Genomic DNA, 206,329 nt, shown 5'->3' with positions numbered 1-206,329 from the left:
GAATGCTGGCCCATGTTGGCTCCAATGCTTTCCACAGTTGTGTCAATTTGGTGGATGTCTTTTGGGTGGTAGATCATTCTTAATACACACAGAAAACTGTTAAGCATGAAAAACCAGTTCTTGACACAAATCAGTGCACCTGGCACTGCACCTACCAAACCCCGTTCAAAGACACTTACATATTTTGTCTGCCCATTCACCCTCTGAATGGCACACATACACAATCCCTGTCTCAAATGTCTCAAGGCTTAAAAATCCATCTTTAACCTGTCTTCTTCCCTCCATCTAAACTGATTGAAGTGGATTTAACAAGTGACATCCATAAGGGATCATAACTTTCACCTGGATTCACCCGGTCAGTCTAAATCATGGAAAGAGCAGGTATTCTTAGTGTTTTGTGTACTCAGAGTATATTGAAGCAATAAGGCCTGAGGGGGTGTAGTATATGGCCAATATACCACGGCTAAGAGCTGTTTTTAGCACGACACCATGCGGAGTGCCTGGACACAGCCCTTAGCCATGTTATATTTCCCATACATCACAAAACCCTGAGGTGCCTTATTGCTATTATAAACTGTTTACCAACTTAATTAGAGCAGTAAAAATAACTGTTTTGTCATACCTTTGGTATACGGTCTGTCATACCACTGCTGTCAGCCAATCAGCATTCAGGGCTCGAACCACCCAGTTTATAATAAGGTATTTCAGACCATATACCATGGGTTTGACAAAACATTTATTTTTACTATTTTTACTAATTACATTTGTAACCAGTTTATAATAGCAATAAGGCACATTGGGGGTTTGCTTCGTACCTAAGAACAATTATTGCTTAATTATACTGTGTGATTTCCACATGTATTTTGTTTTAGACACTCAGTAGCATCTCCTTTTATTATTACTCCATCTTGTGGTGAAATGTTGTACCGTGATTCTGGTAGACGTAGATGCAGGGGTTCCCAAACTTTTTCACTCAGGCTGCCCTTTCAGTTTTGGGCAACCTCCCCACCTCTCCCTGCACGCACCACATATATTTCTATGGGCACAAGCACTGTTCATGACACAAACTGTTCACACCCCTTTTGTTGGCAGATTTTTTGTTGTTGTAAGTTTAAAGCTTATTTCCTGAAATTCTACACATTTTATCATGGGGCAGAGAAAATGTTGCCATTTTAAAGCTAATTTTCTTGCACTTCTATACATTTTGCCATGTTTAAAGTGTATTCATGTGATATTCGAGTGACTCAAACACAACAAAATCTATGGGCTAAAAAAATAAGCTAAAAAACATTAGCTGGCATGGGCTTGTTGATTTCTAACAAGTTAATATCTCTCTAAGGTCTGCAATGACTGACATGACAAGAGGAAAACTGATGATGCACTCCCCGGCCGATCCCTCAGTTTGGAAACCACTGTCCTAGAGTACATGGATATTCCATTCCAGTCTTTACAATGAGCCCGTCCTCCTTTGGCTCCTCCCACCAGCCTCCTCTGAACTGCACTTATTCACATACAGGATGTAAAAGCACTGAAATGCTATCCAAGAGTACTAAAAACATTATTCATTCTGCATTTCCTTAAGATCAGTTCCTTTTGTAGGTTACAGCACTGTCTGTGCACTAAGGGTAATATACATACATTACCGTTCAAAAGTTTGGGGTCACTTAGAAATGTCCTTGTTTTTGAAAGAAAAGCACATTTTTTGCCCATTAAAATAACATCAAATTGATCAGGAATACAGTGTAGACATTGTTAATGTTGTAAATGACTATTGTAGTTGGAAACGGCATATTTTTTATGGAATATCTACATAGGTGTACAGAGGCCCATTATCAGCAACCATCACTCCTGTGTTCCAGTGGCACGTTGTGTTAGCTAACCCAAGTTTATAATTTAAAAGGCTAATCGATCATTAGAAAACCCTTTAGCAATTATGTTAGCACAGCTGAAAACTGTGGTCCTGATTAAAGAAGCAACAAAACTGTCCTTCTTTCGACTAGTTGAGCATCTGGAGCATCAGCATGTCACGACCGTGTGTAGAGAAGGACCAAGGCGCAGCGGAGGTTGAGTTCCAAATCTTTATTTCTAAGTGAAACTTAAGCAAAACAATAAAGAAAGAAAGAAACGTGAAACACAAAACAATATCCCACAAACAACAGGTGAGAAAAACAGCTACTTAAATATCCCCAATTAGAGACAATGATTACCAGCTGCCTCTAATTGGGAATCATACAAATCACCAACATTGAAAATAAACTTAGAACACCACATAGAAAAATATCATCTACATCACTCCCAGTCACGCCCCGAACTACTCCACCATAGAGAAACAATGGCTCCCTATAGTCAGGGCGTGACAGTACCCCCACCAAAGGTGCGGACTCCGGCCTCAAAACCTGAAACCAATTAGGGGAGGGGGGGTGATTAGTGCCGGTAGCAGCTCTGGTGCGGGACGAAGTACCCGCTCATCCACCAGCATCAGGGGAGGCTCTGGTGCGGGACGAAGAACCCGCTCATCCACCAGCATCAGGGGAGGCTCTGGTGCGGGACGAAGAACCCGCTCATCCACCAGCATCAGGGGAGGCTCTGGTGCGGGACGAAGAACCCGCTCATCCAGCCATGTACCCAGGCTGAACACTGTGCCTGGACTGGATCTCAATGCCGAGGAAGGCTCCTGCCATGGAGCGGGACTGGACACCAGCCCTGGCCTGGACATCGGTGCAGAGGAGAGCTCCTGCCATGGACAGGGCGTGACACAACATTTGTGAGTTTGATTACAGGCGCAAAATGGCCAGAAACAAATAACTTTTTTCTGAAACTCATCAGTCTATTCTTGTTCTGAGAAATGAAGAGAAATTGCCAAGAAACTGAAGTTCTCATATGTCCTGTCTCTCTGTAGCGCTGTCTTAGGCGTCTCACAGTACGGACATTGCATTTTATTGCCCTGGCCACATCTGCAGTCCTCGTGCCTACTTGCAGCATAACTAAGGCACGTTCCTGCAGATGAACAGGGACCCTGGGCATCTTTCTTTTGGTGTTTTTCAGTCAGTAGAAAGGCTCTTTTAGTGTCCTAAGTTTTCATAACTGTGACCTTAATTGCCTACCGTCTGTAAGCTGTTAGTGTCTTAACAACCTTTCCACAGGTGCATGTTCATTAATTGTTTATGGTTCATGGAACAAGCATGGGAAACAGTGTTTAAACCCTTTACAATGAAAATCTGTGAAGTTATTTGGATATTTACCGATTACCTTTGAAAGACAGGGTCCTGAAAAAGGGATGTTTCTTTTTTTGCTGAGTTTAGTACCCGCACAACACCAGTCTCAACGTCAACAGTGAACAGGCGACTCCAGGATGCTGGCCTTCTAGGCAGAATTCTAAGAGCGTGCAAAGCTGTCATCAAGGCAAAGGGTGGCTATTTGAAGAATCTCAAATACAAAATATATTTTGATATGTTTAACACTTTTTGGTTACTGCATGATTCCATGTGTTATTGTTCTACAATGTAGAAAATAGTAAAAATAAAGAAAAACCCTTGAAACCCCTCATTCAAGGGTTTTTCTTTATTTTTATAAAGAAATATATATATATAATTCTATTTTTTTTACATTTACGTTTTGATTGACGAAATTCTTAAACATTTTATGGACGTTTTTGAGAAATAAATTGCAGAGTTGGCATTGTCCAGTAGATGGTGACAGTGTCATTGGAAATGATTTCTTCAGGAACGAAAGTGAGAATTTTTCTAGACCAAAATAGATCATGAATGCATAAATTTCATCCTAGAGTCATTCTTAAGTCATTAACGTTACAAAGATTTCCTACTGCATAATTTTAGATTGCACCAAACAGTAGTTTCTTCTGTTTGGTGGGCCCATAATTACACTGAGTATACAAAACATTAAGAACACCTGCTCTTTCCATGACATAGGCTGACCAGGTGAATCAAGGTGGAAGCTATGATCCCTAAATCCACTTCAATCCGTGTAGATGAAAGGGAGGAAATAGGTTAAAGAATGATTTTTAAGTCTTGAGACAATTGAGACATGAATTGAGTTTGTGTGTCATTCAGATGGTGAATGGGCAAGCCAAAGATTGAAGTGCCTTTGAACAGTGTATGGTAGTAGGACCCAAAGGACATCCAGCCAACTTAACACAACTGTGGGAAGCATTGGAGTCAACATGGGCCAGCATCCCTATGGAACACTTTCGATATCTTATAGAGTACATTCTCCGATGAATTGAGGTTGTTCTGAGGGCAAGGGGGGGGGGTCCTAAAGAACTCAGTGTGTATCATTTACTGACAGCATGGTAAGTGAAACTCTGTGTTTGGGCTTGTCTAAGGACGAGGACAGGTAGTACAGTAGATGTGATGGTTGTGGACTTGACTAAACCCTTGGTGGTGCAGCCCATTGGAGTGTAAACAGCATGAGTTCCCTCTGGCCCCTGGCTGCAGGTGGGGGGCCCTGGGGGGCCAACCTGTCAGCTAGATCAGGTGGTGAAAGGGCAGGCAGGTAATGTAGGATGACAGAGGAAGACGTGGACATTGCTTAGCAAGGCCATACACAGGCCTCCTACTCTGTGGGCCTGGACCATTCTCTCTCATTGCCTTCCTGTCCTCTGAGGATGTTTGATTTCCCCACTAAAGCTTGGGCTTTCTACTCTCTGATGCCTGTCAAAATACCAAAGAGGAGACACATGCTTTACATCATGACATGTAGACATGTTCACATACTCGTTTTGAAGAGGGTCAAGGTGTGGTCACTTGAGTTTGAAATGAACACTGAGCTGGAATAAAGCCAGGGAAAGCGATACTGTCTCAGATTTTGCAACCCTCTTCACTGGTAAGCCTGACACTATTTGCCAACTCTTCCTAGTTATCTTTATTAAATAACTAGGAAACTAAGAGTGTGAAATAGACATACTTCTAGGTACTCTAATTTCACAATCCCAATAGACATTGAATGGCTCCTGTCATAGTGGCTGTGCTGGCGGTGAAATGTAATACCTCTTCTTACCCTATTATTATTATTATCATTATTATTATTATTATTATTATTATTATACCTCTTCGCATCCTCAAAAGGACAGCGTTGTTCTTCCACTAAATTCTGGCTAATGAGATATTAATGAGAGTTATTATCATGTTGTAATCACATGTTGTAACTTATTGTGTGATTGCTTTTTTCTACTGACAGCATAAAATCTGTAGTGTGCCTTTAAAACTGGGATTGCCTTCCTGGGTTGACTCACTCATTACTGTTGCTTTAGATCATGTAGTTGCCTTAATGCCATGCCAGAACTTCTGCCTGACTACACATTGTACCAGCTCCCATTCGCTTACTCATGGATGGGAGGCCCATCAATTATCACGCCATCACAGCGCTCACACCAGCACAATACACAAAGCACAACAGGGTTGTATTCGTTTAGGCACACAAGGGAATTTTAAAAAAATCTTTTAGCAATGTTTCAGTCTATTTTCTTTTGTTTGGTACCTAATGCCCTTAAACCTCATAGGAATGCAGCCAAATGATGCCTTCACCTGTCTGTAATCCCCTGTAAACCCAGGCTGACTACAGAACCAGTAGATGGCTGGAAATCTCTGCTCAGATGGATAACAACACATAGGGCATTCCTCTGAATCAGAAAGGATGAGTTCACAGAAGACAATTAAAAAGATCTGGGCTTCTGATGCACCGGAGAAAAACAATGTGGACACCAATGAGGATAGGAACAGAAAAGAACAAGAAGAAGAACAAGAAGAACAAAAAGGAAAATAAGTAATACATGTATAAGAGTACCAAGACCAACAAGACCAGCAACCACAAATGCAAAAAATAGTAAGAAAGAAACAACAATGGTGCATATCCATATCGCTCCAAATGTGGGAGTGGCGATGTCAGTGACAGCTCCCCTGAGATATGAGTGTAAGGCCGCCATCATGCACACGTCCATGGGTGATCAGAGTCGACAGTCTCTAATGGTCACCAGGGCATGTGCAGGGAGGCCCTGTCAGTCCGATGTTCTTTTGACCATGTGCCAACGCAGATTGACAGGCCTGTATGTGAAAGATGGCCTGTGCCATATAGTGCAGGATCTGTGACTGTAGTGGTTTGACCCTCAGGGCCCCGCAGTCTTTGCCTGAATAGCCATGACGTTTCCCCTTGACTAGCCCCTTACCCTATCCTCAGTCTCCAGTCACAGCGTTGGTAGCGAGTTGACGTTTGAAATATAATAAGGTTTGAGCTACAGGAGCCGTTGACAAGGTCCTCATCATGAGATATGAATGATTATAAAAAAACAAGACAGCTTTTGACACATACAGTGCGGCAAAAAAGTATTTAGTCAGCCACCAATTGTGCAAGTTCTCCCACTTAAAAATATGAGAGAGGCCTGTAATTTTCATCATAGGTACACTTCAACTATGACAGACAAAATGAGAAAAAAAATCCAGAAAATCACATTGTAGGATTTTTCATGAATTTATTTCTGTCACGAACCTCGCTGAAGAGGGTGCCTCTTCCTGTTCGGGCGGGGCTCGGCGGTCGTCGTCACCGGCCTATTAGCTGCCATCGATTCTTTTTCCGTTTGTGTTTGTTATTGGTTAATTGGGTACACCTGTTTTGTATTAGGGTTTGTTTGTAGGTTATTTAAGGGCACTAGGCCTGCTGGGTTTTTGTGCGGGCTTGTTAATTGTTACTCTGTGTTTGATGGTGTATTGCTTTTCGTGTTCCTTATTTATCCGGTCTATTTTGTCCTGTTGTTTTTGGACTGGCAACTATTTACGCCTTGTGGGTTGGCGTCATTCATTTTTGGTTGCACCGGTGAATAAATTTGTGTTAAACGACGGAACCCTGCTCTCTGCGCCTGATTCTACCCACCACTCATAGTTTTTCGTAACAATTTCCAAATGATGGTGGAAAATAAGTATTTGGTCACCTACAAACAAGCAAGATTTCTGGCTCTCACAGACTTGTAACTTCTTCTTTAAGAGATTCCTCTGTCCTCCACTCGTTACCTGTATTAATGGCACCTGTTTGAACTTGTTATCAGTATAAAAGACACCTGTCCACAACCTCAAACAGTCACACTCCAAACTCCACTATGGCCAAGACCAAAGAGCTGTCAAAGGACACCAGAAACAAAATTGTAGACCTGCACCAGGCTGGGAAGACTGAATCTGCAATAGGTAAGCAGCTTGGTTTGAAGAAATCAACTGTGGGAGCAATTATTAGGAAATGGAAGACATACAAGACCACTGATAATCTCCCTCGATCTGGGGCTCCATGCAAGATCTCACCCCGTGGGGTCAAAATGATCACAAGAACGGTGAGCGAAAATCCCAGAACCACATGGGGGGACCTAGTGAATGACCTGCAGAGAGCTGGGACCAAAGTAACAAAGCCTACCATCAGTAACACACTACGCCTCCAGGGACTCAAATCCTGCAGTGCCAGACGTGTCCCCCTGCTTAAGCCAGTACATGTCCAGGCCCGTCTGAAGTTTGCTAGCGAGCATTTGGATGATCCAGAAGAAGATTGGGAGAATGTCATATGGTCAGATGAAACCAAAATATAACTTTTTGGTAAAAACTCAACTCTTCGTGTTTGGAGGACAAATAATGCTGAGTTGCATCCAAAGAACACCATACCTACTGTGAAGCATGGGGGTGGAAACATCATGCTTTGGGGCTGTTTTTCTGCAAAGGGACCAGGACGACTGATCCGTGTAAAGGAAAGAATGAATGGGGCCATGTATCGTGAGATTTTGAGTGAAAACCTCCTTCCATCAGCAAGGGCATTGAAGATGAAACGTGGCTGGGTCTTTCAGCATGACAATGATCCCAAACACACCGCCCGGGCAACGAAGGAGTGGCTTCGTAAGAAGCATTTCAAGGTCCTGGAGTGGCCTAGCCAGTCTCCAGATCTCAACCCCATAGAACATCTTTGGAGGGAGTTGAAGGTCTGTGTTGCCCAGCAACAGCCCCAAAACATCACTGCTCTAGAGGATATCTGCATGGAGGAATGGGCCAAAATACCAGTAACAGTGTGTGAAAACCTTGTGAAGACTTACAGAAAATGTTTGACCTCTGTCATTGCCAACAAAGGGTATATAACAAACTTTTGTTATTGACCAAATACTTATTTCCCACCATAATTTGCAAATAAATTCATTAAAAATCCTACAATGTGATTTTCTGGATTTTTTGTCTCTCATTTTGTCTGTCATAGTTGAAGTGTACCTATGATGAAAATTACAGGCCTCTCTCATCTTTTTAAGTGGGAGAACTTGCACAATTGGTGGCTGACTAAATACTTTTTTGCCCCACTGTACAGTAGGCTGCTGTAAATATTTGTGTTACCTTGGAATTATTATTGTATTTTCAGCTCTAAAAGGTGATTTACAAAATGTACTAATTAAATAATTTTCTTTATAAATGGTATAAAATAATAGTGTAGCATCAGAAGCCTACATTAGAACTCTTCACGACAGGCCAGATCGCATTAAGTGTAAAGTTCATGATGTCTTTAAATGCTGCGGGTCCTATCTCGTTGTCATATCCATTTTCCAAACTAACCTCATTTGGTGCACTCTCGACTCAATGACCTGCAAGATTACAACAGTATATATATTTGGTTTGGGACTCTTTAGGACTTTTGAAATTGGCCTGTGCTAAAAGCGATGGATTCCCTAACTAGGTTCAGTTAAGCTGTTGTCTCCTCACCAAAAGCATTTCACTATACTCAAGAAGCAAAGACCCTTTGAGACTTTGTCTACTTAAAATGGTCAAGGTTTATTTCTCGCACGCACACACACACGCACGCACACACACACACACACAACCTTCTTTAGCCATTTTTATTCATCTTTTGTCAGGGGACATTGCATGGGCAAACACACTACCACCTGAACCATAACATCAAAACCTCTTCAAAGATGTTTTAGATTAGAACATTTGCTTACATTGAGTTTGAGTAGCCAGCTAGTTCCTCCTTCCCTCTATAGCCAGTTACCATTTAGATCCATAGCCAGTCAAATTCATTCTCAATTTAATCTTGACAAGATACACCATGACACTTGTTGTGACCTAACAATGATATTGGTAACCTAAAACAAAACATCAATTCAACATAACTGCTTATCAAATAACCTAGTAGGCCTACTCTTGAATAGGCTGTAATCCTTCTAAATTCAACATTAAAACGGCAGGATGTCTAAAATGTTACCTATTAAAAAGTAGGGAACCTAAAACTCGTCGACGTTGGAGTGGAGCTCATTTTGTTGATTAGTGTGCGCAGAGGGAGTTCTACTCCACTAGCCTAGTGATTGGCAATTTACTCCTCCCTGTCTGACCTATCATCGCCCACAATACGAGAATCTTCAGTGCCTCTGAAGCTTGTCAGTTTTTTAAAACTTACCTGCTCAGACGGCGGACTGAGTTTTGATAGTCCGCCAACCATGACCCGCCAAGACTCAGCGGCCCCAGCCGGAAGCTTGAGCGTCCAGGGCCCCTCAAACTCCGGTTACAACACCAACCCTGTGCCGGTACCTGTGATCACACAGACGGACACACGAGACAAATGGAGCAAGAAGATGGATTTTCTTTTATCAGTCATTGGCTTCGCGGTAGACTTGGGAAATGTGTGGAGATTTCCATACATTTGTTACCAAAACGGAGGCGGTAAGAGTTTTTCTAATTACTGATTTATTTGCTTTATATTTTAGCGGGCTAATCTATGCCCTTAGTTACATTTATGTGGTCTCGTCTTTCTTGATAGTAGATATGATAGTAGGCTGCCATTAATAAATATTATTCTTTACACAACCTGTTTGTAATAAAGATTTTGAAAATGATAGTTGCTCTTATGCGCGCACCAGGGTAGACAGGCTATACCTTGTGCTGTCCATGGTGCTGAAATAAGCTTCACAGGCTGTATAGCCTGCAACCCACAATAATAAACTCACTGAAACACACTTAAATATTTTTTTTAGTTCATCTTCAAATTAAAACATTGAACTACGTATACAGTACCATAGTTTTTACTGTTTATGATTGAAATATAGCCTAGAGTATTAGCTAGGAGAGTTCATCCGCCAAGATTAGTTAGAAAGAGACGAGTTTCGATGTCCCAAATGTTGTTGGACGCTGAATGAGGCTACAAAGCATAGGCCTACCTCTAATCTAATCACTATTATTGAAAACGGAAAGTGGAAAATGTATATCCTATCGAGGTTATAGGCTATAAACGAATTAAACAGTCTGGAATTAATGTATTTTTTTGTGTTATTTTGTCTGTCATCTGTATTTACCGTTATATTTCCACCACATTTGTAGAAGGCTATCGTTTGCAATTTAACTCGAGGGAGTATTTCTTGATGCACTGATTTTATCCACCATAGTGACAGAACTGCTTCTCTAAAAGTAGCGCATGTAGCCATTTGCATGTATAACTGTTCTGAATTTTAAAAAAATTAAAGTTATAACATGTGTAGGGATATACAGTTTATATATATATAAAAAAAACTACCAATCATTTAACGGATGGTCAGTTTGAAAAGTAAAGACATTTCACATCTTTTAATAATGTAATTCCTTTCAATTAAAGTAACTGTCACCAAAACGTAGACGCCATAAGGTTACCCAAACATGTGCGCAATAAGATTTCCTTTCGAATAAAATATAAAAAAGTCGTTTAAGTGTATCTAAAGATAAATAATGATTTATAACCTGTTTAATAAAAATGTATGAGCCTTTATGATGCAAGGCTTATAAATAAAATGTTAAGTATCTTTATGCATAACATCTTAACTGTCTCAAACTGGCTGTTATTTAGTCTAGATCATTACTCAATTATTATAATACATAATATAGGGCCTCATATACGACTTAAAAGTCTTACAATGCATTATAATTGCATCATAATGCATGACATGGATGGTTTTCTTACTCAGATATTAAACTATGAAGTAGTAGAAGTAACTATTTGTAAAGGGCCTGTCCTTCCTAATATGTCTCACATCTTAGCTTGCACACCAGACACTTTATGCGCTGTGGCAATAGCCCGAGGAGGAGGTTAGGCCTACATCTTCATCTACACAATGTGATTCTCTTAAAGTGATGAGTCAGACCTGTGATTTTGCCTCTCTACATCTGTGTACAGGGGCTTTCCTAATCCCCTACATTGTCATGGCAATTTTTGGAGGGGTGCCACTCTTTTACATGGAACTGGCACTGGGACAGTTCCACAGAACTGGTGCCATATCCATATGGAAACACATATGCCCCATCTTCAAAGGTAGGACTGGAATCACCTACCTTCATACACAACCCACCTCACAACTCACGGACCCCACACTAGTGAATATCTTTACATTACCTGCATACTACACATCTTCTTATCACATTCACGTCGTGACCCTTACTGTTGACAATTCAACAGTGTATTTACAGCACAGGGTGACTGTGGAATCATTTGTACAGTGGGTCAATTGAAGTACAGTACAATTAAATTTACACTAGGCCTACTACAAATTAATTGGTCATTTCAAAATGGCATAATAGGCATATTTACACTGAGGCACACACCTCTACTCTCTGATGACATTGATCCATCTGTCCATGGTTTCAGGCATTGGGTATGCGATCTGTGTCATCTCGCTCTACGTCTCATTCTACTACAACACCATCATCGCCTGGGCACTCTTCTACTTCTACTCGTCCTTCGCCAGCGTCCTGCCCTGGACCAACTGTGACAATGCCTGGAACACTGAAAACTGCACCAACTACTTCCTGAAAGACAACGTGACCTGGAATAACTACTCCAGGTCACCTGCTGAGGAATTTTACACGTAAGTGCATGTAAGTGGCAGACAGCACAGTGAAATACTGTTACCATCATCTTGAAAAACCACGTCAATGGGTTGACATCATTTTGATCATTTCATTGCATTAAAATATTTAGACATCTTTTACATTTCACAATAGTGCATTGTCATTTTCGTTTTTTCATCAAACACTTGCTTACAAGTGTTGAAACATGCTGTGATTATAGAAAACAGGAAATTAACTTAGCACACTGCAAGAAGAACTGATGCTCTATTTAGCTAACCAATGATAGTTCAATGGCTCGCTTACACAGATGTAGCAGTAGCATCTTAATTTGAGCCAATTTGCTACAGCAGGAAAATAATCCTGCAGCAATAGGATGTGAATTATTATGTGGATTATAATTAATTGATATTTTTGTAGGGTTTGGTAAATTAAGTCTGAAATTTCAAAGTGGAAAGTGGAAAACCTCAAATACACTACAAATGTTACATTTCCTCCTGCAACAGGGTGATCAAATTAAGATCCTACATCTGTATTATATGGCCCTCAAAAAGGATCTATATCGAACCACAAAGCATCCTTAGTTTTAGCAGTGTATGTAGGCCGAGGCTTACGGACAAAGGAAGTACATGTAAACAACTCATATATTGTTCCACCTTAGGAGGAATGTTCTGGAAATCCACAAGTCCGATGGGCTGAGTAACGTGGGGGGTGTTCGCTGGCAGCTGATGCTCTGCCTCTTCCTCATCTTCACTATCGTTTACTTCAGTCTCTGGAAGGGAGTGAAGACATCAGGGAAGGTAAACAAGTCCAAGCCACTCTTGCAGTAAAGGGGTGTCAGTGTGTGGGGGAAATTACCTGAGCATATTATAGCAAAATGGTGGTGGTTAGTACCAGGTCATTCGACCCAAAGGCAAACACACTGGCCACAGAGAGATTTTTCAGTTGGGGACGTTCCTAGACTAGGGTCATTACAATACCTTGTCCAGTGTGATTCACAAGACTATAATCTCAATTTCTCTTCCCTTCTCATCTCTCTCTCTGTCTGCTGCTTTTCCCGTCCCGTGCCAGGTAGTGTGGGTGACAGCCACCTTGCCCTATGTGGTGCTCTTCATCCTGTTGATCCGTGGTGCCACCCTACCAGGTGCATGGAAGGGAGTGGTCTTCTACCTCCAGCCCAAGTGGGAGAAACTCTTCGAGACCAGTGTGAGTTATGATAAGATTCCACATGATCACATCAATTCCATATGATCATTTGTTTGGAGCAGGAAACACTGTCAAATAGCTTGAAGAATTTTGCGTAATTGTCTGATAATTTTGGTACCAAATGGGAGTTGGTATAGTAGACTGAGCGGGCAAAAACTTGGCATGGGATGTTAGAATGATGTCATTATTTGGTTGTACAGACGCAGTAGTTTTTTTTGCACGTCACAGCACAGCATTCTGCACCCGCCTGTGTCAAAATCCATCAAAGAAAGGAAGTGCACAGCAGTGGTCAAACACAGTCAATCCCATACAAAATAATGTTATTTCCCTGGTGATGAAGAGGATGTGTGGCATTTGTTATTTCAATTCAATGCAGTAAAATGTTTTTCCCCAGGCGATTTTGACCCAGGCGAGTGCAGTATGCTGTGCTGTGATGCGCAGCACAAAAAATACTGCATCTGTAAACTTGCCTTTCTGGTGATGGGGATGGCAGCCTGAGTTCATTGCAACCAGTATATTGGGAACAGTCTATCATATGTCCTTTAATTTCTAGTGTCTGATGGTCCAGTGCTGTGTTGTTGGCTCAGTATGAGTGAGTGCTTTGGTTCAAGGGAATAATGATGAGATGAGATGCATAAATAAGCCACAGCATGCGATAATGAGATGCGTAATTGGTTTAGATGTTTTTTACATTAACAAAGCCCCCCACTCCATTCTCTCGCAATCACACATATACTTTCTCTTTTCGTCCTCCTCTCCCTCTCCAAATGCACGCTCCTCTTCAGATCACTCAGTACAGCTGTGAAATAGGATCTGTATGAGGCTATCATTCAGCACAACTGTCACAACAGGTCACAGAAATCCATCGGAAAATACAGAAAATTACAATTTTGGAATTCAATTCAATGAACACCCTTTAATTTGTGCTTACGCTGCAGGTATAATGCATTATGATGTGCAATGCATTACAAGACTTGACATCAGCATGTATGACACCCTTTATAATAGCGTACTATTATCCTGACTACAAAACAGCAAAATGTGCATAGACATAAAGGTGCATACATGCTAATAAAAAGTAATATATTATTATGTGCGGACTTTAATTTGAAGTGTTACATGGTATTTATTATGTATTCAGCAAGAAACACTGTGCTTGATTTGATTTGATATGATTTGATGCTTGGATGGAATCAGCTGTCTGAAATTGAACAATTTTAAAATGAGAACATAAATTGCATAGCATTTAAATCTCTAGAATAGCAGAGGATTATCACAGATAGACAGGCAGGCAGGCAGGTAGACAGACCAGCCTGGCCTCAAAGACATAACCTTAACCCCTAACCCTAACCCTAAACCCTAGCCTAGCTAATGTTAGCCACCTAGCCACCTAGCCAAGCACGTGCACAGATAGAGCCATAGGGATGCTGGAGCGCCTGCCCTCCTGTGAAAAAAGTGCCCTTTTGATTGGTGGCCTTGTAACTTTAAATGCAACAAATTGCCCATCAAATTAGATCATTTCTCATAAACTCATAAATCCCCCCCCCCCCGAGCATCCCATTGGTGTCTTCATGAACACCCCCCCCCGAGCATCCCATTGGTGTCTTCATGAACACCCCCTTCGAGCATCCCATTGGTGCCTTCATGAACACCCCCTTCGAGCATCCCATTGGTGTCTTCATGAACACCCCCTTCGAGCATCCCATTGGTGCCTTCATGAACAACCCCTTCGAGCACGACAGTCTCATGCTTGTGTGACACATTTGATCATCTGGATTTCCCCTGATTCTCTATGCAATTAAAATGGGGGGTCAAAAGGGAAATAAAAGTGTTATCTACATTTACATCTACAACTACATATCTCACTCTACAATAAAGACCTGATTGGTGGAGGGCTGCACAGATGGTTGTCCTTCTGGAAGATTCTCTCAGCTCCACAGAGGAACTCTGGAGCCCTGTCAGAGTGACCTTTGGGTTCTTGGTCACCTCCCTGACCAAGGCCCTTCTCCCCCGATTGCTCAGTTTGGTTGGGCGGTCAGCTCTAGGAAGAGTCTTGGTGGTTCCAAACTTCTTCCAATCCTGTCTTGGAGCGCTATGGACAATTCCTTCAACCTCATGTCTTGGATTTTGCTCTGACATGCACTGTCAACTGTAGGACTTTATATAGACAGGTGTGTGCCCTTCCAAATCATGTCCAATCAATAGAATTCACCACAGCAGGACTCCAATCAAGTTGTAGAAACATCTCAAGGATGATCAATGGAAACAGGATACACCGAGCTCAATTTCGAGTCTCATAGCAAAGAGTCTGAATACTTATATGAATAAGGTATTTAAGTTTTTTTTAAATGATACATTTGCAAACATTTCTAACAACCTGTTTTCACGTTGTCATTATGGGGTATTGTGTGTAGAATTAGGGGATTTTTTTATTTAATCCATTTTAGAATAAGGCAGTAACGTAACAAAATGTGGAAAATGTGAAGGGGTCTGAATACTTTCCCGAATGCACTGTTTATACACTACTGGTCAAACGTTTTTGAACTCCTACTCATTCAAGGGTTTTTCTTTATTTATACTATTTTCTACATTGTAGAATAATAGTGAAGACATCAAAACTATGAAATAACACATATGGAATCATGTAGTAACCAGAAAAGTGTTAATATATTTTATATTTGAGATTTTTCAAATAGCCACACTTTGCCTTGATGACAGCTTTGCACACACTTGACATTCTCTCAAGCAGCTTCATGAGGTAGTCACCTGGAATGTATTTCAATTAATAGGTGTTCCTTCTTAAAAGTTCATTTGTGGAATTTCTTTCCTTCCTTCTTTCCTTCTTTCCTTTCTTTCCTTTCTTTCCTGCGTTTGAGCCAATCAGTTGTGTTGTGACAAGGTAGGGGGGTAAACAGAAGATGGCCCTATTTGGTAAAATAACAAGTACATATTATGGCAAGAACAGCTCAAATAAGCAATGAGAAACGACAGTCCATCGTTACTTTAAGACATGAAGGTCAGTCAATAAGGAACATTTCAAGAACTTTTAAAGGTTCTTCAAGTGCAGTCGCAAAAACCATCAAGCGCTATGATGAAACTGACTCTCATGAGGACCACCACAGGAATGGAAGACCCAGAGTTACCTCTGCTGCAGAGGATGAGTTCATTAGAGTTACCAGCCTCAGAAATTTCAGCCCAAATAAATGCTTCACAGAGTTCAAGTAACAGACACATCTGAACATAAACTTTTCAGAGGAGACTGTGTGAATCAGGCCTTCATGGTCGAATTGCTGCAAAGAAACCACTACTAAAGGACACCAATCATACCAAGAGACTTGCTTGGGAAAAGAAACACGACCAATGGACATTAGACTGGTGGAAATTTGTTGTTTGGTCTGAAGTCCAAATTGGAGTGTGGGTGAACGGATGATCTCCGCATGTGTGGTTCCCACCGTAAAGCATGCAGGAGGAGGTGTTATGGCGTGTGGGTGCTTTGCTGGTGACACTGTCTGGGATTTATTTAGAACTCTATCCCATCTGGTTTGGGTTTAGTGGGACTATCATTTGTTTTTCAACAGGACAATGACCCAACACACCTCCAGGCTGTGTAAGTGCTATTTTACCAAGAAGAAGAGTGACGGAGTGCTGCATCAGATGACCTGGCCTCCACAATCCCCCGACCTCAACCAAATGGAGATGGTTTGGGATGAGTTGGACCGCAGAGTGAAAGAAAAGTAGCCAACAAGTGTTCAGCGTATGTGGGAGACTGTTGGAAAATCATTCCAGGTGAATCTGGTTGAGAGAATGCGAAGAGCGTCCAAAGCTGTCATCAAGGCAAAAGGTGGCTATTTGAAGAATCGCAAATATAACACATATTTAGATTTGTTGAACACTTTTTTTGGTTACTACATGATTCCATATGTATTATTTCATAGTTTGGATTATTCTGAAATATAGAAAATAGTAAAAATAAAGAAAAACCCATGAATGAGTTTGACTGGTACTGTATAGATATATGCTGAACATAAATAGTAATGTCACATGTAAAGTTCTGGTCCCATGTTTCATGAGCTGAAATAAAAGATTCCAGAAATTTTCCATATGCACAAAAATATAATTTATGTCAATTTTGTTTACATCCCTGTTAGTGAGCATGTCTCCTTTGACAAGATAATCCATCCACCTTACTGGTGTGGCATATCAAGAAGCTGATTCATCAACATGATCATTACACAGGTGCACCTTGTGCTGGGGACAATAAAAGGCCACTCTAAAATGTGCAGTTTTGTCACACAACACAATACCACAGATGTCTCCAGTTTTGAGGGAGCATGCAAATGGCATGCTGACTACAGGTATGTCCACCAGAGCTGTTGAATGATTGAATGTTAATTTGTCTACCATAAGCCATCTCCAACATCGTTTTAGAGAAATTGGCAGTACGTCAACCAGCCTCACAACCACATGTATAGCGTCGTGTGGGGGAGCGGTTTGCTGATGTCAACATTGTGAACAGAGCGCCCCATGGTGGCGGTGGGTTTATGGTATGGGCAGGTGAACACAATTGCATTTTATCCATGACAATTTTAATGCACAGAGATGCCGTGACAAGATCTTGAGGTCCATTGTCATACCATTCATCCACCGCCATTCATCTGATGTTTCAGCATGATAATGCACTGCCCCATGTCACAAGGATCTGTACACAATTCCTTGAAGCTGTTCTTACATGGCCTGCAAATTAACCAGACATGTCACCCATTGAGGATATCCCGCCAATATCCAGCAACTTTGCACAGCCATTGAACATTGAAGAGGATTGGGACAACATTCCACAGGCCACAATCAACAACCTGATCAACTCTATGCGACGGAGATATGTCGCGCTGCATCGATTCTGGCCAATGCTAGCTTCAATGTTTCCCACAGTTGTGTCAAGTTGGCTGAATGTCCTTTGGGTGGTGGACCATTCTTTATACACACAGGAAACTCTTGAGTGTGGAAAACCCAGCAGCTCTTGACACAAACTGGTGCGCCTGGCACCTGCTACCATACCCAATTCAAAGGCACCTAAGTATTTTGTCTTGCCCATTCACCCTCTGAATGGTACACATACACAATCCATGTCTCAATTGTCTCAAGGCTTAAAAAGCATTCTTTAACCTGTCTCCTCCCCTTCATCTATACTGATTTGAAGTGGATTTAACAAGTGACATCAATAAGGGATCATAGCTTTCACCTGGATTCACCTGGTCGGTCTATGACATGGAAAGAGCAGGTGTCCTTAATGTTTTTACACTCAGTGTATTTGGGGGTGTGCCCTTTTTTCACTTTAAGCACCTACTCCACCAAAGGTCTGTGCACGGGCCTGCACCTAGCTAATGTTAGCCACAACAAATTGGAATTAGTTATATATCATGCATATTGCAAATTCGGAACATATTGTATGAAATTCAGTACTTAACATATCATACGAAATGGATGATGGATGTCCACAAATTAATACATACCATATGAAAAGTAACATATCATAATAAATGGAGGGATACAAATGTTCATTTACTATGTTTAGTCGATCCCTGAGTCGAGGTTGGACAGACAGACAGGTAGTGAGACAAACAGAAAGACAGACAGACAGGAACAGTTAGGCTTCAGTAGCTTAATACAGGTCTTTATTCTGTTGAGTAATGCATGGAGACAATACAGGTCAAAGCACCAAGTCTGACATTATGAGAGTTCAGGTAAATTTCCTAAGTGCTTATTTAGTGAATATGGTGAGATAGAATTCCACAGGTTCGGTCATGTGAGTGTAATTCATCTCCATGTGTTTTGTAGGTGTGGGTAGATGCTGCGGCTCAGATCTTCTTCTCCCTGGGACCAGGCTTTGGGGTACTCCTTGCCCTCTCCAGCTACAACCCCTTCACCAACAACTGTTATCGGTAAGAGCTGATACTAAAACTCCTTTGAATAATAGTAAATACACACTTCTGATTATCCATTTTTACAGAAGTAACTTTTCATGGTATGCAATTTATCCCAAATGATTTGGCTCAATTATGCCTAACTCTTTGTGATAACCTTCATGAAAAAGCATTAAATTAACTATTTATAAACTATTATTAAATAACTTTAATTATTTGGTTGGTAGCATTTAGAAATATATAGCCTAAGCCTTATTAACATTCATATTCATAAGCATTTAAAATATATAAACCACTTATAAACATATATAATGGATTATTCATGAAATGTATTATAAAGTGTTACTCAATCTTTTGGGTCACTTGCACACAACACACCTGGAGAAATGGGAGACTTTGATCAATTAAGCTACAGTATATCTGCCTGTATTCACATATGCCATTTAGTAGACGCTTATATTCGAAACGACTTACACTAAGGGTGGCCCCAGTGGGAATCAAACCCACAAACCTTCCATTGCTGAAACTGTGAACCACATCAATCAATCAATCACTTCCAAACAATGAAAAAGTAAAACCCAGTATGACTTAGAGGAGGTAAGCTTGTCCAGGGTGGAAAGGAAGTTGCTCCTCGTCCTGAATGCCCCACACACCAGTGAGGTAGGTAGAAGTGAGGCTGGATCTCCACAATAGCGTTTCCAATCTCTCTCACAAAAAGCCATCATGCATTGACATCCAGTGGCAGAAACATGTGTCTCGGGCAGGCTAACTATAGCTCTCACTTTCATACACATCAGCCCCATGTAGGAGGGGAGGGAGGAAGCACCGGCCAATCACAGGGATTTATTTACCATGTGTTGAATAGATAGGCTTAAACGGATGTCCCACAGCAACTCTTTAAGACAATGTAATTATAATTAGAAAGAGGGAGTGGTGAGTCCAGCGTCGTGGGAGATGAATGGGTGACAGGGCTCACCTGAAGGACAAATTGAATTGTAAGCTCCCTGTAAGACGGCTGGCGTGGACATGGTTAATGTGGTTAGTAGTGTAACAGTGGTACAGGTGAGGAAACAGTGGCACTGCTGCTTCTCGGAGACATTCATGAATCACACAGAATGTGAATGGACTTACTCTTACTGACAGGGTTATCCTAATGAAAAGAAAGTGAATGCCCACCCCATAGAAATGAAAAATGGCATTTAGAATGCTGTGTATGTCAATGGTCCACTGTCTATGTTTGCTTGCTGGCTAGCGAGCTTGGAGAACATGTCTTACAAGGGTAATCCATTTTGGGGGGCAGTTGCCACATTTACAAAATCCCAATGTAACAACTGTTCACAACCAAACCAGAGTAAGGTATATGAATGACAATACTTGAGATGATCAGACAGGCACCATGTTTGCCTCTGTGTTGTGACGCTGTAGTGATGCCATAGTGACCAGCCTGGTGAACTGCCTGACCAGCTTCATGTCTGGGTTTGTGATCTTCACTATGCTGGGTTACATGGCAGAGAAGAGAAATGTGAATGTGGAGGATGTGGCCAGAGACAAAGGTAAGTGGCCAAAACTCTCTAACTCTCTAAAACCACTTAAAAAGTTTCTCCAATACCTGTTTTTGGTGTATTTATATGTTTTTGATACACTGCTGTAACTGACTGTACTTGTTCAATAAGAATGTATTTCTATATCTACAACAAGAATAGGACATTGTAGCTTTGAGATTGTTCTCAGCCTTGTATTTACCCCCCAGGTCCAAGCCTACTCTTCATCACATATCCAGAGGCCATAGCCAACATGACAGGATCAACGTTCTTCGCCATTATCTTCTTCGTGATGATGATCACTCTTGGGCTTGATAGCACGGTATGAAGACTTGCCTAATTTGATGTATCAGATTATCTCTAAATTAAGTGATCTTTAATTGTTGTATGTAATCACTCTCATTGACGTAGCCCGCTCTAATTTCTGTCTAAGTTCGGAGGACTGGAGGCTATCATTACTGCTGTGATGGATGAATACCCTGAATACCTGGCACACAGACGGGAGCTGTTTGTACTGGGCTTGGTCGTTGTGTGCTTTTTGGGCTCCCTCAGCACTCTTACCAATGTAAATAAGAATTTAGCACTTTGAAGACAGACTACAACAGGTTAAGAAAATACTTTTTTAGAGCACTTGAGGACTAGAATGTGGAGGCGGCTGATGCTACAGTTGTCATTTCAAGATGGCCCTGTAGACAGGCTAAATAATAGAATATAAATGAATAGTAAATGAACAATCCGTTCTATTTTGAGTAACTTGATTAGAATGATACATTTGCCACACGAGTGACAAGCATGTGTTTCTCTCAGGGTGGGGCCTATGTGGTGAAACTGCTGGAGGAATTTGGGGTGGGTTCCTCCATCATTGCTGTTGGTTTTCTTGAGGCCATCGCTGTTTCCTGGTTCTATGGTAAGAATGGTGAACTAATGGTGATATTACAGTTTACGCTTCCTATACTCCTAGTAGTATCTTGCATTAGAAAGACATTTTAATTCATACTGCCTCATTTATACTGCAGGTATCCCAGCGTTTAAAAGCGCTGGGTCAGTAACCAAACGGTCGCTGGTTTGAATCCCCAATCAGATGAAAAATCGGACGATGTGCCCTTGAGCAAGGCACTAAATGACTAACATGTCATTCCATATTTTGTGGTGGTTATAAAAGCTAAAGAAGTGCATTATGCATCCTGTTAACAATACATTTTTCAGATTGCACATGACAAAGTTATTTTTAGAATATTTTTTTTCAAGTTGTTGTCATAGTGTTGTTTAACCCTCTCTCTTCAATTTTCATTTGTTTCAGGTATCACAAGATTCAGCAATGACATTAAATCCATGTTAGGCTATTATCCTGGATTATTTTGGAAGGTGTGCTGGGTGGCTATTAGTCCTGCATTTCTAGCGGTAAGCACAACCGTAGGGCAACCAACCGATAAGATTTGAAATTATGGAATATATTGTACAATGAACTACTGGTTTCACATTCAATCAAGCATTGTCCTCATACTGTAACAATTAAAACGGATTTAACATTGTTAGCCATCCATTAGTTCACAAATCTGACTCAATCTGATTGACCTACAGCGCCCCATCAGTTTTTTGTAAACCTCTCAAAGATCTCAAACGTCAAATCTTCCACATGGCCCTTTTGGGTAACTTGCCCTAACATGCCAATCGTCATGGCAGGTTAAATGGCATGGGTGGATGGTTGGTGTAGGATCAGATGTGCTAACATTTCATTTGGACTTTGCCAGAGACTGTATGGTTACACTTTGCTTAAATCCTACAGGTATAATGCTTTATAACTTGTAGTAGGCATGTATAAGTCTTTAAAGTGGCTTAAAATATCGTTTGTAAAATGCTATGTATCTAAAAACTATCCTAATTTCAACTGACTCAAAATGGTTGTTATTTAATCAGGCTCATTATGAGTTGATTATAAGACATTATAAAAGGGTCATAAATGCACATGGCAAGAATTACAATGTATTATAACTGCACCATTATGGGTTATACCTGCAGAATTGAAGCATTTCAGCATAGAACCATTCTCCACCTTCAATTATTCAATCTGAAGTAGGGGACACACATCTCCCTCCTGCATCAATGTCTTATCCAAATCTTGTTTTCTCCTGTTTATATTCTACAATATTTTCCCTGTAAATGTACATTTCATTCACCTGCATAACTTAATATCCCTGCCTTCACTTTGCATACATCTCCTTTAATCTCTCTTAGCCTTCCACTGCTGAAAGAGCTGACATTTACATCGAGCTAGCTTTCTTTATTATTCTCCCTTTTTTGTATGGGCTAAATTGTTTCTGCCCTCATCTCCCTAGATGGTCTGTGATCATCTCACAAAATAAAGAGAAACATTTGTAGAGGCACAACGGGCATCTAATAGGGTGCATGCCATTGTCACATGTAAATTCGAATTGAGAAAAATATGAGTGTGGCGTGTGAGACTTTACTGTTTGTCTTTGTCGCTCTGCTTTCACAGTATATAATAGTGAGCTCCCTGCTCAAGCCAGCGCCCCTCCAACTCTTTGACTACAAGTACCCAGACTGGAGCATTACGGTGGGCTACATCATCGGTGCCTCGTCCTTCATGTGGATCCCTATCTATATGGTCTACAAGCTGGTGTGGACCCCCGGATCACTGAAACAGGTCAGGCCCTCTAATGCAGCGATTCTCAACTGGTGGGTCACGACTTGGGACTCCAGTCTGAACTTAAACGGCTTAAACCAGGTAGAAAGTGTGTAGAAATGACTGGAGGCTGTTGAGGGGAGGACGGCTCATAATAAAGCCTGGAATGGAGTAAATGAAATGGCATCAAACAAATGGAAACCATGTTTTTGATGTATTTGATACAATTCCACTGATACCGTTCCAGTTAAGGTGCCACCAACCTCCTGTGGTAGACTTACATTTTTAAACATCTCTGAAATGTTTTTCTTCAATCACTGTATTTTCAATATAGAGCTATTAGCAGCGCTATTTTGGTTTGTGTCTCAAACCAGTGAGTTTATTAACATTCTTTACATTTACATTTAAGTCATTTAGCAGACGCTCTTATCCAGAGCGACTTACAAATTGGTGCATTCACCTTATGACATCCAGTGGAACAGTAGTGCATCTAAATCTTTTAAGGGGGTGAGAGGGATTACTTTATCCTATCCTAGGTATTCCTTAAAGAGGTGGGGTTTCAGGTGTCTCCGGAAGGTGGTGATTGACTCCGCTGTCCTGGCGTCGTGAGGGAGTTTGTTCCACCATTGGGGGGCCAGAGCAGCGAACAGTTTTGACTGGGCTGAGCGGGAACTGTACTTCCTCAGTGGTAGGGAGGCGAGCAGGCCAGAGGTGGATGAACGCAGTGCCCTTGTTTGGGTGTAGGGCCTGATCAGAGCCTGGAGGTACTGAGGTGCCGTTCCCCTCACAGCTCCGTAGGCAAGCACCATGGTCTTGTAGCGGATGCGAGCTTCAACTGGAAGCCAGTGGAGAGAGCGGAGGAGCGGGGTGACGTGAGAGAACTTGGGAAGGTTGAACACCAGACGGGCTGCGGCGTTCTGGATGAGTTGTAGGGGTTTAATGGCACAGGCAGGGAGCCCAGCCAACAGCGAGTTGCAGTAATCCAGACGGGAGATGACGAGTGCCTGGATTAGGACCTGCGCCGCTTCCTGTGTGAGGCAGGGTCGTACTCTGCGGATGTTGTAGAGCATGAACCTACAGGAACGGGCCACCGCCTTGATGTTAGTTGAGAACGACAGGGTGTTGTCCAGGATCACGCCAAGGTTCTTAGCGCTCTGGGAGGAGGACACAATGGAGTTGTCAACCGTGATGGCGAGATCATGGAACGGGCAGTCCTTCCCCGGGAGGAAGAGCAGCTCCGTCTTGCCGAGGTTCAGCTTGAGGTGGTGATCCGTCATCCACACTGATATGTCTGCCAGACATGCAGAGATGCGATTCGCCACCTGATCATCAGAAGGGGGAAAGGAGAAGATTAATTGTGTGTCGTCTGCATAGCAATGATAGGAGAGACCATGTGAGGTTATGACAGAGCCAAGTGACTTGGTGTATAGCGAGAATAGGAGAGGGCCTAGAACAGAGCCCTGGGGGACACCAGTGGTGAGAGCACGTGGTGTGGAGACGGATTCTCGCCACGCCACCTGGTAGGAGCGACCTGTCAGGTAGGACGCAATCAAGCGTGGGCCGCGCCGGAGATGCCCAACTCGGAGAGGGTGGAGAGGAGGATCTGATGGTTCACAGTATCGAAGGCAGCCGATAGGTCTAGAAGGATGAGAGCAGAGGAGAGAGAGTTAGCTTTAGCAGTGCGGAGCGCCTCCGTGATACAGAGAAGAGCAGTCTCAGTTGAATGACTAGTCTTGAAACCTGACTGATTTGGATCAAGAAGGTCATTCTGAGAGAGATAGCGGGAGAGCTGGCCAAGGACGGCACGTTCAAGAGTTTTGGAGAGAAAAGAAAGAAGGGATACTGGTCTGTAGTTGTTGACATCGGAGGGATCGAGTGTAGGTTTTTTCAGAAGGGGTGCAACTCTCGCTCTCTTGAAGACGGAAGGGACGTAGCCAGCGGTCAGGGATGAGTTGATGAGCGAGGTGAGGTAAGGGAGAAGGTCTCCGGAAATGGTCTGGAGAAGAGAGGAGGGGATAGGGTCAAGCGGGCACGTTGTTGGGCGGCCGGCCGTCACAAGACGCGAGATTTCATCTGGAGAGAGGGGGAGAAAGAGGTCAGAGCACAGGGTAGGGCAGTGTGAGCAGAACCAGCGGTGTCGTTTGACTTAGCAAACGAGGATCGGATGTCGTCGACCTTCTTTTCAAAATGGTTGACGAAGTCATCTGCAGAGAGGGAGGAGGGGGGGAGGGGGAGGAGGATTCAGGAGGGAGGAGAAGGTTGCAAAGAGCTTCCTAGGGTTAGAGGCAGATGCTTGGAATTTAGAGTGGTAGAAAGTGGCTTTAGCAGCAGAGAGAGAAGAGGAAAATGTAGAGAGGAGGGAGTGAAAGCATGTCAGGTCCGCAGGGAGGCGAGTTTTCCTCCATTTCCGCCTCGGCTGCCCGGAGCCCTGTTCTGTGAGCTCGCAATGAGTCGTTGAGCCACGGAGCGGGAGGGGAGGACCGAGCCGGCCTGGAGGATAGGGGACATAGAGAGTCAAAGGATGCAGAAAGGGAGGAGAGGAGGGTTGAGGAGGCAGAATCAGGAGATAGGTTGGAGAAGGTTTGAGCAGAGGGAAGAGATGATAGGATGGAAGAGGAGAGAGTAGCGGGGAGAGAGAGCGAAGGTTGGGACGGCGCGATACCATCCGAGTAGGGGCAGTGTGGGAAGTGTTGGATGAGAGCAAGAGGGAGAAGGATACAAGGTAGTGGTCGGAGACTTGGAGGGGAGTTGCAATGAGGTTAGTGGAAGAACAGCATCTAGTAAAGATGAGGTCGAGCGTATTTCCTGCCTTGTGAGTAGGGGGAAGGTGAGAGGGTGAGGTCAAAAGAGGAGAGGAGTGGAAAGAAGGAGGCAGAGAGGAATGAGTCAAAGGTAGACGTGGGGAGGTTAAAGTCGCCCAGAACTGTGAGAGGTGAGCCGTCCTCAGGAAAGGAGCTTATCAAGGCATCAAGCTCATTGATGAACTCTCCGAGGGAACCTGGAGGGCGATAAATGATAAGGATGTTAAGCTTGAAAGGGCTGGTAACTGTGACAGCATGGAATTCAAAGGAGGCGATAGACAGATGGGTAAAGGGAGAAAGAGAGAATGACCACTTGGGAGAGATGAGGATCCCGGTGCCACCACCCCGCTGACCAGAAGCTCTCGGGGTGTGCGAGAACACGTGGGCAGACGAAGAGAGAGCAGTAGGAGTAGCAGTGTTGTCTGTGGTGATCCATGTTTCCGTCAGTGCCAAGAAGTCGAGGGACTGGAGGGAGGCATAGGCTGAGATGAACTCTGCCTTGTTGGCCGCAGATCGGCAGTTCCAGAGGCTACCGGAGACCTGGAACTCCACGTGGGTCGTGCGTGCTGGGACCACCAGATTAGGGTGGCCGCGGCCACGCGGTGTGGAGAGTTTGTATGGTCTGTGCAGAGAGGAGAGAACAGGGATAGACAGACACATAGTTGACAGGCTACAGAAGAGGCTACGCTAATGCAAAGGAGATTGGAATGACAAGTGGACTACACGTCTCGAGTGTTCAGAAAGTTAAGCTTACGTAGCAAGGATCTTATTGACTAAAATGATTAAAATGATACAGTACTGCTGAAGTAGGCTAGCTGGCAGAGGCTGCGTTGTTGACTATGTAGGCTAGCTGGCAGTGTCTGCGTTGTTGACTACACTAATCAAGTCGTTCCGTTGAGTGTAATGGTTTCTACTGTGCTACTGTGCTGCTAATATGGACAAAATGTTATTATTGACGTCGAAAGAAGTTGGAATGCTGTTCCCTTGTCATATAATTGCTACATTTACTACATTACAAGTAGTTTCCCAAATTGTATTTTGGCAATTATTTTTCGCAATGCCAATATTGGGTCGCGACTAAGACAACCTGGTTCAGTTTGGGTGCCGAGAGTAAACCAGCTGAGAAGCACTGCTCCAATGTAATCTACAAGACTTGATATAGCCTGGTGTTGTACAGTTGAAGTTTACATACACCTTAGCCAAATACATTTAAACTCAGTTTTTCACAATTCCTGACAGTTAATCATAGTAAAAATTCCCTGTCTTAGGTCAGTTAGGATCACCACTTTATTTTAAGAATGTGAAATGTCAGAAGGATAGTAGAGAGAATGATTTATTTCAGCTTTAATTTCTTTCATCACATTCCCAGTGGGTCAGAAGTTTACATACACTCAATTAGTATTTGGTAGCATTGTCTTTAAATGTTTTAACTTGGGTCAAATGTTTCGAGTAGCCTTCCACAAGCTTCCCACAATAAGTTGGGTGAATTTTGGCCCATTCCTCCTGACAGTGTTGTTGTAACTGAGTCAGGTTTGTAGGCCTCCTTGCTTGTACACGCTTTTTCAGTTCTGCCCACAAATTTTCTATAGGATTGAGGTCAGGGCTTTGTGATGGCCACTCCAATACCTTGACTTTGTTGTCCTTAAGCCATTTTGCCACAACTTTGGAAGTATGCTTGGGGTCATTGTCCCTTTGGAAGACCCATTTGCGACCAAGCTTTAACTTCCTGACTGATGTCTTGAGATGTTGCGTCAATATATCCACATAATTTTCCTACCTCATGATGCCATCTATTTTGTGAAGTGCACCAGTCCCTCCTGCAGCAAAGTACCCTCACAACATGATGCTGCCACCCCTGTGCTTCACGGTTGGGATGGTGTTCTTCAGCTTGCAAGCCTCTGCCTTTTTCCTCCAAACTTAACAACGATCATTATGGCCAAACAGTTCTATTTTTGTTTCATCAGACCAGAGGACATTTCTCCAAAAAGTACGAGCTTTGTCCCCATGTGCAGTTGCAAACCGTTGTATGGCGGTTTTGGAGCAGTGGCTTTTTCCTTGCTGAGCGGCCTTTCAGGTTATGTCGATATAGGACTTGTTTTACTGTGGATATAGATACTTTTGTACCTGTTTCCTCCACATCTTCACAAGGTTCTTTGCTGTTGTTCTGGGATTGATTTGCACTTTTCGCACCAAAGTACGTTCATCTCAAGGAGACAGAACGCGTCTCCTTCCTGAGTGGTATGATGGCTGCGTGGTGTTTATGGTTGCATACTATTTTTTGTACAGATGAATGTGGTAACTTTAGGCATTTGGAAATTGCTCCCAAGATTTAACCAGATTTGTGGAGGTCTACAAATATTTGTCTGAGGTCTTGGCTGATTTATTTTGATTTTCCTGTGATGTCAAGCAAAGAGGCACTGAGTTTGAAGATAGGCCTTAAAATACATCCACAGGTACACCTCCAATTGACTCAAATTATGTCAATTAACCGATCAGAAGCTTCTAAAGCCATGACATCATTTTCTGGAATTGTCCAAGCTCTTTAAAGGCACAGTCAACTTAGTGTATGTCAACTTCTGACCCACTGGAATTGTGATACAGTGAATTATAAGTGAAATAATGTGTCTGTAAACAATTGTTGGAAAAATGACTTGTGTCCTGCACAAAGTAGATGTCCTAACCAACTTGCCAAAACTATTATTTGTTAACAAGAAATTTGTGGAGTCGTTGAAAAAAGAGTTTTACTGACTCCAAAGTGTATGTAAACTTCCGACTTCAACTGTATGTACAGTCATGCACTGTGCTGGCTATTGACAAGACATAGATGAGTAGTGTGGTCTAAAAGAAGCATATATCTTATATACTGTATACAGTATCAATATGTGATAAGTGGATGACACATGGTTTAACTATCTCTTGTTCCACATCCTTTGTGTCTACCTGTTGTTGTCCCCAGCGCCTAGCTGTGTGTCTGAGACCTGAGAGGACCATTATGCCAGAGATCCACACAGACTCCCTCAACATGAGTACTGTTCCATAGAAGCACCCACGTTGCCAAGAACCCAGCCAGGCACATTATGTTGCTACCAATAGACTCCTGAATGAGAGCCAAATCAGCAGACACAGATCAATCTCATGGAGCATTCGACAAATCTTTTTTTCTGTAGCTCAATGAGTACAATAAACACAAATAGCCTGTTAGTACATCTGTAGATGCTCTACAGAATATCTGCAGACTATTGGTAACATTTCAACTAACTATCTACTAATCCTAACCCTAACCCTTATCCTAATCCTAGCTCTAACTCTAACCTTCACCCTTACCCTAACCCTAGCTCTAACCTTCACCCTTACCCTAACCCTTATTCTAAACCTAACCCTAACTGTAACCTTAGCAAGCAGTTGCTTATCAACAGATAGTTTGTTGATAGTATGACTATCCAAGTAAAGTGTAACAGGGGACTTTAATGTAAAGATAAAATGAAATATGAATGAATATTCAGTCTGAAAGCATCCTTAAAATACATTTTTATTTTGGACAGAAAATGTATGGCTGATCCCAAGACAGGTTTCTACGGCTTGAGAGAACCACACAATCACAAAGAGCATCTTGCTAAGACTGTCATAATAAGATAAGGTTGTAAGACTGAAGGACACAATGCAGTCACTTCTCATCAATTACTTATTTTTGCTAGGTTATTATTAAGAGTTCAAAAACATGACCCAGTCACATTAAATTACCATTGTATTTTTTTTTTGTGGCGTACCCTTTTAAGCAACCACAGTGAGAAGCAGTTCTGGAAAAAATCTCATCAACATCCCAAAACATAAAATGCAAGGGATATTTTTTAAGAGTATTAGTTCAATAAGATGAATAACCAATATGTATTAATATACATGTCAATAACTGTTTTTCATACAGATAATGTAATTTGTTATGTGTGATAAGTAAAACAAGTTATACTGTGTGGCTGACAAATGGTTGATGTCTTAAACGTTTTTTCAATGGATTTTTACTAACAATAGTTCCTCACCAACATGCAAGTTAAAAGGATTAGGCCTACCTCAAAGAATGCAGTTAGCAGATGAGACCAAATAAGCTGCTAAAAGTATTTCATTTTTGGTTATGCTTTATTTCATAGTCCTTTATTTACCTGGAATTTACTTGGAAATGTAGGTGAAATTATAATAACATAATTATTGTTATGCATTTGGTTTCTGGGCCTTTCCCAATTGTTTTGAACCAGTTGGTACCCATTTGACCAGTTTCTTAGTAAATACCAGTTGCAAAGGGACTACAAAATATTTTCTCCCAAGTGTTTGTTGTTGGGATAAACAACTTCCAGTGTTTTGTGCCTTAAATGTGCCTAAATGTTGTAGATAGGTCAAAGCTGTATATAATATGTATTGATATTTCACCTCTCCAGACAAAAACAAAAACTTTTATTGTCTCTCTATTTGATAAGACTGTTTGAACTGTTACTCAAATCAAAGCCTATCAGAGATTGTAACATGTTTCCATTTATTCTCGACATTCGTTTAATTTATCTTCAGAGAATAATGTGTTGAGCCGTTTTAATTATGCTATATAATATTTGAAATGTTTTGTGATTTCGGTCTTTCTAAATAGAAAAGGAAGCATGGAGGTCCCTGTATTTGTAGGATGTGGCAGCAAATGTTATCGTATACATGTAATGAGAAGTAAAAAAATAAATATATATAAACATATGTATTACATCCTTGTGTTTTGTCCACTTTCTTCTTCTTTGTCTTCTTCTTCTTACCATTACTATATATTGTATTTTTTTTATAACAACAAAACCATGATTTGATCGCTTGCTGCTGTTCATCTTGACAGAAACAGTAAATGTAAGTAAATGTTCAGAGCTGAACGTGTGCAGAGGCAGGGGTGTCCATTATAGATAGCTGTCCCTCATGTCTTTGTGGTTGCCGTCGCTGTACACCCTAATGAGCGATTCTAATTAAAAGCCTGATTTGCAATATCCAGAAATCATCAACATACAACGCAATAGAACAGCCTCAAATGGTTTTAATTAAAGGTTTTATTAAACAGAACAACTCCTCCCTGCCCCAGAAGACCTTGATCGCGTCAAGGTCCTCTGGTATGAGGAGAACAGAATATAAATGGGTTTATTTACACAATTCCTCATTTGGGTATTTCTACATAGGGGAGCTGAGCGCCACACATCAAAGCCCCTTTGTGTGGGTCGTTGCAGTAGAGTTGTATCTCAAACAGACCTGCAGAAGAGACATGAAAGGAGCACTGGCTCAATGGCTGCTCCTATATTACCATCTGCTTATTACTTCACTGTGTGAAGAAACGCTGCAGAGAAATTTAAGGACTACACTGTCACCAAAGTAACTACACAGCTTGCCACAATGTTAGACAAAAGGCAGACACCCTCAGTGTATAATGTATAACATGTAACGGTTCTCTTTAGGTGAAGTAGAGTCAGACTAAAATGCGGCGTGGCTATTGCGATCCATGTTTAATTAAAAGAAAGTAAACACGAATCAAATACAAAAACGTACCACGAAACCCGAAACAGCCTAATACTGGTGCAAAGTAACACAGAGATAGTAACAAGGACAATCACCCACAAAACCCAACACCAAACAGGCTACCTAAATATGGTTCCCAATCAGAGACAATGACGAACACCTGCCTCTGATTGAGAACCATATCAGGCCAAACATAGAACTAGACAAACTAGACATGTTACATAGAATGCCCACTCAGCTCACACCCTGACCAACCAAAACATAGAAACATACAAAGCAAACTATGGTCAGGGTGTGACAATGACGAACAAGAAGGGGAATATTTTTGTCTTGTCATTTTCAGATCAGGGATTTGATTTTGCTATTCGAAGTAGCAACCCTCAAATTGCAGGCCTGCCTTTCTAACCTCTAGGCTACCACTATGCAATCTGTCTTGTTTCATTTCAAGGGTGTCAATCAATATGAGGCGCAAATACAGAGTAGATGAACCATCTGGTGTTTAGGGAAGAAGAGAGATACAACGTTAATTAACCTGGGATCTAAATTCGTGTTCCAAAGATAGAAAAATAACAACATTAAAAACAAAAACAGAGTTCGGCCAATTGATGGAACCTACTACATGTGCCCGTGATTGCTTAGAAATGGATAATTTGGTCCAGAGCCTGATTGCATGTCTTCTCATCGGTCAAACCTCCTAAGCAACAATGAACAACATAGAGAGGGAGGGAGAGAGAGCGAGAGCGCAAGCATAATGTATAATTGCCACAATCACCCATCCTTGCAAAATTAAACATCAACCCACCAACTCGTTGGCCTCTGAACAATACCTTCTCCCTCCCATCGTACCCCAAGCACAAAATCACTGGTGGAGAAGTCTAGTTCCACAGTGCTTCCTTTTCTGTTTCCCTACAGGTTCCTTGTTGCAGTGATGATTTATGGGGCCAGGAAGACACCAAATCTATTTCCATCCCCATTTGGTAGAGAGGCACTTTCCAGAAACAATTATGCTTCTGGGGCTCATTACAAGAAAATAGTGTTTGTATTGGTACTGGTACATGTGCTTTACTCGTGGCAACAGATGATGTGATAAAGGCCAAATACATCAGTCATGCACAGTAATGATGTAAGTCTCTATAACCCCAAGCATCTTAACCTTTATAACTTTACCCCATTGCTCTTTGACATTTCAGGAATGTAGGGAAAGTAATGACTTATATATGCACTATAAGAACTGAATTGTTTTCTTTCCTTACCAGATGTTTATTAGGCTATATAATTCCTAATATAAGAGAACCGAGAACAAAATACCGAAAGAGTAACACATCCTTTATATTCTATCCGATAACCCACCACTACATAATTCCCTATTCAGTTCCAGTTAAAATCACAATGAAGTTAAAAAATACATTATCCGCAAATCACACTATAGACCCAATTAAATAAGTAACCGAGTACAATCACTAGACTAGATGACATTGAGCGATAGACTGGATATGAAACTGAAATACTGCGGCGTAGAGACAGTTTTTAGTACTACCTGGCAGCTTTAGGACCCAGTGTAGGCTAATGTGATATCACGAGGGTGCCGCGAAACTTCCGGGAACGCCTGCGAATCAAACTTGGCCACTGGGTCTCTGCAGACAGACTCAGCTCAATGGGCAGACCAGTCCGGAGTATGGGGTTTGAGAAGCCAATGAGAGAAGTGAACAATTATTCCTTGGTTGTTAATTTTCTCAAAATCTAAAGGCACAACCGAGATTCGAGACAATTTCTTAAGTAGCTGAACATGTTTTTACTACAACCTTGTGAAAGCGATAAACTGAAAGGATTTCATTTTCGTGAAAAACAATTTATATCAAAGGATTGCCTTCGATTTGTCGGTCTGCACATACGCAGTTCTGCGCGAGACGATCGTTAGACCCGATGACGAGTTTCTGCGCATGATCTTAGCCAACGTTACCATGACGTCACCTACAAGCGTGATCGGGGATGTTGTATTGGAGAAGCAGTTTATGCTGGGAAAGTGGAAGCTTATTTTCCCTCTCGCATAATCATGTTGTATCCTAGTCGACAAAGCCTAATTCTGTATTTTCTATCCTTTGGCGCGTTTGTGAACGGGAACGGACAACTAGGTGACTCTAAACTAAATGAAAGGCCGTATGTAGTCCTACAGAATCAAAATTTGGGTAAGGTTTTATGCGGGTTAATGTGTAGCCTATTGCAGGCCCGTGTTCCTAGACAACAGCGCACCTGTTGGCAATAAAATAAGAATGTAGGCTTATCTTCTAAATAACCTGTGTAGACGTATGCAACCTTGATTTTGTTATTTTAATGTTAATTGAAGGCTATTAGTGCCATGTTTTTTCAGCAAAGTCCTCCTAACCTGTAGTTCTTTATTTGCGATGTGTTCTCGTGTGAGAGGGCGGAGCCGCGACGAATGGTCTAAAATCTCTTTCATGTATGTGCTTGTAACATTGTATTTTTTTCTATTGCAGTTGTACTTATTAGCGTCTTATCTATCCTGCTGGTGGTGATGATTGTCATGGCAGTTTGTGTGTATAAACCATTGCATCGCCGGTGAAGCAGTGTACAGCAACGTCATGCCTACTGTCCGACTGGATCCAAGGGAATCAACAATCAAGGGAATCAACAATCAAAAAAACCATAGTCTACACATCTGTCTGATAAACTGGAATGTTAGACAATAGGCACTGGGTCCCTCATTTTTATATAAACCTTTTTTTTCCCCTCCAGTATAGACTACACTGGTTGAATTAATGTTGTTTCCACGTGAAATAGATGTTGATGTCTGGGCACACCCAGTGGGATGTTATTGTGTTAAAAAAAAAACTTTATTTAACTAGGCAAGTCAATTAAGAACAAATTCTTATTTTCAATGACGCCTAGGAATAGAACGACAGATTTTTTTTACCTTGTCAGCTCGGGGATTCGAGCTTGCAACCTTTCGGTTACTAGTCCAACGCTCTAACCACTAGGCTACCTGCCACCCCGTGTGTCTTGATTAGGCCATATAAAATGTTAATTGATATAAATGATTTAATATATTTTGTGAAGGTAACTTAATATTCCTGCTGCTGTTATCGTTTAATGGAATTTTAATGTATTGTTTATATTTGTCTTAGATTATTTATATTTTTGCTTATTTACCCTGATATATTGGAGTATTATTAAAATGCCCCACCACAAGGTACTACTGAAGTAAAAAAAAAAAACATGATAAAAAAAAACTAACATACATTGGGTTGACTGTGAGTGTTGAGTGACATGAATGATATACTACGTTGACATTTTAGTCATTAAGCAGACGCTCTTATCCAAAGTGACAGTGAATGCATACATGTTTTATTCTTACTACTCCCCTGTGGGAATCAAACCCACAACCCTGGCGTTGCAAGTGCCATGCTCTACCAACTGAGCCATATGTAACCAACGCTATGTGGACAACTGCTTGTCGAACATCTCATCCCAAAATCCTGGGCATTAATAATGAGTTGGTCCCCCTTTGCCGCTACAACAGCCTCCACTCTTCTGGGAAGGCTTTCCACTAGATGTTGGAACATTGCCTCCATTCAGCCACAAGAGTATTAGTGAGGTTGGGCGATTAGACCTGGCTCCCTGTTGGCGTTACAATTCATCCCAAAGGTGTTCGATGGAGTTGAGGTAAGAGTTAGGGAGATGTCACCCTATCCCCTCAATAGTCCTGCCTCCTGAATCCAAGTGTTTGACATGGGGAGGGGACCAGTAACTTTATTATCAATCTTTATCAGCGTAGAAGCAACAGTAATTCTTCATGCTTTGGTTATCATACCTTGATCTGGGGAGTAGATCCCTCCCCAGCGTAAGGTACAAGCCCAAGTTGATTGGGGCATGATCTTAGATCCTATGACAAGCATTATAAATATGGGCCCAGATCCAGCAGAGCACTCTGTTTCCATGACTATAGATTAAAGGGATAAGTTCAATCAGCCTCTTTAAACTGTTGTTTAGTGAATGTAATGACGAATATAAGTCTGATGCTCATTGATGAGTGTTCCCATCAAGAGTGCTAATGCACAACACACACATTCGTGTGGTGATCAAATGCGTGAAGAGGCTGTTTTGAGTGGCATGCCCCCAAGCTGTTTGTCTGCCCTCTCAATCACATTTACACTCATTTCAGTGCACATTTCTCAAACCTGAAACCATTTGTTTGTACAGAATTTACTTTTTTTTAATGTATGCAATTTAGCAGAAGCTTTTATCCCAAATGCTTTGGCTCAATCTATAAACTAACTATAAACTATTATTAAATAACTTTAATTATTTGTTAACATTTAGAAACTTATAGCTTAAGCATTATTAATATTCATAAGCATTTAAAATGTATAAACATGTATAATGGATTATTCATGTATTATAAAGTGTTACTCAATAATTTGGGTCATTTGCACACATCAAACCTGAAGAAATGGGAGACTGATAAATGAAGATACACTATATATACACAAAAGTATGTGGACACCCCTTCAAATGAGTGGATTCGGCTATTTCAGCCACACCTGTTGCTGACAGGTATATAAAATCGAGCACACAGCCATACAATCTCCATTGACAAACATTGGCAGTAGAATGGCCATACTGAAGAGCTCAGTGACTTTCAATGTGGCACCACCATAGGATGCCACCTTTCCAACAAATCAGTTCGTCAAATTTCTGCCCTGCTACAGCTGCCCCGATCAACTGTAAGTAATGTTATTCTGAAGTGGAAAGGTCTAGGAGCAACAACGGCTCAGCCGCAAAGTGGTAGGCCACACAAACTCACAACAGGAACGCCGAGTGCTGAAATGTGTAAAAATCGTCTGGACTCGGTTGCAACATTCACTGCCGAGTTCCAAACTGCCTCTGCAAGCAACGTCAGCACAAGAACTGTTCGTCTGGAGTTTCCTGAAATGGGTTTCCATGGCCGAGCAACCGCACACAAGCCTAACCTCACCATGCACAATGCCAAGCGTCAGCTGGAGTGGTGTAAAGCCTGACGCCATTGGAATCTGGAACAGTGGAAAAGCCTTCTGTGGAGTGATGAATCATGCTTCATCATCTGGCATTCCGACAGACGTATCTGGGTTTGGCGGATGCCAGGAGAACCCTACCTGCCCGAATGTATTGTGCCAACTGTAAAGTTTGGTGGAGGAGGAATAATAGTCTGGGGCTATTTTTCATGGTTCGGGCTAGACCCCTTAGTTCAAGTGAAAGGAAATCATAACACTACAGCATACAATGACATTCTAGATGATTATGTGCTTCCAACTTTGTGGCAAGAGTTTGGGGAAGGCCCTTTCCTGTTTCAGAATGATAATGCCCCTGTACACAAAGTGAGGTCCATACAGAAATGGTTTGTCGAGATCGATGTGGAAGAACTTGACTGGCCTGCACAAAGCCCTGACCTCAACCCCATCGAACATCTTTTGGATTAATTGGAACCCTAATTGCGAGCCAGGCCTAATCGCCCAACATCAGTGCCCGACATCACTAATGCTCTTGTGGCTGAATGGAAGTAAGTCCCCACAGCAATGTTCCAACATCTAGTAGAAAGCCTTCACAGAAGACTGAAGGCTGTTATAGCAGCAAAGGCAGGACCAACTCCATAATAATGCTAATGATTTTGGAAGGAGATGTACGACGAGCAGGTGTCCACATACACTACATGACTAAAATGATGTTATGTACTGCCAAAAAATCATTATAAAATCAAATTCATACAATATGTTACGATTTTTTTGTGCTTAATATCCTGGACGTGATCTTTAAGTGTTGCAGCAGACAAGAGTGAGACCGGTTGCATAATGCTGAAAACACGTAAGAAGTCCTGATGTAGCTGTTGGTTTCAAAGAGATTCTCAAATGGCACTCACTCACATGCCAGTCAAAATTAGAAGGGATCAATAACACATTACGTGACAGAAAAGGTGACAGCATTTTTCTATAAGCATCTAAAATGAAAATCCGCCCCAAACTGTTTATCCCTTGTTGCTCATTTTTTTTGTGTCTATAATCTTGGTTTTTCATGTGAAATCTGGAAAGATGACGGATGTTTGATTATGAAATCACTCTTAGTTCATGAAGAGGGCTAATAGAATTTTCAATTCCATTTCAGAGTTGATTCCTTCTACACAATATAGTGCTCATGTACTGTACTGTTTATCCGCCAGTTCAGTTCAGACACTCTAATTTGTCAGTGTGGATACATGGAGCAGATGTCAGGATTTGAATGAAGCCAGTTACTATATTTAGCCCAACAAAACATACCATTAATTCATAGATCTATAGGGTAATCCAACCATAAAGTATATACCAATGATTATTGATGAAACAATGCACAGGAAATTGCTGTGACATATTCATCCAGTGTTTAAAATCTGTGAAATGGACAGCTAGAGTCATTGAATGGTTAATGATCTGAGCAGGCATTTGTCTGAAAAACAAATTAAGGATTGTGCTTTTGTGATCTGAACAATGAATAGGTTTGTGCCATCTGCTGTTAATCTTAGCAAAAAGCAGACTTACTTGTAACAGAATCAGCCGCAGTTCACCCGAATTGAAATAAAGTGCATTTATTGAAGAAATGTTTTTTAATCCAACATCACAGTTTACAAATCTTTTCACAAATTCTTATTAACATGTTAAAAAATAAGCTTACCTGCTAGCAAATAAAGCAGTAAAAAGACTTTTCCCAAGAAATCTAATCAAAGCGAACCCTGGTACATTAGAGACTGTCCTACGGTTTGGCAATTTGATCATTAGCTGTTTAGAGCTCTAGCCCCCAGAAAACAGAACAGACGAAGCGAAGCGATGCATCAGAAACATGTCCAAAGTGCTGTTGGTTATCACTGTAATTAACTACATTGGTTAATTCCTTTTTCATCCATCAACACCACTGGATAGGAAACATTTTTGAAGCCCCTTGATCACAGCTTTAAAGATGAGACCTTTCAAATGTTCTCCGGTGTCTTTAGTAGGTCTGGCCTGAGTGGCATTATAACACTAACACTGACTCCCCCTCCCAAAACCAATCATGTCTGTGGCCTAAGCCAAAATGGATCCCTAGACCCTACTATGCCCTATTGGGGAAATCTGCAATATGGTGAAAATGGCCCATCAGAGGAAAAGGTATTATTACCATATTACCATATCGCATACACCTGTCAAATCTTATCAGATCTGTACAAGAGCATAGGGCATAGGTAGGGTCTAGGGATCCATTTAGAATTGGACATGTGAGAGGGGAATGCTTAGCCTGGTTGCCAGTCTCTGTTTAGCTAACATTCCACTCTTTGTACTCTATGTCATGTGCTAAAGACATTGACTGGTACCCAGACTAGGAAATGCTCCCTTCAGTACAAAATAATGATGCTAAACTGAGCTGGCATCCATGTTTGATCTCAGATCTCTTGCACGTCACTCAGCCCACAGGTCGGTCTGTAGTTACAAGATAAAAAAAAAGAGACAGCAGTCCTTAGAACCCTGTTGTGTTTGAGGTCTGATGGCCATATTCTTCGCCAATAGATAGCCTACAATGATCCATGTTTGGACCCTGGTTGCTTGCGAGCGCCTCTGAACCATGTGTATGCTACTTTATCATCCACCACAGGTAGGCACAGTGGCTTCTGCTATTGCTTTGTTGAGTTGTGGTGCTGATGCTTAACGGTGCTCAGGGACCATTGGTGATGGCCAACAAGACGGACCACCTCCAAAATAACAACCAATTTAATAACACCTGGTTTCTGGTGCAAGTCAAGAACCTCCGTCTTCTTGTGCATGTTTGAATTACCATGTTCATTTTCACACTGTGTCAATTACAACACGAATACAAAACATGAATTCCTGCAGCACAAGAAGAATCTTACTTTTGTCTTTTTCCATGAATGACAGGTTTTGATTGAAAGTTATGCAGTGTCAGGCAAACAAGAAAAAGGGACAGCAGCACCACCAAGTCATACTGTTAGATGTCATCCTGTTCAAAGTAGAACAAATCCTAATCGATGACCAGAAAACTGCATTCGATGTGTCTACAATAAACTAATATACTGCACTTTCACTATAGTTTCAACGAAAAGGAACTGTAGAACAATGGAACCCTGAGATATTCAATCTTTCAGTCTGGCTGTGAACCTCTGTCAAATGGCTGTGTGAACACTGGAGTTCCATTCCCAGAGTCATATTCATAATAGGGCAGGTAGACCCTACCTGTTTCAGTCAGCTTGCTTCTGTTTGGTGCCTCGTGGACATGACCCAGAGCTCTGAAAGAACAACCTTCCAGAGCTCTGAAAGCCACAACTAAAGCAGCTAACAGCCACAAGCGACTGGTGGCACCTTAATTGGGGAGGACGGTCTCATAGAAATGGCTGGAATGGAATCAATGGAACGGTATTAACCACATCAAACATGGTTTCCTTGTCTTTGATTCCATTCCCCCATTATTGTCATCTGTCCTACCCTCACCAGCCTCCTGTGCTACCTGCCACAGGTTTAACCGGCTCTTGGCAACACCCAACTAATTCAAATCACAGGTTGTAACCCTGACATTCCAGTGAAATGAAACAGTTCCCAAAATAATCTCAAAGAATACATGGATTCCTCTTCGGGAGAGGAGTGGCTGACTCTTAAAAGGACAGGAGGAATCAAGGATTTGACAGCGTGTACACTTTCGAGACAGAGCCTAAGTGTTATATAGAAATACAAATATAGCAACATATTTGTTGATGTTTTTTAAACAAAAATAGGTATCAAAGTATTAAATACAGATGGTTATGTTAATGACAATGTTGTTACATGGAGGTTTTGCCGGTGTCATGGTGGATTGCATTGGAGAAGGGGGGGTGTGGGGGTTGGATTGGGAGGGGGTGTGATGGTGGCTGCTTCTTGATTTATAAATAGTTCATGCAGGTATGGCAAGGCGTGGTCTTAATAACCATTTCTCCCCCTCATATTTTCCTCTTTTTACTTCTCTGTGAGCGAGAGCTGCAATATCCTCTCCAGCTCCTCCACTTCCTCTTTCCCCCTCCTCTCCTCCTCGGCTTGGGCCCGGGCCGACAGCTCCATGGCCATGCGGAGGTCCATGTCAGGGCTGGAGGTCGAGGTGCTTGAGCTGGCCAGACTCGATGTGGTGTCTCCCAAGTCCACCAGCGCCCCTCTGTGATGCTTCTGGAATAACAGGTGTTGGTATCAGAAAGAGAAGAAAGGCTTGGAATGTTTCTTTCCAGGACGACAGTTGTCCATTGTGAATAACTACCAACTTCCTTTTAAAAGCACCTATCCACATACTGCACACCCGACCATACCTCAGCAAAGCTGAGAAAATTGTGCTTTTAATGCTAAGTTGTTTGGACACGTGCTTGCAATACCAGGTCTGTGGGTTTTGTGCTAATTGAAAGTCACTTTGGGCAAAAGTGAATAGTGTAGCCAGTGATGTGCAGGAATACTTTGTGAATACCTGCCCTGAACATAGTCACTGTTACTACCTGGCGACAACCCGGTACTCTACCCTGCACCTTAGAGACTGCTGCCCTATGTACAGAGTCATGGAACACTGGTCACTTTAATAATGTTTACATACTGTTTTACCCACTTTATATGTATATATTGTATTCTAGTGATGGCTCATCCTATATAACTACTGCTGTACAAACCTTTTCTATTCATATACTGTCCATACTTTCTCTCATATATATATTATTATATATATCACACACACATACACACGCACACACACACCTCGTTCTGATATTTCTTAATTTCTTTCTTTGTATTTTGTGGATTTGTGTGTATTGTTTTATATTGTTAGGTATACGGCACTGTTGGAGCTAGAAACATAAGCATTTCGCTGCACCAGCAACAACTTTAGAAAAATATGTGTACACACCCAATACAATTTGATTTACCTGTCACTCTGGCTACTGAGAATAGGGTCCGTGAGGTCCCCATTGGCATCTTCCCAGGCCACTTCCTAGAGTACAAAATTAAGGGTGGAGTAGGTAAGGTAAAATGCTTGGCACGTCGCAGATAGAACTGGTATAAATGTAACGGACATAATTCCCTATAATATCAGTTCTACACAATCTGTTTTGTAATATTGTGGCCTCCTGAACAGACACAGATCCCAGGTAAAAAAGATGAGAAGTGAGGCGGAGGAGTCCGTGAGAGCAAGAGGACCTGACGAGGAGTGTGTGTGGCGTGTGTGTGGCGTCTCAGACCTGTTCCGGGTCTCCACCACCGGACTCCAGCAAACTCTGGTGGATGGCGTACTGCAGTAGCTCCTCGTCGTGGTTGGATACGGGCATGTGGCGGCTGCCGCCCCCTCCTCCTCTGTGGCGGTAGTGTGCAGGCACCTTAAATACAGAGGGACACACCTGGAATAGAGGGGGAACTGGAGGGAACAGAAATAGAGAATGTTGTTATTATTGGTAAGCTGTCAATATCGACATTTCTAATGAAATTGATATGGATACATTTACATACACTTAGCAGACACTCTTATCCAGAGCGAGTTGCAGAAGCAATTAGGGTTAAGTGCATTGCACAAGGACACATCAACAAAGTTTTCACCTAGTCGGCTTTGGGATTCGAACCAGCAAACTTTCGGTTACTGGCCCAACGCTCTTAACCGCTAGGCTACCCGCCGCCAAACATTCCTATTTGTTGTTCAGCTGTCAGAAGCAACTGAAGAAATTAATTTGAGAAATCTGTTCATAATAACCCATGGGAATGAATGCCGTGGTCACTTCACCCAGGTCAGCGGAATGAGTGTGCCTACCTGCAGCTTCACCGCCGTCCTCCTCCGAGGGTGTGGGCGTGGCAGCCGAGGGTGGCGTGTCCAGGGGTTCGCACGTACTGCATTTGTTGACACCACCAAATGAAATGCGAGCATTGAGCACGTGGAACAGGGGAATCTCTGTGTGAGAGGAAACAAAGACGTATAACCTTTATGCATCCCGTTATTTAAAAGCAATGCCTCTATGGTGAGCCTTTCATAGTGGTACTTGGTGAGTATGTGTGTGTGCAGTTTTTCTCAATCAGGGGCCGTATTTATCAAGCGTGTCAGAGTATGAGTGCTGATTTAGGGTCAGTTTTGCTTTATAGTTCACATAGAATAAGATTACATGAAAAGGGGTACCTGATCCTAGATCAGCACTCCTCTGAGATGCTCAATTCAGTCTGCCCCAGATCTTTAGTGTTTGAATGAGCTAAGTCGCACAAGCATTTTGTGTAAACATTCTCATTTCTTCACTCTTCCACAGAGGATTAACTGTACCTATTTTTACAGGGAACCCCGGAGGGAACTTGAGGGTGACAAAATCCCGTAGCCGGGCGAAGTGGCTGCTGGTCCGGGCCATGAGATCGATGATAGGGGTGACCTGCTCCACCAGGGAGAGAGGGTGTTCCTCGCTCATCCACAATGTGCCCTTGAACCTGGACATATCAGGGTCATATTCATTAGTGCACACTGTAGCAATACTTTTTGCAACGTAAAACAAAAACATGTGTTTCTTATTGGACAAGTTCAGGTCGTCTCTCCCTGTTTCAGTCCATTTTTTTTGTTTTGGTGCCTGTTACGGATGGATACAAGTATCCTGTGTGTGTAGCCTGTGTGTGTGTGTGTTTCTTTTCTCTCCTTCTCCCCTCACAGGTGAAAATCATCACTCCCCAATCAGTCAACAATCAATCATCAATCAGAAGACACACCTCCTCCTGTTTCCTACCCAATCACAGTTCCTTTCCCTTGGTTTAAAAACCCCATCAGTTGTTTGCTCAATCTCTCTGTAAATGCCATGTCTGTAGATCTCTCTGTTTCACTCTCGCTTTGTGTATTAACCGCTCTTTTCTTTGAGCACCTCCATAGCACTTTTTCATCACCTGTGAGTATTGTTTTGGTTATGGTGTTTGTTTGCTGGTGGGAAACCAAGACAAGTCGCCCATGGGCATACACTACCCGTAGGTAGACTTTGTTAAATACACTAGTTAGAACTGGGCGGACCACCCACTGTATTTTTGGTTAGTTAGCTATTGTTAAAGTAGGCTAGTCTAGCTTAGGGGTGTTTTTGAATACTTATTGTTTCTTTCCTTGGGTCCAGCTCAGCCCCTTTTCCTGCTCCCCCCCCCCCCCCCATTACCGTGTGTTTACAAATAAACCTTGAGTTTGACGGTAGATTTCTGTTGTCGTGGTTATTTCGTTCACACTTTTACTTTGTCAAAATAATAATTTGCATGAGTTATGTTACGGGTCTCATTACCATCCCCCCTAGACTGTCGGGCCAAAAGGGATTCGTAACATAAGTGGGGGCTCGTCCGGGATCTGTCATAACTGACACCCATGCCGCTTATGTAGATTGTGATAGTGGTATACTTCAGTGTTGAGCGTCATAACTGAAGTAGCATTAGTGTTTGCTATTTTCGTTGGCTCTTGTGAAGTAGTTAAGATGGCTACTTTTGATTTGAAATCCTTTTTGGATAACCCTTCGTGGGAGGTTTTTGACAAATGTCGTAGAGTTTACTTAATGACCGTGGCTGACCATTATTCAATATTGATTCCGCAGAGTTTAGTTAAGGCGGAGGTTAAACAGCTAGTGTTAAATGTATTGTTGGAAGAGCAGGTGCTTGTTTTACTGCTGCCTGAGCCTACTACCCCTGTAGCGGATGTTGCTGCTCCTGTAAGCCCATTGGTGTCTGATAATGAGGGCGAGGCTAAAACACCAGCCACATTGTCCCGTTTTGATCCACTCTCCCCACTGTCAAACGGTGATGCCAGGAGGGATGTCCGTTTAGCACAGTTCCAACTGGAGGCGGAAGAGAGTCCAAATTAGGCGAGAGACTCTCCAGTTGGAGATGTGTAAAATTGAGGCAGAAAGAAAACGGCATTTGGAAATGTGTAAAATTGAGGCAGAAAAAGGACGAGAACAGCGGCAGATGACATTTAAAATGTGCCAGATGGAACTGGTGCCTAATGCTTCAGTGTAAATTAACTGGTAAAGCCCAAGAGGTTTTGTCAGCGCTACCTCTGGAGGACAGTTTGAAATATGAAGGGGTCAAAGCTACTGTTCTACGTGCCTATGAGCTTGTGCCTGAGGCATACCGACAGAGATTTAGGTTTCATAGAAAGTCTTCTAGTAAGACTTATGTGGAATTTGCTAGAGACAAGGGAAATCTGTTTGATAAATGGCACGCTGCTAGTAAGGTAACTGATTTCAACTCTCTCCGTGAGTTAATCTTGTTGGAAGAGTTTAAAAATTGCTTACCCGAACGCATTGTAGTTTACCTAAACGAACAGAAAGTATCCTCCCTGGCAGAAGCGTCTGTTGGCAGATGAGTTTGTGTTGACGCACAAGAGTGTGTTTTCGGCTCAAACTGAGGGTAGAGCCACTGAGTTTCCTACCTTTAGTCCTAGTCGACCATCAGTAGTATATCAAGCACGCCAGAAGAATAAAGTGGGACATGTCATAAAGTGGGACATATGATTAATGATTGTTTCCTGCTAAAACGCAAACAAGGGATGCGTCTTCATGCCAAGCCACCAACAGGTGTTGCTCTAATTCCTACGGTTGTGAGGTCTGCAACAAAACAGGTGCCTCAGGGTAACTGTAGTTTGAAAGTCTCAGTCCCCGACCGTAGTTATGAACCATTCATTTCCGAGGGGTTTGTGTCCCTAACGAAGCGTCTCAGCGTCCAGTTAAAATCCTTAGAGATACTGGTACGGCGCAGTCGTTTATATTGTCTGATGTGTTGCCCTTATCTGACGATACATACTGTGGTTCCAGTGTGTTAGTGCAGGGTATTGAAATGGGTTTTGTCCCAGTGCCATTGCACTTTGTGAAAGTACACTGAGTTAATCAGTGGAATATTCAGAGTGGGGGTACGTCCTATGTTGCCAGTAAAAGGTGTGACCTTTATAATGGGTAACGATATTGCCGGAGGAAAGGTAGTACCCGTATTGGAAGTATTGAATAAAAGTGACCACTCTCTCTCTAATGAGCTGGCACAGAGTTATCCACATGTGTTCCCCGCTTGTGCTGTCACTCGTGCTCAGGCACTACAAGAGGGTGACGTGATAGATTTGTCGAACACTGTTCTGTTCAAAGAGGTTGATCAAGAGGATGGATTGTGTGATACCTCTGAGAAGCTGATCACCTCTGACAAACAGCCCAGGAAAGAATCAAAGAACGTTGAACTTATTGCTGATGCAATACAGTTACCAGTCACTCGTGAGCAGCTGATTGTACAGAATTATAATTTGGAGATCCGCCACAAAAGGGATTCGTAACATAAGTGGGGGCTCGTCCGGGATGCTGCTGTCTATCCAGTCAGGTCTGGTTCATTTAACGGACAGACAGGCTAATGATATTGTGTGGCTACTACAGTTTTCCATGTCTCTTTAATGACGTTCCTACTCGCACAAACGTGTTGGAACATGACATTAATATTGGAAATGCTACACCTATCAAGCAACACCCATATCGTATCAACGCTTCCAAGAGGAAGATAATGAGGGATGAGGTGAAATATTGGTTGGAGAATGACCTGGCTACGCCAAGTTCCAGCCCTTGGAGTTCTCCTTGCATTTTGGTTCCTAAACCTGATGGTACGTCCAGGTTATGTACGGATTATCGAAAGGTAAATTCTGTCACAATGCCAGATTCGTTCCCGTTACCCAGACTGGACGACTGTATCGACACTATTGGTGCTGCTAAATATGTAACTAAGTTGGACCTCTTAAAAGGTTACTGGCAGGTTCCGTTAACTTCACGTGCATCTGAGATTTCTGCCTTTGTGACCCCAGACATCTTCCTACAGTACTCAGTCATGGCTTTTGGGATGCGAAATGCACCAGCCACTTTCCAACGACTGGTTAACTCCGTATTAGCTGGCGTTCCTAATTGTAGTGTATACCTTGATGACCTAGTGATTTATTCGTCTGAGTGGTCAGATCAGGTTGACTCTGTAAGGGTAGTATGTGAACGGTTGGCAGCTGCTTCTCTAACCCTGAACTTGGCAAAGTGCGAGTTTGGGAAGGCTACTGTTACCTATCTCGGGAAGGGGTCGGCCATGGACCGGTGCGCCCTGTTGATGCCAAGGTCTTGGCTATAACTGCATTCCCTGCACCTACCACCAGACGAGAGCTACGCCGCTTTTTAGGGATGGTTGGCTACTACCGTAGCTTCTATAAAAATTTCTCTGCGGTAGTTGCTCCATTGACCGATTTTGCTTTGTCCAGCTAGACCATTTGTGTGGTCCCCTCATTGTAAGAGAGCTTTTGAATCTGCGACAGCACTCTTATGTAGTACCCCTGTACTTGCTGCTCCGGATTTTGAACAACCGTTCAAACTTGAGGTAGATGCTAGTGCCAGAGGTGCTGGTGCTGTTCTACTGCAGCAGGACAAGAGTGGAGTGGATCATCCCGTTTGTTATTTTTCCCGTAAATTTAATAAATGTCAAACAAACTATGCGACAATAGAACAAGAAGCTCTTGCTTTGTTGTTGGCTCTGCAATACTTTGAAGTATATATTGGTTCCAGTGCCCTACCAGTGATTGTATATACTGACCATAACCCCTTAGTTTTTCTCCACCGAATGTAGAACCAGCGCCTTATGCATTGGGCGCTGATTGTACAGAATTATAATTTGGAGATCCGCCACAAAAAGGGTTCTGATAATGTGTTTGCGGATGCTTTGTCTCGTGTGTAATGATTGTTGTATGTTTTGCAAGGTTGTTGACTTTGTTATTGTTGTGAGTATTCATTGAAATACTGTAGTCGCAATCCCCCCTAGGGTTGCTCTTTTAAGGGTGGGAGTGTTACGGATAATGAAAATCATAACTCTCCAATCAGTCAACAATCAATCATCAATCAGAAGACACCTCCTGTTTCCTACCCAATCACAGTTCCTTTCCCTTGGTTTAAAAACCCCATCAGTTGTTTGCTCAATCTCTCTGTAAATCTCTCTGTTTCACTCTCGCTTTGTGTATTAACCTCTCTTTTGTTTGAGCACCTCCATAGCACTTTTTCATCACCTGTGAGTATTGTTTTGGTTATGGTGTTTGTTTGCTGGTGGGAAAAGGGGAAACCAAGACAAGTCGCCCATGGGCATACACTACCCGTAGGTAGACTTTGTTAAATACACTAGTTAGAACTGGGTGGACCACCCACTGTATTTTTGGTTAGTTAGCTATTGTTAAAGTAGGCTTGTCTAGCTTAGGGGTGTTTTTGAATACTTATTGTTTCTTTCCTTGGGTCCAGCTCAGCCCCTTTTCCTGCTCCCCCCCCCATTACTGTGTGTTTACAATTAAACCTTGAGTTTGACGGTAGATTTCAGTTGTCGTGGTTTTTTCGTTCTCACTTTTACTTTGTCACAATTATAATTTGCATGAGTTATGTTATGGGTCTTATTACCATCCCCCCCTAGACTGTCGGGCCAAAAGGGATTCGTAACAGTGCCTAAGAATCAGTTTGCGCAATGGGAGGTGAAGAATGACTAATCTTAATCACATCATGAGTAGTTATTTGGGATGCAGGGTGATTTGTAGATCTGATGTTTTGTAGTTCAACCGAACTGCAATGTAGTCCCATCTCAATACAACCACTCTTATGCTAAAACCTAGACACCAACACCTTCATATGAACTGAGGGAAACCATTATAAAAACAATCAAGACTTCTGATGACATGAATATTAATGAAAAAGCCTTGCTTAGCAGCATTTTCTTACTTCTGGGTTCGGATGGTGAGTTCAATGGGCCGGCCAATGTCTCTGTCTTCAAGGTCAAACTCAGGGTCAAAGTACTCCTCTGGTGTGATAGCGGTGGGGTTGGTGGGTGTTGCGTACTCCAGAGTGAGGTCCTATCCAGAATACGAACAGAGTTGAGTGTTTTTATTGAACCCATTACAAACCAAGTTGAGTGTTCTCATTGAAGCAAACATGAACCAAGACGAAGCGTTCTTATTGAAGTCAAAAAGGCAAGTAAAATTCTGTTTATGTAGCTAAGTAATAAAACAATTAGATTAGATAATCCTCCATAACCTTAAATCCTGGTCTACTGATCTCTTACCCCTTGAGCACTGATCTGCTGCTCCACAGTCCCAAGAAGAGACTCCAGAACATTCCTCTCACCTAGAAGACAGAAGAGACAATGTGTTGTGTCAGACACAGCGCTGGTCTCCAACAAGTCTGCTCCTAAACTGAGCCAGGCCATTTAGGGTCTGTGTACTATCTCTGGGTTATTATAACTGACAGTGTAGCTGACTAAAGACGCAGCTTATTAAACATTGAGATGAGGACCATCTCTCGTAGACCAGAAGTAGTGCATTATATAGGGATAGGGGGCCATTTCAGACACTAATTGTTATGTCTCTCTACCTCCACCTAGAGGAATTATAGAGTTTACTTTTTATTCTAGCTTTCTCCTCATCGGTGAGATGCTCTGTCCTCGTCCGGATCACCACATTTACATTGTTCACAGTGAAAACCTGCAATGAAAAGAAAAACAACTCATGCAGTATACAGCATACTATTCTTCCCTTTACTGCTACAAGGAAATAACACTACTGAGCCTTTAATAAAAGCTGTCAATCTACTATAGATATTGACAAATTAAAGGGGCAATCAGCAGTTGCTACATCAATTTTGGGATTTGTAAATTAATGATATGTACCCATTGATTCTTGAAGAATATAACTTTAAAATGACTAATGAGCATAGTTCAACTGCCGTACCCCATCAGAACCCAAAGTATAAGCTTGTTTTACACAAATGTTTATATGTAAAACACTATATAGCCCCAAAACATGGTTGAAACTATAATTTTGATATCATGGATGGTCAGTCCAACACATCTATAGCTTGGTCTATGAATAAGAGATCCGGTTACATTTCTCCAGCACCATCCCTCAGCCTTTAAGCAAAACAGGGGTGGGGAGTATGCTTTGTTATTGTTTCTACTGCTGATCAACAGCATCCTCCCGGACATCCAAGACCCACTCCAATTCGCATACCGCCCCAACAGATCCACAGATGATGCAATCCCAATCGCACTCCACACTGCCCTTTCTCACCTGGAAAAAAGGAACACCTATGTGAGAATGCTGTTCATTGTCTACAGCTCAGCGTTCAACACCATAGTGCCCACAAAGCTCATCACTAAGCTAAGGACTCTGGGACTAAACACCTCCCTCTGCATCTGGATCCTGGACTTCCCCCAGGTGGTAAGAGTAGGCAAGAACACGTCTGCCACACGGATCCTTAACACTGGGGCCCCTCAGGGGTGTGTACTTAATCCCCTCCTGTATTTCCTGTTCACCCACGACTGTGTGGCCAAACACGACTCCAACACCATTAAGTTTGCTGATGACACAACAGTGGAAGGCCTGATCACCGACAAAGATGAGATGGCCCTATATGGAGGTCAGAGAACTGACAGTGTGGTGCCAGTACAACAACCTCTCCCTCAATGTGAGCAAGACAAAGGAGCTGATCATGTACTACAGGAAAAGGCAGGCCGAACAGGCTGCCATTAACATCGACAGGGCTGTAGTGGAGTGGGTCAAGAGTTTCAAGTTCCTTGATGTCCACATCACCAACGAGTTATCATGGTCCAAACATACCAAGACAATCATGAAGAGGGTACAACAAAACCTTCTCCCCCTCAGGAGACTGAAAATATTTGTCATGGGTTCCCAGATCCTCAAAAGGTTCAACAGCTGCACCATCGAGAGCATCCTGTCTGGTTGCATCACCGCCTGGTATGGCAACTGCTCGGCATCTGACCGTAAAGCACTACAGAGGGTAGTGCGAACAGCCCAGTACATCACTGGGGCCAAGCTTCCTACCATCCAGGACCTATACAATAGGCGGTGTTAGAGGAAAGCCCATAAAATTGTCAGACTCCAGTCACCCAAGTTATAGAATGTTTTCTCTGCTACCGCACGGCAAGTGGTACCAGAGCGCCAAGTCTAGGACAAAAAGGCTCCTCAACAGCTTCTATCCCCAAGCCATAAGACTGCTGAACAATTAATAAAAATCCCACTGGACAATTTACATTGACCCCCCTCCCTTTTGTACACTCCTGCTACTCGCTGTTCATTATCTATGCATAGTCCCTTCACACCCACCTACATGTACAAATTACCTAAACTAACCGGTACACCCGCACACTGACTCGATACCGGTGTCCCCTGTATATAGCCTCGTTATTGTTTTTCTTATTGTGTTACTTTTTATTATTACTTTTTATTTTAGTCTATTTGGTCAATCATTTAACTCTTCTTGAACTGCACTGTTGGTTAAGGGCTTGTAAGTAAGCATTTCACGTTAAAGTCTACACTTGTTGTATTCGGCGCATGTGACAGTTTGATTTGATTTCATTGCAGCTTTAAAGAAAGGAACTTGTGTAAGGTCAGTAAACCTAGACAAGCAACAAAATAATTAAACATTAACAGGGCAAGAATGTTATAATAAATGCACGAACCTTAGCCTCGAAACCACTGACAACTTCCGTTTTGTCACTCCTCCAACCCCAAATCCCAGATTTATTTCTGTGGAAAACAATTTGGAGTCCTGTTACTATAAAACCCTGTACAAGTTTACTTGTCCTTCAACGAAGACTTACAGTTGAAGTCGAAAGTTTACATACACCTTAGCCAAATACACTTAAACTCAGTTTTTCACAATTCCTGACATTTAATCCTAGTAAAAATTCCCTGTCTTAGGTCAGTTAGGATCACCACTTTATTTTAAATGTCAGAATAATAGTAGAGAGTGATTCATTTCAGCTATAATGTCTTTCATCACATTCCCAGTGGGTCAGAAGTTTACATACACTCAATTAGTATTTGGTAGCAATGCCTTTAAATTGTTTAACTTGGGTCAGACGTTTCGGGTAGCCTTCCACAAGCTTCCCACAATAAGTTGGGTGAATTTTGTCCCATTCCTACTGACAGAGCTGGTGTAACTGAGTCAGGCATTTAGGCCTCCTTGCACGCACACACCTTTTCATTTCCGCCCACACATCTTCTATGAGATTGAGGTCAGAGCTCAAAATGATGCTGCCACCCCCGTGCTTCACGGTTGGGATGGTGTTCTTCGGCTTGCAAGCCTCCCCCTTTTTCCTACAGACATAAGGATGGTCATTATGGCCAAACAGTTATTTTTTTGTTTCATCAGACCAGAGGACATTTCTCCAAAAAGTACGATCTTTGTTCCCATGTGCAGTTGCAAACCGTAGCCTGGCTTTTTAATGGCGGTTTTGGAGCAGTGGCTTCTTCCTTGCTGAACAGCCTTTCAGGTTATGTCGATATAGGACTCGTTTTTACTGTGGATATAGTATTTTGTACCGGTTTCCTCCAGCATCTTCACAAGGTCCTTTACTGTTGTTCTGGGATTGATTTGCACTTTTCGCACCAAAGTACATTCTTCTCTAGGAGACAGAATGCGTCTCCTTCCTGAGTGGTATGACGGCTGCGTGGTCCCATGGTGTTTATACTTGTTCACCTGTACAAACAATAGTACACGTGGTACCTTTGGGCGTTTGGAAATTGCTCCCAAGGATGAACCAGACTTGTGGAGGTCTACAATTGACACCTCCAATTGACTCAAATGATGTCAATTTGCCTATCAGAAGCTTCTAAAGCAATGACATCCTTTCTGGAATTTTCCAAGTTGTTTAGATGCACGGCCAACTTAGTGTATGTCAACTTCTGACCCACTGGAATTGTAATACAGTGAATTATAAGTGAAATAATCTGTCTGTAAACAATTGTTGGAAAAATGACTTGTTATGCACAAAGTAGATGTCTTAACCGACTTGCCAGAACTATAGTTTGTTAAACCTCTCTGGGACAGGGGGCAGTATTTTGACCTCCGGATGAAAAGCGTGCCCAAAGTAAACTGCCTGTTACACAAGCCCAGAAGCTAGGATATGCATATAATTGGTAGATTTGGATAGAAAACATTCTAAAACTGTTAAAATAATGTCTATGAGTATAACAGAACTGATATGGCAGGCGAAACCCCGAGGACAAACCCCCCCCCCCCAAAAAAATTTTTCAGCTTATCACTTTTTTCAATGGCTATTACTTTAATTATAAGGCCAAGTCCTCCCAGATTGCAGTTCCTAGGGCTTCCACTAGATGTCAACAGTCTTTAGAAAGAGTTTCAGACTGGTTTTTGGAAAAATTACCCAGAAATTGTAGTTTTTCTAGGTGGCTTCCATTTTGGCTATAGTGTTTCCAAGCGCGTGGAAGAAAACGCGTTCTTTGGTATTTTTCTCCGGTGAAGACAACGATTCTCCGTCTTAAATTTGATAGGTATCCTAATACGCAAATAAACTAAGGTTTGATTATCATCGTTGTTTGGAAAAGTTTATTAGTAATGTTTGGGATTCATTTTGTATGCATTTTGATGGAGGGAAAATGGGTGGATTATTGACTGAAGCGTGCCAGCTAAACAGTTTTTATGGATATAAAGAAGGACATTATCGAACAAAAGGACCATTTGATGTAATTGGGACCTTTCGGAGTGCCTTGAAAATAAAAGAGCCGCACACTCTAGGAGCTCAGATGCAAAAATTTCATTACCAACGTTTCGACAGCGAAGCTGTCTTCATCAGGGTATAATCACAAACACTGCGGGATGACTCATTTATATAGTGTCAAAAGACACGGGTGTCTGTAATCATGGCCAAGAGTGGCCTAATATCATTGGTTAATAATCAAATATTAAAATGTCATACAAAGAACAGCATACAAACAACAAATGGATAGCATACGATCATAGATTAATTTGACTACACAAGTTTACAAACAATTACAATGGCAAAGTCACAATAATCACAAGAATGGCTTCAGATCAAAGTCTACGTTGAGACCGAAGGGCGCAAGGGTCTTTAAATTAAAGATCCAGGCAGCTTCTCGTTTTAACTATAAATTATCAAGGTCACCCCCTCTCCTAGGCAGGGTGACATGTTCGATGCCAATATTATGCAGAGACGAAATCGAGTGGCCTGCCTCCAAGAAGTGGGCCGCAACTGGATAAGTAAAGTTTTTACACCTAATGGTGCTACGATGCTCTGAGATACGTACTTTTAATTCGCGCTTTGTTTTACCTACATAATTTTTACCACAAGGAATATATAAATAACTGCCTTAGTGGAGCACGTAATGACACCTTTTATTGGGATCGATTTCCTTGTTTGTGGGTGTTTGAAGGATATACATTTATAAGTGCCATTGCATTGAGCACAGCCATTACATTTGTAATTTCCTTCCAGTAGGAGCGCAAATAGACGTTGTTCAGGAATATCTTGGGGTGGTAAATCAGAGTGTACCAATTGGTCTCTGAGATTTCTGCCCCGCGAGAATACGATCAAGGGAAGGTCCGAAAACACATTACCGAGACTATCATCGGATTTTAGGATGTGCCAATGTTTGTGAACAATTCCCTTAATTTGTTCAGAGCACTTTGAATAGCGGGTAGTTAGAACGCAAGAATGCGTCTTTTGCGAGACTGACCTTGAAAAAGGTAATGTCTCGTTTTGTTTAGAATTTTCTCAATGGCAATATTAATCTGATCATTCTTGTAGCCCCTCTCCTTGAACTTTTTTTGCGTCTCAGCCATATTTCTGTCGAAATCGGATTGTTTTTTGCAAATGCTTTTGATTCGACAGAATTGGCTGTAGGGCAAAGTATTTTTCAAGGGAAGTGGCTGACAACTATCAGCCCTCAACAAACTGTTACGATCAGTAGGTTTCCTGTAAAGATCAGTGTATAGAACATTATCTTCACACAAGATCAAGAAAACTGATTTGACGTGTGTCAGATTGCAGAGTAAATCTCAGATGCTCAGAACAGGAGTTAAGAAAAGCATGGAACGCCTGGAGCTGTTTTGCATCACCCCTCCATAGAACAAAAATATCATCAATATATTGTTTCCAAATAATGATGTGAGGCAAGAAAACATTTTTGAGAGGATTGAAAATAGACTGTTTCTCCATGTAACCCACATATAAATGAGCATAGTTAGGAGCCATGGGGGATCCCATAGCAGTCCCTTTAGTCTGAATAAAGAAATCATTTAGAAACATGAAATAGTTATGCGTGAGTACCATTTCAGCCAATGTTACAACGCATGCACTGGAAGGTAGTTCATTAGGATCACGTTGCAGAAGAAAATGTTCCATTGCTTCAATACCGCCCTCGTGTGGAATATTGGTGTATAACAACTCAACATCAAAAGTAACTAACAAGGTATTCTCAGGGAGAGGATCAAGAGATTCAATGATAGAGATCATACTGCTGGTGTCCTTTACAAAGGAGGGGAGCTGTTCTGAGATCATACTGCTGGTGTCCTTTACAAAGGAGGGGAGCTGTTCTGAGATCATACTGCTGGTGTCCTTTACAAAGGAGGGGAGCTGTTCTGAGATCATACTGCTGGTGTCCTTTACAAAGGAGGGGAGCTGTTCTGCGAGTGGTCTAATAAAAAAAAGTAAACAAAAGTAGATAAGAGGGGCCGTTACTGCATCAATGCCCGCTACAATAGGGCGCCCTGGAGGTTGATTAACATTCTTGTGTAATTTCGGCAAAGTATAGAAAGTGGCAATTTTAGGGTGTTGAATAGCCAAAAAAACATGTTCTTTTTTGGTTATCTGACCAGAACTTAAATACCCATCTAGGACAGTCAAGATAGTATTCTGAAATTGGGAAGTTGGGTCACTTCTGAGTTTCTTGTAAAAGGTGTTGTCAAGCAGCTGTCTATGACACTCATGTACATAAGCTGTCCTATCCATGAGTACAACCGTGAGTACAACCGACCCACCCTTATCAGCGGGACAAATAAGGACTGACGTATCAGATTGTAAATCAAGTAAAGCTTGTTTTTCATTCTTAGGTAAATTATGGAAAGATTTGGATCCCTGTTTATTCTTAAGGAGAAGTCCAACATCATTTTCCACAAGTCTGCAATATGTCTCGATAGAGTGATTGCGATTGGCTGGAGGTATAAAATAACTCTTGCTTCTAAAAGGAGTCAGAGTATGTGCAAGAGAGCAACCTACTGGTTCAATAGAAGTGTCAGAATTAGGGGAGCTAAAGTATTCCCTTAAACGGATGTTTCTAAAAGACTTAAACAGAATTACCTCCCGGCATGTCAAAAAGGGACTCCGAAATAATGATCTTATCACGCTCCCTTTGGCTATATTCAAAGTGATCTTGTATGGGTCTATGACCAGTGTCATGAAAATAATTATCATTCGGCATCGTTTAAGAGCTTTTTTTGTCGGTAGGGTGCTGTTTACTGGGTAACAGAAAGATCTAGAAGAAAATGAAACGCACACCTATTAAGACGAGGTGCTGGCTAGCGGAGTAGAAAACTTGAAAATAAAAGAGTGAACGCACACTCTAGGAGCTCAGATGCAAACATTTCATTACCAAGTTTTCGACAGCCAAGCTGTCTTCATCAGGGTATAATCACAAACACTGCGGGATGACTCGTCTATATACGTTGAGACCGAAGGGTGCAAGGGTCTTTAAATTAAAGATCCAGGCAGCCTCTCGTTTTAACTATAAATTATCATGGTGGCTGGATTAACAAGAAGTTAAGCTTTATTTGGATGTATAACACATATATTTTCAAGAACGTTAAATATTTGAATTGAGTATTTTTTGAATTTCTCACTCTGCAATTTCACTGGATGTTGGCCAGGTGGGACGCTACCATTCCACCTCTACCCTCGAAAGGTTAACAAGAAATTTGTGGAATGGTTGAAAAACGGGTTTTAATGACTCCAACCTAAGTGTATGTCAACTTCAACTGTATATGACACAATAGAAAAACAAGATAAATGTAGTACGGTTTGGATCTTACCTCTCAAAAGCAATGTGCCTGGTGTCCAGAAAAGTGTTGACGATGGGCGTGGTTAGCCGCTTGGCCACTTCCTGTACGGCAGGTTGCATGGAGTTCAGTGTTACATCCTCTATTTCCCGGGAGATGTCAAAGCGGTCCGTGTCCACCACCTCTTCGTCATGGTTCACCTCCAACAACTCAGTCCAGGTATCTGCCAATGGGCACAAGCACACACTGTGAAACATACGCCAACAGAGTAAAAGACGAGGTAAAAGATGAGACGGCCTGCTGAAATAGTGGTCAGTAGAACGCTGTTGTGGGAAAGCCTTACTCAGGGAAAAGGGGACTCACCATCTCCTCTGAAGATGTAGCTCCGACGACCTCTGATCCAAGTCATGTTCTCAAAGCCCAGCAGGGTGGCGTCCACTCGTAAGCTGGCTCCGCTCTTCCAGATCCGACACACATCACTGGGACAAACCCGGGATACGAGGGGGACTGGGAACAGATGGGAAAGCAACATAAACAACAAAGTCTCAAACATCCACACATGGCACATTCAAATGGGGGGGGGGTTATCAATTAGAACTTACTCCAACTTGTGAACTCCCATTTCATTTCCATGTAGAAATCTGGGGACTGGAAAGAGGCATGAGTTCACAGCGTTACATTTTTTTATTTAAATGCATGAGTGAAAAACATTTCAGAGAGGGGAGCAAACAGACAGAGAGAGAACACCTCACGGATCTTGCTCAGAAGCTCAGGTACTCCTCCCAGGGCTGTAGAGGCTTTGAGGTAGTCTCTCCTCTGGAGCACAAGCTGAACCATCTCTGGGTCACCAGTGCTGACCGCCTCCTGCAGCACTACACACAAACATGTTTATGATGAGAAGTTAATTTAAACATATACCACACTTCTGTGATGACAAATGTATTCAAAACAAATAATTGTTTTGGTCAAGTGAGTGTGGAAGAGGTGAAATAATTATTGTTGTCTATCAACAATGACAAGCCACCTGGGTCTGACAACTTAGATGAAAAATGACTGAGGATGATAGCGGACGATATTGCCACTCCTATTCGCCATCTCTTCAATTTAAGCCTATAGGAAAGTGTGTGCCCTCAGGCCTGGAGGGAAGCAATTCATTCTGCTACCCAAGAATAGCAAAGAACCCTTTACAGGTTCAAAAAGCCGACCAATCGGACTATTACCAACCCTTAGTAAACTGTGTTTGACCAGATACAATGCTATTTCACAGTAAACAAATTAATAACAGAAGATTTTAGCACGCTTATGGGGAAGGGCATTCAACATGTACGACACTTACACAAATGACTGATTGGCTGAGAGAAATTGATAATAAAAAATATTGTGGGAGCTGTTTTGTTAGACATCAGTGCAGCTTTTGACATTATCAATCATAATCTGCTGCTGGAAAAACATAGGTGTTATGGCTTTACATTCCCTGCTATATTTTGGATCGAGAGTTACCTGTCTAACAGAACATAGAGGTTCTTTAATGGAAGCTTCTCTAACATAATCCAGGTAGAGTCAGGCATTCCCTAGGGAAGCTGTCTAGGCCCCTTACTTTTTTCAATCTTTACTAATGACCTGCCACTAGCACAGAGTAAAGCCTGTCTGTCCATGTATGCTGATGACACAACACTATATACGTCAGCTACCACAGCAAGTGAAATCACTTAAAAGAGCTTCAGTCAGTTTCAGGATGGATGGCAATAAATAAATAAATCCTACATTTTTCAAAAACTAAAAGCATTGTATTTTGGACAAATCATTCATTAATCCTCAACTAAATCTTGTCATGAATAATGTAGAAATTGAGCAAGTTGAGGCAATTAAACTACTTGGAGTAACCCTGGATTGTAAACTGTCCTGGTCAAAACATGATGATACAAACGTAACTAAAATGGGGAGAGGTCTGTCCATAATAAAGCGCTGCTCTATCTTCTTAACAACGCTATCAACAAGGCAGGTCCTACAGGCCTGGACCTGGACTACGGTCTAATTGTGTGGTCAGATGCCACAAAGAGGGACTTAAGAAAATTACAATTGGCCCAGAAAAGGGCAGCACGGCGGACCCTTAAATGTACACGGAGCGCTAACATAAATTATATGTATGTCAATCTCTCCTGGCTCAAAGTAGATGATTGACTTAATCACTACTTGTATTTGTGAGAAGTATTGACATATTGAATGCACTGAGCTGTCTGTTCAAACTACTAGCCCACAGCTCAGACACCCATGCATACACCACAAGACATGCCACCAGAGGTCTCTTCACAATCCTCAAGTCCAGAACAGACTATGGGAGGTGCACAGTACCACATAGAGCCATGACTACATGGATCTCTATTCCACATAAAGTAACTCATGCCAGCAGTAAAATCAGATTTAAAAAACAGATTAAAAAAAATACGCCTTCTGGAACAGCGGAGACTGTGAAAGACACACACACACACACACACACACACACACACGCACACGCACACGCACACACAATAGCATACGCACTATACACAGACGTGCACATGGACTTTGTGTTGTAGAGTAGTGGTAGTAGAGTCGTGGCCTGAGGGCCCACACTTAATGTGTTGTGAAATGTAATGTAATGTTTTAAATTTAGCTGGACCTCAGGAAGAGTAGCTGCTCCCTTGGCTAATGGGGACCCACAATAAATACAAATACACCTCGATTGTACAATATTTGCACATTATTCTTTAAAAACATCTCTATAGGCTTCCTTCTTTTCACTCTGTCATTTAGGTTAGTATTATTGAGTAACTACAATGTTGTTGATACTCCTATCAGAGCCATTAAACTCTAACTGTTTTAAAGTCATTGGCCTCTGTGAAATCCCAGAGTGGTTTCATTCCTCTCTGGCAGCTGAGTTAGAAATCACGCCTGTATCTTTGTAGTGAATGGGTGTATTGATAAACCATCCAAAGTGTAATTAATAACTTCACCATGCTCAAAGGGATATTCATTGTCTGTTTAATATATATATTTTTTTTACCTATCTACCAATAGGTATCCTTCTTTGCGAGGCACTAGAAAGCCCCCCTTGCCTTTGTGGTTGAATCTGTGTTTGAAATTCACTACTCGACTGAGCAGGGGAAGGGAGCTTAAAGGGACCAAATTCAGTCTCAATGACCAATTTCTAAGGGAGATAAACGAACGTCCTGTATCCGGTACAAAGACAACAAAGGGAGGATGGTAGGCGTGCCTTTATTATTGTGGGCAAACTCTTTATAGATGGACAGCTATTCCGGGGCAGCTCCATAACACTGTGGCTGTACTAAATTCTACAGGGACTTCAGGTTACAAAAAGAAGGTATGGGAACTGTAAAAATATCTGAACATTATGAAGTGGATATGAACACACACACTCAATTACATGCTTGCTTACACATACGGACTTATACATACACACACGCACACACACCTAATCTCGCCCTCTTCTCTCACTCTCGCTTTCTCTCCCTCTATTGTCGAGAACTGTTTGATAATTTAACGTGTTTATTGTTTGTCTATGTTTTTTATGTATTTGTCTTCAAGTTTCTATATGTTTACAACAAGCAAGGGGAAGATATCAGAATAGGAGCATCGGGGAATAATAACATATTGTACGGAATACATTTGTACTGTAGTGAGGCCATCTCTAGAGTAATGCAAGGTCTCTTTCATGATCATGTGAAACGTCAATTGCTATGGAAATGCTGGGATGTTTTTTCAATTATGTTAAAGGTAATTATGATGTAACTATGATTGTGATACGATATGGATTACAATTATCATTATGAATATTAAGGCTATATGCACTACATGTTACACACAGACACTCAACCATGCAAATTGGCAGAGTTATTATTTATTTGGGCATCACACATTATGGTCTTACTCTTATACAGACATCGTATACACTCTCACTATATCACATCCAATATCATACACGTCAACCTACTCAGATTGGCTACACACATAATCTCTTGTCTCAATTTTCTAACATCTGTGGCATTGGCTCACAGTCAAACAGGCAAGGGAATAAAACAAAGAACCTAGAACCTATTTCTTGAATTCTAAATATCAGATATTTGAAAGCTCTAGTTTAACCTTCATAATACCTCTGATGGCAGTAACTTTACAAGCACTAATTATGGTCCATTTAGACTGAGAATAGTATCTAGTTATGGTAAGGGGTGAAATAAGTATAGCCAGTTATAATTGTAATGGTTTAGCAGATTATAAAAAAAGAAGATCAGTCTTTACATGGCTAAAAGAAAAGGAATATAGCATATACTGTTTACAGGAAACTCACTCTACATCTTAGATGAAGTAGCGTGGAAAAAGGAATGGGGTGGTGAAATAATTTTCTATCATGGACAAATGAACTCGAAGGGTGTGATGATATTCATGAACAAAAATGTTGATCTGAATGTGCAAATAGTCAGGAATGATTCGCAAGGAAGGTGGATCCTTTTGAATATGAAAGTGGACAAAAAATAGATTTATCTCATTAATCTATAATGGTCCAAATCAGGATGATCCACACTTCTTTCGAAAACATTTATAACAATTTATTGAACTTACAGGCAACAAATGATCTAATCATTATGGTAGGACACTATAACACAGTGTTAAGTACCTCAATGGACCGTAAAGGTCATCACTCTACAAACTATCATCACCGTGCCCTTAAACTTCTTAAACATCACAAATGGTCCTTTTGTTTGATAAATTCTGGCGTTATATATCCAAAATGTCTATTTATTTGGCGCGTATGATTCAGAAAATACACCGGTTCCAACTCCCGCAACATGACTACACATTATCTAATTAGTTACCTGTAAACTTGATCCAAACATTTCAAACAACTTTCCTAATCCAACTTTAGGTATTTTTAAACGTAAGTAATCGATAAAATTTAAGACGGAATAAACTGTGTTCAATACCGGAGGAAAACAAAGTGGAGCGTGCTTTCAGGTCGTGCGCCTCAACCACAACAGTACACTTCACCCGACCCTCGTTCTGGACAGCCCTACTTCTTCATTTCTCAAAGGAAAAACATCAACCAATTTCTAAAGACTGTTGACATCTTGTGGAAGCGATAGAAACTGCAAGCAACTGCCTTAGAATTCTAGATTTCCATTGAAAAAAAAGATTCCTGGATGGTTTGTCCTCGGGTTTTCGCTTGCAAAATAAGTTCTGTTATACTCACAGACATCATTCAAACAGTTTTAGAAACTTCAGAGTGTTTTCTATCCAAATCTACTAATAATATGCATATCCTAGTTTCTGGGCCTGAGTAGCAGGCAGTTTACTTTGGGCATCTGGATGGGGAAATAGTGCCCCCTAGCCTTCACCTCTTAACCTCTTCAGTCGACCCTCTACCTTTTTGAACATTCTGTTAAAAATCGCGCAACATTTCAGCGCCCTGCTACTCATGCCAGGAATATAGTATATGCATTTGCTTAGTCTGTGTGGATAGAAAACACTCAGACGTTTAAAAAACTGGTTAAATCACTGCTGTGGCTTTACCAGAACGGCATTTACATCGAAAAGCACAGGAAAAACTGATCACTGAAAATGGGGAAAATATATCCATGCGCTACTTGAACCCATTGATAAACGTGAACCACAATTAATTGACTGAGGTTGCAGTACCTACAGCTTCCACAGGGTGTCTAGAGTCTTGTCATTTCCCTTCAAGTTTTTCTTGGTCAAACACATACAGGACACCGTATCTAATCCGGTCTAGGACCGGATATTTTCGTTGAGTTTCTAGCCGGACATTTTTCCAGACGGACAGCTAATAATCTTTACATCGCCTCCTGATGAATTTTATCGCTTATTAACGTTTACTAATACCTAAAGTTGCATTACAAACGTATTGGAAGTGTTTTGTGAAAGTTTATCGTCGACTTTTGAATTTAAAAAAATGACGTTACGTTTTGAAACGATGTTTTTTCGTTTATCACACAGTCTACATATAACGATATCTAGGCTTTATATGGACTGATTTAATCGAAATAAAGACCCAAATAGTGTTTATGGGACATCTAGGAGTGCCAACAAAGAAGATGGTGAAAGGTAATGAATGTTTTCTATTTTATTGTGCGGTTTGTGTAACGCCGAAATGCTAATTATTTTGTTTACGTCCCCTGTGGGTCTTTTGGGGTGTTGCATGCTATCAGATAATAGCTTCTCATGCTTTCGCCGAAAAGCATTTTAAAAATCTGACTTGTTGCCTGGATTCACAACGAGTGTAGCTTTAATTCGATACCCTGCATGTGTATTTTAATGAACTTTTGAGTTTTAACTAATACTATTAGCATTTAGCGTAGCGCATTTGCATTTCCAGAGCTCTAGTTGGGACGCAAGCGTCCCGGGTAGAAGCAACAGGTTAACTCCACCCGACACGCATGCGTCCCATCTAGCCATCTGGAAATGCAAATGCACTACGCTAAATGCTAATAGCACTAGTTAAAACTCAAACGTTCATTAAAACACACATGCAGGGTACTGAATTAAAGCTACACTCGTTGTGAATCCAGCCAACAAGTCAGATTTTTAAAGTGCTTTTCGGCGAAAGCATGAGAAGCTATTATCTGATAGCATGCAACACCCCGAAATACCTGAAGGGGACGTAAACAAAATAATTAGCATAGCCGGCGCTACACAAAACGCAGAAATAAAATATAAAACATTCATTACCTTTGACGATCTTCTTTGTTGGAACTCCTCGATGTCCCATAAACATCACTTTTGGGTATTTTTTTCGTTTAAATCGGTCCATATATACCCTAAATATCGACCTATGAAAAGTGTGTGATCAAGGAAAAAACAGCGTTTTAAAACGCAACGTCATTTTTTAAGATTAAAAACGTCGACGATAAACTTTCACAAAACACTTCGAAATACTTTTGTAATCCAACTTTAGGTATTAGTAAACGTTAATAATCTATCAAATTGATCACGGGGCGATGTGTATTCAATAGCTCCACGTCTTGAAATCATGTTCGGAAATTTCTCATCCAAAACATCCTGTCGGAGACCGGAAGGAATGGGCTCTCTCTTACTCGTTTGACCAAGAAACAAAGCCCAGGCAATTGACAAGACTGGCGACATCCTGTGGAAGCTGTAGGACTTGCAATCTCAGCCCCATGTAATTTGCTTTCCAATAGACAATACATGCAAGTGGCGCATTGATACATTTTCCAGATTTTGGTGATCAGTTTTTTTTTTTTAACTAAGACAAAATAATTTATAACTGAATTTTTCCAGTATAATATAGGTTCAGCAAATCCCCTTATTGTTTGGGATACCTTTAAATGTACCTTCAGGGGTCATTCAATTGAATATTCATCAATAATAATCAAGCAGTTTCTGGCTAAAGAGGGAGGGAAATTCATGAACTAATAGTACAGGTAGATAGCAATAAAAACAATATTACAGAGATACAAAATAAGTTAGAGGAAAAACAAAAAGAACTTGAGGAACTTATTCAAGAACGATCTAATGTAATATATTACAAAAATAAAGCAAACTGGATGGAATATGGAGATAAATGCAAAATTCTTCCTGAATCTCCAATACAGGAACGCAAAAAGAATTTGCAGAAACTCGTTACTGAAGACGGAGTCATCTATGATTCTCTGAATGATATTTTAAAAGAGGAAGCTAATTATTTTAGGCAGATGTTCTCTTTCCATCTCATCCTTTCTCACTGAATGAAGATTATGGTAAGGAATTCTTTCCAAATAATATTAAAAAAATGGAAAATTAACAAATATACCGAAAGATCTTTTCAAAGGCCAAATTAGAGAGGAAGAATTTTGAGGCTATTAAATCCTTTCAGTCTGGAAAAACCCCAGGGCTTGATATACTAGTATTTTTTGATATACTAAAAGCTCCATTGTTAGACTGTTTTAACTACTCCTATAGAAATGGTAGTCTGTCAGGTACTCAGCAGGAAGGCCTGATTCCGCTATTATTAAAACAAGACCCAGATGGAAAATATAAAGACCCAGTCTATCTAAAAAAGTGGAGGCCCCTTACGCTTAAATGTTGTGATGCAAAAAATACTAGCAAAATGCATAGTACTCAGAATTAAAAGGGTCTTACCAGGTATTGTTCATCCTGATCAGACAGTTTTTTTTTACATGGACGATATATTAGAGATAATATACGACAACTACTAGAAATAATAGAACATCATGAAATTCATCATTTGATAAAGTAAGACTGGATTTTATTTATAAATGCCTGGATTTTTTCAATTTCGGTAATTCTCTTATAGAATTGGTAAAGATCATGTATAGCAACCCCAGGTGTAAAATAATAATTAATGAGAGTTTTGAATGGTCAAGAGGAGTTAAACAAGGGTGTCCACTGTCACCATAACTATTCGTTATGGCCATCGAAATGTTAGCTATTAAAATCAGATTCAATAACAACATTAGAGGATTAGAAATTCAAGGCTTAAAAACAAAGGTGTCCATGTATGCCGATGACTCAAGTTTTATATTAAGTCCGCAAGCTAGATAGATCCCTGCAATGTCTCATTGAAGATCTCGATAACTTTTCTGTACTCTCTGGACTAAAACCTAATTATGAGTAGTGTACAATATTACGTATTGGATCCTTAAAAAATACAACTTTTACATGACCCTGCAGTTTACCTATAAAATGGGCTGATGGTGAAGTAGACATACTCGGTATTCATATCACAAAAGATATAAATAAGCTCTCCACAATGAATTTCAATAGAAAACGTGTAAAAATAGACAAGATCCGGCAACCATAGAGAGGTAAATACCTGTATATTTATGGAAAAATTGCCATGATTAACTCCTTAGTCATATCTCCGTTTACTCACTTACTTATGGCGCTGCCTACTCCTGATGATTAGTTTCATTCAAATCATATGAGCAAAAAGTATTTTGCTTTATCTGGGACGTTAAACAAGACAAAATAAAACGTGCCCATCTATATAATGAATATGAATTGGGTGAGTTGAGATTATTAACTATAAAAGCACTAAACCTCTCTCTAAAAGCTTCACTCATTCAAAAGTTTTATTTGAACCCTAAATGGTTAAGTAGATAATGAAAAAAAGCTCATCCATTGTTTAAAAATTGCCTTTTTGCCTTTGTGCAGATTGCCATGTATCATTTTCGATTAATTGAAAATGATACTTTTTTCAAAGTATCTCTCTTTTTCAAACAAGCATTGCAGAGCTGGCTACAATTTCATTCTCCTGAAAAGGTAGAACAAATAGTACACCAAATATTATGGCCTGTATTTATGGGAAAGATGTTTGAAAAGGGTATTTTGTTCTTAAATGACATTGTAAATTGGAATGGTAGAGTTATGTCCTTTATCAGAATTGTACAGAAAGGTCTGCTCAATCCAAGAGTACAACGAATTGACTACAGCATTGCCCCAAAAATGGAGGAGACGGGTGGCAGCGGGAGGAGGTAGTGAACTGGTCTGTCTGCCCAATATAAAGGATCAAAACTGGCAGAGGAATAAAACTATCATAAAAAGGAAAGTATACCAGTTTAATTTCAGAACCAGGATGTTGACAACTGTGCCATACAGATTGCAAAATAGTTGGGAAGAGACTTTTGATGTACCAATTCCATGGTACAGGGTGTATGAGTTGATTCAAGACTTTGTGATTTTCAGTTAAAATGATTATATAGAATTCTTGCCACCAACAAAATGTTTGGGGCATAAAATCATCGAAGCTCTGCAGATTTTGGTGTGAGGATACAGAATCAATAGACCATTTATTTTGGTATTGCCCACAGGTAGCCTGTTTCTGGTCTCAGGTTCAGGAATGGCTGAAAATGCATAGCATTGATCTAAAATTGACCCTAGAAATAGTACTGTTAGGAGATCTGGAGAGACCGGGTCAGTCAATTACTCCAAGACCGGGTCAGTCGATCTTGGAGGGTTCGAGTTCACGTTTTTTGGCCTGGTGGTAGATCGGTCAACATGCCCTTGAGCAGGGCATTGACCCTGGATGCTTCAGTGTGTCACTCTGAATGGGAGTCTGGTATGACTGGTATGATGTAGTTATTGAGCGGCTTCACTGCAAGTATATTGTATGTTTCGAATATTCAATTTAAAAATGTCTACAAATATAATTCCATTTAGACATTATGGGGTATTGTGTGTAGGTCAGTGACACAAATCTCAATTTAATCAATTAAAAATTTAGGCTGTAACACAACAAAATGTTGACAAAGTCTAGGTGTGTGAATACTTTCTGAAGGAAATGTAAATAGCATGCAGAATTCATAATATTAATAATACACAATTACATTTGGACAATTGTAGCTTGTGATGGAGAACAGCCCTAACCTGTCCAATTATCGGTGTTCTCTTTGGTAACTTCTGCGCCATGTCTTAGAAGCACTCTCACTGACTCCAGGTGTCCCAGCGACACAGCCAAGTGGAGTGGTGTCCTTCCCCTGGGATCCACAGCCTCAATGTCATTCTGAAAGAAAGAAATAAACACTGCAATGCCTTCAAAAACAAATAGCCTCGCTACCTAAAGAGAATTGCACATCAGATCGACATCATACACACGGGAAGCCATAGAGATCCTTTAAAATTATTAGCTAGCTTTCTTATTCCTAATTCTATGCTGGAAGCGATAGATACAATGCCTGTTAAAGACTCAACTGGCAACAAAAACAAACAATTCCAATGGAGTAAAGCCACCATATATATTTGGGTTATGATAGGGAAAGACAGTTATAAGCTTGAGGCGTTTCTATTCTTCAAGAATCAGTGGGTACCTGGGGTGTATTCATTAGTCGGTAGCAAAATGTTTTGCAACGGAAATTGTTTACTCTAAACTAGGGATGGGCACACTTATTTGAATATCTGAATGGATATTAATATTTGATTACTTATTAATTTTGAGAAAAGAAAGGCCTATAATATATATTTTTTTAAGGATTTGTCTAAAATTAAACGATCTATGTGATATTGCTACACAGCTTACAGCGATAGACCATTACATTCAACATTTTAATAAAACAGCCTTATTAGTTTTATAAGTGAGCCTGTCGGTAGGCTACAATGATCAACCAACAGATAGGCTGTTGTTTCATATGAATGGAGTTCAGTGGAGGCTGGTAGGAGGAGCAATTGAAGGATGGGCTCATTGTAATAGCTGTAATGGGATAGGCGGAACTGATTCAAACATGTGATTTCCATATGTTTGATACCACTACATTCCTGTCATGCTATAGCTCTTCCCACCAGCCTCCACTGATTGAGTTGTTGTGGACAAGGACTGGGGAGTGCAGCAAAATAGTCTCAATTAGCTTTATTATTTTAGCTAGCTGGCTACTGTAGTTAACTAGCTTCTTTACAAATGATTTGATGCAGTCAAGACAGGCACTACCTGATGGTATGATAGATAATCTAATCTATGGCAGCAACAAGTTTGTCTAAGTAGCGAGTCAGTTTGGCTACTTTCTCTCGCACTGTGCCACACACATACTGTCACACACAGGCCCCTGCTCTTCTCTCGCCCCTCCCCCACCAGCGCACCGACTCCATCTCTCGAGTTGTGTGAGCAAGTCTCCATTGAAGTTAACCCCAAGTATTTCAACTATCTGGTTATCCGAAAAAATCTCATATTATTTGAATACTGAAATCATTTAAAAATGCCCATCCCTACTCCAAATGGAAAATATTTTGCAATGAAATCGAGAGTTTATTGGTAGGGACGTCAAACATTCAAGTTGCTGCACAGACACTACGGAGGCTTTAGTCTAGAGTGTCCGGTTTAAACATTTAGAAGAATTACTCATCAAGATGACATAAGATCGAGTGCTTAAAGGTAGACTCCGTGTTATGACATAAATGCAGAAAGTAAACAGCATAGTGGGTCAATTTCCGCAACAACTAAGAGCATTGAAACACAAGGCTCAACTTCTCTGTCGTTTTTTGGGCCCTGCCTACCTTGCTGTGAACAGCGTGATGTGATCCCATGCACATGCGCAGATACCATGTGACTGTGAGAGCTAAGTCTCGCATTTCACGCATCTCAATATTTGTGGTTCTCTTGCTAACATCATTTTGCCGAGTCTACCATTAAAGCTGCAATATGAAACTTTTTGGGCGACCCACCAAATTCACATAGAAAAATTAGTTATAGATCTTTTGGGCGCTCATTGCTTTTCCATTCTATGCTCTAATGACAGGGTTGAATAACGGGAATGCCCAGAGGGGCCGAAATAATACGATCAAGTACATTTCTTGGAATACCAAAGGGGTTAACAACCCGGTGAAGCGTAAGAGGGTGTTGACACACTTAAAGGGTTTGAATGCAAATATTGCATTTCTACAAGAGACTCACTTGAGGACTGGTGAGCATTTTAGGATGCGTAATGACTGGGTTGGTCAAGTGTTCCACTCGAACTTTCATAGTAAATCAAGAGGTGCTGCTATTCTGGTTGATAAAGCTACTCCCTTTGTAGCTTCTGAGGTTATTGCTGATTCTAAGGGACGATACGTCATAGTAACCGGTGAACTGTTTTCTACCCCTCTTGTTTTGGCTAGTGTTTATGCTCCCAATTGGGATGACACAAGTTTAATTTCTTCCTTTCTGTCTACTATTCCCAATTTAGAGTCTCATTTGTTGATTTTAGGGGGGATTTCAACTGTAAAATGTCCCCAGTTCTTGACAAGTCCTCACAAACAAATACAGGCCCATCTAAATGTGCCCTACTTATTCAATCCTTTCTTCAGAAATATGCTATGTTTGAGGCCTGGCGTTTCCTACATCCTACAGATAGACAATATTCCTTTTATTCTCATGTTCATCAAACATACTCCCGGATTGATTACTTCTTTTTGGACAAAAAAACTTCTGCCTAACCTTCGGCAGTGTACTTACGAGAGTATTGTTATCTCTGACCATTCACCATTAGTGCTTGAACTAGAGTTTCCCCAGCGACCTCCTATGTGTTATCAATGGCGTCTCAACCCCATTTTACTCTCAGATAAGGAGTTTGTCAATTTCATCTCTTCTGAAATCACCTTATTCCTAGAAACTAATTCAACACCAGGTATGTCCTGCTCTACCATATGGGAGTCTCTCAAAGCATACCTACGTGGCCAAATTATTTCTTATACAGCCAACCAAAACAGAGTTCGCTCCCAGCGACTTCGGGACCTGAGCGAGTCCATAGCCACACTGGATGAGAAGTATGCTACGGATCCTTCCTCTGATCTGCATAAAGAGCGCCAACTACTCCAATCTGAATTTGATGAGCTTTCTACCAGGCAAGCTGAACAGTTACTCTTGCGAGCTCGATACAAAGTCTATGAATAAGGCGACAAGGCCAGTAAACTCCTTGCGCATCAGATCCGTAAATCTGATGGCCTCACGTTTAATCCCACAAATAAGGACCCCATCTGGTGTCACCACAGTTATTCATAAAGAGATCAATGATCAATTTAAACAATTTTACTCTGCGCTATACACCTCAATCCCCTCAAGACCCCTTGCTGATTGACTCCTTCTTTAATGGCTTGAATATGCCTTCAATTGATACAGACTCACATGACTATCTAGAAGAAGAATTGTGGTAAATCACCGGGTCCGGACGGTTTTCCAACCAAATTTTACAGGACGTTTTCTGGTCTGCTTTGCCCATTCTTGTCTCGACTATTTGCAGAGTGCCTCAATACTTCAAAGCTACCACCTAGTCTTTATCAGGCTTCAATTTCATTACTACTAAAGAAAAACAAAGAACCCTGGAATGTGGATCCTATCGCCCAATCTCGCTTTTAAACTGTGATTACAAAATCCTAGCTAAGCTTTTAGCCATCCGTATGGAAGGCTTGCTGCACCAAGTAATACACTCTGACCAGACTGGCTTTGTGAGAAATAGGCATTTATTTTTCAATATTAGGCGCCTTATGAATATACTGTACTCCCCAGCGTCGGAGGACCCGGAGGTGGTGGTCTCACTTGATGCCGAAAAAAGCGTTTGACCACGTTGAGTGGGATTACCTAACAGCTGCCCTTTATAGATTTGGCTTTGGCCCCAAATTCATTGCGTGGATAAAGATTCTTTATTTTTCCCCCATGGCTTCGGTACGGACTAATAACTTGTCCTCTGACTATTTTCCCTTGCACCGCAGATCCAGACAGGGTTTCCCACTCTCCCCCTTGTTGTTTGCTTTGGCAATCGAGCCTCTCGCCATTGCACTACGCTCTAATGATGCCATTCAAGGCATAATCAGGGCGGGCTGGGAGCAGAAAGTCTCACTATATGCTGACGACCTCCTTTTGTTGATCTCCAACCCCGATACCTCATTGCCACGTGCCCTATCTGTTCTTAAAAAGTTTGGATCAATCTCAGGGTACAAGCTGAATCTAGGCAAGAGTGAGCTTTTTCCGGTAAACAAGGCTGCTTTAAAGTGCTCTTTTACAAGTTCTCAGTTTAGGATTGTCCGGGATCAATTCACTTACTTGGGAGTAAAAGTGACAAGGAAATATTCAAATTTGTTAAAGGAAAACTTTGTTGCTCTAGCAGACAGATTGAAACAATATTTTACTTTTTGAAACTACCCCTTTCCCTTATCGGAAGGATTCATGTCATTAAAATGAATGTGTTGCCCAAATTTTTATATTTATTTCAATGTTTACCCATTTTTATTCCAAAATCTTTTTTTATTTTACTGGATCAAACATTCATGCATTTTATTTGGGATGGCAAGGTACCACGGATTGGTAGAAAACATTTACAGAAGCCTAGGTCATTGGGGGGTTTAGCTCTACCAAATTTTCAGACATACTACTGGGCTGCAAATTTCAGAGCCGTTCTGTACTGGCTGCAGACTGATCCTACTGGCCCTAGACCACTCTGGGTCCAGATGGAGTCTGAATCGTGTAAACCTGCAGCAGTTTCCTCTGTGCTGTGCTCGTCTCTCCCAGTGTCCCTAGGCAAAAGGTGTGTCAACCCAATTGTAAAGCAGTCTCTTACAATTTGGAATCAGTTCCGTTTAGCCTTTAACCTCCAAGGCTTTTCTCTATCAGGCCCAGTCAATCAGAACATTTTATTTCCTCCATCTTTGAATGATTTGGCATTTGGCACTCACTAGGCCTCTCCTCGCTAGCCCAATTATTCTTTGATGATACATTTGCCTCTTTTTCTCAGCTGCAGGAAAAGTTCAATCTCCCCCAATCCCACTTTTTCCGCTATCTCCAGACTAGAAACTTTGTCAGGGCTAACACCTGGATTTCCCAATAGGCCTGCGAATACAGCTATAGAGAGCATCTTGGAGCTGAACAAGCTTCCTAGGGGCGCAATTTCAGATGTATATGCAATCATTCATGACTTACAGAACCCTTCTTTGGTGCCTTTAAAGACTCGATGGGAAAAGGATTTGAGGGAGGAACTTGGGGAAGACGCCTGGGAATCTGTGCTGCACAGGGTGCACTCGTCCTCTTTTAGCACTAGACACAGCCTCATTCAATTCAAGGTGGTTCACCGGGGGCCAAACTTGGAAGAATATTCTCCGATTTTGATCCTACCTGTGTCAGATGTAAAGTGGAACCAGCCACACGGTTGCATATGTTTTGGGGCTGTCATAAACTGTCAGGTTTCTGGGAATTAATATTTAAATGTTTCTCTGATATATATGACACTGTTATAGATCCGTCTCCCCTTACAGCCCTTTTTGGAGTACTGCCCATGGGTACCCCCCTATCAAGAATCCAGTCGGACACTGTTGCTTATACAACTCTTTTAGCTAGACGGCTAATACTACAGAACTGGAAGATGGCAGCTCCCCCATCTTATAAATATTGGGTGAGGGATGTGTTGTGCTCTCTGAAACTAGAAAAAATCAAATTCAATTCACGTGGGAACACCAAACTGTTTAATGAGGCTTGGGCTCCATTCCGGTCTTACTTTAAACAGTCCATCCTCTGATGGCATTCCAATTAATACTAAAATAAGTCTGTGACTTAAGGGTTGGAGGAGCCTCTCTCTGTGTTTTTGCTGGGGGGGGCATTAAGGTCCACGTGCTTATTGATCGTGATCCGCAGATGCCTTGTTCATCTTGCTCGGGCAGAGACTGAAGTGTGAGCTTGTTTTTCCCAGTTATTTTTACACTTTGTTCACGCCTACATGAATAATCATTTTATTTTTTTATTTTAAAGCATTGTAAAAAAAAAACCTGTCCAGTGGATGGTCGGTCTGTGGCCATGACTCTCTGTGAGTGGTTGCATTTCTCCACCCTTATCCCTTGACTGTTTACAGGAACAATGGTGAGGTGTTTGCTCTGTCCCTGTACTATAGATTGCCCTTTAACCTCTGCAGCCTTCTGCCTGGTATGTTTAACTTGTCTAAAGTATGGTATCTTTAAAGCTATTTTTTTATTTGTATTTTTATTTGTATTTTTTTTCTAGTTGAGTATATTATTTATATTGCTTTGTCTCGTCTGTGTGTGTGTGTGTGTAAAACTTAATAAACAGAGTAAACTATTTTTTTTTTTAAATGTCATTTACTGGGCAATTCTTTTTGCCTTTCTTTCAAAAACAAAGGACATTTCTAAGTGACCCCAAACTTCTGAACAGTAGTGTATCTTCGGTTCTCATACGCTTACAACTATGTTTTGATTCTTGCTTGAACAGTCGCTATTATACTAGGTTGTGATCTAGCAAAATAACTATTTTGGATGCAGCCATTGTTAGCTAGAATGCTAACGCTCATTGACATAGGCTGTAGCATTTTACTGGTTGAAGCTGAAGTGTTTTTAATAAAAAGTATAATGCAGTTGATTTGCGATGAGACATTATATTACATTATATCAAGCCTTAAAATCCTATTTTAATCCAAAATGTGTGAAATGCACTCAAAAGCAACATGCAAATAGAGGCTTTTTTTGCTGCCATTCTATAAGAACTCCCCAGTGCTCTGCCACCAACTTGCGAGCATCGCCCCTGTGCGGCAATGTTTGCAAACACAGAAAGTGGTCTATAAAAGTCGCTGGCCACACACCAATACACAGATTTGACAGTCCAACTGTCACTTAAAGGAAAACTTCACCATTTCTTAAACTTCAAAATCATAAAATAGTTATTTTACTCTGGACGGTTCTGACCTAGAATATGTGGACAACTACAAATACCTAGGTGTCTGGCTAGACTGTAAACTCTCTTTCCAGACTCATATCAAACATCTCCAATCCAAAATCAAATCAGCTTTCTATTTCGCAACAAAGCCTCCTTCACTCACGCTGCCAAACTTACCCTAGTAAAACTGACTACCCTACCGATCCTCGACTTCAGCGATGTCATCTACAAAATAGCTTCCAATACTCTACTCAGCAAACTGGATGCAGTCTATCACAATGTCATCCATTTTGTTACCAAAGCCCCTTATACCACCCACCACTGCGAACTGTATGCTCGAGTCGGCTGGCCCTCGCTACATATTCGTCGCCAGACTCACTGGCTCCATGTCATCTATAAGTCTATGCTCGGTAAAGCTCCGCCTTACCTCAGCTCACTGGTCACGATAACAACACCCACCCGTAGCACGCGCTCCAGCAGGTATATCTCACTGGTCGTCCCCAAAGCCAGCACCTCCTTTGGCCGCCTTTCCTTACAGTTCTCTGCTGTGAGTGACTGGAACGAATTGCAAAAATCGCTGAAGCTGGGCACTTTCATTTCCCTCACTAACTATAAATATCAGCTATCTGAGCAGCTAACCGATCACTGCAGCTGTACACAGTCCATCTGTATGCACAACACCGAATGCACTGCAACTGCCTCTGCAATGCAATGCTGCAAAGCAAGCGCAACGTTTCATTGGAAATGAATGTAATTCTGGTGTACCAAAACGCAATGACGCGGTCGGCATAACTTTTAAAAAATGGCCCAAATTTAAAACGGGTTATATTCAGATTTTTGGTCACTGACCTACACACAACACCCCATAATGTCAAAGTGGAATTATGTAAAAAAAAAATATTAATACAAATGAATTAAAAATAAAAATCTGAAATGTCTTCAGTCAATAAGTATGCAACCCTTTTGTTATGGCAAACCTAAATAAGTTCTGGAGTAAAATTGTGCTCAACAAGTCACATTTTACATTGCATGGACTCACTCTGTGTGCAATAATAGTGTTTAACATGATTTTTGAATGACTACCTCAACTCTGTACCCCACACACACACACAATTACCTGTAAGGTCTCTCAGTCGAGCAGTGAATTTCAAACACAGATTCAACCACAATGACTAGGGAGGTTTGCCAATGGCTCGCAAAGAAGGGCACATATTGGTAGATTGGTTAAAATAAAAAAAAGCAGACACTGAATATCCCTTTGAGCATGGTGAAGTTATTAAATAGACTTTGGATAGCGGATCAATAAAACCCAGCCACTAAAAGGTTACAGGCATACTTCCTAACTCAGTTGCCAGGGAGAAAGGACACGCTCAGGGATTTCACCATGAGACCAATGGGGACTTTAAAACAGTTACAGTATCAGTCAAAAGTTTGGACACGCCTACTCACTTAAGGGTTTTTCCTTTATTTGTACTATTTTCTACATTGTAGAATAATAGTGAAGACATCAAAACTATGAAATAACACATATGGAAACATGTAGTAACCAAAAAAAGTGTTATCCAAATCAAATATTTTAAATTTGAGATTCTTCAAAGTAGCCACCCTTTGCCTTGATGAAAGCTTTGCACATTATTGGCATTCTCTCAACCAGCTTCATGAGGTAGTCACCTGGAATGCATTTCAATTAACAGGTGTGCCTTGTTAAAAGTTCATTTGTGGAATTTCTTTCCTTTTTAATGAGGTCGAGCCAATCAGTTATGTTGTGACTAGGTAGGGGTGGTACACAGAAGATAGCCCTATTTGGTAAAATACCAAGTCCATATTATGGCAAGAACAGCTCAAATAAGCAAAGAGAAACAACATTACTTTAAGTAGTCCATCATTACTTTAACCTGTTGCTCCTACCCTCTACTTTTTTGAACATTTTGTTAAAAATCGCGCAACATTTCAGCGCCCTGCTACTCATGCCAGGAATATAGTACGTTCATATGGTTAGAATGTGTGGATAGGAAACCCTCGGACGTTTTTAAAACTGGTTAAATCACGACTGTGGCTATTACATAACGTGCGTTACATCGGAAAGCGCAGGAAAACCTGATCACAGAAAATGGAAATAAATATCCTTGCGCCACTTCCAGCAATTGTTAACAGTGAGCCGAATTAGATAAGACCGAGCATTCAACTCCCACAGCATCCCCATGTTGTCTAGAGTCTTGTGAATTGAATCATCTTTGATTCTTGGTTGAACCGAAAGAGGGGCACGACTTACCTCCGGTCTCCGCCCAGATCATTCCGGAAGAGCTCTCTCCTGAAATTTTTTCCAAGACGACAGCTAATGATTTCTACATCGCCTATGGATGATTTTTATCGCTTATTAACGTTTACTAATACCTAAAGTAGCATTACAAACGTATTTCGAAGTGTTTTGTGAAAGTTTATCGTCTACTTTTTGAATTAAAAAAAATGACGTTACGTTGTGAAATCGCTGTTTTTTTCGTTTATCACACAGTCTACATATAACGATATCTTGGCTTTATATGGCCCGATTTAATCGAAATAAAGACCCAATAGTGTTTATGGGACATCTAGGAGTGCCAACAAAGAAGATGGTGAAAGGTAATGAATGTTTTCTATTTTATTGTGCGGTTTGTGTAACGCCGAAATGCTAATTATTTTGTTTACGTCCCCTGCTGTGCTTTTCTGTTGTAGTGTATTGGTGCATGCTATCAGATAATAGCTTCTCATGCTGTCGCCGAAAAGCATTTTAAAAATCTGACTTGTTGCCTGGATTCACAACGAGTGTAGCTTTAATTTGATACCCTGCATGTGTATTTTAATGAACTTTTGAGTTTTAACTAATACTATTAGCATTTAGCGTAGCGCATTTGCATTTCCAGAGCTCTAGTTGGGACGCAAGCGTCCCAAGTAGAGGCAAGAGGTTAAGACATGAAGGTCAGTCAATCCGGAACATTCCAAGAACTTTTAAAGTTTCTTCAAGTGCAGTCGCAAAAACCATCAAGCTCTATGATGAAACTGGCTCTCATGAGGACCACCACAGGAAAGACCCTGAGTTACCTCTGCTGCATAGGATAAATTCATTAGTTACCAACCTCAGAAATTGCAGCTCAAATGAATGATTCACAGAGTTCAAGCAACAGACAGATCTCAACATCAACTGTTCAGAAGAGACTGTGTGAATCAGACCTTCATGGTTGAATTGCTGAAAAGAAACCACTACTAAAGGACACCAATAAGAAGAGAATTGCTTGGGCCAAGAAACACGAGCAATGGACATTAGTCCAAATTTGAGATTTTTGGTTCCAACCCCGGTGTCTTAGTGAGACGCAGAGAAGGTGAACAGATGATATCTGCATGTGTGGTTCCCACCGTGAAGCATGGAGGAGGAGGTGTGATGGTGTTGGGGTGCTTTGCTGGTGACACTGTCAGTGCTTTATTTAGAATTCAAGGCACACTTAACAAGCATGGCTACCATAGCATTCTGCAGCGATAAGCCATCCCATCTGGTTTGCGTTTAGTGGAACTATCATTTGTTTTTCAACAGGTCAATGACCCAACACACCTCCAGGCTGTGTAAGGGCTATTTGACGAAGAAGGAGAGTGATGGAGTGCTGCATCAGATGACCTGGCCTCCACAATCACCCGACCTCAACCCAATTGAGATGGTTAGGGATGAGTTGGCCGCAGAGTGAAGGAAAAGCAGCCAACAATTGCTCAGCATATGTGGGAACTCCTTCAACACTGTTTAAAAATCATTTCAGGTGAAGCTGGTTGAGAGAATGCCAACATTGTGTAAAGCTGTCATCAAGGAAGGGTGGCTACTTTGAAAAATATAAAATATATTTAGATTTGTTTAACACTTATTTGGTTACTACATGACTCCATAGGTGTTATTTCATAGTGTTGATGTCTTCACTATTATTCTACAATGTAGAAAATATAAAAAAATTAAGAAAAACCTTTGAATTAGAAGGTGTGTCCAAACTGTTGACTGGTACTGTACATAAGTTAATGGCTGTGATAGGAGAAAACTGAGGATGGATCAACAACATTGTAGTTACTCCACAATACTAACCTTAATTGACAGAGCGAAAAGAAGGAAGCCTGTACAGAATATTTAAAAAATATTTATCCTGTTTGGAGCAAGGCAAGTTAATAATGCTAAAAAATCTTGCAAACCAATTAACTTTTTGTCCCGAATACAAAGTGCTATGTTTGGGTCATATCTAATACAACACAACACATTACTGAGTACCACTCTCCATATTTTCAAGCATAGTGCATCATGTTATGGGTATGCTTGTAATAGTTAAGGACTGGGGAGTTTTTCCAGGATAAAATTGTTTCAGTCTGCTTTCCACCAGACACTGGGCAAGTCCTTTCAGCAGGACAATTGCCTAAAACACAAGGCCAAATCTACACTGGAGTTGCTTACCAAGAAGACAGTGAATGTTCCTAAGTGGCCGAGTTACAGTTTTGACTTAAATCTGCATGAAAATCTATGGCAAGACTTGAAAGAGAATATCTTGCAATGATCAAAAACCAACTTGACAGAACTGGAATAATTTTTTGAAGAATAATGGGCAAATATTGTACAATCCAGGTGTGCAAAGCTTTTGGAGACTTACCACAAAAGACTCACCGCTGTAATCGCTGCCAAATATGAGTTATTTTTGCAATTAATTTTCAATACATTTGCAAAAATGTCTAAAAACAAGTTTTCACTTTGACATTATGGGGTATTGTGTATTATATAATAGGTGAATTTTTTTGTTTGTTGATTTAATCCATTTTGAATTCAGGTTGTAACAACAAAATGTGTAATAAGTCAAGGGATATGAATACTTTCTGAAGGCACTGTATGTGTAGATAGTACATTTTATGTTTAGGTTTTCAATATACAAAACGGTTTTCAATATATAAAACAAACTGTTTCTGCATATTAGTCATTAATTTGGGCACTTTAAAACGGTTGACATTGAGCTATTTATCCAAATGTCTTGTCAACAGGAAGCAGAGACGGCATACATTTGTTATTACATTTTAGGAATATAAATTGAACTTTCAACATTAATTTCCAATTGTATTGTACTTAAATCAGGTCAAAACTACTGAATGAGTCTAAAAACATGCTGCTAGTTATTTATTTTGATGAACAGTGAACAATTTAAAAGATTTTACTGAATTAACATTCATTTATTTGGCAACAGTTCTGGTGGATATGGCTGCAGTCAGCATGCCAATTACACACTCCCTCAAAACTTGAGACATATGTGGCAGGCATTGTGTTGTGTGACAAAACTGCACATTTTAGAGTGACCTTTTATTGTCCCCAGAACAAGATGTGTAATGATCATGCTGTTTAATCAGCTTCTTGATATGCCACAGCTGTCGGGTGGATGGAATATTTTGGCAATGCTCACTAAGAGGGATATCAACAAATTAAGAGAAAGACTTTTGTGCATATGGAACAGCTAATGAAACATGGAACCAACACTTCACATATTGCTTTCAAATTTTTGTTCAGTGTAAACCCGAGATAACAAAAATGGGTTTGCCCTGCCTACTATTGGACAAGTTCTGGGGTGTAATCATTACCCCAAGCAACAAAAACAAGTGTTTATATTGGACACATTCAGGTAGGTCCCGCCCTCTTTGCTAAACCTGTCCAATAGAAACGTTTTGTAAGTTTTTGGTGTTATGATTACACTGGGAGAGGAAGAGGAAAAGAAAGGACCAACTTGACAGAATCTGTCTCCTTCCAGCAGGTGGCTTTAAAAAAATTTTTTTGCCAACCAAGCAATAAGTTTTGTTTTGTATGGATGTCAATGAGAGTGTGTCGAATTTGGTCAACAAATACATGATGGTTTAATTGCTATGTGATGTTTATTTGATCTAATAGAAGTTTCATAATGATTATGTTTTTACGACTGTACCGATATAAGTGGGACTGAGTGGCGCATCGGTCTAAGCCAGTGGGCCACTCCATGGCGCACAATTGGCCCAGCGTCGTCCAGGTTAGGGGAGGGTTTGGCCGGGCTAGGCCATCATTGTAAATAACAATTTGTTCTTAACTGACATGCCTAGTTAAATAAAGGTTCAATAAAAAGTGGGACACATGACATCCCGGCAAATTTGAGAAAAAACACTAGCGGAGTTGTCTCGAGATGGCTATGCATATTTATAGCATCAGGTATCAGCATAGCTTTTCATTCATTTATTATTTTTATTTGTTATTAACAAAAGAGGAATAGTCACATGCAAACAAGCATACATAACCTATTTACATTGCCAGGAATCCTAAACAAACAAATCATATTCATTAAAAATACAACCGGTTTGAATTGCCTTTTTGTTTTTCATTTTAGTTGACTAGTGCCATATTGTTTAAATAAATGTATAAAGTGAAAAAAGTTACATTTTGAATTAGACCATTTGCATTTGTATATGAAACAGACCTAATATTATTAGCATTTGAATGAATCATACTACATCTTTATCAATGTCAGAATTTTTTAAATAAATTATATCAAAACCATTCAATTGAATAACTGGTCCTGTTTTCTCTGTAAGAAAGTTCTATATGTCAATCCCAAAAAGTATACTATAAATACAGGCAAAAAACAAATGAAAAATGGTCTCCTTCTCAATTCCACAGAAATCACAATTATAGTCAACATTCAGCTTGAATCTTTCCAAAACATGTTTCACAGGATACATTCTATGTAATATTTTAAATGAAACGTCTTTTACCTTGTTACTGATACAATATTTGTTAGCAATTTTCCATGCTTTCCCCCATTGTATATCATCACCATAGACATTCAACCAAAAAATGTTGCTGAGGGAATTGTAGTATCACAAAAAATATTCCTAATCTGTTTATTACTACATTTACCTTTGAGGATGTTAATATTGCAAATGAATATATTTGAATGTAAATCTGTTACTTACATCAAACACAGAGGAATAAAAAATAAAATAAAATACAACACCCCTTGGAATTGCATTAAAAACAAATGCATATTATTTTGGGGTTATTGGAATTCGAAACTTATCAAGAAATTCCCCATATGAGAGTAGATATCCATCCTCATTCAGTAACTGACCAACCAAAATAATTGTATTCTCAAACCAGTTTAGAAAAAAAGACCTGTTTTTAAATTGTATATATATATCTATCTTTGTTGTTCCATAGAAAGTATCTGTGAGGGGAATAATTTTGTTTATATGCTAACATCCAAGCTAAAAGTGTCTCCTTATGGAATTTGGCCAATTTTACTGGGATTTTATCAACATCAAAATTACACCGAAGCAGAAATTCTAAATCAACAACAGAGTCAAATAAATAATAAATAAATAAATCTTCTCAGTCCTTTACAATTTTTGGGAGGTAAGTCAAGTGATAACAAGACATAAACCGTTAACCTTTCGCTTTGGACAATAAAACCCGACCATATAATGACATATCTCTCATTAACCAGAGGTTCAATTTCTTCTTTGTTTTCTCAATAATGGGGTTAAAGTTTAATTCACTACTTTGTTTTTCATCCTTGCATACAACAATTGCATACAACAATTACAAGACAAGTCACCTTATCTTTAATTGGGATACCATATACTTCCTGTAAAACACAGTCCTTGAGTGGAAATAAGACTGATTTATTGATATTAATTTTCAAACCTGAAACTATGGAAAAGTCTTCAATACAGGAAACTGCTTCAGAAACCTCATTCCTGTCTCTCAAAAATATGGTGGTATCATCAGCCAGTTGACATAGTTTAAATTCCTTGCCAAGTGCTGAAACACCTTGAAAATTCCCTTTATTGATATGAAGAGCCATAATTTGAGTAACCAATAAAAAAAAAATGGACTAATTGGGCAGCCCTGCCTAATGCCACGGGATGTCCCGTGAGCTAATTTCACAGAGCTAGTACAAGCACTATATAAAGTTGGGAGTGCTTTAAAAAACCGCAAAAAAAGTTATTGCTTTGAACATAAACTCATGTTCTACAGTGTCAAAGGCTTTATAAAAATCAACAAACATAAGAAAACTATCATCAAGGATGAGGTCATTATAGTCAATCATATCTAAGATCATCCTGATGTTATGACTAATGTGTCGACCATGCATAAAACCAGATTGTTCTTCATCAATTATATGATATAAGCCTTGTTTCATCCTCTTAGCAAATACAAATCATTTTTCATCATTATTAAAAAGCTATGGGCCTCCAGTTGTCTATATAAAGACTATCCTTATTAGCGTCGGGAATCAAAGATATTACACCTTGCTTTATTAAGGAAGCCGGTAACTCCCTGTAGCATAGCATCTCTCTCCATTCAATACAGGCGTCAACAACTCCATCGAATATTCAAAAACAGATTACAATAATGAGATGTATCCACCAATCCAAATAAAGGAGAGACAGACAGCCCACCGTGCCGCTTTGTGGACAACTACTCCGATTGTTAGTGCGGAGAGACATGTATCTTGTCAGTATTTCCATAATCTTTGGATCCTAAATTAAACGGTTTCCGGTAACGGTCTGCGACTAATGAACACACCCCTGGTGTCGTGTCGAACACCAGTTAATAGCCCATGCAAATTGGAACGTATTCGCTAGAAGGCTGACTAGTTAGTTATGTTAAAATACACGTGTATCATCTCGATCATGGTTGCAACATGGCATTCTGTGAACGGATATAATTGGAATTCGACCACTCAAATTGTATGGTTATGCATGTCAAGCCAAGCAGCTAACGCCGGTAACTAGCAATAAGTTAGCCAAGTAGCTAACGCTGGTTTCAGCCATTTTGAAGCAGATAGAGATGTAGCTAGAAAAAGGTGAGTAGTTGTAGCTAGATCAGTGTCCATATGTTGACATACCTTTGTTGACTCGTTTTCCAAATTCCTGTAATCATTTTCCCAGACCAATGAATGTAGTGGAAACTTCATCCTAAAATCTTCGTTGACCGCGGATAACATCTTCCCCTACTTCGAACTTCTAAATGTAGCTAGCGTATATTTACAGCCATGGACAACCTAAGCTAAACGTTCAAGTTGAAGAAATATGAATCAAGTCATCTCCATATTCCGTCAGGATTCATGTCAAATTTTGCTAGCCAACTTCTACAAAATAAAACTTTCGAAAAACAAGGAAGTGTCAAGTTGAGACTATTGTGATAGGGGTGTTTGAAATAAACTTTGTTCTACAAACCAATTTTGGCAGAGGATAAATATAGGATAAACTATTTTTCAAAATAAATATAAGTGCAGGTATATATTTCTGAAAAAAAAACAAAGTTATGTTCAATATTTACTAATAATATAGTCCCCTTCTTGAAAAATGGATTGTTCCAAGCAAGGACGTGACCATTTACGCTATGGCCAGGGCAAGCAGGTCTTTACTCATTTGTGCCAAATAATTTTTCGTAAATATAATTTGATTTAGTATGGTAAATATATAAATATGCTTTAATATTGTAAGTGGTGCATGTTGCGTAATTAAACTGCAAATCAATTACACAATTCCCCCAATCTCGTTTACCATAGACGTCACATCCCTTTCACACAACAACAACAACTCGTTAGCCTTCTTATTATAGCTCAGTATAGCTAGCGCACATATCTGGCAGACGGCTGGCTAGTTTGTTCAACTTGTTTAATTAAAGTGATGTCGGTAGCTAGCTACCTAGCTAGTCGTTTGGCTGACCATTTTACATTATGTACAGGTAGTTCCCCCCGTAGCTACACCATCCACTAGCGGTTTGCGTTCTGTCAGCCACCGAATTAGACATAATTTTTACGTAGTGTATTGCTGCTGTCCACGTTGGATACATTTCGTAATTCCAGAGTGACTTTGACGAGCTGGCTCGGCTAACGCAAAGAGCATCTCGCCTCTACCTCTCTGGCTGTTACAGACTAGTGGCAAGAGAGTTTCCATCGTAACAGTGTGCAAGCTGCTAACATAATTAATTTAGCGGTACGGTAGCGTTGTTGGAGCAAGAAACTAAATAGAGGAACCAGATTTTCTTTGTACTTCCTATTTGTTCCTTGCCAAACAGATCTGTATATTTTTTTAATGAGTAAATAAACAGACTCACCGATTTCATTGACATTTTTATCTCTGCAAGGATGTCTAAACGATTAAGGAATAGTGAGCTATGCGCGGATTGCAGTGTGCCGGGTAAGTCACTTAACGTTACTGATCAAATGTGAGTAGCTAGCTGTGGTTAGCCAAACCATACATAATCCAGGCAGAATACCTGTCAAGTATTAATATGGCTAATATATTTAGCTATAACTAGTTACATAGACTGATGTGTTGGTTTATGTAGCTAGCACGTATATGAGCTCAAATTAAGCGTGATATTAGGTTAGATAAACTAGGTACCTAGGACAGTTGAGTTGTTGGCAGCTGTGGCCTTCAGTTTTGTTACAAGCAGTATCTTCTCCTATGTAGCCAACGTTGTCAACTACAGTGTAACATGTAGTTACTGCTGGTTCATTGGCTGTACAATAATGCACAGAGCCATCTCCTGAGTCCGTGCATGAGTCATGCAAGTCTTTGCATGATGTCATCATGGTGTGGTTATTCCAATGCAATGTTTTTATTTATTTTACAGGCATAATCATTTCAAAGAGGATTTCCTATCAAAGTGTTGCTGCAATGACAATGTATTTGATGTGATTATCAGTTGAAGTTTTAAGTGTCACATAGACCATTGTCTCTTTAGTCTGTGTAAATTTGAATATACACCTCTTTTTTTGATAATCTGCCAAGGTACAGTTGAAGTTGGAAGTTTACATACACTTAAGTTGGAGTCATTAAAACTCGTTTTAGAACCATTCTACAAATGTCTTTGTTAACAAACTATAGTTTTGGCAAGTTTGTTAGGACATCTACCTTGAGCATGACACAAATAATTTTTCCAACTAATGTTTACAGACATATTATTTCACTTATAATTCACTGTGTCACAATTCCAGTGGGTCAGAAGTTTACATACACTAAGTTGACTGTGCCTTTAAACAGCTTGGAAAATTCCAGAAAGGATTCATGGCTTTAGAAGGTTCTGATAGGCTAATTGACATAATTTGAGTCATTTAGAGGTGTACCTGTGGATGTATTTCAAGGCCTACCTTCAAACTCCTTGCCTCTTTGCTTGACATCATGAGAAAATCAAAAGAAATCAGCCAAGACCTCAGAAAAAAAAATGTAGACCTCCACACGTTTGGTTCATCCATGGGAGCAATTTCCAAACACCTGAAGGTACCACGTTCATCTGTACAAACAATAGTACGCAAGTATAAACACCATGGGGCCATGCAGTCGTCATACCGCTCAGGATGGAGGCGCGTTCTGTCTCCTAGAGATGAACATAGTTTGGTGGGAAAAGTGCAAATCAATCCCAAAATGACAGCAAAGGACCTTGTGAAGATGTTGGAGGAAACAGGTACAAAAGTATCTACATCCACAGTAAAACGAGTCCTATGTCGACATAACCTGAAAGGCCGCTCAGCACAGAAGAAGCCACTGCTCCAAAACTGCCATAAAAAAGACCGACTACGGTTTGCAACTGCACATGAGGACAAATATTGTAATTTTTGGGGAAATGTCCTCTGGTGTGATGAAACAAAAATAGAACTGTTTGGCCATAATGACCATCTTTATGTCTGGAGGAAAAAGGGGGAGGCTTGCAAGCCGAAGAACACCATCCCGACCGTGAAGCACAGGGGTGGCAGCATCATGTTGTGGGGGTGCTTTGCTGCAGGAGGGACTGGTGCACTTCACAAAATAGATGGCATCATGACGTAGGAAAATTATGTAGATGTATTGAAGCTACATCTCAGAACATCAGTCAGGAAGTTAAAGCTTGGTCGCAAATGGGTCTTCCAAATGGACAATGACCCCAAGCATACTTCCAAAGTTGTGGCAAAATGGCTTAAGGACAACAAAGTCAAGGTATTGGAGTGGCCATCACAAAGCCCTGACCTCAATTCTTTAGAATATGTGTGGGCTGAACTGAAAAAACGTGTGCGAGCAAGGAGACCTACAAGCCTGACTCAGTTACACCAGCTCCGTCAGGAGGAATGGGCCAAAATTCACCCAACTTACTGTGGGAAGCTTGTGGAAGGCTACCTGAAACCTTTGACCCAAGGTAAACCATTTAAAGGCAATGTAAACTTCTGATCCTCTGGGAATATGATGAAAGAGGTAGCCTAGTGGTTAGAGCGTTGGACTAGTAACCGGAAGGTTTGCAAGTTCAAATCCCTGAGCTGACAAGGTACACATCTGTCGTTCTGCCCCTGAATAGGCAGTTAACCCACTGTTCCTAGGCCATCATTGATAATAAGAATTTGTTCTTAAAAAAAGAAAAAAGATGAAATAAATCATTCTCTCTACTATTATTCTGACATTTCAGTCTTACAATAAAGTGGTGATCCTAACCGACCTAAGACAGGGAATTTTTACTTGGCTTAAATGTCAGGAATTGTAATGAACTGAGTTTAAATGTATTTGGCTAAGGTGTATGTAAACTTCCGACTTCAACTGTAAGTGTATGACATGGCATACACACACAACAAGTGTCTCTTCTATCAAATATCAGAATATACTGTTACAATGTGGTGTAGTTGTGTTCACCATGGCCTTTTTTTGCACACCAGGGGTTTATTCATTACGTGGATTCCGTTGCAAAATGTTTTGTGTATTGCAAAATCTGTGCTTCCGTTTTTATTGCCTTTCCGGAATGAGTTTTGACAACTTAAAGCTAGACTCCACAAAAGGATGTTGTCACAAGCAGCACTGCAGTTATTGAGCTGAGTGAGATGCAAGGCTTCACTCACACATGTGCTGTTACAGCGTGGTAGCCACAGGACCAACACAGGGGAGAAGTTGAACCTCAACTCTGTTGCGGAAGTTGACACTATGCTGTTTATTTTCTGCATTTACGTCATATCGCTGAGTACCTTTTTAAGTTGTCAAAACTCATGATGATGAGTAGAAGATCAGACCAGGTGCGCGCTTCTTCCACATCTGAACTGGTTGGGTCCTATAGTTACAATCTCTGCTGTTCATTTTGGTGGAAATGAACCAACTGTCAACCTGAGATTACAAGGTTGTATAACAACCTGCTGTGTTTGTGAGTCCCATAGAGCGGCGCACAATTGGCCCAGCATCGTCAGGGTTTGGCCGATGGATGCCGTCATTGTAAATATGAATTTGTTCTTAACTGGCTTGCCTAGGTAAATAAAGGTGACTTTTTTATTTAAAAAATTAAGATTGATGGTGTTGTCACTTCACTCAGAGGCTCTCTTTATCAGTGGTTAGTAAACAAAACAATCCATTACAAATACCATACATTGTTATCTTATAGAATAATTACAATATCCTAACAATTTAGGGTCCCTTTCAGATAATTTTTGTGAACTCAGTGCAGTTCTATACATTTTCTGTGCAGTGTGTGAGCACTCTAAAGGAACTCAGATCCCTCAAGAGGCCACAAAGCAAACTGAACTGAGACCATCTTGAGAGGTGGTCTGAGTTTAGTTCGCTTGAATTTAGTGGTCTGGTTTCCTTTTTTAGGGCAATGTGAACACACCGCTCCCCAATGCAACACTGTTTCTCCTGCCATAACCCCTCACATTGGTTCCTCAAACGAGAGAAGATGTGCAGGTTCGTGGAAAAAAATGTGTGCCATTTTTGGATGCACAGAAATAAAAAAATATTTGTAGTGTTTTCAGTTCAGATTAATTGTTTTCAATATTTGTTCTATCGGCTAAGAGAGCTTCATAAATTGTTTATTGGATTGTGGGGTTTGAATAGTGTGAGGACGACAACATATTTGTTGAGAATCATAACATTGGGTACAAAATCAATTCTAGCTGAATTCTATTTTAGGGGCAGTAGTCTACATTGGGTGTACAATTTTCAATTACAGCATTATTTAATCTGCAGTTATTCTTCTGATAGGCCTATTTTATTTTGTTACTATCAAAATGTAAATATTATTGGTATCTTCTGATTACAATTATTATGTCATATTTCAACTAAATGCAATCTATTAACTTCCAAAATGTAAATAGGTGTCTAGATGTCCGATAACACGTTCTGATGGAATGGCTTGTCCTGCAGTTTGTGAAAACACAGAGTGCATTGAGTGAATGTTGTAAAATGATCTTGGTTCCTTTCTGAATGTAGCAATGTGAAGGCAAAGAGGACTGAGACCACAAAATGGGTGAAGTGAACTGTCAGAAGAGTTGAGTCCTCATTCAATGGCATGGGCAGTGTGAATACAACGATAACTTAGTTATTTATTTATTTTTACTCCAGAGTTCTCTTTTAAAGAGGACTGAGATCTGTTATTTTGGAGGACTATATGTGAAAACACCCTTAGAGCTCATCTGAAATGGGTAGAAAACATGTACCATGCTGTTTCTCTGTGAGAGAGTCTAATGGCTTCAGTGCTGCGTCGTGAGGGGCCGTTTTGGATAATGTTTAGTCCGTTTCGTACTGGAATGATGTTGTCCAATTAGCATAGGAAGAAAAACAGGATGTTGACTGAATTGACTAGTTGCTGAGGATGCAGTGAGAATTGTGGCTATTGTATTTGATTTTCTATAAAAGTTCCACGTCTTTATTGTGCCTCTTCCTCCACTGCTGATTTAAGTTCTTCTATCAGTACATAGTACACATTAGACTCTCTCACAGAGTTTTAAATCTGTTTAGGCTTAAAGCATGTGCACTTTTTCCTGAAATGTTTCTCAAACAAATAGTGGTAGATGGGGCTTTCTATTGTCATTTTGTCAGTTGTTGTGGTGCCAAGTTAAAAGAAGAATGCTGCTTGGTTAGAATAATATTGAAAAGCCTACTTAGTAAATAGGCCTAGCCTAATTTATTGTGACAATAAGTAGGCCTAGCTGTATGTAATCTCGTCCTCCAGCCGGCTCTCTCTAGCAATTAAACTTGGGAACGATGGTTAAGCTGTAGGGCAATTCTACAGTAACAGAATTATGCTGAGACCGTGTACCTACACTATTCTTCAAGGAAATCTGTTTTTGTAAAATGTTCAGTTGAAATTGTTCAAAGTTGTACGGTTTGTTTAACTTTGCAATCATTGATTTTTGTTTGACACACATTTTAAAGTGACAAATTGGAGTCTAAGTATCATTCTCTTATCGTGGAATTGCCCTGTAGTAGCCTAGAGCCATTCTGAAGTAGGCTAGCCCATACCCAATGTATCTTACCACTCATTGTACTTCATTATATCCATTTCAGCATTTTCCTATATCCCTTTCCCTGTCAGTCCTACTAAAAATGTGTCAATGTCCCTCCCTCCTGACACCAGTTGGCCTGGACTGCCCCTCTGTGGGGCTGTTACCAGTTGTTGTTGGGGTCTGAATATTTTTAGCGGGTACAGACGTGCGTTTTAATTTAGCAGCACTTTACACTTGTTGACGAAAGGGTGGGCTTCTCAGCACCCAGATCTCACTAGGCAGGAAGAGGAAGAGACTCAGAACGGTACACCAGGTGCAGGTCTGCAGCCCCAACACACATTTCAGCTGTCGCCAGAGAGACCTGACAACCCCACTGCCACTCATCATTTCAGAGTGGCAGTCACCCAGTCGACCAGTTTTGCAATTTGCTTCTCTGATGAGTTGCAATTCTGTTTGTTAGTTAACCTATATGTTGGTAAGTTTGTCAGTGAAATGTAGTCATTTTAGATGTTATGACGCTCCCGTCCAATAGTGAGTAATTGTAAGTTGGTCAGTAACATGAGCTAGCAGCATGCATCTCAATGAAATGCCACATAGTGTTTAAGCTAACACACTGTCGACACCAATACTGTATTTAGACATTCATTGCAGTACTCGCCAGAATTCTTGACTGAAGGTTCTGCATATATCTATTTTGAAGTGAAAGAGCAAGTTACCCAGGGGGCGTGAACATCTACTCAAGTCTCAACCAACTCAAACATTATAAACGGGGGTTTAGAAGAAAACACAGCCTAGCCTACTTAGTTCTGACTCCAGGGCTCAGTTGTTAAAAACAGAGCATTCTCTGACTGGAAATAATGATCAGCAGATCACTTGATCACTTCTCTCCTTGTGCTTATCGGGTCACATGGTGAGGAGAATGCAGGTCAGGGGCATTAAAGGCAGTCCTCATGGTACATCTGTTGCCCCCTGCCTTAAGAGCTGGCCTGTTGGTTTCAATTGACAAAGTGGGTCCAGATTAGCCTATGTTTTGGAGTCATTTGCATCACACCTTGAAATTAAACTAGGGAAGAGACTGCTGCTGAAAATACAGAAATCTAACATCCCTTAATACTGCCGTTGTTGTATTTTGATGAGACTGAAAGTGAGTGATGTCTTGCTCCATGGTTTGTATACAGTCTGTCTCAGTAGGCCTGTCCCTTCCTCTCTCTGGGTGTTTGCTGTTACTTTACCAGCAGCACGGTGTGCAAGTTCAAATAAGTTTCAGTTCTCTCTGCAGATAGCAGTTCTCTTTGAAGGTCTGCGTGATCTATGATGAATCTCTCATGCTCACCCCCATCATGAGCCTAGAATGAGACTACCATCCCAAGACGGTGGAGTGCACAATCCTGTAATGTGGACATATTTTGTGGCTGTTTAGACGGACGTTAGCTAGTGAAAGAGGACATGTGTGGTTCAACTTCCACTTTGCGCTCCTCATAACTTCACTACCTAAACGGACAGTTTAGCCTGTAGGAGCTATTTGCTATTTCTTATGACTTGCATTGTAATTATGTGACAGCTTTGAAAAAAGTATGTCAATAGAAGTTAGTGCTATCAGAAAAATGTGCCCTGAAGTTGTCTCCATGTTCAATAGGGTTTCCTTTATCTACAGGCAGGATCCGTTCAGGCAGGATCAGTTCAGGCATATAGATTACAAGGGTGTATCTGGGCCGGCTGTCTTGTCAGTGTAGCCCAACTGGGATGCCACCAGAATGGAGAGGCTGGGGCCAGAGTGAGTTTGCAGCTGAGTGAGAAGTGAAGTGGCCTGGCTGCCAAAAGCAGCATGCCAGATATTTGAATAATGAATGTGAGGAGCAATGGAAAAGCCCAGTCATGAGGAAGGTGCCAGTAACCAAGGAAAGCCGTGTAAGTGTTGGCTTGATTGATTTCAAACAGTGACTGCTGATGTAGCCTCTAGATGATATGAAAAGTGGCAGTTGTAATGAGTGATCATTAAGCTGTAGGCTAGGATGAGAATCAGACAAGCACTGTGTCAGTGCATTTTCACCCACAGGTCCTTCTCAGTGTATTCAACTACATGGTATTACAAATGAATGAACAAAAGCCAAATGAGGCTTTGCAATTGAGTTGGTGAAATATTCAAGTGTGTGTGTATAGTGGGGAGAACAAGTATTTGATACACTGCCTATTTTGCAGGTTTTCCTACTTACAAAGCATCTAGAGGTTTGTAATTTTTATCATAGGTATTCTTCAACTGTGAGAGACAGAATCAAAAACAAAAATCCAGAAAATCACATGGTATGATTTTTAAGTAATTAATTAGCATTTTATTGCATGACATATGTATTTGATACATCAGAAAAGCAGAACTTAATATTTGGTACAGAAACCTTTGTTTGCAATTACAGAGATCATACGTTTCCTGTAGTTCTTGACCAGGTTTGCACACACAGCAGCAGGGATTTTGGCCCACTCCTCCATACAGACCTTCTCCAGATCCTTCAGGTTTCGGGACTTTCAGCTCCCTCCAAAGATGTTCTATTGGGTTCAGGTCTGGAGACTGGCTAGGCCACTCCAGGACCTTGAGATGCTTCTTATGGAGCCACTCCTTAGTTGCCCTGGCTGTGTGTTTCGGGTCGTTGTCATGCTGGAAGACCCAGCCACGACCCATCCTCAATGCTCTTACTGAGGGAAGGAGGTTGTTGGCCAAGATCTGGCGATACATGGCCCCATCCATCCTCCCCTCAATATGGTGCAGTCATCCTGTCCCCTTTGCAGAAAAGCATCCCCAAAGAATGATGTTTCCACCTCCATGCTTCACGGTTGGGATGGTGTTCTTGGGGTTGTACTCATCCTTCTTCCTCTAAACACGGCGAGTGGAGTTTAGACCAGAAAGCTCTATTTTTGTCTCATCAGACCACATAACCTTCTCCCATTCCTCCTCTGGATCATCCAGATGGTCATTGGCAAACTTCAGACGGGCCTGGACATGCGCTGGTTTGAGCAGGGGGACCTTGCGTGCGCTGCAGGATTTTAATCCATGACGGCGTAGTGTGTTACTAATGGTTTTCTTTGAGACTGTGGTCCCAGCTCTCTTTAGGTCATTGACCAGGTCCTGTCGTGTAGTTCTGGGCTGATCCCTCACCTTCCTCATGATCATTGATGCCCCACGAGGTGAGATCTTGCATGGAGCCCCAGACCGAGGGTGATTGACCGTCGTCTTGAACTTCAGCAATTTTCTAATAATTGCGCCAACAGTTGTTGCCTTCTCACCAAGCTGCTTGCCTATTGTCCTGTAGCCCATCCCAGCCTTGTGCAGGTCTACAATTTTATCCCTGATGTCCTTACATAGCCCTCTGGTCTTGGCCATTGTGGAGAGGTTGAAGTCTGTTTGATTGAGTGTGTGGACAGGTGTCTTTTATACAGGTAATGAGTGGAGAACAGGGGTGTAACGGCGTTCTTCGTTTGTAGAAAGAGAGTCGGACCGAAATGCAGCGTGTAGGTTACTCATGACTTTAATGAAAGAATGCGTACATGAAATAACTAAATAACATACAAAGCAAAACAACAAACGGAGCGTGAAACTAATTACAGCCTATCTGGTGACTATAACACAGAGACAGGACAAACACCCACAAAATACAACGCGAACTCAGGCTACCTAAATACGGTTCCCAATCAGAGACAACGATAAGCACCTGACTCCAATTGAGAATCGCCTCAGGCAGCCAAGCCTAACTAGACACACCCCTAATCAACACAATCCCAATTACTACAAACCCCAATACGAAACACAACATATAAACCCATGTCACAATCCGGCTCGGGACGTGGACCCCACTCCATTAGTGTAATAGTTCCTCCCCTTCGCGTCCTGGGGTAATCCACCTTCTCCGCCGACCATGGCCTAATAGTCCTCACCCTGATCCCCACATAACTGAGGGGCAGCTCGGGACCGAGGGGCAGCTCGGGGCAGCTCGGGACAGAGGGGCAGCCCGAGACAGAGGGGCAGCCCGAGACAGAGGGGCAGCCCGAGACAGAGGGGCAGCCCGGGACTGAGGGGCATCTCGGGACTGAGGGGCATCTCGGGACTGAGGGGCAGCCCGGGACTGAGGGGAAGCCCAGTACTGAGAGGACGCCCAGTACTGAGAGGACGCCCAGACAGGTAGTAGGCTCCGGTAACTCCTGGCTGGCTGGCGGATCTAGCTGCTCTATGCAGACTGACAGCTCTGACTGCTCCATGCAGGCTGACAGCTCTCTGCAGACTGGCAGATCCTGGCTGACTGGCACTTCTGGCGGATCCTGGCAGACTGGCACCTCTGGCGGATCCTGGCAGACTGGCACCTCTGGGGGATCCTGGCAGACTGGCACCTCTGGGGGATCCTGGCAGACTGGCACCTCTGGCGGATCCTGGCAGACTGGCACCTCTGGCGGATCCTGGCAGACTGGCACTTCTGGCGGATCCTGGCAGACTGGCACTTCTGGCGGATCCTGGCAGACTGGCACTTCTGGCGGATCCTGGCAGACTGGCACTTCTGGCGGATCCTGGCAGACTGGCACTTCTGGCGGATCCTGGCAGACTGACGACGCTGGGCAGACTGGCGACGCTGGGCAGACTGGGAGCACTGGCGGCGCTGGGCAGACTGACAGCTCTGGCTGCGCTGGGCAGACTGGCGGCGCTGGGCAGACTGGGAGCACTGGCGGCGCTGGACAGACTGGAGACTCCGGCAGCGCAGGAGAGGAGAAAGGCTCTGGCTGCGCTAAACAGGCGGGAGACTCCGGCAGCGCAGGAGAGGAGACAGGCTCTGGCTGCGCTAAACAGGCGAGGCGCACTGAAGGCCTGGTGCGTGGTGCTGGAACTGGAGCTACAGGATCGAGGACACGCACAGGAAACCTGATGCGGGGAGCTGCTACCGGAGGACTGGTGTGTGGAGGTGGCTCTGGATAGACCGGACCGTGCAGGCGCACTGGAGCTCTTGAGCACCGAGCCTGCCCAAGCTTACCTGGCTCGATGCCCACTCTAGCCCGGCCAATAGGAAGAGCTGGTATGTGTCGCAGCTGGCTCTGCACCCGCACTGGAAACACCGTGCGCTCCATAGCATAACACGCGGTGAGCACAGGGAGTATGCGCAGGTTTCCTACCTGGCATAACTATTCTCCCTTCTAGCCTCCCCCCAATAATTTTTTGGGGTTGCTTTACGGGCTTCCTTGCCAACCTTGTTCCCTCGTATCGTCGGCTCCTATCTCCGGCTGCCTCTGCTTCTTCCTTGGGACAGCGATATTCTCCCGGCTGCGCCCAGGGTCCTTTTCCGTCTAAGATCCTCTCCCAAGACCAGAAGTCCTTATATTGCTGCTCCTCACAATTAACAGGGAGAGTAGGCTCAGGTCTGACTCCTGACATAGCCACTCTCTCTCTACGCTCTCCCCCGTTACTTTCGGTTTTCGCTCTGCGCCTCCGTGCTTTCCTTTTCGACTCCATACGTCTATAGCCCTCTTCGCATTGCTGTAGGGAATCCCAGGCGGACTCCTGCACTCGCTCTGGGTCGGCCGCCCACCTGTCGATTTCCTCCCACGTCGTATAATCCATACTTCTGCTGTCCATAACGTCGTCCTTTAGCTCCTGCCAGTTTACACGCTGCTCGGTCCGTGAGTGGTGGGTGTTTCTGTAACGGCGTTCTTCGTTTGTAGAAAGAGAGTCGGACCGAAATGCAGCGTGTAGGTTACTCATGACTTTAATGAAAGAATGCGCACATGAAATAACTCAATAACATACAAAGCAAAACAACAAACGGAACGTGAAACTAATTACAGCCTATCTTTTAAAATGTTTTTTTTAAATAATTTATTATCTTCAATACCATTCATTCTTTACAACTCATAATTTACATACATACACAAATAATGGTATTTTAAATAAACTAATTAAACTAAAACATAAACCACAAACAAAACCTCAGGGGAGCATCTTCCCTCCCCGTTACCCTACAAAATACCTCTCCCTATCTCCCCGTCCCTAATCTATCCTCTTACAAATCTAAATGACACCCAGCCCTAAACCCCCCTTCCACCTCTCCCGAGCAGCATGCTGCCCCCACTTCCTCTCCTCCCTCTTCATCCTCCCCCTCAAATCTCCTTCCACCCTCCTCACTATCCCTTCCACCCCCAATCTTTCCCTGTCTTCACCATGTTCTGCCTTGCTTCCCACAGCCCCCATTTAAAGAGACTCATGAGAACCCAGAGCAGAAACCTGTCCCTATCCGTCCCTCTCGCTCTCCCTACACCCCTCTCTAACCTGGCCCACGTCAATACAAAATCCCCCTTTACCAAACCTAACAACACCCGTGCCCTAGCCCATACTACTCCGGCAAAGGCACAGTCCCAAAAGACATGGCGCACAGTCTCCTCCCTGCCACAAGAGGATCTTAGACAGGTGGGGGATTGCACCAAATTATACCGGTACAAGATGGAACGTACCGGCAAACACTATGAAGGCTCAACCAATTCAGGTCCTTGAGCCTGTTATCCAGACCCCGCCTGCACTCCCTCCCAGACCACTTCCGAGATGCCCACTACAGGCGCCGGACTCCCTGCCTTTCTGACCTCCTCGTACAGGTGCCTGTGATCTAAACCTACTCGGGCAACTTCAACCTCAGGGTGCGCACGCAGCCACTTGGCCGCATGACCAAAGTGCCACGGCAGCTGTTCCGCCCGAGGACCCGTGTTAGACCACACCATTATGCTTCTCGCCTGATACGAGAAAAACACCCGCAGGAGGTAACCGGACGGGTGTATCACTGGCTGAGCAAGCTCCGTTAACAAGAAGGAAACAAAAATTGAGTCCAGCTTGAGGGGAAATGTGGTACCCCCTACCTCCCTCCCGATGGGACAGATCATGCGTGCCCTGGCGACCCACTCGCACCTGCCACTCCACATAAACTGAAACACAAGCCTCACTAGAGGCCTCCTCAGACAAGCCGGCAATGGGTAGATGTATGCCAAATACAAAAGAGACGGCAACACATCCACCTTTAGGACCAGGACTTTGCCCATAAAAGACAAATACCTAGCTTTCCACATTGCTAGCTTCCTCTGTACCACTGCGATACGCATGTTCCAGTTTAGCATCGCTGAGCCGGAGGTCTCAAAATGGACCCGAGAATCCTCAGGGCCCCCTCACAGAGAGATAACCCCCAGGCACATCCGTTCTACCGCGCCATCTTCCGAAAAACTTGACTGAAGACTTTGCATGGTTCAGAACTGCTCCCGACGCTCGGGTGAAATCCCCAAAGATGGCAAGGGACCTTGTCAGGCACGAGTCCTTGCACAACAGCAAGGAAGTATCGTCGGCGTACTGCGTCATCTTCACACGCAGCCCACCACTTCCAGGGATCAGCAAACCTTCCACCCCTGTGTCTGCCCTAATGGCAGCCCCAGAGGCTCCATGTACAGAACGAAGAGGAGAGCCGAGAGTGGGCACCCTGCCTGACCCCAGACGAGAGGTCAAAAACATCACCCAAGTGACTATTTACACTAACTCGGCACCCCGCTCCGACATATAATGTACGAATCCATCCTATAAACTTCTCCCCAAATCCTAATCGACCTAACACTCTGAATAAAAAGGATCTATTCACGCGATCGAAGGCTTTCGCCTGATCTAGCGCTGCTTCCATTAAAGGCAAACCTCTATCTTCAACCCAAGCGATGGAGTCCCTGATTAACTGTAGGTTCCATCTAATAGAGCGGCCCTCTACCCCGCACGTCTGATCCTCATGAACGACGTAGGGAAGGGCTGTGCGCAACCGGTCTGCTAAAACCTTTGCAAGTAGCTTGTAATCTACACACAGCATGGTCAACGGCCGCCAGTTGCCAAGGTCTGTTACTTCCCCCTTCTTATATAAAAGTGACAGCACACCAACAGCCATTGATCCCCGGGACCCCCGTCTCAAGGATGGCCTTCAAGACTTCGAGGACCACTGGTCCAAGTATACCCCAAAACTTGAGATAAAACTCAGCCGGCAGCCCATCTATCCCAGGCACCTTCCCTTTTCCCATCCTCCTAAGAGCGCTCTCAACCTCTTCTAGTGAGATCTGGGCCTCCATCACTTCTCTAATGTCCTCCGGCAACCGCCTGGACAAGTGTTCTAAAAACACATTTCCCTGCTCTACATCTATTTCCCTTTCCTTAAATAAACCTTGGAAATGATCAGTTGTCACCCTGACCATATCCTCTGGTTCTCTAACTATACTACCATTTTCTTCCCTAACACCATGCATTACCTTCCTACTCTGTCTTGCCCTAACCAACTTAAAGAACATAGCAGAACAAGTCTCATTATGTTCTAGAAAGCCACTATGCGCTCGCTCAAGGAAAGCTCGAGCCTTCCGCTCCTGCAACTCCCTGAGCTGCGCCTTTAGGGTTGCGGATCTCTCCCAGTCAAATGACCCGCCGAGGTTACCTGCCTCGTATTCGAGTTCAATTAACCTCTGGATACGATCCACCTCCCTCCTCTCCTCCCTTTTTTTCCTCTTGCAATACCCTATTATAAAAGCCCTAATCCTCACCTTAACTAATTCCCACCACTCTAACACCCCCTCGCACATGGACCGGAGGCCCTCAAGCCTCAAAAGAAACCATAAAACCTGTCAACAAAAGCCTGCTCCTCCAGCACATCCCGATCTAGCTTCCAGTACCCTCTACCAAAGAGGCAGACTGGCGACCCCACCTGCAGGAGCACCCCGTCGTGATCCGAAAAGAAAACAGGCAACAGCCGCCCAGACAACTTTACCCAAAGACCTGGGTACAAAAATATAGTCGAGCCTCCGCTCAACCCCCCTGGAGTTACGCCATGTAGGACCGTCCATTTTCGGAGTAGTGTGCAGACCACCATCTACCAGACCATGGCAAGCCATTAGCCTGGCAATGGCGCCCGCACTGCTATCCCCCTCTTCCTAAATCTGTATTAAAATCCCCCTATCACTAATTTCCTATTTGTGACACACAGGGGCGTCAGACAGTCCACCATCTCCCTTCTGTCTGCCACCACCTGTGGCCCATACACCACCACTAATCTAAATGTACAATCCCTTATCGTGACATCCACCCCTATAACCCTCCCCTGCATTACCACAAAAGAATCCTCCACTTTTACCTCCCTGTGCCCACACAAAATCCCTACCCCGATGAGTGCACCCCCAACACCCCAAACCGACTCCCCCTTGTCCCACTCCCTCTTAAACCTAATAACATCCCCTCCATCCCTCAGGTGAACCTCCTGTAAAAAACAAAAATCAAACCCCACACCCTCCAAATAACTAAAAACCGCCCTCCTCTTAACAAAATCCCTTAAACCCCTTACATTTAAACAAACAAAAGTAAAATTAGACTCCATGAAAAATAAATGCATGTAATACACTCAAATTCTAAACCCAGACAGAAAAAAACATAAAACAGGAGACTCACCCGATGCTCCCCTGCTCCATATCTACCGGTGAGAACACCATCCGTAATCCCGACATCCCCCCCCCCTTCCTCCATCACACCCTCCCAGGATGCAGGAATAGTGTTTGGCTCCGGGGTGCCCTTCTCCACCACTCCTCCCTCGCTTTCTTCTCTCTCATGCTCCTCCACTCGGTTGCCTTCTTCCGCCGCTTTTTCTGGTTCTCCTACTCCCGTGCCTTCCGTTTCCTTCTCTCTTCCATCCGCCGCTTCTGGCTCCTCCTCCTTCCTTGTGGCCTTCCCCTCTGGACCTGAACTCTGGTCATGAGGCGTGCTTCCTTCCCCTCCTCTTCTTCCCCCATCCCCCGCTCCTGCTCCCCCCCCAGCCGCAGACGCATATGACCTCTGACGGGCCGGGCACCCCCTCCACAGGTGTGCTGACGAGCCACACCCATGGCACGTCTTAGGCTTGTCACAATCCCTCGCCTCGTGATCCTCAGATGCACAAAATCTGCATTTTCTTGCACTGCATGAGGCGAATATGTGACCATAGGCCATACAGCGTCTGCAAAATGGGGGCTGACGTGCACAATACAACGTCCCCTGTCAGCCCCTAGGGAGAACATAGCAGGAGGATGGAGGTAGCCACCATGTCCCTTTGGGTCCTCTCTGAGGAGGGCCTGGAAGCCTCTCCTCCCATTCCAAAACCCAAGGGAGTCTTTTGAGGTGCCTTGCTGAGGAGACGTTATCCATGTATCTCCCCAGAAAAGCCCTCACCTCTTCGTCCTTAACGTAAGGGTTGTAAATGTTTACAGTTACAACCCTAAAGTTATTCTTCGCCAGGCTTGTTATTTCGTGGTGGCACATCGGCCTCTCACCTCCCACTGCTCTTGCCCTTCTCAGGATATCATCGTGTTTTTCCTCTGTATATAGTGCAACGTCGTATGCTCCCTCCAACGAGTTGCCTTGGAAACAAAACACGTCCTTCACCGTCAGCTTTAGAATCCCCATCAATATTATCCTTCCAAAGTATTCCCGTCCTAAAGGCTCAAACTCCTTTTCCTTCCAAGCAAACCGAATCGTGTTGGCCAGCCCAATCCCAGGGACCGACCGTGTTGATGTATTTAGCACCATCTCCGCTAGGAGAATGGCGCTCGTTTTCTTCTCTTCCAAAACAATTGAAAAGAAAAAACCAAGTGACTGAGCCTATCTGGTGAACACTACACAGAGACAGGAACAATCACCCACAAAATACAACGCAAACTCAGGCTACCTAAATACGGTTCCCAATCAGAGACAACGATAAGCAGCTGACTCCAATTGAGAATCGCCTCAGGCAGCCAAGCCTAACTAGACACACCCCTAATCAACACAATCCCAATTACTACAAACCCCAATACGAAACACAACATATAAACCCATGTCACACCCTGGCTTACCCAAACATATACCAAAAACACAAAATATAATGACCAAGGCGTGACAAGGGGGCTTCTTAAAGAAAAACTAACAGGTCTGTGAGAGCCAGAATTTTTACTGGTTGGTAGGTGATCAAATACTTATGTCATCCAATAAAATGCAAATGAATTACTTAAAATCATACAATGTGATTTTCTGGGTTTTTGCTTTAGATTCTAACAGTTGAAGTGTACCTATGATAAAACTTACAGACCTCTACATGCTTTGTAAGTAGGAAACACTGCCGATTTTGCAGGTTATCAAATACTTGTTCTACCCACTGTATGTATGTATGTAGGTGTGTATGTATTTACTGTAGGTATGTATTTGTTTCCTTTATGCTTAGAGCCTCGTTGGGCTTCTGTGAACAGGGGCGTGTTGATCTGCGACGAGTGCTGTAGTGTTCATCGGAGTCTGGGCAGACACAGCTCCCAAGTGCGTCACCTGACTCACACACCATGGGCTCCTACACAGTTACAGGTAAGATCCCCAACACACACACACACCCCTTTACTGTGGTCAAAGCTATCCCCTTTTCTGCTTTTGTGATAGAACAGGCTGTTGGTATGTTTCGTTTAATTGATCATATCTTTGTCTTTTAATCAGATGGTTCAGATGTTATACAACAACAGTGCAAATTCGATATGGGAACACTCTCTACTGGACCCAGCATCTGTGATGAGTGGGAAACGCAAGGCCAACCCTCAGGACAAAGTACAGTGAGTCATGAGTGTTTGATGGCTGCTTAGTGAGCCAGGAGTGTACACTTATTCACAAGTGAAGGAGGGACATTTGGCCCAGTTGCCCTAGTACCCTTTTCACACTACTGAGCTGATACGAACCATACTAAACTGCATTGACCTGGTTACACATTCCCCAAAGTGCTGGTTTGGGTCAGCACGATAGCGTGACAAGGGTATTGGGAACTTAAGAGTGAGTGTTGCTTGAAATTGAAGTGCTGGATATCCTCCCACGGCTCTTCACTCCATTTCTCTGCTGTTTACCCCCTCTTCTTTTTGTCATTCCCATAGCCCAAATAAGACAGAGTTCATAAAGGCCAAATACCAAATGCTGGCTTTTGTCCACCGGATGCCTTGTCGAGATGACGACAGCTTCACTGCCAAGGACTTAAGCAAGGTGAGATCTCGGCCACTCTGTGCCTAATGAAGGTTTATTTGGCTTGAATGAGCAATATTTTACTAATAGATGTTGATTTTATTTTCTCTCAGCAACTTCACTCCAGTGTCCGAACTGGTAACCTGGAAACATGTCTGAGGTTACTCTCTCTGGGAGCCCAGGCCAACTTCTTTCACCCAGTAAGACTCTCTGATCACTCATCTCATTTCTCCCCTATCCAAAACATATCCTTAACAGCATGTTAATACTACATTTTTACTACCAGTATTACTGTTTTGCTCACAGGTACAAGAGCAACTTAATAGAACACTGCTTGTGGAAAAAAAACATTCCAAAAATGAATTATTTTCATAGGTTTAACCTTTTGTGGCGTAGTGTTTATGCCACAAGCAGTGTGAACAGACCCTTACCCTTTCTCACACCCTATCTATGTGTTGAAGTCTTTCTTTCTTCCTAGTTTTAATTGTTCACGTATGGGTGGTGTCTTACCTTTCCTTCAGGAAAAAGGGAATACGCCGCTGCATGTGGCTGCCAAGGCAGGCCAGGTGTTTCAGGCCGAGCTGCTGACAGTCTACGGGGCCGACCCCGGCGCCCCCGACACCAGCGCCAAGACTCCCATTGACTATGCAAGGTACTGCAGCATCCAGCCTTTTAAAGGGATAGTTCACCATTCAGAATATTAAACTTATTTTATCCAAATAAATATTAAATAAATAAAGAGTGTGGCTTTGCTACCAGGCTGGCTGTTATGGGTAAGAAGAGGCATAACTGGTTTCTCTTGTGTGTTTCTCAGGCAAGCTGGCTACCATGACCTGGCTGATAGGCTGGTGGAGATTCAGTATGAACTTACCGACAGACTGGCTTTCTATCTCTGTGGAAGAAAGCCTGGTAAGTGACGAGAGTCCTTCGCCTTCTCAAGTTAGGCTGCAAGCCTTGTGTGTCAATTTTTCCAAACCTCTGTCAGCTGCAGTTTTTTGCCTGCTAAATCAACACACACTCAATGTTTGTAGCCTAGTTTCGGGGGTTACTCAACATCACATACGGTAACTCCCATGAGTTCAAATCACAACAATCCATATTATGTCCGTGCTTGCTTTCAGATCATAAAAATGGCCAACACTTCATCGTCCCACAGATGGCCGACAGGTAAGGAAGCATTGTGTAGGTCAATGCATAATATACTATTCTGGTCCCAGACTGTTTGTGCTGTATAGCCAACCCCTATGTTTGTTGTCATGCCAAATGACAACCAGAGGATTTGTCAAAAAAGCTTAAACAGATCTGGGACCAGACTAATGAAATATATCACTTTATGGGGATCATTCTTAGATTTTAAAAAATATATATATATATATAATTAAGAAACCGTGAGCTGTTTCTTTGACCGTGCAATCCAACTCTTGGGCCTGCAGGACATGTTCTGTGGCTTTTTGTAACAAGCATGACAGGAAATCGGCCAAAGCAGTTGTTTCCTAGTTAAAACAACAAAATCATTGTTATAATAATGCATATCTGAGAAAAATCTGACATTTCTGGTCTTATTATAGCATAGTTCTGGTATTTGAACTCAAATGAAGCATGTTCTCTTTTTGTATTGCTCTCTTTTGATGGATAAGGAACATGTAAGTATTTGATCATAATGAGGTTTGACCATTTTCCCTCCCATTCTAAATCAGAGGCTAAGCAGATGTATTTTTTTCCATCTATAGCAGTTTAGATTTATCAGAACTGGCAAAGGCAGCCAAGAAGAAACTCCAGTCTGTAAGTGTTCAGGTTTGGATTGTAAATATCATACAGTACATAATGCATAGAGATGCATATAATGTAACCAAAGCATATCATAGAACTAGTTCTGGTTTGATTTCTCACATATCACAAATTTAATTTCAGCTCAGTAATCATTTGTTTGAGGAGCTGGCGATGGACGTGTATGACGAGGTGGACAGACGGGAGACGGATGCAGGTAAGACACACTGAGGGACCGACAGTGATGTGGATTAACATCAGTGCATGTTTATTAGCATTTAGTCCACCATGTCCAGTTAAACATCTTGATGGTGTTCATTAGGCAACAAACTGAAGAAAACCGACTGAAACTGGGAGGGACTACCTTGACTTATCCAATAAGAAACAGGCATTTTTTGTTTCCTGTTGCAAAAAGTTTTCTGTTTACGTTTCCTAATAAACATGGCCCTGATGCAACACCCCTATGTTCTGCACAGTATGGCTGGCGACACAGAACCACAGCACGCTGGTGACAGACACCACCGTGGTGCCTTTCCTTCCCGTGAACCCAGAGTACTCATCAACACGAAACCAGGCAAGCCTGCTGCATACTGTGGATATAGATACTTTTGTTTCAACTGTATATTCTCCCCTCTGTTTTTCTCCCTCCCTTTAAATATGACCGGTTCTCTCAGTTTCAAATGAAAGTTTATTGTTCGCGTACACCGTTTAGCAGATGTTATAGTGGGTGCAGAAAAATGCTTATATTACCAGGTCCTAACAATGCAGTAAGATGTCAAACAAGTAAGTAAATAAAATAAATAAATCAGGAAATGTCATCAGATGCAAAAGGAAAGGATACATTATGTATAATATTTCTTTCTCCAGGGACGGCAAAAACTTGCGAGATTCAATGCACATGAATTTGCAACACTTGTCATCGACATATTAAGTGACGCGAAGCGTCGACAGCTGGGAAACTCTACGATGAGTCCCAAAGGTAGAGTACTGGACAATAATGGATCTACTACCTCTCTCTCACACGCACTTGGCTCACACACGCATGCAATCAAAATTGTGTTCTTTCAACGAAATGAGAAAGGTGCCCCATTTATTTATTTATTTATTTATTTATTTATTTTCTCATTTGCTGCTTTGTGGTTACAGAAAACGTTGAACTTATCCTAAAAAGCGTGAGCATCCGGCGCGGCAGTGAGGGTCTGGACAATGATCAGCCGGACTACGACAGTGTGGCCTCTGACGAGGACACTGATCAGGAGCCACCCTCGGGCAAGGACCGGACCAAGGTAACTAACGCGATGGCGTAGCACGCAAACCAAGTAATGGATTTCAAGTACAGGACTGTATGTAATACTGAAATTGAGCACCTGCAGTCTGGCTTTTCAATCGCTGACTTTTTCCTCCACAGAGTCTGGACTCGGACCTGTCAGACGGACCTGTCACGGTGCAGGAGTTCCTGGAGGTGAAGCACGCCCTGTCTGCCTCGGAGGCCAAGATCAAGCAGCTGATGAAGGTCAACAGCAACTTAAGTGGCGAACTGCGACTGATGCAGAAAAAGGTACCACCCACTGCAGAGATCCACCAATCAGATCACTAACACCACCGGGTCCGTCCGCCTCTTGGCCGATGAGATGGAGGGCTGGACTCGGGGCGGCACTGTGGTTGGTCAGTGGAGCTCTGGTCCCTCCCCCATGCAGTAACCTACCCACCCTTCTTATGAGGGTCCTAACCAGTAACCACCAGACTGCTGGGGAGGTTCTCCTGCAAGGCAAGACTCTCCCTCTTGCTCCACCGTTTGGGACAGCATGTTTCAGTCCATGTTCAGACAATGGCTTCTATAGCTTGACATATTATTATTTTTTAAATGTTTTAACTTGTGTTAAAGAGATGCATTCTTGCGCCACTGCATTGTGGAAAACCATATCCCTCCTCCCCTGGATACAGTGTATGATACAGTAAAACCCATGTTATTTCATATGGTATGACTAACAGGCATGCTCAAGTAATCAGCATGACATCACTCGCACTGTGAGTTTCCATCCCCTCGTCATTCCCACAGTGACTAACATAGTAAGCATAGCATCGGTCATTTTTAATAAGGGTTTTTGTTTTTACACTTTAAAAAAAAAGTTTGCTCATCAGAATTGTCCACTTGAAGGTGTGAGATCACACCGGTCTTACTTTTACACGGATGCAACATTTACCTTGTCAAACAAAAAGGTCCCATTGTTCCTCTGCTGTGGTAAATATTATTTACAGCCCAGGAGTACAGTCACTTCCAGAGTTCAGCTCCATAGTGGGTGTTAACAGAATGTTTTGTTCTAACCTGGAGTCTTCCCTACCTCTATGACCCCAATGTGTCATACTAAATCCCACAATCCGGAGTTTGTTTCAGCTCAACAGCAGTCCCACCACTTGATTTGGAATAGACCAAATTATAATTTACTCCAATCAACAGCCGCCTGTCGACCTAAAAAGCGTAGATGGTGTGACAAACGGCCTTTAAAAGGACCGATTTGAGAAACCATAGCAATATGGGGAATGCCTTTACAAGGTAGTGAGCTGTTTTGAATAGCTGTTTTTGTAGCCACAGCAGCCATACAGGCTCCGGATCGTGGCTTTGAACCACTTTGCCCTGGGTCGTGAATACTATTGTTCTATGGGACAAACAGTACAAGCCAAACTGGTATTCCTCAGTGGTGGACGTGTACAGTATGTGATTTAGCTATGTGGGCTGGCATTGTTTTAACTGATTGGATACTCTGTCTTAGCTGTCAGAGAACTTCCCCCTTGCCCTCTATGAATGAAATGGCACACTTCACCCTGCATTAGATTTCAACCAGACCATAGAGTTGGATAGAGCGCGCACTTGCAAAAGCCTGTTTTGGAATGTGCAGCGTCATTGAGGTCTTACACTGTTTTAAACTAGTCAACTGGGTGGGACTTCCTATGGGTTCAACTGGATCACAGAATTCCATCCAGGTCAGTAGGAGGGATCAGCCAATTAATTTTACTCCTGAGAAAACATTCCAGCACGGCAGGTGGCAGTAAATCACCAAACTTGGGTTTATGCCCGTTCAGACTATATAAACTCCAGCACGGTAGGTGGAGGTATGCATCTCTTCATTTTGTTTATGAACCACAAGTAAGCGCATAGAAGTAGAAGAATAAGAAATGTACTACTTTAAAATTGAGAGCCCACTGTAGACGGGTTGGTTGTTTAGCAACAATACCCATGCGTGTGCAACTATGGGGCAAAACAGATGGGGTTGGCTTAGACTGTTGACAACATGTAAACTATATTTAGTCTCCAAATGTTTATTGAAAACATAAATACATTTGCACAATGAGCACTTGTTGTCTCACAAATACATTGTTACAGTTGTTGGTTAGCTAGCTAGCAACTTCTATCCATATTCACATAGCCATGATATCAGTCAAAACACCTAAAAGCAAGACATGGTATCACTAACCAGATACAAGCTGAAATGAGACACCTACGTTTCCCCGCAAGTCAAATTCTTGTCATTGTTGCTAGCTATCGGACCATTCAGAATCAACAAGTCAGTGATGCTCCTCGTGCTGTCACAAGAGCAATAATGGAAAAGTGTGCCCTCTTTCCAACTCTATGAACCAGATAATGCAATTGCACAAGATGGAGAACACTGATGGGGTCATATCTCTTTGACTATCAAGATCTAACAGGGTCTTTGTATTTTCTGAATGCCTCTCTGCCACTGTCTGGGCATCCCTGGCACACAATGTTTGTCCCTGGTACTCATATCTTATCTATCAATCATCTCAGACAGAGACTGGAGCTATCTGAACTGTCTGGCTTGCCTGGTGCCCTTTCTGCTTTCTCTTACCTCTTGCTGTGATTTGAGTGGAGTTTTTCGAATGCCTAGCATGGGTAACACCAGGGGGGGACATGATTAACAAGAAGATTAACTATGTTAATTAGCATGTTATAAAGACATAAGTAGTAGCATATAACATTGGACTTAGCTCAGTACAGATTGATGCTGACGGTTCCACCGGAAATCAACCATTTAGAAGTAGAGAAATGGGGGCAATCTTAACTTTCACTTAGTCTCCCATTGACATCAATTCATGACAAGTGAAATTCAACTTAAGTGAAAGTTAGGATTTTCCCCGTGGAGAATAAAGCATGCGTTAAAGCTAGAAAAGTTAAACACCTTGCTTGCTGATAAGAAAAGCGCCCTTTTAGTGTATTTGCTGACCCGTCTCTTCCAGCTGCATTCTCTGCAAAGCGAGAACACGTCTCTCAGGCGACAGGGCCCAACCACCCATATCTATCAGGTCCCCATCAGCAGTGGGTCAGAGTACACTGACCCTCCTTCCTCCAGCCCCTCGGCCATGAAGCGCCGGCAGTCAGCGCGGGCCAGCCGGCCCATGTCCATGTCTATTTATGAGACTGGCTCGGGCCTGAAGCCCTACCTCCCCAAGGGGGAGACCCCCTACCCAGAGGAGGGTATCCCCACCCTGCAACCCTTCCTCCCACCTCATGTAAGTAAATATCCCGCAGCCAGCCTCCTTTGCCATTCGCTCTCCCATCTCCATCTTCTTGTAGTCTCCTCAACCATTTTTCTGATTCTCTTTTTCTGCAGCCTTTTAAAAAATGTTTTCTCTTCCGTTTTCATGTCTGCTTTTAATTTATTTTTCTGTTTTTCTTTGGTGTACTGTAGTGTTTGCTGGTAGCTGTTATTTGGCATCTTGAACCTGATAGTGATAATCAGCCAATACAATGTCAAGCACACAGGTCACAGGCAGCTAGTCTCAACTCTGTGTCTGCTCTGAATGCCTGCAGTCTCATAGGATTCTTCTCTGGGCTGTTGGTTTCCACAGTGTTTCCTGGGCCGTGTTCCAAGACCTTTTAGAATGCATCCATCTTCTCCCTTCCTTTAAAGGGATAGTTCACCAAAATTACATATTGGTTTTCTTACCCTATAAGCAGTCTATGGACAATGTATGACAGCAATCCATGCTTTGGTTTATTTTCCCTGGCACTATTTCCAAATGCTAATGTGTTAGAATTTGTGGCACAAATCCTATTCATGTCATGGTACCGATATTAACATATCTGTATCATCCGAAATAATCTAAAATTGATTGTGAAGCTCATAGATTTGAACATGGTGCAAAAAAAATGCTGATATTGGTACCATAACAAATCAAAACAAAGCATGGATTGCTGTCATACCTTGTCCATAGACTGCTTACAGGGTAAGGAAACTAATGTATAATTTTGTAATTTGGGTGAACTATCCCTTTAAGATAATCACAGATCTATAGGTGCGTAGATATGTGAAAACATTTCCACTCAATTGCTTTCTGAAATCTTATTGTGTTACATTTACATTTAAGTCATTTAGCAGACGCTCTTATCCAGAGCGACTTACAAATTGGGATCTGTGATGGGTGCATTTTAAGGTATTTGAACAGGGCCCTTGGAGTACTCTCTGTTCAAACATTGTCTCAGATAATATGAAAGATGTCAGAATCACACTTGTTATTTTAATTTCAATCTGAAATATTTGGAAGGTTTGTATGTCATTTCAAATAAGCATTAAACATTAACATCCCATAAAAAAGAAATGCAGAGTTTTTTGTTTTGTTTTTATGTCTCCATGACAAACTAACACAGAATTTCCCAAACTAGGCTCGCGACCTCATGTGGTGATTTGGAAATGGGGTCGTGAGAGAAACTCACACTTGGTTGATAGAACCGGGTTTACGTCAGTAACCTCCAGTAGTCGCTAGATGTGGTTGTAATAAACAGAGCGGTTTTTGTTTTCTGCCTACAAATATGGCTCTACTGTTTGAACTGTTTAAGCTACAAAATATTATGACCCTGTCACTGAAAGATAAAACTCATGTCTTCTGTTTCCCTCTACAATGCCCACAATCTTTATTAAAATAAGTGCATAAGACCAAGCACTAAAACAGAAGGGGGGAGAAGAAAGTCATCAATGATGGTGTCCTTTTCTACACAGAAGACTATAAAAAATCATTACCTAATCATCTTCTGAACTACCTTTCTGATGCATTTCAGTCTCTTCAAACCTTCAGCTTGAGATACTGTCAAAAATAGTGTCTGATTTGCAATAGATTGTCATACCCCCAATAATTTAAAAAAATTCACATTGGCCGTTGGTTACATCACTTTATTTATATTGAAATGGGGTCGGCGGGCAAAAAAAGGTTTGAACCCTTGAACTAACATTAATTTATGGTTCTAAATCCTGGTGTGTATAAATTCATTTTTAAACAAAAGGAATTTGGTGTTTTTGTAATTGGAACTAAACTGTTCTGGTATTTCGAGAGGCATTCCGGGATTGGTACATCTCCACTCACTGGATGATTTTTAGGTACACCCATCTAGTACCAGGTCAAAACCCCTTTGCCTCCAGAACAGACTGAATTCTTTGGGGCATTCTACAAGGTGTCTGGAACGTTCCACAGGGATGTTGGTCCATGCTGACGTGATGGCATCATGCAGTTGCTGCAGATGCGACAACGGTACATTCATGCTATGAACAGCCTGTTCCATCTCATCCTAAAGATGCTCTATTGGGTAGAGGTCTGAGGACTGTGCAGACAGTGCGGACTAAACCGAACTCACTGTTATGTTCCAGGCAATGTTTTTCCACTCCTCAATTGTCTGGTGTTGGTGATCGCTTGCCCACTGGAGCCGCTTTTTCTTGTTTCTAGCTGATAGGTGTGGAACCCGGTGTGGTCGTCTAATGCAATAGCCCATCCGTGACAAGGATCGGCGAGTTGTGCGTTCTGAGATGCCGTTCTGCACACGACTGTTGTACTGCGCGGTTATTTGTCAGTTTGTGGCCCGCCTGGTTCTTGCCATTCTCCTTTCGATCTCATCAACGAGCTGTTTTCGCCCACAGGACTGCCGCTGACTGGATGTTTTTTATTTGTTGCACCATTCTCTGTAAACCCTAGACACTGTCGTGCATAACAAGCTCAGGAGGACGGCTGTTTATGAGAAACTGGATCCGGCGCGTCTGGCACCGACGATGATATCATGCTCGGTCGCTTAGGTCACTCGTTTTTGTCATTCTAACATTCAATCGAATAGTAATTGAAAGCATTGATGCCGGTCTGCCTGCTTTATATATACTGCTCAAAAAAATAAAGGGAACACTAAAATAACACATCCTAGACCTGAATGAATGAAATATTCTTATTAAATACTTTTTTCTTTACATAGTTGAATGTGCTGACAACAAAATCACACAAAAATGATCAATGGAAATCAAATGTATCAACCCATGGAGGTCTGGATTTTGAGTCACACTCAAAATTAAAGTGGAAAACCACACTACAGGCTGATCCAACTTTGATGTAATGTCCTTAAAACAAGTCAAAATGAGGCTCAGTAGTATGTGTGGCCTCCACGTGCCTGTATGACCTCCCTACAACACCTGGGCATGCTCCTGATGAGGTGGCGGATGGTTTCCTGAGGGATCTCCTCCCAGACCTGGACTAAAGCACCCGCCAACTCCTGGACAGTCTGTGTTGCAACGTGGGGTTGGTGGATGGAGCGAGACATGATGTCCCAGATGTGCTCAATTGGATTCAGGTCTGGGGAACGGGCAGCCAGTCCATAGCATCGATGCCTTCCTCTTGCAGGAACTGCTGACACACTCCAGCCACATGAGGTCTAGCATTGTCTTGCAATAGGAGGAACCCAGGGCCAACCGCACCAGCATATGGTCTCACAAGGGGTCTGAGGATCTCATCTCGGTACCTAATGGCAGTCAGGCTACCTCTGGCCCCCCAAAGAAATGCCACCCCACACCATGACTGACCCACCGTCAAACCAGTCATGCTGGAGGATGTTGCAGGCAGCAGAACGTTCTCCACGGTGTCTCCAGACTCTGTCACGTCTGTCACATGTGCTCAGTGTGAACCTGCTTTCATCTGTGAAGAGCACAGGGCGCCAGTGGCGAATTTGCCAATCTTGGTGTTCTCTGGCAAATGCCAAACGTCCTGCACGGTGTTGGGCTGTAAGCACAACCCCCATCTGTGGACGTCGGGCCCTGATACCACCCTCATGGAGTCTGTTTCTGACCGTTTGAGCAGACATATGCACATTTGTGGCCTGCTGGAGGTCATTTTGCAGGGCTCTGGCAGTGCTCCTCCTTGCACAAAGGCGGAGGTAGCGGTCCTTCTGCTGGGTTGTTGCCCTCCTACGGCCTCCTCCACGTCTCCTGTTGTACTGGCCTGTCTCCTGGTAGCGCCTCCATGCTCTGGACACTACGCTGACAGACACAGCAAACCTTCTTGCCACAGCTCGCATTGATGTGCCATCCTGAATGAGCTGCACTACCTGGGCCACTTGTGTGGGTAAAAGCACCGCCAGCATTCAAAAGTCACCAAAACATCAGCCAGGAATCATAGGAACTGAGAAGTGGTCTGTGGTCACCACCTGCAGAACCACTCCTTTATTGGGGGTGTCTTGCTAATTGCCTATAATTTCCAACTGTTGTCTATTCCATTTGCACAACAGCATGTGAAATTTATTGTCAATCAGTGTTGCTTCCTAAGTGGACAGTTTGATTTCACAGAAGTGTGATTGACTTGGAGTTACATTGTGTGTTTAAGTGTTCCCTTTATTTTTTTGAGCAGTGTAGCAAGCCACAGCCACGTGACTCACTGTCTGTAGGAGCAAATTTTCGTGTCCTACTCTATCAGAACCCAAAATATAAGTTTTCTTTCCTCCATTGTTTGTGAACAGTGTAATTATAAATCTACCCCTCAAAGCCAGTTCCACTGCTTTTTTTCCATTCATCCCTTGTAATCAGGGACTGATTTAGACCTGGGACACCTGGTGGGTGCAATTTGAATGTTTAGGTAGAATAGAAAACCAGCAGTACTCCAGACTTCGTAGGATATGTTTTGAATACCCCTGCTGTAGCCTGTAGCTGCAGAACATGGTTAAAACTATACTTTTTACCTCATGGATGGTCTTTCCTTCTGTCTATGGATTTTATAATGGTTGCATTTATCTAGCCCCACCACTCAGGTGTTAACAAAAACAAGTGGTGGAGTGACTGCCTTGTTATTTTTCGGATCCCGGAATGCCCCTTTCAATATTGCTATGAAACAATCTTGTACTATGCAGTATCAAAGGTAGAATATGTTCATTGTCTAGATGTTTAAAATGTTCTAGGTATGGGATGAGGTCCAGTATTCCCAGATCCAACATGGCAATGATTGTAATGCAGTTATTCAAGTCACATTTCTTGTCATGCAGTCTCGTTTATCATCACATTTTATGGTTTTCTTCATTCTTACTTTGATTTTGGTTTCTTAAAGATTGTTTTTATTAAAAATGTATTTTAGTACTCCCAAACACTGTTACTTGCATGAAGTCTTTGTTCATGGGAGCACTAACAATTCATATTTTAATGTTTTTTTTTTTTTTTTACATATAATTTGAACCCCTTTCTAGATGGGAAGGGGTGCTTTTGTGACCTCTTCATCCCTCCCCTCCTTCCCATCCACCCTGTCCTGGTCACGGGACGAAAGTGCTCAAAGGGTTAAGTACCTCCTCACTTGGTCCATGCCTCTTGACACAGCAAATCCATTGGGAGCCCTTGTCCTCCCTCCTTTTGTCTTTAATATGCTGCTTCCTCCCTACCTGTCCTGTTGCATGAGCCAAGCCACCACCCCATGGGCTGCCTTCGTTTCACCACTCATACATATCTCTAGCACCACCACCCATATATGTCTCCAGGGACTTCACCAGGACCTGGCTTTCAGGGTCAGGGTCCTGGTGACGTCTACGATGCCCGCCACCGCAGAAGTCAGAGCATTCTTACTTCTTGTGCTTCACAGAGCTTGTGTGAAGTATCTTTACCACCACCACCACACTACATGCCCAAAAGTATGTGGACACTTGCTTGTCGAACATCTCATTCCAAAATCATGGGCATTAATATGGAGTTGGTCCCCCATTTGCTGCTATACAGCCTCCACTCTTCTGTGAAGGCTTTCCACTAGATGTTGGAACATTGCTGTGGGGACTTGCTTCCATTCAGCAACGAGCATTAGTGAGGTCGGGAACTGATGTTGGGCGATTAGGCCTGGCTCGCAATTAGGGTTCCAATTAATCCAAAAGATGTTCGATGGGGTTGAGGTCAGGGTTCTATGCAGGCCAGTCAAGTTCTTCCACAACGATCTCGACAAACCATTTCTATATGAACCTCGCTTTGTGCACGCTGGAACAGGAAAGGGCCTTCTCCAAACTGTTGCAACAAAGTTGGAAGCACAGAATTGTCTAGAATGTCATTGTATGCTGTAGCTTTAAGATTTCCCTTCACTGGAACTAAGGGGCCTAGCCTGAACCATGAAAAATATCCCCAGACCATTATTCCTCCTCCACTTTACAGTTGGCACTATGCATTAGGCAAGTAGCGTTCTCCTGGCATCCGCTAAACCCAGATTCGTCCGTCGGACTGCCAGATGGTGAAGCGTGATTCATCACTGAACGCGTTTCCACTGCTCCAGAGTCCAATGGCGTCAGGCTTTACACCATTCCAGCCAACGCTTGGCGTTGTGCATGGTGATCTTAGGCTTGTGTGCGGCTGCTCGGCCATGAAAACCCATTTTGTGAAGCTCCCGACAAACAGCTGACGTTGCTTCCAGAGGCAGTTTGGAACTCTGTAGTGAGTGTTGCAACTGAAGACAGATGGTTTTTACGAGCTTCAGGACTCTGCGTTCCCATTCTGTTAGCTTGTGTGGCCTACCACTTTCCGTCTGAGCCGTTGTTGCTTCTAGACATTTCCACTTCACAATAACAGCCCATACAGTTGACCAGGACAGCTCTCGCAGGGCAGAAATTTGACGAACTGATTTGTTGGAAATGTAGCATCCTATGACTGTACCACGTTGAATTCACTGAGCTCTTCAGTAAGGCCATTGTACTGCCAATTTTTTGTCTATGGAGATAATGTGGCTGTGTGCTCGATTTTTAATGTACCTGTCAGCAACCAGTGTGGTTGAAATATCAGAAATCACTAATTTGAAGGGGTGTCCACATACTTTTGTGTGTATATATATATATAATCTCCACCACAACCACCCATACATCTCCACCATCACTGTCCTCATCATGCCTGTTACAATCAGCTAGAGGGTTTTCAATGAAGCAGCACTATGCGCCAAGATCACACACCCATCTCAATGCAAAGGTTTGCCCCACCCCCCCTCCCGTGAGACCAGTTGTCAGTTGAAGTCAGCCTATTGAGAATTTTCCCATTTCCCATTTTCCCAAATTCCTCATTCCTAATGCAAATTCCTTCCACATTCCAAGCTAATATTTTGCAATACTTTTAAACTTGATGACCTCTTTTCTCCCTCTAACCAGCACATGGCCGTTGCCCAGTAAACGTCATCCAGCATGCCCTCCCTCGCCTCTAGTAACATCTAAACTCACCGGTTATCCAGGAGTCTGTTCCGCACCAAGAGGTGGGACCTGTTCAGAAGCAAACAGCCCTTAGCCCTTAGCCCCTAAGACACTTGTGGAGATCTGGTGAAGGTTTAAGCAATATGTTAACAATTCTATCTAACCTATCAGTGGGCAAGGGAAGCTCTCAGATCTCCACAAGTGCATAAGGGCTAGGGGTTATTTCTGGACAGGGCCTTTGACTGACCAATGTGCAAAACTTCAAACCCAGTGGTAAAGAAATTGACAAAACACTTGTACAAGCTAACCCCACTTTCAGCAGTTTGCTGTATTGTGTTTGTGTGGGCTATGGCATCTTGCCCTGCAGACAGGAAGAGGATGTTTTTTGAGCGGGTCTATTGGGCTAGGCTGGAAAGGGTATGTAACTATTGTATGTGGCCTGTGTCCCCCTTTGGGTGTTTGTCTCTGCTCTTTTCTTTGAAACTCACTGCTTCTACAGTTTCTCTTCTCTGCTGAAAGAGCGAGGACAGTGCAGGGTCAGTGCTGTGCGCCCAAGCTTCCAATCTGATACTAGAGTAAAGCTATTATCCACCAGTCTTGTGACGCAGCACACAATGCTTACAGGCTGGAAGGAGCACGTAGTATAGAGTATTGAGCACAGTTGACTTTAAATGGTCAGATACATTTGTCAACCAGTACTTCCATCAGCATTGCCTCAGTCGATGACGCAGTGCCCCCCTAGACTTGTGCAGCTTTTAAGCTTTTGACCCAAATTAATCAGAACCATGATTCCATGATGTCATGAAAGTTATGACTCTGAATAAAAGTCTTGGATCGGAGCTCTGGAAAATAATGGATCATGGTTCTGATGTAACTCATTGGAGGTTGTTTGTCTGATAGATATCCAGTCATTCCCTGACTTCATCTGTCTTGGAGTGTGCATTTTAAAAAGGGTGCAGCCAGCACGGCAGTGTTTGAAGCTTTTCCTGGACTACATTTGGCCCTTCATTCCCTGCCATGGTTTAGGCTATTACTTTGTTAGTTTTAATATTGTCTACGAGTCTCCGTCTTTTACTAGCAGGAGTTAAAAGGTTTTCATTGACATTGGACAAGCCTAGCATCCCAACTTGGCATGGTACCAATCAATCAACCAACCATTCCATTTGTCCAGTGTGGTTTCTATTACAGTAGCCTATCGACATTGAATTTGCAAATGTTACCAATTTGGATAGGTTTCATATTGAGGGGAAAAAAACGAAAACAGTTTTGAACCCCGGATAACCTCTTTTTACTAACCCTGGCAATGAAATTCAAAAGGCTTCTATGTTTTGCTTTCGATGTTGACTTGTTTTATGCATTGTCGTCTTTGTGTTTCTTTCCCATGGTTTTAGTTCATTCAATTTGTCACTGCCATACATACTATACTGTAAGTTGTTAGTGAAACTGTTTCAGAAAATTTCTGTCAAAGTTTCGATTTACGTTTAGGCCTAGGTATGATGTAATGGTTTGTGCTATACCACTAGAAACTATTTTGTATGTATGTATTGGTATTTGTCTCAGTGACAATTTGTTTTACTCTCCTGTCTCTCCCTCTCATGTTAGGCCTCCAAGATGGAGAAACAGAGCAGCATGTCAGACGGTGACTATGACAACACAACCAATGACTCTGAGTTGGAGGACTCAGGGTAGGAACACTCACACTTCTGTGTGCACGGACAGCGAATTCACTGATACAAGCCACACAAAGCAAAGGCACACTCAGATTTGAAATCGTCCCTTCAAAGTTGCCACTGCTTCCAGTGTTACACATCAGGTGGTGAAAGTTAGGTCTGGATGTAAGGGTGCAGAGATTGTAGTAACATCCTTAATTTCCCTGTCTCTCCCCCCCTGGCAGTGTGGGCAGGAGGGGGAGGCTTAGGAGCAGTGGCTGGCTTGGGGAGGGCAGCTCCATCCCTGAACTGGATGATCTTGAAGCCGAGCCAGACTCTGCGCTCCCCAGCACCGAGGATGTCATTCGCAAGACGGAGCAGATCACCAAGAACATCCAGGATCTGCTCCGCGCTGCACAGGAGAACAAGCACGACAGGTGAGGAAGAAGTGGCAGGTCATGAGCTCAACACCGAAAAAACAAATTAAATATAACTCCTATGTTGTAACTATCTCTATTGAGATAAAACTAGGCTTTTTCTGTCTAACAGAATTCATCACAGCTTCACCAATTCTCTATTGTGTATTCATCAAAGTACCTCCACTTCCTAGATTATTGAGTTCCCCCACTGTCACTGATTTGTTTACTGGAGCTCTGCATTTTGTGTGTTCTTCTCAGTTCAGTGTTTTTATTATTCCCTCTATGATTTCACCTCTGTCTTTTTCTGTGTTCTCCCACCCCGTGTCCTCTCTCGCGTGTCATTATTTCGATGGTGTTGTGGTCCTCTGGTCTCTCCCCCTCTATTCCTGTAAGCAGACCTTGTGAGGGTGTCCGCCGGCTCAGGCACAGTCTAGGCTGTTTCAGCAGCCTGGTGCCCTGGGCCGAGAAGGCCCCCTCTCCCCTGCAGCCCCTCAACCTGCGCTCCCTCGATCCTGCCGCCTGGTACTTTACTGGCCTCTGCCCCTGCTTCTCAGGCACAGTGTCTCATCTCCCTCACACCTTCTCTTACACACCTTCCCTCGCTCTTACACACCTTCTCTGTCTTGCCTACCCCTGCTCGGTTGCCCAATTCTGATGACTGATTCCCTCCTTTTGCTATGTGTGGCCTGCTAGGTGTTAGTGTGTAAGGCTGATCCTAAAGAACTCACTCACCTACTCTCTTCATTTCTTCCATTGCAAACATCAGTACAAACACCACTACCTCAAAACTAAACTTTTGATATTCAAGGTACCAATGATTTGTTTAGTTGGTATTCCGTTGAATATTTAGTAGTCATCTAAATTAGATAAGAGGGCTAATCAACTTTATACGATTATTTCTATATGTGTTTATGTTAGGGAATGGTGTAATATCCAAATGCAATTATATTTTTTATTTTCTTGTTTTGTCATAGCTGATAGTTCATCACACATAATCAGCTCTAATCCCTCATTCCTGTCTATTACCCATGATTTATAGCCTGGGTACCAATCTGTTTCTGCTCTCTTGCCAACTCCTCAGTGCAGAAACTGATTGGCACCCAGGCTACGGTAATTATAGCAGCTGCAGTTTGACCGTGTCAGAATGCAATATTTGGAATAGCATAATAGATTAGCCAAGCACGAAGAATGGACTGCAGAATTGTGTTTTGCCTCTTGACCTAGACTAAACTCAGATCTGTCTTGTTTTGAAAATGGTTGTTTTGGGATTGCAAAACATTTTAATATAAGTTTCTTTTTTTCTCCATGAAATAATGATGACATTAAAAGTCTGTCTTATTAACCTCTCTCCTCCTGATGCTTTCCTCTTAAAGCTTTATACCCTGCTCCGAAAGAATACATGTGGCTGTGATGGAAATGGCTGCCCTCTTTCCCAAGGTAAGCTCACTGAACGGTCCATGGTACCATCACACACACGCAAAGGCCTTTCAACCCTTTTTCCCCCTCACCTTGTATTTTATGTTTATCAATTTGAATTGCATCCTCTAAGAAATGTGGTATAGAAATAAAGTTTGATTGTGTGTTGTGTTGAACCCTGTAACCTCATCTCACCTTTCAGAGACCACGTTCGGAGACAGTGCGAGGTCCCCTGCGCCTATTGACGTCCAGCGCCTTCCGGCTCCAGGGAGAGTGTCAGAAGGCAGTGCCCTCAGAGGGAGGTCCAGGGCCTGACTTGCAGCTGGTCACCCAGCAGGTTATCCAGTGTGCCTATGACATCGCCAAGGCGGCCAAACAGCTTGTCACCATTACCACCAAGGAGAACAGCAACTGACCATTATAACCACTGCCGCCCGTCGCAGGCCTTTTAGATATCTGAAGGCCCGAAATGTCTCCACGTATTGTTCATCCTTTAACTTTGTTGTAAAAAATCTATATATAAAAAAAAAACATTTTATTTCTGTTTTTAATGTGTATGTGATATTTGCATGTCATTTTTTATTTAAAGACAAATGTACGCATTTATAAAGAGTGTTGAAGTTAAAACATTGGGACATAAAGACAACTTAACTTGAGCTATGGGAAAGTGTCCAGAGCTCTACTAACTGCAAGGGAGAGGCTGTACTAGTAGATTTATTTCTATGGACTTGATTTGTCGTGAGCTACTTCAGGAATCTACAGTACAGCCAGATACTGACAAGATGATTGTGGAGATCCTTCGTCGCTAATGTGCAGTTTCTAAACCGCACTTCTTGATAGTTATTTTTTTGTGGTTCTAGATATGTCTTCCTCGCCCACAAAGACTCCCAACTATCGCATATACCCTCCTTAAGGCTTGTCATCCACTTTGATGCTCTTTATCTGAACCAGGAGTCTCAAACCGGCGGTCCCCAGTCCAGCTTGCGGCCTGGAAGTGAATTTAAGAAGCCCATTATACAAAAATAAAAGGGAACACTAAAATAACACATCCTAGATCTGAATGAATGAAATATTCTTATTAAAAACTTTTTTATTTACACAGTTGAATGTGCTGACAACAAAACCACACAAAAACTATCAATGGAAATCAAATTTATCAACCCATGGAGGTCTGGATTTGGAGTCCCACTCAAAATTAAAGTGGAAAACCACACTACAGGCTGAGCCAACTTTGATGTAATGTCCTTAAAACAAGTCAAAATGAAGCTCAGTAGTGTGTGTGGCCTCCACGTGCCTGTATGAACTTCCTACAACACCTGGGCATGCTCCTGATGAGGTGGCGGATGGTCTCCTGAGAGATCTCCTCCCAGACCTGCACTAAAGCATCCGCCAACTCCTGGACAGTCTGTGGTGCAACGTGGCATTGGTGGATGGAGCAAGACATGATGTCCCAGATGTGCTCAATTGGATTCAGGTCGGGGGAACGGGCGGGCCAGTCCATAGCATCAATGCCTTCCTCTTGCAGGAACTGGCTGTGCAGCCCTCCAAAGAAATGCCACCCCACACCATGACTGACCCACCGCCAAACCGGTCATGCTGGAGGATGTTGCAGGCAGCAGAACGTTCTCCACGGCGTCTCCAGACTGTCACGTCTGTCACATGCTCAGTGTGAACCTGCTTTCATCTGTGAAGAGCACAGGGCGCCAGTGGCGAATTTGCCAATCTTGGTGTTCTCTGGCAAATGCCAAACGTCCTGCACGGTGTTGGGCTGTAAGCACAACCCCCACCTGTGGACGTCGGGCCCTCATACCACCCTCATGGAGTCTGTGTCTGACCGTTTGAGCAGAGATGCACATTTGTGGCCTGCTGGAGGTCATTTTGCAGGGCTCTGGCAGTGCTCCTCCTGCTTCTCCTTGCACAAATGCAGAGGTAGCGGTCCTGCTGCTGGGTTGTTGCCCTCCTACGGCCTCCTCCACGTCTCCTGATGTACTGGCCTGTCTCCTGGTAGCGCCTCCATACTCTGGACACTACGCTGACAGACACAGCAAACCTTCTTGCCACAGCTCGCATTGATGTGCCATCCTGGATGAGGTGCACTACCTGAGCCACTTGTGTGGGTTGTAGACTCCGTCTCATGCTACCACTAGAGTGAAAGCACCGCCAGCATTCAAAAGTGACCAAAACATCAGCCAGGAAGCATAGGAACTTAGAAGTGGTCTGTGACCTGCAGAACCACTCCTTTATTGGGGGTGTCTTGCTAATTGCCTATAATTTCCACCTGGCCCATGGGTGGTTTAATCCCCCCCCCCACTACAGAAAAACCCTATAATGAGTAGTTGTGTCCAAACCTTTGACTGGTACTGTATATAAACTCAGCAGGACCCTGTCTTTCAAAGATAATTTGTAAAAATCCAAATAACTTCACAGATCTTCAAGGGTTTAAACTCTGTTTCCCATGCTTGTTCAATGAACCATAAACAATTAATGAACATGCACCTGTGGAACGGTCGTTAAGACACTAACAGCTTACAGACGGTAGGCAATTAAGGTCACAGTTACGTAAACTTAGGACACTAAAGAGGCCTTTCTACTGACTCAAAAACACCAAAAAAAGAGCCCAGGGTCCCTGCTCATCTGCGTGAACGTGCCTTAGGCATGCTGCAAGGAGGCATGAGGACTGCAGATGTGGCCAGGGCAATAAATTGCAATGTCCTTACTATGAGACGCCTAAGACAGCGCTACAGGGAGACAGGACGGACAGCTGTTCGTCCTCGCAGTGGCAGACCACGTAACACCTGCACAGGAGCAATACATCCGAACAACACACCTGCGGGACAGGTACAGGATGGCAACAACAACTGCCCGAGTTACACTAGGAACACACAATCCCTCCATCAGTGCTCAGACTGTCCACAATAGGCTGAGAGAGACTGGACTGAGGGCTTGTAGGCCTGTAGTAAGGCAGGTCCTCACCAGACATCACCGGGAACAACGTCGCCTATGGGCACAAGCCCACCGTCGCTGGACCAGACAGGACTGGCAAGAAGTGCTCTTCTCTGATGTGTCGCGGTTTTGTCTCACCAGGGATGATGGTCGGATTTGCGTTTATCATTGAAGCGCTACACCGAGGCCTGTACTCTGGAGTGGGGTCGATTTGGAGGTGGAGGGTCACAGCATCACCGGACTGAGCTTGTTGTCATCTCAACGCTGTGTGTTACAAGAAAGACATCCTCCGTCATGTGTTACCCTTCCTGCAGGCTCATCCTGACATGACCCTCCAGCATGACAATGCCACCAGCCATACTGCGCGTGATTTCCTGCAAGACAGGAATGTCAGTGTTCTGCCATGGCTAGCAAAGAGCCCGGATCTCAATCCCATTGAGCACGTTGGATCGGAGGGTGAGGGCTAGGGCCATTCCACCCAGAAATGTGAACTTGGGAACTTGCAGGTGCCTTGGTGGGCGAGTGGGGTAACATCTCACAGCAAGAACGGGCAAATCTGGTGCAGTACTTAATGCAGCTGGTGGCCACACCGGATACTGACCGTTACTTTGATTTTGAACCCCCCCCCCTTTGTTCAGGGACACATTATTCAATTTCTGTGGAATTTGTTCAGTTTGTCTCAGTTGTTGAATCTGGTTATGTTCATACAAATATTTACCAATGTTAGGTTTGCTGAAAATAAACACAGTTGACAGTGAGAGGACATTTATTTTTTTGCTGAGTTTTTAGATATTTATTTTGCTCTGGGGGAAGAAAGTGTGTGTGTATATACAGTATACACACACTACCAGTCAAAAGTTTGGACAACTAATTACAGGGTTTTCCTTTATTTTTACTATTTTAAACATTGTAGAATAATAGTGAAGATATCAACTATGAAATAACACATGGGATCATGTAACCAAAAAAAGTGTTAAACAAATCAAAATATATTTTATATTTGAGATTCTTCAAAGTAGCCACCCTTTGCCTTGTTTACAGCTTTGTGCACACTTGGCATTCTCTCAACCAGCTTCATGAGGTCACCTGGAATGCATTTCAATTTGTGCTTTAAGTTAATTTGTGCAATTTATTTCCTCAATGCGTTTGAGCCAATCAGTTGTATTGTGACAAGGTAGGGGTGGTATACAGAAGATAACCCTATTTGGTAAAAGACTAAGTCCATATTATGGCAAGAACAGCTCAAATAAGCAAAGAGAAACGACAGTCCATTATTACTTTAAGACATGGTCAGTCAATCAGGAAAATTTCAAGGAGTTTGAAAGTTTCTTCAAGGGCAGTCTGATTTATTTAGAATTCAAGGCACACTTAACCAGCATGGCTACCACAGCATTCTGCAGCGATACGCCATCCCATCTGGTTTACCCTCAGTGGGACTATAATTTGTTTTTCAACAGGTCAATAACCCAACACACCTCCAGGCTGTGTAAGGGCTATTTGACCAAGAAGGAGAGTGATTGAATGCTGAATCAGATGACCTGGCCTCCACAATCCCCTGACCTCACTCAACCCATTTGAGATGGTTTGGGATGAGTTTGATCGCAGAGTGAAGGAAAATCAACCAACATATCCTCAGCATATGTGGGAACTCCTTCAAGACTTTTGGAAAAGCATTCCAAGTGAAGCTGGTTGAGAGAATGCCAAGAGTGTGCAAGAGCTGTCATCAAGGCAAAAGGGTGGCTACTTAAAATATATTGCTTTGTTAAACACTTTCAGTTACTAAATTATGCCATGTGTATTATTTCATAGTTGATGTCTTCACTATTATTCTACAATGTAGAAAATAGTAAAATAAAAACCCTTGAATGAGAACGTGTGTCAACTTTTGACTGGTACTGTGTATATATATATTTTTCCAGTGATTTTAATATAATAACTTAAAAACAATCTGTTTGGGCTTCTTGCAGTCAATTTGCAGTCTACAAATTATTAGTATTTATGTTCCGGCCCCCTGAACATTTACTCAACAAAAAAATAGTCCCGCAGCTGAATCTAGTTGATGATCCCTGCTGTAACCTAACTATGGAATTCTAATGTATAATTTAATATGATTCCAGCAAGTGTAGGAAGGAATGTTGGGAGATTTGGAACTGACTTGAACCATCTCATCTGTGCACATTTGCGTATCCCTGCAATGCCAATGTGCCTCCCCTGTGTTATTGCTTCCATTTTGAAATGCATCTACAGCTATCTATGCCTATTTCATATCAACACTTATTCAGGGGGGGCAAATTATGCTCTTCACCAGCAATATGTTTGTATTGAATTCTAGTGATATCTTTTTTGAACCATCTAAGATGGTAGACAGGGTGCTGTATTTGCTTGTGTACTAGAACAGTGTTAGTGCTGTGACCATAGCTAGATTTGCAGCTTATGAATCATTTTCCCTCTTCCGTGTGTTTTTGTGCTCCATTTCGTAATGCTACTAAGTTTTTATTAAATGTGCAACTAATTGGATAGGATTGTAGATATCCCCTGTAGATATCTCCTCTACAATTCTGCCAGCCGGTGGTCGTCATTATTAGCAGATGGTTCAGAGCTGTGTTATACTGTACTTGAAATGTGATCAAGGAAATGTCCCTCTGTGCTTCTCTTGTTCTGAATGGACTTTCAATAGGTGTCAGTCCTGCAGTTATCATAGATGTTTTTGTGTTTTGTTTTATAAAAGTAATTTATAATTAACCTTCTCATGTTGTATTTGTGATAATGTAGTTATTCTGTCTATTAATGACCAAGTAATTGTTTGTTATATTCTTGTGTGATGTGCTTCATCCATTAGAGCAGAAAAATGTGCAAAGAAAGGAACAGTGATTTATTTTAATGAGAAAATGTACAATTAAATCAAAAAGATTATATAAACATAAAACCCAAGATTGTAACCCTTACACACCATTTTTGTAAAACTCTACAACCACTTTCTGCAATTGACGAGCATGGTGTTGGAATACTTGATAAGTTCTAAACGCATTAAGATGAACTTTTTGTACAAATGTGTATAAAAACATATGATTGTGCGGTGTCTTTTTTGGCCTCACAGGATCGTCATGTCCAGGCTGATCGGGGTCTGCTACGAATCTATGAGAGGAAGACTGTATGAATATGGGACAAAACTAATCAAGTGCTTTAGCAATTAAGAGCAAACATGGTAAGATATCAATCCAAATCAACCGCAATAGGCTTATACACTGAACAAAAATATAAATGCAACATGTAAAGTGTTGGTCCCATGTTTCATGAGCTGATATAAGACTCAATTTGTGCACAAATTTCTCCTTAGACAAGATAATCCATCCATCTGATAGGTGTGGAATATCAAGAAGCTGATTAAACAGCATGATATTTACACAAAATAGTGGTTGTCACACAACACAATGCCACAGATGTCTCAAGTTGAGGGAGTGTGCAATTGTCATGCTGACTGCAGGAATGTCCACCAGAGCTGTTACAGAAGATTTAATGATAATTTCTCTACCGTACGCCACCTCCCAACGTCAATTGAAAGAATTTGGCAGTACGTCCAACCGGCCTCAACTGCAGACCATGTGTATGGCGTTGTGTGAACAGAATGCCCCATGGTGGTGGTGGGGTTATGATATGGGCAGGCATAAGCTACGGACAACGAACACAATTGCATTCATCCGCCGCCATCACTTCATGTTTCAGCATGATAATGCACGGCCCCATGTCACAAGGATCTGTACACAATTCCTAGAAGCTGAAAATGTCCCAGTTCTTCCATGGCCTGCATACTCACTAGACATGTCACAAATTGAGCTGTTTGAGATGCTCTGGATCGACGTGTACGACAGTGTCATGACTTGCCCTTTTGGGTGAGGATCATAGCTGACAGAAATATGAAACTATTTGTGAGAAGATGTGATGTTAGCCTTCTAAATGAGATAATTGTTTTTCATAGGAAGTCTTAACCTCTCAGTCACCACACCAACGTGAGCACAGACATTACCCCCGAGTGCTTAAATAGGACTCGTGACAAAATGTATATTAGGCCAGCGAGACCGACAGTGTGAGCTGAAAGGTACAGAATGGCTAGAAACTCAAACTTTTAACAGAGAAGAAGAAAATCTCTACAAGACCAGAGAGCATGGAGCTGTGCCTACATGTTGAAATGGTAAGACAATAGAGACCCCTGAACAAGGCAGTTAACCCACTGTTCCTAGGCCATCATTGTAAATAAGAATTTGTTTTTAACTGACTTGCCTAGTTAAATAAAAATAAAAAAATTTAAAAGAGTCCAAGCAGGTGGAAGGTGTGAACCGGACGTCACGAATGATTAGACTCTATAGACCAGCTACCAGCAGCGCCAGCGGAATATGTTACAAATGGTTAAGAAATCTACAAAACTAAAGACTACACATTCACAGTCTGCTGCTGTATACCGTAATTGCTGGACTATTAAGCGCACCCGAATATAAACCGCACCCACTGAATTATAAAAAAATATGTATTTTGTACATAAATACGCCGCACATGTCTATAAGCCGCAGGTGCCTACCGGTACATTGAAACAAATGAACTTGGTCACTATCTTCCTCCTCCTGTGCACTGAAACCATTGAAGTCATCTCCTTCGGTGTCAGGGATTAATAGCCTCAGAATTGCTTCATCCGATGTTGGATCGTTTTCATTGTCGCTCTCGTCACTTTCATCCGGAGGCAAATACCCCGCTGAGCTCATGCTGCCCCTTCACAACGCAGCAGTCCAGCCTTTCGAAACCCGTTGATGATAGTGGATTTTTTGACAATGCTCCACGCTGTCAGGACCCACTGGCAGACTTGACCATAAGTTGCTCTTCGCATGCAGCCCGTTTTAGTGAAGGATTTCTCCCCACTTGTCATCCAAGCCTCCCACTGAACAAGGAGCGCCACCTTAAATGCACGATTTACACTGATGTCGAGTGGCTGCAAATACTTTGGGCCATCTGCTTTTCTTCCCTCTGAAAGCCTTTGTTGTCTTTTTGCACAGTCAGTTCCTCACGCTGCTGTTTCCAACGTCTTATCATCAACTCATTAAGGCCAAGCTCCCGTGCAGCAGCTCTCTTTCCTTTTCCAACAGCCAGATCGATCGCCTTCAACTTGAAAGCTGCATCATATGCATTTCTCTGTGTCTTTGCCATGATGAGGGTGACAAAATTACTACCGTAATCAGAATGATGGGAAGTTTGAGCGCGCTCGATTTTACGTCACATTATGTGACGGTGCTCAGTTTTTTGGCGGCGGGAAAAATCCATAAATTAGCCGCGTCATTGTATAAACCGCGAGGTTCAAAGCGTGGGAATAAAGTAGCGGCTTATAGTCCGGAAATTACGGTATGTAAAATAGTCTAGGAAACTCGACCGAAGACGAAACAAAGAACAATTTCCTCTCACCACTCTATTCTAAGGAACAGAGCTGCTGAACAAGCAGCGCCGACTGAGATGGCCGCCTCGCTTCGCGTTCCTAGGAAACTATGCAGTTTTTTGTTTTTTTACGTGTTATTTCTTACATTAGTACCCCAGGTCATCTTAGGTTTCATTACATACAGTCGAGAAGAACTACTGAATATAAGATCAGCGCCAACTCACCATCAGTACGACCAAGAATATGTTTTCCGCGACGCGGATCCGGTGTTCTGCCTTACAAACAGGACAACGGAATGGATCGCATGCAGCGACCCAAGGAAACGACTCCGAAAAAGAGGGAAACGAGGCGGTGTTCTGGTCAGACTCCGAAAAAGGGCACATCGCGCACCACTCCCCAGCATTCTTCTTGCCAATGTCCAGTCTCTTGACAACAAGGTTGACGAAATCCGAGCAAGGGTAGCATTCCAGAGGGACATCAGAGACTGCAACGTTCTCTGCTTCACAGAAACATGGCTTACTGGGAAGACGCTATCCGAGGCGGTGCAGCCAACGGGTTTCTCCACGCATCGCGCCGACAGAAACAAACATCTTTCTGGTAAGAAGAGTGGCGGGGCGTATGCCTCATGACTAACGAGACATGGTGTGATGAAGGAAACATACAGGAACTCAAATCCTTCTGTTCACCTGATTTAGAATTCCTCACAATCAAATGTAGACCGCATTATCTTCCAAGAGAATTCTCCTCGATTATAATCACAGCCGTATATACCCCCCAAGCAGACACATCGATGGCTCTGAACGAACTTTATTTAACTCTTTGCAAACTGGAAACCATTTATCCGGAGGCTGCATTCATTGTAGCTGGGGATTTTAACAAAGCTAATCTGAAAACAAGACTCCCTAAATTTTACCAGCATATCGATTGCGCAACCAGGGGTGGTAAAACCTTGGATCATTGTTACTCTAACTTCCGCGACGCATATAAGGCCCTGCCCCGCCCCCTTTCGGAAAAGCTGACCACGACTCCATTTTGCTGATCCCTGCCTACAGGCAGAAACTAAAACAAGAGGCTCCCACGCTGAGGTCTGTCCAACGCTGGTCAGACCAAGCTGACTCCACACTCCAAGACTGCTTCCATCACGTGGACTGGGACATGTTTCGTATTGCGTCAGATGGAAATATTGACGAATACGCTGATTCGGTGTGCGAGTTCATTAGAACGTGCGTCGAAGATGTCGTTCCCATAGCAACGATAAAAACATTCCCAAACCAGAAACCGTGGATTGATGGCAGCATTCGCGTGAAACTGAAAGCGCGAACCACTGCTTTTAATCAGGGCAAGGTGTCTGGTAATATGTCCGAATATAAACAATGCAGCTATTCCCTCCGCAAGGCTATTAAACAAGCTAAGCGTCAGTACAGAGACAAAGTGGAATCTCAATTCAATGGCTCAGACACAAGAGGCATGTGGCAGGGTCTACAGTCAATCACGGACTACAAGAAGAAACCCAGCCCAGTCACGGACCAGGATGTCTTGCTCCCAGGCAGACTAAATCACTTTTTTGCCCGCTTTGAGGACAATACAGTGCCACTGACACGGCCTGCAACGAAAACATGCGGTCTCTCCTTCACTGCAGCCGAGGTGAGTAAGACATTTAAACGTGTTAACCCTCGCAAGGCTGCAGGCCCAGACGGCATCCCCAGCCGCGCCCTCAGAGCATGCGCAGACCAGCTGGCCGGTGTGTTTACGGACATATTCAATCAATCCCTATACCAGTCTGCTGTTCCCACATGCTTCAAGAGGGCCACCATTGTTCCTGTTCCCAAGAAAGCTAAGGTAACTGAGCTAAACGACTACCGCCCCGTAGCACTCACTTCCGTCATCATGAAGTGCTTTGAGAGACTAGTCAAGGACCATATCACCTCCACCCTACCTGACACCCTAGACCCACTCCAATTTGCTTACCGCCCAAATAGGTCCACAGACGATGCAATCTCAACCACACTGCCCTAACCCACCTGGACAAGAGGAATACCTATGTGAGAATGCTGTTCATCGACTACAGCTCGGCATTCAATACCATAGTACCCTCCAAGCTCGTCATCAAGCTCGAGACCCTGGGTCTCGACCCCGCCCTGTGCAACTGGGTACTGGACTTCCTGACGGGCCGCCCACAGGTGGTGAGGGTAGGCAACAACATCTCCTCCCCGCTGATCCTCAACACGGGGGCCCCACAAGGGTGCGTTCTGAGCCCTCTCCTGTACTCCCTGTTCACCCACGACTGCGTGGCCATGCACGCCTCCAACTCAATCATCAAGTTTGCGGACGACACAACAGTGGTAGGCTTGATTACCAACAACGACGAGACGGCCTACAGGGAGGAGGTGAGGGCCCTCGGAGTGTGGTGTCAGGAAAATAACCTCACACTCAACGTCAACAAAACTAAGGAGATGATTGTGGACTTCAGGAAACAGCAGAGGAACACCCCCTATCCACATCGATGGATCAGTAGTGGAGAGGGTAGCAAGTTTTAAGTTCCTCGGCATACACATCACAGACAAACTGAATTGGTCCACTCACACTGACAGCGTCGTGAAGAAGGCGCAGCAGCGCCTCTTCAACCTCAGGAGGCTGAAGAAATTCGGCTTGTCACCAAAAGCACTCACAAACTTCTACAGATGCACAATCGAGAGCATCCTGGCGGGCTGTATCACCGCCTGGTACGGCAACTGCTCCGCCCTCAACCGTAAGGCTCTCCAGAGGGTAGTGAGGTCTGCACAACGCATCACCGGGGGCAAACTACCTGCCCTCCAGGACACCTACACCACCCGATGTTACAGGAAGGCCATAAAGATCATCAAGGACATCAACCACCCGAACCACTGCCTGTTCACCCCGCTATCATCCAGAAGGCGAGGTCAGTACAGGTGCATCAAAGCTGGGACCGAGAGACTGAAAAACAGCTTCTATCTCAAGGCCATCAGACTGTTAAACAGCAATCACTAACATTGAGTGGCTGCTGCCAACACACTGTCATTGACACTGACCCAACTCCAGCCACTTTAATAATGGGAATTGATGGGAAATGATGTAAATATATCACTAGCCACTTTAAACAATGCTACCTTATATAATGTTACTTACCCTACATTATTCATCTCATATGCATATGTATATACTGTACTCTAGATCATCGACTGCATTCTTATGTCACTAGCCACTTTAACTATGCCACTTTGTTTACTTTTTCTACATACTCATCTCATATGTATATACTGTACTCGATACCATCTACTGTATGCTGCTCTGTACCATCACTCATTCATATATCCTTATGTACATATTCCTTATCCCCTTACACTGTGTATAAGACAGTAGTTTTGGAATTGTTAGTTAGATTACTTGTTGGTTATCACTGCATTGTCGGAACTAGAAGCACAAGCATTTCGCTACACTCGCATTAACATCTGCTAACCATGTGTATGTGACAAATAAAATTTGATTTGATTTGAGCTACGACTACAAAGGAGGGGGATCTCTGGTGGACAACCAGACTCTCTGTCAACTGACTCTTCAGAAAATGGACCGGCAATTTCAACACAGAGACAACAAAGGCATACAATAGTAAATATGTACATTGCAATTCTTTTCGAATGAGCAGCCAGCCGTTCATGTGCATAGTATTTCCATGAGCATAGTTATCAGCTGTATGTACAATAGTGAAGTCCTTTGTCTTTTCTCCCACTTTCTTACATTCCCCTCCCTTTTCATTTTGTGTAACAAGCCATCATAACGGTTTAGTCCACTAGGGACCTTTCATTGCATTGTGTTAGTAACCAATAACTATACCGTGTGTGTGTGTGTATGTAATTCTGTGTGATTATTTAGTTAGTAAATAAATAATTACGCCAATTTGTGTATCGCTGATTCATCATGGAGACTAGGGTTTGTGCAGATTTGAAGTCAACAATGTTCAGAATGAGACTGATAGAAGGTAACAGTTAATTAATGAAAATGTAAGAGATCTATAAGAGTTCATTCAGAAAACGGTAACTCGTTAAATAAACTTTTTCTGTGATGCCCCAAGATTGCTAATGAGTTAATGGTTGCGATGATTCATTTAATCAACGTAATACTTAAACATAGTTAATTGATTTGATAAAACAATTGTCATAACATTAATGATAGCCAAGACACGACAACAGGGTGTTGCAGTTCCCGCCAATATCCAGCAACTTCGCAAAGGCATTGAAGAGAAGTGGGAAAACATTCTACAGGCCCCAATCAACTCCATGCAAAGATGTGTTGCGCTGCATGAGGCAAATGGTGGTCACACCAAATAGACTGGTTTTCTGATCCACGCCCCTATATTTTAAGGTACTGTATCTGTGACCAACATATTCATATCTGTATTCCCAGTCATGTGAAATCCATAGATTCAGCCCTAATGAATTTATTTCAATTTACTGATTTCCTTATATGAACTGTAACTCAGTAAAATCTTTGAAATTGTTGCATGTTGCGTTTCTATTTTTGTTCATTATATTTTCCAAATGAATTGTTATCTGTATAGCTGCCAGGTAAAAATGTTGATATTGTGTGCCCAAATGAACAGGACCGTGGTTCAGTACCTTGTCCTGGTAGCCCTGCTGGGCCATTCTATGAGTCTCCAGCCTCAGCTCCTCCTCCTGCAGCCTCAGGGCCTCCCTCTCCACCTCCTCCATCTGCTCCCTCCGTCGCTGCTCTTCCCACTGCTCCCGACGCCGCTGCTCCACCTGCAGGGGAGAGAGAACAATGAGCCACATTAGACAGCTTCATCCTCTAACCCATGTCAACAACTGACCCAGGTCAACACATCCTTTTAGAATTGGAGATTGAAGGCCCCCGCCAACCTGTGCATTGATCTCCTGCATCCGAGCCGTCCTGTGACCCTCGTCCTCCTCCCTCTCTTGGCGTCTGGTCTGCCGCTCCAGCTCTAGCTCTTCGATCAGCTCCTCGCGCCTCCTCAGAGACTCCTCCTGAGCCTGACGGTTCTCCTGCATCTTGACATCCAGCTGCTGCTGTCTGCCTGCCAGAACCTTCCAGGGAGAAAAGGAGACGCTTGGATTCTCTAGTCTTCTGTAGATACAAAGACGCAAGCTTGGCACTCCTTGGTGTGTTGCTCATGTCCTACCCTCCCTTCCCCTCAGGCCCACTCACCTCCTGCATAAGCCTCTCCCTGGCTCTCCTCTCCTTCTCCCACTCCGCCTCCCGCTTCTCCCAAACACGCTGGGCCTCCTCCCTGACAAGACCAATAATTTAACTTATACAATACAAACGCAGATCTCCACCCCATAGTCAGACCTAGACTGGCAGCGGGAGTCATGATAGTATTGGTTCTACTGACCGGTACAGGACATCAAACTCTGCCTCCCTCTCCCTCTCCAGCTGGAGCTGTTCTTCAATGACGTGCTTCATCCAGGCGGCATCCGCCACTGCCCTCTCCCGCCGAACGCTTTCCAGACGCTGGTCCTCCTGCTCCCCCTCCAGCAGGGCTGCCAGAATCTTGCGGTCCGCCTCCTGGTGAACGACACAGGCATTGCAAGCAGTGGTCACTGGTGAAGGGTGTGTCAATTCACATACAGCTGAGCAATTAAAAAAACAAGCGGACAAACCAGCTCCTCCTGCACCTGCTGGGCTCTCCTCTTCAGTTGGGCGCGGTACTGGCGGGTCAAGAATCGCCTGAGTAAGGAAACAGTTTGATCAAACCACAAAACAACAACTACTGGACATGAGGCAGTTTTTCAGTCCAGATGGTTTATTTATAGTTTTCATCCTTGACTGAACTCTTCCAATGGGAGAGTCACTTACCCCATTTCAGATTTCTTGTGGCACTCTTCCACCTTCCTTCTCTCCTCCTCCAGCTTCTCCACCTCCCAGCGCTGGGACAGCAGGGCCTCCTGCTCCTTCTTCAGACACCTGGCCTGAGAAACAGAGATAGCATAGGGGCTCAGTCACATTACCAGCATTTACAGTGCAATTCCAAATTAGGCTTATGCGGGACTACCAGGTCTTACCAACAGGCTGCCAATACCAGAAATCATTCGTCCTCACCAGTATCAAACAAACGACTGCCCGCCACCCCCATGAATCTGAAATGTTGCTTACCCCATGGACTGTATCCACGTGTTGTTTTTGTTGTATTTTGCTTGTGATTTATATTGTTTTATGTATTTACGCAGTATATGTGGTGATGCTGTTGAGTTTGAGATGAGATGCAAGACAAATTTTCTGAAATGGACAAATTATTATTAATAAGTCGTCTGACTGGTCTCCATAGTCTTGCTTTACTCAATGCACTACACCATGTACGGTGCTTCTTCTTATGGTTTAACAGTACCATTTTCCTCCTTTGCAGAACTAAAGTGTCCAGAGACTGAACGACAGCTGCTTGCTTACCTCTTCCTCCCGGAGCTTGAGCTCTTCCATCTGTTTGCGGAGCTCCTTGGCTCTCTCCCTGTCCTCTCCTCTTCTTCTCTCCTCTGCCTGCTTCATCCTCTGCAGCGCCTCCCGTCTACTCGTCTCGTATTCGTTCTCAAAGCGCCTCTTCTCCTCCTGGGCTGCCTCCTTGTGCTGCAGGTTTCAATGCCGGGATTACTTTGGATTACCACTTCATTGTCTTTCGATGATAATCAGTTTAAGATATGTCTACACTATTTGCCTTATTTTGAATAAGCATTGTGGATATCCACACATTTAAGGAATGTCTTGTTTTTCACCCTGAGTAAAGAGTAGTCTAATTGGAGTTTATTTCCATAAAAGAATACTGTACTCACAGATGAAAGAATGCTCTTTAAATACTAATGACCATCTTGAAATTAAATACTCAAACATGAGTTAAAGCGCACTAACTAAAGTGAACTAAACCCTGCGACAAAAAGGTAATACTGGCTGTAGCATTGAGCGCATACCTGTTTTTTCACCAAGGTCTGTGTCTGCCATTGGCTCACCACATGATCTTTATGTAAAGTTGACTCGACCTGTAGACACAAACAGTTCAATCAGGATTCGATACACAGAAGAGATGGAACAATTGCATCACAAGCCCTTTGGTTTCCAGATCAAGTGTACTTGACAACAGTTTTACTATACAGCACTTAGTCACCAGTGTTGTGTTCATTACGCACCAAATGGACTGAAACGGGAAGGACTTGTCCAATAAGAAACACATGTTGTTGTGACGAACTGTCAAGGGCTAGTCATGGCATCCTAAACCTCCAATTCGTCGGCCACTAACCTTCTGCAACTCAGGGTTGTTTTTCTTCCAGTGCTCTCTCAACAGCTCTTCTGCTAGCTGTGTGGTGGAATAGTAAAACAACAAAAATCACATGTCAATGGTCATGCACTCTGCCAGCTCAGTGCTCATGTATCTTGTTTGTTTTTGAGGAATAAACCAGATGAGGTTGGTGCCTCTATACCTTCTTCCTTCGTTCCTCTCGGCCTGAGCGGAGGTCTTCGGTCTTGTCCATCAGTTGCCTAGTCAGTGTGCTCCTGTCAGGGACAACATCCCGTAACTCAGCCTCAAGCTGGTCCCGCTCCTTCTGGAGCAGGGTCCTGAGACGCTCCCTGCGCTTCTCCAGACTCACCACCTTCTCCTCTTTCAGTCTCTCTTTGTGGTATGCTGACATACTGATGGATGGGAGAGAAAGGAGATAAGCCATTAACTAGTGATAATGGTTTTCAAGTATCATCCATTAGATCTACTGATGGTGTTCTTATCATTGTTGAACTATTGCCACTACAAGAAAAGTTGGATCAATACTAGATACGACTGGAGAATCAGGACGTTTTTTAAGCATGAAATTAGTTATAGCCTAATTCCCATCATAGTATCTCAGTCAATTATCAGTTTCTGAAGTACAAACAATACAGCGGAAGGACAATACAGCCCTTGAGAATTAGGCCTACCTCTCCTGGTATGATTGACGAGAACTCCAGTGTGCCTGCTTACTGCTTACAACGTTCTGTTGTCTGTAGTACTTCGAGTTCATCTCCCATTGCTGCCGCCAACATGCCTCCTGTTCCCGCTGCCGGCAGTGCCGCACCATCTGTCTTTCCAGAGAACGAACTCGACTAGGCCAGTGGGCAGAGAGGGTTGGTAGAGCCATATAGATCTAGATGGGAAAACTCTATTCAGTTACCTATTTAGAAACGGATCCAACTACTTATGTTAGACAAAAGCAATGGACAAAGCCGTTACTTGCTAGCTACAGTAGATAGCGTAGCTAGCTAGATTCAAAATATGACGCCATCAGTAAAGTCCTAACAAAAGTTAGCTAGCGTAAAGTGATAATCGACATTTGTCTTTACAAAAGTACTTTTTGCATCATTGCTTACCAGTCAACGTTCCCTCTCCAAAATATAATTTCAAAGTTATGTTAGTTTGCGGCTGGAGAAAATCCTTAGATTCCTCTCTTCCCGTTTCGCTTAGTAACCAAATCCCTTCCTAGTTACACTACGGAGACTCACAAGGGTCAAACAGCTCGATGAGTAGGGCATTGTAATGATGAATGCATTTTTTTTCCCACATTTATTTAACCAGGTAGGTCAGTTGAGAACAAGTTCTCATTTACAACTGCGACCTGACCAAGATAAAGCAAAGCAGTGCAACAAAAATAACAACACAGTTACACATAAACCTACAGTCAATAACACAATAGGGGGGAAAAAATGAAAAATCAATGTACAGTGTGCAAATGTAGAAGAGTAGGGAGGTAGGCAATAAATAGGCCATAGAGGCGAAATAATTGCAATTTAGCATTAACACTGGAGTGATAGATGAGCAGATGATGATGTGCAAGTAGAGATACTGGGGTGAAAAAGAGCAAGTAAATAATAATATGGGGATGAGGTAGTTGGGTGTGCTATTTACAGATTGGCTGTGTACAGGTACAGTGATCGGTAAGCTGCTCTGACAGCTGATGCTTAAAGTTAGAGACTCCAGCTTCAGTGATTTTTGCAATTCGTTCCAGTCATTGGCAGCAGAGAACTGGAAGGAAAGGCTGCCAAAGGAAGGGGTTGGCTATGGGGATGACCAGTGAAATATACCTGCTGGAGCGCATGCCAGACTTCGGGTGTTGCTATGGTGACCAGTGAGCTGAGATAAGGCAGGGCTTTACTTAGCAAAGACTTATAGGTGACCTGGAGCTAGTGAGTTTAGCGATGGATATGTAGTGAGGGCCAGCCAACGAGAGCATTCAGGTCACAGTGGTGGGTAGTATATGGGGTTTTGGTGACAAAACGGATGGCACTATGACAGACTACATCCAATTTGCTGAGTAGACTTGTGGAATAATTTATAAATGACATCGCCGAAGTCAAGGATCGGTAGGATAGTCAGTTTTACGAGGGTATGTTTGGCAGCATGAGTGAAGGATGCTTTGTTGCGAAATAGGAAGCCCATTCTAGATTTAATTTTGGATTAGATATGCTTAATGTGAGTCTGGAAGGAGAGTTTACAGTCTAACCAGACACCTAGATATTTGTAGTTGTCCACATATTCTAGGTCAGACCGTCCAGAGTAGTGATGCGGGAGGGTGCGGGCAGCAATTGGTTGAAGAGCATGCACTTAGTTTTACTAGCATTTAAAAGCAGTTTGAGACCACAGAAGGAGTGTTGTATGGTGTTTAAGCTCGTTTGGAGGTTTGTTAGCACAGTGACCAAAGAAGGGACAGATGTACACAGAATGGTGTCGTCTGCGTAGAGGTGGATCAAAGAATCACCAGCAGCAAGAGCGACATCATTGATATATACAGAGAAAAGAGTCGGCCCGAGAATTGAACCCTGTGGCACCCCCATAGAGACTGCCAGAGGTCCGGACAACAAGCCCTCCGATTTTACACACTGAACTCTATCTGAGAAGTAGTTGGTGAACCAGGTGAGGCAGTCATTTGAGAAGTTAAGACTATTGAGTCTGCCGATAAGAATGTGGTGAGATTCGGTGGGATAATTTTACAAAGAGAGGGTCCAGATTGTCGAACCCAGCTGATTTGTAGGGATCCCAGATTTTCCCGCTCTTTCAGAACATCAGCTGTCTGGATATCAAGAATGCCAAGAATACAAGCAGCACTACAACCCAGGTCCATGTTTTTAATTCCACCTTTTTTGCTTTAGACCAGCTGGGTGTATTGTATTTTGCCAACCACTGACACTAGTTAACCTGTTTTGAGCCCCACATTTTTTGCAAAACATCAAATTAAAATACAATATGTTTTTTTAATACGTGTCTCATCAGTTTGCAAACAACGTACAATTGTGTATATATATCGTTGAGGTAATAAAGCTGCGTACAAACATGGTCTCTTTGTTTTCTTGAGGAAGGGAGCTCCAAAATGCAGGTGTTTCGGCCTAGCTCAGTGCTTTCTGTGGTGGTGGTGCAAGCCAGCAGAAGATATGGAGCTTTGCGCCATGATTGGCTCAGTTCTGTCACTCATGGGGACACTACGTCACCACCAAGTCTAAGGGTAGACTTAGAACATTCTAGCCCCTTGGATGCTGCCATAGAGTTACATCAGAAGTGCCCATCCAAGAAGGCTGAAGGTCATAAGCCACACATAAAATGATGTCAAATCACGTTATATCTACAGTAGCTTTGTTTGGACATCATACTTTCAATATCTTAACTAGCAGTCATCATCATGAATCAAGTCAACAATCTACCTCCAAATCCTTTTTTAATCTCTTCATATGAAGAGAAATAATGAAGAAACAATATAGATAAAATGTATCGGTGCTCATCGGCCATTGGACATAAACATTACACAACAAGTTGGAAATCGCAAATTCAACTAAAAGTGGTTTGGAAGGAATCAGTGGCTAACTGTGAGTTCAAGACAATTGGGAACTCTGGAAAAATGAGCTACGACTGGGGAAAAAAAGTTTTGAACTTTCATCCAACTCTGAATTGTAAATGGGGAACTCTGGCCTCTTTCTGGAGCTACGACCTGAAGATCACTGACGTCATCATGATTCAACTTTTTTTTCTCCGAGTTTCCAGTTGTTTTGAATGCACCATAAATCCAGAAAATGCCAGACTTCGATGGCAAAGTTTGATGACAAAATTTGCCCTCAAAGGACAGCAGCGCCACCTCCTTGTTCAAATCAAATTGATTTATATACCCCTTCGTCAATCAGCTGATATCTCAAAGTGCTGTACAGAAACCCAGCCTAAAACCCCAAACAGCAAGCAATGCAGGTGTAGAAGCACAGTGGCTAGGAAAAACTCCCTAGAAAGGCCAAAACCTAGGAAGAAACCTAGAGAGGAACCAGGCTATGTGGGGTGGCCAGTCCTCTTCTCCCTGTGCCGGGTGGAGATTATAACGGAACATGGCCAAGATGTTCAAATGTTCATAAATGACCAGCATGGTCGAATAATAATAAGGCAGAACAGTTGAAACTGGAGCAGCAGCACGGCCAGGTGGACTGGGGACAGCAAGGAGTCATCATGTCAGGTAGTCCTGGGGCATGGTCCTAGGGCTCAGGTCCTCCGAGAGAGAGAAAGAAAGAGGGAAGGAGAGAATTAGAGAACGCACACTTAGATTCACACAGGACACCGAATCGGACAGGAGAAGTACTCCAGACATAACAAACTGACCCTAGCCCCCCGACACATAAACTACTGCAGCATAAATACTGGAGGCTGAGACAGGAGGGGTCAGGAGACACTGTGGCCCCATCCGAGGACACCCCCGGACAGGGCCAAACAGGAAGGATATAACCCCACCCACTTTGCCAAAGCACAGCCCCCACACCACTAGAGGGATATCTTCAACCACCAACTTACCATCCTGAGACAAGGCTGAGTATAGCCCACAAAGATCTCCGCCATGGCACAACCCAAGGGGGGGCGCCAACCCAGACAGGATGACCACATCAGTGAATCAACCCACTCAGGTGACGCACCCATTCCAGGGAAGGCATGAGAGAGCCCCAGTAAGTCAGTGAATCAGCCCCTGTAATAGGGTTAGAGGCAGAGAATCCCAGTGGAAAGAGAGGAACCGGCCAGGCAGAGACAGCAAGGGCGGTTCGTTGCTCCAGAGCCTTTCCGTTCACCCTCCCACTCCTGGGCCAGATTACACTCAATCATATGACCCACTGAAGAGATGAGTCTTCAGTAAAGACTTAAAGGTTGAGACCGAGTTTGCGTCTCTGACATGGGTAGGCAGACCGTTCCATAAAAATGGAGCTCTATAGGAGAAAGCCCTGCCTCCAGCTGTTTGCTTAGAAATTCTAGGGACAATTAGGAGGCCTGCGTCTTGTGACCGTAGCGTACGTGTATGTATGTACGGCAGGACCAAATCAGAGAGATAGGTAGGAGCAAGCCCATGTAATGCTTTGTAGGTTAGCAGTAAAACCTTGAAATCAGCCCTTGCTTTGACAGGAAGCCAGTGTAGGGAGGCTAGCACTGGAGTAATATGATCAAATTTTTTGGTTCTAGTCAGGATTCTAGCAGCCGTATTTAGCACTAACTGAAGTTTATTTAGTGCTTTATCCGGGTAGCCGGAAAGTAGAGCATTGCAGTAGTCTAACCTAGAAGTGACAAAAGCATAGATTAATTTTTCTGCATCATTTTTGGACTGAAAGTTTCTGATTTTTGCAATGTTACGCATATGGAAAAAAGCTGTCCTTGAAATGGTCTTGATATGTTCTTCAAAAGAGAGATCAGGGTCCAGAGTAACGCCGAGATCCTTCAGTTTTATTTGAGACGACTGTACAACCATTAAGATTAATTGTCAGATTCAACAGAAGATCTCTTTGTTTCTTGGGACCTAGAACAAGCATCTCTGTTTTGTCCGAATTTAAAAGTAGAAAGTTTGCAGCCATCCACTTCCTTATGTCTGAAACACATGCTTCTAGCAAGGGCAATTTTGGGGCTTCACCATGTTTCATTGAAATGTACAGCTGTGTGTCATCCGCATAGCAGTGAAAGTTAACATTATGTTTTCGAATAACATCCCCAAGAGGTAAAATATATAGTGAAAACAATAGTGGTCCTAAAACGGAACCTTGAGGAACACCGACATTTACAGTTGATTTGTGAGCACAGCACAATGAGATGAGTCCAAAAATGTATTGTATGCTGCTCCATAATTGTAAAGTGCCAGGGAATTATGTATACTGTAGCTAAGAAAGTAATTCTAAGTTTATGTTGTGTAGTAAGCTCTTAGTAGCCCATGTGCCTCATCCTAATAATTTGGTCTATTTCCACCGATTAATTTATCCTACGGTTTTGACTTGGTGTACAATAATAAAGATGTCTTATCTGCAGAATATGCTGATGTGATATACTTGTTATTAGAATGCATCCCTTTGGGCTTTGGTGTTGGCAGTTGCACTTTTCCCTCAGCTGGGGCTCAGTCACTTGGGGCCCAGAGAGGGGAGAGGTCAGGCTTGTCTTTTACATGGCTCTGGTGCTATGCAGAATATCAGAAAGGGAAGAGGACAGGATGGAACATTGTCTTCATATGTGAATGTGTCTTTACCTATTCTTAAATCTTGTGAAGGGATGGCGTGATTAATGGGGAACCGATTACTTGTCTCCACAATGTCTGTGCGCAAGTCACTCCCTCCTTTGGCATTGGGGGGAGGTGTATGGCAGTGTTTGGAACCATTGTATGTCCTTTCTGATATAGCACTTATCCTGGGATAGTGTATGACATAGAGGCTCACTCCCCTCAGTGAGCTTGTCCAGGAGAGGGGTCAAGAAGGGTTTTTATTTGAGATGGGAGTATCTAGAGTTGACAATTGATTTATGCCATTGGATGAGTTGGTGATTTTGTGTTATGAAGTACCAGGAACGAGATGAGGGTCCAAACTGAACAATAATTTATAGCGAATGCTATCTGGCTACAGGATACTCCTTTCTCATTATAAAATCTTAACCTTGTGACCATCTGTGGTTCGTCATGTAGGTTGAGAGGCTATAAAAGATCTTGGCTATAAAAGATCTTTGTACTTTTGTGTTGTCACTATCAACAGTTAATTAGAAATGGTAAATCGTTGAAAGTCAGTGCTATCTTATTATTAAAGATGTAGTTTAAGTATAACTTTGACTGTTGTGTGAAGTTTGTAACTCTCCTCATTTGGTAATGCAGAAATTAGCCACCACAATAGTCCAATAATAATAATGGCTGGAATGGAGTCAATGGAATGGCATCACCAATAGAAGCATAGCCAAGAGCTGCCCAGTGACACAAGCCTACCAGACGAGCTAAATTACTTCTATGCTCGCTTCAAGGCAAGTAACACTAAAACATGCATGAGAGCATCAGCTGTTCCAGATGACTGTGTGATCCCGCTCTCCGCAGCCGATGCGAGTAAGACCTTTAAACAGGTAAACATTCACAAGGCAGCAGGGCCAGACGGATTACCAGGACATGTACTCTGAGCATGCGCTCAACTGGCAAGTGTCTTCACTGACATTTTCAACCTCTCCCTATCTGAGTCTGTAATACCAACATGTTTCAAGCAGACCACCATAGTCCCTGTGCCCAAGAACACTAAGGTAACCTGCCTAAATGACTACCGACCTGTAGCACTCACTTCTGTAGCCATGAAGTGCTTTGAAAGGCTGGTCATGGATCACATTAACACCATTATCCCAGAGAGCCTAGACCCACTCCAATTTGCATACCGCCCAAACAGATCCACAGATGTTGCAATTTCGCTTGCACTCCACACTGCCCTTTGCCACCTGGACAATAGGAACACCTATGTGAGAATAATATTCATTGACTACAGCTCAGCATTCAACACCATAGTCCCCTCATAGCTCATCACTTAGCTAAGGACCCTGGGACTAAACACCTCCTTCTGCAACTGGATCCTGGTCTTCCTAATGGGCCGCCCCCAGTTGGTAAGGGTAGGTAACAACACAGACGCCACGCTTATCCTCAACACGGGGGCCCCTCAGGGTTGCATGCTCAGTCCCCTCCTGTACTCCCTGTTCAATTATGACTGCACGGCCAGGCATGACTCCAACACCATCATTAAGTTTGCAGATGACACAACAATGGTAGGCCTGATCAACGACGAGACAGCCTATAGGGAGGAGGTCAGACTCCTGGCCGAGTGGTGCCAGGACAACAACCTCTCCCTCCACGTGACAAAGACAAAGGTTTGTTAACTACAGGAAAAGGAGGACCGAGCACGCCCCCATTCTCATCAACTGGGCTGTAGTGGAGCAGATTGAGAGCTTCAAGTTCCTTGGTGTCCACATTACCAACAAACTAACATGGTCCAAGCACACCAAGAAAGTAATGAAGAGGGCATTTGGCATGGGTCCTCAGATCCTCAAAAGGTTCTACAGCTGCACCATCGAGAGCATCCTTACTGGTTGCATCACTGCCTGGTATGGCAACTGCTCGGCCTCCGACTGCAAGGCACTACAGAGGGTAGTGAGTACAGCCCAGTACATCACTGTGGCCAAGCGTCCTGCCATCCAATATCTCTATACCAGGTGGTGTCAAACGAAGGCCCTAAAAATTGTCAGACTCCAGCCATCCTAGCCATGGACTGTTCTCTCTGCTAACGCACGGCAAGCGGTACCGGAGCGCCAAAATCTAGGTCCAAGAGGCTTCTAAACAGCCTCTACCCCCAAGCCATAAGACTCCTGAACATCTAGTCAAATGGCTACACAGATTATTTGCATTGCCCTCCCCCTCTTTTACACTGCTGCTACTCTCTGTTATTATCTATGCAAAGTCACTTTAATAACTCTATCTACATGCACATATTACCTCAATTACTTCGACTAACGGGTTTCCCTGCACATTGACTCTGTACCGGTACCCCCTGTATATAGCCTTGCTATTGTTATTTTACTGCTGCTCTTTAATTATTTGTAACTTTTATTTCTTATAATTTTAAGGTATTTAAATAATATATATATATAGTGGGGCAAAAAAGTATTTAGTCAGCCACCAATTGTGCAAGTTCTCCCACTTAAAAAGATGAGAGAGGCCTGTCATTTTCATCATAGGTACACCTCAACTATGACAGAAAATGAGAAAAAAATCCAGAAAATCACATTGTAGGATTTTTAATTTATTTATTTGCAAATTTTGGTGGAAAATAAGTATTTGGTCAATAACAAAAGTTTCTCAATACTTTGTTATATACCCTTTGTTGGCAATGACAGAGGTCAAACGTTTTCTGTAAGTCTTCACAAGGTTTTCACACACTGTTGCTGGTATTTTGGCCCATTCCTCCATGCAGATCTCCTCTAGAGCAGTGATGTTTTGGGGCTGTTGCTGGGCAAAATGGACTTTCAACTCCTTCCAAAGATTTTCTATGAGGTTGAGATCTGGAGACTGGTAAGGCCACTCCAGGACCTTGAAATGCTTCTTACGAAGCCACTCCTTCGTTGCCCGGGCGGTGTGTTTGGGACCATTGTCATGCTGAAAGACCCAGCCACATTTCATCTTCAATGTCCTTGCTGATGGAAATAGGTTTTCACTCAAAATCTCACGATACATGGCCCCGTTCATTCTTTCCTTTACACGGATCAGTCGTCCTGGTCCCTTTGCAGAAAAACAGCCCCAAAGCATGATGTTTCCACCCCCATGCTTCACAGTAGGTATGGTGTTCTTTGGATGCAGCTCAGCATTCTTTGTCCTCCAAACACGACGAGTTGAGTTTTTACCAAAAAGTTCTATTTTGGTTTCATCTGACCATATGACATTCTCCCAATCTTCTTCTGGATCATCCAAATGCTCTCTAGCAAACTTCAGACGGGCCTGGACATGTACTGGCTTAAGCAGGGGGACACGTCTGGCACTGCAGGATTTGAGTCCCTGGCGGTGTAGTGTGTTACTGATGGTAGGCTTTGTAACTTTGGTCCCAGCTCTCTGCAGGTCATTCACTAGGTCCCCCCATGTGGTTCTGGGATTTTTGCTCACCGTTCTTGTGATCATTTTGACCCCACGGGGTGAGATCTTGCGTGGAGCCCCAGATCGAGGGAGATTATCAGTGGTCTTGTATGTCTTCCATTTCCTAATAATTGCTCCCACAGTTGATTTCTTCAAACCAAGCTGCTTACCTATTGCAGATTCAGTCTTCCCAGCCTGGTGCAGGTCTACAATTTTGTTTCTGGTGTCCTTTGACAGCTCTTTGGTCTTGGCCATAGTGGAGTTTGGAGTGTGACTGTTTGAGGTTGTGGACAGGTGTCTTTTATACTGATAACAAGTTCAAACAAGTGCCCTTAATACAGGCAACGAGTGGAGGACAGAGGAGCCTCTTAAATAAGAAGTTACAGGTCTGTGAGAGCCAGAAATCTTGCTTGTTTGTAAGTGACCAAATAATTATTTTCCACCATATTTTTCAAATAAATTCATTAAAAATCCTACAATGTGATTTTCTGGATTTTTTTTCTTCTCCTTTTGTCTGTCATAGTTGAAGTGTACCTATGATGAAAATTACAGGCCTCTCTCATCTTTTTAAGTGGGAGAACATGCACAATTGGTGGCTGACTAAATACTTTTTGCCCCACTGTATATATATATATATATATATATTTTAACTGCATTGTTGGTTAGGGCTTGTAAGTAAGCATTTCACTGTAAGGTTTACACCTGTTGTATTCGGCACATGTGACAAATAGAATTTGATTTGTTTCCATTCCATTGACTCCATTCCAGCCATTATTATGAGCAGTCTTCCTCTCAGCAGCTCCCACTGGGATACCGGGGTATTTAGACAAACTGATTGTATAATTTTCAATACCGTAAAAAATTGATTTTTTAAAAAGAAATAGCGCCCCTTGTGTGCAATTCTTGTGTGCAACGATGATATGAAAATATGGATACCGCCCAACCTTAGAATAAACCCTCTGACTTCGCTACGTTGATGTCAGAAGAGGGATGACCCTCGGTTGCAGCCATCGAGAACAAGTTAAAAGGGTTCCGCGGGAGAAACGTACAAGGGTAGTCTTCGACAGCAAATCCCCAACACAGGTGCACGATCAAAGGACCTAAAGTTAGAGTGAAATGTGGGACGGGACAATCTTTCAAAAGACAAGGGCAGGCAGTGTATACACTTATGAGCACCACAGGTATGGTGTTGGACTGACAGTAGCGGAGACTTGGGTTCAAGTCACGGCTGGGGCAACTCATCCAAACATGCCACACACAGTACATTTACGGCAGTATGCAAATATTTTCTTTGCCCACTGTCACCTGGTTGTGATTCCTCATTGCATAAAGAAGGGCATCGGGAGCAGGCCTGGGCCTAAAGTAGAGACACATAATTCTCTGATAAATTATTTATACATGGCTAAATCTTTAATAGTAACCAGATCATTGTAGGCCTTTGTCATCTGTATCTGCTAAATCAAGGATTTAGAAGAACATTTTACCAGAAGTAGCTTACAACGTTTTTTCTTCCTTCTCCATGAAAAGTCACAGAGTGCACAGTGAGTTCAATTTGATAATAGTATCCACATTTTATTGTTGATTGCTAAACAGTTGCAGGTATCCCTGTACTTCACTTTCACAAGTCCCTTTCGATAGCCACAAGAGCGAGTGTCAGTCATCTTCTGACACCAATGCAGCAACCACCAGGGATGACCATTGCTAAAGCTTTCTTTGGTGATGGTACCCAACCATCTGACCAACTCAGTAATTAAAAAGACAGCCTTTAACAGTTAATGTACATGTTTGAAATGTTGTGCTTGTATAAAGTGCTGTCAGATTAGCCTACCCGGGAAAATGCTCTCCCGCCTCTGTCACATGATTGGTGCACTGATACCCACCTGTTGAAATGGGCATTCAGCATGTGGTGTAACAGACAAAACGTTTTGCAACGGAATCCGACTAATGAATACACCCCAGGCAGGTAGCCTAGCGGTTAGAGCGTTGGGCAAGTAACTGAAAGGTTGCTGGATCAAATCCCTGAGCTGACAAGGTAAAAATATGTAATTCTGCACCTGAACAAATCAAATCAAGGCAGTTGACCCACTGTTCCCCGTAGGCCGTCATTGTAAGTAAGAATATGTTCTTCCTAATTAAATAAAGGTTTTTAAAAAGTATGTTTTCTCCCGTTTTGTGGGTGTGGCAAGCTGTGACCTGACCAATATCGTTGTGACCATTTGAAAAAGCAAAACTAGTGCAGCACACCATACTGTAATCACCCTCTGGGCCACCATAATCGCAACGTCATCAACTGGGGTGAATTAATTAAGGAAACAGTTTACTATATAAGAACCAAACAGAGCAAAACGACAGATTATGTCAAACAAATCCAGGTAGGTCCCTCCCCGTTTCATTTGCTTCCATTTAAGAAACGTTTTGCAACATAATTGGCAGAATTAATAGCCCTACCGTGTCTGTTGAATTCAACGTTGCCCACCGTTCTGTCATACTGAACACACCCCTGGTCAGCTGCTGTGCTTCCAGGCAGTTTTCAGACCATTGGTGGGAGATGCTCAAGAGCTCACACCGGTGACAGTTCCTGGTTTTTACAAATCACTGTCGGAGTGTTTGTGTAGCCGACCATGGCTGTTGTTATGGAGCATCCATTTTTAACAGCTTCCAGCCGATAAACAAGCGGAAACTAGATCTTTCTTGGAGTCAGTGTCATATCTTCTGCCATTCTTTGGTAAGTAGTTTGCAAACTCAGATTTTAGTTTGCAATATTCTAGCCATTGATCATGACTCCGTTCCATTATATTACACATAAGAGTAATTTGTTGAAGGCGTCTTCTGTAGGGCGAGTTTTGTTATTAATAGCCACGCGGCAGTTGGTTAACAGACCAAGGCCCTTCTCCCGATTGCTCAGCTGGCCGGGGGGGGCCAGCTCTAGGAAGAGTCTTGGTGGTTCCAAACTTCTTCCATTTAAGAATGATGGAGGCCACTGTGTTCTTTGGGATCTTCAATGCTGCAGAATGATGGAGGCCACTGTGTTCTTTGGGATCTTCAATGCTGCAGAATGATGGAGGCCACTGTGTTCTTGGGGACCTTCAATGCTGCAGAATGATGGAGGCCACTGTGTTCTTGGGGATCTTCAATGCTGCAGAATGATGGAGGCCACTGTGTTCTTGGGGATCTTCAATGCTGCAGAATGATGGAGGCCACTGTGTTCTTTGGGATCTTCAATGCTGCAGAATTTTTTTCCAACCTTTCCCAGATCTGTGCATCGACACAATCCTGTCTCAGAGCTCTACGGACAATTCCTTTGACCTCATGGCTTGGTTTTTGCTCTGACATGCACTGTCAACTGTGGGACCTTATATAGACAGGTGTATGCCTTTCCAAATCATGTCCAATCAATTGAATTTACCACAGGTGTAGAAACATCTCAAGGATGGTCAATGGAAACAGGATGCATATCAGCTCAATTTTGAGTCTGGATACTTATGTAAACAAGGTATTTCTGTTTATTTTTAAGGAATTCCAAACCTGTTTTCGCTTTGTCATTATGGATTATTGTGTGTAGATTGAGGAATGTTAAATAAAACATTTAAAAAATCAATTTTAGAATGAGAGTGCATTCGGAAAGTTACAATGTAAATGGCCTGTTAGAAATTGCAGTTGCTTAGCCAAATTCTCCTATTAGAAAAGGCTAAGCAAAGAATAGATTCTTACAAATTGTTGGATCATTGGAAGTCTTTAAACCTAATGAGTTTAGGTAGGTTACTATACAATAATTAGTCTACACCTTGCTATGAAGAAAACTGCAAAACTTTCCCCCTGTAGTGTGGTGGTATTGGTCCTCTTTGAGATCTCTCCAATGTACAAATAGACCGATGTTATGGATATACACTGAGTGTACAAAACATTAGGAACACCTGCCCTTTCCATGATAGACTGACCAGATGAAAGCTTTGATCCCTTATTGATGCCACCTGTTAAAGCCACTTTAAAATCAGTGTAGATGAAGGGGAGGAGAAAGGTTAAAGTAGGATTTGAACGTTTTGAGAAAATTGAGACATGGATTGTGAATGGGCAAGACAAAAGATGTAAGTGCCTTTGAACGGGGTATGGTAGTAGGTGCCATGTTCACCGGTTTGAGTGTGTCAAGAACTGCAACGCTGCTGGGTTTTAGCTAAGAAAATTAGCTAAGAAAATTAGTCCCATGGGCCCTAGGCCTCTGCAAAAGGAAAAGGAAATTAGGCACAGCCTCAATTCATTGGAGCATGGACAACAAGGTGTTGAAAGTTTTCCAAAGGGATGCTGGCCCATTTTGACTCCAATGCTTCCCACAGTTGTGTGTAGTTGGCTGGATGTCCTCTGGATGTTGGACAATTGCTGCTACACATCGGAAACTGTTGAGTGTGAAAAACCCAGCAGCATTACAGCTCTTGACACACTCTCACCCACCGGTGCACCTGCTACCATACCCCGTTCAAAGGCACTTAAGTATTTTGTCTTGCCCATTCACAATCCATGTCTCAATTGTCTCAAGGCTTAAAAATATTATTTAACCTGTCTCCTCCCCTTCATCTACACTGATTTTTAAAGTGGATTTAACAAGTGACATCAATAAGGCATCAAAGCTTTCACCTGGTCAGTCTGTCATGGAAAGAGCAGGTATTCCTAATGTCTTGTACACTTAGTGTATTTGTACCTTGGAGAGATCTCAAACGGGACCAATACCACCACACTACAGGGGGAAAGTTTTGCCCAACATATTCTAACATTTTTTTCTCCATTACCCCTCTCTCCTGTACTTTCTCTCTTACTCCCTAACCTCTATGTATTTCTTTGTTCCTAACCCCTCTCTCTTTGTTCCTAACCCCTCTCTCTTTGTTCCTAACCCCTCTCTCTTTGTTCCTAACCCCTCTCTCTTTGTTCCTAACCCCTCTCTCTCTTTGTTCCAACCCCTCTCTCTTTGTTCCTAACCCCTCTCTCTTTGTTCCTAACCCCTTTCTCTTTGTTCCTAACCCCTCTCTCTTAGCTCTTGGGAATGTAGACAAAGCTGACATTGTGCAGGATGTTACTTTTCCACTATGGACAAACATGGTATTTTTAAATCTCTCTACAGACTGCCTTGGCTCTATATTGTTTTTGCTCGAGTTAAATCTGACATTGCAGGGAGCATCACAGTAAGTAGCCTACATCAACTTTTTCACATGGTTAAAGTGCAAATGGGTAAACTTGGAGCCATAAAGAAACAAACAACTATATTACTGAACTATCCCTGTTTTAGAAAATCAAGGTGGTTTATGACAGCAACCTAGCAGGTTCAAGACCTGACAAAAAATCCTGGAGGTAGAGAATAAGCTGTATGGAGCAGGCTGGCCCAAAATGGGAGCCACCCTGGCACTAATGTGGCTGAAGAGGTCAGACAAATGTTTTATTTTTGGAGCTTGAGTCTAAAACTTTAGGATGCTGTTATAATGCATTATAAGACTTGTCATGAGCATACAAACCTCTTATAACATCTCGTTAGCATCTAATAATGAGCTTGATTAAGTACCAGACATTTCAATTCAGTTGATTTAAATAGAGGGATATTTATATAGTCCTTATTATAAAGCCTCATACCTGCTTTTAACAGGTAAAAAGCCTTCCGGTAGATTGGTTTAAAGTGTTACCGTTGAGTCTGTCTACAGCTGTACCCGCTGTCTGATGTGATTTGTATTTTTTCTTGTTCTTTATTGACCAGGGGTCCGGTTTATCCAGGTCCTGCTACAGAGTTTGGTGGATGGGGAGAAGGGACGAAAACAACCCCAACCTCATCCGGGTCAATTGCACCAAAGCTTGTGCGCTGGCCCTGAAGAAGTACCATGGGTGGCTAGTGCAAAAGCTCTTCAAGGTAAGCGCCTCACCATAGCATGATTGCTTTAGATTACGGCTTTAATTACACTGCGTCTCCATTGACAATTTATCACATTATCCGAAACTGTTATAGTTTAGCCAATTTGAAATCACTTGGTAATTAGCTGTGCTAGTGGTGGCCATCATTCAAGTGATGTCACCGTCTCTTAGATCTAACAGTTAACTTTGTTTGCTTATGTCAAGTCTGCCTTTTTGAACTGACTTTACTTGAATGTCTTCCACTGTAGGTAGCTGTGTTCGCAGCCCCCTACAAGGCAGATTTCCTGAGGGCACTGTCCAAGAGGTCAAGGAAAAGGACTGCCGGGACAAAATACGACTATTTCTAGTGAACTTCACTGCCACTGATGCCATCTATGAGATGTACACCAAGATGAATGCCGAGATCTAATTCCATTGGTACATCAACGTGATTGTATTTGATAAAAGATGCCCTATTATTGATGTAATCATACAAATGTCATCTCACCTAATCATCATTTAGAAAGTCAAAACCAAATCTCTCGCGGAAACAGTCATATCACAGGAGACTAATATTTGTATAGTCAAAGCAGCGGCAGGGGTAAACTGTCAAGTCGGGATGATTTGTTTTAAAAGATTGAAAAGTTTCAAGCTTCAAATAAGTGAGTCTTTAAAGTGTTCTAAAAAATGTGTTGGAAAGGAAATGTTTTATAACCTTTACATGTTAAGTGACATTGAAATCAATCAATGTCTTTCCTTGGTATTTCTCCGTTTGACTTCTGATTGACTTTCTAATACTGATTCGGGTGCCTCCAGATGTCCTTTCCTTGGTATTTCTCAGTTTGACTTCTGATTGACTTTCTAATACTGATTCGGGTGCCTCCAGATGTCCTTTCCTTGGTATTTCTCAGTTTGACTTCTGATTGACTTTCTAATACTGATTCGGGTGCCTCCAGATGTCCTTTCCTTGGTATTTCTCAGTTTGACTTCTGATTGACTTTCTAATACTGATTCGGGTGCCTCCAGATGTCCTTTCCTTGGTATTTCTCAGTTTGACTTCTGATTGACTTTCTAATACTGATTCGGGTGCCTCCAGATGTCCTTTCCTTGTTATTTCTCAGTTTGACTTCTGATTGACTTTCTAATACTGATTCGGGTGCCTGCAGATGTCCTTTCCTTGGTATTTCTCAGTTTTACTTCTGATTGACTTTCTAATACTGATTCGGGTGCCTTCAGATGTCCTTTCCTTGCCCTTTTGCAATTCCTATTTGTTTGGTGGCCTATATGTCAAAACATGTCATGAAAACACTATGGCATTATCGTAAATTTATAGCATTATAGTAAAATTTAAATTCACTGAAAATGTATTGTTAGTCAGTGATTCGTTTCCATTTTCTGGTTATGAATGTTTAGGTATCACTTGATTGTCATGAGAAATGTGTATGAAAAGGATTCAAATGCAGGGCATAAATTATGTACAATATTATACATTATTTTAATCTTATATTGCAAATGAATATTTTTACAAAATATTACCAGTTTCTAATTTTATATTGAATTGTGTCAGCAGTGGAGAAGGTGGAAAGTTTTAAGTTCCTTGGCGTACACATCACAGACAAACTGAAATGGTCCACCCACACAGACAGTGTAGTGAAAAAGGCGCAACAGTGCCTCTTCAACCTCAGGAGGCTGAAGAAATATGGCCTGTCACCCAAACCTCTGACAAACTTTACAGATGCACAATCGAGAGCATCCTGTCAGGCTGTATCACAGCCTGGTACGGCAACTGCACCGACCTCAACCGCAAGGCTCTCCAGAGGGTGGTGCGGTCTGCACAACTCATCACCGGGGGCAAACTACCTGCCCTCCATGACACCTACAGCACTCTCACAGGAAGGCCAAACAGATCATCAAGGACAACAACCACCGAGCCACTGCCTGCTCACCCCGCTATCATCCAGAAGGCGAGGTCAGTACAGGTGCATCAAAAGCTGGGACCGAGAGATAGAAGCTGTTTTTCAATCTCAAGGCCATCACACTGTTAAATAGCCATCACTAACTCAGAGAGGCTGCTGCCTACACTGAGACCCAATCACTGGACACTTTAATAAATGGATCATTAGTTACTTTAAATAATGCCAATTTAATGTTAACATATCTTGCATTACTCATATCACATGTATGTACTTTATACCATCTACTGCACCTTGCCTATGCTGCTCGGCCATCGCTCATCCATACACTTATGTACATATTCTCATTCACCCCTTCAGATTTGTATGTATTAAGTAGTTGTTGGGGAATTTTTAGATTACTTGTTAGATTTGTGTGTATTAGGTCGTTTTTGGGGAATTGTTAGATTACTTGTTTGATATTACTGCACTGTTGGAACTAGATATTACTGCACTGTTGGAACTAGAAGCACAAGCTTTTGCTACACTCGCATTAAATCTGCTAACCATGTGTATGTGACCAATAAAATTAGATTTTGTTATTAATCATGTGTGCCTATATCAACTTTAATAACATGTTTTGTACATACTTTGTGAAATTCACTGGTGCCTGCTCAAAAACACAAGAGATTTTAGGAATTGTAGTAGGCTACATGTCTCGGAACAAAGCAGGTCAAATTGTCTTATTATCCACTTGGGGGTGCTACTGTGTTACTTTTTGGTGGTAGTCAGGATGATTTATTGCTGTATCTGCATGGCATGTGATTAGCCAATTCATTGAATTTAGAGTAACACCACAATACCATAAAGAAGTAAAACAAAGTGGAGTCCTCTTGTGAGACTGATTGAGGCATTTCAGCTATTTAAAAAAAACTTTTCCTGCTGAAAACAATATCCTAAGTATAAATACAGTAATTTACACACATTTATGGGTAACAAAAATATTTGGATTATAATTGTGTTTTTTAGACTTCAAGGAGTTGCTGTTCTGATGTGATGTCATTGGTCTCTCCCTTGCTGTTTAGGTCGTTGTTCTCTTCAGCATTGTTTGCAGAAACAATAAAGGAGCAACAGAGGAGAACAAAGAAAAGCGCCCCCCGGTCACCTATTGAGTTGTGCCTTTTTAAAGTAAATAAGGTTATAAATAAGGTGAAAAGGAGACTGGAGTGCCACTTTAAGAGTAGTCCCTGTACCGGTTAGTCCGGTTAGTCCCCACCCAAACACAAGCGTACCAGGCTGCTGTAGTGTACCTGGGCATACTGCTTGCGGGGCTGAATAATTATTGGACTAGGCTACACGCGAAATCAGATCACTTTTCTCCCAAATACTTGGAAGAAAGAAGTAGCCAACTAAAGTCGGGAGGCAGTCGATCCAAATGTTTTGTCCATAAACTTTTTTGAGCGTTTCCTATTGTTAAGAATGAACAACTACACTGCACAAAAGGTCCATTGATTATAGGACAAGGTAAGCATAAAAAGTTATCTCATTTAGGGTTCACTTATTTTCAACCGGGAGTAAGGTATTTTGTGTTAAAAAATGTTTTTTTGAAAGTGTAATTTTACTTTATGAAGATATTTATCCTATTGTGCCTATCTTCGCAATGGCATTTCTAGAAACCATATTGTACGTATAATAGTCGGGTTGGTGTATGTTTGAGTCCCTAGACTAGTGATCTCTCATTGATTCTAATAGCCAATATTGAGTGTGAGATGTAATTATGAGTTAGGCCTATTAGCAAAAGATTATTTTTTAAGAAATCAGTGCAATTTTTCAGTCTAATTTATTTTATACAAATATTTACCCTCTTGCTGGAATATATGCCACACCATCTTTTAATTGCTTCATATTGGAACTTTTCTGTTTAAAGTTAGGCAAAGAAGCCAAATAATAACATTAAGACATTGAGGTTGTGAACATCTTCTCAGCTCATGAATCTATTGTTATGATGAAACCTGACAGTCAGACATGCATCCATGGGAATGTGAAACCGATTGTTGAGTTGGAGGCTGTTGAAACAACAGTGGAACTGGCTAAATCCCATTTTCCCGCAACCATTTGCACCTGGACGGAACCCTTGCCTTCCCCAGTGGTCTGGGTCATATCCACTAAATCAGTGTTTCCCAATCTGGGATACTAGGATGGGAAAACACCTGAGCCATGGCCTGTTCGCCCCTCTATCATCCAGAAGGTGAGGTCAGTACAGGTGCATCAAAGCTGGGACAGAGAGAATGGAAAAACAGCTTATAACTCAAGGCCATCACTATCCGGCCTCTCCCCAGTACTCTGCTCTGAACCTAGTCACTGTCACTAGCTGGCTACCACCTGGTTACTCAACCCTGCACCGTAGAGGCTGCTGCCCCATGTACATAGACATGGAACACTGATCACTTTAATAATGTTTACATATTGTTTTACCTATAAAAGGCTCCCGAGTGACATCATGGGAAAATTAATAGAAATTAGCCAAGACCTAAGAAGAAAAGTTGTAGACCACCACAAGTCTTGTTCATCCTTGGGAGCAATATCCCAAACACCTGAAGGTACCACGTTCATCTGTAAAAACAATAGTACGCAAGTATAAACACCATGGGACCACACAGCCGTCATACCGCTCAGGGAGGAGACGCGTTCTGTCTCCTAGAGATGAACGTACTTTGGTGCAAAAAGTGCAAATCAATCCCAGGACAACAGCAAAGGACCCTGTGAAGATGCTGGAGGAAACAGGTACAAAAATATCTATATCCACAGTAAAACGAGTCCTATATTGACATAACCTGAAAGGCCGCTCAGCAAGGAAGAAGCCACTGCTCCACAACCGCCATAAAAAAGCCAGACTATTGTTTGACAAAGATCATACTTTTTGGAGAAATGTCCTCTGGTCTGATGAAATGTATGACATAATGACTATCGTTATGTTTGGAGGAAAAGGGGGGGGGGGGCTTGCAAGCCTGAAGAACACCATCCCAACCGTGAAGCACGGGGTGGCAGCATCATGTTGTGGGGGTGCTTTGCTGCAGGAGGGACTGGTGCACTTCACAAAATAGATGGCATCATGAGGCAGGGAAATTATGTGGATATATTGAAGCAACATCTCAAGACATCAGTCAGGAAGTTAAAGCTTGGTCACAAATGTATCTTCCAAATGGACAATGACCCCAAGCATACTTCCAAAGTTGTGGCAAAGTCAAGGTATTGGAGTGGCCATCACAAAGCCCTGACCTCAATCCTATAGAAAATGTGTGGGCAGAACTGAAAAAGCCTGTGAGAGCAAGGAGGCCTACAAACCTGACTCAGTTACACCAGCTCTGTCAGGAGGAATGGGCCAAAATTCACCCAACTTATTGATGGAAGCTTGTGGAAGGCTACCTGAAACGTTTGACCCAAGTTAAACAATTTAAAGGCAACGCTACCAAATACTAATTGAGTGGATGTAAACTTCTGACGCACTTGGAATGTGATGAAAGAAATGAAAGCTGAAATAAATAATTCTCTCTACTATTATTCTGACATTTCACATTCTTAAAATAAAGTGTTGATCCTAACTCACCTAAGACAGGGAATTTTTACGAGGATTAAATGTCAGGAATTGTGACAAACGGAGTTTAAATGTATTTGGCTAAGGTGTATGTAAACTTCCGACTTCAACTGTAAGTGAAATAATATGTCTGTGGTCAATTGTTGGAAAAATTACTTGTGTCAAAGTAGATGTCCTAACCGACATGCTAAAACTATAGTTTGTTCACAAGATAGTTGTGGAGTTTTTGAAAAACAAGTTTTAATCACTCCAACCTAAGTGTATGCGAACTTCCAACTTATATACTGTATTATGGTCAAGGCCATCCTATTTAACCATTTCTGTACATATACTATTCTATCCTACTTATTCTACAGATATACTGCATATTCTATTCACATACTGTCCATAATGTCTATACATCCCACATATATATACTCCGGTATTGCTCATCCTAAAATGTATATATTTCTTAATTCCATTCTTTTGCTTTTAGATTTGTGTGTATTATTAGATATTACTACATTGTTAGAGCTGGAAACGCAAGCATTTCGCTGCATCCGCAATAACATCTGCTAAATATGTGTATGCGACCAACAAAATTGATTTGATTTAGGACCCCTGGGGGTAAATGGTCTATCCACATGGGGTACTTGAGAAGACTCATTAGACCATAGGTTAACTGGTAAAATGCACATGAGGGGGTACTTCAGAGGTACTCTTGAAAGAGTAAAATGTACTTGGTGGTACAGAAACCGAAAAAGGTTGGGAACCACTGCACTAAGTCCATGAGGATTAAGGAAGTCACTTGGTTTTAGGGAGATAATTATCCTCAGTCTGACCCAGCTGACATGTCATCACAAATCATTCACCATTATTATTACCAATACATTGGTTTGCATGAACGAGTGGAGGCTGGTGAAGGGAGGATGGCTCATAGTAATAGTGGGAATGGAACGGTGTGAATGATGTGTTTGATACAGTTCCATTGCATTAATGAACCACTCCTCTGATTTAAAGTGACACCAGCCTCCGATGGTGTGAACACAATAGTATTAGCCTGTTTTCGGACTCATTCTTCATCTGAACTCCAGAGAATGGTCTCAAATGCCGGGTGGATGACTCATTCATTTGTCACCCCTCTGTTTAGAGAGTTTATCAACGAAAGCCTCTCTTCGTCCTGTTGTCATTTTAGCCTCCACAGTAGAAGTCCATTGGAGTGGAGAAGCCTGATAATCCTGTGTTGGAGTTGACTGGAGGCACTCCTCTGTTTTCCCTGACTGGACCCCAGTCTCTCTGTTTGCGTTGCTCCTCTCGGAGGAAGAGTCTGGCTTTGCTTAGTTTACATGTCAACCCTACGTGCTGTCAGAGAGAGACAATTCTGTTGCCAAGGACATGTGACAGTTTGTTTGTAGTTTATACCAAGGATGTACAGAAAACGGCCAAAATAAAGGTAACACTTGAGTACTGTAAATTGGGGCATATTGAAAGCAGGTGCTTCCACACAAGTGTGGTTCCTGAGTTAATTAAGCAATTAACATCCCATCATGCTTAGGGTCATGTATAAAAAGGCCCAGTTGCCCATTATTCTGGCTACCATAGCTAGAAGACATCTCAGTGACTTTGAAAGAGGGTCTCAAAGGCGCATAGGGGGTTTAAAGTGTGTGTGTATATATATCTCTGTCAACAGATCTCAACCCAATTGAATGATTATGAGAGATTCTGGAGCAGCGCCGGAGACAGCGTTTTCCACCACCATCAACAAAACTCTAAATTATGGAATTTCTGGTAGAAGAATGGTGTCGCATCCCTCCAAAAGAGGGGCATTAGAATCCAGACAGTAGAATCTATGCCAAGGCGCATTGGAGCTGTTCTGGTGTCTCGTGGTGGCCCAACACCCCAGTAGGCCAAAGACACTTTATTGGTGTTTCCTTTACTTTGGCAGTTACCTGTATAACACTGTTATTAAAAGACATGCCTAGACAAGGACAGGCAGTTAACAGGCAGTTAACAGGCCGTCATTGAAAATAAGAATTTGTTCTTAACTGACTTTCCTAGTTAAATAAAGGTACAATTAAATTGATGTGTGTGTGTGTGTGTGTGTGTGTGTGTGTGTGTGTGTGTGTGTGTGTGTGTGTGTTTGCACATCGGACCCTTCATCTCAATTTCTGCCTAAAATTAATACTGCATCAGCACTTTTACGGATGAGCCCTGCATCAATACATCAAATACACAACACATATAAACTCAGCAAAAAAAGAAATGTCCCTTTTTCAGGACCCTGTCTTTCAAAGATAATTCGTAAAAATCCAAATACTGTAACTTCAAAAGATCTTCATTGTAAAGGGTTAAAACACTATTTCCCATGCTTGTTCAATGAACCATAAACAATTAATGAACATGCACCTGTGGAACGGTCGTTAAGACACTAACAGCTTACAGACGGTAGGCAATTAAGGTCACAGTTATGAAAGCTTAGGACACGAAAGAGGCCTTTCTACTGACTCTGAAAAACACCAAAAGAAAGATGCCCAGGGTCCCTGTTCATTTGCGTGAACGTGCCTTAGGTATGCTGCAAGGAGGCATGAGGACTGCAGATGTGGCCAGGGCAATAAATTGCAATGTCCGCAATGTGAGACACCTAAGACAGCGCTACAGGGAGACAGAATGGACAGCTGATGGTCCTCACAGTGGCAAACCATGTGTAACAACACTTGCACAGGATTGGTACATCCGAACATCACACCTGTGTGACAGGTACAGGACGGCAACAACAACTACCCGAGTTACACCAGGAACACACAATCCCTCCATCAGTGCACAGACTGTCCACAATAGGCTGAGAGAGGCTGGACTGAGGGCTTGTAGGCCTGTAGTAAGGCAGGTCCTCACCAGACATCTCCGGCAATATTGCCTATGGGCACAAACCCACCGTCACTGGACCAGACAAGGCTGGCAAAAAGTGCTTTTCACTGACGAGTCGCGGTTTTGTCTCAACAGGGGTGATGGTCGGATTCGCGTTTATCGTTGAAGGAATGAGTGTTACACCGAGGCCTGACCTCTGGAGAGGGATCAATTTGGAGGTGGAGGGTCCGTCATGGTCTGGGGCGGTGTGTCACAGCATCATCAGACTGAGCTTGTTGTCATTGCAGGCAATATCAACGCTGTGTGTTACGGGGAAGATATCCTCCTCCCTCACGTGGTACCCTTCCGGCAGGCTCATCCTGACCCTCCAGCATGACAATGCCACCAGCCATACTGCTTGTTCTGTGCCTGATTTCCTGCAAGACAGGAATGTCAGTGTTCTGCCATGGCCAGCGAAGAGCCCGGATATCAGTCCCATTGAGCATGTCTGGGACCTGTTGGATCGGATGATGAGGGCTAGGGCCATTCCCCCCAGAAATGTCTGGGATCTTGCAGATGCCTTGGTGGAAGAGTGGGGTAACATCTCACAGCAAGAACTGGCAAATCTGGTACAGTCCATGGGGCAGAGATGCACTGTAGTACTTAATGCAGCTGGTGGCCACACCAGATACTGACTATTACTTTGATTTTGACCCCCCCACATGTCTGTGGAATTTGTTCAGTTTATGTCTCTGTTGTTGAATCTTGTTATGTTCATAGAAGTATTTACCCATGTTAAGTTTGCTGAAAATAAATGCAGTTGACAGTGAGAGGACATTTCATTTTTTGCTGAGTTTATATATATAAACATATATATTATATAGAGTCGGGCAAACACAATCACTATAATGAAATTTGTGGACCAGTAGGCAATAAGACACTCAAAAACCCCAGCCACATCATGTCATAGCCAACATACACATAGGCTATGCTAATACATTGTATTAGTAATGGTGGACTGCCGTTTCATATATATACATATACAGTACCAGTCAAAAGTTTGGACACACCTACTCATTCAAGGGTTTTTCTTTATTTTTACTATTTTCTGCATTGTAGGATAATAGTGAAGACATCAAAACTATGAAATAACGCATATGGAATCATGTTAAACAAATCAAAATATATTTTATATTTTTCAAAGTAGCCCCCCTTGCCTTGATGACAGCTTTGCACACTCTTGGTATTCTCTCAACCAGCTTCTCTTGGAATGCTTTTCCAACAGTCTTGAAGGAGTTCCCACATATACTGAGCACTTGTTGGCTGCTTTTCCTTCACTCTGCGGTCCAACTCATTCCAAAACCATCTCATTTAGGTTGAGGTCGGGTGTTTGTGGAGGCCAGGTCATCTGATGCAGCACTCCATCAAATCAAATCAAATCAAATGTATTTATATAGCCCTTCGTACATCAGCTGATATCTCAAAGTGCTGTACAGAAACCCAGCCTAAAACCCCAAACAGCAAGCAATGCAGGTGTAGAAGCACGGTGGCTAGGAAAAACTCCCTAGAAAGGCCAAAACCTAGGAAGAAACCTAGAGAGGAACCAGGCTATGTGGGGTGGCCAGTCCTCTTCTGGCTGTGCCGGGTGTAGATTATAACAGAACATGGCCAAGATGTTCAAATGTTCATAAATGGCCAGCATGGTCAAATAATAATAAGGCAGAACAGTTTAAACTGGAGCAGCAGCACAGTCAGGTGGAAGTTGAAACTGGAGCAGCAGCATGGCCAGGTTGACTGGGGACAGCAAGGAGTCATCATGTCAGGTAGTCCTGGGGCATGGTCCTAGGGCTCAGGTCAGTTGAAACTGGAACAGCAGCATGGCCAGGTGGACTGGGGACAGCAAGGAGTCATCATGTCAGGTAGTCCTGGGGCATGGTCCTAGGACTCAGGTCCTCCGAGAGAGAGAAAGAAAGAGAGAAGGAGAGAATTAGAGAACGCACACTTAGATTCACACAGGACACCGAATAGGACAGGAGAAGTACTCCAGATATAACAAACTGACCCCAGTCCCCCGACACATAAACTACTGCAGCATAAATACTGGAGGCTGAGACAGGAGGGGTCAGGAGACACTGTGGCCCCATCCGAGGACACCCCCGGACAGGGCCAAACAGGATATAACCCCACCCACTTTGCCAAAGCACAGCCCCCACACCACTAGAGGGAAATCTTCAACCACCAACTTACCATCCTGAGACAAGGCTGAGTATAGCCCACAAAGATCCCAGCCACGGCACAACCCAGGGGGGCGCCAACCCAGACAGGATGACCACAACAGTGAATCAACCCACTCAGGTGACGCACCCCCTCCAGGGACGGCATGAGAGAGCCCCAGTAAGCCAGTGACTCAGCCCCTGTAATAGGGTTAGAGGCAGAGAATCCCAGTGGAAAGAGGGGAACCGGCCAGGCAGAGACAGCAAGGGCGGTTCGTTGCTGCAGAGCCTTTCCGTTCACCTTCCCACTCCTGGGCCAGACTACACTCAATCATATGACCCACTGAAGAGATGAGTCTTCAGTAAAGACTTAAAGGTTGAGACCGAGTTTGCGTCTCTGACATGGGTAGGCAGACCGTTCCATAAAAATGGAGCTCTATAGGAGAAAGCCCTGCCTCCAGCTGTTTGCTTAGAAATTCTAGGGACAATTAGGAGGCCTGCGTCTTGTGACCGTAGCGTACGTGTAGGTATGTACGGCAGGACCAAATCAGAGAGATAGGTAGGAGCAAGCCCATGTAATGCTTTGTAGGTTAGCAGTAAAACCTTGAAATCAGCCCTTGCTTTGACAGGAAGCCAGTGTAGAGAGGCTAGCACTGGAGTAATATGATCAAATTTTTTGGTTCTAGTCAGGATTCTAGCAGCCGTATTTAGCACTAACTGAAGTTTATTTAGTGCTTTATCCGGGTAGCTGGAAAATAGAGCATTGCAGTAGTCTAACCTAGAAGTGACAAAAGCATGGATTAATTTTTCTGCATCATTTTTGGACAGAAAGTTTCTGGTTTTTGCAATGTTACGTAGATGGAAAAAAGCTGTCCTCGAAATGGTCTTGATATGTTCTTCAAAAGAGAGATCAGGGTCCAGAGTAACGCCGAGGTCCTTCACAGTTTTATTTGAGACGACTGTACAACCATTAAGATTAATTGTCAGATTCAACAGAAGATCTCTTTGTTTCTTGGGACCTAGAACAAGCATCTCTGTTTTGTCCGAGTTTAATAGTAGAAAGTTTGCAGCCATCCACTTCCTTATGTCTGAAACACATGCTTCTAGCGAGGGCAATTTTGGGGCTTCACCATGTTTCATTGAAATGTACAGCTGTGTGTCATCCGCATAGCAGTGAAAGTTTACATTATGTTTTCGAATAACATCCCCAAGAGGTAAAATATATAGTGAAAACAATAGTGGTCCTAAAACGGAACCTTGAGGAACACCGAAATTTACAGTTGATTTGTCAGAGGACAAACCATTCACAGAGACAAACTGATATCTTTCCGACAGATAAGATCTAAACCAGGCCAGAACATGTCCGTGTAGACCAATTTGGGTTTCCAATCTCTCCAAAAGAACGTGGTGATCGATGGTATCAAAAGCAGCACTAAGGTCTAGGAGCACGAGGACAGATGCAGAGCCTCGGTTATCACTGCTAAAGTGAAAGTCATCCTCTCTTGGGGAATGCTGCTTTTTAGTTAGCTTTGCGACAGTATCAAAAAGGAATTTCGGATTGTTCTTATTTTCCTCAATTAAGTTAGAAAAATAGGATGATCGAGCAGCAGTAAGGGCTCTTCGGTACTGCACGGTACCGTCCTTCCAAGCTAGTCGGAAGACTTCCAGTTTGGTGTGGCGCCATTTCCGTTCCAATTTTCTGGAAGCTTGCTTCAGAGCTCGGGTATTTTCTGTGTACCAGGGAGCTAGTTTCTTATGAGAATTTTTTTTAGTTTTTAGGGGTGCAACTGCATCTAGGGTATTGCGCAAGGTTAAATTGAGATCCTCAGTTAGGTGGTTAACTGATTTTTCTCCTCTGGCTTCCTTGGGTAGGCAGAGGGAGTCTGGAAGGGCATCAAGGAATCTTTGTGTTGTCTGTGAATTTATAGCACGACTTTTGATGTTCCTTGGTTGGGGTCTGAGCAGATTATTTGTTGCAATTGCAAACGTAATAAAATGGTGGTCCGATAGTCCAGGATTATGAGGAAAAACATTAAGATCCACAACATTTATTCCATGGGACAAAACTAGGTCCAGCGTATGACTGTGACAGTGAGTGGGTCCAGAGACATGTTGGACAAAACCCACTGAGTCGATGATGGCTCCGAAAGCCTTTTGGAGTGGGTCTGTGGACTTTTCCATGTGAATATTAAAGTCACCAAAGATTAGAATATTATCTGCTATGACTACAAGGTCCGATAGGAATTCAGGGAACTCCGTGAGAAACGCTGTATATGGCCCAGGAGGCCTGTAAACAGTAGCTATAAAAAGTGATTGAGTAGGCTGCATAGATTTCATGACTAGAAGCTCAAAAGACGAAAACGTCTTTTTTTTTTTTGTAAATTGAAATTTGCTGTCGTAAATGTTAGCAACACCTCCGCCTTTGCGGGATGCACGGGGGATATGGTCACTAGTGTAGCCAGGAGGTGAGGCCTCATTTAAAACAGTAAATTCATCAGGCTTAAGCCATGTTTCAATCAGGCCAATCACATCAAGATTATGATCAGTGATTAGTTCATTGACTATAATTGCCTTTGAAGTAAGTAGCCCTATTTTGAGATGTGAGGTATCATGATCTTTTTCAGTAATGACAGGAATGGAGGTGGTCTTTATCCTAGTGAGATTGCTAAGGCGAACACCGCCATGTTTAGTTTTGCCCAACCTAGGTCGAGGCACAGACACGGTCTCAATGGTGATAGCTGAGCTGACTCATCACTCTCTGTCTTGGTCAAATAGCCCTTACATAGCCTGGAGGTGTGTTGGGTCATTGTCCTGTTGAAACTCAAATGATGTCCCAGAATAGTGTGTAAGCCATACTGGTTAAGTGTGCCTTGAATTCTAAATAAATCACAGACTTCACTTGAAGAAACTTTCAAAGTTCTTCCACAAATGATCTTTTAACACCTGTTAATTGAAATGCATTCCAGGTGAGTACCTCATGAAGCTGGTTGAGGGAATGCTAAGAATGCGCAAAGCTGTTTTCAAGGCAAATGGTGGTTATGTTGAAGAATCTCAAATATAAAATATTTTGATTTATTTAACACTTTTTGGTTACTACATGATTCCATGTGTTTTTCCTAGTTTTGATGTATTCAATATTATTCTATAATGTAGAAAAAGTAAAAAATAAAGAAAAACCCTGGAATGAGTAGGTGTGTCCAAACTGCTGACTGGTACTGTTTATAGAAATCAAAGAAAAATATCTCAAATGAATATGCAGTCATTTAAACAGCTGCATTAGCATGAGAAGCAAAAACATATTTTATTTACTGATCTAAAAGTGGATATTTTCCTTCGAAAACATTTATTTAGCTCTGGAATCATAACTGTGCTCACTCACAGAGTCCTCATCCATTCATTTTGTGTCACTCTCCCGGTCAATTTCTGCAATAATCTCATCCAAATGTGTGTACTTGGACTAGTTTTTCCACTCTTAGTAGCCATGTTTTACTTTTTCAGTTTTGAGAAAAGTTTGTAGAAGAGAACGAACGTAAACTACAGTGCGTAATGTAAACTACCACAGCTCTAGCATGACGGCTGTTTGTCGTAAAAAGGGCGTTCACGTACTGCGGGAAAGCCCAGCTCAGTCAGACTGTTCTATCAAATCATAGACTTAATTATAACATAATAACACACAGAAATACGAGCCTTTGGTCGTTACTATGGTCGAATCCGGAAACTATAATTTCGAAAACAAAACGTTTATTATTTCAGTGAAATACGGAACCGTTCGGTATTTTATCTAACGGGTGGCATCTCTAAGTCTAAATATTCTTGTTACATTGCACAACCTTCAATGTTATGTCATAATTATGTAAAATTCTGGCAAATTAGTTCGCAATGAGCCAGGCTGCCCAAACTGTTGCATATACCCTGACTCTGCGTGTAATGAACGTAAGAGAAATGACACAATTTCACCTGGTTAATATTGCCTGCTAACCTGGATTTCTTTTAGCTAAATATGCAGGTTTATATGCAAGCCTATAAATACACTTTCCTACTTGTTGATTACTGCTGAGTGGAAATAGGAAGAACTCCCATTTCATGGCTTATACAAGTGTTGAATACAAAGTGTTGACAGTGCTGAGTAAGAACTTAAACATGAACTCACTTATAAAAAATAGTGTCTCTTTACTGTATACATTGACAGTCTCTCTCAAGACATGGTTTTAAACGTTTTGAAATCTCACATTATCAACTTTTCTGTAGCTTCCTTATATGCCTGCTATGTTACTGCAGACACAGTCATCTGAGATATACGATTGGACAGCGTTAGACTTATGGTGCTTTTGATTTGCTCTCTGGGCCCACCGGCAAGGCAGAGTTTGTACCTTCAGAAACATGAAATGGTTTAAAATGTCAACAGTTTGCCTACCTGGCGCGCAGGGCAGCTGAATCGGGTGCACATTCCGTCAACAACCCGAGACAAATATAAAAAAATAGGAACTCATAACTTTATCTTTGCTGTTTATTTTACAGAAATGTTTAGCGACCCACTAGGAATAGCTTGGAGATCGACCAGTTGATCGCCATCGACCGGTTGGGCTGATATTTCTGTGTGGCAGCCCCAGAGGAGCTGTGCGGCAGTCTCAGGGCCACAGCTTAGAGGGAACATTGGGCCTGTGTATATATATATGTGTGGGCATGCCTGCACAGGTACATGTGTCTGAAAAGAAAAGTGACGTGTCATAGTAAATGCCTGATACAGAAGACATGCTCCCTCTAGGAATTTCAAGACCTGTAGCTGTGTGGTTGATTTTGGCTAGAGACCTTAACTTGGGTTTCCAATGATTCCCCCACAGGATAAAACGTGTTTTGTCCACAGCAATAGTTGGTAACCAGAAGACCAACCTCAAGTCACATTTCACCCATAGTGGCAAATGGAGAACCAAAACCTCTACTCGCTGTCACACCTTTCTCTTTCATCAGTGGGCCCTGTCATGCTTTCCTGCCAGTCTGTATTACTGCCAGTTGCCCTCTCTGCTAGTTTTTGGTCTAACACAGATTTTGTTTTTAGCTCACACAGGACCCCTACATGCTCCAGGGTCACTTCTAGTTCCCCCTGAAAAAGAATACAGTACCACAGTGCGACATAAGGGATGAATGAGGTACGGACGGGTTAAGTGTCCATCTGAATAGATCCCAGGACCCCAAGAGAACACACATGGCTATTCCCTTCATTTAAGAGGTCTTCACCAGCTTTCTCTTTCTACCATCTCCTTGTGGTAGAAAATGCAGAGTAGAAAATGCACTCTTTGGGGTGTAGCCATTCAGACTTTGTCAGGTGGTGATTTTTTTTTCCCCCCATTTGGAAAATAATCTGGGCCATGTTCATTAAAACATTTCAACATTTTAAAAATGTTTCTTATTGGACCAGTCCAGGTAGTCCCTCCCTGTTTCAGTCAGTTTTCTTTCTTTCCGTTGGTGCCTAATGAACACAACTGTTTTTATTATCGTCTGCAACAAAGAGGAATAGTTATATTACATAACATTACTGGAAAGGAGTAATGGGTTACTTGCATAAGGTACTTCAAAACAGTTGTTTATGTATAAGCCTATAATGATAATGGTTTAAAATATAATTATTTCAAATAAAAAAAAGGTTCTTGCATTACACTGTGATGAAGAGTTTTGCCAAATATATTGATAATGGCTGAAGAATGTCATTGTTTTATATTTTCATATTATGTCATTGGAGAAAATACTCTGTCATGACAATAGTGTCTTTGCAGTGGTCCTCTGTCGTGTTCTCTGTCTGGTCAGTAAGCTGTTCTTTGTCTGGTCAGTAAGCTGTTCTCTGTCTGGTCAATAAGCTGTTCTCTGTTTGGCCAGTAAGCTGTTCTTTGTCTGGTCAGTAAGCTGTTCTCTGTCTGGTCAATAAGCTGTTCTCTGTTTGGCCAGTAAGCTGTTCTTTGTCTGGTCAGTAAGCTGTTCTCTGTTTGGCCAGTGAGCTGTTCTTTGTCTGGTCAATAAGATGTTCTCTGTTTGGCCAGTAAGCTGTTCTTTGTCTGGTCAGTAAGCTGTTCTCTGTTTGGCCAGTAAGCTGTTCTCTGTTTGGTCAGTAAGCTGTTCTCTGTTTGGCCAGTAAGCTGTTCTTTGTCTGGTCAATAAGCTGTTCTCTGTTTCGTCAGTAAGCTGTTCTCTGTTTGGCCAGTAAGCTGTTTTTTTCTGGTCAGTAAACTGTTCTCTGTCTGGTCAGTAAGCTATTCTCTGTCTGGTCAGTAAACTGTTCTCTGTCTGGTCAGTAAGCTGTCCTCTGTCTGGTCAGTAAGCTGTTCTCTGTCTGGTCAGTAAACTGGTTGGAAATTCAGAATCATCCCACTCTGTTCTTCAACCCCAAATTGAAAATTCCAGTACCACTTCCTTCACATGAGCTTTGGGCCAGGAAGTGTCAGGCAATACAGTGCTCAGTATTTACAGATTATGTTCCCAGGCTGCCAGTGGCTGCAAATGGCTGACTGGTGTACTTCCTGTGCCATCAATGTTGCCCACAAGATGAGTAGGATGCAAGAGCTCTACCAACACACACCTGGGCTGCAGTGCATAGCGCTTGACCAGGGCCCTTGGGGTATAATCCCTGTAGTGCACTATAAAGGGAATAGTGTGTCATTTCGGACATAGCCCTGGTTACTTCAGGATTAGGGCTACACACAGGAGAGTCACTTTTAGACATACATTTTCTCAGTCTCTTATCTCAGCTGTGGTCAAAGACTTATTTTATTCAAGTGACTGTTTTAGAGTAATTAGTGATAGTTGTTCAGGGTTGTGTTCATGAAGAACCAGATGGAAAAAAACAGACTGAAACAGGGAGGGACTAACTGGACCTTCTTGTTTTCTGCGGCAAACAAATTCAGCTAACGTGCCCGAATGTTCACAACCCAGGTCATTCACAGTTGAGTGAGACCAAATGCAAGGGATACATTTGGATCACTGTTTCTCTCCCATGTCTTTGACCTATGACCTGGGTGGAGTTTTAACCTGCATGTTTTACTGTGATGTGTTTTAGGGCTGCTCCGCTGCCACTCTACTGAGAAGGTATCACGTCGCCATGACGGAGAAGGGCACGCCTTCCTTGGCTGTGACCAAGGTTGCTCTGTCCTCGGGCTCAGAGACGGGAGGAGGTGGAATTGGAGAGGGACAGCCTGATGCCAGTAGTACCTACTCTGATCTATCGGCACTGGCCAACCTGTTTGAGAGTGAGGAGGGCTCCCAGTCAACTCCGGACCTGCCCCAGGACCCTGCTCAGAATCTAGCCCGACCAGGCCAGCTGCAGCCAGGGGACGGCCGACAGAACCTCCGCATGAAGTTCCACGGTGCCTTTAAGAAGGGCATCTCCAACCCCATGGACTTGCTGGAGTCTACCATCTATGAGTCACCCGTGGTGACTGGCCCCAAGAAAGCCCCCATGGACTCACTCTTTGACTATGGTACCTACAGTCACACCAACAACAAGAAGCAAGGCAGGAAGAAGCTCCTACGAGGGTGAGGAGGTACTTGTAATGGTGGCCACAGGGGTTCATGAGCTCATGCAGGCATAGATTGTTAAACAACATGTAGAGTTAGGAGAAGCATAGTAGATCAATTCCGGGGTACAGATGTAACCTACTGGGTTCGAACCCGGGTCTCCTGCACACCACAAAATTGTGTTAGCCCCTTGAGCTTAACGCCTATATATCAGCTCAGGGAGTCTTCAGGCGTCAGGCAAGGTTGTTCCTCATGCAAATGTCTTTCACCTAACTATACACTGAGTGTACAAAACATTAAGGACACTTTCCTAATAGTTGCACCCCAACGTTTTCTCCTCAGAACAGCCTCAATTCGTCGGGGCATGGACTATACAATGTGTCGAAAGTGTTCCACAGGGATGCTGGCTCTTATTGAATCCAATGCATCTCACTATTGTGTCAAGTTGGCTGGTTGACCTTTGGGTCGTGGAACATTCCTGATACACACGGGAAACTTAGCAGCGTTGCAGTTCTTGACACAAACCGGTGCGCCTGGCACCTACTACCATACCCTGTTCAAAGGCACTTAAATCATTTGTCTCAATCCATGTTTCAATTGTCTCAAGGCTTAAAAATCCTTCTTTAAAATGGCTCCTCCACTTAATCTACACTGATAGAAGGTGACATCAATAAGGGATCATAGCTTTCACCTGTTCAGCTGGTCAATCTATGTCATGGAAAGAGCAGATGTTTCTAACATTTTGTACACTCAGTGTACATAAACACCTAAAGTATGTGTTATACAGTACCAGTCAAAGGTTTGGACACACCTACTCATTCAAGGGTTTTTCTTTATTTATACTATTTTCTACTTTGTAGAATAATAGTGAAGACATCAAAACAATTAAATAACACATATGGAATCATGTAGTAACCAAAAAAAGTGTTAAACAAATCAAAATATATGTTACATTTGAGATTCTTCAAAGTAGCCACCCTTTGCCTTGATGACAGCTTTGCACACTCTTGGCATTAATTCAATTCAAGGGGCTTTATTGGCATGGAAAACATGTGTTAACATTGCCAAAACAAGTGAGGTAGATAATATACAAAAGTGAAATAAACAATAAAAATTAACAGTAAACATTACACATACAGAAGTTTCAAAACAATAAAGACATTACAAATGTCATACTATGTATATATACAGTGTTGCAACGATGTACAAATGGTTAAGGGTACACAAGAGAAAATAAATAAGCATAAATATGGGTTGTATTTACAATGGTGTTTGTTCTTCACTGGTTGCCCTTTTTCTTGTGGCAACAGGTCACAAATCTTGCTGCTGTGATGGCACACTGTGGAATTTCACCCAGTAGATATGGGAGTTTTCGAATTCTTTGTGGATCTGTGTAATCTGAGGGAAATATGTGTCTCTAATATGGTCATACATTTGGCAGGTCAGGAAGTGCAGCTCAGTTTCCACCTCATTTTGTGGGCAGTGTGCACATAGCCTGTCTTCTCTTGAGAGCCATGTCTGCCTACGGCGGCCTTTCTCAATGGCAAGGCTATGCTCACTGAGTCTGTACATAGTCAAAGCTTTCCTTAAGTTTGGGTCAGTCACAGTGGTCAGGTATTCTGCCACTGTGTACTCTCTGTTTAGGGCCAAATAGCATTCTAGTTTGCTCTGTTTTTTTGTTAATTCTTTCCAATGTGTCAAGTAATTATCTTTTTGTTTTCTCATGATTTGATTGGGTCTAATTGTGTTGCTGTCCTGGGGCTCTGTGGGGTGTGTTTGTGTTTGTGAACAGAGCCCCAGGACCAGCTTGCTTAGGGGACTCTTCTCCAGGTTCATCTCTCTGTAGGTGATGGCTTTGTTATCTTCTTGACGCACCCATCCCGTTAGCGGGATCATTTTCATCAACGGGTGACTTCAGATTCTAGTAGGATGAGGCCGGGTGCTGCAGACTTTTCAAGTGCCCGCGCCAATTCATTGATATATATGCTGAAGAGGGTGGGGCTTAAGCTGCATCCCTGTCTCAGCCCACGGTCCTGTGGGAAGAAATGTGTGTGTTTTTTGCCAATTTTAACCGCACACTTGCATTCGCACACTTGCATTATCTGAACCAGCTTCATGAGGAAGTGCTGAGCACTTGTTGGCTGCCTTTCCTTCACTCTGTGGTCCAACTCATCCCAAACTATCTCAATTGGGTTGAGGTCAGGGGATTGTGGAGGGCTGGTCATCTGATGCAGCACTCCATCACTCTCCTTCTTGGTCAAATAGCTCATATACAGCCTGGAGGTATGTTTTGTCATTGTCCTGTTGAAAAATGAATGATAGTCCCACTAAGCCCAAACCAGATAGGATGGCGTATTGCTGCAGAATGCTGTGGTAGCCATGCTGGTTAAGTGTGCCTTGAATTGTAAATGAATCACAGACAGTGTCACCAGCAAAGCACCCCCACACCACCACACCTCATCCCCCATGCTTCACGGTGGGAACCACACATGCAGAGATCATCCATTCACCTCCTCTGTGTCACAAAGAGACAGCAGTTGGAACCAAAAATCTCCAATTTGGACTCATCAGACCAAAGGACAGATTTCCACCAGTTTAATGTCCATTGCTCGTGTTTCTTGGCCCAAGCAAGTCTCCTCTTCTTATTGGTGTCCTTAGTAGTGTTTTTTGTTCTTGCAGCAATTCGACCATGAAGGTCTGATTCATGCAGTCTCTAAACAGTTGATGTTGAGATGTGTCTGTTACTTGAATTCTGTGAAGCATTTATTTGGGCTGCAATTTCAGAGGCTGGTAACTCTATTGAACTTATCCTCTGCAGCAGAGGTAACTATGGGTCTTCCTTTCCTGTGTCAGGCCTCATGAGAGCTTGACTGACATTCACGTCTTAAAGTAATGATGAACTGTCATTTCTCTTTGCATATTTTTTTCTTCTTTTTTTCCCACCTTTATTTAACCAGGTAGGCAAGTTGAAAACAAGTTCTCATTTACAATTGCGACCTGGCCAAGATAAAGCAAAGCAGTTCGACACATACAACGACACAGAGTTACACATGGAGTAAAACAAACATACAGTCAATAATACAGTATAAACAAGTCTATATACGATGTGAGCAAATGAGGTGAGACAAGGGAGGTAAAGGCAAAAAAACTGCCATGGTGGCAAAGTAAATACAATATAGCAAGTAAAACACTGGAATGGTAGATTTGCAGTGGAAGTATTTGTGCTGTTCTTGCCATAATATGGACCTGGTCTTTTACCAAATAAGGGTATCTACTGTATACCACCCATATCTTGTCACAACACAACAAATTGGCTCAAATGCATTAAGGAAAGAAATTCCACAAACTAACTTTTAAGAAGGCACAGCTGTTAATTGAGATGCATTCCAGGTGACTACCTCATGCAAAGACTGTGCAAAGCTGTCATCAAGGCAAAGGGTGGCTACTTTGAAGAATCTCAAATATAAAATATATTTTGATTTGTTTAACACATTTTTGGTTAACATGATTCCATGTGTTATTTCATAGTTTTGATGTCTACACTGCTATTCAACAATGTAGAAAATAGTAAAAATGAAAACCCTTGAATGAGTATGTGTGTCCAAACTTTTGACTAGTACTGTATGTGAGTGTAAATTATGCATGTCTATTGTCCTACACAGTAAGACTGAGATGTCCTGCGATGAAGGTGTGGACCCTACAGGCTCAGATCCACCCATGGTGATTAAAGAGTTTAACCGCACGCTGCTCTTCGATGGCGTGTCACAGGCCGACCCAGAGGCCCTTTCAGGCCTGCTGGAGTACCTGCAGGGTCACGACAAGAGGCTCACCGACGAGGAGTTCAAAGGTGAGATGATCCCAGTGGTGGGTGGAGCCCTCTGGTGCCAAATAGGCTCATTTGAGACAGGAGATATGTCAGCTTTCACAGCCAAAGGCAGAAAGGACAGAGGAAAAGAGAGAGAGTGTATGTGTGCTGAAGGGGAGAGCTTAAGATGTCCTATTCTAGCTACTAAAATAGCATATGAACTTTGTCTCAAACATTTCACCTCGGTTACAATCGTCTTATTCAAAGGGAAGCCTTAACTTTTAGTCCACTTAGCCCTGTGACTAACACCTTTAGTTTTTGTCATCCTGGAGTTTTGTCATGACTTCGTATAGTGATACTCAGTACAGATGTCTAAACAGACCTCTTTCTGCCCCTTGGGGTTCAACTCTGTCCTATCAGTACCCCCCCTCCCTGTTGTTTTTGGCTCCAAACAGTAGAGAGAAGGAAGATACTGTGATGTCCGAGGTTTTGTCCTGCCAGTGGCGTGTCCAATGATAGCTTCCTGTTGGCTGTGTATGTATGGGGTGGGGCTTTATAATAGAGAGAAATCAGAGCAAACTCTCCCCTCTGGGAAGAAAAGGACTAAAGGGGGCTTGACAGACTAGCTAAAAAACTCAGCCCAAAAGTCAACAATAGAAGCAGACAACTTAGTGCTTTAACATTTGGGTTGGGTGTTCTGTTTCTCATGATTGAGGCGTTTCCATTGTCAGTGAAATGTCACGCAAGCTTCCCTTTCTTATCGCTAACGATTTATCCCCGGTCTTTACTTCCTCTATTTTTGTGTTTGTGTCCCTAACCTCTTCCCCTTCTCTCAACTGGGAACCAGAGCCATGCTTTTAGAGAGTTGGGGCAATGCAGTTTCTGCATTTACATTACAAAGCAACATTCTATAGTAGCCATGTTAGCTCCCCAATAACATTTACATGTGGAATATTTAAACAATGCTATGTTACTGAATGTCTAGAACAATATTCAACATTCTAAAAGTTGTCCTAACTCCAAATATAAGGACACAAGGCAAGATCCAAATGCAGACACAGGAAGCAGATGGTTGATATTTATTAATCCAAGGGGTGGGCAAAAGGTAGGTCGGGGACAGGCGAGAGTTCATAAACCGGGTCAGACAAGGGGCAGTCTCGAGGTCAGGCCAGGCAGGGGTTTAGTAAACAGATTCGAGTCCAAACAGTACAAGGGGATAGGTAGGCTTGAAAACAGAACAGCCAGAGTGGTCAGGCAGGGGTTCAGGTGTCAGGACAGGCAAGGGTCAAAACCAGGAGGACTTGAACCAAAAGAAACCGCGAAAAAATAAATAGGAGCAAGGTTGACTTGGCAAACATGACAAACTAATACAGAGAGACAGGGAAAAATATACACACACAGGGTATAATTAGCGACACCTGGAGGGGGTGGAGACAATCACAAGGCCAGCTCAGGTTGTGACATATTTCAGAAATGGTTTATTAGCTGATTGCTTATGAACTTGGTGCTTGGTGTCACCCTGGCTACAAGATAGTTTTTCACATTAACAATGCACTTTGCTGCAGCAAAGCATTTTGATTTTTTTTACAATTTTCATTAATTACCAGAATTGTACATGTCCACTCTGAGTATCATTAATAACCATCCTTTGTTTTATTTTTTTCCAGAACCTTCTACAGGTAAGACGTGCCTGCCTAAAGCCCTTCTGAACCTGTACAACGGTCAGAATGACACCATCCCTCTGCTGATGAATATCGCAGAACAGACGGTCAACCTCCATGATTTCATCAACACACCCTTCAGAGATGTCTACTACAGAGGTGAGCTCTCTACTAGTGATGGGAAATTCGTGAACAGCACACTACTCATATTAGCGCTTCACTAAAAACACATTCCTGATCATTAGGCACTGACATTTTTTACCTTTATTTAACTAGGCAAGTCAGTTAAGAACAAATTCTTGTTTTCAATGACGGCCTAGGAACAGTGGGTTAACTGCCTGTTCAAGGGCAGAATGACAGATTTGTACCTTGTCAGCTCGGGGGTTTGAACTTGCAACCTTCCGGTTACTAGTCCAATGCTCTAACCACTAGGCTACCCCAAAATGAAATGAAACAGGGAGGGACTACTATCTGGACTTGGCCAATACAGATGCTCACTTTTGGTCTCCATTGCAAAACGTTTTAAAAAGTTTTCTGTTGCGTGCACTAATGAACATGACCCAGTACCGTAGGATCGTTTGACTAGGATTGAAGTAAATCCTATCCTTCTAATTGGATATTATCACTGGTACTATTGAAGTAAATCCTATCCTTCTAATTGGATATTATCACCGGTACTGTATGTCTATGATCTCATGTACCTGAAATAGATGGCCTACTATGCAGCGAGAGACCAAATGATCGAATCCCCCCCCACCCACACACACACCTTTGTTTTATTACAAAACTGGATAGCAATCGCTGAAGTTCACAAAGCATATTGCATGTACAGTAACAGACAGGTACATGAACTACAGCATGGTCAAGCAAGTTAATATTTCTGACATTTTTGGACCGGAGCTGCCACTATTCCAGCACCATTTCAACATCATCAAATCACCTATGCTTAGTCTAATACAGTGACAACTAAAACATACCCCCAAAAATATAAATATACAATTTAGTCTAATCAACGTAAGCTAAATATGATACGTCTGTCCATGGTTCTGATTTCTGTGTGTGTGTGTGTGTGTGTGTGTGTGCGTGCACACTTTCACGCAAGTAGAAAAACATGTTGACTCACCTTACTTGAAGAGAAACGCCAATGCCATCCTCCTCTCTTTCATGTTGATGAAACGGTCTATCACTCTGTCATACAGTACATGCTTTTAGTTTTTGTTATCCTAGGCTACCTGGCTCAAATGCTTTCTTGCGAGCCTAACTTCCATTCATGGGAAACGTTAGCTAATTAACATTAGCCTTCTACATCTAGCTACAGTTGAAGTCAGAAGTTTACATACACCTTAGCCAAATACATTTAAACTCAGTTTTTCACAATTCCTGACATTTAATCCTAGTAAAAATTCCCTGTCTTAGTCAGTTAGGATCACCACTTTATTTTAAGAATGTGAAATGTCAGAATAATAGAGAGCATGATTTATTTCAGCTTTAATTTCTTTCATCACATTCCCAGTGGGTCAGAAGTTTACATACACTCAATTAGTATTTGGTAGCATTGCCTTATAAATAGTTTAACTTGGGTCAAACATTTCGGGTAGCCTTCAACAAGCTTCTCACAATAAGTTGGGTGAATTATGGCCCATTCCTTCTGACATAGCTGGTGTAACTGAGTCAGGTTTGTAGGCCTCCTTGCTTGCAAACATGCTTTTTCAGTTCTGCCCACACATTTTCTACAGCATTGAGGTCAGGGCTTTGTGATGGCCACTACAATACCTTGACTTTGTTGTCCTTAAGCCATTTTGACACAACTTTGGAAGTATGCTTGGGGTCATTGTCCATTTGGAAGACCCATTTGCGACCAAGCTTTAACTTCCTGACTGATGTCTTGAGATGTAGCTTCAATATATCCACACAATTTCCTTCCTCACATTGCCATCTATTTTGTGAAGTGCACCAGACCCTCCTGCAGCAAAGCACCCCCACAACATGATGCTGCCACCCCGTGCTTCACGGTTGGGATGGTGTTCTTCGGCTTGCAAGCGTCACCCTTTTTCCTCCAAACATAACAATGGTCATTATGGCCAAACAGTTATATTTGTTTCATCAGACCAGAGGACATTTCTCAAAACTACGATCTTTGTCCCCATGTGCAGTTGCAAACCGTAGTCAGGCTTTTTCATGGCGGTTTTGGAGCAGTGGTTTCTTCCTTGCTGAGCGGCCTTTCAGGTTATGTCGATATAGGACTCGTTTTACTGTGGATATAGATACTTTTGTACCTGTTTCCTCCAGCATCTTCACAAGGTCCTTTGCTGTTATTCTGGGATTGATTTGCACTTTCCCAACAAAGTACGTTCAACTCTAGGAGACAGAACAAGTCTCCTTCCTGAGCAGTATGACGGCTGCGTGGTCCCATGGTGTTTATACTTGTGTACTCTTGTTTGTGCAGATGAACGTGGTACCTTCAGGCATTTGGAAATTGCTCCCAAGGATGAACCAGACTTGTGGAGGTCTGCAATTTGTTTTCTGAGGTCTTGGCTAATTTCTTTTGATTTTCCCATGATGTCAAGAAAAGAGGCACTGAGTTTGATGGTAGGCCTTGAAATATATCCACAGGTAGACCTCCAATTGACTCAAATGATGTCAATTAGCCTATCAGAACCTTCTAAAGCCATGACATAATTTTCTGAAATGTTCCAAGCTGTTTAAAGGCACAGTCAAGTTAGTGTATGTAAACTTCTGACCCACTGGAATTGTGATATGGTGAGTTATAAGTTAAATAATCTGTCTGTAAACAATTGTTGGGAAAATGAATTGTGTCATGCATAAAGTTGATGTCCTAACCGACTTGCCCAAACTATAGTTTGTTAGCAAGAAATTTGTGGAGTGGTTGAAAAACAGGTTTTAATGACTCCAACCTAAGTGTATGTAAACTTCTGACTTCAACTGTACATATTGAACTGCCATCCTCTCAGGCATGAGGCACAACAATGTATGAATTAATGGTTGGATCAGAATTGCCGTTATAATCATTGGCCAGTATGGAGAATTAAATAAAACCACAAGACCAAATCTCTGTCTCCAACTATGGCTAATTTAGGAAAGGGACAATTTTAGCTAGCTGGCTAGCTAGCCACCGTAGGACAAAAACACAATGACATGCAACAATTCAAGTTTTTCTCTCAATGACATGTGATCCTAATGGAGTTTGATAGGAGTGACTCCAAATCCAAGCTGGATTCCCTTGACACTTTATTTTGTTGCGCCAGGATCATTCACTGTTGAGCTCAGAATAGTTTAGCTTAACACTGATTGGCTTTTTTTTTTATACTGTACTTTTTTTTGTCAAGGGATGCCAGATGCTCGCCGGCTTCCCTTGTCTTCAATGCTATGGGTGGCAACAATGTCATACTCGTTTGGACCAGACAGCATCAGATATATGGCCTACAGGAAGAGAGACATAGGGGCGCTGTATCGGTCGCTCTGATTCATTCTCCTGTGAGAACATTCAGCCTCTTCCGATTGAGGGAAAATGATGAAACGCAGCAGGACAAAAGATCAATTATTATTATATATATTTTTTAATTGGTCAATTTGGGGGGGGGGGGGGGGGACTGGCTTCCCTTGGCATTCATGAAACGCCACTGGTGTTGACTGACTCATTTGCATGTCGCTAGGCCAGACGGCGCTCCACATCGCCATCGAGAGGCGCTGTAAGCAGTATGTGGAGCTGCTGGTGGAGAAAGGGGCGGATGTCCACGCCCAGGCCCGCGGACGCTTCTTCCAACCCAGGGACGAGGGGGGCTACTTCTACTTTGGTAAGACACCACAATGGTAGAATCAGATCTGATCCATTCTACTGTCTACAGAAGCTCTTTGTGGTCCTCATTGGACTATGTAAGATTCAGATTCAGGAGGTAATATTTATTACCATACCAAGAACCGAAGTCCTCAGTCAGCAGGAGCTTAATCAAATCATGCTTTATTTATACAGCATATTTCAGACATTGAATGTAATGTTTCAGACAATGTCCTTCAAATATAAAAATAAAAAAATAAATATTTACTACACAGCAAACATAAGAATATCAATAAAAACGGAATGACTAAAAAGCACCCTAAGGAATAGCAAAGATCTCTTTTATATATGCTTAAAGTGACAGTACAGTGCAGGAGTTTGGTTTAATCACATCATGAGACTTCTCAGGTATCCATTTGGTGCTATGTATAGTAAGTCATGCCATCCTAGTCTATTATTGAACGTTGGCAGTATTTCGATACTAGTAAAGTCATATTCTATTCCTCATGGTTTTCAATGACGTGTGTTGTTTTACATGACAGGGCGCCCTTGGTTCCCCACACAGTAAAAAAGTGGTTTTCTAGCTACCTCAGTGAGTCTTTATTGTACATGCCCAAAGGTTTGGGCTATAAAGACTGGATCGCTGCACAGTAGGATAACTTAGAATAAATATGTACTGGATCACAGCTAAGGTATTGCTTAGTTTCTCTTGTAAAATGCTTTCAGTTGCCATGGTAAAATGAACTGACATTTGAGGCCACCTTTCCCTTTTTACGTTGCTGTTTTGGGCTGGGCAAACACATTCAGGATAGTTCGATGGGCCAATGGTAAAGTCTGAAGTCATCAAAACGATAATTCTTAGTAGTCATCTCCAAAAAATGAAAAGAAAACATGTCACAAGTTCAACAAGTATTGCTGAGCAGTTTGGTGAAAGGTCTGTGTCTTGCTGTTGAAGAAAAGCAAACATACTGACTCGACTTCAGACGTGTGGGTTGCCCTTGCCTCGCTGACGTCACCGAGGTTGCTGGCCAAGAGTACATAGACAGAAAGCCTCCAAATGAAACTCACTCCATACTGCCCTCTGCTGATTGGACAGTATCCCTGAAACTCTCAACCCTGAACCCAACATTGGACTATAGCCAGAGTAGACTAGCCTACATGCCATTCACCTCAACTAGACCTTCCAGCCTCAAGTTCAATAAACAAATTTTCACACTATCCATTCAAACCGAACTGTGCTGGCTTGGATATGTTACCTTGCTTGACACTGTTCTTTCCAGCACTGTGTCAGCAACTATGGTGGATACGTAACCAGGCCTGTGCAGTACCCTACAGCTCGGCTTGGCTCAGGGATGTGAAAGGGCTATAAAGGAGATGGAGGGAGAGGCAGATAAAGAGATACAGGTAGAAAGAGAGAAGATTTTAGTAGGCAAATATATACCCAAAATACTCTCTACTGTCAATGTTAATGTATTAATGCATTCAATTCCATGCTCATCACCCGAGGGATGATATCCAGTTGCACTAAGTGCGACTGTCATTCCCAAATCATTCTCAAATCCCGGTGTGTCTCTGGCACAGTGCTAGTCATTCGCTACGGAGCTTTGTGCTGAGGTGAACAGGAAACCTGGCAGAGAGGCGACAGCTAATGTGATTTAGCGCTATACTAACACTCAACGAGCACCCATGCAAATTCATGAAGAGGAGCGTTTCCCATGCGTGGTGACAGGGTAATCTGTCACCCATGGCAACAGCTTGTTTTCAGCAGCTGCTTTTGGCACATTGGTTTCAATACATGGGCCACTCCCTCAGACAAGTGGTACTAATTGGGCTCTTTTCATTGCAAGAATTTAAGTCCAATCTTTGATCCACGTATAGGGAGCATTGCAAAGACATGCTTAAAGTGGTTTGCTGTTTCACATGAACTTTTCATGAACACATAAACTTCAATTCCTGGAGTGGATAGAGACTGCCTGAGTACCAGGTCAGCAGGGGTTTGGGACTTTTCTATTGGTTCCATTGTAAAAAGGGGATCCTTTTGATGTATGTGCTTGTTGCTGTATGTCTCTGACGGTATCTCTTTGGCCAGGCGAGCTGCCTCTGTCGCTGGCAGCGTGCACCAACCAGCCAAACATGGTACACTACCTGACCGAGAACGCCCACAAGAAAGCCGACCTTAGACGGCAGGACTCACGCGGCAATACTGTGCTGCACGCCCTGGTGCACATCGCCGACAACACTCGGGACAACACCCGCTTCCTCACTAAGATGTATGACCTGCTGCTGACCAAGTGTGCCAAGCTCTACCCAGAAGGCAGTCTTGAGGACGTGCTCAACAACGACGGCATGTCGCCCCTCATGATGGCGGCCAAGCTGGGAAAAATTGGGGTGAGATTGAGAATGAACACATATCACATGTATGTGGAACTATAATCTTAAAGGGATATTTTGAGTAACATTAGCAATGCCAATGGGAATGCTTTTGCGTAGCGCTTCAAGGGGTTAGGTATTGTATTAATGACAAAAATCCAATCACATGCATTATAAAATAGACAAAGGTAAACGTTTTAATTATTATTTTCTCCAAGGTTTTCCAGCACATAATTCGCAGGGAGATCAAGAACGAGGAGGCGCGTCACCTCTCTCGGAAGTTTAAGGACTGGGCGTACGGCCCCGTGTACTCCTCCCTGTACGACCTCTCCTCCCTGGACACCTGTGGAGAGGAGGTGTCCGTGCTAGAGATCCTGGTCTACAACAGCCGCATTGAGGTGTGTGATACCCGGCTGAGCTAAAGCCTGGGCTTTAAAGCTCTGGGAGCTAAACTCAAGTCTTCAGTGTATGTTTTGTGGCTAAGCATATGAGGTGTGGCATGATAGACAGGGTCTACGTGTTTTTCTATCTGTACCTGTAATAGATGTTTTACTGAGAGAAAGGGAGAGCCATTATAGTCCTAGGAAAGATGGAAGATGATGTCTCTTTCACACCATACTCACTTACCATTCGTGCATGTCTTCCTGCACTGTCCACAGAATCGCCATGAGATGCTGGCTGTGGAGCCCATCAACGAGCTGCTGAGAGCCAAGTGGCAGAAGTTTGCTGCCGTCACCTTCTACATCAGTGTTGTGTCCTACCTGTTGACCATGATCATCTTCACCCTGGTGGCCTACTACCGCCCATCCCAGGGAACGGTACGTATGTGCCCAACAACTATCATACAAATACAAAAAATGTATGCATTTATACAATGTATGAAAGTGTTGGCCAAGTGGCATTATTATTATATTACTATACGTATACTGTGAAAACAGTATGGGTGTCACCACCAGCAAAGCTTTAACTCTGTTTGTCCCCACCCAGCCTCCGTACCCCTATACCACCAACACAGACTACCTGCGTATGGTAGGGGAGATTGTCACCCTGTGCTCTGGAGTCTTTTTCTTCCTCACCAATGTGAGTTTTTCCTTCCGGTTGAAGCATCCAATCAGTCAGACAGCTTTGAATGTTGACTCTACAATAAACAACTTCTTTCAAAGATGCCTCAATGTGTACACAAACATACACTTTTGCTATAAATCTTAGATCTACCCTGTAAATGTATCTTGTTCTTTTCTGACATTCATTGAATCAATCATTTCCTCTCTCTCCCCCCGCTTTGTAGATTAAGGACCTCTTACTGAAGAAATGCCCTGCGGTGAACTCAGTATTTGTCAATGGATCTTTTCAACTGCTCTAGTAAGACTCCAGCCCCCCCCACCTCCTCTGTAGCTCCCTCTGGCTTGTACTCGAGGCTTATTTCTCATCCTCTTTTAATTGAGTCATCTAATGAATTCCACATTAAAGCCTCCATTTCCCTGGTACGTTTTATAGTTTACATCTTCTTTAATTAAACCTACGATCCCATCAAAGAGCAGAGGATTTTCGAGCTCCGCTCCAAAGCATGTTTGTTTTCATCATTAACGCTGCGTCTGCGAGAGCCTACACGGTGTGCCCGTTAAATGCCAAATGGCATTCCCGTGTAGGTAGGAGAATGATTATTTTTATTTTTATTTGAACCTTTATTTAACTAGGCAAGTCAGTTAAGAACAAATTCTTATTTACAATGATGGCCTAGGAACAGAGGTTAACTGCCTTTTTCAGGAGCAGAACGACAGATTTTTACCTTGTCAGCTCAGGGATTCGATCTAGCAACCTTTTGGTTACCTTTCGGTTACTGGCACAATGCTCTAACATTATTGTACAACGTGTATCTTGTACATTTCGGCCCGTTTTCTTCCATTTGGGGCAAATGAACACGGCCCAACTCTTCTATATATTTTTTTAGCTTCATCTACTCTTTGCTGGTGATAGTGACTGCAGCCCTCTACCTGTCGGGTATCGAGGCCTATGTGGCTGTGATGGTGTTTGCGTTGGTCCTGGGCTGGATGAACACTCTCTACTTCACCAGAGGCCTGAAGCTCACCGGCACCTACAGCATTATGATACAGAAGGTATCACTCTTTCATCCATCACATTGAATTTGAAATGAATGTGGACTTCTTTGGACACTAGATGGCAGATCACAATTTATCCTTCTTCTTTGGCTCTCAGATTCTCTTCAAAGATTTGTTCCGGTTTCTGCTGGTCTACCTGCTCTTCATGATTGGATACGCGTCAGGTACAGTGTCCTCTACTCAGCACTTCTTCTTCTCAGCAGTCTGATGACCAGTTGAAACAGAAGAGAACTTCCCTCATCTCCTCATGTCTCCCATCTCCTCCCCAGCTCTAGTGTCCCTCCTGACAGTGTGCCCAGGGCCGGAAGAGGTGTGTCCAGAGAAAGGTGGCTGCCCCACATACCCCCAGTGCCGGGACACAAACACCTTCAGCAAATTCCTGTTGGACCTGTTCAAACTGACCATCGGGATGGGCGATCTGGACATGGTCAGCAGGACTCAGTACCCGGCTGTCTTCCTCATCCTGCTGGTCACCTACATCATACTCAGCTTTGTTCTACTGCTCAACATGTTGATCGCTCTGATGGGAGAGACGGTGAGCCAGGTGTCCAAGGAGAGCAAGAAGATCTGGAAGCTGCAGGTGAGTGAGGAGGACAGCTGATGGACATCTAGGTTCCCTAGAATTCATTAGTGCACATTGTAGTAAATGTTTTGCAACAGAAAACAAAAAACGATAATTTCTTATTGGACAGAAAGTGCAGAAAATCAGCTTTCTTTTTGGTGCCTAATTAACACAACCTTGTTATCCTCTGTTGACGGCATTATGCACACTGCATCGTCTAGGCAGAGCCACATTATATTATGAAAGACACAAATGCATGTCGGTTGACATTCTGTTTTAACGACAGTGGGCTACGACCATCCTGGACATCGAACGCTCCTTCCCTGTGTGTCTGCGGAAGTCATTTCGGTCTGGGGAGATGGTGACAGTGGGGAAGAACTGGGACGGCACCCCTGACTGCCGCTGGTGCTTCAGGTACAGTCAATTCTCTGGACTCTCACCCCTCTCTGCACTAAAGAAATGTGTCTGATTGGTCAGTCAGACAGCCCAGTGTGTTCTTTTTGTGATATGCTATATTTTCTGAAAAAGTTATTCTGGGGGCCTCCTGAGTGGTGCGTCTTGACCGGGAATCCCAGAGGGCGACGCACAGTTGGCCAAGCGTAGACCGTGTTAGGGGAGGGTTTGGCCAGGGGGGCTTTACTTGGCTCATTGTGCTCTAGCGACTCCTTGTAACAGGCCGGGCGCCTGCAGGCTGACTTCGGTCGTCAGTTGAACAGTGTTTCCTCTGACACATTGGTGTGGCTGGCTTCCGGGTTAAGCTTGGCGGGTGTTAAGGGCTTGGTGGGTCATGTTTTGGAGGGCACATGACTCGACCTTCGCGGTTTGGCGGGTCATGTTTCGGAGGGCGCATGACAAACATCTTCTAATGCAAACATCTTCTGTGGTCACCCAGGGTGGATGAGGTCAACTGGTGCCACTGGAATCAGAACCTGGCCATAATCAACGAAGACCCGGGCAAGAACGTAACAGAGACCCTCCAAACCTCCAGTACAGTTCATCAAACTGTCCGTGGCCTGAGGAGAGGTGAGACTCTTATACTCGGTTTCTAATAAATGCTCACACAGTTTACAAAGACAAATGTACAGTGTATAAGGGCAAGGTAAATCACATTAGCCAACCTTTGACCTTTGTTCCCCAACCTCCTGTAGATCGTTGGTCCACGATGGTGCCGCGAGCTATGGAGCAGAATAAAAGGCAGCAACCACGGGATCTAGTATTGGAAATGGAGCCACTGACATCCAGACATTGAACCTGTGCAGGGCCAATGGGGGGCCCCGGGTCCTTAAGAACACCCTGCAGATCGGAGGTCATCATACTCAAACTGACAAAAAAGTGTTGGGCCACAAAGTTTGCCACTTTGCACAAAACTCTGTTGCCAAATATATGTATTTAAGTATTATAAGAAAATTGAACAGATTTTTAGAACGTTATGAATCTAACGTATGTTCAAGCCAACCATTCATTGCTCTAAATAGGATTCTACTTGATGGTATTAACCCAGGGGGAAGGTGCATCTTTACCTGGTCGCTGGTTCGAATCCCCGAGTTGACTAGATGAAAAATCTGTTAATGTGCCTTGAGCTAGGCACCTGTATGTACAGTTGAAGTTGGAAGATTACATACACCTTAGCCAAATACATTTAAACTCAGTTTTTTACAATTCCTGACATTTAATCCTCGTAAAAATTCCCTGTCTTAGGTCAGTTAGGATCACCACTTTATTTTAAGAATGTGGAATGTCAGAATAAGTAGAGTGATTTATTTCAGCTTTAATTTCTTTCATCACATTCCCAGTGGGTCAGAAGTTTACATCCACTCAATTAGTATTTTGTAGCATTGCCTTTAAATTGTTTAACTTGGGTCAAACGTTTTAGGTAGCCTTCCACAAACTTCACACAATAAGTTGGGTGAATTTTGGCCCATTCCTCCTGACAGAGCTGGTGTAACTGAGTCAGGTTTGTAGGCCTCCATGCTCGCACACGCTTTTTCAGTTCTGCCCACAAATTTTCTATAGGATTGAGGTCAGGGCTTTGTGATGGCCAATACCTTGACTTTGTTGTCCTTAAGCCATTTTGCCACAACTTTGGAAGTATGCTTGGGGTCATTGTCCCTTTGGAAGACCCATTTGCGACCAAGCTTTAACTTCCTGACTGATGTCTTGAGATGTTGCTATAATATATCCACATCATTTTCCTCCCTCATGATGCCATCAATTTTGTGAAGTGCGTCTCCTTCCTGAGCGATCTGACGGCTGCGTGGTCCTATGGTGTTTATACTTGCGTACTATTGTTTGTACAGATGAATGTGGTACCTTCAGGCTTTGGGAAATTGCTCCCAAGAATGAACCAGACTTGTGGAGGTCTACATTTTTTGGGGGCTGATTTGTTTAGATTTTTCCATGATGTCAAGCAAAGAGGCACTGGGTTTGAAGGTAGGCCTTGAAATACATCCAACAGGTACACCTCCAATTGACTCAAATGATGTCAATTAGCCTATCAGAAGCTTCTGAAGCCATGACATCATTTTCAGGAATTTTACAAGCTGTTTAAAGGCACAGTCATCTTAGTGTATGTAAACTTCTGACCAACTGGAATTGTGATACAGTGAATTATAAATGAAATAATCTGTCTGTAAAAAATTGTTGGAAAAATTTCCTAACCGACTTGCCAAAATTATAGTTTGTTCACAAAAAAATTGTGGAGTGGTTGGAAAAGGAGTTTTAATGACTCCAACATACAGTATGTATGTACAGTTGAAGTTGGAAGTTAACATATACTTAGGTTGGAGTCATTAAAAGTTGTTTTTCAACCACTCCACAAATTTCTTGTTTACAAACTATAGTTTTGGCAAGTCGGTTAGGACATCTACTTTGTGCATGACACAAGTCATTTTTCCAACAACCAAATCATGCACCCAGGGGGAGCCCCAGGACCGAGTTTGGGAAACCCTGTACTAAAAGACACACGAGTTATTGTTATACTGTGCCTTCGGAAAGTATTCAGACCCCTTGACTTTTTCCACGTTTTGTTACGTTTTTAAAAATCTACACACAATACCCCATAATGACAAAGCGAAAACAATTTTTTTTAAATGTTGCTAATTTATTAAAAATAAAAAACTGAAATACCTTATTTACATAAGTATTCAGACCCTTTGCTATGAGACTCGAAATTGAGCTCCGGTGCATCCTGTTTCCATTGATCATCCTTGAGATGTTTCTACAACTTGATTGGAGTCCACCTGTGGTAAATTCAATTGATGGGACATGATTTGGAAAGGCACACACCTGTCTATATAAGGTCCCGCAGTTGACAGTGCATGTCAGCGCAAAAACCAAGCCATGAGTTTGAAGAAATTGTGTTGAGGTACGTATCTGGAAAAGGATACAAAACATTTCTGCACCATTGAAGGTCCCCAAGAACACAGTGGCCTCCATCATTCTTAAATGGAAGAAGTTTGGAACCACCAAGACTCTTCCTAGAGCTGGCCAAACTGAGCAATCAGTTTGGCAGAAGGGCCTTGGTCAGGGAGGTGACCAAGAACCCAATGGTCACTCTGACAGAGTTCCAGAATTACTTTGTGGAGATGGGAGAAACTTCCATCTCTGCAGCACTCCACCAATCAGGCCTTTATGGTAGAGTGGCCAGACGGAAGCCACTCCTCAGTAAAAGGCACATGACAGCCAGCTTGGAGTTTGCCAAAAGGCACTTAAAGACTCTCAGACCATGAGAAACAAGATTATCTGGTCTGATTGAACACTTTGGTCTGAATGCCAAGTGTCATGTCTGCAGAGAAGAATGTGAGAAACTAGTCAAATACAGGTGTGCCAAGCTTGTAACGTCATACCCAAGCAGACTCGAGGCTGTAATCGCTGCCAAAGGTGCTTCAAAAAAGTACTGAGTAAAGGGTCTGAATACTTATGTAAATGCAGTATATATACAGTGCCTTGCGAAAGTATTCGGCCCCCTTGAACTTTGCGACCTTTTGCCACATTTCAGGCTTCAAACATAAAGATATAAAACTGTATTTTTTTTTGTGAAGAATCAACAAGTGGGACACAATCATGAAGTGGAACGACATTTATTGGATATTTCAAACTTTTTTAACAAATCAAAAACTGAAAAATTGGGCGTGCAAAATTATTCAGCCCCCTTAAGTTAATACTTTGTAGCGCCACCTTTTGCTGCGATTACAGCTGTAAGTCGCTTGGGGTATGTCTCTATCAGTTTTGCACATTGAGAGACATTTTTTCCCATTCCTCCTTGCAAAACAGCTCGAGCTCAGTGAGGTTGGATGGAGAGCATTTGTGAACAGCAGTTTTCAGTTCTTTCCACAGATTCTCGATTGGATTCAGGTCTGGACTTTGACTTGGCCATTCTAACACCTGGATATGTTTATTTTTGAACCATTCCATTGTAGATTTTGCTTTATGTTTTGGATCATTGTCTTGTTGGAAGACAAATCTCCGTCCCAGTCTCAGGTCTTTTGCAGACTCCATCAGGTTTTCTTCCAGAATGGTCCTGTATTTGGCTCCATCCATCTTCCCATCAATTTTAACCATCTTCCCTGTCCCTGCTGAAGAAAAGCAGGCCCAAACCATGATGCTGCCACCACCATGTTTGACAGTGGGGATGGTGTGTTCAGGGTGATGAGCTGTGTTGCTTTTACGCCAAACATAACGTTTTGCATTGTTGCCAAAAAGTTCCATTTTGGTTTCATCTGACCAGAGCACCTTCTTCCACATGTTTGGTGTGTCTCCCAGGTGGCTTGTGGCAAACTTTAAACAACACTTTTTATGGATATCTTTAAGAAATGGCTTTCTTCTTGCCACTCTTCCATAAAGGCCAGATTTGTGCAATATACGACTGATTGTTGTCCTATGGACAGAGTCTCCCACCTCAGCTGTAGATCTCTGCAGTTCATCCAGAGTGATCATGGGCCTCTTGGCTGCATCTCTGATCAGTCCTCCTTGTATGAGCTGAAAGTTTAGAGGGACGGCCAGGTCTTGGTAGATTTGCAGTGGTCTGATACTCCTTCCATTTCAATATTATCGCTTGCACAGTGCTCCTTGGGATGTTTAAAGCTTGGGAAATCTTTTTGTATCCAAATCCAGCTTTAAACTTCTTCACAACAGTATCTCGGACCTGCCTGGTGTGTTCCTTGTTCTTCATGATGCTCTCTGCGCTTTTAACGGACCTCTGAGACTATCACAGTGCAGGTGCATTTATACGGAGACTTGATTACACACAGGTGGATTGTATTTATCATCATTAGTCATTTAGGTCAACATTGGATCATTCAGAGATCCTCACTGAACTTCTGGAGAGAGTTTGCTGCACTGAAAGTAAAGGGGCTGAATAATTTTGCACGCCCAATTTGACAGTTTTTGATTTGTTAAAAAAGTTTGAAATATCCAATAAATGTCGTTCCACTTCATGATTGTGTCCCACTTGTTGTTGATTCTTCACAAAAAAATACAGTTTTATATCTTTATGTTTGAAGCCTGAAATGTGGCAAAAGGTCGCAAAGTTCAAGGGGGCCGAATACTTTCGCAAGGCACTGTATATATATTTTGTTTTGCAACAATTTCGAAAAATATTGGATGTAGATTATTATAATATATATGTATATTTTAAACCTTTATGTAACTAGGCAAGTCAGTTGAGAACAAATTCTTATTTACAATGAAGGCCTACACCGGCCAAACCTGGATGGCGCTGGGCCAATTGTGCGCCGCCCTATCACGGCCCGTTGAGATACAGCCCGGATTCAAACCAGGATGTCTGTAGTGATGCCTCAAGCACTGAGATCCAGTGCATTTTACTGCTGCGACACTCGGAAGGGAAAAAAAACAATTGAATCCATTTTAGAATAAGGCAACAGTACAGAATGTCACCTTTTCATTTGAGGGTATTTTCATACATATCTGTTTTACAGTTTAGAAATGAAGCACTGTATGTATCTAGTCCCCCCATTTGAAGGTGTCATAAGTATTGGACAAATTCACTTCAAAAGTCTAGTATTTGGTCCCTAGCATGCAATGACTACATCCCGTGATTGGGAGTGTGCAAAGCTGTCACCAAGGCAAAGGGTGGCTACTTTGAAGAATCTCAAATTTAAAATATATTTTGATTTCTTTAACACTTTTTTGGTTACTATGTAGAAAATAGTAAAAATAAAGACAAACCCTTGCATGAGTAGGTGTTCTTAAACTTTTGACCGGTAGTGTATGTCTCTGAACACTTAATTAATTAGGGTTCTACCAAGTAAGAAAGTAAGTAAGAAAGTTATAGATGCAGAAAGATCACGCCCCCTAAACATGATGACCTCTTAACATAACTAATAACAGGAGAGGTTATCATTTTTTGGGGTATGATATTTATGCTTTTCTAAACATATTCTATTGTTATTTACAATAAAAATGACTCCAAAATGACACAATACATTATTTAGCATTAATTTCTATTGTAGAGTCACAGAATTCATGTAGCCATTGCATGCTAGGAATATGGGACCAAATACTATTACTTCTGACTCAATTTAATTCACTTTAAGTGAACTTGGCCAAATACATATGACACCTTCAAATGGGGGGGGGGGGGGGGGGGGCAGATACATAAAGTGCTTGCATTTCTAAATGGTAAAACAGATTTATGAGAATACCCTACAATAAAAGGTGACATTCTGTACTGTCGCCTCATAAAACATTTGATCTCAAAACCAAAATGCTGGAGTATAGAGCCAAATGAAAAGTTTTAAACGTCACTGTCCAAGGAAATACATTGGGGTGTGTATGTACATGTGTTTTTAGAGGTTTGGTGTTCTATGAAAATATACCTTAATTTAAGACTGAAACATTTGCTACTGATCCAATATCACCCAGGGAATGGTTTTGAATATGGAGGCATTACTATTGCAGTGAGGAATATTTAAGACGTCAATTTAAGATTGTGTTTTGAGGCCATTTTGGGACATTATTGGATGAATGTCTTCCTATGTGTTTCGATGTTTTTTATACAATTCTTTATACATTTTGCAACAAAGTTAACTCCTGGTCCTTTGTGCCTTTTTTATGAATGAATCATATGACATAATATCAAATTGCATGAGCTATATGATTTCTTGCTGTTCTGAATCTGCAATCAACAGCAATCCTTATGTTGGTCAGCAGATGGAAGCAGAGGTCTAAATTCCTAAATATGCTCAGTGGCCTTTCTTCCCTACAGCACAAAGGTTGTATTCATTAGGCACTAAACGGAAGGAAACAAACTGAAACAGTAAGGGACCACCTGAACTTGTGCAATAAGAAATGCTCTTTTTCCACTGCAAAATGTTTTGCTACGGTGTGCCCAAATGAATACGACCCTGACTAATTACTTCTCCAATTTAAAAACAAAAGTCAAAGCCTACTACCTAGTTTTTCTCCTTTATTCATCCACCTTGCTCCTATGTCTTCTCCTGTTGTCTGGTTAAACAGTCATATGTCTCAGATAGGTAGTAGGCAGAAGTGCTGCAGGGCCTGTATTAACAATAAGGGGTGCTGATGTAGGATCAGGTCCCCCCTATCCATATAATCTTATTTATTATGATCTCAAAGGGAAATCATATGCACTTTGTGAATATGGACCCAGAGCCTCATCCATCACTTTCCCACCTCCCTCCCTCCCTCCCTCCATCCATCCATCCCTCACTCCATCCCTCCCTCACTCCCTCCCTCCCTAGCCTTGCTGAAGGACACCGGGAATCTCTTGCTACCTCACAGGAGAGGCTAATCCTCTTTGCCCCAACTTTAACTGGGGCACTAATCCTCCATGTTTATCTAAGCAGTGTGAGCACCTAGCTAGCTCTGCTGACAACTTGGCCTGCCCTCCTCCCTCCCTGCAACCTCATTATCTAGGACAGGGCCAGGGTTTGCTAGTGTCACCGTCAACAACCCTCTCTGGAACCGCACACTTACACAGGAAGTCGTTAAGCTAGTGATTTTCTCTCATATGCTGTACTAGCCTTGCGTCATCGTATGAGTAACTGTGTCTCTGACGCAACACCACAAGTGGTAGATAAGTGGGGTCAGTCCCTGTGTTGGGGTCTGTAATTGGTTGACTGTCTATAACACATTGTTTACTGTCATTATAGGGCCATTCTTATACAACAGAGCTGTAGCTGGCAGCACACCTTGTCCAGATATTGCCACCTAACCAATTAGGCCATTAGAATTAGAGCCTGATGAGTCTGAAGGTGATGATACCACAGAGTTTCTAAACCCAGAGGCCCAACATAGCAAGTCTTCCGGGAAGACTTGAGAAGCAGACTTGGCAGACCAGACGGGGGTTTGAAAAGTCAATAAGAGAAGTTTAAATGTCTTCCTGGTTGTTATTTTTCTCAATCTAAAGGCAAAACCTAGATTTGAGCCGATGTCTTAAGTAGTTGAACATGTTATTACTCCAACCTCATGAAAGTGACAAACTGACACATTTCCATTTTTGTCAAAAACAGCTTTATATCGAATGAGTGCCTTTGATTTGACGGCCTGTACATGCTCAGTTTGGCATGAGATGACCATTAGACCCGATGACGTGTTTCTGTGCATGAGTTTAGCTAGCCAATGTCGCCATGACATCGCCTACAATTGTGATCGGGAATTTCTATTGCTGAAATACTTTCTACAAATCTTCATACTAAACCATCTTTGATTATATTATATGGGCTTCAGTCTTGCTCAGCACTCCACTCATGCTTGCCTTTGTCACTCACTGCTGCTTTTCTTGTGTTTTGGTTTGCGTACATTATGATATTGACAGCATCCAACTCAGATCAAGTGTCCTGCCCAGCCCATTGGATCATTCATTACTTTTTCAATAATGAATATCAGTCGAAAATTGCGCCATTTTTTTGTATCATTATTAAAGACACTCGAATCAAAGCAAAGTTTATTTGTCACGTGTGCCGAATACAACAGGTGTAGTAGACCTTACAGTGAAATGCTTACTTACAGGCTCTAACCAATAGTGCAAAAAAGGTATTAAATGAACAATAGGTAAGTAAAGAAATAAAACAACAGTAAAAAGACAGGCTATATACAGTAGCGAGGCTATAAAAGTAGCGAGGCTACATACAGACACCGGTTAGTCAGACTGATTGAGGTAGTATATACATGACTGTATAGTTAGTGACTGCATATATGATAAACCGAGAGTAGCAGCAGCGTAAAAAGAGGGGTTGGGGGGGTGGCACACAATGCAAATAGTCCAGGTAGCCATTTGATTACCTGTTCAGGAGTCTTATGGCTTGGGGGTAAAAACTGTTGAGAAGCCTTTTTGTCCTAGACTTGGCACTCCGGTACCGCTTGCCATGCAGTAGTAGTGAGAACAGTCTATGACTGGGGTGGCTGGGGTCTTTAACAATTTTTAGGGCCTTCCTCTGACACCGCCTGGCGTAGAGGTCCTGGATGTCAGGCAGCTTAGCCCCAGTGATGTACTGGGCCGCACGCACTGCCGTCTGTAGTGCCTTGCGGTCAGAGGCCGAGCAATTGCCGTAACAGGCAGTGATGCTCTCGATGTTGCAGCTGTAGAACCTTTTGAGGATCTGAGGACCCATGCCAAATCTTTTTAGTTTTCTGAGGGGGAATAGGCTTTGTCATGCTCTCTTCACGACTGTCTTGGTGTGTTTGGACCATTCTAGTTTGTTGTTGATGTGGACACCAAGGAACTTGAAGTTCTCAACCTGCTCCACTACAGCCCCGTCCACAATCATCTCCTTAGTCTTGGTTACGTTGAGGGATAGGTTGTTATTCTGGCACCACCCGGCCAGGTCTCTGACCTCCTCCATATAGGCTGTCTCGTCATTGTCTGTGATCAGGCCTACCACTGTTGTGTCGTCTACAAACTTAATGAGGGTGTTGGAGTCGTGCCTGGCCATGCAGTCGTGGTTGAACAGGGAGTACAGGAGGGGACTGAGCACGGACCCTTGGGGAGCTCCAGTGTTGAGGATCAGCGTGGCAGATGTGTTGCTACCTACCCTCACAACCTGGGGCGGCCCGTCAGGAAGTCCAGGATCCAGTTGCAGAGGGAGGTGTTTAGTCCCAGGATCCTTAGCTTAGTGATGAGCTATGCGGGGACTATGGTGTTGAATGCTGAGCTGTAGTTAATGAATAGCATTCTCACATAAGTGTTCCTTTTGTCCAGGTGGGGAAGGGCAGTGTGGATTGCAATAGAGATGGCATCATCTTGAATCTGTTTGGACGGTATGCAAATTGGAGTGGGTCTAGGGTTTCTGGGATAATGGTGTTGATGCTTTAAAGGCATCAACTCAGCTCTAACTCTATCCACATATGCTCATCATCATGGGATCAGAATGAGGAAGAAAGGAGAACTGTAATTCTTTCATCAATGAAATGAACCATGGCTAACTTGATATTTACCCCATCCCTCACAGCCATTTAAAGACACACCCCAGCTATTTTGGAACTTTTCCTGTTGAAAAACAATATCCCACATATAAATACCGTACTGTATTTAAGATGTACCAAGATATTCTCTGGTACTTTTGTATACTAGGTAGCCAGCGGTTCTGAAAATAACACCCATGAGCCAAAAGTAGTCCCCGGAAATTGCGTACTACGTCACAAATGTGCAGATATGTGCACCACATCATTGCTCTCTCTCTCTCGCTGTGCATCTTTCTAGCTGTCACTCAAATGGCAAAGGGCTGAAGCTCATTGGCTGGAACTCGAATTGCTAGGGGGCTGGCTCATGGCGAGGTACATGTATGGAAAATTGTGCGGGACAGCTTCCAGACCACAGTCGCTTTCAAACTAGGGATTTCAGTGGCTAATTGAGATAAAACAGTTATTCTGCTCATAGATTATGCATGTATGAACTACACATTGACACATCCAGCTCAAAGTGGATGTTTAAAAGATACTTGCTTGTCTCCAAAGTACCGGAGCATCTGTCTTTAAAGGTAGATAGAGAGATGGTAGAGTTCAGAAAGCAGATCCGTTTAGAGCCATGTTGACATGTTTATTTCAGGATCACTCATTGTCCCTTAGACAAATTATTTTTCCAAACGTAATTATTCTTTCCTTTGATGTAATTCCATGAAAGGCTTTTCATATGCACCTGTGAAATACATCGCCCATGTCAGACATTTCTAAATTAATATATCCACTGGGAGAGTTAGGAACAACGACCAAGGCTGTATTTCTTTTAACCTTTTATTTAACTAGCCAAGCCAGTTAAGAACAAATTCTTATTTACAATGATGGCCTACACCGGTCAAACTCTAACCCGAACGAACGACGCTGGGCCAATTGTGCTTCGGATTCATTAAGGCTCACCGTGGCTTTGCAACGGAAAACAAACTGAGCGTTTGTTATTGGACAAGTTCAGATAGGCCCTCCCTGTTTCAGTCGTTTTTCTTCCATTTAGTGCCTAATAAATTGGGCCCCAGGCAGTGGTGTAAAGTACTTCAGTAAAAATACTTGAAAGTACTACCTAAGTATTTTTTTGGGTATCCGTACTTTACTTTACTATTTATATTTTTGACAACTGTGACTTTTACTTCACTACATTCCTAATGAAAACAATGTACTTTTTACTCCATATATTTCCCTGACACCCCAAAAAACTAATTACATTTGGAATGCTTAGCAGGACAGGAAAATTGCCTAATTCACACAGTTATCAAGAGAACATCCCTGGTCATCCCTACTGATGATCTGGTGGACTCACTGAACACATGCTTTGTTTGTAAATTATGAGTGTTGGAGCATGCCTCTGGCTATACATCATTAAAAAAATGAATAATTATGCATTCTGGTTTGCTTAATACAAGGATTTTGAAATGATTTATACTTTTACTTTTGATACTTAAGTATATTTAAAACCAAATACTTTTAGACTTTTACTCAAGTAGTATTTTACTGGGTGACTTTCACTTTTACTTGAGTCATTTTCTATTAAGGTATCTTTACTTGTACTCAAGTATGACAATTGGGTACTTTTTCCACCACTGGCCCCAGGTATCATGGGGGAATGTGGCTGGTGAGATGACCTTTTGTCTAGAATCTGAGAAGGAGCAAACTTGGGATGATTCAGAGTGTCAAAATGGCAGGTTGATGGTACAGTGACGGCAGAGCTACAACAGCCCATTGGCTCATGCTATGGGCGTTTGTCCTCTTGATTTCTTGTGAAATTGCCAGGGACTCAATGTAGCGTGCAGGTGGATGAGTTTTGCTAATAAGAGAAGCATTTCTGCTCCACAGATCCCCTCTTTTCTGTGTGAGTGAGCGTGCATGAAATCAGTGTGCAGTGAGTCTCCCAGCTCCACATGCTCTGCTGGAGACGGCTGCCTGTGCCTGCCTCATCAGCCTGGGAGCTTATCACAGGGTTTAGGTGGGTGGAGTGGAATGGAGTGGTGGTGGGGAGGATGGAAGGGAGAAAAACAACGACAGCTCAACTTTCAGAGTTGGAGGTGCCAGTGTCATTAAACATTTAACTGAGGTGCTTGTAGTTTGAAGCCAGGATTCAATCCAAGGCGCATTTAAATAGCAGTGCACTGGACAGCCAGACAATGAGCCTTTTTAAAGGCATTTTTCTCAAAGTTTGCTGATATCTCATTCACGGTAAACGCTACACATGTCGGCTCAAGCGTAAATTATAGCTGAGTTGGTAGCTCAGCTGGTAGAGAATGTCGCTTGCAACGCCAAGATAGTGGGTTTAATTCCTAGGACTACCTGTACTCAAAATGAATCCACACATGACTGTAAATTGCTTTGAATGAAAGCATCTGCTAAATGGCATATTAATTTTTTTCTTCTTTTAAACCTTTATTTAACTAGGCAAGTCAGTTAAGAACATATTCTTATTTACAATGGCGGCCTACCACGGTGCCTTCGGAAAGTATTCAGACCCCTTAACTTTTTCCACTTTTTGTTAGATTACAGTTATCAATCTACATACAATACCCCATAACGGCAAAAGCAGGTTTTTGGAAATATTTGCTAATTTATTTAAAAATATATATAAATACATAAGTACTCAGACCCTTTACTCAGTACTTTGTTGAAGCACCTTTGGCAGCGCTTACAGCATCGAGTCTTCTTGAGTATGACGCTACAAGCTTTGCACATCTGTATTTGGGGAGTTTCTCCCATTCTTCTCTACAGATGCTCTCAAGCTCTGTCAGGTTCGATGGAGAGCATTGATGCGCAACTATTTTCAGGTCTCCCTAGAGATGTTCGATAGGGTTCAAGTCCGTGCTCTGGCTGGGCCACTCAAGGACATTCAGAGACTTGTCCCGAAGCCACTCCTGCGTTGTCTTGGCTGTGTGTTTAGGGTTGTTGTCCTGTTGGAAGGTGAACCTAGAGCAGGTTTTTATCAAGGATCTCTGTGTACTTTGCTCCGTTCATCTTTCCCTTGATCCTGACTGGTCTCCCAGTCCCTGCTGCTGAAAAACATCCCCACAGCTTGATGCTGCCACCACCATGCTGCACCGTAGGGATGGGGCCAGATTTCCTCTAAATGATGCTTGGCATTCAGGCCAAATAGTTCAATCTTGGTTTCATCAGACCAGAGAATCTTGTTTCTCATGGTCTGAGAGTCTTTAGGTGCCTTTTGGCAAACTCCAAGTGGGCTGTCATATGCCTTTTAATGAAGAATGACTTCCGTCTGGCCACTCTACCATAAAGGCCTGATAGGTTGAGAGACGGTTGTCCTTTTGGAAGGTTCTCCCATCTCCACAGAGGAACTCTAGAGCTCTGTGGGTGACCATCAGGTTCTTGGTCACCTCTCTGACCAAGGCCCTTCTCCCCCGATTTCTCAGTTTGGCCGGGCGACCATCCCTAGGAAGAGTCTTGGTGGTTCCAAACTTCTTCCATTTAAGAATGATGGAGGCCACTGTGTTCGTGGGGATCTTCAATGTTTCAGAAATGTGTTTGTACCCTTCCCTGGATCTGTGCCTCGACACAATCCTGTCTCTGAGCTCTATGGATAATTCCTTCGACCTCATGGCTTGGTTTTTGCTCTGACATGCACTGTCAACTGTGGGACTTTATATATAAATGGGTGTGTGCCTTTCCACATCATGTCCAAACAATTCAATTTACAACAGGTGGACTCCAATGAAGTTGGACTGTATGACTGTATTACTGTATAATGCTCTGCTCTATAACGCATCTTGAATTGAATCCTGGCCCTACTTTGTGGTGTAGATGTGTTTCCAAATGTGCTTAACGCTCTCATACCCTATAGGCCTACTGTTGTACACGCTCTCACATACAGTACACACCAACAAATGAAGAAGAAAGGGAACTTATAACATGGTCACTCTGATTAAATACCATTATTTGATTGGATCAAGTTATCACCTGACAGCCAGAGGTAATAAACACACGTGTAGAATTCTGTCCAACTCAAAGCTCAGGAACAAGTACAAGAGGGAATATACATACATTTCACTTTGTCTACTGGAAGCTACTTTATAGTATGAGCAAGCGACTGCGAGAGGAGGTGAGGGGAGAGAGAGGTCAATGGCTTTCAGTTGACCTCTAACTAATCAGGGTTATTCCTTGTTTGGAGAAACCTCTGCTACCCCCTCCCTCCCCGATCATGCACTGTATAATCAGCTGCTATAGGACACCTCCTTTTGGCTAGCTTGCTAAATTGAGTGTAAAAAGAGTTTAATCCAAATCTTGTTTTATGTCGCCCTCTCTTTATCTAAGCCCATCTTTAGACGTTCCCAGGTCATGTGGTTCCCCCTCCCTCTAAATCTCCATCTAGGAAAGAATGTTATCCCATTACACAATCAAAAAGGTACCCCTCCCCACTTCATTTGTTGTCCTCCCTTTGTAAACACCACACTACTACATACAACTCATACTTTCTTGCTTCCCCCTTTTCGCCTCAAACCACTGCAGGACTTTTCTCCAGCGGTGGAAAAAGTACCCAATTGTCATACTTGAGTAAAAGTAAAGATGCCTTCATAGAAAATTACTGAAGTGAAAGTCACCCAGTAAAATACTACTTGAGTAAAAGCCTAAAAGTGGTTTGGTTTTAAACATACTTAAGTATGAAAACTAAATGTAATTGCTCAAATATACCTATGTACAAAAGTAAAAGTATAAATCATTTTTTATTACTTATATTAAGCAAACCAGACAGCACCATTTTATTTGTATTTATTTTTTGGATAGCCAGGAGCACGCGCCAACGCTCAGACATCATTTACAAACAAAGCACGTGTGTTTAGTGAATCCGCCAGATCAGAGGCAGTAGGGATGACCAGGGATGTTGTCTTGATAAGTGAGTGAATTTGACCATTTTCCTATCCTCACAAACATTCCAAATTGAACGAGTACTTTTGGACGACTTAAGTAGTACTTTAAAGCATTTTTACTTAAGTACGTTACACCACTGCTTTTCTCCTAACGTGGGGCACCAAGGTTAATTATGCAACAGTAATGGTCAAACTATAGATGAGAGAGAAGCAGTAGATAGTACCAAAGTCACCCAAATCCTGCCTGACTCAGGTGTAGTTGCAGACTATCAGGTGAAAAGGGCACAGTGGATTGCAGAGGGCAGCAGACTACAGTATGCGATCATGGTGTGGTTCATGGAGTTTCAGCCTCCCACCACTAATGAACTTACCTTGGTTACCATAATCAGTTAGGACAGGGGTGGGCAAGAATTTTGTCTTGAGGGCCAACATTTCTGCGTAGATTTCTTGCCAGAATAATTTGTTAATCAAAAGCAATTTGCGGGCCAGATTGAATTGGCTTGGGGGACGGATCCGTATGTTGCCCACCCTTGAGTAGGATCTGATGGGGGAGACCTTTACACAAGAGGTGGAGGGAGACAGAGGGAAACTGAGAGACAGAGGGACAGAGAGAGAGAGCATGTGTGTATTTTATATTTTCAAGTGAGTAGGCCTACTTTGCAGTGAAATCATATTATCATAACATAGCCTTCTACCCACTGTGAGAGGAAAAACAACAAAAGCTGTGGACATAGAAGCCATCATCCATTTTATTTACTTAATGTCAAACAATATTACAGAACAGAGGACAGAATAAATTAACCATCTACATCAAAATAAAGAAATTCAGTCCTGAGATTGACAAAAAAGCAGGGAACAGTAATATTAGAATGATCCACTATGGTACCTGGGCTGGATGAGGGGGGGGTTGAGGGGTGGGATTGTGAATGAGGGGGCACATAGCGGCAGTCTCAGCAGATTGGATAAGATAGAGGTGGGGTGGGGAGGGGGGCTGTAGGGGCAAATGGGGGAGATTGTACATGTGGGCTGGGATAGAGGGGGCTAAGCAATCACAGGGATGCTTTGCTGTAGGCACATTCAAAAGTTGAACATTCCAAGGCTAAAGGATTTTACAGCTTTTTTCTTTTTAGAATTCAGAACCTTTTATTCAAAATCCAAAATTCAAATACACTGAGCAAAAATATAAATGCAAATGTAAAGTGTTGGTCCCATGTTTCATGAGCAAAAAGCTTATTTCTCTTAAATGTTGTGCACACATTGGTTTACATCCCTGTTAGTGAGCAAGTGGACTGAACATTTCCCGAATGCACTGGATATGATTTTGGCAAGGTTGTGGCACCCTCAGACTTTAGCAGCATTGGAGATCATTGTAGAATCTGTCCTGTTTGTCTACAGGAACCACACAAAGTGCCACACGAACAATGAATAGATACAATTAGAACAAACAAACAAAAATTCCTCAGACTTTTTAGATTGGATACAGCAATATAGCCACCCCATGAAATAGATGAGAGATTTGGGGGCCCTTCTAGAATTAATTTGTTGTTACAGTTGTAACATTGAAGAAAGTTCTACTTCGTAGGTGCCTGAAAATTGTGCCCAGCTGCACTCCTTTGGCAGAGAAGGGCTACTAAGCGGTGCCTCTGATTCTACTGATCTGATCTTGGATCTGTGCTTTTCCAATGCTTTTATTGCTTTTTGATGACATAAAGAGAGAGAGAATGCTAGAAACAACAGTACTGTACATTCAAACTGAATATTCACATGCCAATCTGTCAACTGTGTCACCAGTGCCCATGAGGGATAACTGTAAGCACTCTGCTGTGGGCGATTCAATCCCCAATATAGATATCATGCAACTTGTGTCAAGAAAAACTGAATTATCAATAGAAACGTTTCTTTGCGTTAAACAGAGCCAAATGGCGAGGACTTTGTTGATCTGATGTTCCAGTTGGTAGCGGAGAGGTGGAGGAGGATAGGTCCCTGAGATAGGGGACCACAGGGTCCCAATGGTGTAGCCAGGGGATCTGTCTCAGCTAGCCCTCTGGTAAGGAGTGGAGTGTTGACCTTCATTGATCTGCCCCTGTCCCCTGTTCATATCTGCAGTAGTTCTATGGCCACAGGCATGTACACAAGGTGAAAATACCCCATGGACTTGAAGCCAGCGGGCGGGGGCGGGGACTGGGGGAGTTTACTGAGAGATCTTAACAGCCTGTCTATCACAGTCTATCCCTCTTCACCTCTCCCCCATTGGCCGCACACTTAGTATCTTCCCTCTGCCAGTATCACTGTGTCTTTCAGATACCTGAGATGCAGAGCACGGGAGGAATGCATCAATAGACATTCTGTGATATTAACTTTTCTCCATATCCATTGGCCACAGTTAGATAGCAAAAAGGTTGTGGAGGTCATTCTCTCTGTAGTAAAAGAGTAGACGGTTGTTATATATCCACTGACCTCTGCCCTTCCAGGAACAACTGGCAGGTGATAAACAAGAACGTACATTTGTGCTTCATACAAATGGAAACCATTCAATATCCCTCACTGAAGACTGTGCTAGACCGGGATTCAAACAAACTGCACTGAAATCCCACTGCACTTGACTAATTAAGGTCATTTTATGCTTCAGCCGACATCTGCAGCATTTACCAGTGACATTTACCAGTGAAAAGACTGTGTGATATTGGTGTAGTGGGATTTGTTGGAATCCTGGCCAGAGATCTTGATAGATTGGCAGAAGGGTTTGATGTGAGTAACCAGTGTGCATCATAACACTCCCAGAGGCACACTACTGTTTCTCAAAGCATAGCCTATGTGAATATGGGCAAACAGTCACCAGCTGGGAGGCTGAAACCAGCAGCAGCCGCAACGTGGCAATTATCCTGATTACTAAATGCTTCAGGGCTTGTTCTGACCCCCACTGCCTCTCCATCTCTCTCTGTTTGTGAGATCTGTCACAGAGAGCAGGCAGGGCCCCTCAGCCAGCTAGGACCTGGGCACATGCAGCCACATCCATGCATAATCCAACAGAAAACAAATCACCCCCAATCATCAAAAACAATAGGCCATCTTTCAAAAAAGCCTTCGCTGCCTTGGAGCCCAGGGTGTTGTAGAAGAGGAAGGCCCTCTGAGACGACGCTGCATTGGCTGTGTTTCAGTGACTCCCACCCCCCTTATACTGCCCAATCCCTTCAGTCCTCCTAACATTGGGTTTGTTTAAGCACTGGTGAACTCTGTTGGCCCTGGATGAGGGCGAGGGAGGGAGGGAGGGCTTCCATAATGACATGCCATATGCCACTCTGCCTCTGCAGCTGAGAGAGGTCCTGCACGGATGGACCCATGGATGGACGCCCACAAGTCTTATTGAAAATGTAATTCCATTATCCTGATATAGGCTGAGCATCCATTGTCCCAAGTAGACAGAGGGTAAGGTATATTACATCACCAGTAACCTGAGTCTGGGACAGAGGGTTTGGAGGCTGTGTGACCACAAAATAAAGCCTCCTATCCCACCCAATGAAGCACGCGAGACACATTGGAATAGTATTACTGAATGCTAACAATCTAAAACAATCGCCTTTATTGACCAAGGGTCAATGGTCCCGATTTTTATAGATGGAATGGAACGATGAGACTTTCTTTATGGAATAGTTGAACTCAAACACGGTATTATTCTCTATCCTCAGATAATGACAAGTACAACTCTGAAAAGCAGTGTTGCAAATGGACATTACATAATAAATCAACCTTAATTTAAGTCTGTGTGGAGTCAGGACTAGAGTGTTGGAGAGAGGATAGTGCCCTGATTGTGGAGTGGAGAGCTTTAAATTTGAGCTATAAAATAAAGAGAGCTGAGGAGTATGTGGAGTCAGGAGAGAGGAAGAGAGCTGAGGAGTATGTGGAGTCAGGAGAGAGGAAGAGAGCTGAGGAGTATGTGGAGTCAGGAGAGAGGAAGAGAGCTGAGGAGTATGTGGAGTCAGGAGAGAGGAAGAGAGCTGAGGAGTATGTGGAGTCAGGAGAGAGGAAGAGAGCTGAGGAGTATGTGGAGTCAGGAGAGAGGGAAGAGAGCTGAGGAGTATGTGGAGTCAGGAGAGAGGAAGAGAGCTGAGGAGTATGTCAGGAGTCAGGAGGAGAGAGGAAGAGAGCTGAGGAGTATGTGGAGTCAGGAGAGAAGAGAGCTGAGAGAGCTGAGGAGGAAGAGAGCTGAGGAGTATGTGGAGTCAGGAGAGAGGAAGAGAGCTGAGGAGTATGTGGAGTCAGGAGAGAGGAAGAGAGCTGAGGAGTATGTGGAGTCAGGAGAGAGGAAGAGAGCTGAGGAGAGTGGGAGGAGCAGGAGAGAGGAAGAGAGCTGTGGAGTCAGGAGAGAGGAAGAGAGCTGAGGAGTATGTGGAGTCAGGAGAGAGGAAGAGAGCTGAGGAGTATGTGGAGTCAGGAGAGAGGAAGAGAGCTGAGGAGTATGTGGAGTCAGGAGAGAGGAAGAGAGCCGGAGAGGAAGTATGTGGAGTCAGGAGAGAGGAAGAGAGCTGAGGGTATGTGGAGTCAGAGGGAGTATGTGGAGTCAGGAGAGAGGAAGAGTGGAGTCTGGAGGAGGAAGACAGCTGAGGGTATGTGGAGTCAGGAGAGGAAGAGAGCTGAGGAGTATGTGGAGTCAGGAGAGAGGAAGAGCTGAGGAGTATGTGGAGTCAGGAGAGAGGAAGAGAGCTGAGGAGTATGTGGAGTCAGGAGAGGAAGAGAGCTGAGGGTATGTGGAGTCAGGAGAGAAGAAGAGAGCATATGTGGAGTCAGGAGAGAGGAAGAGAGCTGAGGTATGTGGAGTCAGGAGAGAGGAAGAGAGCTGAGGAGTATGTGGAGTCAGGAGAGAGGAAGAGAGCTGAGGAGTATGTGGAGTCAGGAGAGAGGAAGAGAGCTGAGGAGTAAAGTCCTGCACATCCACTGTTTCAAAAGCACATTGACAATCTGCGTTTCAACGCACAACAATAACCTCCCAAAAGGGACAGACAGAAGATGACATGCCCTGCATGAAGAGATACCCGTCTGGAAGGGTGCTCCGAGACGTTCCTTTTGTGGTGACAACGATCTGACAGATATGACCAAAAGAAGAAAGACAATCCGTCAGCATGCCAAGTCCCCAGGGGCTCATGTGGTCAGCTTGAGTGTCTGCCACAGTGAAGTCGAAGGGCAGAGGACGTGAGCTCACAGTTCAGATGTTTATTTCTAAAATATTCTTCCAATTTTCTAATAAGGAAAAAAATGTAGATTTGATGGTATTTTGTCATTTTCTAAAAAAATAAAAACATGAGAAGAAATACCTGATGGGATAAGGGATATAATACAATATAGTTAAAGGGTTTTATCGATTCTTCTGTCCCTCAAGAAAATCCCCTTGCTCTCTGAAAAACAGGATATAGTGCATTACAAACCTGTGGGCAAATTCATCCCACTCCCACAGTTCGTCACCCAGGCGTTATCCAATACTCTCATTAGATGGGAGGCCCATCACCACTAACGTTTCCTTGTGGGAAAACGCTGACACCAACTGCTCCACACACTGCCTGAAGTCTCACTAGCCCTCCTCCAACATCATGTGACATGGTTTAATGCATGGGTGCAGAAGCCAAAGGGAAGGGGATTTGGGATCTGATGCATCTTCTGTAAATCTGTCAAAATATTTCGACAAGACTGAATAAAACGATGCCAGAAACAGAACTGTGGCGGGGGTACTAAGCTGTTGAAACAACATGAAAATATTTTACTATGGAATGTTAAAAGGCCCAGTGCAGTCAAAAACATGATTTGCCTGTGTTTTATATACATTTCCAAACTATGTTGGGATAATACTGTAAAATTGTGAAAATTATAAATGCCCTTTTAGTGTAAGAGCTGTTTGAAAAGAATGCCTGAAATTTCAGCCTGTTTTGGTGGGATGGAGTTTTGGCCTGCCTGGTGACATAACCATGTGGCAAATTTAATACACCAATAAGAGCGCGTTCTAAACCGCTCTGCCAATAACAGCAAATTTTCAGTTCTTCCTGCTTGAGAAATGTTTGTTTTCGATTAAAATGGTCAAAAAGAAACAATCAATCACAGTAGGGTAATTATATTGTTACCCCGAAATGATTTGATATTGAGATAAAAACTGCTGCATTGGGCCTTCGAGGCTAACTTAAACTACTAGTGCAAGTCCAGGTACTCTTTGGTCTAAGAGCTTTGCTTTGTCAGCATTCCAAGGACTTCCACAAACATTATTAGCATATTCATTAAGACTCATGATTCTGATTAAAAAGCGGGTTGAGGGGAAAACGTAAATTATGTTTGCTGATGCCGTTAGTTGTCTCCTTTTTGTGGCTCCAGTAAATCTAGGGATACAGTGTTGGAATATCTTCAAATTCGAAGATACAATGACTGTAGGTTGATAATTGTTATTTTTTAGTGTATGTGAACAATGGATGCAACTCAATACTAGGCCATTTGAACACGTGGCAAATTTAAAAGAGCAATTCCTTATGCAAAGGTTAGTTTGGGTTCTGTAATGACCTCAAAAGCATTTATGAAGCCTTTTTAACACACATTTCACACACACAAACCTTAGATATAGCCACACCATGACTCGCCAAAAACACGATCAACTCCAGAATCATGGATATTTGACTTGAGATCCTTTTTTCTTTTTTTTTTTTTTAGGACAGTAGAAAAATAATGACAATTCTCACAGCCAAGATTTGGCTTCTGAATATATTCTCAAATGAGATTTATTTTACACCTGAAAACAGAAAAGGATGGGGATCGGGGAACATTGGGAATGTATTCACAACTGTAGTTTACATTTTTTGGTGTAAGCTCAGAGAAACGTTAATACAGTCATAATAATTGCACTTTATATATCTCCACTGTTGCCAGCATTTCCTCGTGACAAAGCCCAGCTCTCTCTCCAGTTAATAAATTCAATTTACCAGTGAAATTTGACTGACAAAGGAAATGCTAATTTAGGACCAGAGGACTGCTTCACTGCTGCACTAATCCAATTTGTCTTTTTTCTTGGGTTCACTCGAGTCCCAAAAGACATTAGACATCGCAGTCATTTAAGTGCAGCACATTCAAGGGAAACTCAGACATAATAAATATTTAAATGTTCTGAATCCTTAAGTCAATGAATGACCCGGGCTCAACTCATCTCAACCATGGGCTGAAACGTACTAGGAAAAAGCAGTGAACCTTGTCTCATCTCACATCACCTGAGAGGACAGGGCATGATTGTTTCACTTTGTTCTTGTTTTTCGGGGTATGGGGCACATCGGTGTACCCTGGACAGACTCCCCTTTGGTCCCAGCTCACACTCCTTCTATATGATAGGGCCCAAAAGTGAAAGGGATATCCCACTTCTACCATACTTACTTATAAAAGTTAGGCAAGAGAGGAATAGCATTATAGCGGAATTAAGTAAAAAGCCCTCTCATAGGAAAAAGCTGATTCAGCCTCATTTTCAGATTCCTAAACTGGGGGTTTCTTTGTTGGGGGGGGGGGGGGTCTAGGGGACAAAAATAAACGAATACACATAAGAGGTCATAGTTGACAACCTCTCAATCTTCAATAGTGACATTTTTCTCATCTTTTTTTTTTGCAACATTTTTATTTTGAAGATATACTGTAGATTCCAGTGTTGGTTAGAGAAGAGAGCACTCTGGCCAGCCACTATGCCTTTACACTAGAACATCAGAAACTGCCTGTCAGTTTGAGGAGGAATAACTAAATAAACCAATAAACCCCAAATGAAACAATAAAAAGCATTGAGACACTTTTCCCCATAGCAGCCAATGCATATAATATACCCACAAATATAGAAAACAACAAAAGTAGTTTCAAGTTTCTTCAACATATCATATCCAAACTACCCAATTCCAAACTCCAAAGTTAAATGTTTTTAAACTCCAAGCAGTGCAATTTATAGTATCAATTATAACAATAATTACTAATATTGTAATATATTTTTCAGTCAATATTGTGATTCTTGCACATCATTCCAAAGTATTGATTCCATGTTTTTATTTTTCTTCTTAGTATATTGTGTTCTGTTTGGGTATGTGTTTGTATGCATATAGGTGTGTGTGTGTGCTTGTGTGCGTGCGTGCGTGCGTGCTTGTGTGCGTGCGTGCTTGTGTGCGTGCGTGCTTGTGTGCGTGCTTGTGTAAGCAAATGTATGTGTGTGCGTGTTCTTTTGGAGTTTAGAAAGCAGCCCTACACCTTGGCCCTTTGGGTCCTTCTATGTGACTACAGCACCCCACTGGCGTTCTATTTGGATGGGGGAACAGAGGTGGCTGTATGCACTTCATATCAAGCTATGATTCTCAGGAAAAGGTTTAGTCAACTCAACAAAAAAAAGGGAAAAAAAAAAAAAACTGCCACAAACTAAACCAGGGGGCAAACTAAACCACGGGACAAACTAAACCACGGGAAACTAAACCACGGGACATCAGGAGAATCTTCTAAAAACCAAAACCACTGAAATCCCTTTTCTCCCCCACTGATAAATAACCACTCTGGGCTGAGTGGTTATTTACCCCCCCCAGCATGTCATCCAACACAGGATCCAGTTTAACGCCATCACCTCCCTCCCTGGAGCCCCTCCCTGCTTCAAGCAGTGCCAGTCTCAACAGACTTGTACATCCCCAGGAAATCAAGATCTTCTGTCCCTCACCTTTAATCCAGATTTCGCTTCATTCATTAATTCTTGAGCTCTGGCACTCACGCTCTCATTCCCGTTCTATCTGTAAACCGGGAGGCGGATGTGGGCATGCTGGTGGTCCAACAGCCGTGGCACCGACACAGTCTCGTAGCCTTTGCCCAGCATCTGCTCTTTAATGCAGGGCGGGTGGATGTCGTTGACCAGGTACTCCAGAGACTGCAGGCTGCTGCTCAGCACCGATGTGTTGCACAGCTGGCTCTTACTGGGCAGGCTGCAGCACAGGCCTCCCCCACTCCCGCTGTCCATGGCGGGGTAGTGGTGATGGTGGTGGGGGTGGTGGTGGTAGCCCATCTCCCTGTGGCCCCCTGTAGCTGGTCCTCCTGTGGTGGTCCTCAGGAGCTCCTGGTGGGGGTTGTAACAGTCACTGTCAGGGGTGACCAGCACGCTGTTCCAGGGCGGGGCAAAGTATTGGCCCACAGAGAAGTTGCCATGCATCCCCATGCAGTTCAGAGGGGAGGAGCTGACCTTGTCCAGGCACCCCCCGCTGCCAATGCCCCCCGTCAGGTGGTAGGGTCTGGAGGAGGAGGAGGACGACGACGACAACACCTGGGCCTTGGCCATAATCCCCCCTCCCCCCGGGGCACCACAGCTTTCAGGGGACTTACTGATGGCCCCTCCTCCCCCGCTGCCCCCACTGTACATGCGAAGCACAGCTTGTTGTTGCTGTTGTTTCTGCCACAGGATGTAGTCCATACTGTCTGAGTACACCCCAGCCTTCATGGCCTCGCCACTGTGGGCCGCCAGCGGCAGCCCCGCTCCTGTGTACACCAGGTTAGGCTGGGGCGCAATGCTGCCCACATAGCCACCCCCCGAGGAGCCAGAGGAGATGCCCATGACACCCCCGCACCCTTCTTGGAGGGGCTGGGGTTGGTGGAAGGTGCGGTGGAGGAGGTGGCCCCCTGGCACACCTGCTGCAGAGCCTGGGCCTGGCAGTGTTGGTTTATCTGATAGATGATGCTCTGGATGGAGGGAAGATTGGACTGGGAGAGGGGCTGGGCCAGGCCTCGCCCCCCTGTCACGGGGATCATAGAGCCGGCCACAGTGACGTTAGGGGGCACCGAGCGGGAGAGGGCAGGTGCTTCAGGGGGCTTCGAGGACCCCGCGTGGTACACCATCTGGCCGTGGCCATTGGCTAAAGTGCTACTGCTAGGGGGCGGGTACGGGGCCACAGCTATTTGGGCTGGGGAGAGCTTAGTCCGTCTGCCTTCCGAGTTCTTGATGATGCCCTTAGTGGGGATGAAGGAGGAGGATGAGGAGGCATTGACAATGGCCAGGAGGCCTGTGTAGCCGCCGGTGTGGAGGTGTGGGTAGGGGCTATAGCGCTGGCTACCTGTGGTGTCGAAGCCATTCACAGTCCGGTTAAGGTGCTTGTGCTGGGGGACCCTGATGTTGGTGGGGAAGATCTTG

The 206,329-nt window shown here is 42.7% G+C and overlaps 6 protein-coding genes and 1 pseudogene across 9 annotated transcripts in view; 4 read left to right on the top strand and 3 right to left on the bottom strand.

Annotated features, from left to right (window-relative positions):
• Nucleotides 1-2,070: 2,070 nt before the first annotated feature.
• LOC115110988 (sodium-dependent serotonin transporter-like) lies at nucleotides 2,071-30,645 on the top strand. The gene is made up of 13 exons (XM_029636872.2): nucleotides 2,071-2,764; nucleotides 11,164-11,298; nucleotides 11,632-11,851; nucleotides 12,493-12,631; nucleotides 12,903-13,037; nucleotides 18,873-18,976; nucleotides 20,384-20,511; nucleotides 20,709-20,821; nucleotides 20,933-21,064; nucleotides 21,307-21,406; nucleotides 21,800-21,900; nucleotides 22,997-23,164; nucleotides 28,901-30,645. The coding sequence occupies exons 2-13, from the start codon at nucleotides 11,190-11,192 to the stop codon at nucleotides 28,982-28,984; spliced, it is 1,533 nt and encodes a 510-aa protein (XP_029492732.1). The 5' UTR covers nucleotides 2,071-2,764; nucleotides 11,164-11,189; the 3' UTR covers nucleotides 28,985-30,645.
• A 7,416-nt stretch (nucleotides 30,646-38,061) lies between these two features.
• LOC115111342 (ankyrin repeat domain-containing protein 13A-like) lies at nucleotides 38,062-82,751 on the bottom strand. The gene is made up of 15 exons (XM_029637285.2): nucleotides 82,388-82,751; nucleotides 66,728-66,863; nucleotides 57,077-57,201; nucleotides 56,932-56,977; nucleotides 56,693-56,836; nucleotides 56,363-56,552; nucleotides 50,973-51,039; nucleotides 48,894-48,975; nucleotides 48,558-48,619; nucleotides 48,218-48,348; nucleotides 42,775-42,932; nucleotides 42,277-42,414; nucleotides 41,717-41,889; nucleotides 41,405-41,469; nucleotides 38,062-40,667 (listed from the first exon to the last, which is right to left on the bottom strand). The coding sequence occupies exons 1-15, from the start codon at nucleotides 82,484-82,486 to the stop codon at nucleotides 40,448-40,450; spliced, it is 1,836 nt and encodes a 611-aa protein (XP_029493145.2). The 5' UTR covers nucleotides 82,487-82,751; the 3' UTR covers nucleotides 38,062-40,447.
• A 320-nt stretch (nucleotides 82,752-83,071) lies between these two features.
• Nucleotides 83,072-121,137, top strand: git2a (G protein-coupled receptor kinase interacting ArfGAP 2a). 4 transcript variants are annotated; one of them, XM_029637280.2, is made up of 20 exons: nucleotides 83,072-83,687; nucleotides 99,967-100,100; nucleotides 100,227-100,339; nucleotides 100,652-100,757; nucleotides 100,850-100,936; nucleotides 101,258-101,388; nucleotides 101,551-101,645; nucleotides 101,858-101,903; nucleotides 102,467-102,518; nucleotides 102,648-102,720; nucleotides 102,980-103,077; nucleotides 103,371-103,482; nucleotides 103,650-103,789; nucleotides 103,912-104,061; nucleotides 106,758-107,030; nucleotides 111,997-112,083; nucleotides 115,555-115,637; nucleotides 115,847-116,038; nucleotides 117,394-117,457; nucleotides 117,639-121,137. In XM_029637280.2, the coding sequence occupies exons 1-20, from the start codon at nucleotides 83,636-83,638 to the stop codon at nucleotides 117,849-117,851; spliced, it is 2,301 nt and encodes a 766-aa protein (XP_029493140.1). In that variant the 5' UTR covers nucleotides 83,072-83,635; the 3' UTR covers nucleotides 117,852-121,137. The 4 variants fall into 4 exon arrangements, with proteins under 4 accessions (XP_029493140.1, XP_064867513.1, XP_029493142.1 ...); XM_065011441.1 differs by lacking the exon at nucleotides 106,758-107,030 and having other exon boundaries at nucleotides 83,073-83,687; XM_029637282.2 differs by lacking the exon at nucleotides 111,997-112,083 and having other exon boundaries at nucleotides 83,073-83,687.
• A 2,093-nt stretch (nucleotides 121,138-123,230) lies between these two features.
• tchp (trichoplein, keratin filament binding) lies at nucleotides 123,231-134,296 on the bottom strand. Its single transcript, XM_029637278.2, has 13 exons — nucleotides 134,175-134,296; nucleotides 133,746-133,951; nucleotides 133,256-133,466; nucleotides 133,075-133,131; nucleotides 132,749-132,817; nucleotides 132,237-132,410; nucleotides 131,649-131,761; nucleotides 131,453-131,519; nucleotides 131,185-131,357; nucleotides 130,998-131,079; nucleotides 130,691-130,876; nucleotides 130,430-130,573; nucleotides 123,231-123,514 (listed from the first exon to the last, which is right to left on the bottom strand). The coding sequence occupies exons 2-13, from the start codon at nucleotides 133,943-133,945 to the stop codon at nucleotides 123,482-123,484; spliced, it is 1,509 nt and encodes a 502-aa protein (XP_029493138.1). The 5' UTR covers nucleotides 133,946-133,951; nucleotides 134,175-134,296; the 3' UTR covers nucleotides 123,231-123,481.
• A 565-nt stretch (nucleotides 134,297-134,861) lies between these two features.
• Nucleotides 134,862-151,068, top strand: LOC115111170 (glycolipid transfer protein-like; annotated as a pseudogene).
• Nucleotides 151,069-151,661: 593 nt separating this feature from the next.
• On the top strand, nucleotides 151,662-188,318 carry LOC115111338 (transient receptor potential cation channel subfamily V member 4-like). The gene is made up of 16 exons (XM_029637277.2): nucleotides 151,662-151,986; nucleotides 166,139-166,614; nucleotides 170,259-170,443; nucleotides 172,069-172,221; nucleotides 175,737-175,877; nucleotides 177,948-178,246; nucleotides 178,447-178,626; nucleotides 178,888-179,046; nucleotides 179,216-179,308; nucleotides 179,517-179,590; nucleotides 180,180-180,345; nucleotides 180,446-180,512; nucleotides 180,618-180,928; nucleotides 181,197-181,324; nucleotides 181,803-181,933; nucleotides 182,059-188,318. Exons 2-16 carry the CDS (start codon nucleotides 166,181-166,183, stop codon nucleotides 182,157-182,159), a joined length of 2,622 nt encoding a protein of 873 aa, XP_029493137.1. The 5' UTR covers nucleotides 151,662-151,986; nucleotides 166,139-166,180; the 3' UTR covers nucleotides 182,160-188,318.
• A 16,414-nt stretch (nucleotides 188,319-204,732) lies between these two features.
• The window catches only part of LOC115111337 (protein FAM222A), a 74,303-nt gene continuing 72,706 nt past the window's right edge, over nucleotides 204,733-206,329 (bottom strand). The window contains 2 exon segments of the mRNA XM_029637274.2: nucleotides 204,733-205,768; nucleotides 205,771-206,329. The exon segment at nucleotides 205,771-206,329 is cut by the window's right edge and continues 94 nt beyond it. Of these exon segments, the coding sequence (XP_029493134.2) occupies nucleotides 204,941-205,768; nucleotides 205,771-206,329 (1,387 nt within the window). The 3' untranslated portion in view covers nucleotides 204,733-204,940.

This window comes from Oncorhynchus nerka, linkage group LG27 (genome assembly GCF_034236695.1).
Source record: "Oncorhynchus nerka isolate Pitt River linkage group LG27, Oner_Uvic_2.0, whole genome shotgun sequence".
In the NCBI taxonomy this organism is placed as follows: domain Eukaryota; kingdom Metazoa; phylum Chordata; class Actinopteri; order Salmoniformes; family Salmonidae; genus Oncorhynchus; species Oncorhynchus nerka.
This window is presented reverse-complemented; position numbering and strand designations above follow the sequence as displayed.

Coding starts and splice junctions, on each gene's coding strand:
- LOC115111342 (XM_029637285.2), bottom strand. CDS start 82,486: ATGTTATCCGCGGTCAACGAAGATTTTAGGATGAAGTTTCCACTACAT. Junction 51,040..56,362: donor AGGCACATTGCTTTTGAGAG/GTAAGATCCAAA, acceptor TGTTTTCCACAG/AAATAAATCTGGGATTTGGG. Junction 48,976..50,972: donor TCAGTGGTTTCGAGGCTAAG/GTTCGTGCATTT, acceptor TTTTCATTGCAG/GTTTTCACTGTGAACAATGT.
- tchp (XM_029637278.2), bottom strand. CDS start 133,945: ATGGCTCTACCAACCCTCTCTGCCCACTGGCCTAGTCGAGTTCGTTCT. Junction 133,132..133,255: donor GAGAGGAACGAAGGAAGAAG/GTATAGAGGCAC, acceptor TCCACCACACAG/CTAGCAGAAGAGCTGTTGAG. Junction 132,411..132,748: donor AGACCTTGGTGAAAAAACAG/GTATGCGCTCAA, acceptor TGAAACCTGCAG/CACAAGGAGGCAGCCCAGGA.
- git2a (XM_029637280.2), top strand. CDS start 83,636: ATGTCTAAACGATTAAGGAATAGTGAGCTATGCGCGGATTGCAGTGTG. Junction 100,758..100,849: donor CTGCCAAGGACTTAAGCAAG/GTGAGATCTCGG, acceptor ATTTTCTCTCAG/CAACTTCACTCCAGTGTCCG. Junction 100,937..101,257: donor AGGCCAACTTCTTTCACCCA/GTAAGACTCTCT, acceptor CCTTTCCTTCAG/GAAAAAGGGAATACGCCGCT.
- LOC115110988 (XM_029636872.2), top strand. CDS start 11,190: ATGGCAATTTTTGGAGGGGTGCCACTCTTTTACATGGAACTGGCACTG. Junction 11,852..12,492: donor CCTGCTGAGGAATTTTACAC/GTAAGTGCATGT, acceptor GTTCCACCTTAG/GAGGAATGTTCTGGAAATCC. Junction 21,901..22,996: donor TTAGTCCTGCATTTCTAGCG/GTAAGCACAACC, acceptor CTGCTTTCACAG/TATATAATAGTGAGCTCCCT.
- LOC115111338 (XM_029637277.2), top strand. CDS start 166,181: ATGACGGAGAAGGGCACGCCTTCCTTGGCTGTGACCAAGGTTGCTCTG. Junction 178,247..178,446: donor CCAAGCTGGGAAAAATTGGG/GTGAGATTGAGA, acceptor ATTTTCTCCAAG/GTTTTCCAGCACATAATTCG. Junction 180,346..180,445: donor ACAGCATTATGATACAGAAG/GTATCACTCTTT, acceptor TTTGGCTCTCAG/ATTCTCTTCAAAGATTTGTT.